The 226532-nt window shown below is 36.9% G+C and overlaps 6 protein-coding genes, 3 long non-coding RNA genes and 4 other non-coding genes across 28 annotated transcripts; 4 read left to right on the top strand and 9 right to left on the bottom strand.

Annotated features, from left to right (window-relative positions):
• Positions 1-48501: 48501 nt before the first annotated feature.
• LOC128199414 (uncharacterized) lies at positions 48502-49772 on the bottom strand. Its single transcript, XR_008252063.1, has 2 exons — positions 49216-49772; positions 48502-48845 (listed from the first exon to the last, which is right to left on the bottom strand). It is a non-coding gene; the product is annotated as an uncharacterized LOC128199414 (long non-coding RNA).
• A 43-nt stretch (positions 49773-49815) lies between these two features.
• Positions 49816-52148, bottom strand: LOC112054116 (uncharacterized). Of its 3 annotated transcripts, none has more exons than XR_008252061.1 (3): positions 51718-52148; positions 51297-51518; positions 49816-50978 (listed from the first exon to the last, which is right to left on the bottom strand). XR_008252061.1 is itself a non-coding variant. In XM_052888772.1 (3 exons), the coding sequence occupies exons 1-3, from the start codon at positions 51933-51935 to the stop codon at positions 50226-50228; spliced, it is 1002 nt and encodes a 333-aa protein (XP_052744732.1). In that variant the 5' UTR covers positions 51936-52146; the 3' UTR covers positions 49816-50225. The 3 variants fall into 3 exon arrangements, 1 of the variants encoding a protein (XP_052744732.1); XR_008252062.1 differs by having other exon boundaries at positions 52032-52050; XM_052888772.1 differs by having other exon boundaries at positions 51909-52146.
• A 3716-nt stretch (positions 52149-55864) lies between these two features.
• Trnad-guc (transfer RNA aspartic acid (anticodon GUC)) lies at positions 55865-55936 on the bottom strand. Its single transcript has one exon. It is a non-coding gene; the product is annotated as a tRNA-Asp (tRNA).
• A 357-nt stretch (positions 55937-56293) lies between these two features.
• Positions 56294-56382, bottom strand: Trnay-gua (transfer RNA tyrosine (anticodon GUA)). Its single transcript is given in 2 exon segments — positions 56294-56329; positions 56346-56382. It is a non-coding gene; the product is annotated as a tRNA-Tyr (tRNA).
• A 203-nt stretch (positions 56383-56585) lies between these two features.
• On the bottom strand, positions 56586-56659 carry Trnan-guu (transfer RNA asparagine (anticodon GUU)). The gene has a single exon. It is a non-coding gene; the product is annotated as a tRNA-Asn (tRNA).
• A 5836-nt stretch (positions 56660-62495) lies between these two features.
• LOC112054114 (alpha-N-acetylgalactosaminidase) lies at positions 62496-171693 on the top strand. 11 transcript variants are annotated; one of them, XM_024093777.2, is made up of 10 exons: positions 62496-62672; positions 123098-123475; positions 127635-127809; positions 153566-153659; positions 162532-162707; positions 163405-163566; positions 164348-164545; positions 169455-169619; positions 170518-170590; positions 171038-171693. In XM_024093777.2, the coding sequence occupies exons 2-10, from the start codon at positions 123306-123308 to the stop codon at positions 171145-171147; spliced, it is 1323 nt and encodes a 440-aa protein (XP_023949545.2). In that variant the 5' UTR covers positions 62496-62672; positions 123098-123305; the 3' UTR covers positions 171148-171693. The 11 variants fall into 11 exon arrangements, 6 of the variants coding, with proteins under 6 accessions (XP_023949545.2, XP_052744720.1, XP_052744719.1 ...); XM_052888761.1 differs by lacking the exon at positions 62496-62672 and adding an exon at positions 107742-110505; XR_008252055.1 differs by lacking the exons at positions 62496-62672; positions 123098-123475; positions 127635-127809; ... (5 more) ...; positions 170518-170590; positions 171038-171693 and adding exons at positions 107730-112740; positions 115938-116016; positions 116100-117028.
• On the top strand, positions 157497-157616 carry LOC112044300 (U5 spliceosomal RNA). Its single transcript, XR_002886742.2, has one exon. It is a non-coding gene; the product is annotated as a U5 spliceosomal RNA (small nuclear RNA).
• A 238-nt stretch (positions 171694-171931) lies between the features above and the next one.
• Positions 171932-172319, bottom strand: LOC112054115 (uncharacterized). Its single transcript, XR_008252056.1, has 2 exons — positions 172178-172319; positions 171932-172074 (listed from the first exon to the last, which is right to left on the bottom strand). It is a non-coding gene; the product is annotated as an uncharacterized LOC112054115 (long non-coding RNA).
• A 1127-nt stretch (positions 172320-173446) lies between these two features.
• Positions 173447-176533, bottom strand: LOC112054117 (uncharacterized). The gene is made up of 2 exons (XM_052888762.1): positions 173980-176533; positions 173447-173586 (listed from the first exon to the last, which is right to left on the bottom strand). Exon 1 carries the CDS (start codon positions 176457-176459, stop codon positions 175239-175241), a length of 1221 nt encoding a protein of 406 aa, XP_052744722.1. The 5' UTR covers positions 176460-176533; the 3' UTR covers positions 173447-173586; positions 173980-175238.
• Positions 176534-178687: 2154 nt separating this feature from the next.
• Positions 178688-187892, top strand: LOC112056805 (uncharacterized). Of its 3 annotated transcripts, none has more exons than XR_008252060.1 (4): positions 178688-178879; positions 183786-186347; positions 186477-187189; positions 187803-187892. It is a non-coding gene; the product is annotated as an uncharacterized LOC112056805 (long non-coding RNA). The 3 variants fall into 3 exon arrangements; XR_008252059.1 differs by having other exon boundaries at positions 187333-187892; XR_008252058.1 differs by having other exon boundaries at positions 178691-178879; positions 186477-187892.
• A 2801-nt stretch (positions 187893-190693) lies between these two features.
• LOC112047590 (uncharacterized) lies at positions 190694-197702 on the bottom strand. Its single transcript, XM_052888590.1, has 5 exons — positions 197157-197702; positions 196345-196513; positions 195464-195557; positions 194157-194358; positions 190694-190881 (listed from the first exon to the last, which is right to left on the bottom strand). The coding sequence occupies exons 1-5, from the start codon at positions 197219-197221 to the stop codon at positions 190746-190748; spliced, it is 666 nt and encodes a 221-aa protein (XP_052744550.1). The 5' UTR covers positions 197222-197702; the 3' UTR covers positions 190694-190745.
• A 227-nt stretch (positions 197703-197929) lies between these two features.
• Positions 197930-223273, top strand: LOC112056804 (WD repeat domain phosphoinositide-interacting protein 4). 2 transcript variants are annotated; one of them, XR_008252013.1, is made up of 8 exons: positions 197930-198145; positions 199926-200000; positions 200463-200640; positions 210519-210693; positions 212603-212814; positions 214089-214229; positions 215675-215760; positions 219128-223273. XR_008252013.1 is itself a non-coding variant. In XM_052888589.1 (8 exons), the coding sequence occupies exons 1-8, from the start codon at positions 198091-198093 to the stop codon at positions 219155-219157; spliced, it is 972 nt and encodes a 323-aa protein (XP_052744549.1). In that variant the 5' UTR covers positions 197930-198090; the 3' UTR covers positions 219158-223273. The 2 variants fall into 2 exon arrangements, 1 of the variants encoding a protein (XP_052744549.1); XM_052888589.1 differs by having other exon boundaries at positions 214069-214229.
• Positions 223274-223903: 630 nt separating this feature from the next.
• On the bottom strand, positions 223904-224693 carry LOC112056786 (small integral membrane protein 20). The gene is made up of 3 exons (XM_024097264.2): positions 224349-224693; positions 224115-224171; positions 223904-224030 (listed from the first exon to the last, which is right to left on the bottom strand). The coding sequence occupies exons 1-3, from the start codon at positions 224461-224463 to the stop codon at positions 223978-223980; spliced, it is 225 nt and encodes a 74-aa protein (XP_023953032.2). The 5' UTR covers positions 224464-224693; the 3' UTR covers positions 223904-223977.
• Between the last annotated feature and the right edge of the window lie 1839 nt (positions 224694-226532).

Raw genomic sequence — 226532 nt, 5'->3', positions numbered from 1 at the left:
ACTCACGCCTCACGCGATCCTGATCGCATGAGTGAAAGCGTAAAACGTTTTGGCGCCTGTCCATTGCGTCACGGTAATCGGCTTATTTACGAGTTATTTATATCCAAATCCTATGTATAGAGAACATGTTGATATATTCGCTTGTGTGAACTGTCCATCAGTAATTGTATTAGCACGGTGGATTACTATATCGTGGATTTATCTTCTATTTATCAGGTTGGGAAGCCAATTTAAACTGATAATTTCATGTCACGTAGTTTGAAAAGCCGATGGATTTTGGAGTCACTAGGTGGAGCTAGGGTAGAAACGGGTTGCAGGGAGTAGCTGTATTTTGACTGTTTGGAAGTCCATACAGGTCTATGTCCAACAGTGGACGTCTATCGGCTGACAATGACAAAGGATGAATTTCATCTCATAAATTCCTTGAAGGTCGACATCGAATTATCGACTTTTGGGATTAATCAAGTGGTCTATCACTTTGGGTATCACTGGTCTATTTGAATATATTGTTTCGTTGGTTGATTGGTGGTTAGCCTGTGTGACTACTGGTCACGAGGTCTTAGGTTCGAGGGGTCAGGCTATGAAATACTGAGCTTTTCTTCCGAGAAATTCTCTCTAATAACTCTCAGAAAAGTATTGGGACGTTGGTGATATTACACTCCCCTTCCAGAAAGAACGATAAGCCAACGTTCCCATTCACACACGGATCATTCATCATTAACATCATTAGAAGTCGATGGACGTCCACTACTGGACATAGGCATGCATGGACTTCCAAACAAAACGGTCTCGAGCCGCCACCCGCTTGACGTCCTCAGTCCACCTAGTGGGGTGTCAAACACTGCGCTTTTTTGAGCTGTGTCGCCATTCCAAAACCTTGGGACCCTAATCGAATGATAACAAGGCCGTTATCATTAGTTAATATTTACTAGTGATCGTCACAGGATCAAAAAATAATCAACATCCAAACCGGATTGTAGCAGCGTGGTAGGTCTAAGTTCCATATTCCCTGTCATAGGCCTCTTGCATGGACTTCCATACAAAACGAGCCGCCAGCATCCAGTTCCCTGCAGCTCGCTTGAAGCCTTCAGAACGCCTAGTAAGTAGTCGACACTGCGCTTTCCGGTGCGGGGTCGCCATCCCCTCCACTATCATCGGTTTTATTAGGTTTTGACGGCCTCCGTGGCGCAGTGGTATGCGCGGTGGATTTACAAGACGGAGGTCCGGGTTCGATCCCGGCTGGGCCGATTGAGGTTTTCTTAATTGGTCCAGCTCTGGCTGGTGGGAGGCTCCGGCCGTGGCTAGTTACCACCCTACCGGCAAAGACGTACCGCCAAGCGATTTAGCGTTCCGGTGCGATGCCGTGTAGAAACCGAAAGGAGTGTGGATTTTCATCCTCCTCCTAACAAGTTAGCCCGCTTCCATCTTAGATTGCATCATCACTTACCATCAAGTGAGATTGTAGCCAAGGGCTAACTTGTAAAGAATAAAAAAAAGGTAATATTTAATAGTGATCGTCACAGGATCAAAAAATAATTATCCTAAATCCACTAAGCCTGCGCGCGCCATATCCTCTCCTACAAGGATGCCCTGGCCCTACCGTGAATCGTTAAAATATGCCGATAATAGTAATGTTTCAGATTTCAAATAAATGTTAAGTTATAAACTAACTCGAAATAAAAAGTATTCATTTTTGTAGAAACCTATTTAATTCTAGAGCAGATTGCAATCGAAATTCATACTGATAAGTAGACATTGGTTTTGGCAGACGTAGTATATTGGAGCAAGAGCCTGTACTAGCCACACATACCACATTTTAGGAAGGCTGAAAGTTTGTCACCTTAGCCGACGTACCTACTATGTAAACTTTATGACGCTGCGCATTAAAGATTTTAGGTATCAGCGGCAACGTAGAGACCTTATTATTATTATTTATTTATTTGTTTAAATAACTTTTGTAGTTTCATAATAAACCCTGGCTGAGTTTTTTGTGGGCTCTTCTCAGACTAAGATGCGTTTGGAATCCTCGTTACTTTAATTCTAAGTATTCGACTAATTATTATCACCATTATCTAATATTACCTGACTCTTTAGATTGCTTGTATACTAAGTCTAATTGAAATAAATGATATTTGATTTGATTTTAGCAGTTCAATCACCATAATGAAATCAATAAAATATTCAATTCAATTTCAGTTTCATATAATGCAAGAGTACCTTAAGTACTTTTTTTTTTATTCTTTACAAGTTAGCCCTTGACTACAATCTCACCTGATGGTAAGTGATGATGCAGTCTAACATGGAAGCGGGCTAATTTGTTAGGAGGAGGATGAAAATCCACACCCCTTTCGATAGTACCTATATATTGTGACATTCAGAACTTTAATACTTCTGTTTAGTATCATCAACATCATTCATCATTCATCATCAGCCTGTATCCGTCCACTGCTGGACATGTTGGCCAACCAAGCTGAATTCTTCTGTCAGCCTCCTTTTCATTGTTCACTATGCGACTAAATGCAATGGGGATGATGACTAGGTTTGAATATATTGATTTTTATGATACATTCGGGTAAATAAGGTCATTGTTAACTAATTTATACATAAAAAGCAAAGATTGACTGGATATTTGCAAAATAAATAAGATTATAAAATTTCTAAATCTATTAAATTTTTTTTTATCGTAATTAGATGAAAATTCATACAGTTTTAGCTTCCTTACATTAAATGTGACATTTTTCAATATGTAAACTAGAAACATAAACGCACAAATAACAAAGATATTAGTAATTTTGTTTGAACGCCCATACAAACCTAACCATCAGCGAGCCAACGACGTCACTAAATCGTGCCATTTTGTATGGAGCCTTTTTCAGGGATCCGCGTCAGCGCCGCAAATCTGACCCTTTAAATCCCTGTAGCTCCGAAAGTAATGATCGCAGATACCCTGTTAATTTTACAAAATTGCTTTGCTATTAGCATACTCTTAATTTATATACAATTTAAAAAACTGTCATCATCCCTATTAAGACAATTAGTTGCTATTGTTCGCCCTAGTTTCGACGCACTAGTGACATGTCTAATAGTATAAAATCTTTGGATCAGGCTAATAGTCCACCACGCTGGCCCAATGCGTATAGTAGGACTATATTGGCTGACGTTTCAGCCTTCTCTAGATGAGGTAGGTATGGTCATCATAGGCTCTCAGTCTATAAACTGTCAAGGTTTAGCTTTAAGGCTTTATCTAACAAAGTCTGAAAGCAGCTTACCGGTAACTGAAAATAGACTAATAAATTCTATTTTTACAAAAATCTCGTGTCAAGTATAATAAAATAGAAAGAACTATTTTTAGCATTCACTTTAATCTCTAGAATAGATCAGTAAGCTTCCAAGAATAGAGTATTCACAAATAAATTGTGATTTGTAGCATTTTGAATATTTTCTTGTTTTGTAAGTAATTAAAGATTGTCTATACCCCACTGCTATGGATTATTATGAAGCTTTCTGATAGATTATTGACTACTATTTTTTTAATTATCATATTCTGTTATTATGGAAAAGATGACTTTCAGAATTTAAACTAAATCCATAATATAACCAATCTTTGGTTTACACCGCGTTGCATTACAAAGTTCATGATTAAGAACCCCGCGTGTGTTTGAAACTAATCAGGCATACACCGACCACGACAGCTTTAACTTAAGCACATTTTATCCGTCTTTCTGTTAAAGTAAAACGTTAGAACCGTGACAGCTCAGTGGATATGACCTCTGCCTCCGATTACGGAGGGTGTGGGTTCGAATCCGGTCATGCACCATCTTTTCAGTTGTGTCCATTTTATGAAATTTAGTTTCAATATCACGTATCTCAAACGGTGAAGGAAAAACATCGTGAGGAAACCTGCATACCAGAGAATTTTCTTAATTCTCTGCGTGTGTGAAGTCTGCCAATCCGCAGTGGGTCAGCGTGGTGGTCTATTGGCCTAACCCCTCTCATTCTGGAAGGAGACTCGAGCTCAGCAGTGAGCCGAATATGGATTGATGATGATGATGGTGAAAACGTTATTTTGAATTCTTAATGGTTGGTGTAAGGGTCCTAGGATAAAATGCTGTTCCAATAATAGCAGGGCTGCGGTAACCATGGCAACGCATCTAGGACGGGCGCAGGTCGCGCCACCTCCCCCCCCCCTCAACCTCAGCCCGCCCAGCAACGGAATTTTACAATACAACCTTTTAGTAGAAGATTCGTATTAGAAACGACCTTCACCCATCTGATTAATGGATGAGAAATGTTTAATATCAAAATATGTTTTGACTATGTTGCCTAGCAAGTTGTGATAGCGCAGTGTATATCCTCTGCCTCCGATTCCGAAGGGTGTGGGTTCAAATCCGATCCGGGGCATGCACCTCTAACTTTTCAGTTGCACGCATTTTAAGAAATTAAATATCACGGTGTCTCAAACGGTGAAGGAAAACATCGTGAGTAAACCTGCATACCAGAGAATTTTCTTAATTCTCTGCGTGTGTGAAGTCTATCAATCTACAATGGGCCCGCGTGGTGGACTAATGCCTAACTCCTCTCATTCTGAGAGGAGACTCGAGCTCAGCAGTGAGACGAATATGGATTGATAACGATGTTGCCTCAAAAACTTTTTTTTTACAAGTTTCTACAATCTCCTGATGGTAAGTGATGATGCAATGAATGGAAGCGGGATAACTTGTTAGGAGGAGGGTGAAAATCCACACCCTTTCAGTATTTACACGTCATCGTATCGGAACGCTAAATCGCTTGGCGGTACGTCTTTGCCAGTAACTAGCCACGGCCGAAGCCTCCCACCAGCCAGACCTGGACCAATTAAGAAAACCTTTATAGATCCAGCCGGGGATCGAACTCAGGACCGCCGTCTTGGAAATCTACCGCTAAATCTGGCTTCGGCCGTGGCTAGTTACCACCCTACCGGCAAAGACGTACCGCCAAGCGATTTAGCGTACGGTACGATGCCGTGTAGAAACCGAAAGGGGTGTGGATTTTCATCCTCCTCCTAACAAGTTAGCCCGCTTCCATCTTAGACTGCATCATCACTTACCATCAGGTAAGATTGTAGTCAATGGCTAACTTGTAATGAATAAAAAAAAAACTAATGCTCGAAAAAAACGTCGTGTTTAAAAATGCTGTCGTGTGGTGTGCACATATACTTGGAAATGCATTTGTTGTATTTAAACGATTTTTAACGTCCGTTAAAAAAGCTCTCGTGCGAATGAGGGTTAAGAATTTAGGGTAAGTAAGTTTAGAAAACATAAAACCCTACACTGACACGAGCTGGGACTCGAACCCAGGAGGTCGTCAGTTCCAAAAGTGAGCGACAAATGGTGTCTGTGAAAAACCGATCTAGCGAAGCTCACAAATCGCAATACAATGTCGGTGCAAGCCACAACGTTCATTTCCACGTTCTTGACACAAAAAGTAGAATTTGCGGTGCGACCTCTACTAGGGTTGTCGATTCACCAAAGCGACTATGTTTATTCACACATATTCAGCTCACTGTTAAGCACGAGTCTGCTCTCTAAATGAAAGGGGCTAGACTAATAGTCCACTAGCCCTATGCGGATTGGCTGACTTCAAATATGTAGAGAATTAAGAAAATTCTCAGATAATATGCAGGTTTCCTCACGATGTTTTTCCTTCCCGTAGGGTTGTCGATTCACTAAAGCGATTTGGTTTATTTAGACAATCATTAACAACCCATATTCGGCTCGCTGTTGAGCACGAGTCTCCTCTCAGAATGAGAGGGGCTAGGCTAATAGTCTAATAGTCTTATAAAGATTCGTACAAGACTAAAATCTCTAGTGGCAACCCTATATGTAACCTAAAGCGAAATGTAGGGCGAATTTAATGCAGCGCCGGCCCGTTATCAAATCGATAACGTTATCTGAACACGTGACAGTGTGTACTGTTGGCTTTATTATGGTGACAGTGTATTGCTTGTTTGTGTTGGCTCGCCCCGCTAATTATAGACTTGCGGCTTGCTGAAATGTTGCATTTACTGACTAGCGGTAACCTGTAAGTCCGTTTGCGTGAAATTCTGTTTGTTAAAAATAAAATGAGAATAATGGAGTATTCCGAGATAAGTATAGATCAGAATGTTGGGCGGCAAACGAAGAATGTATGTAAACGAAATGCGTATGTTGAGATAGATTTATGGTCTGACAGGAATAGATAAAATAAGGAATGATTATAAATGAGGAAGTCTGAAAGTGGCGCCAGTGACTGGAAAAGTTGAAAAGTAGAAGGGTAAATTATTTGAATAAAAAACTTATCATCTACTTATTTTAATTATTAAATTAGTTTCAAGGAAGAGATTGACATATTTTGTCGACTTAAGTGGGAAAAGGTAAAGATGATAATGAATAAGTAGTCAATGGTTGTTCTGTTGTTGGTTTTATTATGGTGACAGTGTATTGCTTGTTTGCGTTGGCTCGCCTGCTAATTATAGGCTTGCTGAAATGTTGCATTTACTGACTACTAGCGGTGCCCCGTAACTCCGTTTGCGTGAAGTTCTGTTTGACAAAAATAAAGCGAGAACAATGGATTCTTCCGGGATAAAAAGAAACTACAAAGTTTTATATAACTCCCAAGTGCGAGTTTCGAATTCACCTCTGTTTTTCTCATTCTATAGTATCGTGTTAGACGGAAAAAGATAGAGCAGAATTTTAAACCCGCAATCGTTACAGAATAGCCCTACTGTTGGCTTTATGGTGATAGCGTATTGCTTGCTAGTGTAAACATAAAGTGACAACAATGGATTTTAACAGGAAGCTAAGAATGGATTTTAGATGGAAGGAAGGAAGGAAGAGAAAAACGCCGATAATACGTGCTGGCTTATCGGATCATCATAGTACCTTATAGCTTAAAACTACCTCAATAAAGTCAGCTCTATGATGAAAACCGCATAATCGGTCCTTTCGTTTAGAAGAGAAGTTACGAGGCCACAGACAGACTAACAAATATATACTACTAGCGGACGCCCGCGACTTCGTCCGCGTGGTTTATAACAAATCCCTCGGGAACCACGGATATTTCCGGGATAAAAAGTAGCCTATGTGTCAATCCATGCTATAGTATATCCAATACCAAATTTCAGCTAAATCGGTTCAGTAGTCGAGGCGTGAGAGAGAAACATTCATATTTCCTAAATCATCAGTTTTCGCAAATCTCGGGAAACCATGGATTTTTTTGGGATAGAAAGTAGCCTATGTGTTAACCCAAAATAAAATATATTTACATTCCAAATTTCAGCCAAATCGCTTCAGTAGTAGCGGCGGTAAAGAGTAACAAACATCCAAACATCCATACAAACTTTCGCGTTTATAATATTAGTAGGATAACACTTCAAAATTATAACACTCCTGTTTTTTATTTGGGGGGTTAAAAATAGTCAAATATCGAACCTTAGACAGTTTACGTTAGCCGTGCTATAGAGGGTTAATTAGGTTAATTAAGCAAGCACACAGAAACATTATAGGTGGAACTTTCATTACTCTAAATGCAGTACTATCAGAGCATCAGATTTTGAAGGAGATTACTGTCGTGTTTCAACGGAATGAATTTTGGCAACTGCAGGCAAATCAACCGTGGAATATCTATTTGTGATATCTTGTTCAGATAACACTGCTCGGGGCACTTTCGACCTGACGACAACGAGTTTATTGCTATACGATATATTGAATTTACTAACTGTTATAATTTTCTTTTTATTGAGAAAGAATACATTAAGGAACTTAAGCTAACTTACCCTAATAACTATACAAATCATGCCCACGTGGAACATACGTACCAAAACGATTCCAGCCTAGTTAGGCCTAGGATCCATACCGGAAAGTAGTGTGCGTCGTAAACAAATAATATTCCATCATCATGGCTTTTCTTCATTGCCACAATGCGTTGAGATCGAATAGCATGTCAGCCACGAATTTCGCTTTCTGTGATTGCGTTTTCATTAGAGCCATAACACGAATTTCGCCTTGTGGATGTTTTAATCACAACGCGTTGTGAGCTATTTTTCCGCTCACTGAGCGTTTTCGATGTTTGAGCGTAACATATATAAATTAAGAGTATGTTAGTAGTAAAACAATTTTGTAGAAGTAACAGGGTATCTTCGATCGTTACTTTCGGAGCAACAGGGATGTTTTAAACCTTGTTATCATCCCCATTAACGTATTTGACACAGATTTGAAAATGAATTTTTGTCGTACGGTGTAAAAAAGATATATTTCAATACGAATTACGCGAAAAAGCATTTATTGATTTTGTTCTGGCTATTCGATGAATAATCCATTAGTTCCGATGTTCGGATATTCGCGTATTCAAATACGGGTTTGCTTTCGGCAATCAACTCTTGAAACAAAAACAGTGGATCATCTAACAACTGGTTCGATGAAAAACTGTCACCCGGAAAATGGACGATGGTGCATTGTAACTGAAAATATTTTTCACCAGGCTTTTATTATTTATACTAGCTGATGCTGCGCGGTTTCACCCGCGTGATTCCAGTTCCCGTAGGAATACGGGGATTATATATAGCCTATGTCCTTCCTCGATAAATGGGCTATCTAACACTGAAAGAATTTTTCAAATAGGACCAGTAGTTCTGGAGATTAGCGCGTTCAATCAAACAAACGTACAAACTCTTCAGCTTTATAATATTAGTATAGATTTGCACGTATTCTAAAAGAGAATTCTCTATCGCGTCTGTCTGTTCGGGATAAAGTAATAGTTCTATTCATGTTTATTCAATTAGTTCAATCGCGAATCATGTGGTTTCTCTATTAGAGCGATTAGTGATTAGCGTTTTTTATGAAAACTCCCAGGCAGCTTGAAGTTTTCCGATATTTCTAAGTATTAAATTTCCAAAATCTTGCCAAATTATTTAACCTTCCTCAAAACAAAATTTGTTGTTATATAATTTAGAAAGATTTTGTGTATGTTGGATGTGTCAAGCCATCTGGGAGTTTTATCGAAAACGCTGCCTTTTCTCTGCTATATTTTATCAAAAATGGTCAAATACAATGATATTTTACATGGATTTACTCGTGGATAAAGCCGCGGGTGTCCGCCATTAACTTCCTAGTCCCTACTAATACTATAAACGCGAAAGTTTGTATGGATGTTTGGATGTTTGTTACTCTTTAACGCCGCTACTACTGAAGCGTTTTGGCTTAAATTTGGAATGGAAATAGTTTTTACTCTGGATTAACACATAGGCTACTTTCATCCCGGAAAAATCCATGGTGCCCGCGGGATTTGTGAAAAACTGAATTTCACGCTAACGAAGCCGCGGGCGTCCGCTAGTCTGACTACAAAAATTTTAGCTAAGAAATACTAGTTAAGAAAAACTCTAGGTTATATATAAATGACGACATTATTTTTATTAGTAGGCAAAACTAAAAACCAGAATTGAAAAGTTTATGCCGAGAGAGTGTATTTTAAACTTTTGAAAATAATTGTAGTGGTAACGATTTGTGCAGCGTCTAAACTAGGGCAAGCCGCAGATCCCAGTTTTCATTGTGCCCGCTTTATAAATATCTATAAGAATAATACGTAGGTACAAGTCTTTTATAGTCGGCGAGATAGTGGGAAATTTTGGGAATGTGCTTGATAAAAATTGTTGTTGTAGTATAGTGTTATAGGGTCTGACGAATTACCAGAGGGAGACATTAGATTGTTCGGCTTGTGTCGTCACGAGCCGAGATAGTACGAAGTGTACTGTGAGTTAGGTGGGGAGTAGTGTGAGGCAAGGGCTGACACCTAAGGACGCAGCCCGTGCCGGCTTTAGCACTACCAGCGGCCCTGGGCGAGTTTTTGACGGCGCCCCACTCCCATTGAAACCCATACGCGCAAAAATGGATGATCCTGCGGGAACTATGGATTTCTCTGTGATAGATAGGAGCTTATATGTTGCTAGAATTCACTCGGCTCCCTGCAACTAGATGTCCTCGGTCTATTTAATGCGGTGCCCCTTCATATCTATCTGGCGCCCCTGGTGCCTGGCGCCCCTGGGCGGTCACCCAACCGCGCCCTACCCTAAAGCCGCTCCTGGATGCAGCTATAGTCATAGCTGCCGATAGAATCCACGCTCAGCCAGAAGGCTCAGCCTTGGTCGCGTCTCCCCCCGGACCCTTATGGGCCTGAGATAAGAGTAGACTAACTCATTCTTGTCATGACGTTCGATCCGTTCACACCTTTTGTTGGATAATCCTCCGTGGACTATTTTGATATAGACGGGGAGAATGACTTGAGTGGAGAATGGAAGTGTTAACAAGTTTTAAAAGAGGTCTTTAACCCTTCATACAACGGTCACAATTCCGCACTTCACTCAAGGCTTCTCTGCCACTCGAGGGTTTATTGGTAACATTCTTAGTGGGAATAGTTAGACCTGATAGGTTCCCATTCAATAATTGTGTTTTGCTCTTTAAATCCACTTCTGATGCCAACTCGTATTTGCGACACGTGCATCAGCACACGTCCCAAAGTCTTGCAGAGTATAGAATGCTGGTTATTGGTCTTTATATTTGTTCGCAATAACGAAATCCCCAATTTCTTAGTTCACCTGAACGTGGGTTCCAATCCCTATGTTGGAATTTTTATTAAAAATTTTAGTTGGGATGTTTAGTTTCTTAAAACGCACAAAACTGACAAGTTGGAGGTGCATGCCCTGGACCGGATTCAAACCTACGCCTAAGCAAAGACAGAGGTAATATCCACTGGGCTACCTAGTACCTAGATGTTTAATCAAACATGTAATTTCCATTCATTCCATTTCCAAAATATCCATGAGCTACGCAATTTGTAATAAGTGGTTAAAGCATCCACCCGCTGGTCGTTCTCAACACAATCTAAGCTGAAATATATCAAGCACCATCTAAATTATTCCCACTAGCTCTTGGCCAACAATACGTACAAGTATTTTACGCCTCTTGCCTAACACAAGAGCTTTTTGTAGTTCCGAGATTCTCTTCAGCGCAGTCGTAAAATGAAACGAATGGATATAGAAATGATTAAACGAAAACTTTCAAGTCTTCACTCCGTGCAGTGGACAATCGTACTATTTTCTCCACATTTACGTTATAAGTAACATTATGTGAACAGGACCAGCTGGCCTATTCACTAACTTTAGCTTATTAGCCACCTATTTTATCTGAAATCAGATCAATAACAACGTCATTATTCAATTTCCGTACAATTTCGTTAACGACGGACGGTTTTTGACGGCCTCTGTGGCGCAGTGGTATGCGCGGTGGATTTACAAAACGGAGGTCCTGGGTTCGATTCTCGGTTGAGATATTCTTGATTGGTCCAGGTCTGGCTGGTGGGAGGCTTCGGCCGTGGCTAGTTACCACCATATCGGCAAAGATGTACCGCAAAGCGATTTAGCGTTCCGGTACGATGTCGTGTAGAAACCGAAAAGGGGTGTGGATTTTCATCTTTCTCCTAACGAGTTAGCCCGTTTCCATGTAAGACTTCATCATCACTTCCCATCAGGTGAGATTGTAGTCAAGGGCTAACTTGTAAAGAATTAAAAAAAAAACGAAAATCACAATGTCAAACATGCACTGCTAGCCTATTCATTAATTTGGTATTTATTAACAACCTATTATAATAGGTGAACATCCTCAAAATTCCTCAGTGCCTAAACGAAAAACTTCGTGTTTCGTAAAATGCACACAGCATTTTAAGAAATTAAATATCACGTGTCAAACGGTGAATGAAAAACATCGTGAGGAAATCTGCGTACCAGAGAATTTTCTTAATTCTCTGCGTGTGACTTCACACACGCAATCCAATTGGGCCAGCGTGGTGGACTATTATGACTATGTGTGGAGACTCGAGCACAACATTGACTATAAGTACCTTGTTAACAACAAGTACAAGTTTCGCGTATCGAACATACCAAATGTTACAAGAAAAATCGTTCAACAACTTTTGATAACGAAACAGCTATTTCGAACAAATGTTACTTATGATACTTTATGTTGTCCAAACAAAATATTAAATCAGAGCTTCTTAGAAAGGGCACAAACACAGACTTGTGTTTAACTAGAAGCCGCTTATTCTTTCAGTATTATTGAATTAAACTGTGTCAATATTTTGTGAAAATGACGTTTTATGGAGCGTTGCATAAAAAAACTCACGACTAAGGGATTCAAACTATACTAAACCCATACTTGATGTGCACTGCTTATTAACAATATATTATCACATGTTTCGCAATGTTCTGTCATACTATTTTTTTTTATTCTTTATAAGTTGGCCCTTGATTACAATCTCGCCTGATGGTAAGTGATGATGCAATCTAAGATGGAAGCGGGCTAACCTGTTAAGGGGAGGATGAAAAACCACACCCCTATCGGTTTCTACACGACATCGTACCGGAACGCTAAGTCGCTTAGCGTACGTCTTTGTCGGTAGGGTGGTTACTAGCCACGGCTGAAGCCTCCCACCAGCCAGACCTGGACCAATTAAGAAAACCTCAATCGGCCCAGCCGGGGATCGAACCTAGGACCTCCGTCTTGTAAATCCATCGCGCATACCACTGCGCCAAGGAGGCCGTCAAAAGTATACTAGCAGACGCCGCGTTCCCGTTCCCGTCCGAATATGGCGATAAAATATGGCCTATAGCACATAGAGATAGTGTAGCTTCCCAACAGGAAAAGAATTTCACAAATTTGTTCAGTAGTTTTAGTGCCTATTCAATCCAAACAAACAAACAATCAAATCTTTCCTCTATATAATATGTGTCTAAATTACTTATTTGATCTCCACACTAGGATTGTAGCACATAATCACTTTCCCTTAATATTGTTAATAAAACTAAAAAAGAAAACAGAATCCTACACATAGGCACCGCATAAAAGTGCACGTAATTAAAACGAACTTTCCCATGTAAATGCCTATTAAAATAGATTTCATATTTAACAGGACACCAACAGGAATAAAATCTTACAATAAAATATAAAGAAATATATAAGTTATGGCAATTATTGCAGACCCACTTATTGGTTGTCACAGAGCACTAAGGATAATAATGTTAAAAATAATCGCGGTTAATAGGCAACTGCTTGCGGTATCTAGTTAAATATAGGTCCTTGGGGGGAGTAATAGATAGTATAAGACATTATGTAGTAACTCTTCAGGAAATAGGGGTGATATCGAATTAATGCAACGCAGCACCCTTGGGAAACCCCATGTTATACAGGAAATTAAAAATTAACGACGTGTATCGAGCTAAAATGACATCCCAGTTATTAGGGTGATTTTCCACGAGATGTGCTATGCAACTATGCTACGAAGATGTGAAATCTATGCTACGAAAATGTGTGACCGTTACCACCAATACTAAGACATGTAGCTGCGCGAGAAAAATGCACCGTTCGAGCTACGAGTTTGCAATGTAAGCATAGGAGGCATCCATTGCACGCATCCTTAGCACGCATCCATAGCACGCATCCATAGCACGCATCCTTAGTACGCATCCTTAGCACGCATCCATAGCACGCATCCTTAGCACGCATCACTAGCACGCATCCATAGCACGCATCTTTCCATATAAATAAAATGAGCCGTCACGGGACGCCTGGCAGATGTGAAACATCTCACTCTCTAAATTATCACGGTCAGACATTTTATTATCAGAAAAATAATTTGTTCTCAAGTAAAACACAGGTTATGTGTACAGTAAACAACACTGTATACACTACAGAGTATACACTGTAGGTAACCGAGCACAGTGTAGCGAGAGAGGCTTAACGCCGGATGTGAATGCGCATGGCGACGCGTCGCCACATCGTACACACTACTGCATATAGACTGTATATATATACCATCATATAGCGTGGCGACGCGTCGCTACGCCAGAAATCGGTTTTACGTGCGGCTATAGATGTTTCACATCAAAACATATCTTAGTTGAATGCGTTTCCACCAGTGCTAAGCTATGTGCACCAATGAATATGACTGAATCAAACGCATCCATAGCAACGTAGCGTAACACATCTCTGGTGGAAAAGCACCCTTAAGCTAGTTATTAAATAAAAAAGCTTTTTCATTATCAGTCTATTTCAACGACCCACTGCAGTGCGTGCTAGCTTTATATGCGATGGGATATGGAGCTTAGACCCACCATGCTATTCTAATGTGGGTTGGCGGGGTTGAAAAAAATAACTTTTTAACCGATTTCCAAAAAGGCGGAGGTTCTACGTTCGGCGATTTGTATGTTTTTTTATGTATGTTATTTTTTTTCTACCCCTTTCGGTTTCTACACGACATCGTACTGGAACGCTATATCGCTTGGCGATACGTCTTTGCCGTACGTAACTAACCACGGCCGAAGCCTTCCACCAGCCAATGGACCAATTAAGAAAACCTCAATCGGCCCAGCCGGGGTTCGAACCCAGGACCTTCGTCTTGTAAATCGACTGCGCATACCATTGCGCCACGGAGGCCGTCAAAGCAGCCAATCAACCTATTGAAAAAATAGCAAATCAACTTAAAATGTAAATAGTTGACGGAATAAAAAGATGGCCTACCGCATCAAGAAATCGCTAAAAAAAGCTAAACTTGTGTTTATGCCTATTTTAACCTCAATGCAAAAACGACTGTGTGTGACTGTATGAGATGATGGTTGCTTTCACAAAATGGCGAATTACATATTTTTCACAACTCCCGCAATATGGGTATCAAATGAAAGGGGACTAGTATAATAAAAAATAGACAAATAGTACTAAACAAACTTCAAATCCAAGATGGCCGATATGTACGAAATTCAAATGGCGCGACAGTCGTGGCTTTTAAATTTTTAATTTATAATTATTTACGCATAGTTATGCATAGTTGTGTGCATTTTGTGTGCAAATTAAAAAATTTTACCTATTCTTAAGCTTTCATCAAAGAAAACTTATAAGGACACTTTCATAATCAACCATCGGTAAGTGATTAATTATAGTTCGAAACTCCAGAGGTCTTTGACCTAAAAATTAGGGTCATATTAGAGTGCTTACCCCGAAACGCTTATCACGACTCGAAATGGTTATAAGAAAATATTAAGAAGAAAATTTAAAAATCATTAGTGCATCGAGGCCGAGGTTAGGGGGGTTAGGGGGTGTTAGGTGGGTCGTCGCCCTCCCGGCCTACTTGCAGATAACCGATCGGATCCGGAACGGGGGGTTGATCTTGGCAAATACGAATTTATCCCGCAAAATTGGAGTATTACAGGGTTTACGTGAGAACGGATGGAAGGACTGGCGTTTGATGCTCGTTTGAATACTATTTATATGGTGTACTAGGGATCCCCTGGGAATTGGGGGATAAAATATATATGACACTCACGAATAACGTGGCTTTTGCATTATGATATAAGTGCGGTAAGTTGAAAATTACAGCCAAGGCGATATTGCAGCTCGAGCCAAAGGCGAGAGCTATAGTAAAGAAGCAGAGGCTGTAATTATCAAAGCGCACGTATGTCATACGACGTTTTATAACACATTTGCGAGGAAACACACTTTGAACTTATTTTCTGAAAATGAATTTGTTGATTATTCTGTTTTCCGATGACATTTTGATGTCATCATAAAGACGACACATCATTGTCATTTTTGCACAGATAGCGAAGTGCCTTTTTTTTTCGGCAAATGCACCAAAAACAGCCAGTATTACTAATAAAGTAAATTATTTTCGTGTTTCTGTTACAGGTAAATGATTGTCATTTATTGTCAAAATAATTAAAATGAAAGATTAATTCTTTCATTTTAATTATTTTGATGTTTTTTTATTATATATTTCCTCACAAAGTTAATTTTATTTATAAAATGGTGAGCACTTTTCTGCCATAAAAACTCTTTGCAAAGATTTAAAAAAAATACCGTTCGTTTTTAGACGTAAGATTGACGTTTTAAATTACATTACAGCACATGTGCGTTTTAATTTACATTACGGCACATGTGCGTAATGAGATACATTACCATACTGAATTAGGTGAAATAAGAGATACTTTACGAGCAAATGTGTTATAAAATAATTTACAAAATAGGTCCAGTAGATTTAGATATTACCCCGTTCAACGTTAAATATTGTCAGCCACTGACGATCAAGTCAAAATCTCACATATCTGCAGCACTAACGGCTTGACGTCCGATGAAACTGATCGTGTATTGTCATGCACATCGCGACCAATTCCGCTGAAAATTCTCAGGTACGCAGGTTTTTTTGCACAAATTGGCTTCGCCTCTTTGCACACAAAACACTCGTGCTACAATGGTCCCATTTTATGACAGTGTCATGTAATGGGGCATGTCATGTCATGTCATGCAATGTAATGTAACTATTATCGATCAGACAGTGTCAAACAAAGTCAGGTAACAAAGCCGCCCTCAACAGATGGGGTTGAACGAACGCGTAGCGAGTGCATCCATTACGACACGCGCAATGCGGCGACCTCGTTGCCTGAAGTACGATTTGGGAATCGCTCTTCTATTGTTTATAATTATCAGCCTATTTTAACAGCCTAACGGGCCTATCCCTAAGCTACGCACTGCTAGGCCTAGCATGCGTCAACGACCTATTTATAATGGTCTACGATCCGGGATTAGAAATATATACCCTCATCTGTTATTTATTAGTGACTAGCGGACGCCCGCGACGTCCGCGTGGAATTAAGTTTTTCACAAATCCCTCGGGAACCATGGATTTACCGGGATAAAAAGTAGCCTATGTGTTAATCCATGCAATAATATATCTCAATACCAAACTTCAGCTAATTCGGTTTAGTAGTCAAGGCGTGAAAGAGTAACAAACATTCATATCATTAAAATCATCAGTTTTCGCAAATCTCGGGAAACCATGGATTTATCGGGATAAAAAGTAGCCTATGTGTTAATCCAGAGTAAAATCTATTTCTATTCCAAATTTCAGCCAAATCGCTTCAGTAGTAGCGGCGTTAAAGAGTAACAAACATCCAAACATCCATACAAACTTTCGCGTTTATAATGTTAGTAGGAAGTAGGATGAGGAATAAACGATAGTTAATTCACAGTGACACACAGTGACATTGCAAATAGGTTGCCTATTTAAATTGCGACCAGACACATTTTTCATATAATAATAATAATAATAATAATAAATAATCTTTATTACCATACTTATTACTAGGCATACATAAACTCTATTTAATTTTAACGATTGTGCTTAAGCTATAATGCAGAAATTAAACAAAAAGAAAAGAAACTAATTATTATTACTCGCCTACCTAGTAACACGGCAACTGGTCGCAAATTCAGCCTTCTGCTGTGCATAGTGCACAGCGCTGATTTTCAGTTTGCTCCGTTACAACGGTCTAACGTGCACCGTGCTTACTACTAAATTATTTAAAAGAAAAATAGAATAGGATAAACATAAACTCAATAAAATATACTAAAAATAAAACACACATATAAAATCTAGGAAACCTAAGAAACCGAAACCTAGAGTACCATTGTATGCCTTGCGATTTGTTAGGCTGGTTTTAGAGTCACGCTGACGAGACGCTGACCGTCGGCACTGACAGACGAAATGTATGAACTCCTAGGGAGCGTTTCAGAATAACGCGTAGCTATCAGCGCGTGCCGTGATAGCCCAGTGGATATGACCTCTGCCTCCGATTCCGGAGGGTGTGGGTTTGAATCCGGTCCGGGGCATGCACCTCCAACTTTTCAGTTGTGTGCATTTTAAGAAATTAAATGTCACGTGTCTCAATCGGTGAAGGAAAACATCGTGAGGAAACCTGCAATACCAGAGAATTATCTTAATTCTCTGCGTGTGTGAAGTCTGCCAATCCGCATTGGGTCAGCGTGGTGGACTATTGGCCTTACCCCTATAATTCTGAGAGGAGACTCGAGCTCAGCAGTGAACCGAATATGGGTTGATGACGAATATCAGCGCGTGCGGTAAACGGCGCGCTACGCGCTTAACTGTCAGCGTCCAGTCAGCGTGACTCTAAAACCATCCTTACTCTATTATAGACTCAGACGAATTATGTAGGGACCTGCCTCCCTAGACTCCCTCTGTCAAAGTATAAGCTCAACGATCTTAACGCGTTTATAAGAAACTGTTTCTATAGAATCGATGTTTCTTGATATGTGTTGATATCAGTATGTAGAGTATGTCGTGCTATTTACGGAGCACCCAGTAGTTTTTTACAAGTTAGCCCTTGACTATAATCTCACCTGATGGTAAGTGATGATGCAATCTAAGATGGAAACGGGCTAAGTTGTTAGGAGGAGGATGAAAATCCACACCCATTTCGGTTTCTACACGACATCGTACCGGAAAGCTAAATCGCTTTGCTACGCCTTTGTCGGTAGGGTGGTAACTAGCCACGGCCGAAAGCCTCCCACCTCGGCCCTGCCGGGGATCGAACCCAGGACCTCCGTCTTGTAAATCCACCGCGCATACCACTGCGCCACGGAGGCCGTGAAACATATACAGTAGTTATGCACTAAGTGAGTTGAACGAACCGGTGCATTTGCCGGTAGGTGGTCGGGCGGGCGCAATGCGGCGACCTCATTGGCCGAACTTCCCCTATCATATCCATTTTCTTATTCTAGCGTTTTGAGGTCACGTTGAATGGTACAACATTGCTCGCTAGCATTGACGGACATCGTTTGAAAGAGAGAAAATGTTTTCAAATATTACGTTTTAGTATGAAAACTTATAACTAATATTATAATTATTATATACTTTATATTATATAATCTATACTAATATTACAAAGCTGAAGAGTTTGTTTGTTTGTTTGATTGAACGCGCTAACCTCAGGAAATACAGGTCCTATTTGAAAAAATTTTTCAGTGTTAGACAGCCCATTTATCGAGGAAGGCTATATATTTAACCCCCGTATTCCTACAGAAACGGGAACCACGCGGGTGAAACCGCGCGGTGTCTACTAGTAATACTATAAAGAGGTAAAGTTTGTGGTATTGTAGGGGTAATCTACTAAATATCCTAAAGCGACTTTGAAAATTATATCACCATTAGAAAGCCACGTTATTTGTAGACGACGCTGCGGTTTCACCCGCCTGGTTCCCGTTTCCGTAGGAATATGGGGATAAAATATAGCCTATAGCACTCGGGGATAGTGTAGCTTCCCAACAGTGAAAGAGTTTTCAAATCGGTTCAGTAGTTTCCGAGCCTATTCAATGCACAATCAAATCTTTCCTATATATAAGTAATATTAGTATCATCATCATTATCAACCCATATTCGGCTCACCGCTGAGCTCGAGTCTCCTCAGAATGAGAGGGGTTAGGCCAATAGTCCACCACGCTGGCCCAATGCAGATTGGCAGGCTTCACACACGCAGAAAATGAAGAAAATTCTCTGATAAACAGGTTTCCTCACGATGTTTTCCTTCACCGTTTGAGATACGTGATATTTAATTTCTTAAAATGCACACAACTGAAAAGTTGGAGGTGCATGCCCCGGACCGGATTCGAACCCACACCCTCGATGTACTATCGATGCCCTGCGCGCACGACTTCATACCCGCGCAGTCCTTCCCTCTGCCCCGGTCGCTCTACTTCACACCCGCGCAGTCCTCCCCCCCTTTATCAAATCTTTCCTCTTAATAATATTAGTATAGATGAGTGAATTTCCCTTCGTTTGATGCAATGGTTCGGTACTCTCACTGTCTCAACTAGGCCACACCGTCGTCAGTGAACTGAGCCAAGTTTCACACAAAAACCTCCTTACACTGAATGCCAACTTTTTCACATCACATTGTCATTATCTCTAAGGGTACTTTTACATCGCACGATACGACAAACGATTAGTCTTTTAGCAGCGTAAACGTATTTCTTTTTAAACTCAATAATGAAAGATGTCACAATGAAAACTGGTTATTAATGACCGTTAGATTGCGATTGTTGACTGGCTTGGTAAAAATAATTTCGATTTACGAGTCATTTTGTCTACTAGTAGGTAGTAGTACCTACTAGTAGTAGTTTCTACTACTTAACTAGTTAATAATAATCATCATTATCATCATTAACAACTAATATTCAGGCACTGTTGGGCACAAGTCTCCTCTCAGAATGAGAGGGGTTAGGCCTAAGTCCACCACGCTGGCTCAATGCGGATTGGCAGACGTAGAGAATTAGAAAATTCAGGTATGCAGGTTTCCTCACAATGTTTTTCCTTCACCGTTTAAAACACGTGATATTTAATTTTTTAAGTGCACGCCACTTCTCTACACTTCTCACGCTAATTCTAAGTAATGTCGTGTCCTTAAAAAAATATTTACGTTCAATCTTCCTAAGTACTTGAAGACGAAAGTCTTCGAAAAGTGCGTGTTACTAGTGATGAACTACGGATCCGAGACTTGGCTCGCTGGCTTGGCTTGGCTCGCTAACTATGGTCCTTATTAAAAGGATTAAAGTCACTCAGCAGGCGATGGAGCGAGTTATGCTTGGAGTTTCTCAGCGTGATCGAATCAGAAATGAGGAGATCCGCAGACGAACCAAATACACTGTCATAGCTCAGCGAATCGCAAAGCTGAAGTGGTAATATGCAGGTCACGTATTTCAAAGAGTGTTGGGGTCCCAAGGTGCTGGAATGGCAACCCCAAGCAGGTTGCAGGGAGCTGCTGGATGCTGGCGGCTCGAGGCCATTGTGTTTGTAAGTCCGTCCTAGAGGCCTATATGGACACATCGGCTGAAAACGATGATGAATGTCGTGTGTTACAAAGTTTATCCGATACGATTTCCAACAAATATCGTATAGTGTAAAGTGAACAGCCAGTAACAGTTTCTTGTGTAAATCAGTAGAGTTGGACGGGGCCCAGGAAGTGCGCTCACAGGCCATACTTTACCATATTTGGGTCAAATTGCATTTGTTTCGGCGGTTATTGGTATTTATGCGAAACGCGCATTGCATAATTTAAACTTTCCGCAGTATGCATCTTGATTAGGTGTAACTGAACTTTACATTGCGCTTATTGCAATACTAGGTTATTTTGACTTTGCCTATATGAAGTCCAAAAACATATAAGAATATAAGATTCCAAAAAAATTTAGGACTTACGACCTATATGAAGTCCGTAGGTCCTACATTTTTTTTGTATCGAAAAAATACTAAATCATTAAGAAATCACGTCTGCATCTTTGTTAAATTGTGCATCAACTATATTACTATAATATCATCATCATTATTAACCCATATACTTGGCTCACTGCTGAGCTCGAGTCTCTTCTCAGAATGAGAGGGGTTAGGCCAATAGTCCACCACGGTGGCCCAATGTGGATTGGTAGACTTCACACACGCAGAGAGTTAAGAAAATTCTCAACTATGTAGGTTTCCTGACGATGTTTCTCCTTTACCGTTTGAGACACGTGGTATTTAATTTTAATGCACACAACTGAAAAGTTGGAGGTGTATGCCCCGGACCGGATTCGAACCCACACCCTTCGAAATCGAGAGCAAAGTTCTCGATATAATATACTTATATTATCTATCATTGTAATATACTTATTTACAAGTTACTACATTCTGGCAGTTAATGAATTTTGAATCATATTGTTGTCTGTCGGTCACTCAGACCAGTTACAAAAGGACCTGACTCGCTAGATGTTACTCCTCTGTCAAAGATCAAGATTCAAGAATGAATGTCTTACGCGTTTATAAAAACTGTTTCTATAGAATCAATGCTTCATTGTTGCAATCGTTTTCGTCGTGTAAAGAGCTCCTTACAAATGTCAGTTAACGTAGTTGAATGACATAAAAACATTTAATTTGTAAGTAGGTATATCTAACATAATTATATCAAAGTAATAAAAACAATATTTAAAAAGGATCGATCCTTTTTTCGGTTAATTCTGTACATGAAATATATTTCCTAATAATTTCCAAATATATTTCCAGGAGGTGATTAGTGATCGATACTGATGCCAAAAACGCAATCAGTAAAATTTTTGTCTGTCTGTATGTTCGTTATACAAACAAAAACTACTCGACGGATTTTAACGAAACTTAATACAATTATTCTTCATAATTTTAGGCAGGTTATAGTATACTTTTCATCACGCTACGATCAATAGTAGCAGAGCAATGAAGGGAAATGTTTACTTATAAAATTATTGTAAATATGTAAATTTTAAATGGTGAAATTGTCATTTGAATCATTAAATACTTAATAAATAATTTGCATGCCAAAATATCAAGATACATTTACCATCTACATCTACCGACCACCTGTATATATAATGCATGTATCTGCATATAAATAAATTGATTGATTGATTGATTGATTGATTGATTGATTGAAAACGGGAGAAGTTATTCCATTTTTACAGCGATACTACAGTAAGGCCTGTCGGCAGACGCTAGTAGGCTAATAATAATATTTCTATTGAACAAAGGGGCATTCAATGGAAGTATTTTACCTTGAAAGTCTAGATAACTAAGCATTACACTGTAGTCTTGTCGTAATGCTATCCCGTTACCTCCGACTTCACAAGATTACGTGCACCGATTGTCACCTTCTGTCAGTATTTACGTAACTCTTACAATAAGTAGATAAGTAAACAAATAAGTTTGTTTTGATGACAAATTTTTACCTAATTTAACAATGATTAAAGTGGAAAATTTATTTATTCTATTATCCACAAAAACCAACGAATCCAAGCAACGTCACCCAATTATGAGAGAAAACGTTTTAGTGCGATTCACTTATGAAGTAACTAATGAACTTACCGCAAAGTTTTTTTTTATTCTTTACAAGTTAGCCCTTGACTACAATCTCTACCTACTACTAGTACCTGATGGTAAGTGATGTTGCAATCTAAGATGGAAGTTAACTTGTTACGAGGAGGATGAAAATTCAAACTCAGTTCGGTTTATACACGGCATCGTACCGGAACGCTAAATCGCTAATCGGTACGTCTTCGCCGGTAGGGTGGTAGCTAGCCAGGGCTGAAGTCTTCCACAAGCCAGACTTGGACCAATTAAGAAAACCTTAATCGGCCCAGCCTGGGATCGAACCCAGGACGTCCACCGCTCACCACACCTCCGCAAGTAATGCTTCTATTCAGTCATTAAAGTATAAGGATTTTCCATTGTTCTAACTCATGTAACCCTAAGTTTTTATTTGTCAATTTTATGCATCAAAAAGCCTTAACTGCATTGACTTGGAAGTTTAAGTAAACCTGTAAATAACCAAATCTACCTACTTGAAAATGACGTCCAAGGAATCACACTAATCCTACTAATATTATAAACGCGGAAGTTTGTATGAATGTTTGTTTGGATGTTTGTTACTCTTTAACGCCGCAACTACTGTACCATGGTTCCCGAGGGATTTGTGAAAAACAAAATTTGACGCAGAGGAAGTCGCGAGCGTCCGATAGTATACAGATATTAGATAATTGAAAACATGTAGTATTTACTGTGTCAACGAACTTAACATATCAACACCCAGTGGCGTGCATAAGGTTGTCGATCAGTTTATATACTAGTAATAAAATTGAGGAAAGTGGAAAAATCTGTATTTAATAAGCAGAATACAACTCTTAAGGTATGCAGTACTTTAATGCATGTATGAATTGCACGCCACTGTCAACACCTAAATAAATATACCATACATACTCGTAATATTTTGCATAAAATATACTTTAATTCCGGCATAAGTAAGCAATGAAGCTGCTTATGAAGCTATTATAGGGTTTTTATTACCCTTTTGAAGTTGGTGCCCTGAAAAATCGAAATAATAAGAAAAATACACGCTTCTAGGTCGTAAAACATCGTGTTTAAAAATAGTTTACTAGCCCTGACGTGGTGGCAAAGCTTTTTAAGAGAGATAAAACGCCGCAAAGTTTGCGTTATACGCCTTTGTGGGGCGCCGGCTTTCACTGGATTACTCAAAAACGGTGCAAAAGATGACAGCTTGAAGTGCAATGCATAAAGAGTGACTAAAGATACACATATTTATATTAAGTACGTATATTTGCAAAGAGGGAAAAGAGTGATAGCCCAGTGGTTATGACCTCTGCCTTCAATTCGGAAGGGGTGTTCGAATCCAAAGTGCAATTTAAGAAATTAAATATCCCATGTACATATAATAATTTATTTATTTTGCTATCATCCGCGAAAAGCCGACGACCTCACACAGTTTAAGGCCTAACCCCTCTAATTCTGAGAGGAGACTCGTCCTCAATAGTGAGCTGAATATGGGTTGTCAATGATGATATTTGCAACAAGCTTTTCCCGCTGTTTCACCCATGTCGGCCCCATAAATAAAAAGCTGATTATTCCTTAATTTTCCATTGCTTATGTACCTAAATATTCGTACCGTTATTTACCCAGCTAGTTTGTTAAATAAATAGGTAAATAAAGTCTGGATTTTAATAGTCTTTGCCCCTGTCATGTAATGGGGATCATTGTAGCGCGAGTATTTTTATGCACATCATCCAGTACGAGTGCTACAATTGCAAATTACGTGCAGTGGCATACAATACTTTTTCTAGGACCATGATAAAATAAATAAAAGAATTAACAAAAGTTGATTAAAAAAATATTTTACAATAATTTGCGCCGCTAACAATAAGCTTAAGGTATAATATACTACTTAATACTTGGACCTTGCTCACGAGATTACCTCCCTCTGGAATGTTGAGTCAACTATTATTGTTCCGATAGTTGTTTCAGTCAATGGTCTTATAGCTAAACCAACACCTTAGGAAGCTTTCGCTTAACTGGATCAAGAGTCGGATACAGAAGGCAGTGATTCTTGAGACGCGTATTGTGAGGAGGTTATGTATAACATTCGCATACACACCCACACACACACACGTACCCACACAAACACTCACACACACACACACACACACACACAACCACACAAAAAATTATTTATTTGTGTTTGATCTTGTTTTACGAATACACCTTTCTTGTTTTGCCTCCTACAGATTATCTTAATTAAGTAACAGATTATCAAAAAGTAACACTAATGGGAATCCACTGGCTCCCAAGATACAGTTACAGCTAGTTTGGGAGCCAGGGATCTACTCTTTTATTGTATTAGAAATTTGTTACTGTGTGATTAATAAATATTTTTTTTTTTTTTTATTGTTAAAAATTAAAAAAGGAGAAATGTATAAATGAGAGCTTTGTATAGAGAAATGTATAAGAGAGAGGTAAGTAGAGGTGGTAACCAAAAGTGGATTTAGGCCAACGATCTTACAATGCGTGTTGGTTAAAGTATTTGGATTAAAAGTAAACTTTTTTGAAGTAAAAAAAGCCTATTTGCTAATCCATTCCAGATACAAACAATCACAAACAAGATCCATGAAACCTATCCTTCCTTCTAAAACCAACCAGGCTTACTACCCTACCGTACCTACTTTATAATTATCTCTAAAATATTTTTGTAATATAAATAAATAGCGGACGCCCGCGACTTCGTGCGCGTGGAATTCAGTTTTTCACAAATCCCGCGGGAACCATGGACATTTCCGGGATGAAAAGTAGCCTATGTGTTAATCCAGAGTAAAATCTATTTCCATTCCAAATTTCAGCCAAATCGCTTCAGTAGCCGCAGCGTAAAAGAGGAACAAACATACTTACACACTTACACACAAACTTTCGCCTTTATGATGTTTGTGTGATTAACCGTTTCGCTAACAATTTAAAAACCATTGTGATTTTGCATAGTTTTTGGGGTTTTTTTGCAAACTTAATATATAAAAAAATATAACTGTTTAAATTAATTTCAGCTTCTTGGCAATTAAAAGATAGTTACTTTTTGATCTAACTTGAGTGGACTATACACAAAGATAAATAGATCGCAACCACAACAGAAATAGATGCCTATTTAGGAAATGTTATAACAATAGTTATAAATCGGCATTGAACTTGAAAATCCCCGACACGGGGACGTTTGAGGCTTTCGTTTATTACGTAACTATTACTATCGACTCAACTGTCGTGGAGGTTCCAAATAATTCCACACAAATTGTATTGGCATCTGTCATGAACGCTTTCCATTTATAGAACGGGAGACTGCGATAACTAGACATGCCTCGTTTTAGGAAGGTTGAGTTTTGTCCGAAATTGGGCCCACTTTTCCGACCTATACAGATATGAAAAATGTATTCTATATGTTATTTAACAATGATTGTACACTTTTTGCTTAAAACAGAAAGTTTGATAGAAGATCGGCAGGTGTTTCGACCGAGTGCATTTGTGATGCGCATGCGTGATGTAATCGTAAACTGTTCTCATTGGCTAATAGAATTTAAACCAACGGAATGGTTCAAATTATGAATGTTAATAATTTACACCATTACTGACTTATTTTCGATAAAATGTAATTAATTTTCAAGAATTAGCACAGTAAGTTCACTTAAATAATCAAGTGATTCGTATATGACCTGGATTAGCACATATTTTTCACACACAATATTCGCTAACAAAGAAAATTTTGCTTTGCAAATGCTCAACGTAGCGATTTAGGTATCTATGTTTTTTGATGTATTTCACTGATTTTCAGTTCTTTGCAAACGCGGTCTGTCAATGTCAAGGTCAATCAATGAATTAGATGTCATTGTCAAATAACATTAATACCATAATGTGTTGTTAGTATCAAATCCTTTTTAAAACTGTCGCTTGTCAGTTAGACACAGATAATGCAATGAATTTTATGTCAATGGGATACGAATTTATTGTCCACCTGTGACAATTTTAATAATTTAACTGTAATTCTCATCCCACTCCTAACAAGTTAGTCCCCTTCCATCCAAGATTACATCATCACTTGCCATTAGGTGAGATTGTTATAAATGTGAAAGGATCCAGACCTCCTCAACCGCCCAATTGATAAAAAGCGTGTTTAATTAATATTTCCCTTCCTTCCTAAAAACCTTATTAAAATGCAGCATGTCTAACTGACACAAGCTCTATGTCTATTATAGGTACGATTTATTGTGGCAATTCGTTTCAAATACTGGCTATGTATTGCAAATTAGACGGTTTATATTATTGTACTGGATTGCTTATTTATACTTCCGGTTAAGTTAGCCCGCCAAGCCGCCATTGTAGCAGCATGGTGGGCTTAAACTCCGCAAGTATCCCTTGGCTAAGGTCTAGTCCAGTGGTGTGTACTTCATAGATGCAAACATGCACTGCCTACTCTAAGGACTTATTAGTGGCCAAAGAATTTTCAATTGTTTGCAATTTGTACATATAATGCTTACCCTGGTGAAAAGCCCTGTGCACGCCACTGTAGTCCTATAGTAGGCCGTTAAAATTGAGGATGATAAACTAGTACCGTTTGGGAGTTATTGTAGCCACCATAGATTTAAGAGTCGGTACAGAGGGTGCCACAGACAGACTGACAGACAGACAGACACGACAAACTTATAACACCCCTCTTTTCTCTCTCTCTCTCTCTCCCTCTCTCACTCTCTCTCGATTTTTTATATAACACGAAAACTTTATTTTTCCACACGTCTTACAGGCATGGTACGCGCATATTTTCTCACCATCATGTCCTGTGACTGTGCATTAATAGAGCTATTGAGGTCACACCGACCTCCTCTTTAGAAAATTATGTACATAAATTGAACTAGCGGGCGCCTGCGACTCCTTTTGCGGGAAATTCTTTTTTTCTTTTTCACAAATCTAGTGTGTAACATTGATTAATACCATTGATTGATTGATACGAGTAAAAAGTACATACAGTAGAACCCGTTTAAGACGATCACGCTTAAAACGATTTCTCGCTTAATACATCATTTTACACCAGTCCCTACAACTTGAGACATTTCCTAACGTTTAATACGATTCGTCATCCCGTTTAATACGCCTGTCCTGATCTTTCTGTTGTAATTCCAAATGCGACAAATAAACATAAAGATCAGGACATCATAAAGGTCCTTAAACAAGGTTGCACGACAAGATATACATGATATCTTAAAGAACTAAAAGACCCTGACAGCAAACGACCCTTGACATGATGCGATTCACTGAAAATTTTGAAGACACTGCAAAAGTAAAATTTAATTGAAAATTTCGTAATTGCTAATGCATCAAAATCTTTTTGATACTCTATATTGATCATACCAGATACATGTGATTACTTCAAGTGGCATAATTAGGTAGTCTTTATACCAAATACACATACAAATTTGGGTCCCTGCGAAATCGTATTAAACGGGTTCTACTGTAGTTAGTTAGGTTTAGAACGATTATGGGCTGTTAATGATGATAATCACAATTTTTCACATACATATTGTGAAAAATCTTTAGTCTGTGAGATGGTGATAAAAATACCAGTCTGTATTTGTTGTGGAAAACTTAAGACTAGAATCCCAGATTTAAGATGATCTAGAATGAGTCTTTACAAGTGTGGTAAAACATGAAACCCATAAAAAACCGAATCTCCTTGCCATCTTCATAATTATACAAACTTATTTCATAATTTATACTTCAAAATTTAACACAAACAACAATTACGTAAATTTATATAATAATCAGTAATTACCAATAAAAAGTACTCCATCTTCTTTCTTTACTTTTTGTGAACAGTTTTTAAAATATTTAAAAATACAAGACGCCTTTTTTTTAATTATATTGAAGATTACTGATGCGACGCTTCGTGTCGTGCTGACTCGAAAATGTATTAAAGGCCCTACTCACACATCTGCCGCAGGGGCAATCTAGGGTGTAGGAGTGGGGATGACCCTTAATTGCATCCTTAATTGTGATGTGTGTAGGCATGCCGGGGCAATTTGGGAGGATGGCCCTGCGGCAGGGCGGCAGGGGCGCGAGACTATCCTTGATCCCTAAGTCGTCCCTGCCGTCGGTGCGTGTGTAGCGCGATTGGGGCAATTTCTCAGTCAGTTTGTCAGCAGCTGTCACACGGAGCGCACGTACAAACAGCGTAGAATCAAAATGTGTACTTTTATAATATTCATGTGGCATAACTCACTTCTTTTCTGTAGCCATTTCTTCACCCAGTATCTCCTTTTCCTTTTTTTTTGAGGTAGCACCACAGAAAGCGCCAAGGCTACTCCAATGTTTTGAGTGGTCGATAATATGGGTGCCATTCTGAATACGTGTGCTCAGCTCGGCTTATTCTGGAACACTGCACGGCAGGCAAGTGTGTAGAGATACTCCCGATATCGCCACAACCGCCGTGCACCCTAGATTACCCCTGCGGCAGTTGTGTGAGTAGGGCCCTTTAGTTTTTGAATTTTGACGTGAAACGGCTACGTCACCGTCGTGTTCCGTGCGTTGTATCTGCCTATTATTCTTTATTCTGTGACTAGAATTTGAATGATTTTTGACATTATTTCCAAAATCAAAATCAAAAATCATTTATTTTTTCACTTTTGACACGTCAGTTGACTATTTGTAAAGATCTACCACCGGTTTGGAAGGCAGGTTCTGCTGAGAAGAAACCGGCAAGAAACTCAACAGTTGCTCTTTTTAAAAAATCATACACTATTATAATTTACAATTGATGATAACAATTTCTTATAGTTTTACTTTTTGTGTGAAGGTGGAAGCTGATCCAATGGCCTCCAAGCGCTTTTATCTTTAAGGAACTCAATGTTGTAGTAACCTCGACTAAGTAAATGTTTTTTAACGCATTGCATAAAGCTATGTCTACTCAATCATAGCACTCCATCTATGTCTAAAACAACAATAGATTACACTTATTCTTCACAGATAAAATATGAAAACGAACTATCGTGTATTATATCGACAATGGTTGAAAAAACAGTAATTTATCATAAGTGTAGGTAGCCAAATAAGTAGCGAACCATTCACAAGTTTAGTTGGCATCCATCCCAGACTATTCGACGACGATGGCTTGCTTACATCATTCTCGGCCTATTGACGGCCTCCGTGGCGCAGTGGTGTGCGCGGTGGATAAACAAAACGGAGGTCCTGGGTTCGATCCCCGGCTGGGCAGATTGAGATTTTCTTAATTAATCCAGGTCTGGCTGGTAGGAGGCTTCGGCCGTGGCTAGTTACCACCCTACCGGCAAAGACGTACCGCCAAGCGATTTAGCGTTCCGGTACGATGTCGTGTAGAAACAGAAAGGGGTCTGCATTTTCATCCTCCTCCTACAAGTTAGCCCGTTTCCATCTTAGACTGCATCATCAGTTACCATCAGGTGAGATTGTAGTCAAGGGCTAACTTGTAAAGAAAAAATTTAAAAAAATTCTGCTAAGATATGCCTAACCCAGAAGGTAAGACCATTCAATTTTGTAAAAGAAATGAGAGAAATGCTAGTAAAATTATTTTAGTTTCAATAGGTAAATAATTTAAGTTATTTGTAAGGTAATGGAAAACCTTCACTGTCTACCTTTATTTATATCATCATTATCAACCCATATTCGGCTCACTGCTGAGCTCGAGTATCCTCTCAGAATGAGAGGGGTTAGGCCAATAGTCCACCACACTGGCCCAATGCGGATTGGCAGACTTCACACACGCCGAGAATTAAGAATGTTCTCTGTTATGCAGGTTTCCTCACGATGTTTTCCTTCACCGCTTGAAACACGTGATATTTAATTTCTTAAAATGCACACAACTATCACGTCTCATTCTTATACAAAATAAAAAAAAAACATTTATTTCAAGTAGGCTCAGTTTACAAGCACTTTTGACACGTCAGTTGACTATTTCTAAAGATTCTACCAACAGTTGTTGTTCCTAATGGTAAAAGTTCCTGTAATGAACGGTTTATAAAAGCGATGACGTCATATTCTTTGTATTCGTATGTCATAGGCCATTTAATATGACGCAGCGATTGCTGGCCTCACTGATTTTATCATGGAAATAGTCACATACGAGTACGTAGAAAAAATAATGTAATAACTCTAAACTGACAAGTGTTGTGTGTCTATATCTTTAACACACTAGTATTATAAAAGCGAAAGTTTGTGTGTAAGTGTGTATGTTTATTCCTCCTTTGCGCTGTGGCTACTGAAGTTTTGATTGAAATTTGGAATGGAAATAGATTTTATTCTAGATTATATTTGTGATTGGATATTTTGCGATTTCATATATATTTGCGAGCGTCCCATAGTCCATCTACTAGTATCCTACTTAATATTATAAAACTGAAGAGTTACATGATGAGAGAGATGAAAGTCATGCGTATTGCCACCCTACCGGCAAAGACGTACCGCCAAACAATTTAGCGTTCCGGTACGATGCCGTGTAGAAACCGAAAGTGGTGTGGATTTTCATCCTCTTCCTAACAAGTTAGCCCGCTTCCATCTTAGACTGCATCATCACTTACCATCAGGTGAGATTGTAGTCAAGGGCTAACTTGTAAAGAATAAAAAAAAAAAAAAAAAAAATTGCTTATTTAAGGAACTACTGGTTTGAATTGGTAAATTATTGCAACGTTGGATAAATTTCTTTAGGAAGGCCTAATATAACCTTTATTAGCGACTAGCTGCCGTCGCGCGGTTTCACCCGTGTGGTTTACGTTCCCGCAGGAATACTGGGATAATATATAGCCTATAGCCTTTCTCGATAAATGGGCTATCTAACACTGAAATAATTTTTCAAATCGGACTAGTAGTTTCTGAGATTAGCGCGTTCAACCAAACAAACAAACGCATTTCATAATATATAAGTATAGATTGTTATCGTTATTTGTGAGTGAGTTTTCACGGAAACGGAAACTACCCGGATGAAACCCTAGGTGGGGCTATGTAAAGAAGTATATATATCACCGTTAGATTGTAAAATACGCTAGTTTATAATGTCACTCGTGATATTATAATCTACCGTCATATTGTGAACTGAAAATACTGATGACAATTGAATGTGTTATTTTTCGGTATATTATAATCTATGGGAAGTGAAACCGTTAAATCGTCAATCAGGATAAATTTACTATAGAGTTACAAAAATATTACAGCGGGCATAATAAAAGAAAGTAAAAAATTACAATGGACAAATCAAAGAAAAAAGAAAAAGAAAGAAAATCGGAGGGGTGGCCCGTGCGTTCCCTAATTTTTTTAAACACTTACTATTAAACACTGTTCTTCCATTAGTAAAATGTTGTTATTGTTAATTATAAGTATAATTCAGCCAAATCTAAAGTTAGGTTAGTTTAGGTTAGTATATGACAATTCGGGCACTTACGTCAGTCTTTAGGTATAATAAATATTAAATAATAAATAAATATGTGATGTCACAATTCTTGGAGTATTTTATTTCACTGATATATGTGTTTCATTTCTAACTCTATGGACACAGAACGGTCTGATGTGAGGCCGACCAATCAGGGGGAAGTTCGGACATTTGACGTTTTGAGATTTTTGAATTTAACGGTTTCACATCCGATATATTATAATATACCACATATATATATAAATGAGCCGTGATAGCCCAGTGGATATGACCTCTGCCTCCGATTCCGGAGGGTGTGGGTTCGAATCCGGTCTGGGGCATGCACCTCCAACTTTTCAGTTGTGTGCATTTTAAGAAATTAAATATCACGTGTCTCAATCGGTGAAGGAAAACATCGTGAGGAAACCTGCATACCAGAGAATTACCTTAATTCTCTGCGTGTGTGAAGTCTGCCAATCCGCATTAGGCCAGCGTGGTGGACTATTGGCCTAACCCCTCTCATTCTGAGAGGAGACTCGAGCTCAGCAGTGAGCCGAATATGGGTTGATGACGACGACGATATATAAAATAGCACATTAAATTATAATCTGTATTTTCAATTCACAATATGACGGTAGATTATAACATCACGAGTAAGATTATAAACTAACGTATTTTACAATTTGACGCTAACATATCCGTTATGTATTAGTAAAACAATAATAATAGACTAAATAGACTAGTCTAGATTTATACCAATGATAGTCTGAATCTAAAATTACTGGACGTTAGTCCATTAGGTATACGTCACACGATGTGAATTGCGCACATGTCGATATGTGTGTCTTTCATGACGTCTGCAGTAATTGCTGGGTTTGCCGCTACGTACTCAGACTAGCGGCCCATAGACCTAGAGTAATGTTGTACAATACCTTTGGCATCAAGTGTAGCATAAATCGAAATATAAAAACGTGCACGCACACTCACGCTCATCACATACTCACACACACAACACAAACACAACACACACATACCACTCACAAACACAAACACTTGCGTTCTTGCATATTATTAGTCATATAATATTAATGATTATTTATGTCTACTATATATGGAAGAGAAGAGAAGATTTATTCATAATTTGTAAAATGTATATGTATAATTGTAATTCTCTCATAATCATTCTTCATCTCATAAATATGTAATTTCCTCTCCACTTATGATTTAAAAAAATTTTAAAGTTCTTGTTTAAATTTTTTTTTTTGGTTTTTGTCAAAACGTGTAAATTTAAATTTATATTGTGTTTTTTTTTCTTTCTATTTGTCAATATTAATTTCTATTATTCGTACGACCTATACTTTTTGCATGCTGTAAAATTATATGTGTTAAGCTACCCTTATTTGTAAAATATTTTGTATGTGTTCATATAATTTTGTTGGTGGTCCAAATAAATAAATAAAAAATAAAAAATAAAGAGCGGGGCCGCCCTTCACAAGTTACAGTAGTAATACTGCAAACTTAATGGGATGGTTCAAATCACTACTGTTATGTTTGAAAATAATGTACTAATATGTTACATCTTTGGAATCCTATAAAAATTATTTATTATATATCATCGAAAACTACGCCTTCTATTCAATACTCAAGAATAAATAATAAAAAAAACCTCACAATACATTTTAGAACGAGAACCTGCAATAGCTACACCTACCTCATTATATGAAGGCTAAGTTTCAGCCCGTGCTCCCTACCTTAGGAAAGTACGGTACTCAGACGAATTATATAGGGACCCTACCTCGCTAGACGTACCTCTGTCAAAGTATAAGATCAACGCTCTAACGACTTTATAAGAACTGTTTCTATAGAATCGATAATATAAATATAAATACACTTACACAATACACAATACTTAGCCCAACAATATTTTATACTGTAGACATGTTACGTACAAATATTTATCCGAATTTAGCTACTCCAATGAGCGCACACTTGGACAATTTTGTGTTTACTTACGTTAAAATATATTTAAGTATAAATAGTTTTTCTGAACACACAATTCGACATTGTAGACAATATTTAGTTATTATTTGTTTAAATAACTTTGTCTTAATCTTATTTAGTCACTTACAAACAATTGACAAAATAAAATTAAGACAATTGGCGTAGACCAATTTCCATATAAACCGCATTTCATGTATCATCATCATCATTACCAACCCATATTCGGCTCACTGTTGAGCATGAGTCTCCTTTCAAAATGAGAGGGGCTGGCCCAATGCGAATTGGCAGACTTCACAGACGCAGAGAATCAAGAAAATTCTCTGGTATGCAGGTTTCCTTACGATGTTTTTCTTCACCGTTTGAGACACGTGATATTTAATTTCTTAAAATGCACACAACTGCAAAGTTAAAGTTGCATGCCCCGGACCGGATTCGAACCCACAATCTCCGGAATCGGAGGCAGGGGTCATATCCACTGGACTATCACGGCTCTCACGGCCCGATTCCAATATAAACAAACTGTATTATATTATATACATATAGACTGATGTCAATTGAAGGACTATTAGCATACATATAAACAAACATCAAATGACTTACCATTATCATATTCTGCGGATGACGTGTTGCGTCAACGCTGGCGCGGTCATAGCTCGATGCAGGCGCGGTTCATTGACGCACTACCCGCGAAGTTACAGTTTATGTCATTCGTGCACGACTGTACGCGGTGTTCACATCACTAGCGGTTGCTTACTCGCTGCAACTTCACTTTATTGGTACCTGGGAAGAAACGAGAAAATAAATTATTTAGAAATCCTGAAGATACCCTAATAAGTAACTATCATAAGTAAGAGTACTTTAGTTTTTTTTCTTTTACTTTATTGCGTTGCACCAAAGTCTCACGTTGCCCAAGGACCTCAAGCCCACTGTATAAATATATATATATCTCTGTTACAGTGTTATCATCTGCATACCCAAATATTTAAGCAGATCATTTATATGCAGCAGAAAAAGTGTAGGAGAGAGAAGTGATCCCTGAGAAACACCGGCATTAATTGCCATTTGATCAGATGAGATGCCGTCTATAAGTTCTAGTTACCATCTTGAAAAATATAATAACTTGGAAAAGTAATGATGCAGTCAATCATCCCTGAAACAAAAATTTACCTAGGCATTTTTAGACAAACAGGACACATCTTATGTAGAATGTAGGTCCTAGACCTACCTTTAGCATTAGGTTAAATAATCCTAATTAGAATAAACTAACCAATGAATAAATGAGCCGTGATAGCCCCGGATACTTATTCGAATCCACACCCTTCAGAATAAGAGGCAAGTCACTCTTATTCTGAAGGGTGTGGATTCGAATAAGTATCCGGGGCATGCACCTCTAACTTTTCAGTTATGTGCATTTTAGAGATTAAATATCAGCCCAGTCTGAATCCAACTATTCAGACTGACTGACTATCAGCCTTCATAAAATATAGTTTCAAGTACACTAGACCCAAAAGGTCAGTTTCGAGGTAATTTATACACTTATTAACACGGTTCAGAAATATTCATATAAAAATATTGTACTAGACTATACCAGATAGCATTACGTAGAATGTAGGTGCTTGGATTTCATGTTTTCATTTTAGGCAATACTCGACCTAATTCAACGATTACATCTAGCGAGATGGTCAAATAAATAATGTTAAAGCCAGTGGCTTGCACAAAGTTTTAGACTAGGGTAAGCACTATGTATACAAACTGTAATAAATGGTTCCTTCTCCAATACAGGTGTATATATCTTGGCAAGTTCGTTAATGACACTCCCATGATATGCGGGCGACGGGGGGGAAAGACTATGCGGGTGTGAAATCGTGCGTTCAGGGAAGTGAGGTGCATCAGTCGTGGGTTTTTCATTCATCGCTACACGCCCACCGGCTCGCGCGGAGTGTCCATCGGGAGTGTTACGAACGAACTTGATAAGCTATAATGTAGTCCTCAAGGTAGGCAGTGCTTTTATGCATCGATGAAGTGCACGCCACAGGTTATATATTTTGGGATTCATTCGAGCGCGTCAGATAAATCAGAAGGAGGAGCCTTTCATGCTGTTAAGTATTTTCATTAAGTACCCTCAATATTGGTAAGTACGCTTAGGACAGTCAAAAAAATACTTCAGAATTACTTATCCAGTACGTTAGATAAGGTGGGCTGTTAATAACTAAAAAGTATACGTTTTAAGAGCGAGACCTTCTGACACAGGTTTTTACTTAAAAGAGACACACATCAGAGACTGTAAAACTTTAAAATAATAAATTTTCATTTCATGTCATTTCATTTTCATTTCAAGAATCTGATGATTTGAGCGTAACCTAATGGAATGGGAGGGTTACAAAGTTTGAAAATAAGTTCTCGAGCAACGAGCGTGATATTCTTTTTTTTTAATTTCAAAAGAAAAATCTCCAAAATAACAAGAAGTATTTTGTGACGTTTTCGGAAACCCAGAATACCTAATAAAAAATATTTCAAGTATGTAGTCTTTTCCCCATCGCTGAAAGCGGGCGGAAATTGTATAGGAGAACTTATTATTCCTATCATCTAATCTACCAAATCTAGTAGGTCCACGCGATGGTCGAATAACTACACTTTTATATTCATGGGCTCTCATACCATATTTATTCCAACTAATTTACGATCACAGTTACGAGATAAGGCCATGATATTTTCAGTATTCAATTTTAGCTTCGCCATATTGATTTGAGCACTACATTGAATTTGTACGTAGCATTGATTTGCATTGCCTACACGTGCGAACTGAACCTATATTTGGAGCTTGCAACTTAATAGGCTAAGAGCCAGTTATCGCTATGTTTTAATTAGGCTTTATTATTGTTTTCTCACGAGAATGACATTATATAAATGTACTCAATGATTATTTTATATTAAAGATATATCACGTGTCTATAAAATCACAGCAAATTCGAATTTGGCGACTCCACTGAGCGCACACAATTTGTGTTTACTTACATTATTTAAGTATATTTATAGTTTTTATACTTGGGACTATAGTTGGTTGGTGGAAAGCTTCGGCTGTGGCTAGTTACCACCCTACCGACAAAGACGTACCGCCGAGCGATTTAGCGTTCCGTTACGACGTCGTGTTGAAACGAAAAGGGGTGTTGATCTTTATCCTCCTCCTAACGAGTTAGTCCGTCTCCATCTTAGATTGCATCATAACTTACCATCATGTGAGATTGTAGTCAAGGACTAATTTGTAAATAATAAAAAAAAAAAATACTTCCTAAAAACACAACTCGACATTTTTTTTATATGTTTATGAAAAAAAAAATATTTATTGTAATCAACATCAAAACTAAATACAATATTTAAATTACTAGTAACTAACCTAACCTAAACGTAATATAAAAATAAAATAAAACTCGACATTTTATATTGTGTTTAAATTAAATAACTTTCGTTGTTTAATAAGCGACTAAATGAAATTAAGACAATTGTGCACATTTGCCCGCCTCAGTTTTGATGCACTATGCCCTATCTCTACTATAAAATATAATTATTCGTACTAATATCTTGTGTTTTAGGGTTGATGTGTGGTGGTAAACAAGGAACCCCTATAGGTCCGTCTGTCAGTCCGCAGTTTTTTGTAATGGAAAAGTATCAAAATTAATGTATTTGGAGATAGAATTGGAATGGATTGGAACTGTAATTTGCCTATTACATAGTCTATATTTTAATCTCTTTTAAGGGCTCCGTAGTCCAGAAGGAACCCTTATAGTTTCGTCATGCCTGCCTGTCTGGCCGTCCGTCTGTCAGCGGTTTAATGTAGAAACTATTACAACTAGAAAGCTGTAAATTAGCACGAATGAACAAAGTGAAAGTGAACAGAATGTTAACAAACTCGTAAAATAAAATCTTGAAAAATATTGATTTTTTCGGTTCCTTCCCTACATGCAAAGTAAGGATGAATTTTTTATCGTCTCTGCCATTGTGTGGAGTATTGTTATCAGGATTATTGTGCATTAAATAAGGGATTGAAATGCTAATTTGTAAACCAATTTAAAAATCTTTTACAAGTGGAAAGGTACATTATCAGCTAGTAACGTAGACAAAATTTAATTACTCAATTTCCACGAGGAATAAGTTTTTTTTTATTCTTTACAAGGTAGCCCTTGACTACAATCTCACCTGATGGTAAGTGATGATGCAGTCTAAGATGGAAGCGGGCTAACTTGTTAGGAGGAGGATGAAAATCCACACCCCTTTCGGTTTCTACACGGCATCGTACCGGAACGCTAAATCGCTTGGTGGTACGTCTTTGCCGGTAGGGCGGTAACTAGCCACGGCCGAAGCCTCCCACCAGCCAAAGTAGGTAAAAACCTAACGCTTGTACTATTTTATAATGTTTTAATGCTCTAAATAAACATTTAAGAGTTGAATGAAAATTATATTAATTAGAAGATAGCCACAGACATCAACTACAATGGTATACATAATCACACTGTTACTTCAAACTAATATTACAAAGGCGAAAGTTTGTGTGTATAAGTGTGTATGTTTGTGCCTCCTTTACGCTGCGGCTACTGAAGCGATTTGGCTGAAATTTGGATTGCAAATAGATTTTACTCTGGATTAACGCATAGGCTACTTTTCATCCAGGAAAAATCCATGGTTCCCGCGGGATTTGTGAAAAACTGAATTCAACTGGACGAAGACGCACGCGTCTGCTAGTTACAATAAAAACTAAACAGAGGTTAAATGTTTGTTACTTTTATGTATATAAATGTCGTCGTCGTCGTTATCAACCCATATACGGCTCACTGCTGAGCTCGAGTCTCCTCTCAGAATGAGAGGGGTTAGGCCAATAGTCCACCACGCTGGCCCAATGCGGATTGGCAGACTTCACACACGCAGAGAATTAAGAAATTCTCTGGTATGCAGGTTTCCTCACGATGTTTTCCTTCACCGATTGAGACACGTGATATTTAATTTCTTAAAATGCACACAACTGAAAAGTTGGAGGTGCATGCCCCGGACCGGATTCGAACCCACACCCTCCGAAATCGGAGGCAGAGGTCATATCCACTGGGCTATCACGGCTCTTATATAAATGTACGCTTTATATAAATGTTATATAAATGTACGCTTATAAAAATATAACATTAAAATGCTTTAACCAGAAATAGCCCCAGAAATTTAACGAGAATAGTTAGAATTAGCATTCCAACACACGAATGCGAATATTTCGAGACAACGGCGACTCTAGATTACACAAGGTTGCATTACTGATTTGGAAAACTACCAGCTTAATACATTCAAAGAATTTCATTATCTACTATCTTTTCCTTTAATTAACAATGATATTTTATAATCAAGATTAAACTGACGCGGACAAATGTGGATATTTGACATAATTTCACTTAGTCGCTAACAACGAACGTTATTTAAACAATATATTACCTAAATATCGTCTACAAAGTCGAGTTGTGTGTTCAGGAAGTGTAAAAACTAATACATAAATATAAAATGGAGTTAAAAACAAAATTTTGCATGTGTGAGCTCAGTGATGTAGCTAAATTCGGATCGCTTTTTGTAGTCATTTTGTAGGAACGTAACCTGTCTATAGTATAAAATGATCATTAGCAATTAACTGTAGAAGATATGTGTACAATTTGAAGGAGATTGGAAATATAAAATTCGCAACATCTTTTCATCTGTTGCAATACTAGAGAAAGATCCAAGCGACAGTAAAACCCAATAGAACCCCGACAGTGCGGTAGACGGCTATTGACGTAACACCATAGACGTTCGCGAATCTGATCTAAAAATAATGGTTGACAGGAGTGGGGCATTCGGGGCTAGTTATCAAACGCACATTAGCTACCCGCGTCTGCCCGCCTCTACCCACGTCATCCCATTCATCCGCTTCGATCGCACCCACACGCGCGCACTCCACGGCGCCACCACCACACCTGCACCCGCACCACCACACGACCACCACCACGACCCAAACGACGACAAAACAGCAAAAGATCCAGCGTCGCCACAGACGATCATAAAACAAAACGACGACGCCGCCTCTCGACTCGCGCATCGCCGTCCTCCATCTTAAATTTCATTCACAAAAATCGCTACCGCACATCGGCTATTTGTTTACCGTTTCACGCCTCCCTGCTCGCACTAACTCGTAACAACAAACACTAAAATCTTCCTTTCTGTCTATACAAACGTTTAGCACTAGGTTTTATCGTCAAATAACGCTTTGTAGTTGTTTTTTGTTGGCAATACGGTCGGGTTGTGCGTGGTACGGCACGTCTGCTCGCCGCGGCGGTCTGTGTGCAACTGAAGAATGGTGGCAGGACTGCGGACGGCCACGGGAGGCGCATGCGTGCTACCTACCCGCCAAAATACACCTACGCGCATGTATGGACGAGGTGCTCCCGTTCAAAAGTTCCATACATTTATGTCACAACAGTTTATTTTTTAAGCCATTGAGGTTCGATTGAGATCGAGTCGAACCTTTCTAGGGCGTGGAAGGAAGGCAAGTCTGATAAGGCGCCATCTAACTAGTCCGATGGCTATTTTTAACCTGGTGATGTCAATGTAGCCAGCTACGGTGCGCTACGCCGTAGAATACTGTAGTGAGTGTCTAAGTATGGATTTTAATTATAAATAGATTGTTTGTGTTACTCCATTTTTCCTTGGCTAGATAAAAAGGAAATATATCAAAGGCTTTTTTTACTGCAACACGTTAGTGACATTGAATGCATAGCGTTTTTACTGCAAACAAATATAGGAAAACTCGAGAAAAAATTAACATTACTCAATTCATACATTGCAAAAGTAGTGAGCATCACATTATACAGTTACTCGAAAAACATAATAAATGAATACTAGCGGACGCCCGCAGCTTTGTCCATGTGGAATTCAGTTTTTTACAAATCTTGTGGAAACTATTGATTTTTTCGGGATAAAAAGCAGCCTGTGTGATTCCTAATTACTTTCTCTATCTACCAGCAAAAATACCATTAAAATCGGTTCAGATTTTCCACAATTTTGAAATCAGATAGACATAGACATAGACAGACATATAAAGTAACTTTAAATATTATTGCAGTAATATTCCAATATCCTGATCATAAGTTATCCAGGAAAATTTTTTTGACCCGCAACTGCAACGTCAAAATTTACTGCCTTTAAACAAGATGGTCTTCTCCTTTTTTTTTCCTTGGCCTTTTCCGCAGTTGGCCACTAATATCAGCTACTGATGGTCAAGTAATCTCACATGCCTGCAGCGCTAACGGCGTGATTTACATGACATCTAACCAATCGCGACCAACACTCGATCAGTTTTATCGGATGTCTAGCTGTTAGCGCTGCAGGCATGTGAGATTACTTGATCGTCAGTGACTGACATAAGGGTTGGCCGTTGTACGTCGTAACAGGATGGGTTATCAATAATAATTTACCTCAGATATATTTTCGTAGCACGTAAGCTACGACGTAGAGCAGTCCTCTACGTTCTAGTTGTTCTGCGCAATTTTATATTTATTTTTAAACTTGCTACGCCCCGCAGTTTCACCCGCGTAGAGTTCAGCGCGTACTAGTCTAGATTATAATCTATCTCTGTGTCAAATCACATCCAGTTCTATTTGATCGATCTAGCGAGATTGACAATATTCTTTGATATGATGGATATTTTATATTCCCAATTATTTTCATTAAATAACAAGTTAGGCCTTTATTGCGATCTGAATTTTCACCTGATGTTAATGAAAACCTACCGCGTGAACTGAATGTACTTTTTTTTTTATTTTAATTCATCCAGAACATTCCAAGCAGACAAACATTTTGAAAAAGCTTGTCTGTGTTTTGGTAAATAACTTAAAACACTTAAGAAAACACAGTTATTTTCAATACACTTCCATTTTATTTATAAGTATTTATTGATGATGATAAAAAAAAATAATGTTAATATCGTAATTGTAATACATAAATCCCAATACAACACCATCTTCTGAACTAAAAAGTGATACACCAATGATGCCAATCTATACTAATATTATAAAGCTGAAGAGTTTGTTTGTTTGATTGAACGCGTTAATCTCAGGAACTACTGGTCCGATTTGAAAAATTCTTTCAGTGTTAGATAGCCCATTTATCGAGGAAGGCTATAGGCTATATATTATCCCCGTACTCTTACGGAAACGGGAACCGCGCAGCGTCAGCTAGTTTGCATATATACGTACACGCCGAAACGACTTGCACACATGAAGACAGAACACTGCCATTAATTTCATACATCTGGTAAACACTGAAGAAAATTACCAGATATAGGAAATGAATGGCGGTTGTGTAAGTGTGAACTCACACATAGATATTCGGCGCCATTATGGCGCTTCAATCGTTTGAGATACCGTCTGCTTATTTTTAACCGACTTCAAAAAAAGGAGGAGGTCCTCAATTAGACGCGTATGTTTTTTTTTTATTTGTTAGCTCATAACATCGTCATTTCTTAATCAATTTGAAAATTCTTTTATGTTTGAAAGCGATATTTATATACTTCCAGATACTTAGATACTTCTAGACTGGTGCAATTTGATTTTCATGAAAATCTGTTCAGTATTTTTTTGTTAAAATAAAAATAACGAAATTGTCCTTACTGTGGCACTTTCGTTCACTATTCTAGAGACACACTAAAAACAGAAAAATAAAATCTTTTTAACAAAAAAAAATCAACCGACTTCATAATCACCAAAATAATCTGAAAAAAAAAACAAAAATAACATTGTATGTGTTACCTTCTGATCACTTAGAACAGCACAACACAACACAGTGATGAATTAACTCAAACCGATTGAATCACAAAGTTTTAGGATTTAAAGACCGTTCTACCGTTCTTTCCCGTGGTTCTTTCAGAAACGGCTTTAATTAATACGTCACTGCCTTGACACCGCCTTCAAAGTGATTAGAAGGTAGTACATACTATTTTTCGCTTTTTAGTTTATTTTTGTGATTTTTTAGTCGGTTGATTTTTAACTTTAAAAATCAAGTCGGGTGAATAGAGCTTCAATAACTCAACGGTAAGACGATCGGACTCATCACCGAGGGGTGGTGGTTCAATCCCCGCCCCGTTGGTCTGTTGTCGTACCCACTCCTAATACAGTATTAATAAATATTTTCTTAAAAAATAAGGAATGTGCTGTACAACACTTGTCAAAAGTGGGTGTATCCGGTCCTCTGGTAACTATATAATTCATTACATTCCATGAGCAATCTCCCTCCATTCATACATTCACATAAATAGGTACATATATAAATAAAATTGAAGTGTTTGTCTGTAATTAAAGATGTTTTTCTAGTGCTTATAGTTATTTAGATGTTACTAACACAACCAAGTTTTTTAAAACGCTTTGTGTCTGTCTGTATGTATGTCCTAGCTAATCTCTAGAATCGATTTTCACAGGGCCTTCACTGATAGATAGAAAAGGTTATTGAGCTACATATAAGCCTTTTATAAAAGATTAGAGCCGCTCGCGACTTCGTCCGCGTGGAAAACAATGTAATCTTTCAACCCCTATTTCACCACTTTAGGGTTTGAATTTTAAAAATTCTTGAATCATATTGTATTTTGTATTTTTTTTTTTTGATTTATAAACGAATTTATTAAAATTAATTAATAAATAAAATTGTAAAAAATTAAGGATTTTCCATACAAACTTTCAACCCCAATTTCACGCCCTTCTTTTTTTATTTTAGGGTTGAAAGTACCCTATGCTCCAAAGTCTCATTTACCAAAATTCATCTTGATCGGTTCAGACGTTTAGCCGTGACAAGGTAACAGACAGACAGACTAACTCTCGCATTTATAATATTAGTATTGATTTTATAATAGAGATATATCACTAGCACGTCAAAACTGACGTTAACAAAAGCGGCTAATTGTTTTAATTTCAAAGTTATTTAAACAAAAATACTTAAATATTGCTTACAATGTCGAGTTGTATGTTCAGGAAATGTAAAAACGGCTTAGACATATAAACACAATATATAATTGAATTAAACGCAAAATAATGCATATGCGCGCTCAGAGTATTAAAATTCGGATCACTTTATATGGTGATTTTGTAGGTATGTAACATGTATAATATAGTATAAAATGCCGCTGCCTTTTATCCCAATCCATGGTTCCCGCGGGATTTGTGAAAAACTTAATTACACGTGGACGAAATCGCAAGTGTCAGATAGTCTATCTAATCATATCACATCTAATCATATCGACAAAGACGTACCGCCAACCGATTTAGCGTTCCGGTACGATGTCGTGTAGAAACCAATAGGGGTGTGGATTTTCATCCTCCTCCTAACAAGTTAGCCCGCTTCCATCTTAGATTGCATCATCACTTACCATCAGGTGAGATTGTAGTCAAGGGCTAACTTGTAAAGAATAAAAAAAAAATTGGAATAAAAATAGATCTTACTCTGGATTAACACATAGGCTACTTTCATCCCAAAAAATTCATGGTACCCGCGGGATTTGTGATAAACTGAATTCCAAGCGGACGAAGTCGCGGGTGTTCGCTAGTATCTATATAAGTTCCCGTTGAGTCTGTCCGTGGGTTGCGGATAGGATGCGCACAGACAAGGAGGCGCCGTCTAGACCGGCCGGTGCGTTAATGCGTCCATAGACAAACTTGGCTGCCAAGTGCTTTGACGTCACACGAAGGTCGCCATGGGTTCTATATTGATTTGATGTTGATGTAAAGTTTGATTTCATTACTAGCGGACGTGACTTCGTCCGCGCAGAAATCAAATTTTCACAATTCCCTCGGTAATCATTAATTTTTCCGGGATGAAAATGCCTGTGTTAATCCAGGGTATTATTTATCTCCAGGTGACGTCAGACATCGTCTTCGCCAGCGCAGACGATGTGTATCTTATATTGTGTGTGTGTTTTATGTTGCCTGGGAAGCATTGTCGGTCGTTATGCCATCGTCAGGATTGTAAAGTATAGATAAAGACATTCCGCAGTTTCACTCGCGTAGTTCTCGTTCCCGTGGGAATACTGAAATATACGTAGCCTATGTTTCAAAATGACTATTTAGCTTTCTAGTGCTGAAAGAATTTGTATAATCGGTCGAGTTGTTTTTGAGTTAAGTCGTAGCAAACCATAAGTCGAATTTTTGATGCCTACCATCGTGATGGGCAATCTGGAATATTATAAAAAAAAATACTCGAATTGTGAGTCGTACCGAAAATCTTTTTACGTATCAACGTACGATGCGCATCTGTAGACGTCTACCAAAGAATTATCTACGGGCCTGAGTCAGTTAAGTTACACCACTGATTGAGGGGTGAGAATCCGGAATCGTAAATTCTGGTTTCCGCTGAATCGAGACGACTGAGTAAGAGACTCGATTTTCCGGATCTCTGTTATACGGATTCGTAACTATCCTCTGAAGATAACCTCCATATTATGACACATGCCTTAAATGCAATAATCTAGTTTTAGAAGCAACAATATGGATACTACCTAATATTTTTATGTGTGATACAGCGGAGTTTGTTGTGGGCTTTTCTTGGACCAAGGCGCCCTCTTAAATTTTTTTTCCCCTTTGGAACGCTCGTAACTTTAATTTTGAGTTTTCGACCAATTATTATCACCATTATCGAAAAACATTATTACATGACGTTTCAAAAGTGCTTATAAACTAAGCTTAATAGAAATAAATTAACTATGACTGACCTTAAACGGATTTTTTTGACAACAATTAGTTTGGTTAATTAGACATGTGGTAGGTACGCAGAAAAACTACCGCAAAATTCTTTGAAAGTTATTTTTGACAGCTTCCATGGCGCAGCGGTGTGCGCGGTTGATTTACAGTACGGAGGTCCTGGGTTCGATCCCCGGCGGGGCCAAGGTTACAATTTAGGATTGCGGTACAATGTTGTTTAAAAACCGAAAGAGGTGTGGATTTTCATTCTACGCCTAACAAGTTAGTCCGCTTCCATCTTAGATTGCATCATTACTTACCACCAGGTGAGATTGTAGTCAAGGGCTAACTTGTAAAGAATATAAAAAAAACTTGTACAAGATCGCAATTTTTATGTACCTAAATCTGAACGATTTGAAGTTAATATGTTTTGAACACAAAATCTTTGAAGAAAACGAATATCCACCGCCAACATGACCCAATACCATTAAGATATTTCTTCCGTGCCGCCTGCATATAATATGAAAAGGAGATGTGATGTGACTATTCTATAAACTTTAACCCAAATACGGGACATTGTAAATATCCCGGTCCGACCATATTGACATCGCTACGCACGAGGACGCCTACGGTTTTGAATTTCGAAGCGTTCCTGCTAGACAGAGACGGCGAACTTGCGCCTCGTTCGCATCACGTACACGAGTAAACGAGACGGGCATACACATCGATCGGCTTACGTCACGCACGACGCGTGGGCGCGATGACGTCACGTTGCATTCACCAATCGGGTGAGGGAGAAAAGGCGCCACGATTAGCGAAAAATTGCGGAAAATGCTCCCCGGGACTACTTATTTATGGTTACGTCATGTCCTGCTGCGTACAATCTGATCGTATTTTTCACGGTTCAAAAGTTTAACTTTAGGGAATCAAGTTTTAAGTGGCCTCCCACATAGATTGATGTTAATAAGATGGGAGATGTTTTTTTTATAAGCGCACCTACACAGTTTCTAACAATTAAAAGTTTAAAATGTCAACATGACCTTAATAACATTTATCTAAGTATTTGTTGAATGAAGAATGATTCTAATAGATACCTACTACCATGTAAATTTACAAATTAGAGGCATAAGATCATCATCGTCATATCAGCCGATGGACGTCCACTAAAGGACATAGGCCTTTTGTAGGGACTTCCAAACATCACGATCCTGAACCGCCTGCATCCAGCGAATCCCTGCGACTCGCTTGATGTCGTCAGTCCACCTGGTGGGGGTCGACCAACACCGCGCTTTTTAGTGCGGGGTCCATTCTATTACTTCCAGCACCTTAGGACCCCAACGTCATAAAATATATAGGTAAGTACTAATTTTATTAACTCTCTCTGCTAAGTATATTTTATTTCTTCCTTTTTATTGCAATCTCAAAATATCTAATTCTCCATCTGCGGCATTGCTAGTGATGTTGGTAACGCCTTGATATAACTATAACAGTCTTAGGTTCGATTCCCAGCTCAAATCAATTATGGATTTTAATATTCTAACCACATTCTAACTTGACTTTCAGGTATTTTCTGATTGTAGGATATTTCTCACCGAAAAAGACATAGGCGGCAAGCTATTTAGCACTCCGACACAATGCCATGCTAAATCTTATTATATGATTTGGCTATAGGTACTCCTTCCAAGCTAACGCAATATCCTCTTCTGTTTTGTAATCTTAATATTATTATTGTCTTACCTAACATAATTAAATGCATTCAAAAGTTAACGTCTTTAAATAAAAATAAAAGTTTATATTTCCATTCTATTGTTGAAAGCACATTAAAATTGAAAGTTGGTTTTTCCCCACGGAATTTTGCGGTGGATGAAAGAAAATGGTAATATTTCGTTGAAATGAAATCTTGGAACTAACTGCGACATCTGTTGACGATGTTCTGAAGCAATTACTCTTTGCAACGTTATCATAGATGGCGCTGTATGAGAGTATGGGTTCTAATTTCACTAGTCACCGATAGATGGCAGTTAAACAAAATGTGATATTATTTTCACAATTCATTTAACTGCCATCTATCGGTGACTAGTGACTGCCATCTATCGGTCCATATCGTATTGAGTATTGATATTCAAATAATTTCCAAGATTTATTATAGATGGCATTAGAGTTTTTTCTAGTAGTTGTAACCAGGAGCATTGTAATATTTTGTGGTTTGTTCAATAATACACTGTAATCTTTGGTTTGTTCGTACAACTATAAAGTTACAAACCACAAAGATGCTTGGACTTGGAGGCAATTGGATCGTCTTCGTCTTTTATCTTCACGCAGAAGTAGAAATAACAATTAAATTTATCTAGATAATCATATATTTTAAAAGAGCAGCTGTTGAGTTTGTTGCATGCTTTTCTCAGTCGAACCTGCTTTCCGAAAAGCAGAATATCTAAGCCATTTTAAAAAATTCTCGTATCCAACCCTAAATTGACCCTAACTGGCAATCGAACCCATAATCCAGATATTGCCAAACTAATGAATAGGTACTAGTCGCAATTTACTAATAATGTTCTTACATTAGCAACCATACCACAGTTGGATCATGCCCATATTGGGTTCCTTTTGAAATTGAAATTGAAATTACCTATGGTTTCTTCAAATGGGTCTATTGCTTTGTTTAAACTTTGTATAGAGCCTATTTACTTGAATAACGACATGGGTAAGTTTTGTACATATTACCTAACTACTATTCAATACCAATTATGTAGCCGTAGGTAAGTCACTACACTTTGCATCATCAACTTGTAAAAAATAAAAGATTTTTACATTTCTTTGATTGTCCGGTAGTTAGCTTAGAATAAGCAGCTTTGTACTAAAAGGTTCGTTTCGCTTTAGAGTCGTCGATTCAGTGGCGGATTTACGAATTTGCTGCCAGTAGGCTATTGAATTTTTGCAGTCACTCAGTCCCAAATCACTGGACTCTGAAATTCGATAGTATTTTAGTTCGCAATCAATACAATTAGGTACCTTAAATTGTGTCAAAAAAATTTCAAACTTTAATATTTTAGCTGTACAGGACGTACGTTACTCTAGGGCGGCCCAGAGAAGATTAAGATGAAAAATCGAGCAACGTAGGTAGGACGTGTCTCAAACGGTGAAGGAAAAACATCGTGAGATACGTACGTGTGTGAAGACTGCCAATCCGCATTGGGCGTGGTGGACTATTGGCCTTAACCCCTCTTATTCTGAGAGGAGTACCGTGCTCAGCTGTGAGCCAAATATGGGTTGATAATGATGATTATATGTAAGTATAGGAGGTCCACAGGGTATGATTGGTTAGGGCCAAGTTACCTTAATCCGGCACTGCCTGCTTGGTCGAAGTTCGAACCCAGGACCTTTCAGATTTAATGACGCCTCTTAATTGCTGTGCTATTATTCTTTATATGTGACAGCGCTTTACATACTCAATTTTACGAGTGTTGTAACCTTTTAGCTAGCAGATAAAAAAATGCAAAAGACGCTAAAATCGTTACTTATAGATATCTCATGATTAGTAATGCGATTTTTATACAAATTTGATGTGCCTATTTACTTTAAATGAAAAGAATATAAAATCACATATAAGCACTTGACAATGCGGATTTAGGTACTTTACAATCGGTTTTTGAAATAACATTCCTACTTGAGCTATAGGTACGAATAATACCTGATTATGTACAACAAAAATTCCAAGTTATTCAGAGATTTTATGAGATTTTTTCAAATATAACTTGATTAAATTTTTTTGAAGATCAGGTGTCCAAATAGACTAGTTTTTTTGATACTTTAAAATTTGTAATTTTTTGGACATAAACATGTCCCTTTTTTTTCATTGTCCCCATTTGTCATTTATGGGGGGCGAAGCGAGGTACGGGCAAGAGTGTCAGCTGCCCCCCCCCCTCCCCCCCTAGCCTGCCCAGCAGAGCGGTTACTTGAGCTTCATGACAATGCGCTAAAAGAAAGAATCGTTTCTGCTGAAAATCGGCCGAAACCGAAACTGAGGCTGAAGCTGAAAATCGGTTACAGTTTCGGCCGTAAAAAACTGGTTTGGTCAGTATGAATTAGAAATGTGAAATACTCAATTTAAGTATAGCTGCCCCCTCTTAGATAGAATCCTGGCTACGCCCATTCCAGTATGTTGTCTTTCACCATTCGCGCAATTCACTTGGAATTAGCAGATTTTTGTTAACTCACATGTTTATAGATCTAACCGCCCAATTATAACCAATTCAACCGCAAAATTCTAACCAATTCAGAAATTCATCACCACTGTGTAGGTATGTAGGAAAAATGAAAACCCAATAAAAATATTATTCAAGACCTTAATGTAAGTCTTTGTCTTTGCCGACATTTGTAACACTGACAAATTGAAACATGACACCGTTAGAAATACGGTCTTTCATACTTTCATCATCAAAATTAACATCAGAGATGTTCAACCACATCATATCTTGAATTTGCTTTGCAGTAAAACTATTGATGGTGTTTTTAACCGTGATTTTGCTGAGAAAATCCCATGACGTGCACTTCATATGAAAATCACATAGTCTGTTATTAGGAGGCACATAATAGTTGTACCTTCTCAGTAGTTGCTTTCGCATTAAAAGAGTCAGCCTGATTCTCTGACTTCGTTTACAACTGTCAACAAAACATCGTCTTTCTGTTTCGATTGGTCGAAAGTAATCTGGTAAATCTATTGTATTAGCACGAGCATTTGGTACAGTTGTTGCAGTTTGTTCTTGCTTTGGTGTCGTTTGACAATTATGCAGTGTTGCCAGATTAGATTCTTGCTTTGGTGTAGGTTGAAAATCTTGCAATAGTACCGGTTGATACTCATGCAAGTTTGCTGGTTTAGATTCTTGCAATGGTGCTGGTCGAGATTCTTGTAACAGTTGAGAATCTTGCTCTGATGTCCTTTGATCTTCAGGAGTGGCAGAGATGACAGATTCATGGGAATATGGTTCACTGATTGCATTTGGAGATGCAGCAGATTTAGAGAGGCCCAAATGAAGGTGACGGATTGCTTTTGTTGCTCTAAGCCAACAGGAGTGACAGAGAATGCAAAAAACACCCACCTAAAAATAAATTATACATTTCAAATGTGTCATTGGTATAATTTTATAGAAGACTACCAACCGATACCAACGCTACACTCATTTTGCTGTTAATAAATATAAATAACTAACCAACGCTCACGGTTTCACCTGCATACTTCCAGTTCCCATGAAAATACAGAGAGAAAATATAGCCTATGACACTCATTAATAATGTGGCTTTGTAATGGTTAAAGAATTTTTGAAAATTCTTCAATGTTATACATCTAAAAATTTAGCTCTTTATAATATTAATATAGAACAATAATAAATACATTGTAAACTAAATAATGTACTAACTAAACGTGGTAATATCCATTCCTTCACAACTTCAATTATTTGGCAATCTTGGTCTGATCCTGTCTTAAGTTGATGGCATCTAATCCGTCGCAGAAGAGAACGACCACAGAGTGTGCATACTCTTCGATGTCCCAAAGGTGACTCGTCTGGCCTACTTCCATTAACGGATACAATCTTAGCACGATTCCAGCATGATTGACACACAATGTCATCTTTATTGACCTGAAAATATAGATCCTCATGCCTCAAAGTGCACTTTATGCTGTCAGAGCCAATTGTTATAATTACTATGTGATAGTAGTCATTAAGGAATGTAACATTATCAACTTAAGGTCATCAAATTAGTGGTTCCAAATTCTCTTAAAGCAATTAAAAAATGGCTGATAACAATCAATTTTTTTTACTGATTTAAACAGGATACCTTAGGTTACAATAAAATATAAAGAAATATATAAGTTATGGCAATTATTGTTTATCACAGCATGCACTAAAGAAAACGCCTAGTTTGGACTACTCCAGTAGGCATTCCATTTGAGTACAAAATATTTTTGGGCAGTAAATCCATAAATCCAAAAATCTAAACCAATGAGATGAAAACATAATATGATAGACCAAAAATCCTCTGTGCAGAGAATGCATGGAGGAAGAAGAAACACAGATACATGTTATGCTTATATGTATCTAAACAACACGCAGCACACATTGGCTCCACAGCAACTCTCCATGAGATCTTACAAATTAAATGAATCACGAGAAATAGAAAGAAACACTTTCGCTTTTAGACAAATAGACAAATTACAAATAAAAAGCCGCAAAACAATACAAAAGCAAAATGAAAGCGAGTGACAGTTATTGACATTTGATTTTTGACAATGACAATTAAAAATGACATTCAATGACCGACTTTGACATTGACAGTTCACAGATAGCCTAATGTAGATACTCATAACGTCAGATTTTCAAAATGCTCACTTTTGACTATTCACTAACCCTCCTTATTTGAATCTAACGTGCTGATTGAGTATTTCGAAGGCTTTTGAGTCGCCCTTAGTTTAAGCAATAAAGGGCTTATACTTTGTGTAAGTACTCAACAAAATGCAAGGTAACACGCTTGAGTAATATCTCAAAATCCCCTCTTCGGCTCCCCTTCCTTCCCCTTAGGGTATTTAGCATTTAAGACGTTATTTAAGGACACTTAAATGCTTGTTTCGTAACATTTTAATAAAGAATGTATTTTATTAAGTCTTAAGAGAAAATAAAATAGCTAATTAGAAGAGTTCATCGTTCTATGGAAATATTAAAAACCTGATCTAGATTAATTATGTATATCAATAAAACAGTTATTTATATGGCCTGTGGTAAAATAGTAGTTATTACCTATTTAAATAAATATCTAAAAAAGATATATTATATATATTTAATAGTGCCAGTAAATAAATATTTATATTATAACGTAATTTAAACTTATGACGGTTTTTATCTTAGTCGGTTTGTCGATTCACGGTCATCTCTGAAACCTAAACAATATCATCATCTCACCAGCGATGTTTACAGTTTACTGTTAGACATGGGTCTTTTGCATAGCTGGGCATTAACTCGTTAATCCGTTAATCGTTAATTAACGAAGTTAACATTTTGATTAACGGATTAACTTTTAAGTTAACTTTTAAAAATGTTAACGGACCCGTTAACTTCCGTTAATATGCAGAAGTCCGTTAATCGTTAATCCAATGCCTACTATTTACCGCGCGACGTGATTAACAGGTTTAGACAAGTAAGAAATTATGAAAGATTTTTTTTTCAAATAAATCAACAAATTACTATATGTATGTTAAAATTATTGATAAAATCAACTAAAAACAAATGATGGCACTTTTCCTCAGTGCTCACCTTTATTTTTCCAATGGTAAATTTCCAATCTCACACAATGATTTAAAAATGCAATATTAACCAGTCATATTAACGGATTAACGATTAACGTTAACTTGCGTTAATTCTTCCGGAATGTAACGCTTTAACGTTTAACGAAGCTAACTTTTTTTGTATCGGATTAACGATTAACGAAGTTAACTATTTCATTAACGGTGCCCAGCTATGGTCTTTTGTAGGGGTAAAGGTCTTTCAAGTCTGTAACAAGCGGCTATCTGCGACTATACCTTGGCGACTTCGTTTGTAACACTCCCGATGTTGCGCGCGTGCGGGGGGCGTGTAGCGATGAATGAAAAACCCACAAATGCACGTCACTTCCCCGCACGCACGATTTCACACCCGCGCAGTCTTTCCGCCCGTCGCCTGCATATCATAGGAGTGTTATCGACAAACTTTCCAGACTTTAAGCCCTCATTCGCACGAGAGCTTTTTTAACGGACGTTAAAAGCGTTCAAATACAATAAATGCATTCCCATTATTATATGTTCACACGACAGCGTTTTTAAAACACGACGCCTTTTTTGGAGCAGTGTTACATTTTCAATTTTCAATCCTTCATTTAATTTCATACTATATTTGAACGTTTTTTTAACGCCCGTTATAAAAACTCTCGTGCGAATGAGGGCTCACACGAGTATACGTTAAACATCGTACAGGATTCACGACGACATTAATATTACGAGTACCTTACGAAAATTAAAAAAAAAAAAGATAAATAGACCATTGGCAATGACCTTTCAGGTTTACAATGAATATACTGAATTGATTTGATTGGCAAAAAAGCAATTTCGAAAATGATTTTTTTTTTAATGTGTTTTACATAAATATTTTAGATCTTTATTAGTAATGAAACCTTGATTGTGTTAGGTGAACTATCAAAGGTTATTTTTAGTGAAGGATTCATCAGTTTATATTTAGTTGATAGGTAATTGATTAAGTCGTAATGTCGAGGTTAAATCTATACTTACTAATATTACAAAGAGGTAAAGTTTGTGCTATTGTAGGGGTAATCTCTAGATCTACTGAAAAGATTTTGAAATTTCTTTGGCCACGGGAATGCCACGTTATTTGTGAATGTCATAAGCTATATTTTATCCCCGAACCCAGCGGTCATACAATTATGTGCGCCAGAAAAATTGTCAAGTCACATACTTGACAATTTTTCTGGCGCACATAATTGTATGACCGCTGGGTTCGATTAATATTGTCTCAACTGAATTTCGGAACTTATGAAACTTATCGTAGGTTTTCTGTAGGTAGGTACGTCTACCTGTAACTCCGAACCGGCTTGACCGATTTGGATGAAAATGTGTGTGTACAGAGTGGGTCCCTGGATAATTTCAAAGCCCAATTGAACTCGATAGATGAGAGTGTGATCGAGTTTTTATAAAAAACAAATTTTCCAAAGTCTTAGAAAAAAACCGTATTGGGAGCTACAGTTCAGAAATTTATGTTAAATACATTCTTAACAATACAAAAATATCTCAATAATTAAAGGTCGTCTCCGCTGCTATTGAAGCGGATATGGCTATCAACAAAAAAGGCCCCAAAAAATTTGACCTTTAAGACGACTTCCATAAAAAGTATAATCGTCGGGGTCCATCGAACTTGGATCGTGTATAATTAATTTCTATACTGTTATCTGAATTATGGATTTTTTTTTAATTTTACCTGTCTACAAATATTTTAATAAACAACATGGGTCATTGACCGTTTTATTTCTGTGGCAAATTCAACTATATGGTTCCGCAGGTATTGAAAAAACAATGATTTTCTTTTTCACCATAGTACTGTACGCCCCTCTTTAACCCGTGTAATTTCCATTTTCGTAGAGATACCCGAATAATTTTTTTTTATATCGTAACGTACAAACAAACAAAAAGTCATTTTATCTTAATTCTCACCTCTATAAAATATTCTCATAATCTTAAATTATGATGAACGTTTACTGCAGGACATATAGGCCTTTTGTAGAGACTTCCATACATGACGATCCTGAGTCGCCTGTATCCAGCGAATCCCCCCACCAACACACCAAACCAATTTTATTATACTTCCAATATTTCTAGATAAATTCAATAACATTTGTCAATGTTACCGATACAATATCAAATACAAAAATGTAGAATTCAACAAAACATAGGTTAATTACAATTTCAAGGAAGTGAACGGCGCGTTCTGCCCCCGTTTCTGCCCCTAAAGGTGAAGGTTCTACTAAGGCTATAGTAAACAAAGCCGCGTGAACGTGCAATGTAAGTATTGAGGTGTGGTCGAGCGTTGGTTTTAGGATAATGTCGATGGTTACTTGTTTACGATGTCGTGAGGTATACAAAGGTTACGAGTTATTGTTTACTAGCGGACGCCCGCGACTTCGTCTGAGTAGAATTCTGTTTTCACAAATCACGCGGGAACCGTGGATTTTTCCGGGATGAAAAGTAGCAGTGTTAAAATCTATTTCCATTTCTTTCAGCCAAGTCGCTTCAGTAGGCGCAGCGCTAAGGAGGAACAAACTTAGACACAAATTTTCGCCTTTATAATATTAGTGTGATTAACGTTTGCTTTGGTAATTCGAATTGAAATTTTCATAGGGAAACAAAATAGTAAAAATTAAAATGTATGTAAAATTTAAAAAAAGTATTCTCCCCGGCGGGGAATCGAACCCCGGTCTCCCGCGTGACAGGCGGGGATACTTACCACTATACTACCGAGGATAGTGACTGTGTGCGCGAAATACATTAACAATATATTAAAAGATTGAAAATATGCAATTGTATACGAGTATCTTTTTTTTTATTTTTTTTTTTAGGATTTTATTAAAATTTATTAAAGTGAATAAATCTAACAAGTTTATTTTTATAATAATTTACATATACAACTAAATACAATAATATTAAAGTATCTTGATTCTACCGTTTTCTTTAAAAATCTTTTGTATAGAAAGGTAATTAAATCTAAAAACTCAATTCCACTACTTTGAAATTTTTGTAGAAACGAAAAAGTTTTATTTTATTTACAACATCATAATACAAACATCACAATAAGTTAGAGAAAGAAAAAATATAAAACATTCCTTCGAGCCGGATTTGAACCAGCGACCTATGGATATCAGTGACAATTCCTCTACAGTCCACCGCTCTACCAACTGAGCTATCGAAGGTTGTGTGTATACGGCGAAATTATGTATAACTCTCGCGGGATATAAATGTACTAAATAATATTTTAACCATAAACAATAATTGAGCTGATATTTAGAAAAAAATAAAAATATAAAATTGATTTAATTAAATAGTTGAAAAACAATATTAAATAATAAAATAAAAAAAACAAATATTAGATAAAAATAAAAAAATCAAAAGAATTCGCCCCCGGGTGGGCTCGAACCACCAACCTTTCGGTTAACAGCCGAACGCGCTAACCAATTGCGCCACGGAGGCAGTTGAGCAACCTTGCGAAATTAATAATTACTTCCATGAATAAAAAAAATGTATTACAAAGATCAATAATAATCGATAAAGTTACTTATCTATTATAATAATCGTCTCTATTATTATTATACACTTCATAAATCTACAAACGATACTATTGTCTGTATCTGTAACTATAGCGTCGCTACTATCATATAATATAAAAAAACCGGCGAAGTACGTGTCAGACCACGCGCAGTGAAGGGTTCCGTAGATGAAGTTAGCACTTTCATAACATAAGTAATGCGCAAAATTACTGATAACGATATTCCACACCTAACTGTTTATCGTATATCCCATATACGATAAACAGTTCTTCCTCACTTTGCATGTAGGGAAGGTATACCATACCTACCCTAAAGAATTTTACTGCTAATACTACTAGAAAACTGTAAAGTATTCACGTTTTTAATGTAGGTACATACTCATGCAATTTTTTACATGATACATGATACAATTTTCTAGTAGTATTAGTCTTTGCGCTAGATGCTTTTATTTTAAGTACCTACGTAAAGTTAGAAGTTTAATTTTTATCACAACTTTATGGGACCTTAGACTTGACTTTGACTTTCAACTTCATATCTACACGCATTCCAGAAATAAAGAATCTTGACAGACGGATGACAAAGTGATCTTACACATATAGGTTCCTTTCCGTTTTTTTCTTATTGAGGTACGGATCTCTAAAAAACTATTTTTTGTATATAAATGTATGAAAAAAGTCCACAAATATATCTGTCACATCAGTCACCGAATAATATTACGATTATGTACCTATGTTCCAACGAGAAAGTGATCTTATATGGGTTCCGTTCCGATTTCGTTTTTTCATGTCAAGTACGGATCCCTAAAAAACAATTTTTTGTATATAAATATATGAAAAAAGTCCACAAATGTGTCTATCTGTCACATCGGTCACCGGATAATATTACGATTATGTACCTATGTTCCCACAGACATTTGCGTTTAGAAAGGAAATTGAGTATTAAATTCAAGGCGGTCTACACAACGCCTTAACTGCTAGTTCATTTAAATTGGAACGGAGTATTGACAATAATAACTGCCTCCTAGCTCTAGTGGTTAGTATATGTGATTACTATTCACGAAGTCCTCGGTTCGAATCCTATATGAGAGAATGAGTTTTTCTTACGCCTAAGAACAAAGATTTTATACAATCAGATATGTCACTAGAGCGTCTCAAATGAGGCACAGAAATGTGGCTAGGTAATTGAATAATTTTGTTTAGTGGTTTTGTAAACAACGACAGTAGGTTAAACAAATAATACCTAAATATTGTATACAATATCGAGTTGTGTGTACAGAAAGTGTAAAAACTATTTTCGGCGGCCTCCGTGGCGCAGTGGTATGCGCGGTGGATTTACAAAACGGAGGTCCTGGGTTCGATCCCCGGCTGGGCAGATTGAGATTTTCTTAATTTGTCCAGGTCTGGCTGGTGGGAGGCTTCGGCCGTGGCTAGTTACCACCCTACCGGCAAAGACGTACCGCCAAGCGATTTAGCGTTCCGGTACGATGCCGTGTAGAAACCGAAAGGGCCAAGGGGTGTGGATTTTCATCCTCCTCCTAACAAGTTAGCCCGCTTCCATCATAGACTGCATCATCTCTTACCATCAGGTGAGATTGTAGTCAAGGGCTAACTTGTAAAGAATAAAAAAAAAAAAATTATTCATAAATATAATGTAAGTAAACACAGAATTGTGCACGATCATTTTGCGGGCACTTTGCAGGCACATAGCATATCTAATAACAATGATGTTAAATACTGTTAGATGTGTTACTAGGTCATGAAAAAATAGGTGCTTAAAAGAGGAAATTTCCACATATCGATGTTAGTTGTGGTCAACAAAGAACGTTATTTAAACAAATAATACCTAAATATTGTCTACAATATCGTGTTGTATGTTCAGGAAGTGTAAAAACTATTTGTTCATAAATATAATGTAAGTAAACACATAATTGTGCACGTATGCGCTCAGTGGAGTAGCTGAATTCGAATCACTTTTTGCGGCTATTATGCAGGCACGTAACATATCTAATAGCATAAAATCTTTGGTCACTGCAGGGTTTATCAAAAATCGAATTTCAGAAGTCGCGAGCATCTGCTGGTTTTTTAATAAAATTCAATATTATCAATATAAAAATCTACTGTTATTAATGATTTTAACGGTTTATTAATACTAGTATAATGACACTCCCATAATCAATTTACATACACTCGTAAATTTAGGTATTAGGTCATTCACCTCGTTGTTTCATCTTCATAATATTTGCATATATTATTATATTATGTGAGAGTCTGAGAGACGAACATCTGCATTCCATGGATTCACCGTGCGGGTACCGGGTCCATCTAAAACTAAATTCCGCTAGTTTATTATAAAAACGTATGTAATTACCCTTAAAAGAATTACTAATTTTTAGTACCCTATGGTGGTGTGCAACAATTTTATTTTTATTTTTATTGTTAGGTATATAAAATTTATTTTTATTTTTATAATCGTATACCTAATGCTTACCTTAGTTAAAAACCTTGTGCACTCCACTGAGTCCTAAATCTCCAGAAAATCCAATCTGCTGTATATTTCCAAATGCGAGCCTGAAGTCGTCAAAATGTAACTAAAAGGGTTGCGAAAGATACCAACAACCATCGGATACGTGCGCTTTACTTTACCGGATACATTACGCTCACGAAGGCTCTATCACGGATACGACACAGTTTGTTACAGTTATTATTTATGTAAATATTTGTTCTTACTAGTATCTTATTCTAACATCAATAGGTTTTGCAGCGCACGCCATGTAAACAAAACTTTCGTACCCCTTGCGTTACATCGTTGGAGTTTTAGGAGCGATCTCTAATTTTTAAAAAAATATAACATAGCCTATAGCCTTCCTCGATAATAGCGCGTTCAATAAAACAAACAAACAAACTCTTCAGCTTTATGATATTAGTATAGATTTTTTGGGAAAAAATAAGCTACTCTCGCAAAGGTTGCAAAGGTACTTATTAAGCAAATTGCTAAAAATTAAAAAGCAAATTAGGGTTTTTGCAAATACCCTTATTTGCAAAAACCATAATACCATTAATAATGGTCTAAGCAAATACCACATAACAAAGAGATATTTTTTTATTAATTTTACGTTCTGTTGGTAGATTTTAATCAAATTGTTAGTAGGTATATATTTTTCGGACAATAGATTTTACACACAATCTTAAATAAAATGAATGAATATTGATTGTACCAAATCAAACGATTATAAATGTCTGCATGTTCCGTAATACGCCCTCACGGTTGCGCAACTGACAGAACTCAGAAGTAAGAAGCAAGGTCATGTATTCGCGTTACACTTTCGTGTTAGACTAAGAGCCCGTAACCCTAGACCTTCGTCATTTTATAAAATCTGAAAGTTTGTCAGCTCATGCTCCTACCATAAGTAAGTACAGTAGCCAATAGGCTAGCTGACACTTTTTTTAAATGTTCTTAAATAGTTCATTATTGTTCTTCTAGGCTGAAAAAAAAATCATATATTTTTGAGACGTGATTACTTGATAATTTTAGTTTTTAAATATGTTTTTGACAATACAAGCCAATACGCCTGTCGGTCATGACAGTCTATCTTTCAACTGTTTCATGATGTCACTATAATATATCCCATACAAACGTAGCGTCTGACAAAAATATTAGATAACAATTGGTTCGACGTTACATCAAATGTGTTAGTGACGTCACAAAATGGACGACAACGTTGTTGACGTGTGGAAAATTTTAAAAAATTCGTGATATAAATTAAAAAGTCCTTAACTTTTATTAATTGATATCGATATATTTCGGAATTTGGACCCTTATTCCATGTACTTACTACACGAAATTAATATATATTGTTTATATTAAATTTGATATGAGTATAATTTTTTTATATTTTCACCGGCGTATTATGAGAAATTGTATTCCCAGTCGCCAGTCACTAAGCTTTGCGGAAACCATTCGAAAAACACTATTTAATTTAAAACTTCAAGGGTATCTAGCTAAGGGTTATCATGATGCCAAGTGTTTTGCAAATGGGGATATCATTTCTCATATTATTCCGATAAAAATATAAAAAAAAATTATACTTTATACTTAGACGGTTGAGGGTCTGGATCCTTAAAACCTGCTATCTCCCAAAGCCACCCCGTACTCACTTATGGTAGGAGCATGAGCTGACAAATTTTCAGTTTTTATAAAATGACAAAGGTCTGGGGTCACGGGCTCTTGGTCTATGTATGGATATGTCGAAATGTAGTTCATTGTAAACATTTTTATTTACATAGTACACGATTAACATACGTTCGCTCGATTTACACTTTCATGTTTCTATTTTTGGTTTCTGATACGCTTTCAGTGTCTTCTGTTTGTATATGTTTTCTCGTTATGTTAGTTTATGTCGTAACTTAAGACTGATTTGAGACATGATAGTCCAGTTGATATCTCAACCTTCGGAGGGAGTAGGTTCGAATCCGATCCGGGGCTTGCATGTCCAACTTTTCAGTTATGTGCATTTTACGATATATAAAGTGTCAGTGAAAGAAAGACATCGTAAGGAAACCTGCATACCATAAAGACACTTCTCAATTTTCTACGTGTGAAGTCGCCAATTCTTTAAACTTGACGTTTTGAAGTTCTGTTCTTTTTTTGGGTGGAGTTTCATGATTTTTATGCATCATATTTAAAATATTTTATTCTATGCATGAAGTACATTTTCCTGAAGCTAATAATTAAGCGATGTTCATAAGTTTACGCATCAAGCGTGGAAATGTTGCGTGTTCCTCAATTTGGACGACTCTATCCATTGTTTGGTATACATTGCGCCTTATATTTTGTAATGTGATTAAAAGTTCAAATGTATTCAGTATCGGAAACGGTGGAGCTGTAAGTATTTGAATCTAGAATGTCATTGCTCGGGTACAGTTAGGGTTGCCAATCTTACTGTAAAGTCTAGGTATAATTAAATTTTGTATTTGTATTATATTTTAAGTGTACATAACAGTATGATATAGGTACTGTTCATTAAATCCTACTAATATTATTAAAGCGAAAGTTTGTATGGATGTTTGTTTGGATATTTAACGCCGCATCTACTGAACAGATTTGGCCGAAATTTGGAATGGAATTAGATTTTACTCTGGATTAACACATAGGCTACTTTCATCCCGGAAAAATCTATGGCTCCCGAGGGATTTATAAAAACTAAATTTCAGCAGTAGATATACTTAAATTAGTATCTCACATTACAAATTGATACTGTCCGATCGAAAGTAGGTTTACGGCCGAAACCGAAATTCAGCTTCAGAATTTCAGTTTGTTTTCGAAAAAACCGAATCTTCCATAAAACTGTGTAAAATCACTATTTAGTTGGTAACTTAGTACTAACTACTTTTTTACCTAAATAAAAATTAGACACTAAAACATCTAAATAACAAAATATATTATAAAATATTAATTCGTAGCTCGAAGCTCAACGCCCTGTTTGAGCATGTCCGATAAATGAAGTATCATGAATTCAGTTTAGGTTTTGACTGTAGTTTTGGCCGGATTTCAGCCGAAACCGAAACTAAGCCAAAATCCGCCGAGCCTTGGCTAAAACTAAAACTGTGACCGAAAGTTCGGTCGGACACTAGGTCTGGAGCTGCAGTGAAATCATCTCAAGTTCATTAGTCGATGTTGATGAAAGAAATGAAGTAAGAAATGGTGGCAACCCTAGAGTACAATCGCGACCTGCGCGGTTGACCGATGCGCGAAGAACGAGCATTTCAACCGATCAGTCGTCGTTTCAATCGGAACGCGACTGCACGCGCCAGAATAACCGCCGAATTAAATTCAAATTTCGAACTCGCCGGACCGTGTTTCGCGTCGCGTGGTGTTGAGAATTAAAAAAAAAAACTTTTAAAAGGATTTTTTTTCGCATCACATCGTCTCCAATTACGGTGAGTAATGAAATAATTGAATTAAAAAAAATGTTAATAAGTTAATACCGGATTGCAGTATTGCGTGTGTTTGTTATGTATGCCTACATGTAATGGAAAAGTTACATTTCTTTCGGTGCAGTTGCATGCGAAGATTACTTATTGCACTAAAATTTACATAGTACATAATAAATACATTTTAAGTGCCTGTAAGCGTTTGACTGTATTTCTGGAGAGCAGAATGTTCGATAGTTTATTTAAATCAGTGGCGATATTTATATTAATGAATACAAAATAATATTAAGTAAATAAATTTAATATTACATTTTTTAATGTCACAAATAATATTACAATCCTACAGCTATTTTATTAAATTTACGTCAACATTCGGAGTCATAGATCAGATTTCGCCTCGTCAAAATTAAGTAAATTGGTATTTGCCTAGATAATATTATAGTAGCTTTCTGCGCTATATAATAAATAAATAAAATATATGTGCAAAGTATTATATATATCTATACTTATAATAAATCTGTAGAGAGGTCAATTCTGTACATGAAATATATTTCCAAAATAACTATCAGGGGGTGATTAGTGATCGATACTGATGCCAAAAATGCAATCAGTAAAATTTTTGTCTGTCTGTCTGTCTGTCTGTCTGTCTGTCTGTCTGTCTGTCTGTCTGTATGTTCTTTATAGAAACAAAAACTACTGGACGGATTTTAACGAAACTTGGTACAATTATTCTACATACTCCTGGGCAGGTTATAGTATACTTTTCATTACGCTACGATCAATAGGAGCAGAGCAGTGAAGAGAAATGTTGAGAAAACGGGAGAAGTTACTCAATTTTTTAAGCTTCCGTCGCGTGTACAGCCTTAATGATTAAAGCTACATAGAAATCACGTATCACGGAAATGTTCTCCTTAAAATTATCTATAAAAACACAACAGCATATATATGTCTATATTTTATGGTTGACTCACAATAACACGTGTCACTCCCGATAGCTTAGCAGTTCGGAGCTTTCTAATTAAATTTGTCTACTCTTATGTTTATAACACTCATCACCCATCCCTAACTAAAAAAGTTAACATTATTACCTATTTAAGAAAAAAAGAATCATAAAAATCGGTAAAGAAACACCAAAGTTATACAAGAAATACGCTAAGCCATCGCGCGTGCATACTAATTCATGCTATATAGATTATTTTTGTGTAACGGTTGCCGCGCTCGGCGCGACTCGCGGGAGGGGGGGGGGGGGGGGAAAGAAGTGCAGCCTTAATGAGTAGGGTAGGGGTAGGGCAGGGTAGAGTAGGGGTAGGGTAGAGGTACTGTAGGGTAGGGGTAGGGTAGGGGTAGTGTAGGGTAGGGTAGGGTAGGGTAGGGCAGGGGTAGGGTAGGGTAGGGCAGGGTAGGGGTAGGGTAGGGTAGGGCAGGGGTAGGGTAGTGGTAGGGTAGGGGTAGGGTAGTGGTAGGGTAGGGTAGTTGAAAGTTTACAACGACTTTCACGCGAACGAAGTCGCGGGCGTCCGCTAGTATATAAATAAATGCTTAGTTGAATAACAAAATATCCACAAATGTTTGCATTTTATTACCTACTTGGATAAGATTAAAAATTATATACGAGTAGCTAATCTTCTGTAAAAAATGCTACTTTTCTAACATGTTGAGTGGTGCTAAAGCCACAAATCTATACTTATAAAAAATCTGTAGAGAGGTCAATTCTGTACATGAAATATATTTCCAAAATAACTATCAGGGGGTGATTAGTGATCGATACTGATGCCAAAAATGCAAGCAGTAAAATTTTTGTCTGTCTGTCTGTCTGTATGTTCTTTATAGAAACAAAAACTACTGGACGGATTTTAACGAAACTTGGTACAATTATTCTACATACTCCTGGGCAGGTTATAGTATACTTTTCATTACGCTACGACCAATAGGAGCAGAGCAGTGAAGAGAAATGTTGAGAAAACGGGAGAAGTTACTCAATTTTTTAAGGGGGAATTAAAGAAGTGCAGCCTTAATGAGTAGGGGTAGGGTAGAGTAGGGTAGGAGTAGGGCAGGGGTAGGGTAGGGTAGGGGTAGGGTTGGGATAAGGTAGGGTAGAGGTAGGGTAGGATAGGGGTAGTTGAAAGTTTACAACGACTTTCACGCGGACGAAGTCACGGGCGTCCGCTAGTAAATAATAAAGGGGAACTCACACCGACCCATACAACGTCGGCCCAAGGATCCCCGGTATAAAAGTATAAGGAGATGATAATATGATGTATAAATAAGGATCTGGTTAAATAATTGGCTTAGTAAAAGTATGTTTCTTGAAGAAAAATACATTTTTTTTTCACTAGGGCAAAATGTTCGCCGGCGTACCAAAGCGGCGACATTTGAAGCTGTATTATTTTTTTTATATATTTTTTTCTGTTACCACTAAGCTTAATAAATAAGAAAATGGACAAACAAACCAAGTCTTTACATAAATATCATAAAATTTAGGCTGCTTTATTAACTTGTACCCGTTGCGGACAAATTAAATATGAATTAAAAATGCCGTAAAACGTTGTAGCAAACTTTTTTTGATAAAGTAATTATTTCATTATTAAAGTAGAATTATCAAGATTCTTTTAGGTATAAGTAAATTGCCAGGTGGTTAAGTTAGGCCTGGGCCGGGAATGGGCGTTCGCTTTTAAAATTGCATATATTAAGTAAGCTAGCCTTTGTTTTCCGTGCCTTTACTCGTAGGTAAGATGTGATGTCGTTGATATCTTTTGCAGTGCGTATTGCGCATGTGTTACCTACTCTTAGTTACATACCTTATATGGGCATAGAGAAACTTAATATATTGGTGGATATGTATCATGTTACATTATATTTCGTATGCTGTTAAATGAAATCGAATGAAGGAATAAGTGTTATAAATTGATATTGTATTGTTCACTAGTATTGGACAATAATATTTTACCTAATAGATACCTAATAAGGTCATCATTTACGGGAAGGAAATCGCAGAATAAAATTCATTTAGTTTATTGGTGAATACAGTATTATTTACATAAAAATAGTAAATAAATGAGAGAGTATAATTAAAATATCTGTTAACATTCACATAGTAATAGTAATATCTTTTAACATTCACATAGTTTTAAATATAATTTAGTAGAAAATAATACTTTGACTTTTAAGTTAAAACCTTTTTTAAACAACTATACATCTATTAAAATAATTAGTATTAAGTCCTATATAATATGGCAAATAGGCTGCATAAAAATCTTTTTGTCAAAAAAATTAAACCGACATCAGAATCACAAAAGTAAACTTAAAGGCGAAAAATAACATCGAATGTGCTGCCTTATGATCACTTTAAATATATTGCTTTAAATATATGAACATATTAATTAAAGTCGTTTCTGAAAGAACCACGGGATAGTACTGTCTTTAAATCCTAAGAGTTAATGATTTAATCGGCTTTAGTTAATGCATCATTGTGTTGGCACCGCCTTCAAAGTGATCAGAAGGTAGCACATACGATGTTATTTTTCGCTTTTTAGTTTATTTTTGTGATTTTGAAGTCAGTTCAATTTTTATGTTAAAAAGATTTTATTTTTCTGTTTAGTAATTTTGTATTAAAATGAAAATAACGAAATGGCCCGTACTGTGTACGAGCTGGTGGTACAGCAAGCATACTTTATTATCATCATCATATCAGCCGATGGACGTCCACTGCAGGACATAGGCCTTTTGTAGGGACTTCCAAAAATCACGATCCCGAGCCGCCTGCATGCAGCGAATCCCTGCGACTCGCTTGATGTAGTCAGTCCACCTGGTGGGGGGTCGACCAACACTGCGTTTTCTAGTGTCTCGCCATTCCAGCACCTTGGGACCCCAACGTCCATCGGCTCTTCGAACTGCCCCACCCATTGCCACCTCAGCTTCGCGACTCATTGAGCAAGCATACTTATTATCTATTTTTAATTTCATCTAAATAATGTATACACAGAATATTTAAATAGATGCACTGCAGAGTAAACTGCATTATCAAATGGTGTGCGAAATTATTGCGAAAAAATCGTTATTGTCAGTAAGAGAACTGTTTGAATACAATTAACTGTTTAGAATTCATGTCATTTGAATAACAGATATGAGAAAATGCTACTAAAACTAGTAAAAATATTTTTTTACACCTACACGGACACATTATACAATACTTACTAAAGGAACCCGGCGGTTTTACCTGCGGTACTGAATGCTGTGGTCCTCAACATAGAGGTCTTGGGTTTGATGTCCAGCTTGGGTCACTTTACAATTTTATACATTAACTGTATTGGCTCAGAACTGGTCTGATGGTAGGCATCGAAGGACTAAGGAAGGGTTGAACATGTCATTAAATAAAAAAAAATATAGCTACCCTCATCTTGCAACACCAACATGTGCTGGTGCAAGATGAGGGTTTAAGCCCCACGATTAGCCTTTCAATATACTAATAGGCTGGTTACCACACTACCGGCAAAGACGTTCCGCCAAGCGATTTAGCGTTCTGGTACGATGTCGTGTAGAAACCGAAAGGGTATGTATGGATTTTCATCATACTCCTAATAAGTTTACCCGCTATTTTTTGATGGCAGTTTTTTAAATTGTATATAAATATAAATTAAGAGTACTCGTATGATAGTAGTAAAGCAATTTTGTAAAAGAAACAGGGTATCTGCGATCATTACTTTCGGAGCTACAGGGATTTAAAGGGTCAGATTTGCGACACTGCCGCTGGTCCCTGAAAAACGCCCCATACAAAATGGTACGAATTAATGACGTCGTAAGTACTTATTGATCGTTAGATTTGTATGGGCGTTCAAACACAATTAATATCTCTATCTAATATCTTTGTTATTTGTGCGTTTATGTTTATAGTTCATGTATTATAAAATGTCACATTTAATGTAAGGAAGCTAAAACTGTATGAATTTTCATCTAATTACGATAAAAGATTTTTAATTTATTTTGCAAATATTCAGACAATCTTTGCTTTTTATGTATAGTTGACATTGACCTTATTTACCCGAATGTATTATAAAAATCAATATATTCAAACCAAGTCATCATCCCCATTATAAATATAATTTAGATTGCATCATCGCATACCATCAGGTAAGATTGTAGTAAAGGGCTAACTTGTAAAGAATTAAAAAAAAAAGTTACTTTAAAACAAGTATACCAATGAAATGATTTCGTCCAACTGTGAAATAACGTAGCCTCATTAAAGAAGGCGTGTATATGGAACGTTTTTTAATGAGATTTTCGTATGCATGCTACGCGAAACTTTCACAATCGTATTAGCGGAACCGAATGACCGGAACTGTTGTACAATCGGCTCTGTTTCCTCGCACTTTAGATAAACGTGTGTAAGCAGGCCAATAGTATACTAATGTGACATCAAAAGATAAAAAAAAACAAGTTTTGACAAGTATTTTGATTGCCTCCTTGGTATGCGCGGTGGATTTACAAGACGGAGGTCCTGGGTTCCCGGCTGAGCTGATTGAGGTTTTCTTAATTGATGCAGGTCTGGCTGGTGGGAGGCTAGTTACCACCCTACCGACAAAGACGTACCGCCAAGCGATTTAGCGTTCCGTGTAGAAACCGAAAGGAGTGTGGATTTTCATCCTCCTCCTAACAAGTTAGCCCGCTTCCATCTTAGATTGCATCATCACCTACCATCAGGTGAGATTGTAGTCAAGGGCTAACTTGTAAAAAAGTATTTTGAATTAATAAAAAACAAAAACTATAAAAATGCATCCTCGGAAAACGTTCGACCAATTTTAATGATCATAATTATCAACCCATATTCGGCTCACTGTTGACCACGATTCTCCTCTCAGAGGGGTTAGGCCAATAGTCCACCACGCTGGCCCAATGGGGATTGGTACACTTCGCACACGTAGAGAATTAAAAATTTCTCAGGTGTGCAGGTCTCCTTACAATGTTTTTCCTTCACCGTTTGAGACACGTGTTATGTAGTTTCCTAAATGCACATAACTGAAAAGTTGGAGGTGAATGCCCGGACCGGATTCGAACATACACCCTCCGAAATCGGATGCAGAGGTCATATCCACTGGGCTAACACGGATCATTTTTAACGATTATTTTTGGTCATGAAGTTTTTTTCACTCTCTTATCTTACTTTTAAATTGCTATTTTAGTGTTTTTATTATGAAAATATGACAAAATGGTAAAATTATTCTGACATGGGTCAGATATAAATTGATAAAATCATTTTTTTTAATTAAAATTTATTATCATAACATCTTTTTATTAAAACATAAACATGCAATGCGTACACTATCCATTCGTACTTACTTAACATTTACATTTCTACGTTCTATTGCATAAAAAATATAATATGCTAATGAGGATACCTTAAAGATCATTGAATTCTTGAATGTAAGGCTTATTTTAGTCCTCTTATTTGAAAAACAAAACTTGTTTATTTATTTTATTTCAAGTACCATGCAGCGTTTACTTTTACAAGATTAAAAAGACGGGTTAAAAAGGTGTCCTTTATATTCAGTGCTTTAAACTTTATTCTGCCCGTTTAAAATTTCTTATTATAAAAAGCCTTTAAGGTTCACATATTTGCTTAATCAAGATTTCGAAGCGGGATTATAAAACTGGCCCTTTATATCCAGTGTAAAGGAGATCATTCATTTTGGGCCCTTTTTGAAAGTACCGGCCAACGAAAAAAAATAGCACAAATCGTTAGAACTAGTCATTTGGAGTAATAGTTAATATGGCATGAAAGTTGTAGGAGGGCTCTGAACCAAGTTATACAGGTTCGACGATTCGTTATTTCCATACATTTTGTCAATTTTCAAAAGTGCCCGCCAAGAAAAAAAACTGGTACGTATCGTTAGAACTGTCCATTTGGAGCAATAGTTACTATGGCTCAAATGTTGTAGGACTGCACTGAACCAAGTTATACAGGTTCGATGACTCGTCACTTCTATACATTTTACTGAGTTTTGTAAGTGCCCGCAAACAAAATAAATCATACGTATCGTTATAACTAGCCCTTTGCAGTAATAGTTACTATAGGATTAACATTGTATAACTGGACACAGAGCTATACTCTGTGTCCAGTTATACAGTTTCGATAATTCGTCCAATCCATTTATTTTATTGATTTTTTAAAGTACCGTTTATCAAAAATATGGTACTTATGGTTAAAACTGCCCATTTGGAGTAATAGTTAGTATGGCACAAATGTTGTAAGATTGTTCTGAACCAAGTTATTCTATGTCTCGTCACTTCAATGTATTTGATGGAGTTTTGTAAGTTACAAAGTAAATGCTATTTATCGTTATAACTAGCCATTTTCAGTAATAGTTACTATGGCATAAACGTTGTAGTAACGTTTCTAGTACTGAAACAAGTTATATAACTTTCATTCATTGATTTCCGAAAAAGTTGGAAAACATAAAGGCAATAATAAAATATAGAAATAAGAAATAATGATTCTAAGCATTTGCACAAATTCAACATTATGGTGCAAATGTAACTAAAAATTGTGTTATTGTGCATTAAGAGAAATAAAAACGTTTTATTAAGTTCTTCAAGTAATGGTAATTTCGGTTTAATAGCTTGAATAACATAACAAATACACGCACAACGGCAAATCACATGGCTAAGTGCAGAAACGGTCCAGAAGGAAGAACATAACAAATAATGATGACACAGCTCTTACACCATGATGACATTTAATTCATATTATTAGTTAAGTAATTATCATTATTACCTATTTATTGTTTCCCATTACATTTAGATATCAACAAAAAGATAAGTGACGAATCATCGAACGCAAATAACTTGGATCAGAGCAATCATACAATGTTTCTGTCATACCTACCTGCTAACTGTATTGCTTAAATCGATAAAATGCATAGAAATTAAGAATCATTGAACTTCTATAACATGGTTCAGAGCAGGCCTACAACGTTTGTTGTACTATACTAACTATTACTCCCCGTTCCTATTACAGCCAGTTCTAATGATACGTACCATTTTAATGGTTGGCTCTTAAAAATCAAGAAAATCTATGGATATTACAAATAGTCACACCTGTATAACTTAGATCAGAGCATTTATACAACGTGCCTGCCATACTAACTGACAAAGTATGTCTAAATGATCAGTTAAAATGATACCTGTAAGAATTTTATTGGCAGGCATACAATAAAATGTATGGAGATGACATGCCATTTAACCTGTACAACTTGGTTTAGAGCAATCCTACAACATTCGTGTTATACTAACTATTGCCACAAATGACCAGTTAAAACGATACGTATCATTAATATTGTCGGTGGGCACTTACAGAAATCAATAAAATCCATATAAGTGACGAGACATCGAACCCTTATAACTTGGTTCAGACCAAACCTACAGCATTCGTGACATACTAAATATTACTCCAAATGGGCAGTTCTGACGATAAGTGCAGTGATAAGTGCATATTTTTGTAAAACAGCACTTTGAAAATCAACAAAACATATGGATTTGACGAATCATCGAAACTGCATAACTGGACACAGAGCTATACTAAAATGTTTATGCCATAGTAACTATTGCTGCAAATGGCTAGTTACAACGATACGTATTATTTATATTGTAGGTGGGCACTTACAACACTCAAAAAATATGTATAGAAGTGACGAGTCATTGAACCTGTATAACTTGATTCAGAGCAATCTTACAACATTCGTGCCATACTAACTATTGTTTCAAATGGGCAGTTCTAATGATACGTATCAGTTTTTTTTCTTAGCGGGCACTTTTGAAAATTGACAAAATGTATGGAAATAACGAATCGTCGAACCTTTATAACTTGGTTCAGAGCCGCCTGACAACTTTTATGCCATATTAACTATTGCTCCAAATAGCTAATTATAACGAGTCATGCCATTTTTTTTTGTTGGCCGGCACTTTCAAAAAGAGCCCAAAAATGTATGGAGCGTGAATGATCTCCTTTATGTCGTCCGTTTTAATTTTCTTAATTTATAAAGGCTTTTATGGTAGACATATTTTTTAAATCAAGATTTCGAAGCGGGTTAAAAAAAGGTGTCAAATTTCGGAAACTGGGTACTTTATACTCACTACTATAAACTTTATTCTGACCCTTTAAATTCTTTTAATAAAGGTTTTTGAATACTATTTATGGATTTCTGAAGAATGATGAATTAGGCCAACGATAAGTTAGGTACTAGCCTTACAGATCGTATCGTCAGTCAGTTAGTTGACTTGTCAGTCAACAAAGTGTAGTAAATCTAATTTTCATAAAAATCGGTTTAGCATTTTTGTGTTAAACTCAAAATAACTGAAACACGTTTTTGAAGTCGGTTCAGTTTTTAGAAACATTATTTCCTTTTCATTTTTAAAAATATTTAATCGGTTTTCCACGACGAAGCCTCTGGGAGTTTCCGAATGGTACTGTAATAAATATTACTTACTTAATAAATTAATTTAAGCCTCATTTCTCTACAGTATAGGGACCGGACTTAACACCGAGAGGTCATGGAATCTATCCCAATTATTAAAAAAAAAATCAAATCAAGTTTTCTATTGCAATCATTAGTAAATAAACTATATCGCACATTACATACTCGTTTTATCTTTACCTTCATGTCAATCTTTTGATATATTTAACCTCATTAATAAATGTCACACTTGTACTTGAATTATTTATATTAATGTACGGTGAAATATGTATCTATACGGAAGTAAATAAAGCCAAATGTTATGTAGGTAAAATACACTAAGTTCTCGAAGCTAATATTGTAATTTGTTGCATTTTTTCTTACAGTACAAATATAGGTAGTGTAGTAAAGTATTAGCTGTACCTACTTACTCGTAAAGTCCTTTTCATGAAAGTCCCCCAGACGCGGCGCTAATGTCATAATGGCGACCTTATTGTCATTTGTGTAAGGCGCTGACAATTTAAGTTCAGGTTTTAGCCGCGGGACTTCTTTCATGAAAAGGACTCTATACATATACTTACACGTTTATTAAATTCGGTCATTCGGTTTGCCTCGTTGCAAACATTGCATGATTATTGATTATGAACCTCGCATAGTTTCCTAGTAAGTACTAAATGGAGTCAAGTACCTACCTACTTCTTGACGATTATTTAAGATTTATACTCCACGGTAAAGATCCAGCCCCTGCATTCTATAAAGTTACAGCGATGTGACATCGCTCATTTCCATGGCAACTTGTTAGTGACATTTTATTTCTGGCATCCAATAGAAATAATTTCAAATTCTAATAAAACCTGTTATAGGCAAATATTACATCGACGAGTTTATAATAGCGGAATCACAGCCCTCATACTCGTTCATCTATTGTCTGGACTAATGTCGTGCCCACTCCGAATACAGCCTTTTGCTAATAATTGGAGGGGAACAGAAATATTCGTCGTACTTAAAATATAAAATAAATAGTGTTATAAAAAACCATTTCATAAATACTCATAAATAAGAAAAACGTGACTAACTAGATTACGGAATTATTTTAATTTATATAAACACCGTGTTATATAATGAACAAGGTCAACACATATAGATACTTTATACTGTATAGGGTTTAAATAATTTGCATACACATTCTTAAAAGGTATTTAAGAATGTATTATACAACTTTGTATGCATAGTGAGGCTTTTGTAAACAAGTGTTGCAGACAGTTGACTCTTAGCCTATAATTAGTGTGAATGCAAAATATTACGTATTATAAGTAGTTTTTGTTAAACACTGTTGCACTTTATTTATTTCGATTGATAATTTTAATAGCTACTGCACGATTTTTTAAAAGACAATTTTTACTTATATTACCATTTAAACATCGATAAAGAAAGAAAATGTTCTAAAGAAAATTAAATAGGTTGTTTGGAAATTGTGTGAAAACTTACTCGTACTTATTCAGATTGATTGCCTGTGCTATAATATTATATGTAACTAATTATATTATATTTATATGTAACTAACTCTTTTTAATCGTACACTCCCCGCTTGGCGCCCCGCACTAGTAAGCGCAGTGTTGGCCGACCCCCAATGGACTGACGACATCAAGCGAGTCGCAGGGATTCGCTGGATGCAGGTGGCTCAGTATCGTGATGTTTGGAAGTCCTTACAAAAGGCCTATGTCCTGCAGTGGACGTCCATCGGCTATGACGATATGATGATGATGATGATGATGAATCGTACACTCTTGGCAGAGTGATCGTGGTTGCAGCGATGAGCGACGCCTTCTGTGCAATGCTCCTCCACTTTTGGCGACTGTAACTAAACTATATTATATTAAATACTATATTATATTTATACAAAGATAACTAATATGTGGTTACCTAAAATCGGCCGAGTGTGAAAGTGTTCTCGCATTCAAGGGGCTATAAAATTTAAAGTACTTACTCGTATTTTGATTTTACTTTTAATAGTTTTGGAACTTCCTCTTTACTCTCATAACTACAATCGTTTTAGGACATTTTCACAGCCATTTCTTTGATATGGGTATCAAATGAAAGAGCTTGACATGTGAAACACAAATAACATATAGAAACACTTTTACTTACTTGTTAAAAATATTTTATTCGTAGTCAATTATTTTTAATCTATTCTAATATTATAAAACTTGTTCTATATAATAGTATTCTAATATTATAAAGCTTGTTTATTCTAATATCTATACTTATAATAAATCTGTAGAGAGGTCAATTCTGTACATGAAATATATTTCCAAAATAACTATCAGGGGGTGATAAGTGATCGATACTGATGCCAAAAATGCAATTAGTAAAATTTTTGTCTGTCTGTCTGTCTGTCTGTCTGTCTGTCTGTCTGTATGTTCTTTATAGAAACAAAAACTACTGGACGGATTTTAATGAAACTTGGTACAATTATTCAACATACTCCTGGGCAGGTTATAGTATAGTTTTCATTACGCTACGATCAATAGGAGCAGAGCAGTGAAGAGAAATGTTGAGAAAACGGGAGAAGTAACTCAATTTTTTAAGCTTCCGTCGCGTGTACAGCCTTAATGGTTAAAGCTACATAGAAATCATGTATGACGGAAATGTTCTCCTTAAAATTATCTATAAAACACAACAACATATATATGTCTATCTTTTATGGTAGACTCACAATAACACGTGTAACTCCCGATAGCTTAGCAGTTCGGAGCTTTCTAATTATATTTGTCGATTCTTATGTTTATAACACTCATGACTCATCCCTAATTAAAAAAAATAACATTATTACCTATTTAATAAAAAAAGAATCATACAAATCGGTAAAGAAACACCAAAGTTATACATGAAATACGCTAAGCCATTGCGCGTGAATACTAATTCATGCTTTAAAGACTTTAAGGATTATTTTTGTGTAACGACGGTTGCCGCGCTCGACGCGACTCGCGGTGGGAGGAATAAATAAAGAAGTGCAGCCTTAATGAGTAGGGTAGGGGTAGGGTAGGGTAGGGTAGGGGTAGGGTATGGGTAGTGTAGGGTAGGGGTAGGGTAGGGTTGGGATAGGGTAGGGTAGAGGTAGGTTAGGGTAGGGTAGGATAGGGGTAGTTGAAAGTTTACAACGACTTTTACGCGGACGAAGTCGCGGGCGTCCGCTAGTCTATTATAAAATTGTCCGTCAATCATAATAATTAAAGATTGTGTGGATACACTACAGCTAGAAGATGCTTTCACGATGTGCGTGGAAAAATGATCTGGAAAATTCAATTTCAAAGGGCGAGCTAAAGAAGTTTTACGTCAGTCATGTGGTCTAAAAACACACAAATCACTTTCACTGATGGAAAACTACACAATGAGCGAGTAAAACAGGTTATTTATTTTCCGTATTCCAATTCCCAATGAGAACAGGTGAAACGCGGGTGAAACCGCGGAGCGTTTGCTAGTGCTTAAAAAGTAGGAGCCTGATGTGTTTCGGCGTAAAGAATCTACTACCTAACGCTTAGCTCGGGAGAGCAATCCATGTTCTGCGAAGTCAACTTAGCTTTACCTTAAGCGTAAAAATTATAAAACTTAACAAATTAAAAACAAAGTCCTCCGCCGCGTCTGTCAGGGTCCGTCTATCAGTTCGCGATAAACTTTAAGACCACTGTACGGATTTTCATGCGATTTCATCAAATACTGGCGGACCCAGATTCGCTTTGACTTATGTGCACTTCTTCTCTATCCCTACTCTACACTACTCTACTCCTACCCTAACCCTCCCTAACCCTACCCTATCCTCTCCTACCCTACCCCTACCTTATCCCTACCCTACCCCTCCCCTACCCCTACAGATATTGCGATAACACATCTTTTCGCGAAGTCACGGGTATTCGTTAGTTATCTGTATAAAATGTCATTCAACTCTGCTCTGTTAGATTGAGAACTCAGTGATAGCCAAACTATAAAAAAGCTGAAAGTATGGGAGTCTAATACATAAGTAAGTAAGACAGACTATTATAGGGTTTGGAATTGCCTACCAAACCCAAAGCCACCATGCTAACCAAACTCTTTAAGTATTGTCATCGGTCAGTCTGACTGTTTGTCAAACCTAATCTCTGCAACGGATTTTGATGGGACTTTCACTGAAAGATAAAGGAAGTTATTGAGTAACTCGTAGGCTACTTTTATGCTGGAAAATACATGGTTCTCGCGGGATTTGTAAAATACTGAATTTCACGCGGACGATGTCGCGGGCTTTTGCTAGTCTATACTAATATTTTAAAGCTGAAGAGTTGTTGTTTTATTGAACGCGCTAATCTCAGGAACTACTGGTCCGATTTGAGAAATTCTTTCAGTGTTAGATAGTCCATTTATCGAGGAGGAGGAGGGCTATATATTATCCCCATATTCCTACGGGAACGGGAAACACGCGGGTGAAACCGCGCGGAGACAGCTAGTTATAAAATAAAAGAAGAGTTTGTTCGTTTGGTTGGACGGGCTAATCTCAGGAATTACTGGTTCGATTTGAAAAATTCTTTCAGTGTTAGATAGCCCATTTATCGAAGAAGGCTATAGGCTATACATTATCCCCGTATTCCTACGGGAACGGGAACCACGCGGGTGAAACCGCGCGGCGTCAGCTAGTGAAGTATACACTCAATTATCCTTATATCCTTACTAGATATTGTAAATTACGCCGAAGGCCACAGGATTTACCTTTGAAATTTAATTTCGTACATGAACAATATAAATCATTTATGACTAATGATACGTGAAATTTGATTGCATGTATTTGCATATAAAAGTGGCTCTAATTTGAACCATATTACCATGAAATGGAGTTAATTATTATTTGTACCTTAAATTTCGTAACTACATTTTCATTAAAGAAATTTGTACACCGGATGTTACTTTGTGGAATGCGTTTTTGTTGTAATGTTACGATTGATTAAGGGTGGATGCAAATAAACCACATGGTGTTGTTAGAATTAGTGGCAAAAGTGTGGCTACCACACATCGGCAAATAATAATCAGCTATAGGGTACCAATTGGTCGCTAACTATGGGCCTCATAAGAAGGCTTAGAGTCACACAGCGGGCGATGGAACGAGCTATGTTAGGAGTATCTCTGCGTGATCGAATCAGAAATGAGGAGATCCGCAGAAGAACCAAAGTCACCGACATAGCTCAACGAGTTGCGAAGCAGAAGTGGCAATGGGCGGGGCACATAGTTCGAAGAGCCGATGGACGTTGGGGTCCCAAGGTGCTGGAATGGCGACCCCGCCCTAGTAAGTGTTGGCCGACCCCCCACCAGGGTCCCCCACCAGGACTGACGACATCAAGCGAGTCGCAGGGATTCGCTGGATGCAGGCGGCTCAGTATCATGATGTTTGGAAGTCCCTACAAAAGGCCTATGTCCTGCAGTGGACGTGCATCGGCTGATATGATGATGATGATGATGATAGGGGTGTGATTCCGCTATCATGTATTCGTCGATGTAATATTCGCCTTTAACTAATTTTATTAGAATTAGTACTTTATTTCTATGAGATGCTAAAAATAAAATTAACTTACAACGACGTTGCCATGGAAATGAGCGATGTCACATCGCTGTAACGTTGCAGAATGCGTGATTGGCTACTGAGGATTAGGCGAAACATGGCGTCTATCCAGTGCTATAATTAATTATTATTTTACGCACAACTTTGTGTACATAACATAGTAGTAAAACATTTGAGACGGTGCTTTACGCACATTGTACTATGTAGTCAAGTTTAGAGAGCGTTGATATAGTATTTTTAACCGACTTCAAAAAGGAGGAGGTTCTCAATTCGGTCGGTATTTATTTTTTTATTTTTTTTATGTATGTACACCGATTACTCAAAGACGCCTGAACCGATTTCAAAAATTCTTTTTTTGTTTGAAACGGTATAGTCCCCATTTGGTCCCATTGCCATCATGTCAAAATCTGATGATGGATACATCACCGTCTTAGCACCGCCTTCATACTGATCAGCAGGTAGAACATATTATGATGTTATTTTTCACTTTTTAGTTTAGCGGGTACGTTTTTAGGTTTTGAAGTCGGTTGTATTTTCTTTATTAAAATTTTTATTATTTTAAACAAAGAAGTGACTTAAATAACCTTCCTAAAACAGTTTTATAATTAATACTTCTGTATGCTGTAGCTACAGCTAAATTACGAAAGACAACGCTACAAAGTCGATGTGGTACTGCGCTCTGTGGGATTTAGGCTTTAGGGTAGGGGTAGGGTAGGAGTATGGTAGGGGTAGGGTAAGCTTTAGGGTAGGAGTAGAGAAGAAGTAAGTGTACAGACGTCGAAGCTTGACAGGGTCGGCTAATAAGTTTAAAAAGTTTCTTTCCCACGCATCAATAATCGTATGGTAATTATTGCTGTGCTAATATTTTCATTGTTTCGTTAACATGTAAAACATATTAAACAAGCCGATATTTCGCAGAGCCATTTATCTTACTATACCTTCTTCTTTCTTCTTTTCTTCCTGGGCCTTATCCGCACTTGGCCACTAAGGTTTGGCCGTTGTACGTAGGTCCCTTCGGTGCTGGTCCCCGCCGGAGTCACTCCAGCCAACCGAGCTCGCTCCAGAAGCTTAGCAGGCCGCCCAGGTCGCCGAACGCCTCATGGAGTGTTGCTGGGGATCCAATGTGTGCTGCGCGTTGTTCAGATACACCTCTGCATCTAAGCATAACATGTATCGGGGTTTCCTCTTCCTCCATGCATGCTCTGCAAAGAGGGCTGTCGGTTATACCTAGAACCGAGAACCGGTACTATACCTATTACATACCATAAACAAAAACAACCTTGTAACAAAACCAAAACAGGTCGCATTTAGCAAATCCTGTGTAGGTTTGCGACCAGTGGGCGACTGTCAAAACGTTTTGAAAAATAGCTTCAAATAGGTATAATTAATAAGGATGTTTTAGGTTAATTGGAAACGCTAAGCTGGTATTGCATCGGCCTTCAAAGTCCTTATTAATAAGTCGAGAAATTCAAGTTGCTTGCCTCATAAGTCGCCCATCGTTAGGTATTACATACATATGACTAAAATACTTCGAATAGTTTTTATGCTTGCCTATAATTCGCCTATTGAATTTTAAAATAAAATAACGTGTAAACGTGTGTTTTTAACGTCTATTTTTGTACCTACTTGAGTCGTGATAGTCCCATCTGACTTTTTTGACAAAGTCCCAATTAGTACGCCAGTGGCTTACTTACCAAAGTCCTAATTAGTGCATCTGTCATTTATTTGACAAAGTACTTTTACTTTTACGACAGCGAGTTTACGAAATGTTATCGAATTATTTTAAATAAAAATTTAATCATTTAATATTATCCGTCTGCAATTTAACTAGGCAACCTATTTACAATGTGTCAATGTGAATATTTTCTATCATTTATATCTTATCCCTAATAAATCACAGATGAGGGTACATTCAGAGCCGTGATAGCCCAGTGAATATAACCTCAGCCTCCGATTCCGGAGGGTGTGTGTTCGATTCCGGTCCGGGGCATGCACCTCCAACTTTTCAGTTGTGTGCATTTTAAGAAATTAAATATCACGTGTCTCAAACGGTGAAGGTAAAACATCGTGAGGAAACTTGCATACCAGAGAATTTTCTTAATTCTGTGCGTGTGTGAAGTCTGCAAATCAGTATTGGGCCAGCGTGGTGGACTATGGCCTAACCCCTCTCATTCTGAGAGGAGACTCAAGCTCAGCAGTGAGCCGAATGTGGGTTGAGAATGATGAGGGTATTATTATAATTATATTTCGCCGAATCTCGTACTATATTACAAAAGCGTTTATTTGCAAAGTCCTAACTATTTAAATCAGTCTTTTAGTAAATCAATTATAACAATATTAATAATGTTTTAATATAGCATATTTAAATAAAAATTACACAACTTTGACCTAGTTAATAAACAAAAATTCTTGGGAATTTGTTTGTGGAGAGCATTCCTTTAATTTTGGGTCTTACCTACATTGGATGCTTCATGCAAATGCTACTGTGTGTATATGTAGGTAAAGTTAATATTCTTCAAGCGATAAAAACTATTTTTTAACCGACTTCCAAAAAGGAGGAGGTTCTACGTTCGGCTGTATGTATGTTTTTTTTTTAGCGAAACATTTGACACAAACTAAAAAGGAAGAAGCATCAAAATACTTGGACTTTGCTCACAAGATATCTCCGTGTTGAATGTTTGAGTCAAGTGTTTCGCTAAAAATTTTTTTTTTTTATTATTTTTGGTGTGCGTCGGCTAGATCATCATCATGTGGAAAAAAACGATTATTCTAATGTGGTCTACAAAGGAAAGCTTCAACTCTTTACAGATTACTAGTAGACGCCCCTCGTAAGTCGTAATATAGACTACGTTGCTCACTGATAACATAGATTACCATCGGTGAAGGAATTTGTAAAATCGGTTTTTTTGTTTACACGGGAAAGCGTAACATACAAATATACTCACATTTGCATTTATAATATAAGTTAGGGTACAAAGTTACCTTCAGATTAGGTCAGCTCGCCTTGACAAAACGTAATTTCAAACTTAAACTGCGAAAAGGCGGAGTGCATTGCAAATGAGAGAACATAACGGGTCTAGGCGTGTGATACACTGGCAGGTGCTGAATACAAAACCTACTCCTTGTAAATATTACGAAACTTATGGCATTCATGATTTAACATATAATTATCCTTGCATCTGCCATAGGCACTGTGGGCTACAAAATATCGCCTTACTTGAGACGTCTATTCAATGCAAGCAGAAACGATCGAGCCTCGAGTCTCCTCTCAGAATGAGAGGGGTTAGGCCAATAGTCCAACACCGCCCAATGCGGATTAGCAGACTTCACACACGCAGAGAATTAAGAAAATTCTCTGGTAGGTTTCCTTACGATGTTTTCCTTTACCGTTTGAGACACGTGATATTTAAATTCTTATAATGCACATAACTGAAAAGTTGGAGGTGCATGCTCCGGACCGGATTCGAACCAACCACCCGCCCCGGAATCGGAGGCAGAGATCATATCCACTGGGCTATCACGTAGCAGAGATGTACTCGAAACTATTCCTTCGTTGGAAGTCCTCAGCTATTTGTTAATTAATTTACCTGGAACCAAAGATTTTATACTATCAGATATGTCACTAGCGCGTCGCGACTGAAGCAAACAAAGGTATATCTTATTATCTTTGAAACCATGGATGTTCTATAAACGTTCAATGCGCTACAGGCATCAGCCCCCATTCGCACGAGAGCTTTTTTAACGGATTTCCATCTTACCCCCCAAAAGTGCCCCCATATTCAAAATTTATCTATTCACAATACATCCATGTATTTGGGTCACAAGAATTGATATGTATACGAAATTTCAATTGGATTGGTCCAGTACACTAGGAGAAAACGGACAGGACAGGACCTTAAAATGTGCGCGAGGCGGATTATACGGGTCCGTTTTTGTACTACGTACGTTCGGAACCCTAAAAAAGCGTTCAAATATAGTATAAAGATAAATTAAGGTCTATGTCCAACGTCCAAAATTGAAAATGCAACACTGCTAAATGACGTACTTTTGACACGTCATTGCCAGTAATGTTTTTTAATTTAATTTATTTCGTTCCCACAAAACCATAACATTTTGATTGTGTTTTTAATTCAACCAATCTTAAGTGTTATTAAGATTGGTTTGATTATGTCACATCGATTAGTCATTTCAGTGTAGTTGAAACGACTCTTTGTTTTTGTTAAAGTTCTCTTGTTACGTTTTCGTAATGTGTTCGTTGCCTTCAATTAAGTCGAAGCCTGCGTTGTTCTTTGTCTGTGTGACTTGGATTTATTAATTTCGATTGTGATGTGTTTTGTTATTACGAGCTCTCTATTTATTAGGCTTTAAGACAAGGTTATTGTTTTAAATTGATTTTATTAACTGCAGATAGATTACTTAGACCTACTCGTACTTAAATTAATTATGATTAATGTGTCATCGGTGGCTTATTTGTAGCAAGTTCGTGGTTGAATTGGATAAGCACTTACGATGTTTTCTGTACGAGTCAGAAGCTTTATAATAAGCGTATCCACCCACTTTTGGCAAAGATTTTATAATAAAAAACTCCAATAAAAGACCTTCAACTTCTAAACCGTCTTCAGAATATATAAAGTCGTTATCGTATCTTCAAACAAAGTCTTAATAATCACCTAATAGCACACAAAATATAATAATATATCTAATAATTAAGAGAGTACAATATGAGAAGTATGTACTAAAAAAAAGAGAGAATACAGGAAATAAATTAAATTATTGAAAAACGTTTATTTAATAACTTGCATTATTTGGATATATAAAAACTTTGTTAATTCTGTTCCATAGTTATTTTGTAAGCGTCTATTGTTCCTTATTATTTCCTTATTTTTCAATTATCTCCGTACATTATCAATAGCTTTTGCAAATGCTAAGTGGGCACAAAATACAACTCACCTCGGTAGTATCACGTAGGTTGAGGTATATATTATTCTGTATTGTTTATTGTACTAATTTTGTTACATTGTCCGCGAATCCATTGTGTTTGTCATGTATTCCGATTTTTTATTACGTTTTTATAAGGTACAATTACCAAGTGTAATTAAAAACAAAGCATGTTTTTATTTACGATTGGCAACAAATTATTACGTGAAAAAATATATAGGCATTTTTAGTTAAACATCAATTTTAAATTCTCTGTTTAATCCCTTGCTCTAAAGCTTTTTTTGTTGGATATATTTTGGTAATAATAATTGGTCGAAAACTTAAAATAAAAGTTACGAGGTTTCCAAACGTGCCTTGGTCCGAGAAGGGCCCACAACAAACTCAGCCAGGGTCTACCTACCTAGGACTCGAATCCAGGATATATAGAACAGCTGTTATATATATATGCTATGCTTTATGTAGCAAAATGCTGAGTTAGGGCCTTTTTCTAGGTTATGCCACACATTGCAGGGTGTTCTTCTTTCATTGCTCTAGCTATAAGCTATATATTTAGAATTTAACACGTTCGCTGCAGTACAAGGTCAATTGACCTTGTATGTCTTGCGTGTTCAAGAGTTACGAGGTCGATGGACCTCGTACCACACCAGAGGAAAGTATAGAAAAGTCAGTGCCGCAGCGAAAGTGTTAATATTGTAATGTGTGGCACTGCCTTAAAAAAAAGATATTTCTTTCTTTTTCTTTTCTTTCTTTCTGCTAATACAAATCATTGTCTTTCTTTATTTAGTGAGTCTACGAGTACATACTCGTACTTATAGCTTGGGAACTTCGTTCGTAAAACTCCCGATGATCCGTGCGGGCCGAGGGGCGTGTAGCGATGAATGAAAAACCCACGACTGATGCACCTCACTTCCTCGCACGCACGATTTCCCGCCGCGCAGTCTTTCCCCCCGTCGCCCACATATCATGGGAGTGTCATCAACGAACTTACCAGACTATAGATACTGTTTTGCTCATGGAATGCCAACACTAAAGTCAGTGTTTTTTTTTTATAAAATAAATATACATAAACAATACACATCACTATCTAGCCCCAAAGTAAGCATACAGAGTAGCTTGTGTTATGGGTACTAAGATAGTTGATATTATAATATTCATATACATTTATATACTACATATAAATACTTGTATAATATATACACACAGACACTGGAAAAAACCGATACTCAACACACAAATATTTTCCAGTTGTGGGAATCGAACCCACTGCGCCACGCGGCTGTCAGTGGCAGTGTTGCAATAATTTCGACCCGTGAACAGACTCCTTTATGTATCTTTTCACATATTCAAGCAAACCGTCTTTGTTTCGTGCCTATTTGCATACTGATTCACTACGAACAAAAATACAATTATCATACAACTTGTATGGGAAAATAAATAAGTCCGGGTCGGTTTTGTAGAAATGGCGTGTATATAAACCATTATCTTTTGTTCTATTCAAGAGGATTTTTTCGTCTTTTAAATTTCTTATAATAATATTACAATAAGAGATTATAAAAAACAGTAATAAATGTTATTTATGAAGCAATAATGATGTTATTATCACTACATAAATAATATTAATGATACAATAAAATTCAAACTTTTTACGCTTTTGTAGCTATTAGTAAAAAATAGTTACGTAAAACAAATATTTAACATAAATAATCCAATACTGTTTATTATTTAACTTTATATAAATACAGGCGAAAAAGCTACTGGAGAAAGCCATAATATTTGGAAGTCCCAAGAGGACAGTGGACGTTCATTGGCTGCTAAAATTAACAATGTATTGTTAATTAATAATGGATTAAAATTAACAATGTATTGTTAATTTTATCAGCCTGGTGGACTATAGGCCTAGCTCCTCTCATTCTGAGAGGAGAATCGAGCTCGGCAGTGAGCCGAATGTGGGTTGATATCGATCGATCGATCGATCGATTGTTAATTGTATTAGCCGATGAACGTCCATTCATTATTTATGGGACTCCCTGGAGGGTGTCAAATAATGGATTAAAATCAACCCTGACAGGCTCTATCAGAAAGAGCTCTACTATTAAAAACAGAGTCTGGTTGTATAGTTTACAAGAGGAAATACTTTTACTTTCAATTCATAAATACGCTAAGAGAAACTGTCCGTTTACAATGTGCGTAGTTCTCACAATGAATGAGTTAACGAACTGCGGTATCCATTGCACCATGTAGTTACAATCGCCAACACCATTGAGATTGTTTGTGCAATCTATATTTCAATTCATGGGCAATTTGAATTGCTTTGTTTTAACGATGACCTCGAAAATTCATACACAAAATTGAGTAATCGGTAAGTAACTTACTTATCTCATCAATGTATGTATGTATCAATGTATATCTTAAAATTATCGCAACATAATGACACTGCTAACAAAATATGGTTTCTAAACTTTTTTGTCATTGTAGAAACGAATTTTTTCATCCCAATGATAATAAGGAATACAAAACGTAGGTATATAAATAAATATTTACCTATAATATTTTTAATAAATACTGAAAGGTTTGAAATTATACACGCTGGATTTCCGAGCAAATTATTTATATTAATTATTAATAGATTACAACGTTTTACATTTACAAACGAGTTACAAGCGAGACCAAGGTTGGAAGAAAAAAAAAAGAACAAGTCATTTGTCATTGTCAAAGAGTATAGAGCAAGTGAAAAGAGATCACAGACACATAATGCAGACTATATTGCCTATTGCATTCTATACACTAACACTCCCCCTAGAATGCAATCCTATACCTTTACTACAATACATATGTTTATCAAAAGGTGTACCTTTAGTAAGTATATCAGCTAACATTTCACTACTTGAACAGAACTCAAATTTAATTTTACATTTGTTAACATAATCTTTAAGAAAATGGAATCTTATGTCAATATGCCTCGTTCTCGGCTTGTAACAATCATTTACAGAAAGTTTGATGGCACTTTGATTGTCGCTGAAGATTAGGAGGGCGTTCTCTTCATCTTCTCCGAGTTCACTCTGCAGTTGACGTAGCCACAGTGCCTCTTGTGTTGCCGCTGCCATTGCCATGTACTCTGCCTCGGCTGTAGACAGTGCCACTGTTTGTTGTCTACGGGAGGACCAAGATATTGCTCCACCCTGAAACATAAAAATGTAACCCGTGCAGGATTTTCTATCCTGCGTATCATTTGCCCAATCAGCATCACAGTATCCTAACAGCTTAGAACCATCTTTGGTGTAAACCAGCTTGTAATTTTGAGTACCTTGCAGATATCTCATAACTCTTTTTATTCCTATCCAATGCTCCATACAAGGATTTTTATTAAATCTGCTTAGAGTGTTTACTGCATAAGCAATGTCGGGTCTTGATGCTTGTGCAAGGTATAGCAGACAACCGACAGCCTGATGATAGGGAAATGTTTCATTAGTTTCCTCAGTGCATGGGTTAAATTTCTTACCCGGTTCATTGGGTGTTTTAACTGGTTTGCATTCCAACATATTAAATTTATTTAAAACTTCCAAAATATATTTTTGCTGATCAATCATTAATTTTCCAAATTTTCTTTCTCTTGTAATGTTCAAACCTATACACTGCTGTATTTCACCTAAATCCTTCATAGAAAATTTACTTCTTAACTTATCTTTTATTTTATTTTTTGTGTCATTATCAGCTGCAAACAAAATTAAGTCATCAACCCAAACTGCAATAAACATCATTATATTTATATTATAGTAGATACATGGGTCAACTTTTGACTGCTGAAATCCTATATCTTGTAGAACTCCATTCAATTTCTTATTCCACAATCTGCTTGCCTGTTTTAGGCCATATATTGATTTATGTAATAAGCATACTTGTGCACCTTTCTCATACAATGGAGGTTGGTGCATATATATCTCAGTATCTATGTCTCCCTGCAAGAAGGCAGAAATAGCATCCATTTGATCTATATTCAGATCATATTTAACAGCTAGTGCTAGTAGGAATCTCACAGATGTGTAGCGTACAACAGGGGAATAAATCTCATCATAGTCTATGCCCTTCCTTTGTTTAAAGCCTTTTATGACCAATCTGGCCTTATAACAAGCTATTCTACCATCCTGGTCCGTCTTGGATTTAAATACCCATTTACAAGGAATGACTTTCTTGTCCGGAGGGTGATCCACTAATGTCCAAGTTTTATTTTCACACAATGCAATGTATTCTTTGTCCATTGCTTCCTTCCAGTTGGTAGATTGATCGGTGGATAAAGCTTCTTCAACTGACTGTGGGTCGTTCAGGTTGCTATAGCAGAAATAACTAGAAGAACTATTCTCATTATCTTTACATATATTTCGTTTCCTACATGTTCTCAATGTAATATTGCGAACCTCTTCTTCTAAGGGTAAAAGTCTGTGAGGTACATACGTTTCATCAAGTTCCCCATAATCTGTCTCATATTCACTTGCTGATTCAGATTTATTCTGATCTATAGTGTCCTCACTGGGTTTGACAGGTGTTGATGATCCTGCAGAACAAGGAACAGGTACATCTGGTACACAAGATTGTTGACTGTCACAAAATGACTGATCTGTAAATTTAAGGTTAGTAATATTATCATTATGTTTACTATCTTGTTCCAAGAATGTGACGTCTCTGCTTTTAATAATTTTTCTAGTAGTTGAGTTCCAGAACCTATATCCTTTTGAGTCATCACAATATCCCAAGAATATTAACTTTGTTGATTTGGGATCCCACTTAGAACGCTTCTCTTTGGGAACTTGTACCATTGCCTCACAACCAAATATCTTCATATGAGAAATATCAGGCTTTTTGTTTGTCCACATTTCATATGGAGTTTTTCCACCTAATGATTGAGTAGGTGACCTATTTATGATATATGCTGCAGTAGCTATAGCTTCTGCCCAGAATCGCTTATCCAGTTTTGAATCAAATATCATACAACGTGCTCGCTCAACTAAAGTTCTATTCATACGTTCGGAGAGTCCATTTTGCTGTGGTGTATAAGGTATGCTTGTCTGGTGGACAATTCCAGAATCTGTAAGATATTTCTCAAAGTCTCTGTTACAGAATTCTGTACCATTGTCTGTACGGAGACATTTAATCTTCCTATCTAATTCATTTTCTACTTTATGTTTAAAATCTTTAAATATTTTCAATATATTCAATTTATCTTTCATAAAGTATACATAAACTTGTCTAGTGTAGTCATCTACAAAATTAATGAAATATTTCATACCTCCAAGTGATAAAGTCTCCATAGGGCCACATAAATCGGAATGTATGATTTCCAGCGGTTGTGTAGCTCTGGAACCCACATTTTTAAATGGCAGTCTGGATTGTTTACCTTCACTACATGTAGTACAAGTTATGTTGTTCTTATTTGTGTTAGTAGGCAGCGACACACCTTCGGTACAGCACGGCAGCTTGTTGACATCATTAAAGTTTAAATGTCCCATGCGGCGATGCCACAGGACTGACTCATCTGTAATTCCAGTATATATCAAATTAGCATTCACAACAGTGCTACAGTTTAATCTATACAAATTGTTTATGAGCGTTGCAGAACAGACAAAGTCACCTTTACTGTTATAAATATCACAGCCCTTACTGTGAAATATAATTTTACACCCACTTTTGCTCATTGCGCTAACTGAAAGTAGGTTCACAGCAATACCAGGTACATAAAGGACATTTCTCACCTGAATTTTATTTTTCTCATCTAGTATTATGTTAACATTACCCATACTTTCAACAGACAGTGGTGTCTTGTTCGCCACCGTGATGTTTGCTATCGAGGGTACCTTGACATCATACAGCCAGTCACACCTGTGTGTCATGTGCATAGCTGCACCGGAGTCAATGTACCACTGATCATCTGCTGTGGTAAAGGCTGAAAAAGCTGCAATAAAACCTGATGAGTTGTCCTGCTTATTGGCTTGGTCTTTATATTGCTTCTTCTTCTTCTTACAGAAACGGCTCAAATGACCATACATATTGCATGTGTAACAACGGGGTCCTTTTGGCTTTGAATTATCAAATTTCTTCTTGCCCGTATAAAATGCAGAGGGCTCGGAGCTCTTTACCTCTTGAATCAACTTTGTTTTAATAGAATCTGCACTTATTTGAATCCCTGAGCTTTCTAAAGCCATTATCATTGGTTTGTAAGACTCAGGTAGACCAGCAAGCATTAACGTACCAATCCATTCATCCTCTATATTGAAATTGATACTCCGGAGCTTGTGTGCAGTACTCATTATGCGGTTGACATACTCTTCAATGTTCCCGCAGTTCTCTAAAGTTGTCGTGACCAAATCTTTTAACAATCCCACCTTTCTCGTTAAGCCATTATCGTCGAAGGCCTTTTCTAGATTCTTCCACACTTCCCGCGCCGACGTCGCGTCTTGAACGTGTACGTAGTTGACAGGATCTATTAACAGAATTATTTTGGCTCGTGCTTTGGTATCTCTGTCTTTACTTTTGTTTACCTCTGTATCGTCCAGCGGCTCCACGCACTCCCAAAGGCCTTCGTGTTGCAGATATGTCTTTACGCCGAACTTCCACGTGGCGTAGTTGGACCGACCGGTAAGTTTTTCTAAATTGAAAGAATGCGTCGAAGACATTTTTTTATTCAACCACGCTCTGCTACCATGAAAGGTTTGAAATTATACACGCTGGATTTCCGAGCAAATTATTTATATTAATTATTAATAGATTACAACGTTTTACATTTACAAACGAGTTACAAGCGAGACCAAGGTTGGAAGAAAAAAAAAAGAACAAGTCATTTGTCATTGTCAAAGAGTATAGAGCAAGTGAAAAGAGATCACAGACACATAATGCAGACTATATTGCCTATTGCATTCTATACACTAACAAATACCTACGAAAAATATACAAAAATATTGAGGTTTTAACATTTTTATGTACAGACTTCAACTAAAAAATTTAATTTAAAAAATCCTACGAATGCAAATCTCTTTTTTTTATTTTTTACAAGTTAGCCCTTGACTACAATCTCACGTGATGGGAAGTGATGATACAATCTTAGATGGAAGCTGTCTTACTCGTTAGGATGGAGGATGAAAATCCACACCACCACCACTTAAAAAAATGTTTGATATTATTGGCATCATCTTTGTGTTCTTGGTTAGAATCATTATCAACATCAGTGCCCTCTTTAAAATTGAAGTTTGGCGATCAGACGAAGAAAACTTTACTGAACTTTGATATATTTTTCAGCTGGCTGAACATACTTGTGGTCTTTTTCTTCGCTATCGCCCTGGTGCCCTTTTTCCGACCATATTGCCTTCTAGGATTAACCTAAGAAACTCATAGAGGAATCCTCTTTGTAACTAAATGCAACCTTCCGCCTTATCATTGTTGACATCAGCTCGCGCTTGCAGTTTGCTCTCTTGGTTAGAAACCATTGAGTCTAGTAGCATTGAATGCGATTTTTTGCGCAATTAACCCCTTATTGATTCAGTCTTGAGACTATTTTTTTCGTAGGAAGCTGTCAGGTTTCAGATATTACGTAACAATTTTGATTTATATTGAGAAGGTTCTTTTTATGTCCGTTGTGCCTTTTTTTAAGCGTTCCTTAATTATTTTCGCACGTACTTTCTCCTTTCTTTTACTATAGTGTAAACGTAATTTTGTAAGATGACTCAAGCCTAAAATTAAATACGGAAACATCAGCTTAAGAAACCAAAAGCTCGGTTAGCAGCCATGATAGCCCAGTGGCTATGAACGCTGCCTTCGATTCAGAGGACGTATGTTCGAATCCGGTCCGGGGCATGCACCTCCAACTTTTCAGTTATGTGCATTTTAAGAAATTGATTATGTCTCAAACGGTGAAGGAAAAGAAGAAATCTACATATCTGAAAATTTTCTTAATTCTGTCAATCCGCATTGGGCCGGCGTGGTGGATTATCAGCCTAACCCCTCTCATTCTGAGAGGAGACTCCTGCTCAACAGTGAGCTGAATATGAGCACTCATCACAGAGAAGTCATAAGTTCGATTGTCGTAATTGTCGTTAATCTGAAATCTTTGTCAGGAATGGGTCCTGACAAAGATTTCAGATTAATTGAAGAAGAAGGAGAATATTGCTCATATTTAAAAGATATACGTACTTATTTAAAAAAAAACACACCGCATAGTTTATTTATAAAGTATATTACACTAGTCCAGTTAGTATATACGTTTGGAAATGCAAAATTTCCGAGAAAGCTGAATTTTGGATATGACATGAGGGCTTCCAATTCTCTCACCAAGATTTCCTATATGCATTTTCTGCCATCTTGAAAAAAGTGTTGAATTTTTACATCATCTATAATAAATATTGGTTGAGAATTTGAAAAGCTTTTTTAGGCTCCCCCACGTCATATCCAAAATTAATCTCTCTTGGTTCATTTCCGAAATAACGACTATAGTATCTTAAGTGAATGACAAAATAACCAGTAAAATTACATGGTCAAAAATTGTCAGGTCAATAAGTTAAAATGACCTTGCGTCAAGGGCAATCATATAAGTTGCCATGCTGTCACTACCGGGGTCATAGTATTAACAACATTCATTTTAAAGTAAGATTTATGAGTAACACCATAATTTCTGATGAAAAGGAAAAGTATCATAAAACTTGGACTTATTCATGAGATTACGGCCATGTGGAATGTTGAGTCAACCATTGTTGTTCCGATAGTCCGGTTCAATGTTATAGCGAATAGAAAAGCTTTTATTTATACTTAAGCCCTGGCCACTGATTTCTTGGACTTTAAAAAACCTTGCAACAAGAGAATAGATAGATGAAGTCTTTATTGCACAAAAAAAACACAAAAGGAGTGAATTTCTTTCATAATTTTTAATAGTGTTTTTGTACAGGTATGTTTATATATGATAAATGAGAAGAATAGTAATTACAATGGGTAAAAGCACTCTGTATCGACTTGCAAATCTATGGGTAAAGGTATCAAAAAACTTACACGTTGCTACGGGAATTACTGCCTTGAGGATTCCTGAGTTAACCATTGTTGTTCCGATAGTTGTTCTGTTGTTGGTTTTATAGCGAAAAGCTTTAACCAATATCTTTACAAGCTTGCACTTGGCTGTTGGATCAAAGGTCAAATACGGAAGGCAGTGATACTTGATCCGAGGGAATCTCTGCAACCATATAAGTTGATTGGTCTCTGAAGCCCTGCAAATTTCCCAAGAACCCTGAGGACAGGTTTAGTATTACTTTCAAGATTTTTGGCAGTTTTTTGCGTTACGTAACAAAGTAAACCAGTTCCGTTGAGAAATTTCTAATTATTAGGTATCAATACAATACTTATATGATTATTACTAACTGGATCAATACAATGATCATTATTCTCATTTTAACATGGACAAGTTTCCCTTCTAATAAGGAAGGGTATATGCAGCTTAGACCCATCACGTTGCTCCAGTGTGGTTTGGGACTTGGGTGATAATATTTGACTCTTTATCGATCACAATCAGATGGTACTTTGTCCAAAATTTTTCTTGAAAGAAAGTTTAGTTCAGATTTCGATAGTCCGACAAAGGACTCGAAAACAGTACCTAATGATCCAATGCTGAATAGGTTTACCACTAGTCTAACGTAATATAGAGCATAGCATATCCATAGCCGCATTACATCACATTATATGCTTTATTTTCTCCGCACTTTCGATTTTGTTGATCGCACGAAGCCGTGTGTGCTCACGAGTGGAAAGACCGTTTGATATGGATACATTGCAGTACGTAATTAGTTCAGCATTGTTTCTACCACTCCTAGATTACACAGATATCTGCAGAGATATACAATATAATCTGTACTTATATAAAATATTTTTATTAATATATTATGCCGTGATAGTCCAGTGGATATGACCTCTGCCTCCGATCCGGGGCATGCACCTCCAACTTTTCAGCTGTGTGCATTTTAAGAAATTAAATATCACGTGTCTCAAACGGTGCAGGAAAACATCGTGAGGAAACCTGCATACCAGAGAATTTTCTTAATTCTCTGCGTGTGTGAAGTCTGCTAATACGCATTGGGCCAGTGTGGTGGACTATTGGCCTAACCCCTCTCATTCTGAGAGGAGACTGGAGCTCAGCAGTGAGCCGAATATGGGTTGATAATGATGATGATGATTCCACATAATATCATATAAGTAATAAGTATGTTACACACCAGTGCACAGTAAAACCAATTATTAATGATTTCTCGTTAAACAATACCTAAACGTTTCAATAATAAGTAAAATCACAATTTATTGAAGTAGGCACTAGGAAAATACAAAAAGACAATATAGATATATACTCGTAGATACTTAAATTATATTCGTTAGTCTCGCTAGACCTCAGTAAGGCTTTCATTTGAATATTTTATGTTTTGTTTCTTCTAATACGAAAAATACTAGTATAGGGCCGGTTTTGTCCAGTCCCGAACTTTCTTACCTAATATTACACAAATATCTGCATAGATATACGATAAAATCTATACTCATTTAAAATAGTACAATATGATATAAGTGCGGTAAGTTGAAAATTACAGCCGAGGCGATATTGCAGTTCGAGCCAGAGGCGAGAGCTATAGTAAGGAAGCAGAGGCTGTAATTATCAAAGCGCACGTCTGTCATATGACGTTTTATAACACTTTTGCGAGGAAACACACTGTGAACACACTTTCTGAAAATTGTATGTATTAATAAAATTATAAATATTTTTATTAATACATAATTCCACATATCATATTATATGTCACACAGTAGTGCACAGTAAACCGATTGTGGTTTGTGGTTTCTCGTTATGTAAACGTTAAAATAGTAACTAAATGTACCTAATAAAATCACAATTTTTTGAAGTAAATTATCAAAAACTAAAGTCAAAGTTAGTGTTCGTTTGTCTCAACTCAAAGGATTAACCAAATTGAATATTTAATTTTTTGTTAGAACTAATACAACAACGAAAACAATTTTGCAATATGACGAATGGAAGGTCTGGTCTAGTTCAAATCAATATTAGAAAAAATATTGATGTGAATCATCTATACGTACGTACACGTAAAACCGATGGTATATATATATATAGTTTCCAGTACAACTAAAAAAAAACTATATATATATATACCATCGGTTTTACGTGTGGCTATAGTTTGTAGAGCCGTGATAGCCCAGTGGATATGACCTCTGCCTCCGATTCCGGAGGGTGTGGGTTCGAATCCGGTCCGGGGCATGCACCTCCAACTTTTCAGTTGTGTGCATTTTAAGAAATTAAATATCACGTGTCTCAATCGGTGAAGGAAAACATCGTGAGGAAACCTGCATACCAGAAAATTATCTTAATTCTCTGCGTGTGTGAAGTCAATCCGCAAAGGGCAAGCGTGGTGGACTATTGGCCTTATCCCTCTCATTCAGAGAGGAGACTCGAGCTCAGCAGTGAGCCGAATATGGGTTGATGACGACGATATATATAGCTTATATGCAGTAGTGTGTACGGTGTGGCGACGCGTCGCCATGCGCAATTGACTGTGCGATTCTCTCCCACTCGATCCGGCGTTAAGCCATCTCTCTCACTACACTGAGCTCAGATTTCTATAGTGTATACTCCGTAGTGTATACAGTATTTTGCAGTATACACTACAGTACACATAACCTGTGTTTTACTTGAAAACATATTATTTTTTTGATAATAAAATGTCTGACCGTGATATCAGAGAGTGAGATGTTTTTACTTCTGCCAGGAGTCCCGTGATGGCTCACATTTTTTATTTACTTTAAAATGGTTTTTAAAAATAACTCCAAAACATAATTTTTATAACTGGTCCACAGCTTGTGGCATGGTAACATAAAAATGCTGACAAATTTGTAACTTGGTAACATATGACGTTCCTATTACATCTCAAAGCGGAAATTATACGGCAGTTTTGCCGACCGGTCGTTACTCAATACCACCTACTTATGGTTAAACAACTAATTTTACCTATTTTCTGAGAAGTTTCATTTGAAAATTCAATCACTTGGTATGTAGAGATTTTCTAGATCGATGAGTATTTTATTTAATTTACTATAAAGCCAAAAGTAAGTAATATGTCGGAAAGCCCAGTGGCAGTGGATATGACCTCTGCCTCTGATTCCGGAGGGCGTAGGTTCGAAACCGGTCCGGGGCATTCACCTCCAACTTTTCAGTTATGTGCATTTTAAGAAATTAAATATCACGTGTCTCAAACGGTGAAGGAAAAACATCGTGAGGAAACCTGCCTAATTGAAAGTTTTCTTAATTCTCTACGTATGTGAAGTCTGCCAATCCACATTGGGCCAGCGTGGTGGACTATTGGCCTCTCATTTTGAGAGGAGACCCGTGCTCAGTAGTAAGCCGAATTTGGATTGATAATGATGATGTCGGACAGCACGCTTTGTAGGTACTGACCATTATTAACATTAACATCCAGTGGCATGCATTCCATAGATACGCAAATGCACTGCCTACTCTAAGGACTATTTACAAACCTGTATAATTGTTGTAAGAATTTTCCATTTCGCACAATTTGTACCTATAATGCCTAGCCTAGTTGATAACCTTGTGCACACCAGTGTTAACATCCTTCCTTAAGCCCGCCAACCTGCATCGAAACAGCGTGGTGGATATAAGCTCCATATACCCTGTAATATAACGAGGGTGGCCTGGCCTTCATAAAAATGATGATTAAAGCACTAAAAAAATAACATGGCGTAATTTTACTATTTTTTTAAGCTTTATTTAAGCCTATTTATTTTATGATACGCAATAAGACAAAATTATGATTATATTTAACGTTTAATTTTATTATAAGCTTGTAACAATGGAAAACATTATATTAAATTGTTTGGTCATGGTTAAAATGTCACTGAGTTTACTTGACCCGTCATCTTGATTGTCATCTTCTTATGACTGCGGTCAAGTCAGGTTTTTAAACTTTCAAGAATTTGTTAATATGTATGCGGAACCCCAATAGCATGCAGATGTACCTACTGTACTGTAATTATCGTTATGAACAATGAATTATTTTGCTTTTCTTCTTGAATGCACACCTTTAATCCTACATACAACGATCACAAGTTCGTGACTTCACTCAAGGTCATTCTCTTCCATTCTAGGCTCTTATTTTGGTTACAGTTTGATTTGTTAATTAAGTTGTTCTGACAAATATTGTGAATCAACCTTTTTTGACATTGGTTTTCTTATTTTTGTAATCCACTTCTGAGTCTGCTAAAAATACATATTTTTAAATTCGCGCCTTGATCCGAGAAAAGCCTACAACAAACTCAGCCAGCATTTATTATTTATTTATCATAATTTTTCAAATTTATCTAGAACTAAATACATAATCGTATATTCATTGAAGCTCTTTTTGACAGTCGGTACTATTGAGTGTGTGTGTAAAGACGCAAATAATCTGCGAACGAGAAGTGAATATATGCATCGCCATTTCCATTCCCATTCTTAATCATGGGTATAGTATAGTTAGTAGGTACTAGAACTTCTTAATTGTTTATAACGCCCTGTAGACGAGGTTGTGCAAACCTTACCTGCTATATAATTGCGTCATGACATTGTACAAGGGAGCGGCTCGGCTGAGCGCAGAAAGCGCAAACTGGTTTCATTGGCACATATATTAACTAGTTCAAAGCATTCACGAGGCGAATATGGCAAAATTAACTGCTTAAAAATGATAAACTTTAAATATATATCGATATCCATACATACGTATTATTATACCGTTCAAAGTTTAGAGCATTTTTTTAACAAGTTATCCCGCTTCCATCTTAGATTGCATCATCATTTTTTTTTTAACAATCAGGTGAGATTGTAGTCAAGGCTTACTTGTAAAAATTAAAAAAAAAAACAACCAAATCTTTCCTCTTTACAATATTAGTTAAAGTTATGTAGAGACAGTTTCTCTATCGTGTAAATAACATCTTAACTACTCGTAAAAGAACACAATCATTTTGAATTTAGTCGTTTAGAAACTTCAGTTTTATTGGTATGTATTGATTTTAATATTCCAAATACATTTCAAGACAAAAGCTATTCAATATCGATGCAGACCACGTTCTCGAAAGCATTCTTTTATTTGATATATCGAACGCTGTTTTAAAATCTTTGACCCTCGGTACTAACCACATGCAGGCAGACACGTGAGTGTATCACGCAATGAGAATTGTAGAGTTTTTACCGCTTGTATGACTTTGTATATGTCTATTATAACACTTACGAGTTTCTTCAGCGTTATTGTAATGTAAGGCATCCTTATTCTTAGTGTGAAAATATTTGTTTACGCTTTCACGCTTTAGTTATTCAACTGGTCATCCTAGAATTTAGTATGTTTAGTTAGGACATTGTTATGGCTAACAAAAAATATTAAATAAAATAAAAATAAACATGGCAAAGTAATTACAGTATATTTTCAGAGCCTATTCAATGCAAACTAACAAACAATCGAATTTTTCCTCTTTATGTTATTAGTATAGACAAGTTATGCAGTGACAGTTTCTTTATCGTGTACCTAATTAATTAACACATTTATCGCCATGGAGGTTTGATATTAGTATATTTAGTATGAAGACGACGATTGGTATATTTATTCACTGAACAGATTATAATAATTGTAAAAGGATATAAAATAAAAGTAGGTACTATCAAATAGATGAAACGGTGTGGAATGGAGAACTGGTCAAGATGTAATGGATGGGCGAAACAATATATTCACGCATGCGCGGTCGAGGGAATTCTAAATATGAAATGAATCTGGAATGTGAATGTAGATGGCCTAACCTAAAGTGGGCGAACGAAAGAGTTCGTTCGCCACACATTCAACTGGTCATCCTAAAATTTAGCATGTTTAGTTAGGATATTGAAAATGGGATTTCTACAATTTTTATCATCCATAAAAATACTGTTTCTAACAAAAAATAAAATAATCTTCTACACTCGTATATGCTCTATAGTCGAAAATATATTAAAAGTTAGGCTAGAACAGACAAGCAATATAAGTTCATTAGCATGTAACATCAGATTGTTGTCAAGACAAATTAGCCCAAAAAACGAGCATTTGGTTACGGAAGATACACGATATGTCGCAGGGATTTGATAAAAACAGGAATTTGGTCAATTCCTTATGGGATTTGATCAATCGGGATGATGACAGTTTTATAAATTGTATATAAATTAAGAGTATGCTAATAGTAAAGCAATTTTGTAATAGGAACAAGGTATATTCCGGATCCCTGAAAAACGCCCAATACAAAATGGCACGAACTAATGACGTCGTAGGTAATGTAATGATCGTTAGATTAGTATGTGCGTTCAAACAAAACTACTAATATCTTTGTTATTTGTGCGTTTATATTTATAGTTCATATTTTGAAAAATGTCACATTTTATGTAAGGAAGCTGAAACTGTATGAATTTTCATCTAATTACGATAAAAGATTTTTAATAGATTTTGAAATTTTATGATCTCATTTATTTTGCAAATATCCAGACAATCTTTTTATGAATAAATTAGTTAACATTGATCTTATTTACCCGAATGTATCATAAAAATCAATATATTCATACCTAGTCATCATCCCCATTCACGGAGGTTGTTAAAACCACCCATAAATAGGAGCCCCTGCTCCTGACATTTCACTGAACCAGTTCAGGAATTTGTTCAATTCACTAGATTTGTTTAGGGAAAAGATAAAATCGTGTTGTTTTTTTAACAACCTCCGTGATTTGGTCAAATCCCTCTAGGGATTGATCAAATCCCTGTTTTTATGATATCCCTGCAACATATATAAGTACCTATACCAAAGAGTCCAGAGTAAATAATAGTTCTTATTTAGCTTTCGTTTGAACAGGGCAAGTTAAATAAAACATTCTAACAAGGTTAATCGTGGTTATAGCACGTGGATGGCAGCTATTAATCCCCTCAAAATTCAACGTAACTAAAAGACCGTATAGACTACTTTAGTATTTTAGTCGAGTAAAATACTAAACTCGACTAAAATACTAAAGTAGTCCGAATTAGATCTAAAGGTGCTATAAAGAACTTCAAATCTTCTTCCATATTTGAAATACGATTCAAAAGAAAATACCAAACATCGCTCCAATACCCAGATATTAGGTAATTGAAAACATGTTGTAAGTAAATATACCATACATACTCGTAATATTTTGCATAAACTATACTTTAATTCCGGCACAAGTAAGCATAATGGTTATGAAGCTAAAGTAACTTATAATTGCATTTTGTATGGTCATCTTTTGACACAGTTTCGCAAATTCGCTTCTGCAAATGTCGGTGGACAGACAAGATTACTTGCAATTTGTCAGCACTCAATACAAACAGTAATCAAAGTGTGCTAAAATGTTAATCTTTGAAATTTGAAAGTATTTTCATATCTACAGCATCTAATACTTAATTAATTTTAGTGATTTCATAAATATAGATTCTGTATTCGATTAATCTGTCTTTACAATAATTCGTCGTCATCAACCCATATTCGGCTCACTGCTGAGCTCGAGTCTCCTCTCAGAATGAGAGGGATAAGGCCAATAGTCCACCACGCTCGCCCAATGCGGATTGGCAGACTTCACACACGCAGAGAATTAAGATAATTCTCTGGTATGCAGGTTTCCTCACGATGTTTTCTTTCACCGATTGAGACACGTGATATTTAATTTCTTAAAATGCACACAACTGAAAAGTTGGAGGTGCATGCCCCGGACCGGATTCGAACCCACACCCTCCAGAATCGGAGGCAGAAGTTATATCCACTGGGCTATCACGGCTCTTACAATAATTGGGTGATAAGTATTTCATTGAAGAAACATTTTATAATTTTATTTATAGCAACACCAAGGATTATTTAAAACGTTCTCAACGTCTGTGTCTACTTCAGAATTTCCTACTATTTATTTAATTAGATTGGATATCGATTAATGATATAGTGTCTACGATAAATTACAGAATATCAGAGTTCCAGATTCTATTATTTTTATATTTTCATCAATGTACCTACCTACCTACCTACGAGTATATTAAGTGTTAAATTAATAGACTCACATATAAGTTAATAAACAAAATTTTTTTTTAACTAGATATTTAGCACTTTAGAGTCAAATTAGTCCATTTTCCAATCACATATAGTCACCATTATACAGGATGTTCCGTAAAAAGTTTTTTTATGCAAATGGGCTCACGTTTGACCATGACAAGTGTAGATACAGTGTAGATGGGACACGCTTGCCTAGAAGGTGCCTATTTACTCTTGTTTAGTTAGCTAGTTTAGTCAGTTTAGTTGCCTATTCACTGCGACGATATATACTGCCTATTCACTCTACAGGATGATGCTACAAAATGCTACTAACAAAACTATGTATGTATATCTATTTGAATATAGTCGATTTATTTACCTAATAGACACCAACGCGATTTCAATTAATTTGCATTAGATAAGTAAGTAAGCTAAATTAAATCCATTATTCAAAATAGGCACCATTTGTGTTTCACATATCCTGGTTACAATTGAATTATAATAATTCGCAATCACTTCCTTGATAGTTTTATTGACCCGCATCTCATTCATTTCATTAAAAACATGTTTGTAATTTTATCATTTGGCATTTTTTATTAACTGGTAATTCACCACAGTTTCGCTGTTTGCGTTGAAGTTATCGCAAACTAGCGATAAAAACAAAACTAGCGATATCCCGCGACTTTGTCCACGGAATTTAATAGGAAGTTGGTGGCGTCACACTCAGTGCCTCAGAGCAATAGGCTCTTATGATAGTGATCATCATAGAGTCAAACATCACTATAGACCACACGCGCTGGAGGACAAAATTATCATGTGTATATCCATGCCCCTCTCTTATCGAAAGAGGTGGACCATTAAAATTGGCTGATGATCACAATGATGATAATGATCATTGTGTTCAATTGTTATCGCAAGAGTTCTGTAGTAAAAGATCTCGAACGTGATTTTGTAGTAGTAAGTTATATTAAGATGTATAATAACAATTTATAGACATCGCGTGTCAGGAGCGTTAGCGTGATGTGTGCATGTGAATATATTTGTATGACTTATTAGATCAACATTAATCTATCATTATTATCAACCCATATTCGACTCACTGCTGAGCTCGAGTCTCAACAGACAGGTCCTAATAAGGCCAACAGTCTTCCACGCTGGCTCAATGCGGATTGGCAGACTTCACAAACGCAGAGAATTAAGAAAATTCTCACGATGTTTTTCCTTCACCGTTTGAGGCGGCGAGTGATATTTAATTTCTTAAAATGCACACAACTGAAAAGTTAGAGGTGCATGTCCCCCACTGGGTTATGCTAGCCACAAACGGTCAATTATTCTCACGTTTCTGTAGCACCCACGACTATAATCGATCGTGTGTTGGTCACTGCGTACATGACTTGTATAGTATGCCGCATGGGTACTGCCGTTTGCTTTTCAGAAACGTGAGAATAATTGACCGTCAATGGCGACCTTTATCCGGTCCGGGGCATCCATAGATATCCATAGATACAAAAATAATGCGCGGCAGTGATTAAGTAGTCACGTGAAGCTAGAGCGACGGCGGCCTACAAAGTTTACGTAATTTTATGTAAGAAACCGGCCGACATACGGCGTGGACCACTTTGTTACGTCTGTGGTACACTCCACTGAGCCAATGCTTTAATCTTGATCGAGTAATGTTTACTTACTAGTTGGTAAGTGGTATGAATGACCATTAGGGATTACGCGATATAGGTACTAATTAAATATGTAAGTACTAGCTGACCGCGCGCAGATTCGCCCGCATTGTTCCCGTTCCCGTAGGAATACGGGGATAATATATACCTATAGTCTTTCTCGATAAATCGTCTATCTAACACTGAAATAATCTTTCAAATCGGACCAGAAGTTCCTGAGATTAGCGCGTTCCAGCAAACAATCAAACTCTTCAGCTTTATATCATTAGTATATATAATATCCCGCGGTTTCCTTGAGAGAATATGGATATATAACATAGTCTACGACACTCAGAAATAACTTGGTGACTTTCTAGGGGTATAATATACCCCCACGAGATTGACAGTGTACGCCAAGAATAAGATTTGTATGGCAATAAAAATCTACAACAATCTTCCTAATAGAGAGCCCTATAGAAAAGCCATGGTCAATATTGAAATGTAAAATTTATAATATACTAATATATGACATTCATAACTACTTTATGGATATTTTGTTATTTATTATTTATTTTGTAATTATGTCATTTTTTTTCTCTTAATTGTATTCAATTCTATTTGTACCATTCGAATTATAATTTTGTTAATAAACGAATACACTATTAGAAAAAAAAGAAAAAAAAATTGAATTTTCTACTGAATCAGTAGATTCAGAGATTACCTACCACCTACAACAATATAAACTTTAGCTCTTGATAGACAATTTCTTCACTATATATATTATTCTTACAGCAAAAAAAAAAGAATTTTGTTCAGTAGGTAGTAGGTTTATATATTAAATTTTCAGGTATCGACTTATGGCAGGCGTCCACTGATCCGCATCATACGTATCGGACAGATTGCATCAAACAGATTTTTAATATTACGCTAGATAAAATCCATCCGATGCGATCCATACGATGCAGATCAGAGAATACTAAAATCTGATCTATGCAATGCGTCCAATACGCCTGCCATATACCAACGTCCTTGACAAACGAACAAACGACATAGCATACTCCTTTCAATTGGTGTTTCAACAATTTTACATCATTACGATTTATTATGGATTTATTAGCCTAATTATTTACGGATGTGGACGTCACAACAAAAAACTCGTTAATATCGTATAGGTAAGTAGAAAATTACTTATGTGCAGTGCTGTGTGACTGTGATTGACGTTAATGGATCCGATTTCAGCGATATTCGCAATATAGCGTAATTGCAAACATTCTAGCCTTTGATTTTATGTTATGTAACGAATTATAACGACTGTTTTTGAAATGCTGGTAAAAAACAGGATTTTTGAAAAGTTATGCTTTTTCTACATACTTACACGTAAATCATCTTTAACAACCCATGTCGAATTCACTGTTGAGCACGAGTCTCCTCTCAGACTGAGAGGGGTTAGTCCACCACGCTGGTCCAGTACGGATTGGCAGACCCACATTTGTGAATGAAGAAAATTCACAGGAAAATTCACATTGTTTTTCTCTCACCGCTTGGGTAATTATTAATTTCTTAAAATGCACATATCTAATTTAAAAGTTGAAGGTGCATGCCCCGAACCGGAGTCTAGCCTACGCTCTCCGATTCGAAAGCAGAGATCATATCCACTGGGCTATCACGGCTCTACGTTACGTAACGTGTATACATGGTCACTAGAAACTAATAAGGCACATAATTAATACGCACACAGCCACACACTCTCAAATACAAACAACTGAAAGTCGATCGGTTAAAAAGCACAAATACCAACTTTTCTTATTAGCTGGTCCCTTATCTCCGACTACTAGACAAAATAGCCAAATACTTACAAGAAATAGTTAACACTACAAAAAGAAGTCGGTAATATTTAGGTCAAATAGCCTTTACTTTTCACCGTGTGAAAATCAAATATACCTGCCTAGTGCCTAATATCTTAAATATATGTACCTTATAAATCTTACGTTATATTTAATTACTAAAGTTCTAAGAATTTGTAGCTAATCTGTCCAATCCAAATTTAGTATTACGACTTCACGAAACTTCTTGAATTGATATTTCGATGTACGTACAAATTCCAACAATCCTACGTTTAATCGATGTAAATAAATCAGAATTCAGAATAGACCTAATCTAAGCTAATCTCACATTACTTTAGCTAGATGAACGCAATTTTTTTTGTGAAAACGAAAAATTATTGACAACCGACCCAATAAACATTTTTAGTAATAATTTTTAATCAAAATGATTTTACAGAAAACAATAATGGTAATGGTACTCAACCATAACTATCGGTTCATTGATAACTAGCCGATGCACCGCGGTTTTACGCGCGTAGTTCCCGTACCCGTGAGAATACGGAGAGTATAGACTATGACACTCACAAATAACGGCCTCCGTGGCGCAGTGGTATGCGCGGTGGATTTACAAAACGGAGGTCCTGGGTTCGATCCCCGGCTGGGTCGATTGAGATTTTTTTAATTGGTCCAGGTCTGGCTGGTGGGAGGCTTCGGCCGTGACTAGTTACCACCCTACCGATAAAGACGTGCCGCCAAGCGATTTAGCGTTCCGGTACGATGTCGTGTAGAAACCGAAAAGGGGTGTGGATTTTCATCCTCCTCCTAACAAGTTAGCCCGCTTCCATCTTAGACTTCATCATCACTTACCATCAGGTGAGATTGTAGTCAAGGACTAACTTGTAAATAATTAAAAAAAAAATAACGTGGCTTTCTCGTGGTATAAGAATTTTCAAAATCGGTTAATTAGATCCAGAGATTACCCTACAATACCACAAACTTTACCTCGTACTTTACCAAAAACGGTCGGTCTTCGTTGGCTTGATATGAATTAAAATCCACAACCGGCAAAGTGATCAATAAGCAAGGTAATGTGTAATTACAGTTGCAACACGCACTACTGGACTATTACATGTATTTCCGACAATCCCTATTTCGCTGAACGTGAGGCAACCGCCTGCATGTGATTATAAGTAGCCTTCATATCCTATCGCGTTAACGCCGTATCGCTTCATACAAATTACGTTGAGTAAATATACCATTTAGTACAAATTACTTACATAGAGTATATTACGTTGAGACGTGATAGACCTCTGCCTTCGATTCGGAAGGCGTAGGTTCGATCCGGTCCGAAACATGCACCTCTAACTTTTCAATTATGTGCATTTAAAAAAAAATTAAACATCCCTTGTCTCCAACGGTGCGTTGAAGGAAAAACATCGTGAGGAATTTTCTTAATTCTCTGTGTGTGAAGTCTAACTGCAATTAGCTAGCGTGGTGGACTACGGCCTAACTTTCTCATGCTTTCATGCTGAGAGGAGACTCGTGGTCTACAGTGAGCCGGTTGTTAATGATAATAAGTGGTGAAATATTCCATCGCAGTCTACTTTAACGTATCACTACGGAGACGGCTCTCTCATCATCGGAGTAGGCATACGGAGCTTAAACGAAAGCGTCCACTGATCTGCATCGTAGGAATCGGACGCATAGCATTTAATGGATTTTAGTATTCTTTGTATAGAAAGTCATACAAGTGCGACCACTAATCCGCATCGGACGAATCGCATCGAACGTAAAATCGATTTTTTTTTTTAAATTAAAAATCCGTCCCTAAATGACTGAGTACAAAGAATACTAAAATCCGTTTGATGCGCTACGTCCGATGTGTACACATGTCGTTAGAGTTACATTATTTATTGTTCTGTGGGAGATTACAGATTAGTGATCATTTTTGGATGATGAGTGCGAATATAAGTATTAATAATGTTACTTAAGTACTTAATAAAGTGTTGCAGAGCAGATTAGGCCGGTGATTGCCTTTGCGAGTGGAGCTTTAAAACACATTATTTCAGGATTAACAAAGCTTATTATGCAAAAGTTATGTAGAAGCATAGATATATTTCCTTTTAAGGCTTACTAAAACGTTTTTTAAGATGTTAATATAATTTATTTTTTGAAATTATGACTTATCATTGATCTCACAAGTGTTAACGCGATTACAATTAATTGAATTTCGTGATATTTTGAATTAAATATTCATATATAAGCTCAAGGCAGCCAGAATATTGAAGAATGCTGAGTCTTTAAATTTATTACGAGCGATTGAAAGTATACAAATAAAAATAAGGACATTCTTGTTTTTATTAAATACCCACGTATTAATTTATGGCTTGCACAGAAACCACTCAGCTTTATACGGATTTAGCCCCGACCTCTGCAAAACAAAACAAAACAACTTTCAAAGCTGCGTGAAACTTGAACTACATACAGCCGAATATAGCACAATTATGCCTCATTCGCACGAGAGTTAAAAAAGCGATACGTTAAAACCCAACGTTGGTGTTTTTATGATGTTAATAATTTCATTGATCTGTTTCCAATCTAGCTCCCACTAGCACGAGAGGTTTTTTAAAAGACGTTTAAAAGCATACAAATACAACAAATGCATTCCCAAGTACGAGATATGTTCACACGACAGCGTTTTTTAAAAACAACGCTTTTTTCGAGTTGGAAATAGACCTTTATTTCACTTCATACTTATATTTTTACGATTTATTAACGTCCCTTATTCGCACGAGATTTAAAAAAGCGATACGTTAAAGCCCGACGTTGGTGCTTTATAACGTTCTTTATTTAATTGGTCTATATCCAACGCCCAAAATTTAATTGGAGCCGTGATAGTCAGTGGATATGACCTCTGCCTCCGATTCCGGAGGGTGTGGGTTCGAATCCAATCTGGAGCATGCATCTTCAGCTTTTCATTTGTGCGCATTTTAAGAAATTAAATATCACGTGTCTCAAACGGTGAAGGAAAACACCGTGAGGAAACCTGCATACCAAAGAATTTTCTTAATTCTCTGCGTGTGCCAATCCACATTGGGCCAGCGTGGTAGACTATTGGCCTAACCCCTCTCATTCTGAGAGGAGACTGGAGCTCAGCAGTGAGCCGAATATGGGTTGATAACGACGACGATATCCAAGGCCCAAAATTTAAAATGCAACACTGCTATCATGTGAACATATACTTAGGAATGCATTTGTTGTATTTGAACGCTTTTTAACGTCCGTTAAAAAAACTCTCGTGCGAATGAGGGCTTAATCGAATGTTGTTATGATTTCAAATTGATTTCAATGTCACCACTTATGTTGTTAATTACTGACCAGTTATTAGTTTTAGCCTCGGGGCACGTGTGAGTTTAGTTCCGCTCGTAGTTTTAACTGTCATATAAATAAGCTTCTCTGTTTTTCGATTAACGAACAACGATATTTTATAATAGATATGTTAAATGCCTATACTCTGTTTTTCGCAAAGATCTCTGCTATCAACGATATTTTATAATAGATATGTTAAGTGCCTATAAAATCACCGCAAAAAGTGATCTGAATTTAGCTACTCCACAGAGAGCATGCATGCACAATTTTGTATTTACTAACATTATATATTTATGTTTATATAGTTTTATACTTTCTGAACACACAACTCGACATTGAACTTGGACAATATTTAGGTATTATTTGTTTAAACAACTTTCGTTGTAAATGCAACTAAATAACAAGACAATTTAGCCACCTTTGTTCGCCTCAGTTTCGACGTGCTATTGACATATATAATAGCACAGATTAATCAATAATAAATACAGATGGAGCGTACGGAACACGACGGTGTCGTAGCCGCTTCAAATACAAAATTCAAAAAGTAATACATTCTAGAGTCAGTACGACACGAGCCGTCGCATAAGTCGCAACGTCGCAACTTTCAATATGATTTTAAAAACTGTTTACAAAAAGTAAAGAAATAAGATGGAGCATTTTTTATTGGTAATTGTTGATTATTATATTAATTTACGTAATTGTTGTTAGTGTTAAAATTTCAAATACAAATTATGAAAAAAGTTTGTATATGCGGTTGTCAGGGAGACGCGTGACGTTTGTCTTTTAATGGGTTTCATCGGCTTCAGTACGTTGCTTGTAAAGACTCACTCTGATTACTCTGTGTCTAATAGTAGGTATATAATCTTTGCATGAAACACGATGTAGTTCATGTTTTGAACCGAATTAGAATTTACAAGCGAAACGGTCATGTTATAATTCAAATGCGTACGAACCAACAAGCGGCAAAGATTTATTTGTCTTACTAATAACGTAGAATCAATTAGAAGATTTGTACACAAACATTTCTTTTGTGTAGGCACGTAAACACGATTGCATTGCTAGAAAACGACATCTGATGATAGAAATTACTTTCTTCTAAGATATTTTGGTTGTGTAACGTCGTGGATTTTAATTTTGGGTGGTCAAATTTGGAATCTCTAGGTTTGTTTCGAAAGGCAGCGACATCGATGAATGTCGTAGAGATTACGAGGTTCGCTGCTAGATGGCGCTTATATTAAAGTGCTCAGACAAATAAATATGGACAAGTAGTTGGAGCTTTATAATCTGTATATAGACTTAATATATGGTTAGAGGTATTCCACAAGTAACGAAAGGTATGGAATCCGAAACCGACTTTAAAAACAAATGTCACATATTATCTGTGCAATTTGTTGATTGTACTCTGTAAGAAAGATGAATCGGTAACTTTATAGCTTTGCTATTGGTGAGGTTTTTTATGAAGAAAGTCCCGTTATCTTCTCGTTATATACTCGGGCACGTTCGAGTTTTTTTCTTTTGGCTGGCTGAAATTTGGAGACATGTAGTTGACTTTCCAAAACATTAAATTTACTTAGAGGCAGTGATGTAAGATACTTGGTAAGACTCGAATTTATATTTGGTTAGCATTCGTGATTATCGAATTTTGTTGTGCTAAAGAGACAAATTCTTGCAGTTCCGGTCAACCATAAAAATTTCCCGTGAGATGTTAAGATGGCTACCTACTGGGAACTAGGGCGGGATATCCTTTTAAGGTACTCGGTTGAAATTGTTTTTTTCTTTGTCCGGCGTAGGTCAAACTTTAGTGACATGTGCTAACCTCCGTATTTTGTTACAGGATGGGAATGTAATATATTCTGAACTTAACCTAACCTATATACGTGACCTAATGTAATCACACTTCTTCTTAATACAACCACGTTATTATGTAGAAACGTAGATTGGTTGTAGACATTTGAAACGCCGGTTCTGAAACCTTTGGTCATTCTTGGAACATTTTTATGGAACCTGAGTTGACTATTACATTTAATCATTTGCACGCGTCGAGTAGCATGCTGTTAGCGGCGTAAATCTTGGAGGTTCGCTGGCCGCCAGACAAAATGACGGACGGATGAATGCAACAGCAAGGTCAGCGACCGCGTGGTGTCAGCTTCCATCATAAACGTCAGGTCGTACCTATTCTTTCTTTTGTTAAATGGAGTCATGCTAAAACTTCTATTTTTATATATTGTTTTTTTTAAAAGGATGCGTTACATTAATTGTTGGTGGTGATTCGGATATACCGTTCAGATTACAATAAGATTTAGAGATAACTAGACCTCTTTCGTGAGTGTTTAAAATGCAACGTGTTTGTTGTCCCTTTAGTATAAACGTGTGTAATTGCTAAGCGAACTTAAATGGAATCATCCTTGTGGATTTGGCTGGTAGCGATGTGAATTCATAACTTCTAGTGCGTTGTTCGACGGACCCACTTTAAATACCTAGCCGTGGCAGTGGTTTGGTCAACAAAAATCCAAACGCTATATCGACACCATCTAATCCCCAAGGATTGGTATAATAAAACAAATATTTGAGATAACCACTGTTTATTTACAAAGTATGTACAAAGTAACTTAACATTTAGGAAACCTGGTTTTTTTTATGTAATTTAACCCATTAATATTTTGTCCTTTTAGGGTTTCTCAAGGGTTTAGCATTACTTTTATATTGTAAAAAAAAGGGTTCATCTAAAAATATAGAAGCCAAATACCGGTGATTACTGTAAAAGTGTTTTTTTTGTTTACTTAACCCCGCATCCTCCTACGGGTATAGATCCGAAAGCCAGAATCTCGGTGGTAACATTTGAGATTCTGGTCTACAAGCTGTATGTTTGGCTGGTGACGCACTAGAAATTTCATCCAAATCGTTTCACAAAAACCGGCACAAACTATAAGGCTTGCAGTGGCGCCTGGGGATTTTTTTTATTAATCCTAAAGGATCTGTACAACGTGGGAGAGAAAAGGGAATAATAGAATCATCCGAACACCACTCTAACAATATTTTTTTTTGTTTTCTGTTCCAATTTCTATTACTATAAGATTTTGTTTCAGCATAAGCTTAATATAAAATAACCCATGATCATTTTTTTTGTGATGGTGTATTTGGCATAGTTAGTTATGTTTATAGAGAAATTTAATTACTGAATTTTTAGTTATTATTGTTATTTTAAGTAACTCAATATTAATTTAATGTTTTAAAAAATAGTTGTACCATCACCAATAAATAATGTCAGGTCATAGGGAAATACAGTTTCACTCTTTGAGGAAGGATGAGCTGGTATACGAGGTCTCGATCAGATCCGAGACTCCGGGTAGTACTGTAGATGAGCTTAGGAGGCAGATGCGAGGCCTCATGATTGAGTGCCCCTCGACTGCCATATTAGAAACAAATATAGACAGCAACACCGAATTAGTAATAATTAATGATAAGTTAAATGAACTAGCCACAATTATTGAAGGATGGGGAAAATCAGGTGATAGGGGATCTATAGCAAGGGCAGAGGCCCTAGCCTATCACCTGTTTCATAGAGTAAACAGATTGAAGGTCGACGAATCAGCTAAGGTTTCAGCCAAGGTCGGGGAGGCCAGACTGAGATTAGGAAAATTTATTGCAATCATTGAAGCGCCTGGAAAAAATGTTTCAGAACAATTGTCTACATCTTCTAAGCCGTCACCTTCAGCGGAGGCTTCGGAAATAGAGTGCTCCGGGGACAAAAACCTGGCGAAGTGGAACCTAAAATTTAATGGCTCCACCGATCCGCGCTCCTTCGTCGAACGAGTGGAGGAGCTTCAGCTTTGCTACGGTGTCTCTGAGGCTAAACTCTTCAGGTCGGCGGTTCAGCTGTTTGAAGATCAGGCACTACTCTGGTACAGAGGTATCAGAGATCAGGTACGCTCTTGGTCTGACCTTAAAAATCTTTTATTAGAGGAATTTGACCCCGTCGATTATGACTATAGGTTGCGAGGAGAGATAAGATCTAGGACGCAGGGGGCTGAAGAGCCCGTGCATATATATTTTTCTATAATGGCTTGCTTGTTTGCTCGGCTGAGGACTTCGATGTCCGAGGTCGAAAAATTAGAAATTCTATTACACAATGTACGCCCAAAGTTTTCGCAGCAGCTCGCGTTGACAACCATTTCATCCATATCGCAGCTGAAAGATGCATGCAGGAAACTCGAAGCGGCCAGTCAAAGGGCCACACAATTTGCTGAGCCCGGCCGTTCGAATTCTATTTTAACTCCTGAATTTACTTATAAAAATAAAAATAAAAATGTGGCATATTTGGACAACGAACAAAATTTTCATTCAAATCAGGTTCATAATGACCAGGGTCGTTATAAACAACATAGCAAGTTGCATCAAAATCGGTTTTATAACAGCCAGGGTAAATATGAACATGGTAACCCTCACAACAAAGGACGGGTTAATGATAATGACCAAACCAGGGCAGGGCCGTCACACACTGGTAACAAATATAGAAACCAGCGGTTAGTGAGGCATAACGTACACTGTTACGGTTGTAAAACCCCTGGGTACACGAAGTTTACGTGTCCAAAATGTAACAAAGCGGCTACTAGTCCAAAAAACTAGTCTGCTCGAACGATGCCAGCATAAATAAAAAATTTAAAAAATTAAAAAGTTTCGGCACTTTGGCATCTGTTCGATTTCAACCAAAAAAGAATGATATTAGGCCTTATCTTAAATTTAAAGTAGTCAACCTTGAAATTTGTGGTCTACTTGATTCAGGAGCATGCATCTCAATACTAGGTAACAACTCTCACGAAAACTTCATCAAAATGGGTTTCAAGCTAGAAAAATTTAGTAATATCTCCTGCACCGTGGCAAATGGTGTTAAGCTGGAAAGTATAGGTTACATGTACCTACCAATAACATGTCATGACACTACCTGTGCCATTAAATTTTTTGTTATACCTACAATAATATCGGATATAATATTAGGTATAGATTTTTGGAGGGCATTCAATATCGCCCCAGAGATACTAGACTGCATTGACTATAAGTATCAACCAGCGAGCTTCTGCGAGACTTTGAGTACGAATAGGGTAAACACTATTCAGTCTTTGGAAAATCTGTCAACCGAGCAGAAAGAACTAGCAAATGCCATTATAGGGAAATTCCATGACATCTCTTTTGAATTAAAAGGTCTTGGTAGGACGTCCTTAATAGAGCACGACATCGACACAGGTGATGCTCTACCCATTAGGGTAAAACAATATCCGCTATCGCCGGAAAAGAAGGTGGCGTTGCAGGAAGAGTTAAAAAAGATGTTGGCATTAGACGTCGTTACTCCCAGTGAAAGTCCGTGGAACAACCCAGTTATTTTAGTCAAAAAGGCAAATGGTGATTGGAGGTTCTGCTTGGACTGCAGGAAGCTAAACGCAGTGACAAAGAAGGACTCGTATGCTATACCATACATTCCTCAAATACTTGATAGTTTGAAGGAGGCCAAATTCCTGTCGACTATAGATCTGTCATCTTCATTTTGGCAGATACCTCTATCAGAACGTTCACAGGAAAAAGTGAGTTTCCAAATTGAAGGGGCAGGATTATTTAAATTCAAAGTTGTGGCCTTTGGACTTTGTAATGCTCCGGCGCGGCAACAAAGATTAATGGATAAATTAATAAATCAAAACTTTTGTAGTGACGTAGACAATGGTTATGTTTTTTGTTATATAGATGACATTGTGATATGTTCATCGGATTTCTCTACTCACTTGTTGTTGCTAAATAGAGTCCTGGATAAATTAAAGTCAGCTAACTTGACAGTGTCTTTTGACAAATGCAAATTCTTTAGGGAGTCAATCAAGTATTTAGGTTATGTAGTTGATGAGTTTGGGTTACATACGGATCCTGATAAGATCTCTTCAATTTTAAATTTTCCGACCCCAACCACAGCCCGGGAAGTAAAAGTATTTTTAGGAACTTGCTCTTGGTACAGGCGATTTATTCGTAACTTTTCAACAATTGCAGCACCGCTGAACAAGCTGACCAGCAAAGGGAGGAACGCGCCGAGGTTCCAGTGGAACGAGGCAGCTGACAAGGCCTTCTCGTTGCTAAAAAATGCATTGGTGTCAGCTCCAGTATTAGCAGTTCCTGATTTTAGTAAGCCTTTTACTGTCCATTGTGATGCTTCGTCGTACGGTTTGGGGGGAATGTTGTCACAGATGATCGAGGGTCACGATCATCCGATAGCTTATGTTAGTAGATCTTTAAATAAGAATGAAAGGAACTACAGTGCTACGGAACGGGAGGCCCTAGCAGTCATATTTGCAGTCGAAAAGTTCCAAGCGTACTTAGGAAGTAGGAAGTTCACGATAGTTACAGACCATTCGTCTTTAAAGTGGTTTTTGAATTTGGAAAATCCTTCTGGTAGGTTAGCTCGATGGGGTTGCCGACTGTCTCAATTCGATTTTGAGATAGAACATAGAAAAGGCACAGACAATGTAGTTCCTGATGCTCTATCGCGACTCATGAAAGTTGAGGCAATCCATGCAACGTCTGATACACCTACCTCAGGTATGAAAGATGAATGGTATGAGAGGATAAAAAATAATTGTGTTTCTAAACCTACACACTTTCCAAATTATATGGTTAAAGATAATATTTTATTTCGCTTAAGTAAAAGCAAGTATGATCTAATAAGCGAGTTTGATTGGAAAGAGGTCATTCCAAAAGGTTTGAGAAACAAAATTATAAGTGAGAACCATTGTGAACCAACAGCTGCACACCTAGGTGTTTTTAAAACACATAGACGCTTATGTTTAAGATATTTCTGGCCGGGTATGTACAAAGACATAGAAAATTTCGTAAAATCATGTGACGTATGTAAAGCATATAAACATTCTACACAAGCAGTCCCTGGTTTGATGGGGAAACCAAAGGTATGTTCACGTCCCTTCCAAGTAGTGAGTTTGGACTTAGCGGGTCCACTTCCACGAAGTAGGTCTGGATACACATATCTGCTAGTAATAACGTGCGTTTTCTCTAAATACACTCTACTATTTCCGTTACGCCGCGCAACATCAGCGTTGGTGGCTAAAAACTTCGAAGACGGGTTGGTCCTGGTACATGGAGCGCCGGAGACGGTAATCCTGGACAACGGAACACAAATGACCGGTTCCGAGTTCAGGAATGTCATAAAGCGCTACAACGTGCCAAGGCTTCACTATACTCCTCGTTACACTCCGCAAGTAAACCTGGTAGAACGCTACAACAAAACAATTATGACCGCTGTAGCGTCGTATGTAGAAGAGGATCATCGAACCTGGGACCTAAATCTAAGAAAGATCCAGTTCGCAATAAATAGCGCGATAAATGAATCGACTGGGTTTTCACCGTTTTTCTTAGTACACGCCCGTGAGCCAGTGATAAACGGAGATTTCTACTTAGATACGCAGAGTGAGTACAAGGTAGCTATGCCACGTGATGAATATGCTGGGAAGTTTGGATGCATGGAGGAGATTTATGATAGTGTTCGCAAGAAACTTCTAGAGGCACACGCTAGGAACGCACAATATTATAACCGTAGGCGAAGAAATGCTAGATTCGCAGTAGGGGATTGGGTATGGAAAACCACATATACACAAAGTGACGCGCAAAAATTCAAAATGGCAAAGCTTGCTCCTAAATACGAAAAGTGTAAAATAGTCAAAGTATTGTCACCACTAGTATACGAACTAGAGAGGAAAGACGGTACAAAAATAGGCTCTTGGCATATTAAAGACCTAAAACGGTAGACTAACTCATATATTCGTCCATAAAGTGTATAAATACTAAGTTAGGTACTTAAACACACAAGAAGAATGGTAAAGTACACTTATAAATACAAATAGGTTACTACAGTTTGATAGAGTGATGAATGAAAGGTCAGTATAAATGATGAGGTAGGTGTGTATTAGAAATGGATGGATCAAGTTGGATTGGGTTAGTCGGAAATTCCTGAAAGGTGATTAGAGAAATATTATTATCACGCTATGAACAAAATATAGTTCGTGAGATATTTACTGTGCTGTGTTTAACACAGAGACGCTTTGTTCCCAGAGATCTGTTAGCAATCGTTGTGCTAGGAATTATTCCCAGACTCTGGGCAATTATTATGGAGTCATATGAACTCATTTCACATGGAGACTCAGTCCCATGTTGGTATATGGTATAGTGATAAAATGTATTACAGTTTGAAATAGGCTGTGTTAGATCAAGCTGCATGAAGCAACAAGATCGTTTATGATATTTTCATAAGTTATTCTCCAGTAGTGTTGTTTAGTTTTAGAATTTCTTATAGAGTTAGGTGGGCGTAGTTTAAAGAAGATAGTGAATAATTTAGGTGATTGAACCTAACATTATAATAGGTAGCCGGAAATTATTGTTATTAGTTGCCGACGAGCAAAAATAGATAGAGTTATTATGTTTGCTATTATTTTATGAGAGTATAAATTCAAGATGTAAAATAGAACCAGGCATTTTTGTTACAGCAAAGGGAAACCGGAACAAGTATCTACATCAACGTTAGTTATAGTTTAATTTTAGGTATCATCGGTATTTAGGTATATATATTTTTTTTTCTTTTACTTATATTTTCTTTATGTAGTTTAGATGAGTGTTTTATTCCATTATCAGTGTTAGCATAGAGTGTTTTTTTTTTTTTTTTTTATAACGTCGTTACAGATGATTGCTTCTTAGAGCGCTGAGGGCAGCGAAAGTTTTTTGGTAGCAAAAAACTTCTACTATTTTGGGGGGTATTGTAACGTCGTGGATTTTAATTTTGGGTGGTCAAATTTGGAATCTCTAGGTTTGTTTCGAAAGGCAGCGACATCGATGAATGTCGTAGAGATTACGAGGTTCGCTGCTAGATGGCGCTTATATTAAAGTGCTCAGACAAATAAATATGGACAAGTAGTTGGAGCTTTATAATCTGTATATAGACTTAATATATGGTTAGAGGTATTCCACAAGTAACGAAAGGTATGGAATCCGAAACCGACTTTAAAAACAAATGTCACATATTATCTGTGCAATTTGTTGATTGTACTCTGTAAGAAAGATGAATCGGTAACTTTATAGCTTTGCTATTGGTGAGGTTTTTTATGAAGAAAGTCCCGTTATCTTCTCGTTATATACTCGGGCACGTTCGAGTTTTTTTCTTTTGGCTGGCTGAAATTTGGAGACATGTAGTTGACTTTCCAAAACATTAAATTTACTTAGAGGCAGTGATGTAAGATACTTGGTAAGACTCGAATTTATATTTGGTTAGCATTCGTGATTATCGAATTTTGTTGTGCTAAAGAGACAAATTCTTGCAGTTCCGGTCAACCATAAAAATTTCCCGTGAGATGTTAAGATGGCTACCTACTGGGAACTAGGGCGGGATATCCTTTTAAGGTACTCGGTTGAAATTGTTTTTTTCTTTGTCCGGCGTAGGTCAAACTTTAGTGACATGTGCTAACCTCCGTATTTTGTTACAGGATGGGAATGTAATATATTCTGAACTTAACCTAACCTATATACGTGACCTAATGTAATCACACTTCTTCTTAATACAACCACGTTATTATGTAGAAACGTAGATTGGTTGTAGACATTTGAAACGCCGGTTCTGAAACCTTTGGTCATTCTTGGAACATTTTTATGGAACCTGAGTTGACTATTACATTTAATCATTTGCACGCGTCGAGTAGCATGCTGTTAGCGGCGTAAATCTTGGAGGTTCGCTGGCCGCCAGACAAAATGACGGACGGATGAATGCAACAGCAAGGTCAGCGACCGCGTGGTGTCAGCTTCCATCATAAACGTCAGGTCGTACCTATTCTTTCTTTTGTTAAATGGAGTCATGCTAAAACTTCTATTTTTATATATTGTTTTTTTTAAAAGGATGCGTTACATTAATTGTTGGTGGTGATTCGGATATACCGTTCAGATTACAATAAGATTTAGAGATAACTAGACCTCTTTCGTGAGTGTTTAAAATGCAACGTGTTTGTTGTCCCTTTAGTATAAACGTGTGTAATTGCTAAGCGAACTTAAATGGAATCATCCTTGTGGATTTGGCTGGTAGCGATGTGAATTCATAACTTCTAGTGCGTTGTTCGACGGACCCACTTTAAATACCTAGCCGTGGCAGTGGTTTGGTCAACAAAAATCCAAACGCTATATCGACACCATCTAATCCCCAAGGATTGGTATAATAAAACAAATATTTGAGATAACCACTGTTTATTTACAAAGTATGTACAAAGTAACTTAACATTTAGGAAACCTGGTTTTTTTTATGTAATTTAACCCATTAATATTTTGTCCTTTTAGGGTTTCTCAAGGGTTTAGCATTACTTTTATATTGTAAAAAAAAGGGTTCATCTAAAAATATAGAAGCCAAATACCGGTGATTACTGTAAAAGTGTTTTTTTTGTTTACTTAACCCCGCATCCTCCTACGGGTATAGATCCGAAAGCCAGAATCTCGGTGGTAACATTTGAGATTCTGGTCTACAAGCTGTATGTTTGGCTGGTGACGCACTAGAAATTTCATCCAAATCGTTTCACAAAAACCGGCACAAACTATAAGGCTTGCAGTTGATTTATTTAGTTTAGTAAATAATTTTTGAAAATCCATACTAATATTGAGCCCCAGTCCAGTGATAGCCCAGTGGATACCTCTGCCTCTGGTTCTGGAGGGCGTAGGTTCGTAAGGACCGGGGCATGCACCTTAAACTTTTCAGTTGTGTGCATTTTAAGAAATTAAATATCACGTGTCTCAAACGGTGAAGGAAAACATTTTTTTTTTATTCTTTACAAGTTAGCCCTTGACTACAATCTCACCTGATGGTAAGTGATGATGCAATCTAAGATGGAAGCGGGCTAACTTGTTAGGAGGAGGATGAAAATCCACACCCCTTTCGGTTTTTACACGGCATCGTACCGGAACGCTGAATCGCTTGGTGGTGCTACTTTGCCGGTAGGGTGGTAACTAGCCACGGCGGAAGCCTCCCACCAGCCAGATCTGGACCAATTAAGAAAATCTCAATCGGCCCAGCCGGGGATCGAACCCAGGACCACCGTCTTGTAAATCCACCGCACATACCACTGCGCCACGGAGGCCGTCAAAAATTACATTGTGAGGAAACCTGCATACCAGATAATTTTCTTAATTCTATGCGTGTGTGAAGTCTGCCAATCCGCATTGGGCCAGCGTGGTGGACTATTGGCCTAACCCCTCTCATTCTGAGAGGAGACTCGAGCTCAGCAGTGAGCTGAATATGGTTTGATAATGATGAAATTATATGTATATGTCGTTTCAAAGTCAAGTCATTCCACAATTCGCATGTTACTCGATATGAATATGACATTGCAGGAACACAAGGTCGTAACTATCAGATCAGCTATTAAGAGCACTTTGGTAATTTTAGTACTGCATTTAGCACTGCACTTATCTACTAGTTTATAGTAGGAATTGTTTCCTCTTTGCTATTAAGGTCACATCCATCTATATATCTTCTGGTTCATCTGAGGAAGCATTTGAAGGAATTTTGTAATTCGACTGTTTTAAGATTTCAAACAGACCTACCAACTTTATTTATTTTAAAATTTTGTTAAATTTCTTGAGTTTTTGGCGTTATTTTAGTGTTGCTGCCTTTGGTTGCTGCACATTCCTCGTAACCATAAATTAATAATTATACTATACAGATTACAAACTACTGTCATAATTATTCAACATTCTAATTATAATATCACTAGCTACGCACTGCGGTGTTACATATATGTAATTTTTCCGGTAAAAAGTATCCTATGTGTTAATTCTAGCTATAATCTATCTTAATTCCAAATTTAAGCTAATTTGGTTCAGTAGTCACGACGTGAAAGAGTAACAAACATTCGCACTATTAATTTTTCGCAAATACCACAGACTTTTCGGTATAACAGTAGCCTATGTGTTAATCTAGGGTATAATCTAGGGTATAATAATCTAACTACATTTTACATTTAAACCAAATCGATTCAGTAGTTGCGGCGTTAAAGAGTAACAAACATACATACATGTACAAACAATATTAGTAGGATAGGATGAAAGGAGGTAATTCTTTAATATATAATGTTGTGACAGTGTTGCTATAAATAAGGCGGTGATTGGTGACTTGTGTTCAGTTTTCTTACCGTCACGTAATTATTATTTTTTTTAATATTTTCCATATCTTTTAAACATGTCTAATATTCCCATCCCCTCCAATTAGTCGGGAAATACTGTTAATAATAAATTATTTATGGAGAACATGCCAGGCAGGGGAGGTGAGTTAAATCCATCTAAAAGGTACATTTAAACCTACACCAAAGATCAGCAAGTCCGGGCATCTGCTCGAAATGTTTCCTCTACCACAAAATAATCTATATCTACACTTATTATTCTAAAGAATCTCTGGATCTACTGTACAGATTTTAAAATTTCTTTTACAAATAGATAGCCACGTTATTTACGAGTAACACAGGCTACATTTTTATCCCACGGAAATGAGAGCTACACGGGTAAAACCGTGACTACAACTTAATAAGAAAGTAATGGCTTTCTATATCGATCTTTAAAAATGTTTAATCTATTTCTCTCAGCAAATCGTTTTATGTCTTGTATTTTTTTTTTGCTTCTAAGTAATAGTTACCATGTTACCATTATAAGTTTCTTCATAGCTACACTTTGTTCTTATGGGAACCGACATAAATCAAATGTCATGAGAAAAAAAATGATCAAGAAATTATATTATAACAATTAGAAATAATTATAGACATGCACCGATACAATAACAGTCATCTCATCGGGCTCTAGTTATAACTAATACAACCAATTATTACTAGACTACATGAGGCATTTTTTTTCTTTATTCGTTATAACAATTAACTTTTTAATTGTTAGTGTGTAAATTGTAATATGATTGGTTAGTGATTGCTCACGACTGAGAGATTATTATTTATACTTCAGCCATAATGGATGTGCACTGTTTACCAACAAATCATGAATAAAAAAAACAACTATAGGGTTTAAATCGCTAGTCATTTCATACCTAATGATAATTAAGTCACCGACATAGATCAACGAGTTGCGAAGCTGAAGTGGCAATGGGCGGGACACATAGTTCGAAGAGCCGATGGACGTTGGGGTCCCAAAGTGCTGGAATGGCGACCCCGCACTAGTAAGCGCAGTGTTGGCCGACCCCCCTCCAGGTGGACTGACGACATCAAGCGAGTCGCAGGGATTCGCTGGATGCAGGTGGCTCGGCATCGTGATGTTTGGAAGTCCCTACAAAAGGCCTATGTCCAGAAGTGGACATCCATCGGCTGATATGATGAATAATTATAACTTAACCTTGTTAAATTTTATAAAAAAAAACATTACGTAATTTAAAATAAATCTATACTAATATTATATAGCTGAAGAGTTTGTTTGTTTGGTTGAACGCGCTAATCTTAGGAACTACTGGTACGATTTGAAAATTTCTTTCAGTGTTAGCCCATTTATCGAGGAAGGCTATATTTATTATCCCCGTATTCCTACGGAAACGGGAACCACGCGGATAACTTATTATGGGAGAGTAAACCGCTTCGTAACGTAACGCGTTACGGCGCCATTCCGGTAGCAGGTTTAAGTTATCACTTTTGTCGAGCGTCTTGAGACGCACACGTTTATTTTATTCTAATAACCGCGAGGCATAAGCTAATAAAGTGTACAAGTCATATTCTGATAATTTGCAATAGTGTGTGTTACCGTGAACTGTTAGTGTTAGTTAGACCCGTGATAGCTCAGTGGATATGACCTCTGCCTCTGCAGGGTGTGGGTTCGAATCCGGTCCGGGGCATGCACCTCCAACTTTTTAATTGTACGCATTTTAAGAAATTAAATATCACGTGTCTCAATCGGTGAAGGAAAACATCGTGAGGAAACCTACATACGTGTGTGAAGTCTGCCAATCCGCATTGGGCCAGCGTGGTGGACTATTGGCCTTACCGATCTCATTCTGAGAGGAGACTCGAGCTCAGCAGTGAGCCGAATATGGGTTGATGACGACGACGACCGTGAACTGCTGGCTGCAAGAAATCTGTAATTACACATTACAGTCTGTAAATGGTCCTTATAACACAATAATGAGACGGAACAAGGCCATGTCAAGCGGTGTATGATATCATTATAATACAATTGATGTTAAGTGCTTAATATCTATTGTTATGGGCTCTGTAAAGATCGATTCATTTTGCAAGGAGTTGGAGATGAAAAATGTTAACTTTAAGAACGCGCAGCGTGTCGGTACGATATGGATAAAATTCGAAGCGCAAACGAGACGCCGAATTATGACTTTCACTATACGCTAAACTAACGAAAAACAAAATAGCCATGTTCAAGATATATACCTAATTTTCTATAGAAAACAAAAATTTAAGAAAATAAGTTTGCTTTTCCTGAGATTGAAAGCAAAATATGAGCAAAACATGTATTTTTCAAAAAAACAAACTATCGAGAAAAGTTTTACAAATTGTGTATTTTGTATAGTCATAGCGAAGCTAACACTTTGAAATATCATTTACCCAAATATCAGGCTCCTAAAAAACCAAAAAAATACATATTGCACACAATTTCCAATGATTGGGACACACAATAATTGGGCCAAAAATATTTTTTGAAGCAACATATTATATTGTTTTAATATTTATTATTTAAAAAAAAACAGCCAAGTGCGTGTAGGGCCACGCGTAGAGTAGGGTTCCGTAGATTAAGTTAGCACTTTAATCCCCTATGTAATGCACAAAAATACCGATAATCATACCCCACACCATGGGATATACGATGAAAAATTCGTCCTCATTTTGCGAGGGACCCAAAAATAATTTAATGTTGCAAACTTCTTTTTTTCATTTTATAGACTAACTTAATATATATATATAAACCCGTACTAAATTTTATCTTTCTAGTTTTAATAAACTCTGAGTTATCTTACCGACAACTCTATCTGTTTAATTAACAACGGAATTAGTAAGCAATTTTCTATTACCAATTACGTTTTTTAAATTGGTCGACTATTACTCTTTAAATAGCGATTGCTAACAAGCCGTTTTAGTTTTTCTTGTAATTCCATTATATATCCCACTTTTGTGAATTTTTTTGCATATCCATATATAACTGTTTAGCCGGTAGAGGGTGGATACACTTGACTCTAACAAAAAATAGCTCTTAAAAGATTAATATTTTACAAACGGATCCCTAAATCGAAAAGTATTGGAAGAAGGCCCCTCAATATGAGATAAACGAGTAAAAAAAAGTTATCCCTACTTTACATGTTGGGAAGGTACCCTAAAAAAATTCAATTCAAGATTTTATTTTACGACTTTGTTCACATTCTAGCATAATAATCTCTGCGCTAAACCGCGGACGGACGGACGGGCAGACGGACATGACAAAACTATAAGGATTCCTTGTGGACTACGGAACCCTAAAAATGGTTGGATCATTTATCTAAACAAATACAAGTTTTACGTTGAAAGGAAATCAAGAATTGATTGTTACCATAGATTAAAGATACGTTAATTCTTAGCGTTAATTAATTAATTATTAATTTAAGGTTGTTACTGACTACATATTAAGTAACAAACTTAGATTAATAGATAAAAAATTAAAAATACCTTGAATAAATATTAAAGTGTATTTTTTTTTGTTTATATTGTACATACTCATAAATAAATAAATAAAACAGTCAGTGATTGGTTGTATTTTTATATTGTATTTTGACCAATAAACTGTATTTTAAATAACGATTATTTTATTACTAATCAATTTAGTTTAATAAATTGATTGATAAACAACATCCTCAGTTATTAAATTTTATTGCAATAGGAAATAGCATTTGACCCACAGAAAAATAAACTTGACCTATACGTGGGTCTATCTACACTTGTCTGACTAACTATGCATTTTTATATTTGTCATTATATTAACGTTTTCTACACATGGAAGTTAGGATAATTTACCAAATTTAGGCTAATATGAATTTTAATGTTAATACCAATGACAAAGTGATACATACACACACATACACATAATTCCAAGTATCTACTGTACTGTACTGATAGTTTCAAAAAAGCTGGCCGATTGATAAGACCATGCTTATCGAGTAAAAACCATTTGTTGAACTAATTGATTAAAAATATTTTTTTATTCCTTTTTATTTTTCACGGAGAAAAGCATACAAAATTATTAAAAGTAATATTTTTTTTGTCATAGATTTATTTTTTTTATCTTTCCTAAAAAGTAAGCATTATATAATTAGCTATAATTGTGCTTTTCGCTATATTTTGTTACACATAATTACGAGTATGTAACTAGTCCATAAGTTACATAAATAAATACGAATAAATGTAGACAGTCCCACCAAAGTTCACGACCTATCAATATGTCAAGATTATATACATTAACAATCAATTTTGTTTTGTTACAGATAATCCGCTGAACCGAAGATAAACTCATTCAATCGCAAACTCCTTGCTGTAGTAACCTCCAAGCAATGACAGTGTCTTGACTTTTATACCGATAAAGCCCGTATTGTATTTTGTTAAATTATAAATTTATATAAATCGCGGTATTAAAATTATGCGGATAGAATCTTTGGTGAAGTAAACGTATAATTTGGTTTTAAAAGTTTTGTAATGGGTTGTATGAAGTTATGTGCGTGGACAGTGGTCGTGGTTCTATGTGCTCTGGGTAAGATATCCGGCCTGGATAATGGTTTGGCGTTGACTCCCCCCATGGGATGGCTAGCTTGGGAGCGGTTCAGGTGTAACACTGATTGCAAGAATGATCCTGACAACTGCATAAGGTGAGATTGATATATTTTTCATCATTAAGTAAAAGAAATCAAAATCAAAAATCATTTATTTCAAGTAGGCTCAGTTTACAAGCACTTTTGACACGTCAGTTGACTATTTGTAAAGATTCTACCACCGGTTCGGAAGGCAGGTTCTGCTGAGAAGAAACCGGCAAGAAACTCAACAGGCAACTTTTTAAAAAATCATACAACATTGTAATTTACAATTGATGACAACATTACAATTTCTTATAGTTTTATTTCCTGTGTGAAGGTGGAAGCTGATCCAACGGAAATGTTCTTAAAAAGATAATTTTATTTGTTACTTTACTAGAAAGTGATTTTTTCTCTTGATAATCTTTAGGGATCGATAGCTGATAGATATCTCTATCGGTGGACTGCAATTCAACATAGTTGTTTTTTAAAAATTTTAATGTATGTACTTTTGCTGTAAAATACTTGTTGATTAGAAGAATTAATGACACTTCTTGAATTCCTTGTGTTTTGATGTTGTGGTATTTATTTTATTGTGTGGTACAAAATTAGCGAAAAATCGATCAGATGGTGCCAGAAAACAAACGGAGGTAATAACTAATCAATCGTCTTGAACATCATAAATCCAAACCTCCCTCCAATATCACATAAATTATGATGACGGTACCCTAACTTTTCCTCTCAGCACCAAGACATTCCGCGCTGAAATTCCAAAAAAATCAAAATCAAAATCAAAAATCATTTATTTCAAGTAGGCTCAGTTTACAAGCACTTTTGACACGTCAGTTGACTATTTGTAAAGATTCTACCACCGGTTTGGAAGGCAGGTTCTGCTGAGAAGATACCGGCAAGAAACTCAACAGTTGCTCTTTTGAAAAAGTCATACAGTATTATAATTTACAATTGATAACAATTACAATTTCTTATAGTTTTATTTCCTGTGTGAAGGTGGAAGCTGATCCAATGGCCTCCAAGCGCTTTTATCTTTAAGGAACTCATCAATTTTGTAGTAACCTCGACTAAGTAAATGTTTTTTAACACATTGCTTAAAGCTATGCATTGGCAGGTCCATCACAGTCTTGGGGATCTTGTTATAGAAGAGTACACCCAAACCTACAAAAGATTTTTTTACTCTTTGGAGACGATATGCAGAAATAACTAACTTATGCCCGTGTCTAGTAAGACGTGGGTTTAAATCTCCTTTTCGTTTGTACAAATTAATATTTTGTCTTACATAGACTATACTGTTATATATATATTGACAGGCTACTGTTAGTATACCTATTTCTTTAAACTTTTGACGAAGGGACTCGCGTGATTTTAATTGATATATTGCTCGAATTGCTCTTTTTTGAAGTACAAATATAGATTGTATATCGGCAGCCTTGCCCCACAATAAAATTCCGTAAGACATTACGCTGTGAAAGTACGCAAAATAAACTAGCCTAGCTGTATCAACATCATTGAACTGTCTTATTTTTCTCACTGCAAATGCCGCTGAGCTGAGTTTACCAGACAGTTTTTCTATATGAGCACCCCACTGAAGTTTACAATCCAAGGTCACTCCCAGGAAAACTGTGGAACTCTCCATTTCCAGTGTTTCACCATCGATCATTATAGACTTTTCTAATTTTATTACATTTGGCAATGAAAACTCAATACATTTAGTTTTCTAGGCATTTAAAAGTAGATTATTTGCAGTGAACCAATGCGACACATGCGACATGGCACGGTTTACGTCGTCAGAGTTATCTTTATTTCTGTCCGTCTTAAAAATTAAGGATGTGTCATCAGCAAACAGTACAATCTCACATATGCCGCTGACATGGAATGGTAAATCGTTTATGTACACTAGGAATAAAAAAGGACCCAGAATTGAACCCTGTGGGACGCCCATTTTGGTAGTGGAACCGTGCGACTTTATATCATTTATGCATACCTTTTGTGTTCTATCACTGAGATAAGAGGCAATGAGATCAAGCGCAACACTTTTGATGCCATAGTGGCTTAACTTGAGTAAAAGAGTGTTATGGTCAACACAATCGAACGCCTTGGACAGATCACAGAACACACCAATAGCATTCTTAGAACTTTCCCATGCTTCATAAATATGATTTAAAAGTTTAGCCCCTGCATCAGTAGTATTGCGACCTTTTGGAAAACCATACTGTTCAGGATGAAACAAGTTATTTAAATTAAAATGACATAAAAGTTGATTTAATATGATTTTTTCAAAGACCTTGCTAAGTGTTGGCAATATTGTAATCGGTCTATAATTATTAAGATCTGATTTGTCTCCTGATTTAAAAAGTGGTATCAATTTGCCATGCTTCATTAGGTTCGGAAGAATACCTAAGTCCACACATTCATTAAAAATAATGGCTAAGTGGGGAGCAATGACATCAATTATATTAGATATTACTTTCACTGACATGCCCCACAGATCTCCAGTTCTTTTTAATTTTAACAAATTGAAAGATTTTTTAATGTCAAAATGTTCCCCCGGGGTTTGTAAGTTGTTAGTTAGTTGTTAGACCCCCGTGTCTCAGAGATCATGTTGTTAGTCAGTCAGAACTCTTTCTATATCCTTTGACATTTCTACTTGGTACTGTGAGCTAAATGTCTTGAGAGTTTTGCATCCTTATTCCTTATGCAACACGTGGTTTGGCCTTCCGCCAAAACATCTGAATAATTTATACTAATTATACGAGTATAGTAGCTTCCTAGTTTCTAATGTGTTTCGTTGATTACAAATCAAGCTTTAAATCCTTAATTCATGTACTGATAAACTGATACTGTGGTTCAAAATAAATAAATCCTTCAGTGATTTCAATCCTGATTCCTGCGTGTTATATCTATGAAGTATAAGCCGTGATAGCCCAGTGGATGTGACCTCTGCCTCCGATTCCGGAGGGTGTGGGTTCGAATCCGGTCCCGGGCATGCACCTCCAACTTTTCAGTTGTGTGCATTTTAAGAAATTAAATATCACGTGTCTCAAACGGTGAAGGAAAAAATCGTGAGGAAACCTGCATACCAGAGAATTTTCTCTGCGTGTGTGAAATCTGCCAATCCGCATTGGGCCCGCGTGGTGGACTAAGGCCTAATCCCTCTCATTCTGAGAGGAGACTCGAGCTCAGCAGTGAGCCGAATATGGGTTTATAACGACGATATCTATTAAGTGCTGTTAGCAATGATTGCATATGCCCTACGTCATTCGATCTTACTAATCGTTAAACTGGAAATTTAAAGTCTTGCAATGCTCGCCTATTTCTTATGATAACTGATATTTTCGTCTTCTTGTTCCTTCAACTGGAATTATAAAGTTTTCAACCTTTTCTCCAATGATCGTTTACCTTGTTTTCTTCATCTTTCTACTGAAAATTTTGTCTTCTATCATTTTTCCAATGATCACCTAATCTACGATAACTGATAATCTGGTCTCCTTGATCTTTTTACTGGGATTATAAAGTTCTCTCTAGATTTCCTCCAACGTTTGCTTACTTCTTACGGTGATTGATCTGTTCTTATTGATCCTTTAACTAGATTTTAGATAAACTTTATTTTAAACCTTTTCTCCTTTTCTCCAATAAATTTACTTAGGTCATGGAGTTATCCACCTATATCCATAGCTTACCTATTCCCTACGATCATTTATATTCTGGTCCTTTTGATCTTCTTGAACTTTACCACCAACAATCGCACATTTCCTACGATAACTGATATTCGGTCATCTTCAACTGTAAATATTATCTTCCAATATTCCTCAAACAATAGCCTGTTCTCTGTTCCTGTAACTGACTTTCTCGTCTTGTTATTCCTCCAACATGAATCATAATGGCTCGAATGCCTATTTCTTACGATGACTAGCCTTGTCATTCTAATGGGATTGTAAAGATCTATGCCTCTTCTCCAGCGATCACCATATTATGACTGATATCCTTGTCTCTTTGATTTATTTATAGGTAAAGTTTTTTTGACCCTTCGACATGAATTATAATCGCTCGAATGCCTATTTTTTACCATGACTATCCTTGTCATTGTAATGGGATTGTGGAGATCTCTGCCTCTTCTCCAGCGATCACCATAGACTGATATCCCTGTCTCTTAGATCTTTCTATAGGAAAAGTCTTCTTGACCCTTCAACATGAATAACAAAGTGTTCCACCCTCTCCCCAGCGACCGGCTGTTCCGCACCATGACCGACATCCTGGTGAACGAGGGCTATGCCGCCGTGGGCTACGAATACATCAACGTGGACGACTGCTGGCCAGAGAGGGAGAGAGACTCGCGCGGCAAGCTGGTGCCCGACAGGGAACGGTTCCCCTTCGGGATGAAGAGTTTGGCGGATTATGTGAGTACACGCATTCGAAATTCAAAATTCATTTATTTCAATTAGGCTTAGTTCACATGCACTTTTGAAACGTCAAGTTCCACGCGTTTTCAAACGAAGCCGTGATAGTTGGAGGCAGAGGTCATATCCACTGGGGATATGACCTCTGCCTTCGATTCCGGACGGTATGGGTTCTAATATAGTCCGGGGCGTGCACCTCCAACTTTTCAGTTGTGTGCATTTTAAGAAATTAAATATAACGTGCATTTTAAGAAATTAAATATCAACGAGTTGCGAAGCTGAAGTGGCAATGGGCGGGGCACATAGTTCAAAGGGCCGATGGACATTGGGGTCCCAAAGTGCTGGAATGGCGACCCCACACTAGTAAGCGCAGTGTTGGCCGACCCCCCACCAGGTGGACTGACGACATCAAGCGAGTCGCAGGGATTCGCTGGATGCAGGCGGCTCAGTATCGTGATGTTTGGAAGTCCCTACATAAGGCCTATGTCCTGCAGTGAACGTCCATCGGCTGATATGATGATGATGATGATGAAATATCACGTGTCTCAAACGGTGATGGAAAAACATCGTGAGAAAACCTGCATACCAGAGAATTTTCTTAATTCTCTGCGTGTGTGAAGTCTGCCAATCCGCATTGGGCCAGCGTGGTAGACCAAACCCCTCTAATACTGAGAGGAGACTCGAGCTCAGCAGTGGCCAATTAGTCCACCACGCTGTCCCAATGCAGATTGGCAGACTGCACACACGCAGATGATTAAGGTATGAAGGTCTTCTCACGATGTTTCTCTTTCACCGTTTGTGACACTAATAAATCAATCTTTTTATTCTTTACAAATAAGCCCTTGACTGCAATCTCACCTGGTGGTAAGTGGTGATGTAATTGGGCCTACTTGTTTAGGAGTTAAAAGAAAATCCACACCCCTTTCGGTCTCTACACGACATCGTATTGGAACGCGAAATCGCTTGGAGTACGTCTTTGCCGGTAGGGTGGTAACTGGTAACTAGCCACGGCCGAAGCCTCCCACCACCCAGGCCTGAACGAATTAAGAAAACCTCAATCTTAGTGTAATCTGTGAAGTGCAATGATTCTCCTCATATTATTAGAATAGGCAATTTATAAGGTCAAGACCTTGGTAAACAGTTTTTTTAGATAAATAAATGAAGTGTAAAAACATCCGTTAGTTATAAACTGCCCGATTGTAGTATTTTCAAGTGTTTTTGTATAGTTTGCAATTTGCATAGAGTTTTTGCTTCATTGAAACTGCACGATGTTGGTTAGCTATCAAGAGTCTGTAGGGGAGACCGGGGTAAAATTTTTCACTACTTGAAAAAATATATTATAGTAGCAGACCCACGTGGTTTCCCCGCGTAGTTTCCATTTCCGTGTGAATACGAAGATAAAATATAGCACATGCTACTCGCTGATAATGTAGATTTCCATTGATGTAAGATTTTTTTCAAATCGGTTCAATAATGCCTAGTGCAATGCAAACAAACAATCTACTACCTATTGGAGATTATTATGGTAATAATTGCGTTGTATTCCGAATTATATTAAAAAAATAAATAAGTAAAGTATTTTTTTAATTATTTACATATGTATTTAACTAATAAGTACTATACTTTGAACTTTAAAATGTTCGTTTATTAGTTTCTTCATCACTCTAAAACTAATGAACCGATTAAAGTTAACTGTAATAATAACCGGTTAAAAGTAAAATTATGCCCCAAATTAAGCGAACATACCGCTCGTTTCTATAATTGTTAAAATTAGCATTTAACACAAAGCCAGATGCAGTTAAAATCGTTTCTTTTTGTGCTAAAATTAGCATTCTACGCAAACTCAGCTATTAACAGATGCTGTTTATATTATGATTGTTCATATTGTTGATTGTGAAATGCTCTTCCAGCATCAGTTTTCCCCACCATCTTCAATATGGGGTATCTATCTCAAGTCGAGAGTGAATAGGCATCTTCTAGGCAAGCACGTTCCACCATAGGCTGCATCATCGCTTACCATCAGGCGTGTTTGTAGCTAAGCGTTTGTTTTACATAAAAATCTCCAGATCTAATGAACCGATTTTGAAAATTCTTTTACCATTAGTAAGCCACGTTATTTGCGAGTGTCATAGGCTATATTTTATCCCCGTATTCTGACCGGATCGGGATATACGCGCGTAAAAACGTGTTTAAATAAGCTGCTAATGATGACTAACTTTGGCGGGTGGGAGGCTTTGGCCGTGGCTAGTTACCACCCTACCGACAAAGACGTACCGCCAAGCGAATTAGCGTTCCGGTACGACGTCGTGTAGAAACCGAAAGGGTGTGGATTTTCATCCTCCTCCTAACAAGTTAGCCCGATTCCATCTTAGATTGCATCATCACTTACCATCAGGTGAGGTTGTAGTCAAGGGCTAACTTGTAAAGAATAAAAAAAAAAATAACAGGGCCTATCTTCAACAGTCAATCGATTGATGATGTTAATGATGAAATTAAATGGGTTGTGGACGTATATTTGCCAATGATAATGACGTATAGTTAATGAGCTATCAAACAAAATAAATATACGATTTCAATTGTTTTGTATTAGTTTAGTTGAAACTATTTGCACGCGCGTGCGGAGTCGCTGAGATATCATAATATTGCATGTATGTTGCGTGCGCGACAGTTGATGCCTTTAGCTAGGGTTGTCGATAGCTTGACGTCCGGGATCCGTCTCATAGGATTCATAAATTGTTACTAGCTCAAAAAAAGAACGAAACGTCTATCAATTATTAATCAGGGGCGTAAAGTGGAGTAACATGGACGTGGACAACGTCTATTAGTTTATTTCAGTAGCTGTTTCCTAAAATCTATCTAATATATTTTTATCATGTCAACTTTAAATAGGCTCTTTGACTAAAATTATCCATCAGAGTCCTAGTAAACGTTATCAAGCAAGGGAGAAACAGGTCCATAATGCAATCGCTTGATAAAACGTAATATGAAAGGATATTTTTGATAGATGTTTGCATGCAAACAAAAATCAAATACCTAGACGATTTTTGACGGCCTCCGTGGCGCAGTGGTATGCGCGGTGGATTTACAAGACGGAGGTCCTGGGTTCGATCCCCGGCTGGGCAGATTGAGATTTTCTCAATTTGTCCAGGTCTGGCTGGTGGGAGGTTTCGGCCGTGGCTAGTTACCACCCTACCGGCAAAGACGTACCGCCAAGCGATTTAGCGTTCCGGTACGATGCCGTGTAGAAACCGAAAGGGGAGTGGATTTTCATCCTCCTCATAACAAGTTAGCCCGCTTCCATCTTAGACTGCATCATCACTTACCATCAGGTGAGATTGTAGTCAAGGGCTAACTTGTAAAGAATAAAAAAAAAAAAAAAAAAAAATTGTTAAATTATTTGTCATCGCATTGCTTTTATATATTTTCATTTCATCATAATTGTCAACCCATTTTCGGCTCACTGCTGAGCTCGAGTCTCCTCTCAGAATGAGAGGGGTTAGGTCAATATTCCACCATCAATGCTGTTTGGCAGATTTCACACATGCAGAGAATTAAAAAAAATCTTTGGTATGCAGGTTTCCTCGCGATAATTTTCCTCCACCGTTCGAGACATTTAATTTCTTAAAATTCATTTCATACTTATTCCTTATTTCATACATTGCAACGTTAGGGGCAACCCTAGCACCAGGTATTCAGTGGTCATTATCTCACGGAGTAAATCACTGGTCAAGATGTATTTCAATGACATAATGAGCGTACATTGATCTTAATCGTATTTCACAATTTCATAGAGACAACCGTTTGTCGTTCTTTTATAGCTGCCGATGTTTATCAACACTTCGTCTTATATTTAACTGCCTTAACGACACGTGGTTAGTTACTTCGGTTAATAATGTTGCCAATTTTAACTCAGGCCACTATACCTGCCTCGGAGAGTACGTTTTTTTTTTTTTTTTTTTTTATTCTTTACAAGTTAGCCCTTGACTACAATCTCACCTGATGGTAAGTGATGATGCAGTCTAAGATGGAAGCGGACTAACTTGTTAGGAGGAGGATGAAAATCCACACCCCTTTCGGTTTCTACACGGCATCGTACCGGAACGCTAAATCGCTTGGCGGTACGTCTTTGCCGGTAGGGTGGTAACTAGCCACGGCCGAAGCCTCCCACCAGCCAGACCTGGACAAATTAAGAAAATCTCAATCTGCCCAGCCGGGGATCGATCCCAGGACCTCCGTTTTGTAAATCCACCGCGCATACCACTGCGCCACGGAGGCCTTAATAAAACGTAAAGCTGCCTTAATAAAAGGACTTCACGTAACAATATAAATTCCAGAATTGACCCGAGTTAGGGTTCAATCATAAGACTTTTTAATTATAAATCGTTTATTACATAACCATAACTAGTAACTTTAATTTTAAGTTTTCCACTTTAATTATCACCATTAAATCATGACATAACTGTACGTTTTAAAAAAATAAGCCTAATTGATATTAATGAATGTTGACTTTATCAGTTATTATTTTAAAATAAACCATTTTATGTTTTTTTTAAACTGTTTTTTTTTTAAATTCCACTTTTACTTTTACTGGATGCAATGGAAACTTTGGCTTATTATTTATTTAAAGATTTATCTATAATTGCATGAGCTCTATTGGATGTGACTCGTTTTATTCAGTAGGGCATCCACTAGTCAAGGAATAAAGCCATTTATTTATATTTTTCCTAAAATAATCTCAAATAGGTAAATAAATCACTCTTCATGCGGTGTTTTAACAAAGTAATGAATTGATAATCATTATATAATATTACTTCAACATACTGTGATGTAATTGTCACTATTATAACTGGAGATTTTTATCAAAACTTGTCCCGCAAGGACAGGCTAATAGCTGTAGTATCTCTTCGAAAATTATTTAATGGTGATATGATGAGTTATAAACTTTTCCTACATATTTAATCATCGGCTTTTTATGACTTATTTACTGGGTGTCACATAATATGACTATGAGTATTTGTATCTAAATATATATATGTGCTTGTTCTCTTAATAGTAAAGTGGGCGAACGGGATCGAACCACGACCTCTTGGTGATAAATCCGGTCTTTTTACCTTGACTCAAATGTTAGGATTTCACAACGGGAAACGTATAGCAGCGTAAATAAATATTATCACTGTTCAAAGTTTTCCAACGGGTTGGTCCCTGTGGTAGATTGCCTTTTGTAGATGTGTGAAGCCTAGGTACAATTTACAACAACTCCTGAACTAGTATAAAACTGTATTACAGTGAGTTATAGTGTAGACACATTTATAGGTCATAGCTCATTTGAGCCTCCCAGCATGCGACTCAAACCACTTCACCTGCGAGGGAGAGGTTTCGCTGACACTACGAATTCGTGACAATTTGCGATCGAGACGAGCGTATTTCCATTGAAGTACTTCTTCTTCTTCTTCTTTACTGGGCCTTTTCCGCAAAGGTTTGCTGTTGTACGTAGGTCCATTTCGTGCGGGTCCCCACTGGAATCACTCCGGCCAACCGAGCTCGCTCCAGAAGCTTAGCAGGCCGCCCAGGTCACCGATCGCCTCATGGAGTGTTGCTGGGAAGCCCATGTATGCTGCGCGTTGTTCATTTTCATCTCTGCATCTAAGCATAACATGTATCGGTGTTTCTTCTTGACGGACTGCCGGATTTTCAATAGAAGTACTACAAGAAATTTTAACCGCACGAGGTGAAATCGGGTGCGCGTTAGCTCTTATGAGTTACGACCTTTACAAATCACTTCCTAAAACTTGTACAAAAGATGTTTTTCTCATGACCTTACTAAAAAAAATCCTAAACACTCTCACTGTTAAACAGTCGTGGGTTTCTTCACACGGCTCCCGCCATGTTGCCTCTCGGTGCATTCAACATTGTGTAACGGAGAAATTATACCTTGCATCACTGCAATCTGCCCGCTTAGACTTTAAACGACAATTGTCAACTAACTGGGTCGCAGTAACCAGTAACCTGGATATGAAACCAGTGTGTTGAACTACCTGGAGATACCGCGATATAGAAATCTATACTACCTATAGGTACTAATATTATAAATGCAAAAGTAAATCTGTCTGTCTGTCTGTTACCTTTTCACGGCTAAACGACCGAACCGATCAAGATAAATGTTGGTATTATGGTAAATGGGATTTTGGAGGAAAACATAGAATACTTTATAACCCTAAAATAAAAATAGAAAGGGGTGAAATAATGGTCGAAAGTGTAGCGTGTAGACTAGAATTAATTAAACGTGTAAGTTAGCTGTTAGCGAATAACCCCGATGGCAAAAAAATTTATATGGAAAGTCCTTAATTTTTAGAGTTACACTTTTGAAAATATGTTCATAAATAATAAAAAAATATGAAATATAATGTAATTCAAGATTTTTTTTTAATTAAAGAGCCGTGATAGCCTAGTAGATATGACCTCTGCCTCCGATTCCGGAGGGTGTGGGTTCGAATTCGGTCCGGGGCATGCACCTCCGACTTTTCAGTTGTGTGCATTTTAAGAAATTAAATATTACGTGTCTCAATCGGTGAAGGAAAACATCGTGAGGAAACCTGCATATCAGAGAATTACCTGCTCCATGAGAAAAAAAAGTTTGGGAACCTCTGGTATAAACCTACTCAGATTTCTATCACCGTCACTGGTACGCCCGACGTAATTTATCTCGTACTATCAATTCCATCCCAAAGCCATTTTTATGCCTAAATGACTTAGACTTAGGATATAAACAGAGACTAACATTTAAAAGCGTCACTGTTTTTATTGCGCGTATAGCCCAGCCCAGTGGAGCCGTGATAGCCCAGTGGATATGACCTCTGCCTCCGATTCCGGAGGGTGTGGGTTCAAATCCGATCCGGGGCATGCACTTCCAACTTTTAAGTTGTGTGCATTTTAAGATATTAAATATCACATGTCTCAAACGGTGAAGGAAAACATCGTGATGAAACCTGCATACTAGAGAATTATCTTAATTCTCTGCGTGTGTGAAGTCTGCCAATCCGCATTGGGCCAGCGTGGTGGACTATTGGCCTAACCCCTCTCATTCTGAGAGAAGACTCGAGCTCAGCAGTGAGCCGAAAATGGGTTGATAACGAACGAATAGCATCTTAATCCAAATTTTACATTAAATACCAATGAACCATTCTGGCTTTTGGTAAGTATATACAATTAACTGCATACAGGTAAACATTATCTTTGTAAGTATTTGCAACCGCCATTAAAAAAAACTATTGACGAGCGATTATCGGCACGACCGCATGCCGCTGCTAATCTTTTATTGATCAGGCGAACAAGCGAAACTAAACATAATAGTTCTGATAACTATTTACACATGCTTAACTATCCAGTTTTTTAGTATAAAGGTTAGCGCACATGACATCCCCTCCTGCGCTGTAAAAATGACAATTAGGTACTACACTAAAACAAAAGAGTTCAAAATTCCAAGTTCCTTTTATTTATCATATCTCTCTATCTTTCCATCTCTACCTTTAAATCTCATATATATCATATTGAATTTCATTTAGTTGTTGGAAAGATTTTTGTTACTTTGTTCAGTGTACACAAGTGTATACAACCGTATTGTATATTTTTACTGTAGCCTCGTTGTTTCAGTAAAGGATCGTTGCCGGATAAATTGCAGATACAAATGAGGTTTTAATTGTAGGTTAACTTAGTCATAGCTTGCCCGGGGAAGTATTTCCAACATGCTTATTTTTGTCGGCAAACATCATTGCTGTGTTCTAATTTCAAATTTCAAATTTCATTTATTTCAATTAGGCTTAGTTTAAAAGCACTTTAGAAATCCAAAGATTAAAATTTACGAACTGACATGTGACTCTATTTCACGGTGCCATTTTCGAAACGCTTATCAAATATCTACTAACTAATATGGCTTTGAATATATTTGACGATATTCCACTTAACATCAGGTGGACCATCTGCTTATTTCATCATATTTTATTATTATAAAACACATTAATAAATCTTTAAAGTCAACACTAGCGAGTAATAAAAACAAAGATTAGCATACCTGAGTTCCACTTTCTCTGAGTTTAGCGGTTGATCCGCATCAACTACGGTTAGAATTTATTAACACAAACCATCTGTGCTGCTGGATTTGTGGTCACAATGCCCATAATTCTGCATACCTGTCGATCCGAGCTTTAATCAAACGTCAAATTGTTTCCTTGAAACTTCAGTGGTATTATGTCTTGCAATAATTTCTAAATTGCTGTAATATTTTGTTGTTTATACGTAACTATGTCATTTTGCTTTATTGAGATTATGTTGTTGTTGTTGTTGATATTTTAACACTGGATATACAGATTCTGGATCAAAATTTAAATAATAAACAATTAAAAATAAGGTTTATTTTGAGTACGAGCAATTCTCTCTCTTTGAACCCAGTAGTTAAAATGTATGTTTCATTTTACTGAATCTTATACACAACTATACAAATGTATTAATAAATATTTAGGATTTCCTAATGGACACTAAGCTTATACATTTTTAAGATTAGTTAAAGACCACTATGTTTTTTAAATTTCTCGTTAAAGGAATTGAAGATCAAAATAATCGCGTATTTGTTATACGAGGTTAAATTATATGGTAAGTTGAGATGTTTTTACCCGTAAGTTGGAACATACATTCTCAGAAGATGTCTATTTTTTAGGTTAGGTTAGAAATAATATAATAACAACCCAGTAGACAGTAGGAAGAAGAGTTGAAGTGAGAATAGGTATAGATAGGAATACAGTATTGAATAGTGTATACAAGTATTCAGGCCGAAGAAGGCAGTCATAGACTAATAAGTAAACTAGAAGTCTATGAATGCAGTCTGTACCAAAGAGATAATAGAATACAAATATGGAATGTCAAATACTGTTTGTTTAAGTGTATAAAAGACGGACATCGAGCAGGCCAGGGTTGCTCATATAGAACCAACGGGCAAAACATTAGGAATAGGATAGAAGATAAATTAAGAAATGAGAAAGTCAAAATGGGTGTGTTTGTAAAAGCTCAGTTTGTCAAACGAAGAAATCTGACAGATCTGTATTGATTGAACTGTGCGATATCAAAATGCTTATGTTTCAAAGGCCTTAGCTTCAGGCTTATGCCTTATCTTAAACTTCTTTAAATACTGTTGTAGTAAACGCTTTGGCCAACAGTTTGTTTGTTTCAAGTTAAAGTTTTAGTCCCTTGATTGAGATTGCAGTCAATGGCTTTTGTTAAAGGATAAATATGGATAAAGTTTCTTGATTGGATTCGTGATTCATTGAAGTAATTGGCTTCGTTTACTTTTGCCTACTGGCAATATATATCGAAATCGGAAAATTCTAAATTTTCTCTCATATTGTCAATAGTTTCTTTTTTTGCTCTTTTTGGTAGAATGTTTTTCGAACAAGTGATAGAGTTAATTACATTCACTTGAGCTTAAATCACATATCCAGTTTTAAAATAAACTAATTTGATTTAAATTATTATTATTAAAAACTTATTTATCTTCTTCATCAATAATAAAAGTAACAGGCAACTTTATTATAGTAGAGGAAGAATCTAAACTGAAGGCGAAGGCAAAGCGATAGTGTTAATCAAAACAAATTGGTTCACCCACAGCCGCTTACGCTCTAGGCGTTTTCACGTATACAATTGTAGTGAAAGTGAATTAACGCGGCGTTACGTACCTATTTGATAATGCGCCTATTATGTGTACAGACATACAATGAGTATCGAACGCAAGTGATCCAGTTTTAATACTCTTACTTTACGAACCAATCATTGGATCCAATTAATATTATACCTATCGATTATTGAATTGAAAGAAAGTTGTGTGTGTGTTACCGGATGTGATATCAAACCTGTCTATATAAAAACTTTTTTGTCATTGTGGGCCGCATAAGCGCACATTACAGATGCAGATTATATTTTTAAAGTAACGGACTCCCGCGACCTCGTCCACGTGAAAAATCATTCGCAAATACGATTATTATAATATATTTCACCAAGTATGCCCATTTGCTGTAGATATTTTTTGCATGAATGTAAATTAAAAAAAAATACTTACATTTAAATTTTTATCCCTTATTTAACCTCATTAACGGAAGAGTTTTCAATGATCTTGAACCACTTTATTTGTAACATTTAACTAACTTTAAAATTAAAAAACAAAACAGTTTCAGCTGCACCTATTACGGATATATTACTATTGAGTAAATATAGCATAGACATTTTTACTTACGCAAATGCTTGATTCTAGTATAACGTAAGTATGAGTAGTTACTACATACCTATTTACTGATATCGATCTACTGACAGTATCTCTATACTTACCTTTTAGATCTCCCTATTTTAAAATAAAGATACATTCATCCCACAACAATGAAATCATAGAAAAATACATACGCAATGCGTTATTACTGGCGATCTGATATCACGTTACGAAACGTAAAATAATTATCGTAATTATCGACCGAAATGAAAGAAAACGTAACCCCTTTTTAAATGAATTTAATGATCTAAGTGGTATGTTACCTAACGTATTTTTTATAATAATTTAATTACTAATTACAAACTATACTAATATTACGACTAATGCTTGACTTTCTTTTAATCTATAATAATTCTATTTTTTAATTATTATTTATCGTGTATTATGTACTCTGACGTAGACTAAATTTCGTTTTGACATGTATAATTTTATGCTTATTTCAAATTTAAATTGTATCACTAAATTAAAACAATTGTATGATTGTGGGTAAGTAATATATATTCAAACAATCATATAAATTGTAAAATTTGCGCGCCATTTATATGGCAATACACTGTGACTTTATATTTTGTATGTCCATCTTGTATATTTATTAAGTGTATTAAGGCAAATAAAGTTCATTTCATTTCATTTATATTTTATGTATCTAGTTATTAGTTTGTAATGTCAGCAAGCGTATTTTGGTGTGTGTAATGTGTATTAAGGACTAACGTATTATTTTCCAAACAAAGCTGTCGTCCCGGCTTAAAACACATAACATGGGCATTGCATTGCATATAAACGCCTACGTTTTTTGTTTTTTCCCCTAACTATAATTATTAAGTTCATATTATAAATACGAATGTGATTTTTTTTATAAGGTACGTTTTAACAATCGACCAACATAAAATTTTGCGTTATCAAGATTAAATATATAAAACAGCACCTATCATAAATCTATACTAATAATAAATCTGTAGAGAGGTCAATTCTGTACATGAAATATATTTCCAAAATAACTATCAGGGGGTGATTAGTGATCGATACTGATGCCAAAAATGCAATCAGTAAAATTTTTGTCGGTCTGTCTGTCTGTCTGTCTGTCTGTATGTTCTTTATAGAAACAAAAAGTACTGGACGGATTTTAACGAAACTTGGTACAATTATTTAACATACTCCTGGGCAGGTTATAGTATACTTTTCATTACGCTACGATCAATAGGAGCAGAGCAGTAAAGAGAAATGTTGAGAAAACGGGAGAAGTTACTCAATTTTTTAAACTTCCGTCGCGTGTACAGCCTTAATGGTTAAAGCTACATAGAAATCATGTATCACGGAAATGTTCTCCTTAAAATTATCTATAAAAACACAAAAGCATATATATGTCTATCTTTTATGGTTGACTCACAATAACACGTGTAACTCCCGATAGCTTAGCAGTTCGGAGCTTTCTAATTATATTTGTTTACTCTTATGTTTATAACACTCATCACTCATCCCTAATAAGAAAGTTAACATTATTACCTATTCAATAAAAAAAGAATCATAAAAATCGGTAAAGAATCACCAAAGTTATACATGAAATACGCTAAGCCATCGCGCGTGAATATACTAATTCATGCTTTAAGGACTTAAGGATTATTTTTGTGTAACGGTTGCCGCGCTCGACGCGACTCGCGGTGGGAGGAATAAATAAAGAAGTGCAGCCTTAATGAGTAGGGTAGGGGTAGGGTTGGGATAGAGTAGGGTAGGGTAGGGTAGAGGTAGGTTAGGGTAGGGTAGGATAGGGGTAGTTGAAAGTTTACAACGACTTTCACGCGGACGAAGTCGCGGGCGTCCGCTAGTAAATAAATAAATAAATCATTGTTCCCGTGTTCAACCTCGAAGAATTTTTTTATTGAGATTGGATGTAGCAATACATATATATCCGTAAAAATATCTTAAAATCGACACTGATTAAGTGTCCACTAGCAAGATAAAGGTCATAGCTCATTAGATCCAACCCGCACGGGATGTGCACCACTTATCTTTAAGCAAATATTTTAACGTATATATACTCAGAGGCACAACTATCCGCCCTCTTTAATATGACGCGAGTATATTAAACTGGGCTGATAATTATGCCTCTGAGTATATTTTAATTATTATTTCGGAATCTAGACAGTTAAATATTTGTGTCATTTAACACATTGCCTGTAACTACTCTTGCATACTTAGAACACGCAAAACGATAAATTTTAAACAAACAATCATTACCTGTTGTTACCTAATCAGTAATATAATTCAATATGAATTCATTTATCATATTTACTTGGAAACGATCTCATTCGTTGTGCTAATCGAGGATCATTGATCAGTCACAAATGAATCAAACATTAGATATCAACCATTCGCTTCATCTTTGACATTTTTAGAGCACGCTATGATTTAGCACTTGTCCGATCATGTCTAACAATGTTTTTATTGTTTTGCAATTTAACGATATGTGATTTATTCCTGCCACATATGACCTGTTTATGCCACATTTGACTTGTTCCTGACAAATTTGATTTGTTCCTGCCACATTTTACTTTTCCCTGCCACATTAGACTTGTTCCTGCCATATTTTAGTTTTCCCTGCCACATTTTACTTTGCCTACCACATTTGACTTGTTCCTGGCACATTTTACTTCTCCCTGCCACATTAGGTTTCTTACTGCTACATTAGACTCGTTCCTGGCACATTTTACTTCTCCCTGCCACATTAGACTTGTTCCTGCCAAATTTGATTTGTTCCTGCCACATTTTACTTTTCCCTGCCACATTAGACTTGTTCCTGCCAAATTTTACTTTTCCCTGGCACATTTGACTTGTTCCTGCCACATTTGACTTGTTCCTGCCACATTTTACTTTTCCCTGGCACATTTGACTTGTTCCTGCCACATATGACTTGTTTATGCCACATTTCACTTGTTCCTGCCACATTAGACTTGTTCTTGCCACATTTTACTTTTCCCTGGCACATTTGACTTGTTCCTGCCACATTATACTTGTTTCTGCCACATTTTACTTTTCTCTCATAATATATTATTACAAATTATATCTGCCACCTATGACTTGTTTCATCACATAATATTATGATTTGTACCTGTCACATATGATTTGTTTCTGCCACATATTATAACAAAGACAAGAGTGGATAGGCATCTTCTAAGTAGCCATGATCCTCGTAAACCTCATCATTGCTTTATTTCAGGCCTATTTTTAGTGTAATATCATAAGTTCTTTATATTTCTGTACTGTAAGTCTAAGTGCCTAATGTTAGAGGACTTTAGTTTAAATTTATTAACTTAGGACCAAAGACTACTTAGCGTTTGTGTCCTTTATTTGCTCTACGTAGTCATCCAAAGTCATGAACTTGGTCACAGCGGTGATTAAACTTTGTCAACAGCGCTGGTATGCGAAGCCGTTGTGTTTTCTTACCCACTTCACACTGTTCTGAGGTAAATGACCAAGTGTTTATCATAAGCATTGTTTTGCGTGTAAATCTATGTATAATAATATAATATTTACGCATCTGTGGCCAACTTCATTCTTTGAACTTTCTTTTTAAATATTTGCTGGTTCCAATGTTCTGCAAAATTAAATTCTTATTTAATGTTTTGTCGCTTTAGATCGTATCTTGGAAAGTTTCCAGCTACACTGTGAAAAATGAGCTACGTAAGGAGCTTGCAAAATTACTATAATAAACTTGGTAATGGTGCAGCTTAGTGTGCTATTTGGAAGCAACACCATGTTACATCATGGAGCTTGTATACCAAATTCTGAATTGTCCAGGATTTTGTATCAGTTTAGAATTTGTCGGTTTTTTCGGCGAAAATCAATTACTGATTATTCAAACGATTTTGACTATAAAACCCGGACGTGATATCACATTTTATTACTTCCATATTTGATGAGACCTGCTACATACTGATTACAAGGTATCAGGCGTTATTTAGCAATAAAAACTAATGTGCATAATTAAACTGCAGTCTTAGAAAAGGCTATGAAAAACGCCAGCTTCCGCAAAAAACATCGTTGCGAAATTACCTACATTATATTGAAAATTATATCTTCCTTATGTTTTTTAACGCAATTTGTGCGAGAAATATTGCCTCACTTCACATAAATTAATATTTTACTAGTGATCATCGTCGATCGACGTCGACGTAGGTAGTGTCGGAATGTTGCTGGATCATTAAACATCAAATTGAATAGAAGAAGACGTTGATTAGCGGAAGTGCATAACGATTAATTAATTAAATTAAGTATTTTGCTGACCTCTGCCAAAAACTTGTTACAACAAATCCTTAGAAAACTATTAATTTTTGCTCATTGCGATTGAATGGAAGGTACTAAGCAAACTGTTAAATATAACAGGTATACTAATACTATAAAGAGGTAAAGTTTGTGATGAGGTTGTAGTGGGTAATCACTGGATCTATTGAATCAATTTTAAAAATTCTTTTACCAATAGAAAGGACGTCTGATAGTACTTATAACAGAGGCTAGAAAACATCCATTCTCATCACACAATCCAGTTTAGGTAATAATCAAACCGACGTCCTTGGGGCTTCGATGCGGTAGGCAGGTTCACTACTGTTCCAATAATCGTGGGAAAGAGGCATCAGAGATCAGAGTGGAGAATCACCAAAAGCGAGTTACCTTTGATGATTCCGTATGAAATTCATTGAACAAACTACCCCCTGTCAAGTTATATAGTGCTCTCGGTAGATTGTTGCTGAAAATTAATAGTGTAAAGCGCTCTGGAAATGGAATATTTCTAACTATCTTGCCAATAGTTTGCCAATTGATAGAATATTAACATGATTGAAAACTGGCATTCGAATATGTATTTGATTTGTGGTTAGAATCACTTCACACGTGTTTCGGTACGCCTCAAATACGCCCACATCCCGTTCTCACGACGATAAGCATCAGGATTGTAATAAATAAAGCGGAACGGATTTATCTTGTCAGGGTCACAGTTACAGCCCCTTCACACTGTAAAGCCGTTTGTCAAATGTTTGATCGCTCTGTTGGCTGCTCTATAACACTGACTTTTGAAGTGGACTTCGCTACACACAGTGGAGCCGTTTGTCAAAAGTTTGGTCGCTCTGTTGGCTGCTACTGATTTTTGAAGTGGACTTCGCTACAAGCACTTTTGTCAGTAGTAGTAGTAACACTACCTTCTGACATGTGCTACCGGGAGAATGAAGTAAGAAAACGGTAATGTGACAGGATTTAACACCAAAAGGTCATGAATTCTCCCACTGTCTGCTGGACTTTCGTCGTATTCACGTCAAACAATCATCATCATCATTTACAACCCATATTGAGCTCACTGAGCAGAAATCTCGTCTCAAATTATGACATAGTGGTGTTCTGATGCTTAGACTAAGCGGTTTGAGTGTCAGGCACTACAATTGTATTAAGGGGTTAAGTGTGGCACAATTTTTAACCGACTTCCAAAAAGGAGGAGGTTCTACGTTCGGCTGTATGTATGTTTTTTTGAAATAAATGTTTTTTCCTTTTAAATTGAAGGGGTAGGCTAGGCTTATAGTCCACCACGCTGGGCCAATGCGGATCAACAGAATTCACACACGTAGAGATTTAATTATTCTTCATGATGTTTTTCCTTCACCGTTTGAGACGCGTGCTATTTCATTTCTTAAAATGCACTTATGGCAAACGTTAGAGATGCATGCCCCGGACTGGATTTGAACCTACGATCTTCGAATCGAACACAGATGTCATATCCACTGGGCTAGTAGGGCTCACGGTATTTCCAAACAAATTAGAGAGGATTATGATCGTATTGAAAAAAAAGATTCTATCTTGCGTGTACCAAGCAACCAATTCTGATTGCATGCGTCCACTTATCTTTGTCGTTATGAAAATCATCTTTCAGGAAAAACCATAATTTCCTTGATTACAATATTTTATTCATATTACTTCAAATCAGCAGGTTTATTATGTATCTGATTTGAAGTAATATGAATAATATATGACTTATCATATGAATGGTACACCGTTCCATAATAACCCTGCAGGGCTTATCCGGCTCATCTGCATCGATTTCTATAATCATAACCCAGATGCAATGAAACTCTGCACAAAAGACAATTTGCCGTCGTTCAGCGTAACTGACGAGTGGTAGAAAATCGTCTTTCGTCAACCTTATTCGGTGGAAAGCGGGTTAACGTCTCCAGTTTACTGAATCTTGATAATTTATCTTGTTTGACGATAATAATGGCGGTATGGGATACGTGCCGTGTGTTGAATTATGAGCTTTGTTAAAGTTTGCTTTTTATATTTAACGACTTTCTTGATTTAGTTATCTGGGTCCTATTTCATGAGAATATCTTACTTACCCAGTAAAGATGCCTTCATCACATGTTCCTTAACTTTCTTGAATATGAAGTTCTTAACACTGCCATTGCAGTAACTATGTCAGCTAATCCCTTCTATCTCCTGTATACCTTTATTTTTCATGTAGCAATGTATTTTGCTCTTTGAATAGCAACGTTTTCCAAATACTGTATTGTATTCTGCTCTGAATGTTTAATACCTTTATAATTTCGCAAGCAAATTTATTAAAAATATTCGCAGTATCGGTGATGAGTCCGTTCCATTTTATGGTAGAAAGAATCTCCGAGCAGAGTCCAAGTTCTCGGCTTCTTGGATGTAGGCCAGCAGGGTTAAGGAGTTCCTTTTAGGACATGTACTTGTATGCATCTCTTCCAGGCAAGGCAACCCATTTTAAATACTTTCGAAGGGTTGACACAAAATTAAGCGACTGGCAACTAAGGACTTGGTATCTTATATTCTGCTTAGAAAATGAAAAAAATACGCCTATACTTGGACGATGGGGTGTCTGGTAGAAACCTGCTACCTTCCAAAGCCACCACAGTCCAAAACTCCAAACTTCTATAAGGTGGTATGGGAACCACTGATTCTATAAGTATACATACTCGAACTTCGTGGAGATCTGTTAGATTTCGTAGGTTAGATGATAAATATAAAAAATAAAAATAAAAATAGTTCATTTCGTTAACATCAATCAGTAACAAATAATTAAAGGCTAGAGTCTTCTTTTAAGAGTTGTACACTCCTGTGACAGAAGGCTCCGAATGATAGGAAGATATAGAATAAATCATATAATTTAGGTTTCAACGGTGGGGAAAATCTATATACTAATACACATTTTCACTTCTCCTGTTTGCTATAGGCGAGCAAGAGCTTACAAACTATTAGCATGTATAAATGAGCAATGTATTGAAGATGAACAATCGAATAATTTCAGATATATCTGAGTGAGGTATCAATTTTTTTTCTGGTTGTTCAACGCTGTAGACTTCTTAATAGGACCTCAGCGGCGTCACTGGGGCAGATATATTTTATTCATCTATACTTATAATAAAACTGGTCGAAATCTATACATTTATTCGCAATTTGAGATTTTACCATTTGTAACACCAAACGTTACCGTAGCAGCGGACGGACGCCAGCGCCATCTAGAATCTATACTTATATTTTTTTCGATTTTTTGTCTGTCTGTCTGTATTTTTTTGTTATTCGGGTGTAACACCAAATTGCCATTTGTGGCAGCGGACGGACGCCAGCGCCATCTAGAATCTAAACTTATATTTTTTTCGATTTTTTTGTCTGTATGTCTGTCCGTCCGTGTTTTTTTGTTAAATCATCACATCACATCATTTACATTGATTTCCACGCGGTCACATAGTTATCAAATAAGCAGGTATCTATACCGTCGAGGTATTTTCGCTTAGGTATAATGTGTCACATTAGGTATGAAGTAACAACTAACCTCGTTTCAAAATGATAATGCAGGATATACGAGTAATATTGTTCAATGGAAACGTTCAATGTCGGTCCGGTGCCAAATTATCGTGAGAAAAATCGGTTCCATTCATTGGAACTAGTGCACCGGAGGTCGCGGTAAAAGTGTTAAAAATTTTTTGGTTAGGGTTGCCACTTTATACTCGTATAAACACTATAAATATATTATAGGGTAATTTACAACACTTTATTGTTTTTCTATTAAGCATAAAATAGGCATATACAACTAAAATATGCCTGCGACTTCCTCCGAATTATTTTTTTACGTATAGACACCTACATCAAATCACAAAATTAAATAAAGACTTTATACCGCTATGTTTTATGAATTTATGTACCCTCTGCACACAACTTTGGATCCATAAACAATAAACAATAATAAATTGAAAATTTTGAGAAACCCTCGAAGATTATGAAATTATTAATTACACTCGATCAATTCATCAATATTTTCTTTCAGTGCGCTTTCATTTGAGACCACACTCGAGTATATTTGCAGACATTCAGTTATTCTTCCCCACTTTCACCCCCCAGAACTTTTAACAGGCTCAACCGATTTTCATCAAACTCAAGAACACTCGCCCATAAGTCCTTCAACTTTCATACACAACAAATTAAAGTAAAATCGCTTCATCCATTCGGGAGCTTTGGAGCCAAAGACAAACTGACAGACCTCCTTTGCGTCGGGGTTAAAAAATACTGTTGAATGACGATGAAATAAATGAGAAAATTTAATACTTAGTGCAAACATTCATAAAAAGCCTTAATTATTAAAACAAATGATATCAGATTTAAGAGTAAAATAAGAGTAAAAGGATGTAATTATTTGTGGTTTTCCCAAAGCTAAGCTAAGCTATCCATATAATTACATTTTCTTTACATTATTTTATTCACATTCTTCGAAACTAAAACAAAGAACATATTTTGCTAAAGTGAATTGCAAATTGACAACCCTAACGTGGTCGGAACCGCCCAATGGTTCAAGACAACTGGGTCAAGTGCAACTATATAGCGCGCATTTATATGGCTGTTTAAAAATTCACTTCGCGCCAAAATTGGAATTAAGTGCCTAAAATCGAAAGTAGATGCCGAATAGCGTAAGGTATTTCGGGGAATTCGACCTCAGACCAATTATTGACCAATAGGACCTGCCTCGCTAGTCGTTACTTTTCTGTCAAAGTATATGATCAACGAACTAATGCGATTATAAAAACTGTCTCTATAGAATCGATGTTAAATAGTTGTAATCGTGTTCGTCGGTTAAAGAGCTCCGTAAAAATACCTTTTTGTGTAATTGAGTTGTGTAAAAAACGGGCAAAATCTTCTAGTTTAGTATAAGATATATACAAAATCTAAGCTCGTTTTCCTTAGAAAATGACAGACAATTTTGTTCGTGACTATAAGTGCGATACAGGTCCTTCTATAATTGGTCTGAGGGTTCGACGTACAAAAAGTTCGCAATGAAAGGTTAAAATTTTGTGAATTAATATGGCGTCGCCTAATAACAGTGGCGGGGGAGGGATCAAGTTGATGATATGTTTGTTTGAACGCGCTAATCTCAGGAATTACTAGTTTTAAAAATCTGAAATTATTTCAGTGCTATTATGCTAGTGTTTATTTCGTGGTTTCACCTTGACAAAGCTTTTATGATAAGCGGTTATGGTAAAGATGCTATTTTGCGGTCAGAAAATTGGTTCAAAGCCTGATATTTGCTAATGATAACAATGCTCTAGTAACAACTGTGTTGTGGTTACATAATCTACTGCTCTCGAACCGCCTCTAGGTTCTGTGGATAGCCATACATACTTGGTTTGCAATAACAATTTCTTTACAGGTATATTGCTACGCATAGTAAAAAGCTGCAATAAACATTTTTCCTATTATCCAATAGCTGAAGCCGCGCGGTCTTACCCGCGTGGTTCCCGTTCCTGTAGGAGTACAGGGATAATATATAGCCTATACCCTTCCTCGATAAATGGGCTATCTAACACTGAAAGAATTTTTCAAATCGAACTAGTAGTTCCTGAGATTAGCGCGTTCAATCAAACAAACAAAATCTTCATCTTTATATATTAGTATAGATAGATTACATTCTCAGTGGGAACTTGATAGGCTTTCAATTCATAATGTTTGCCCTTTTAATTCCTCTTCTGCAGGGCCGGACCGTCCATACGGCGAACGGAGCGGTCGCTCCAGGCGCCAAATCCTAGGGGGCGCCGAAACGGTAAAGACAAGATCGAAAAGAAATTTATTTCTTTTCGATATTTCGGTAATAGAGGGCGCTAGGGTGATGAATGCACCCGGGCGCTACGTGAGCTAGAGAGTCTTTACCTATAGTGCAGGGGGTGCGTTACACCCGGGTCGAATCGAAATCGAACGGTCGAATTGAGAAACCTCCTCCTTTTTTTGAAGTCGGTTAAAAATGTATGACATTCCGATATACGTTAAGTCTACGAACTTTTCAAACAAACATGAAAGGCGCCATAATTGGATCTCGCTCCATTCTAATATTTACCTCGGTCCGGCGCTGCTCTTCTGGTCAGCCCGTTACCGACAGTTATGAACGAAACATTCGGTCCAAACATCAGCTATGTATGAATTGGTTTGCGAATACAATATAATAATAGGAACTTTTATACAGAACAAAAAGCAGTTCTCGCGCCTGTCACAAGCACTCCAGTCTTTTCTTTTCCAAAGAATTGCCACACTCCTTATATCACAATGGTGTCTCAACAGGCCCTAGCTATGCGAAAACTTGAACAATGGACGAACAATATGAACAGTACAAGTTTTATTTTATCATGGAATTTATCTTCAGATATATCTCGACCTTAGCAAAGGATCGGGCGTGGGAAACAACTTGTTCGCTCCGAATAACAAAATGTTCGAATTCCATGTCATTATAATGTATGCTGCGAGGTATAAGTTAATTGTGTAGTATACAGGATGTCCCGTTAATAGTTTGTCGAAAATCCAAAAAAAATATGTAAGTAGGTACTTACCATCGAATTTAATCTTAATAGATAAATGCGAAAGGTCATTCATCATCAAAAACCACTTGTCGTACAAAGATGAAATTTGGCAGGGAGGTAATCTATAGTTAGCAGATATCCGCTAAGAACAGATTTTGCGATAGGACTGGATTAATGAGGTCTAAGGGCAGACGAAATCGCGGGCATCTGCTAGTAGTACTATATGGTCACAGAACTCAGAACATCATCGGCTAGTTACATATCAAGATAGTTACATATCGGCTCTTCGAGCTATATGTAACTATCTTAGTTCGAACGCACTTTATGCTAGCATCCGATAAGCCCACATACGCTAGCGCTGCAGGCATGTGAGCTTACTTGATCGTCTGTGGCTGACTGTACACTAGTATCAAAATACATTAGCAAACATAACGTAACAGTTTAAACGAAAACACTATCAACCGAATGCCTGCGCTAGTGGAAACCTGTGTTTAGAACACCGGGCGGGTATGGAGGAAGTCATTAACTATTTGTACAGTGGCAGATCGCTTAGCTGTCGTAACTCGTAGCTTGCAATGTAATTCCCACGATGGTTGCGAGACTTGTGACTAGAGTTTCAGAGGACAGGACGCAAGTCGGCTTTTTTTTTATTCTTTACAAGTAAGCCCTTGACTACAATCTCACCTGATGGTAAGTGATGATGCAGTCTAAGATGGAAGCGGGCTAAGTTGTTAGGAGGAGGATGAAAATCCATACTCCTTTCGGTTTCTACACGACATCGTACCGGAACGCTAAATCGCTTGGCGGTACGTCTTTGTCGTACCAGCCAGACCTGGACCAATTAAGAAAACCTCAATCTGCCCAGCCGGAGATCGAACCCAGGACCTCCGTCTTGTAAATCCACCGCGCATAACACTGCGCCACGGAGGCGGCTCCTTTGAGAGTGCGTTCTTTGAACTGCCAGACTTCATACAATCGTACAAAGTTTCCGCACCTATACCGTCCCCATTGAAAGTCAAAATCAAAATTAAATCATTTTAAGTAGGCTTAGTTCACAAGCATCAGTTTTGAAACGTCACATTTGACTATTTGTAAAGACTCTAACCATGAGTTCGGAAGGCAGGTTCTGCTGAGAAAAGACTTTACGCTAGATAAAATCCGTTTGATGCGTCCCGATTCTATGCGGATCAGCGGACGCATTTGTATGACTTTCTATACAAATAATATCCATTTGATGCAATGCGTCCGATACGTACGATGCGTGGACGTGGCGTTAGACGCATATTTTTGATAGTTCTGCAAGCGGTTGTTCTGCTATACGTAATGGTTATAAAAAAAGTTACTGTAGGAAATAGCGGCTGTTTTAATTATCCAAAGTCCAATACAACAGTTTATTCAACCACTTTTTATATCTTTGTATGGTATGATAGGAAAATGGACTATTGTTTAATTTTTTACGTGACTCGGGTTAAGTTGGGCTATAACAATACATTCGTTTCGATTCTTTGTTTCTATGCTTTTTTGGTCATCAATAATAATTGAGTTTGAGACTCTGTAATGCTAGCCACCCACGGTCCGATATACAAACATGCCTTCAGCGCTGCCGGCATGACGTCCGGTATAACTGATAGGGTGTTGTTCGCGATTGGGGTTGCCAAATGCCAGGTCGCCGAAATTAAAAGCCGGACAGTCCAGTTAGTTTGGCCTGGCATTTGGGTAAAAAGGCCGGATAGCCTATATTATTGAGGATTTTGTGTCCATCAGTATTAATAGATACGACAATTTTTTTAAAGTAAAATCAAGCATTTATGATTATTACCGTAAATTTTGTTCTCACATACACTTGACGTTCGCTTGTTTGTTAAATGTTAAGCCTAACAAAAGCCGGACAAGCCGGACACCGTTTATTTTGGCTGGAAACGGAAAAGAAAAACCTAACTATGTCCGGCTTTATCTGGACACTTGGCAACACTAGTCGCGATTATTGCTTCAAGTCGAGCCGTCAAGCATTGCGATCAAGACACGATGAGTTTCACTATACGTAATACCAGCAGCGCTGCCGGCATGTGGGTATATAGGACCGTGTGTGGTTACTTTAAAAGCATTTAACGAATTTTAAGTGTATTTAGCAACATAAATAAACCCAATCATGACCTTCGGCGGTACTTATTTGGAAGATTAAATCAATTGTTTTAGTAATTTGATAGGTAAGTTAGTTTTTTTTTTATTTGGAGTACGTAGTTTATTTATTACGTAGTTTATTACGTAGTTTATTACAAGTTAGCTCTTGACTACAATCTCACCTGATGGTAAGTGATGATGTAATCTAAGATGGAAGCGGACTAAATTGTTAGGAGGAGGATGAAAATCCACACTCCTTTCGGTTTCTACACGACATCGTACCGGAACGCTAAATCGCTTGGCGGTACGTCTTTGTCGGTAGGGTGGTAACTAGCCACGGCCGAAGCTTCCCACCAGCTAGACCTGGACCAATTAGGAAAACCTCAATCGGCCCAGCCGGGGATCGAACCCAGGACCTCCGTCATTAAATCCACCGGGCATACCACTGCGCCACGGAGGCCGTCAAAAAAGGCCGGCGGCGTAGATTATTAAATATTAAAATTATCCCGTTTTAAATACCTACTAGTAAAATTTTTACCCACTTTACTTTATCTTTTGCCGTGGAGATACTTGGGCCACGGAGTCGCAGTGCCAAAAAAATTTATCGAATAATTTCACCGCGGCTAGTTGCCTCGACTGGTGACAGAAGGGCTGGCTCATTTTTTGCGCAAAGGATCAGCCTGGCTGTCCAGCGCGGAAATGCAGCCAGTATTCTTGCCACCATTCCACGTGGGCATGATTTGTATAGTTATTAGGATAAGTTAGCTTAAGTTCCATATTGTATTCTATCTCAATAAAAAAAAAAACTAATATTCCCATTCCCCTCCCACTAGTCGGGAAAGACTGTGTTGGAATGGGTGTGGGTACGACGATAAACCAACAGGGCGGGGATCGAACCACCACCCCTCGGTGATGAGTCCAACCGCTCTTACCGTTGAGCTATTGAGGCTGTATTATGCGTTTTCCAGAAAAAAAAACTACACAGAAAAGCCATTCAGCTGTCTATATCTATAACTATTTTCGCAATAGTTAGTTAAGTAAATACTTCGTAACCTTGGCTAGAAGTGAATGACTTATAATTATAATATTATCTCTCTATAATCATTTGTATTGTATTATAGTATTATAATGGTCTCATACTATGTAAGAATCACGATTATTAATCTATTTTTTACGTTTCACAACCGCGAAACCGATTAGCCAAAGATAATCTAGCCTAGGGTTGTCGACTTCATGGGATATTTGATATATTTGAGATTAATAATTAAGATACTGTCGTGTTTAATTTATTATGTAGTTATTAATTCTGATTAATTAAAATGTAAAATAATTACGTGGTATTTATATTATTTACAGACGCCTATTTAGTGCCACGATAGGTATTTTTTTTATGTTTTTTTTAGTATAAGTAAAGCGTTACAAACAAATAACTTACTTGAATACAATGTCCAATTGTTTACATAATGTGATATGACCTAGTTTACAAACAATTTTAAAGTTTGAGTGTTTGTAAAGAACAGTTTATAATGTTAAAATGATCAAAAACTGTTTTGGAGGTATTGTTATAGAAGAGTTATAATAAAATTATATGAGAAGCAGGAGTTTAAAAAATAAAAATCACATGATTTAAAATTTTCATGAATTTATTAAATTGTAGAGTAAATAGCTGATGTAAAATGTACAACCCTATTTTACAAGTAAATTTTCGTCTGCCTTTAATGATTGAAGTTTTTATACTTATCTACATCTAGTTTGAGATGTGAGTCATCTTAGTAAAATTAATATAACCAATCGATATTTATTGTAACAGGCTTATACCGTGGCTCTACATGCGTTTAAAGGTTAAATAAATATAAATATGAAGTATCTAAGTAGGTATAATACCTACTTAAGACATTTAATTATTAGGTATAATTAGGTAACAGAAGACACTCCACCTTACAAGTTAGCCCGCTTCTATCTTTAGACTGCATCATTTCTTACCATCAGTGCCATCAGGTGAGATTGTTGTCAAGGGCTAACTGGTAAAGAATAAAAAAAAAACTCAATTTTTCACGATTTTCTTTTCAGATAACATACCTACATAATATTTCCGCACTTAGAAAGTAAAGATCAAAAATTCTAGGTATTTATAAGTAGGCACATACGCTCCAAAGTATTTATGTATAGTTAAAAAAATCAGTTTGGATCGTGCCGCGATGCAAGAACCAGCTCATTACTAAGGGCCCCGTATGGGTTCGAAACTAGTCGGGCATACTCCGACCTAATATCACGTGAGTTTTAGCCGTGTTTCATAATCAATTAATATAAAAAAAAGTGTTTCCCTAATGCTAATATAGAAAACCAGATAGGTAACCTACTCTAGCGATTTTCTTTGTAATATTATGGCCTAGTTTCGAACTCATACGGGGTGTTTAGTCATGAGTTTGTTCAAATGTTCATGCTGCCTAAAGTAATTTTTAGTAAATTATCATAATTGAATGTTTACTTCCAGGTCCACAGCAAGGGTCTGAAGTTCGGCATATACGAGGACTACGGCAACTTCACCTGCGCAGGATATCCCGGGGTAGTGGGTCATCTAGCTGGAGGTAATAAATAAATATATTCTATACTAACTAATATTCTCTTTAAGGTTCTTGAGTGGAGACCACATCTTGGTAAGCAGAGAAGAAGAAGAAGAAATATACTTTATTGTACATTAAAAACAAAAATAAACAATAACTTATAATAACACTTAGAAACTAATGTACAAATGGCGGTCTTATCGCTAAAGAGCGATCTCTTCCAGACAACCACTATGGAAGAGAAAAAAAAAAAACGTAAGCACCGATTCGGGTATACGCACACAAAAAATTAAGTAATTTAAATACATAAATATTAAGCAATAATACATAATAATAATACAAACAGACTATACTTAACTACATCATACATACATAGAAAGAAATACATATATACATACATACATACATACACACATACATACATGAAAACCTGTAAAACATAAAAACAAGACGGCATCTAAGGGAAGACACAAAGAAAAATAAATAAACAAAATAATTCAAAAATAATTAATAAATAAAACATACACATACAAGCGTAATTTGGAGTAACTTATTAAAAGATCAGGGAGGAAAAAAGTGCATGTTCACCAGCCGTTTGAAAGAGGTTAGAGATTGGGCAGAGTGTAGGGCGCTCCCCAGGTGGAACGACGACCTCCGGAAGGTGGGATCTATTGGATGCAAAAAGCCAAAGATAGAGTAAGCTGGAGCTACTTAATTCAAAATTCAAAATTCATTTATTTCAAGTAGGCTCAGTTTACAAGCACTTTTGACACGTCAGTTGACTATTTGTAAAGATTCTACCACCGGTTCGGAAGGCAGGTTCTGCTGAGAAGATACCGGCAAGAAACTCAACAGTTGGGCTTAAAAGAGGCCCATGTCCAGTAGTGGATGCATTATGCATCCACTACTGGACTGCTGACGATGATGATAATGTTTTTACACTCCTCCGTGGCGCAGTGGTATGCGCAGTGGACTTACAAGAGGAGGTCCTGGGTTCGATCCCCGGCTGGACCGATTGAGGTTTTCTTAATTGGTCTAGGTCTGGCTGGGAAGCTTTGACCGTGGCTAGTTCCGGTACGACGTCGTGTAGAAACCGAAAGGGGTGTGGATTTCATCCTCCTCCTAACAAGTTAGCCCGATTCCATCTTAGATTGCATCATCACTTACCATCAGGTGAGATTGTAGTCAAGGGCTAACTTGTAAAAAATATAAAAAAAAATTATAACTAGCGGACGCCCGCGACTTCGTCCGCGTGGAATTCAGGTTTTCACAAATCCCACGGGAACCATGGATTTTTCCATTTTATCCAAATTTCAGTCAAATCGCTTCAGTAAATCGTAGCCGCAGCGTAAAAGAGGAACAAACATTCTTACACGCTTTCACACCTACACACACACAAACTTTCTCCTTTATAATATTAGTGTGATATTCTCTCGGGAACTAAGCGGGTGACACCAAGGGGCGTCTATGACATACAAACCTATGACACTAACAAATAACATTTCTATATATAGGCTTTCTAGTAGTAAAAGAATTTTCAAAATCAGTTTAGTAGATCCAGAGATTACCCCTACAACACCACAAACTTTACTCTTTTTTTTTCAATTCTCATACCCGGAAAGTAAGTCTTGATGTGAGTATTGGGTGGAAAATGCTGCTTCCCTCCATAGGGAGGGAATACCTCATACAAATTATTTCGTTTTTTTTTATTTATCCCCAACTAAATTCGGGGACAGGCAAAGATCGTTGACCATACAGCCTGTTATTGAGGAAGAGTTTCATGTAAAAAATAAACTAATTATAAAGAAATGCCCGCAGCATATGGTATAGATATATTAAACTAAATACTGTGTAAACACACTTATAGCTACTACTATATTTATATTAAGGTTACTCTTTCACTGATACAGATAAACGTTCTAGTTATTAGCAAACATAAAATACGTATACGAAACTATAAAATTATATTTAATGATGCATATTATGTAAAAATCACACGCAAGCCGAATACAATTTCCTAATCTAATTACACATACGCTACTGCAAAAGTGGCTTTGATTACACTTATTTCATGTTACTTTCTACATTACATGACTAAAAAACTATTTGCCAAAAAGGAAATAAAAATGTTGACTTTGCAAAATGTCCATTATATTGGTCAAAAGGTCAATTGGTAAATGATTCTGTAAAAAGGCTTACTTACGTTACAATATTTTACAAGCCTGCCTGTTTGTAATAATTAGTATGTCATCATCTCAGACTAAATACATAAGGACTTGTATCGCACCCAAATTCACGAACAAAATTTTCTGCCATTTTCTAAGGAAAACTAGCTTAGATTTCATACATATTTTAAACTAAACTAGCAGTTTTTGTTCGTTTTTTACACCATATAACTACATAAAAAGGTATTTTTACGGAGGTTTTTTACCGACGGACACGATTTTAAACTATGAAACATCGATTCTTTAGAGACAGTGTTTATAATCGCATAAGATCGTTGATCATATACGTTGACAGAAAAATAATGTCTTGCGAGGCAGGTCTTTATCTAATTAGTCTGAGGTCATCATCATCATCATTAACAAGTAACAACCCATATTCGGCTCACTGCTAAGCGCGAGTCCCCTCTCAGAATGAGACGGGTTAGGCCAATAATCCACCACGCTGGCCAAATGAGGATTGGCAGACTTCACACACGTAGAGAATTAAGAAAATTCTCAGTTATGCAGGTTTTCTTACGATGTTTTTCCTTCACCGTTTGAGACACGTGATATTTAATATCCTAAAATGAAAAGTTGAAGGTGCATGCCCCGGACCGGATTCGAATCTGCGCCTTCCGAACCGAAGACAGAAGTTATAGACAGATTTTGTTGGTAATCCTCTCGCATCTACTTACTTCTACGGCGTACCGACTAACTACATAGATACATAGTATTAACTATCCCGTTATTTAAGTCATTTCGTTAAAATAATCATGTGTTAGAAGACCGTAAAACCAAAAAGTCAAACTAGATGTAAAATCTCGTAGTCAAGGTAATTTCGTTGAAATAACTAGGTTAGATGATGACAAAAACGAAAATACGATAAAATACGATGTTGTGACTCATTATTTGAATCGTACATCAATATATAATAGGACCCGATGGTCTTGTAGCGGACCGTAAAATATGCGTAAGACGGTGATATAGGTACTCAAAACATGTTCTATTCTAATCTTACAATTCTATCTAGGAATAACGTATTTTTGGAGTAAAAATTCAAAATTCCACCTTTGTAATCTCAAAGAGGCAGAAAATGATCAACGTTTGGATGCTTTATTATGGACAGTGTTCCTTTTCATATTTCACCATACCAGAATTGAGTGACAAAAATATTTTCGGAAGAGAATCAATTAAAAATAAACTAAAAGTTTAAAGAACTGATCAGGTAAAATACAAGTACGCGATGTTGCGGTAAAAAAAGAAACTAGATTCTTTCAAAAGCATAATAACCACAGATGGCTATAAATTACTTGTGGCGCCCCCATTCCAGGATTTTTATATTCTTGGTCAACCTATAACTATTGGAAGAAAGAATGTCTGTAAATGTTCTATGATTGGCTTTTTTGTAACTATTTGATATGAAAAATCTATTATAGCTGATAAAACTGTAATTAGCTCAGTAGTAACTAATTTCTGTAATAATAATTCTCTATTTGCCAATACGTCAATTGTCTCTTCAGACAGCGCCATCTAGTTCAAGTTGTATGTAATAACAAAACCAGCGCTAGATGGCGCCATAGAAATCACGTCGATTTGCGTATTGCGCTAAGGAGATTTGTTTCATAAAGTATGAAGTAGGCTATCAACAAATTTTTGTCAACTCTGGTTTCCCTTCAAAACGCATAAATCTTTCGCCTTTTACTAAAGATTTCCGTGGAGGGGAACACTCAAATGAGTCTTTAATATTTTTGAAAGCCTTGCTTTAAACAGTAAGGCTATATAAAAATCAAAATTTTTAAGATAGTGTATTTATATTCCGAGTTCCGAGGAAAATTCAAGTTACTTTAGCACAATCGGTATTAGAGATACCTAATTACCCATACCCAGTCGGACGTGAAATTTTGATTTTTGTATTATTTATACAATGTATAAATAAAAATTTAAACAACCCTTAGAATGCCAGGCCATACTTCATGTATATTATACATGTATTTTGGCCTGGCACTCTAAATGTTGTCTCAAAACCTACATAGGTACTCAGGTAGGCTGTCCGCGTCTAAACTAAGTAAACTTTGAGCAAATACTTGTTCCTTGCATGCCCTGCTTTGTTTACAAGCGTTAGTTGTCCACTTACCATCAGGTAGGCCACCTTTTGTCTGCCTTTCTTCATAAACTGCTGATCAGAACGGAACCGCTATGCATTTTTATTTCTCGTTTCCCTCTCTCATTCTTTTTGACCCGTTTTCTTTCCTTTATCCTAATTATAATAGCTTTGAGTAATTCCTCCTCGTCTGCTAGCAAGCGTGCAATGACCCCAAGACCACATTCCTTAGATCAGTGTTATTTTCGTTGGTTGGTTGGTTCTTGAACCGATTTATACATTGTCGTCGTTATCAACCCATATTCAGCTCACTGCTGAATTCGAGTCTCCTCTCAGAATGAGAGGGGTTAGGCCAATAGTCTACCACGCTGGCCCATTGACTTCACACACGCAGAGAATTAAGAAAATTCTCTGGTATGCAGATTTCCTCACGATGTTTTTCTTCACCGTTTGAGACACGTGATATTTAATTTCTTAAAATGCACACTACTGAAAAATTGTAGGTGCATGCACCGGACCGGATTCGAACCCACACCCTCCTTAATCAGCAGAGGTCATATCCACTGGGCTATCACGGTTATACATTGTATAAACAATTAAAACAAAAAGATAGGCCACCTGCCTATAATAATGTTCAAGTCCATTGTTTAAATCGATATCTTATTAATCGTTAATAATTGCACATTTCAAACAATCTTGTATTAATTGCTTCCCGCTAACCGTTTATACATAATTATTAATTGTTGCATACTTACATATAGTCAGGAAATACTATTTAACCTACCGGTTTTCGCCATGTCTGTTATTATTATTACGTCATTATCACTAATGGTAAATACCTGAATTTTGACAATGATTTTAGATATGGATAACAATGAATACGATATTGACCTTTAAAATACGACCTACGAATTACTAGAATCTATCGAATTTATTACGTAGTTGATAATTTTAATATTATCACTAACTTCTCAAAATATAATAATTCTGGCAGTGGTTTCAATTGGTACTGTTCGCGCGGCGAGAGTTTGGCTTTGACCGTTATTGCGCAGAAATCAGAAATTGGGTATCAACGGGCATTAGCGGGGTGCGGGGCGGGTGCGCGGTGCTCTGATTGGCGCTCCAGTCGTTACCTGCCTCTCGCACCGAAACGACGTACCGCGCACTCCTGTTGTACAATCACGTTCACAAATGAATTGCTATTTTCGTTAATTGTTGTCGATTGTTATTATTTGTTGAGTTTGTTTGTTTAAGTTTTTTTGTTAAATATTAAAAAGTGATTTAAAAATGCGTAAAAAAAAAAATTGTTTTAAAAAGGCAAGCACGGAAAATGATATATGACGTGAATTGCTTTTTAAAGAAAGAAGCTGACGAATGTATCGATTCATTGAAGCAAATTCGAAGTAAGATTGAGGAAGTTGCTTCTTTACTCAGTCAGTCGGAAAATAACCAAACTATAGAGACTTTGCAGGTAATGAAAACGGAAACTGTTTCTAAATTAAATAGAGTAGTCAGTAAATTAGCTCAGATTCAAAAACGGACATCGGAGGCCACTAAGACTTCAATTGGCACTGTAAAAAATATCGCAAATCAAGCCAAGAGTTCCGATTTGCTAATTACTTTCAGAACACCTGGAAAAAAACGTCCCAGAGCTAAACCAGTTACCAATATTGATAATTTTGACCAAGGTGTTATAAAAAGATGTTTACACAATTTTCACAAGACGAATAATGAACTTCCCACCATTGGGAAACTAAAAAAGAAACTTGAGGAAGATATAAACTTTAAAGGGTCAGAAACAAGTCTTCGTGTAATTGTAAAGGAGTTAGGATTTCGCTGGAAAAAAACAGAAAACAACCGTAAATTACTAATAGAAACATCGAATATCCGATTACAACGCATTGAATATTTAAGAAAAATAAAAAAATATCGACAAGAAGGAAGACCCATTGTTTACACAGATGAATCCTACGTAGATTCATCGCACTCAACAACCAAAGCCTGGAGCGATTGCCCTACGGAAGGACTAAAAAAACCCATTTCTAAAGGACAACGAGTTGTGATAGTCCACGCAGGATCTGAAGCTGGGTTTATACCAAATGCTTTATTAACTTTTAAAGCCGGCACCAAAACAGGGAACTATCACGACAACATGAATTACGAGAATTATGAAAAATGGCTTAGGACACAATTAATTCCCAACCTACCACCCAATTCTGTAGTGGTTGTCGACAACGCCTCATACCACAATAAACAATGGGATTTAGCACCGTCCTCCAATACCAAAAAAGCCGATATGCAAAATTGGCTAACTAATAAAGGCATACAATATGATTCAACAATGCTCAAGCCACAATTGTACAACATGATAAAAGCTAATAAAGAAAGATTTAAAACTTTTTCAATAGATCAAATTTTAGCAGAAGCAAACCATAGCATATTGAGATTACCGCCTTACCATCCAGACCTCAACCCCATAGAAATGGCATGGGCTACTATTAAACAATATGTAGCTAGCAAAAATGTTAAATGGAATTTACAAGAATGTACCAAACTTATCAAAGAAAAAGTATCCTTAATGGGTGCCCAGGAATGGGAAAAAATATGTAAGAAGGTAAAAGATATAGAAGAAGAGTACGCCAAGAGTGACTATGTAGTTGATTTACTTACCGAGCAATTTATAATTCGCGCCGATGATAGTTCCGAAGACGATGATTCTGATGATGGTTATGAAGATGATGATGATGACAACTGCGACCGAGGAAGCCCTGAACCCGGACCCTCAACAAGCAAAAGACGTTGCACAATTTCGTGCAACGTCGGCAGCACCAATGACCCATGCGGTAATTTCATAGAAGGCGTTAAACCGTTAACTGATTCAGAATCTGAATAGTACTGCTGCTAAGACTTTTTTTTAATGTTAACTTTTTTAAATTACATTTTGGTGTAGTTTCACCCCCTTTTGGTGTTGCAGATTATCCAGGGACACACTGTATTTAATAATTATTTTAAGTTTTCTTTTGTTCTTATGTACCAATTTTACATGTATCTTGGAATAAATAATTTTATTAAAAACAATTATTTAGAATTTTCATTGCTGTCTCTGTATAAACATTTTAAATATGTAAAATAACTATCAATAGTTTTAATAAATGAAGAAGTTTATCTACTTCGTATTATTTTCTAGCATTATTATCACTATACATGAATTTTGACCCACTCAAATATCCAACCTGGTACATAAAAAAGGAAAAGTATTGTGTGCGTGACAGTACCCATGCGCAGTAATCCCCTCCATCCGAAGGTCAAAGCCAAACTCTCGCCGCGCGAACTATATTGTCAGATAAAGACTAAATTATTATTGGAATAAAAGTAAAACCGCAAAAAATTAAAATAATCAAGGTTTAGTATTAGTCATTTGTAAGGATTAGTACATTAAAGTCCGCTGTCAGATAAATACTAAAACATTGAAATAGAAATAAGATGAGGAAAAATAATTTAGTCAAGGTTCACAAAAAATAAGAAGAAAGAAGCTAATATCAAAGTCCTCCGACAGATAAAGACTAAGTTATCTATACTAAATATATAAAGACTAGCTGACGCCGCGCGGTTTCACCCGCGTGGTTCCCGTTTCCGTAGGAGTACGGGGATAAAATATAGCCTATAGCCTTCCTCGATAAATGGGCTATCTAACACTGAAAGAATTTTTCAAATCGGGCCAGTAGTTCCTGAGATTAGCGCGTTCAATCAAACAAACAAACAAACAAACTCTTCAGCTTTATAATATAGAAGATGAAGGGTTTGTTTGTTTGTTTGCTTGAACGCGCTAATCTCAGGAACTACTGGTCCGATTTGAAAAATTCTTTCATTGTTAGATACCCCATTTTTCGAGCAAGGCTATAGGCTATATATTATCCCCGTATATCTATGGGAACGGGAAACGCAGATAAAACCGCGCGGCGTCTGCTAGTTGAAATATAAACAAGATTGGAGGAAAAATATTAATACTTAAAACGAGGTTTTAAGGACAATTAACACGTGGTAACAACAACCACTCATCAAAACGACATTCTTTATTTGTTCGAACGAGCACAGAACATCTTAATGGCGTAAATACTGAATTTCGCAGAAATTTGGAATGGAAATAGATTTTACCCGGGAAAATTTATGGCTCCCGAGGGAATTGTGAAAAACTAAATTCCACGCGGACGAAGTCGCGGGCGTGTTGAAATTAATTCTTATCGTTTAACTAAATAAATAAAATAAAAATAAATATACTTAAACAATACACATCACTATCTAGCCCCAAAGTAAGCATACAGAGTAGCTTGTGTTATGGGTACTAAGATAGTTGATATTATAATATTCATATACATTTATATACTACATATAAATACTTATATAATATATAAATACACACAGACACCGGAAAACACCCATGCTCATCACACAAATATTTTCCAGTTGTGGGAATCGAACCCACGACCGTGGATGCAGAAAGCAGGGTCACTACCTACTGCGCCACGCGGCCGTCAGTGGTAATTAAGTGTTGGTTAATTCCAATAAATTGACAAAAAAAATCACTTTACAGACGCCGCCACATTCGAGTCATGGGGCGTGGACTATGTGAAACTGGACGGATGCTACGCGTTGCCTGCAGACATGGACCACGGGTACCCGGAGTTTGGTCGACAGCTCAACCTCACTGGCCGGCAGATGGTCTACTCCTGCAGCTGGCCGGTCTACCAGATATACGCTGGCATGCAGGTAAACTGAACTTTTGAAAGACTACTAGTACATAATATAACAGCGCTGATCGGACCAGGTTAAAACTTGTCATAAATTTTTTATCCCTTATTTATTTATTTATAAAATATAATATATAAAATATTAACAATGTTTATAAAATACAAAATAATAAAATAATTCAACCCCCCTGCGGGACATTTGAGTGCCCAAGCAACCGGTGGTCAGGGTTCCAGAGTGAGGAACCTCCTCACAATACGCGCCGTCTCAAGAATAACTGGCTTCTGTATCCGACCCTTGATCCAACAGTTTAGCGAAAGCTTCTTGAGATACTGGTCGAGGCTTTTTGCTATAAGACCATTCGACTGAAATTAATATTTATATGAGACGATTCTGACGATTTTCTGACGGATTTAATTTGGAAGGAAATTGATGAATGAGATTCATCAAATTTAAAAGAATCAATTGATTTGTTATTGAGATTTTATTTAACCTATGTTAGTTTTTTTTTTTATTGAGAAAGAATACAATAAGGAACTTAAGCTAACTTATCCTAATAACTATGTTAGTTACTTACATGTCAACAATAGAAGTCAATTTCACCTTGTAAACCCCGTTGTTAACTGATTATTTTTTATATATTACATTTAATAAAATAAAAGTAAAGTGTGCCTTGTTGATTTTTTTAATAATCATAAAATTAAAATGTTGATTCCAGCCGAACTTCTCATCGATCATCGAACACTGCAACCTGTGGCGTAACTTTGACGACATTCAAGACTCGTGGGCGTCCGTCGAGTCTATCATAGACTACTACGGAAACCACCAGGACGTCATCGTGCCCAACGCCGGACCCGGACACTGGAATGATCCTGACATGGTGAGATTTGATACACTTATAACTTTCCTGATTGTGGACCTTTATGCTGTATCTAACCTCTTTATTAAGGAGGTTTAGATACAGTATAATGGTACACCAGGATTCGCAGATTTCGAGAATCGCAGAGCTCTGCCAGGGTCACCCCGAGAGCTAAGAGAACATAGGGGAACGGTACCCCTAAATCCAAATCAGAGTCTCACAGAAGTCTCGACATAGAGGGCCGTTGGAACGCATGGGAGTTCTAGGCTAAGTGAGATCAGTTCTAACGCCTGTAATAACTTTCTGGTATTTTTTTACTTTCTAAGAGACCCAGATTTGTATGATCAGAAAACGATGGTCGATTTTTAAGGATTTATACGTTGCATAGCTTACTGCATGATTTTTTACGCCAATATCAACATACCTCGTAAATGAATTCCAGTTTGCACAAAACTTGAATTAATTATAAATTTATAATATCTAGCCAATCATTAATATGAATAACTCCGTCTGTTTCATTTAATGAAAATTGTACCTACGTAACGGACCTTTAAGAGTCATATTTTTTTAGTTTTTAGGGTTCAAGTGTGTAGAAGTAAATGCACTTTCCTTTAAGAAATCCAAGCGGCGGCCTTTCTAGTTTTCTAGGTTTCGGTGTCTATCTTTTTTTATGCAAAAAAGGATTGCGCTTGATTACAATTAAGTTGTAATGCGCTTACCTAGAAGTTGTTGTATTGTTGTTGTTCGTTTGAATATTGTTGTATTCAAGACATTTAATATCTGTAATAACTCTCTTCCCCAGTTAATCATCGGCAACTTCGGTCTATCATACGAACAAAGCAAGACGCAGTTCGCGATTTGGGCAATCCTGGCGGCGCCCCTGCTCATGAGCGTGGACCTGCGGACCATCCGGCCGGAGTACAAGGCGATCCTGCAGAACAGGAAGATCATCGAGGTGGATCAAGATCCTTTGGGAATACAAGGCAGGAGGATATACAAAGTAAGCATCTTCTGTATTCGTTATCTTTCCCTCGATTCTACTTGTTAGATGTTATTTGTATGTCTTAACTTGTGATGTGTGTGGTGCTTGTCTCAAAAGTTAATAATCATTTTTCTTTTTGTTTGTGTCTTCAGAATTAATTTTCAGCAAGGTAATACGAATTTATATATTTTTATTTCGAATTTCGGATTGACAAATGACATTTGACATTAGACATTGATGTTTAACAAATGTCAATGATCACAGACTAATAGATATTTCGTATGTCAATGACTATTGAATAAATTGTAAACACCGCACGACACCATTGTCATAATCCGACCATAGACAGAGATTGTATCTCTCTTTATAAATGTGCGCTACAGATTATGAATTCCTCCTTAACATAGTTATTATAGCATCACATTTATCATAAAGCGTATTGTTATTTAGCAAGTAAAATAAAAGAATGTGTGTTTCTAATTTTACTTAAACTTTTTTTTTTTTTTTTGTAAAATTAGTTAAATTTTATTTCTAAGTTTTTTAATTTTAAGCATGTTTGTTTATATGTTTTTTTTTATTACTTTTTCTCTTCTCTGTTTGTTCTGTGTAATAATTGTTTTTATATCGATTGTTTTTTGGGTAGCTGGCGGTTTGGGAAATAAGAGGTACATAGTTTTTTGCGATTTTTTTTTTTTGTAATTACATAAGTTTAATTTTTATACTTAATTTTAATTATTATATATTTTATTATATTATAATTTAAAATAATATATATTTATATTTTAATATATTTAAATATTATAATGTCGATTAGCAGTATTGATAGTGACCTTTTTTTGTCTATGTCGTCTAGCTCCAGTGATGATAGCTTCCACAGTACATCTTTACTTCCGCTTAATGTTACCCTTGATTCTTACTTCTCAGATTGTCTGAAAAACTTTAATGTTGTCCATTTAAATGCGCAAAGTATCCCGGCTCATTTTCCAGATATGCTTGCGTCTTTTGAGTCCCGTAATATTCATGCCATTTTAATTTCAGAATCTTGGCTGAAAACCTGTTTACCCTCAACTTCCTACTCACTGCCCGGTTATAGGCTTATCCGTAATGATCGTGTGGGTAAGGGAGGGGGTGGAGTAGCGATCTACTTACGATCTTACATTCCTTTTTCTATTGTTAGTTCGTCTACTCAACCTCCTTTACCTGATGCAGCTGAGCATTTATTACTGGAAGTCGAACTTTCACATATTAAAATTCTTCTTGGAGTATTTTACTGTCCCCCTTCTATACCTAATTACTTTCACTCTTTTGAAATTTTATTGGAAAATTTAATTCCTCTGTATAGTCATTCTATTGTTTTAGGTGACTTCAATACATGTTTACAAAAGGATGACTATCGTAGCAAGAAGTTTTTATCTATTCTTGATTCTTGTAATTTATCTGTCCTGCCTCTTGCTGCTACACATTACTCTCCCGGTTGTATTCCTTCACTTCTAGATGTCATTATTGTCTCATCTCCTGATTTCGTTTTTAAGCACGGTCAATGTCCTGCCAATTCTTTTTCTTATCATGATCTGATCTATCTCTCCTATAAAATACGTCCTCCTAAAGCTAAATCAAAAATTCTTCTGCAGCGTAACTTTGCAGGGATTGATAAAGGTCGCCTTTGCGAGGACGCAAATAATTTAGATTGGACTGCCATTACAAGTGCAGACACTCTCGATCGTAAAGTGGACATTTTTAATACTTTGATTACTCAACTTTACGATATGCATGCACCAGTAAAACCTGTCAAAATGAAGCACTTGCCTGCTCCTTGGCTATCGGAGGAAATTAAATTGTTAATGCATAAAAAGAATACAGCTAAGCAAAAGTACAAAACGAAGGACTCCGATATTAATCGTCTAAAATATCACAAAGCCCGGAATCGCTGCAATACATTGTGTAGAGATGCTCAACGACGCCACATTTATAAATCTGTACAAAATAGTGACACCGCTAAAACTTGGAAATTTCTTAATACACTTGGAGTTGGAAAATCATCTTCGAACAATCCTATAAATATTGATTTGGAACTTCTCAATAAACATTTTTCTACTTCCGATACAATTGACAGTACCGAAAAGGAGTCCATTCTTACCACTCTTTCTTCTATACCAACACCAGATTTTCTTCCGTTTACTTTCGAATCTTTTACCGAATGTGATGTTAAGAAGAGTGTTTTGTCTATCGCTTCGAATGCTGTTGGTTCTGATAGCGTAAGCCGTAATATGATTATTCCTATCATTGATATTATTTCCCCAGTTCTTACACATATCCTCAACTATTCCATTTATTCCAGTGAATTTCCACAGGCTTGGAAGAATGCACAAATTATTCCTCTTCCTAAAAAAATTAGTTCCACTACGTTTTCTGACTTCCGTCCAATTTCTATTTTGCCGTTCCTTTCTAAAGTCCTTGAAAAACTTGTCTTCCAGCAGTTATCCGTATTCTTAAACCGAAATTTACTTTTAAGTCCATTTCAATCTGGTTTTCGTCCTGGTCATGGTACGGTTACCGCTTTGACTAAAGTTACTGACGATATTCGTTGGGCGATGGATAATAGACAACTCACTGTACTAGTTCTGCTTGATTTCAGTAATGCTTTTAATTCTGTAGACTATGACATTTTGTTGAGTCTATTACGCTCTATTAACATATCTCCATCGGTTATAGACTGGTTTCAGAGCTACCTCAAAGGCCGTAAGCAGCGCATTCGGGTTGATGACTTCTTTTCATCTTGGTGCGATGTTATGGCAGGGGTACCTCAGGGTGGCGTGTTATCTCCATTACTTTTCTCTATCTTCATTAATTCGATCACTCAAAATATAACTTCTCTTTACCATATGTATGCAGATGATATCCAAATATACCGCTCTTCATCTCTTGAGAACCTAAACTCAACTGTCTCTGCTATAAACTGTGACCTTAGCGCAATTGATATCTGGAGCAGACAGTATGGGCTTAAGGTAAATCCCCTAAAATCTAAGGCCATTATTATTGGTAGTCCTGCCCTCATCTCAAGAGTTGATTGGGTAGATCTCCGGCCAGTTTTGTATAATGGTACCACTATTCCTTTTTGTGACACAGTTAAAGATCTTGGGGTTCATCTTGATAACCAGTTGTCGTGGTGCGTGCATGTCAAAGAGTTGAGTAAAAAGATGTTTGCTACTTTTGGCTCACTGAGACGTTTAAGATCATTTTTACCAATTCCTACTAAAGTTATGTTAGCACATTCTCTTCTTCTTTCGGTTTTAGATTATGCGGACGCGAGCTATCTAAATATAACTGAGGACCAACTCAATAAACTTGAGCGACTTCAAAATCTTGCTATTCGGTTCATATTTAGCCTACGCAAATATGACCATATTTCTGAATTCCGTCAGAAGCTCAAGTGGCTCCCTATTCGTCGTCGCCGGGATCTGCATGTACTTTCACTTTTGTACTGTGTGTTGTTTAATCCAAAATCTCCTGTGTATCTGAAGGAGAAATTTACGTTTCAGGGAGTGCAGTCTGAACTGAGACAGTGTCGATTACTAACTCTATGTTTACCCGTGCATAAGACGAAATTTTATAAACATTCTTTCGTTGTGCAAGCCGTTAAGTTATGGAATGCTCTCCCTTTAAACATACGGCAATCAAAGACACTGGTCATTTTTAAAAATGCCGTAAAGACTCATTATCTGGTGCAGTAAAGACGATCTGTATATATTATTTCTTTTCAATATAAGGTATTTATTAGTATATTTTGATATGTATTTTATTCATTATTGTAGGTATTTGTGTAATATTGTTTATGTATTAGGATGTAAATTATTTGTATGTATGTGTATTACTAATACTATGGTTATTTTTGTTTTACGCCACCTGCTGATGTCCTTAAGTTTTCCTAAACCGAAGGTTGCCGCGAAGAAATCGCTACTTAGCGATAAGGCCGCCTTTTGTATGCTGATAAAGTATATTTATCTTATCTTATCTTTATCTTATCTTATCTCCTTCAAAGTCAAATTCGTTTTTTCAATAGTCATAACTCTCTAGAAATGCAGCTAGTTCTATAATAGAACGAGTATCCAGAGCTGCTCTAACAGGATCTTACCACATTTGGCTAGGCAGGGAGAACAACACGACCAGAGAACGGGGAGTGTTGATCGATCGTCAATAAATTCCTTAACCCTACATCCTGTAGTCACAAGTTCAGGACTCTGCTCGGAGTTTTTCTCTCTACCACGCGATGAACACGACACCCGCACGGTGAATCCATGGAATGCTAAGATATTCGTCTCTAGTTTATACTTGATGGATAGCCGTGACAGATCTAAGTTGGGGATGCATCATCATCATCAGCATTATCATTCACAGCCGATGGACGTCCACTGCTTGACATAGGCCTCTTACATGGACTTCCAAACAAAACGGTCTCGAGCCGCGAGTATCCAGCAGCTCTCTGCAACCCGCTTGATGTCCTTAGTCAACCTAGTTGGGGGTCGACCAACACTGCGGGGGTCGCCTTTCCAGCACCTTGGGATCCCAACGTCCATCGGCTCTTCGAACTATGTGGCCTGCCCATTGCCACTTCAGCTTCGCGACTCGCTGAGCTATGTCAATAACTTTGCTTCTTCTGCGGACCTGATCATTTCTGATACGATTGCGCAGAGAAACTCCAAGCACAGTTCGGTAAATCGCCCGCTGAGTGACTTTGAGCCTTATAAAGGCCACAGTTAGCAACCAGGGTCTCGGATCCGTAAGAAATCACTGGCAAGACGTACTTCATAGAATAACTCCAATAAAAATCTGTTTAGCCGTTTCGAAGAGAGCGACCAGAGATTATTTCCCAGATTTCCCAATACTTTTTATGCTGTTTTTTATTTATTTTGATTTAATGTTTTTCCAGCACCGAGGCATCGAGATCTGGTCCAGGCCGGTCGTGCCGATCCACGGCCAGTACTACTCGTACGCGGTGGCGTTTGTGAACAGGCGCACGGACGGCACGCCCTCGGATGTGGCGGTCACTTTGCGAGAGCTCGGCCTGAACAACCCCGCCGGATACAGAGTTGAGGTACGTACTATAGCTTGGCAAGTTCCTTAATGACATCGTCATCAACCTATATTCGGTTTACTGCTGAGCTCGAGTCTCCTCTCAAAATGAGAGGGGTAGGCCAATAGTCCACCACGCTGGCCCAATGCGGATTGGCAAACTTCACACACGCAGAGAATTAAGATAATTCTCTGACACCCATTCACACCCTCTCACCCTCCGGAATTGGAGGCAGAGGTCATATCCACTACCACTAGAGGGCTATCATGGCTCTCTCCTTAATGAAACTCCCATGATATGCGGGCGACGGGGGGTTAGGACTGCACGGGTATGTAGTCGTGCGCGCGGGGCATCGCTACCTCGGCCCCTCGCGGGGGTGTGACGAACGAATTAGCCAAGGTATACAAAGTTTTATTTAGCGTCGATCATTTATTAACCCTTGACGCAAAAAGAGGGGTGTTATAAGTTTGACGTGTTTGTCTGTCTGTCTGCTGCACCATAGCTCCCGAACGGATGAAGCGATTTCAATTTATTTTGTTTTCTAATGAAATTTGGTTTAAAAGTTTTTTAAAAATTCTTACACTGTTGCAAATCTTCACTATAGATTTTTTTTTTCTTTACAAGTTTGCCTTTGATTACAATATCACCTGATGATGCAATCTAAGAGGGAAGCGGGCTTACTTTTTAAGGTAATAATGAAAATCCGCACCCCTTTCATCGTACCGGAACGCTAAATCGCTGGAGGTACATCTTTGCTGGTAGGGTGGTAACTAGTTACATTTGAAGCCTCCCACCAGCCAGACCTGGACCAAACCTCAATCGGCCCAACCGGTGATCGTCCCGGCCCAACCGGTGATCGGAAAATCGTCTTGTTAATCCAAAATAATAAAAAATAATGATATAATTATATTATTTTCAGGACTTGTATGAAGACGTCGACTACGGTGTTCTGTCGCCACAGACGAAGATTAAAGTGAAAGTTAATCCTTCAGGTAAAGTGTGCCACATATTTACCTACTTGATTTAAAAATGCAAACAATTTTCACTTTATCATGTGTTGTCAAGGAAGTATAGTTATGGACCTTCCTTTTCCTTTCTGACTTCTAACTATTGAGTTTGATACTAAGTATACTGCACTAATTTTGGAAAAGAAAAGTTTACTGATTTTGAGTAGGTTCGCAATATTCTGATCTTTTCTAGGATGTGCCAGTGCGGCTTTATTTCCACAGACCTTTAATTAATTTAGTTTAAAAGAATAAGGGCTGGTTTGGTTTCACCGCCTTTTTTTCCGACTGTATGTCGAATAACAAAGACAAAACCTATGAATTTATCGTACAATTTTCTTCATAGTAAAATAAACTTTAAATAGTAGTGTTTAAGTCCATTTTACTTTGAAGAAAATTGAAGTTTAAATCTTAATAATGGATTATTGTTCGCAGGTGTGGTAATACTTCGCGCGGACGCGCAGCCATCTTACGCCTACAACGCCATACCGACGCGGACGCCGTACGCACTCAACGACGTGTTCAGACTCACGAAGAAAAAGTAACAGCGCCATCTAGCGGAGACGCGTAGAACTACAAATCGAAACGGTCTATAAGTACAATACAAGATGTCGCTTTAATCATTCTATTTTACGATAGACTTCTTTTTGTTAACATATTTTTTTTTATAAACTGACTTTACGGCTTTGAGTTCTAACACTTTTGAGCGTAAAAATCTGAATATTCCACCACAGATCACAAATTAAAAATTTAATTTAAATAGTTCGATTTTCTACAGTCGATGTTTTTCGATTTGTGGTCGATCTCAGTTTTACTCATTTTTTTTTAAATTTAAATAAGTTAAATAAAATCATAATGTGATTTGTCCAGTGAAACGACGTTGGTTACCATATTGGTTGTAGCTGGTTTTTTTTAATAACTTGCCTTTAGTGTACGTTTTATTTATATTTCTTGATAGTGTGATCGAACGGAGAGTAGTAAATACGAGAATTAATTTTGCCATTATTATGTACCTAGGATTAAGGATGTACATTTTAATTGTCTGTAAATGTAAGATTTTTTGTAGTGAAAATAAATAATTTTACTTATAATATAGTCATTAATTTATTTCCATCAAATTTACAATAATATGATTTAAATAGCTTATTTTTACTTAACTAATGCAGAACACTTAATCACAAGGATATCAGATTTTAGTTTATATATATAGATACGGTAAGTTCACACATCTACGAAACGTTACTTTTGCCGATTCGGTGTTTATATTGTCGTATATTTTTTACGATTCGTCATTATATCTATTCGATTCGTTCGTATGTAAACTCTCCGTTAAAGCGCAATAGCCTTTATTATGAAATTACGTATGAATATTTTTAAACGTAAAGTCAATAGTAATAGGTCTTCCTCGCTCGCTAAATCTGTATCCAGTCGATGTTGTTGCAACTCTTTCCTCCTCAATTACATTAACACGTCTGAAAATAAAAAAAAAATAATTAAAACCTTGCAAAAAAACTGTTACTTTGATAAAAAACACCTTGGTAAAAATATCATCACATCAAATCATGTAGGTCATACCTTTTACTCCTCAAAGCCAAGTGATGGGTTATTTCTTCTGTTGTTATTCCTTCATTTCCGTTAGGTATTGGTGTTATAGTTATTATATTTTCTTTGGTACTCATAAACTTATTAGCATCATTATTTTGCTCTGTTGTGACAGCGGTATCTGAAGTTTTCATATCAGGCACCGAAAGAGACTGGCCCATTACAACAACCAAAGATTTTTCTGTTTCTAGATCATATTGACTAGTACTTTTAATATTATCAGCAGAGTGCATCGCTTTGTCTGATTGAGTTATAGAGTCGTTGGATTTTTCACTTGTAGTAGCAGAAAGGATTGATCCTTCTGTATTAATTGTAGAATTATACAAACTTTCAGTTGTCGTTCCAGGTTTGACCATGTTTTTTGTTGCAGTCCTGTGACTGTCCCACTTTTGTATCGCTTTTAAAAAGAGATCTGAATTGTCTACTTTAATTACAGAATCGACTAAGTTTTCAACAGCCACTGCTTGTAATGGTTTTTCCGTTGTAGTTAGTGAATGCAGCTTTTCAGTTTCACTTGTAGATTGGATATTCTCTGTTAATGTCGCAGAATTACCGATACTTATAGTTGTAGGTTCTGAGATAACTAATACATTTTCTGTTTTTGCATTATAAATTGGGTTTTCTGATGTACTTGCTACAGATACAGACTTTTCTGTGGTGTCAGTATTGTTGGTTGTTATTTTCGTTGCTGAATAATCGTTACTTTTTATTTTATTTAAAATAGCCTCTGTAGTGACCATTTCCTTCATTCCTGGGCGAATACTTCTAATCTTCTGAAGAGACTCGTGAATGGCTGATTTAGATTTCAATAAATCCTTATTCGACTTCAGGAAAGATGGAAGAGAGACACTTCTGAAATGTTCAGAGGCTGCAAATGCTAAAGGATATCCTCGTCGTCTTTGTATCTGTTTGCTTGGATTAACTTTTCTTCTATCCTGTCCTTGTTTATCAATATCACTTATATCCGTGAAATTTCTGAATCTATGTTCTGCACTATCCGAGTCCTCAGATGAATGTGGAGATTTTTTATTTGGGGATTTGAATTGTTTCTTTGTATTCATATTCCTCCTCTTACTGAAGTTACTTTGTTGAGCGTGAGTTAGAGTGGGTACATAATGAACTTCATGGGGCTTAGATGTATACTTCCTCTGTTTCATAAGAGGACGTCTGGTAGTCGATAGATATGATGAGCGTTTCTCCCCAGATTCATCTTCTGTTTCTATTTTGGGCTCAGCATGGTCTTTTACATCCATTTCATTAGATATTCTACCTCCAGACGAAGTATGTGTTTTGTGGAATTTTTTAATTTCTTTAGATTCCGTCGTGGAGTCGGCACTTCTGGTTTTGGCCAAATCAATAATTGCTATTAATGTGCATATTATCTGAAACGAATAAAAATATATATGAAAAAAATGTATGTGAATGAAAGTTCCGTTCGATAACTAGATCACATGACCAAAAGCATACAGTCATACAGTCATACAGTCATACAGTCAATACATTTTTAATTTTCGATTTGCGATTGTAGAAAGAGAAACGACGTGCCACGTATAAAATTTAATTTTAAAGCTTTCATTTGTACATTTATATAGGAAATAGTACTACCTTATTGAGTGTTTGACATGAAAATAAAGATATTAAAACATTATGGAAGTTTCACAATATACGAGACGAGTTTTACGAGTAAGTTTACTTAACTATCAAAAATAACTAAATGTAAAATTACATAAATAAAGATATCATACACAAATAGAAAACGGTTATTGTTCACTTACCAATGCTATCTTCATTGTGATGGAAAATTATCTTCAACACAACTTTGAACAAAGGATCCAAGCTAAATGAATTGAATTTAATCATTGCAAACTTAATATATAGATATGAGGTCCTTAGAGACATGTGAAATTATTCGTAATTAGATACTTAGAGACCATTAGTATTTAGTAGTGATTTCTAAGTAGATAGAGATAATGAGGTAGTTTAAAGATTTCACTTAATACATTTAGTATTATTGTCTAATGACCATTAATTAAACAATCATAAATCAGAGCCTCAATAGCTCAAAGAAAAAGCGACTCATAACCGAGAAGTTGTGGTTCGAATTCCGCTTTCTGGATTACCTATAGTCGTACCCAGTCTTAAGGCTGCCACTCCACCGAAGCGGAGCGAGGCAGCGGAGCCGAGAATCGGAGAAATATTAACCAATAAGATTGCACAAAAGCCGCTCCTCTTAAGTGGACAGGGTTGCGAGCTAGTTTAAAAATTCATATAAAACCGGTAAGCGGAGCGGGGTTCAATTAATTAAATTTAACATTTATTTATTTAACACTAGCTGACGCCACGCGGTTTTACCCGCGTGGTTCCCGTTCCCGTAGGAAAACGGAGATATCATATCGCCTATAGCCTTCCTCGATAAATGGGCTATCTAACACTGAGAATTTTTCAAATCGGATCAGTAGTTCCTGAGATTAGCACGTTCAATCAATCAAACAAACAAGCAAACTCTTCAGCTTTATATATTAGTATAGATATAGATAGTCTGCAACTCCGCTCCGGTGGACAGACAGCCTAACGCAGTCTTTTCCGATTACGTGGAGAAGAATGGGCAGAAGTGGCAATGGGCCTTAAGATGGAAGAGCCAGTGTCCTTGGGGTCCCAAGGTGCTGGAATGGCGACCCCGTACTGGAAATGACTGACGACATCCAGCGAGTCGTAGGCGGTCGGTAAAAGGCCTAAGATGTCCGGCAGTGCTTCAATAAACTATTGAAGCACTGCCGGACATCATGCCGGAGTTGGCATTGAATTCGATATTAATTTAAGTATGGCATAAATAGGTACCTACAGTTATTTTTGTAGATGGCGTCTGGTTCATCGCCGTTTAAATGTATCACGCAAGGGTCATAGGGCCATATCCGGTGTGATAACATAATAATAGGTATGATTGAGGGCATTCAACTTTAAAACTGATACGTATTCTTCAATATTCAAAAATATATTTCGCAACAAAACAGAATATGAAACATTACCAAAAAAACTAAATTAACACACCAGTCACTTCAAACTCCGGTAAATGCATAATCGTATTTCTGAAGTCAGGTACTGTGCAGCAGAATGTATACCCCTCTGCTGGATTGTCGGGATGCCAGCTCAACCAGCTAAAGTTGCCAGATCGGCGACAAATGTCTTCACAAAAGAAGAGTTCCCGAGCTTCACTAGCAGTATAATATGGATTGTTGATACCAACGAAAGCGATGCCACGCTTTGTTGACGGATCATACACAACTTTATAAAAATACTGAGGGACTCGAATCACTGGGTTATTATTGACGTCATTGTAAAGGTATATTTCGACTCTACGACCTGATTTATCTACAAGTGTTGATACACCTTCAGTGCCTGTGTAGATTATTGTATCGTAACCAGCTCTGTGAATGTGATCCCTTAGATCGACTTCCAAAGTATTCCAGTTACCACCGTTGAAGCCCGTCCATTGCGGAGCGCAATTTACATAGTGAAATGTTGCTCGTTCGCTAAAAGCGAATACGAAGTCTGTTTTGGCAGCCAAATGACCTCTTGAAAGGTGTTGTGCCTCAGTAACATAAGTTTCGACTAAAGATCCAACGAATCTGGCTACAGCATCCCTTTGATTTCTTGGTGAAAATAAAGTATCCACAGGAACATTTCTATAATGGCCGTCATCTTTAAAATATGGCCGATCAACTCTCGTTTGATACAACGCATTGTACGGCTTTTGAGTGTATTTCGAATAAATAGGATGCAAATTAGCGTGATCGAAACATGATTCGAAGGAAGGGTAGAATTGACCTTGAATTGTGTAGCCAACTTGTACGATTTCGTTTCCACCGAAGCATGTGCGATTCTTTCGTCGGCTCGTATGTATTGGGCGATTTGTGTTTGGGGGATCAGAGCATCTGAACATAGCGAACCTTGCTGGGAATGTGAGCCAGTTATCGTTCCTGAAATTGTCGCCACCTGCACAGGTAACGGAAGCTGTTGTTAGTTGCTGAGTTACGCTTGGATGGGTAATAGTGCCTGCTCCTTCACAGCTCAAAGTCATCTCTTCACCATAATTGAGTTTCACATTCCCATTATTGTCATTTGGCAGTAAAAGTTCGCCGTTTCTAATGATAACTGGTAATGGTTGTCCAAAATCCGTCCGACTGTTAAGAACGCAACGTTGATTTATTTGTGCGTTGAAAGAGCAAAGTATTAGCAAATATAAACGTTGAAACATATTTTTTGGTTTTTCACGAAATCGTTTTACATATTTTTATGAAAAATCATTTACATAGAAATAATATATTTTTTATATATTTTCATTTATATTTTTTTGGTGTTACACAAAGATTTTGACATTAGTTATTTATAATTTGCAAACAGATTAGGTATAGAAGTAATTAATCTATAAGTCTTGTCTATGCATTAGGTACGTTTCAGTAATTCACAAAATCATTTCATTATATTTTTTTAGTGGAAGGTATAGAGGAAAGGCATTAATTACTCTTCTCTGGTAAAAAAAATCTAACAACTGCTGAAAATTATCATTACTATTATCCTATTGTAGTAAGAAGCATGGCTCTTTACAATCTGAGGGGTAATTTGTGTGGAACTTAAACCCACGACCCTGTTTTATCATGGGTTGGCGGGGTTATATTGTTTGACTCTGTATCTTCCTCGAGCAACATTAGAGCGTAATAGAGCCCATGTAGGCTGACTATCTATACCATAGTAGTTAAGCATGTGACGTTGTAGGGGGTAATCTCTGGATGTACTGAACCGATTTTAAAAAATCTTTTACCACTATAAAGGTACGTTATTTTTTAATGTCATAGGCTATATTTCATTCCCGTTTTCTCACGGAAATGGGATCTAAGCTGGTGACACCGCTGGGCGTTGGCTAGTTTCTTGCTAATTGAAATTAAGATAACATTCTCTATCCAAAGAAATATTTAAGTTACTATAATAATTAATATAATTAATCGCATTCACACTACAAATTTCTTTCAGATGTGTTACGTGTTAGGTACTTACTGTTTAAACGTATGGTTTATCTTGTTAGGTAGGTATATTGGATAGTTTACTTTAATATCACGTTGTTTTAGAAAACACACGTTTGAGTCGTATGATATCGTTTATCGACGTGCTAAATAACAACTTCTCTACTTATTAGTATGTATTATTATTATTATTATTATTATCAGCCCATTACAATGGCTTTCTACAGAGCCAGCCCTCCCTCCTTATAACGTCAAAGGTAAGTCAAAAGTCAAAGTTAAAAGTCAAAAGTAAAAGTCATTTATTTTAACTAGGCTTAGTTTATAGGAGAGGAGATAGAGCTTAGACCCACCACGCTGGTTCAAAGCTGGCTGGCGGAATTACGATTATAATGTTATATGTAACTGCAAATTAATGGCGTCTATCAGTTGTTATCACGGCTTTCTAGGCTTCCACCAGCCAGACCTGAACCATTAAGAAACCTCAATCGGCCTAGCCGGATCGAACCCAGGACCACCGTCTTGTAAATCCACCACGCATACTAGGTACTGCGCCACGGATATATACGGCCAAAAATACGGAAGTCATATACATATTAAAAAAAAATGGCAAGTATCTAAATACAATATAAAATTCAAAGATGACTGACTGACATAGCGATCTATCAATTCAGAGCCCAAACCACTGGACGGATCAGGCTGAAATTTGGTATGCAGGTAGATGTTATGACGTAGGCATTTGCTAAGAAAGGAGTTTGATCAATTTTACCCACAAGGGGATAAAATTAGTGATGGAAATTTGTACAAAAAATTGTCAATTATGCGACGATTTGGCTGAAACTTGGAATGAAAATAGATTTAACTCTGGATTAACACAAAGAGTAATTTTAATCCCGTCATTCGACGGCCTCCGTGGCGCAGTGGTGTGCGCGGTGGATTTACAAAACGGAGGTCTTGGGTTCGATCCCCGGCTGGGCCGATTGAGATTTTTCTAATTGGTCCAGGTCTGGCTGGTGGGAGGCTTCAGCTGTGCCTAGTTACCACCCTACCGACAAAAACGTATCGCCAAGCGATTTAGCGTTCCAGTACGAAGTCTTGTAGATACCGAAATGAGTGTGGATTTCATCCTACTCCTAGCAAGTTAGCCCGCTTCTATCTAATATTGCATCATCACTTCCCATAAGGTGAGATTGTAGTCAAGGGCTAACTTGTAGAGAATTAAAAAAAAATCCCGGAAAAATCCATGGTTCCCGTGGAATTTGAAAAAAACTGAATTCCACGCGGACGAAGTCGCGAGCGTCCGCTAGTTCTTTTATAAAAATAAATAGGTGATAATTTCTGTCCTACCTGGGTTCGAACTTGGGATTTTAATCCGTTGCTTACAGACAATATGCCGAGCTAAATCAGTCGCATTTCAAAAGAATACGTTTCCTATATTTGGATTGGTCCACAGCGCTCTTGGCTCTTTCAAATCTTATTTTCGTTATAACCATACAGATTAACAGACGCGTCCACTGCGGACAGTTACCGAGACTCGAGAGCTGGCATACAATAGTAATTGTTGTGTAAACAAACAAATACTTCTTAGTTCTTGATATGTGAATATACGGACACTGTTTGTGCTTGGGGCATAATGGATCGCTTGATACTGATAAGAACGGTAAGCTTTTTGAAATAATTTAATAATTATATTTAAATATAAACACGGTTTCCTACAAAGAATGGTTTCCTGGCATGCGTTGCAAAAAGTTTCAAGATCGTATCTTCAGTCTTTCCTGTAAAAAAAATCATATCTATTCCTATATTTAATAAAATTAGGCAAAACAAAAGATATTATGATATATAATTAAATACCTACCAAAGCAGAAATACTCATGGTATCCTTATGGTATTTAAATAGATAGATAAAGTATTTATTGCAAATAAAAATATATAGCGACAGATGAAAAAAAATCATATTCGGCTCACTGCTGAGCTCGAGTCTCCTCTCAGAATGAGAGGGGTTAGGCCAATAATCCACTACGCTGGCCCAATGCGGATTGACAGATTTCACACCGCAGAGAATTAAGAAAATTCTCTGGCAGGTTTTCCTTACGATGACCTCCTTTACCGTTTGAGACACGTGATATTTAATTTCTTAAAATGCAAACAACTGAAAAGTTGGAGGTGCATGCCCCGGACCGGATTCGAACCCACACTCTCCGGAATCGAAGGCAGAGGTCATATCCACTGGGCTATCACTCGCTAGTAAGCTAGTAAGTAATAAGTACATAGATAATTAAAACATGTAGATAGAGCATGAATAGTCAGAACTTCTTATTAAAATATTATTTTATAAATGTTAAACCGATTGAAACCTTTGAAACTTTATACAATATTAATCTCTGTAAGTCACCATGGTATTTCATAGTTATATGGGCTATGGTAGGGAGCCTGAGCTGACAAACTTACAGTTTTTATAAAAAGAGGGAGGTCTAGCCTGTACAGGCATACTGGCTAGACCTGCCTTTTAGACTAGAGAGCGTAATTTTTATCGACAAATGTAGACACCTCGAAATTACCACGAAATTGTTAAGACCAAAATTAATTAAGCTTCTTTAAATTAAATTATTAATTAAAATCTTAAATATTAGTTTCTACGAGGTAATTAATAAATTGGTATATTCAATGTGTAGCAACTAACATCCAATTTATTTTGTTGAGTAATACCCTAACGAGCTCGAGTTTTAATAAGTGATTCACTATGACATCCCTGTAGAAACATCTTGGGTGATTCATCATCCCACAAGCATTTATTTAGCCAGGATAATAAACTGTACTTGTCTTAGATTTACCAATCCCAAAAAAGTTCATAACGCCGCTAAGCCACTCACCATAAATATACAACCAGACTTTTTTTAATTTTATAATGTTAGCCACTCACCATCCAATAAGCCCACGTGCCTGCAGCACTAACGGCAGGGCATCCGATAAAACTGATCGTGCGTTGGTCGCGATCTGCATGACGTCCTGATCGATCATTTTTATCGGATGTCTTGCAGCGCTGCAGGCACGGTGACTTATTGGATGGTAAGTGGCTAACATAATAAAATTAAAATAAAAAACGTCTTGTTTTATAGGCGAATAGACGACAACATAGAACAACTTGGTACAGTGTGTGTGTGTTCAAAAACCTTGTAAGTCACTCATCTCATGCCCAATTTATTAATTACGCCCAAATTACTGCCACTTACCCGTGCTCCACTTTCCCGCTAAATATAGTTTTGTGGACTTCGCGTGATTATTTTTGGTTCGTTTCAAAATTTACAACACAACCCATATTATATTAGTGCAACGGTGCTGATCTTAAGCATTCACTTATAATGAGCATTCGTGCGAATGTTACAGCACGGAAAAATACGAGTACATTTTAGCGAGCATTACAACGAACAGTTCGTTATAATGCTCGTCAAAATGATGACAGAAGCTTGGCTCGGCAAAAAGGTCGAAGCAAATCAGCATACCTACCATCAACTGTAATAGCGACTCAACTGCAGACCTAAACTGAACTGCTTCGATTTTTCGTACCACGAAGTCCTATATCCGACCAATTGACGCTGTAGCGAAAAATAACCTAAACTGAGTCGCTAACGGAATCCATTCAAATGGTTTCTCGTACTATGAAGTCATCGCATATAGCATCGAATAGAATTCGCTAGTTTTCTCAAAATGTTCGTAGCAATATTTGGCTCGGCTTGTTGTTCAGTTAGACAAATATAAAAACGGTGTATGCTCGATGTTCTGTCACAAGTGAATATTCAAGTATATTTGAAAGCACCTTTAAGTATATTTGAAAGTTAGTCTGTTTAATTCAAATATTCGTCTACATAGACTAATACTATTTTTAATATTACTTAAGTCCTAATAGCTCAGTGGTAAAGGGGCGGGACTCATCACCGAGAGGTGGTTGTTCGATCCCCAATCGCTGGCCGCTAATAATTGTCATACGCACTCATAACACAGTCTTTTCTGGAGAGGGAATATTGGTCATATTATGGCAAATCATCATCATCATCATCATCATTATCAACCCATATACCGCTCACTGCTGAGCTAGAGTCTCCTCTCAGAATGAGAGGGGTTAGGCCAATAGTCCACCACGCTGGCCCAATGCGGATTAGCAGTTTGAGACACGTGATATTTAATTTCTCAAAATGCACACAAATGAAAAGTTGGAGGTGCATGCCCCGGACCGGATTCGAACCCACACTCTCCGGAATCGAAGGCAAAGGTCATATCCACTGGGCTATCACTCGCTAGTAAGCTAGTAAGTAATAAGTACATAGATAATTAAAACATGTAGATAGAGCATGAATAGTCAGAACTTCTTATTAAAATATTATTTTATAAATGTTAAACCGATTGAAACCTTTGAAACTTTATACAATATTAATCTCTGTAAGTCACCATGGTATTTCATAGTTATATGGGCTATGGTAGGGAGCCTGAGCTGACAAACTTACAGTTTTTATAAAAAGAGGGAGGTCTAGCCTGTACAGGCATACTGGCTAGACCTGCCTTTTAGACTAGAGAGCGTAATTTTTATCGACAAATGTAGACACCTCGAAATTACCACGAAATTGTTAAGACCAAAATTAATTAAGCTTCTTTAAATTAAATTATTAATTAAAATCTTAAATATTAGTTTCTACGAGGTAATTAATAAATTGGTATATTCAATGTGTAGCAACTAACATCCAATTTATTTTGTTGAGTAATACCCTAACGAGCTCGAGTTTTAATAAGTGATTCACTATGACATCCCTGTAGAAACATCTTGGGTGATTCATCATCCCACAAGCATTTATTTAGCCAGGATAATAAACTGTACTTGTCTTAGATTTACCAATCCCAAAAAAGTTCATAACGCCGCTAAGCCACTCACCATAAATATACAACCAGACTTTTTTTAATTTTATAATGTTAGCCACTCACCATCCAATAAGCCCACGTGCCTGCAGCACTAACGGCAGGGCATCCGATAAAACTGATCGTGCGTTGGTCGCGATCTGCATGACGTCCTGATCGATCATTTTTATCGGATGTCTTGCAGCGCTGCAGGCACGGTGACTTATTGGATGGTAAGTGGCTAACATAATAAAATTAAAATAAAAAACGTCTTGTTTTATAGGCGAATAGACGACAACATAGAACAACTTGGTACAGTGTGTGTGTGTTCAAAAACCTTGTAAGTCACTCATCTCATGCCCAATTTATTAATTACGCCCAAATTACTGCCACTTACCCGTGCTCCACTTTCCCGCTAAATATAGTTTTGTGGACTTCGCGTGATTATTTTTGGTTCGTTTCAAAATTTACAACACAACCCATATTATATTAGTGCAACGGTGCTGATCTTAAGCATTCACTTATAATGAGCATTCGTGCGAATGTTACAGCACGGAAAAATACGAGTACATTTTAGCGAGCATTACAACGAACAGTTCGTTATAATGCTCGTCAAAATGATGACAGAAGCTTGGCTCGGCAAAAAGGTCGAAGCAAATCAGCATACCTACCATCAACTGTAATAGCGACTCAACTGCAGACCTAAACTGAACTGCTTCGATTTTTCGTACCACGAAGTCCTATATCCGACCAATTGACGCTGTAGCGAAAAATAACCTAAACTGAGTCGCTAACGGAATCCATTCAAATGGTTTCTCGTACTATGAAGTCATCGCATAGAGCATCGAATAGAATTCGCTAGTTTTCTCAAAATGTTCGTAGCAATATTTGGCTCGGCTTGTTGTTCAGTTAGACAAATATAAAAACGGCGAATGCTCGATGTTCTGTCACAAGTGAATATTCAAGTCTATCAGCACCCTTAAGTATATTTGAAAGTTAGTCTGTTTAATAGGTTTCTCTATTCAAATATTCGTCTACATAGACTAATACTATTTTTAATATTATTTAAGTCCCAATAGCTCAGTGGTAAAGGCGCAGGACTCATCGAGAGCTGGTGGTTCAATCCCCAATCGCTGGCCGTTAATAATTGTCGTACCCACTCATAACACAGTCTTTTCCGGAGAGGGAATATTAGTCATATTATTCATCATCATCATCATCATCATTATCAACCCGTATACCGCTCACTGCTGAGCTAGAGTCTCCTCGCAGAATGAGAGGGGTTAGGCCAATTTAGTCCACCACGCTGGCCCAATACGGATTGGCAGACTTCACACACGCAGAGAATCAATTATCTGGTGTGCAGGTTTCCTCACGATGTTTTCCTTCACCGTTTGAGACACGTGATATTTAATTTCTCAAAATGCACACAAATGAAAAGTTGGAAGTGCATGCCCCGGACCGGATTCGAATCCACACCCTCCGGAATCGGAGGCAGAGGTCATATCCACTGGGCTATCACGGCTCTCATTAGGTATATTATGGCAAATATACTTTAAAAAAAATAGAATATACAGACTACCGAACATAGAACTTCCACCTTTTCGGGAGTCTAATATTCCAATATTCAGAAACCGAATGATGCACGAAAATGAACCAATACATTTATTTCATTTCAGATTGCCCTGTTGCTATTTATAATGGCGGCGGTGAGTGACGTCACGGGATTCATTCTACCGACCTCCACCAAAACTGGACACGAAAACGACACTAAACAAATATCAGAGGACTATGTGAAATATAGTTACATTATAACCACATATTTGTAACATTGTGTAGAAAGTAGTCCAGACAATATTTAGTTTATTTGAGTGTTTGTAGAGAATAGGTAACAAAATAGTGGACCGATTTTAACCATTTATTCATTAACTAGCTGACACCGCGCGGTTTCACCCGCGTGGTTGCCGTTTCCGTGGGAGTACGGGATAATACATAGCCTATAGCCTTCCTCGATAAATGGGCTATCTAACATTGAAAGATTTTTTCAAATCGGACCCGTAGTTCCTGAATTGCGTTCAATTAAACAAACTTTTCAGCTTTATAATATTAGTATAGATACAAAGCTACATTATCAGCGAGTAATTTAGGCTATATTTTATATCCGTATTCCCACGGGAACGGGAACTACGTGGGTGAAATTGCGCGGCGTTTGCTTGTATAATAAAATTAATGTACGTATTTATTGCATAACAATGATGACCTAACGACCTACCTAATGTCAGCCACTGACGATCAAGTAAGCTCACATGCCTGCAGGGCTAACGGCTTGATGTGAGCTTACTTGATCGTCAGTGGCTGACACAATCATTCTAAACTCAAACCAATTACCATAAACACGACTCGCAAAAGGTTACCCTTCTGTCAAAATTATATTTTGATCATGATCATGAAACTGCGTCTACAGAATCGATGTTTCATTGTGTTAAAATTACACTTGTGTGTATAACGATTTGTGTGTAGTGTTCCTTACACACAGGATATATTTATTGGTGTTAATATATGTAAATATTTTCGATGTGTGAGTTTACCTCGCCCCTCTCAAAAAAAACAAACAATTTTGTTGGTGAATTTTAGTGCGATACAAGTCCAATAGAAGGTAATTGGTCTGAGGAGGTCTCATCTATATAAATATATCTATGTACCAGTGGCGAAGGATAGAATTTTGACGAAGGTAAGCCGTCCCAAAGATACAAACTGCGGTTTCTCATACAAATAATCATTACAATAATGAACATGTAGGTATTTAAAATTTGATTTTAAAAGGTAACCCGACGAGAATTGACCTGTATGGATTCTTCGCCGCTGCTATGTACCTAAGGCAGTTTTATTTATTTTCAATGTGAAGAACAGCAACTAATTATTAATATTATTACAAGTATAGAGCATTAGGGAGCAAGGGTCAAGGAATATGTTGACATTTGTAACTATGTTTAATTAATATATGTATGACTTTGTACCTACTATTGCAATGTGACTGATTCAAACTGGCCTGTGATGTAAATAAATAATATTGTGTACATATATTTTGTGTAATTTACTCATCATAGTACAGAATTAGGCGGCCGATTATTTTGACGGCCTCTGTGGCGCAGTGGTATGCGCCGTGGACTTACAAGGCGAAGATCCTGGGTTCGATCCCCGGCTGGGCCGATTGAGGTTTTCTTAATTGGTCCAGGTCTGGCTGGTGGGAGGCTTCGGTCGTGGCTAGTTACCACCCTACCGATAAAGACGTACCGCCAAGCGATTTAGCGTTCCGGTACGATGTCGTGTGAAAACCGAAAGGAGTGTGGATTTTCATCCACCTCCTAACAAGTTAGCCCGCTTCCATCTTTAATTGCATCTTCACTTACCATCAGGTGAGATTGTAGTGGGCTTACTTGTAAAGAATAAAAAAAAAAAGGTTCGATTCCCGAAAAAAACTTCCTATAGCTATATATTTATGATAGCCTTAGTCTACTGAGGAAATTGATGTAAAGGTCTAAAGGAAAGTCATCGCAGCAGAAAAACATTGTAAAAGTATTTAGAGTGATATAATCAAGGGCATGACATCGAAAACTGTAATGATAACACTTAGTTTATAGTCTGGCAAGTTCGGTGATGAAACCCCCATGATATGCGGGCGACGGGGGAAAAGACGGCTTGAGCGTGAAATCGTGCGTGCGGGGAAGTGAGATGCATCAGTCGTGGGCTTTTCATTCATCACTACACGCCCCCGGCCTGCGCGGACCATCGGGAGTGTTACGAACGAAGTTTCCAAGCTATAGCAAATATAGCAATCACTCAGATACACATATAATAATATTATGTTTCTGTATAGCTGACAGTCTTTTTAAACACCAACGCACCTATCCAAGACTGTCTACAACAACCAACGCAAAGCCGTCATAATAAAATAGAGAATCTATTAATAGATGTATGTAAAATAATGATTTTATCAAATGCATTTGACCATTCCATTATTTTCCAATATTCCTTGAAAAAGCTTTTAGGTAATAGTTTTCTATATAAATCATTATATCAAAAGAATTTGTCAGAATCAAGTAATCACCTATAATCACCATAATACTAGACTATAATATAAAACATGTCTCGTTTTTTCTTACATTATTCATTCAGACACCATTTATTTTAAGTGATTCGAACAATTCGCAAAAGTTTAACAAAAAATGTCCTTACTCGTGGTAAGTCTATAATTATGTTTGTTGTTTAGTCATTCTACTATTAGAAGTTTAAGAAAAAGTTGTTCCGTAATAGTTTTTTACTAGAATGTAAGACAATTGATAAAACGAAATTATTTTATTATTTTTCAGTATTGTGTTTTATGGCTATATAGCGGCATCGTTTTTGGAGAAAATGTTATCCATACTGAATCAAAAATTGGCAAAAGTTTAGATGGTATATTAGATATTAATGAAACAGGAGGAATAAAATCTGAACCCAAAGATGACAATGATAAAAGTCATATTATAATGAAATATGTACAAGAAAACGCAAATGAAAAAACATCAGAAAATATAATAGATAATACCATAGATGTGCCTGTAAACATTATGACAATAATATCTAAAGGAAAAACAGGAAATACAAATGGTCATGAGAGAAAAAACGTACAAGACCTCCCTGTACTAGTGACAGAAAACACTAAAAATAAGCCAGAAAATACAGCAACAACGTTGTTAAGTAGTTCTGACCAAAAAGACACAGATGTACAACTAAAAGGTGAAAGTAACAAAACTTTAAATGATGTAGCTAATAATAAGATTATATCCATAGAAAAAGATAACATCAGAAAACGTAACACCAGAGCTACAAATGACGAATCAATGGTTGCAAATAACAATAATTTATTAAGTCTTTTGCTGGATATAATAAATGGACTCATGCAATTCAGTCCTTTAAGTTTATCACAGCAAAGCTTCGATATGGTGTCAAAGATTTTCGAATCATTTTTAGCAGTAATTTTTGGACCTAACATACATATTCTCTGGCCGATACTTGCCAGAGTAATTGTTACGTTTGTTAAGTAAGTAAATTAATTTAACGCAACGCTTTAGTACTTTCTACTATCACTTAATTACATACTCGTAGTTTTTCGTTTCACCTGATGGTTGTAGAAAGGTTACATCATCATCATTATTTTTATGTTGTAAATTTTGTTTTAACTAGCTGACTCGAAAAACTTTGGGATGGACAACCCTTATTCATTAAAGGAGAATGGAAAATATATGTTTGCCAATCTCAGATCTACCCGATATGCACACAAAACTTCATAATAATCGGACCAGCCATTTCAAAACAACCGCCGCGCCGCGACACGAGAAATTTATATATTAGATTTTTAGCAATTAATTTATTTTTATTTTTATATAGATTGATTTTTTTACTACACGTATTGTTGTTATTGTAAAGAATAAGACTGATTTAGTAGACATTATTTTTTACATTTTATAAAAATAAAAACAATACATTAGAATAGAAACCTGTCAATAGAAACGTGGCAACTAAAATAATTATGAATTATTATTGTGAAACTATTTTTTACGATTAAGCGTGAATGCTGTGTGATTAAATAATGCTTTATAATTTTATAATGTTTTGAATAATAATTATATTAATTGTATTTCATCGTTTTTCAGATTACTGACGTGATAAGGCTACACATTTTAAAAAGTTTGGATATACATATAAATAAAAGTGCAGACCCGAGGATCTGTCCTTGAAAAGTCTTTGGTACATAGACTCAACGAAAGAATTCGATTTGGCTTTGCTCTAAGCTTATTTTCTTTTTCAAGAATAATAATTAAGTTTACGATAGAGCTAACCAGTTCATTTAAAAATCATCAGCTCTTTCTCAATTAAAGTCATCAAGAATTAACAAGGTGACCTCCAATGATACGTAGTAGATCTTCTTCTTTCCTGGGCCTGGGCCACTAGGTGTAGGCAATCCTGTAGCGTATTTATACAAAACCTGTCTTTGTAAAATAGTCGAAGTTATTCCAAACCATACCAAACACGATGCGTTGCGGCGCCGCATTGCAAAAATTTCACCGTATCAGCGGGCACACGAGCGGTGCGGCACCGCAACGATGTTAAGTCGCAGCAGCGCCGTACGAGCGTTGGATATGTTGTTTTATAGTAAAGTTGACACGTATAGACAACTGAGCGGTGCCGCTCCGACGTCGCAACGCATTCACCCCTCCCCGCCTCGTCTCGGCGGTTGCGAGTACGGTGCGGCGCCGCATCGCAAAAATTTCACCCTATCAGCGGGCACACGAGAGGTTGGACAGCGTTGGATAGGTTGATAATAAAGTAAAGTTGTAAGTAAAGTCGGATAGCTGAGCGGTACCGCTCAGGCGCCGCAACGCCTCTTACGATGTGAATCAAAATGCAATAATAATAATAATGCTATAATATACGAGTATGTAGTTATTAAGTATTTATTCTTACAAGTAATAAAATAAATTTAAATGATAAATCGTAGTTTTAGTATTGAAATCATTGACCATTTACTATAATATTCATAATCATCATCATATTCACCGAAGGACGTCCACTGCAAGACAGACCTTTTATTTTGTAGGGACTCCCAAATATTACGTCATTCCACCACCTTAAGAGTTGGGACCCCAACATATTATTAAACACGAAATATTCCTGCTTAACTAACTAATCGACCTATACCTACAGACTCTATACTATTTTATAGAACGATCATAAATTCGCATGTCGTTTACTATTTCTAATAAATTCTCGGTCTCAAACCATCGATAACTGCATACAAAATTAGTTTTGTCTGTTTTTAGTGAGCCATTTTACTATAAAGGTTTTTAAAAAATCCGCTAGGAACAGCACCGGGGTGCGATACAAATCGGACATAAGACCGTCAAATTATAGTAAGCGACACTTTATCACGTCAAGCAACCAGGAGGTTTTTTTTTATTTATAAGTTAGCCCTTGACTACAATCTCACCTGATGGTAAGTGATGATGCAGTCTAAGATGGAAGTGGGCTAACTTGTCAGGAAGAGGATGAAAATCCACACCCCTTTTCGGTTTCTACACGACATCAAACCGGAACGCTAAATCGCTTGGCGGTACGTCTCCCACCAGCCAGACATGGACCAATTAAAAAAATCTCAATCAGCCCAGCCGGGGATCGAACCCAGGACCTCCGTTTTGTAAATCCGCCGCGCATTCCACTGCGCCACGGAGGCCGTCAAAAAAGTCGATTCTGTTTCTTTTTGAAGCGGTTGTACATTTGATATACATCGACAAGTATGCATATCGATATTCCTGTATTCCTGTACGCGCCTATTTCGGGTTCACATCACATCCACAACGCAACGTTAATTCAAACTTTGACGTTATCAGTTTTTGTGTGAAAATTGGTATGCTGTAACTCTCATGGTTACCTATTAGGTGCCTCATAGGGATAGCGATTCTTTCGAAAACAATTCGATTTTTTAATCGATTCGAATCGTAACCAGATAAATATAATAAATAAATTGAGTTTTAAAAGCTCTATTTTTCCTAGTTTGCTTATGCAGTGTAAATATTTTAAAAGAAACAAGATACATAAACGTAACGTAACTTGAAAAATCGATTCGCAAAAAAAGCAAGATTTATTCCTATAAGATCGATATTTTTTTTCAAATTTGCTAGTATTTATATAATATATAATTCCATTTTATGAAATACAAGATACGTTAACCGTAACGTAACCTAATAAATCTATTTGCGAAAAATTGATTATATTTTTATCAAGTTTACTTAGTTATGCAATGTATATAATATAATTCCATTTAATAAAAACAAGATAGGTCTAAACCAGAGGTTCCCAAACTTTTTTTTCTCATAGACCACTTTCAAATTGAACTGGTTCTGGTGGACCCTCTGCTAAATTTCTACCCAAAACTCGGCAAACAATGTTATTACATTCGTCTATGGAAAATTTTGTTACAGCTGAAACATCATCATAAAATAAGAGTTTTCAAAAAGAAAGGGAGAATTGGTGACTTAATTAATTGATTGTGCTGTGAGTGGACGACGAAAAGTAAAATTGTCCAGCCAACTTTAATTTTTGATTTCTGATGACAGCACAAGGAAGCAATAAATTCACAATTATTTCCCCATTCGGTATGAAACCAGATAAATATTCGTGGACCCCCGACTGCGAATCGTGAACCCCTATTTTTATGTCACACCAAGGTGGACCCCCGCAGAGTCGTCTGGGGGTCTTGGGTCACAGGGGGTCACCTGGACTACTTTAATTTTGCCCATGATGCTTACTTGAGTTTATTATTAACTATTAATAAGGTTAAAATTTCGAAACGTAACTTTGTACCGGTGTGAATATTTAAGCAACACCCCTATAAAGGTCGTTCAGACATCAACATCAAATCCAAAGTGAGAAGTATTAGAAACCCGAATGCCAATGTAAAAAAAAATACTCATTGAGGTTAATTAATCTACCTAAATGTTCCAGCTTATCTAATAGCTAGTCTAAAAAAAAACGAAATATACCTTCCCTTAATTTATTTTTGTTTCCAAAATAAAACCAAATTAACAAAACATTCTGGATTATACACAGTTATCATCTGCCCTTCTCCGTGTAGATGGCATCGGTTCTTTGAATCTCTGCATCGATCTCCAGCAAGCTTTAGCCGAAGCACTGTAAGTGTCCATGTATTCTGTTCTTCCAGGAAACTCCGTAAACCTGCATTAATATAATAGTAGGTAGTTAAACATGGCAACATATAAAAACTATCTCATAGTTAGCGACCGATGAGGTCCATAGTTAGTCGCTAACTATGGACCTCATCGGACTTTAACTTCGTGACTCGCTGAGCTTGCCTGTCGGTGACTTTTGTCTATGCGGCTATCCTCATTTCTGATTCGACCACACAGACAAACTCCAAGCATATGCTATGCGCAGTTAAAGTGGCAATGAGAGAGGGAAATAATTTGATGATAACAGAAACTTCTCTATCTGCCGTATTGAATTTTTTAGTAATATAATTATAAAATGTTTACTTATAAAATTATTGTAAAGATGTAAATTTTAAATGGTGAAATTGTCATTTGAATCATTAAATACTTAATAAATAATTTGCATGCCAAATTGGCAAGATACATTTACCATCTACATCTACCGACCACCTGTTTATATAATGCATGTATCTGCAAATAAATAAATTGATTGATTTATAGATTGAAAAAAATTTACTACCTACCTATCTGTCTGTCTGTCTATCTATTTATCTATCAATCTATCGATCTATCTAATATATATTCTCTCAAGGGATATATGCAGCGATCGTAGCAAGTGACGAACGTGGTCTCTGCTACCCCTACGGGAATTACACGAGATGATTTACGTATGTAGACGTATGATGTACTTGTATGTAGATGTATGTGCAGCGCCGGACCGAGGTAAATTTTAGAATGGAGCGAGATCCAATTATGGCGCCTTTCCTGTTTGCTCCTAACATTATATACTAGGGACGTTTGAAAAGTTCGTAGCCTAACGTATAGCGGAATGTCATACATTTTTAACCGACTTCAAAAAAAAGGAGGAGGTTTCTCAATTCGACCGTTCGATTTCGATTCGATTCAAGCCGTTTAAATCATAAAGATTTTAACTGGATTTTCAGACACTTCTTTCAGATACGGCTTTAATTAACACAGCACTAACTTGGTACCGCCTTCAAACTGATCAGAAGATAGCACATACGATGTTATGTTTCGCTTTTAATTTAATGAAAACTTTTTTATGATATAGTAGTATATCATAAAGTGCGCGCGTTTTTTGCGCTTAGGTAAAATGCCCAGTCATAGTCACAGTCGGAAGCCCTATTAAAAACCCCCGGCCGAAGGCCGGTAAAGAATAAAGTTCGCGGCCGAAGGCCGCGCGTTTTTTGCGCTTAGGTAAAATGCCCAGCCATAGCCACGGTCGAAAGCCCTATTACAAACCCCCGGCCGAAGGCCGCTGTACAATAAAGTTCGCGTTTTTTGCTATATATCCGATCTTAATGAAACAAAGCCTATATGTTGCCCTAAACTATGCTTAATCTATTTGTGAAATCCACATCAAAATCCGTCCAGTAGCACCAGAGAATAGCGCGAACATTCAGACAGAAGGACAGACAGACAGACAGACAGACAAACAGACAGACAGACAGACAAGAAATTAAAAAAAATGTTTTCGTATTCAATTGCTCATTTCTAATTGCCCTAACTTAATTTTAGTTAAATTTGGGCAAAGTACAGACACTCGATTTCTACTCTTTTATTATAGTATAGATAGATAGATAGATAGATAGATTGACTTTTAGGAAGATAGCTGACACTTTTGGCATCTCAACAGAAGGCAAACATCACATAATCGCCTTGGCTTCTTTGTGTTGAACAAATACGCGATCGACTGACGAATTTTCGCAACTGCTTGGAGTTGTTTGAGGCAGATACTTTTTTGTATGTTTTGTGACCATGGTTAAAACCTGAATATATTACTTTAACTCCAGAAACAAAAGTACAGTCTAAAAAGTGGACACGACCAGGATCCAATGTTCCAAAAAGCAGAAGCGGTTTTGCGTGTTGCAAAAGTAATGGTCTTAGTTTTTTGAGATTCGCGGGATGTAATTACGGTGGATTACTAAAAAAAGGCGTAAATATAAACTCTGCTTAGTAGTGAAATCTGCTGCGATGTTTCAGAGGACATATTAAAGAAAAATGGCCATGATCATTGAGAAGTAAAGTTTTGTTTCATCAGGGTAATTTAGAATTCTTACCTTACCACCATATTCATATGATCTAGTCTCTCCATCATCGAATTTTATCTATTTCCGAAGCTAAAAAAGCACTTATCGAGTTCAAAATTTTTATGAAAGTGGTCTATGCATTTTCTAAGAGTTTAAAGAAAAAAAATAGCTATTATAGAAATGTTTCCAGGCCAACAAAATAAGTGTATTGAGCTCTAAATAAAGTTGAAAAATAACATAACTAAAAAATTATAGCTTTGTAGTTTCCTGGTTTACTTAGGCTACGAACTTATGGAACGCGAAGATTTTGACCATACTCAGGCCAATTGAAAATCAGGCACGATACCGTCTCTCGATCACGTAGTGCCCGGGTGCAATCATCACCCTAGCGCCCACTAGTACCTATAGAACCCGCGCGGCGAGTGGCGCTTGGGCGCCCCTGAGATCGCGGCACCCGGGTGTAACGCACCCCATGCACTACAGGTAAAGACTCTTCTAGCTCACGTAGCGCCCGGGTGCAATCATCACCGTAGCGCCCCCTAGTACCTATAAAACCCGCGCGGCGAGTGGCGGTTGGGCGCCCCTGAGATCGCGACATTCGGGTGTAACGCACCCCCTGCACTATAAGTAAAGACTCTCTAGCTCACGCAGCGCCCGGGTGCAATCATCACCATAGCGCCCTCTATTACCTGTATATACCCGGGTTAAAATCAACGCACTCCCTGCACCATAGGTAAAGAAAGACGCCTCTACTAGAAGTAAATTCGCGCACGTCGCGTTCATCTCTTCGCAATAAATTTCTTTTCGATCTTGTCTTTACCATTTCGGCGCCCCCTAGGATTTGGCGCCTGGAGCGACCGCTCCGTTCGCCGTATGGACGGTCCGGCCCTGTGTATGTGGTACCTACTTATTTCAAAGATAATGCAACTATACTGCAGCCTTTCTTGATGAGTACTGTTTACCGACAAAGAAATTAGAATGAAGGTAGAAATCGCATTTCATTTCATGACTTATTTATTTTAGATTATATATAATTGATTTATAAAATGTTTTATATAATATTTTAACCGTATCTAATCGTTATAAGCTTATTAATCAAGTTTAATTTCATTAATTTAAGAACAATTTAATTATAATTGTTATTAGTTGTGAAATGACTAGTGATTTATACCCTCATTTTTAATTTGTTTGTTGGTAAACAGTATACATCAAGGATGTAGTAAAAACTTACCATGTTTGTATAGCCTGAGGAGAAACACCGGTATGGACTGGCCCAGGGGGGTTGATGGTGGGACGAACAGTGGGGGGTTTATCCGTGAAGTGGGTGGGGTCTTTGTAGCAGCGCAGCATTCCGAGACGCTGACTCTCCCGGGGTATAGGAGCGCTCGACTGTGACGCTGCCACTATTGCTCGGTAGTCCGATGTAGGGAATGCTTAAAAATTGATAATTTATTTATTCCAAGTCTATTAAGTTAGTTGTTTACAACATCGATATAAATCGTTAGATGGGCCCCTCCATATTAAAGAACGCCTAATTTTATGTCATTACCAAAAGACGTGCACGCACATCCTTAGTACGTAACAAGCGCATACTGTGAGTGGACGTGGACTTGATAAAATATTTACTGTTTTTTCTTATTTTAATTCGTTAATTATGCCTTCGTGTTCATTTTGGAAGTGTAAAAATACAAGCCTCAATATGAATAAAGAGAAATGTGTTACGAGTGATGACATACTCAATGTGCGAAACCAATGACAATTCCGCGACGCGTTGAGGCCCATCTAACGATCTACGACCGATGGTTTATAAGTACCTTTGAAACTTCAAGCTATGTTGCTATGGTTGTGATTAATTAAAATCGAAAGGTTCGAAAGGCATTTTGGTCCGAAAATAAGGGGGTATATTCGAAGCAAGGTGCATTTTTCTAACTTTGATTTCCAAATTTTAGCTTTTTTAATTTAACAAATGTATTCCATTTATACCTCAATAGTTCTAAATAAACAATCTAGATACTAATATTATTATAGACAAGTAAAGTTTGTAAATAAGTCAAGTTGTAGAGGTAATCTCTGGTTATATACTCAAAGGCACAATTATCCGCCTACTTTAATATATTCGCGTAATATTAAAGCGGGCGGATAATTGTGCCTCTGAGTACAGTAAGAGATTTTGAAAATTCTTTAGCCAATAGAAAGCCAGCCGAATCTTTTACTTCGCGAAGCAATGGGCGGGTAACATAATTCCAAGAGCCGATGGACGTTGGGGTCCAAAGGTCCAAAGGTACGACCCCGTACTACAAAGAGCGGTGTTGGTGGACCACCCAACCCCAGGTGGACTGACGACATCAAACGAGTCGCAGGGATTCGCTGGATGCAGGCGGCCTATGTCCTGCAGTGGACGTCTATCGGCTGATATGATGATGATGATGTATAAGCCACTTTATTCGTGAGCAATTTCATCCCCATATTTCCACGGAAAGGGGAAATTACCCGTTTGAAATTGCGAGGCGTGTGCTAAATTAATGTTCTGAGACTTACATCGTTTTTTGTATGTCTCCTGGTAAATTGTCAACATTTTGCTATCAAGATCATCGCAGGGATGATCCAAAATGTCATTTGTTACGTCGACCATCTAGAAGTTAAAGAGTAAGACATATATTATCATTTATCGCTGCTTCTGTACTGTCCAAGGGATGCGCGATTTATCTTTGGGATGTAATCTAGAATATTGTGTAAGTATATATACATAGTTCGAAGAGCCGATGGACGTTAGGGCCCCAAAGTGCTGGAATGACGACCCCGCACTAGTAAGCGCAGTGTTGGCCGACCCCCCACCAGGTGGACTGACGACATCAAGCGAGTCGCAGGGATTCGCTGGATGCAGGTGGCTCAGTATTGTGATGTTTGGAAGTCCCTACAAACTGTCCAGAGTCTTGCAGTGCGATTGTAAAATGGTGGGGGTGGCACGACCTCAAATTACATATATTATACGTACCTACATTCTCTGATATTCTGGAGGTCATATCAATGTCCAATCCATTGATGATGATGATGACATAGATGTAATAAAAAGTCAATGATGCACCCCAATGATACCAGTTCGCTTAAAAATGTGTACACGCCGACACGTGATAGATGCACAATGAAGACAGACGGCCTTTATTTCCTTTAAGGAAATGCACTTCACACTCACACATTGATACCCGGCGCCATATATGGTTCTAGTAGTTTGACAACGAGATGATACAGTCTGTATGCATATTTTATAAGTCTAAGTGTGATGATGATACGTACACGTACGTGGCACAACTTCTGTTCCTTGTCTACCGGTGCCGGGCGGACTGTGGGCCGAGCTTCGTGGCTGGGTGGCTCGCATGGTCTGGAGATACCACAATGTCCTATTTGATGATGATACCAACCTGCCGTCTCAGCAGTTCATAGTCGTGGCACAGCTTCTGTTCCTTGTCCAACAACTGCTTGTACTGCTCTATACGCGGCTCGTACGAGTGAGCGTCGCAATGGCAGTACGGCGCTACTGGCGCCGGGCGAACTGTGGGCCTAGCGTCTGGGCTTGGCGGCTCACATGGTCTGGAGGTAACAATGTACAATCAAATGACATTAATTATCATCAGCCTATTTTAATAGACCCTTTACAGGACCACTGATATACTGGCATGGCTCGGCGAGTCGCGAAGCTGAAGTGGCAATAGGAAGGCTATATTGGTTTTTTTGTCCCGAATAATGGCGCCCACGTACTGGAAAGCGCAGTGTTGGTCGACCCCCTACTAGGTGGACCGAGGACATCAAGCGTTTTGCAGGGAGCCGCTGGATGCTGGTGTTTGAGACAATGGCGTTTGAAAGTCTATACAAAAGGTCATGTCTAGCAGTGGATGTCCATTGGCTAATAAGTATGATGATGATGATTACAAGGCCATGAATAGTGTCTCATATCAGGCAAATCTATAGCTTGGCAACATCGTTCGTAACACTCCCGATGGTCCGTGCGGGCCGGGGGCGTGTAGCGATGAATGAAGTGAGGTGCATTAGTCGTGGATTTTCCACAACTGATGCACCTCACTTCCCCGCTCAGTCTTTCCTCCCGTCGCCCGCATATCATGGGATATATTGCCAGACTATATTATAATTCTTACTCACTTATCTAGGCACAATGCAACCCGTCAAAGTGTAGCTGAAATCAGTTGAAGTCGTCAAAAAATACAATTAAACTTACTTTCCTACAATAGGCTTTGGAAAAGGCCACGTGTACTCAATGTTTGTTGTTGTGTTGAAATCCATTTTCTCTTAGTTTAACTGATATTTCATCGATAATTTGAATTCAAATTATTATAATATGTAGGTAGTTGTAGAAATTACATTTTAGAGGGTATATAACCCATAGAGATACACGTTTCAAGTTAATATATAAAGTTAATATTTTTTAAATTTACAATTACTACTTTTGCTAAATGACACCCTACATAATTTAATACAGCTTTTGAAGCCAAAAATTTGAGTTGCACTAGAATTTCTTCAATGAGGGAAGATAAAAACATTTTGATGTTTTTTTTTTCTTTTTTTAAACAAAATGTCTAGATTAGACATTAGCAGTCACATCACGAATTTTTAAAGTCATTATGTTTTTTTGAATTTAAAAATAATTAACTTTACTAAGTTTTATATACACTGTGCATTTAGATATAACACTACCCCCGTAAATAAAAGTAAGTAACGTTGTAGTAGTAACGGCAAAGTAGATTTGGATTTGATTTTCTGTACCGACTTGTAAATCTATGTGATTTACCACGAAACACATTTCATGTAGCACGGATTCTATATAACTAAGTACCAATATTACTTATTTTGTTGCAATAAATTTATGTGATTTTCACAAAACCAAATGTCCAATGTTCAGAGCTACATGTATCGTGTCAAAGCACCTTTGATTTTACTAGCAACATTTTTACGAGGGGCAATTCATACTATGCTGTCAAATGTCATCAGTCACAGTTTTCAAATGTCATCAAATCAGCTGTGTATCACACACTGGGAACATGTAACGTAAATAACAAATGTGCGTATTTAAATTTTAAGTGTGAAAATGTCCACTGAGACAATTGATAAAAAGACTGCTCAATGTTTATGATAAATTTGGTCGGTGATAGAACATGGCGCGCCGGAGGAGCAGCGGGATCACGAGCTTGGGTTTTAACCAGGACCAAGGTACTTCCTATACCGAGTTCTTTGTTCTCTCTGCTTGGTTATTCATGAATTTGGTGACCTAAACGTGCTTTAAGCGTGTTGTGCGATATGTACAACGTAGGTTCGTTGTATGTTTGTCCCGACCTGTGGCTACTTTGTTTCGATACTGAAGGCACGAGCGAGACCTCCACGTGTTGTTTATATTTATAGTAAAGCACCCACGCAGTCCATATTTCACGTACACGCTATTGTTTGACTATTCACTGTACCACAGAATAAATAAACACGCTCGCAACATATTCCTTCTCCAACAAAGAAATTATTCTACCTTTAACACACAATATTCATTAGCCGTACGTTATTATATTGTTTTTTTATTATCGTCACCATCTATGTAACTGTAATGAGTCATAGAAATAATCACAAACGTGTAAAATTTATTCACACTTTGTGGTACAGTTAGAAGAATGTAGCTATTGTTACTGTTAGTTACCTTTTTTGTAGTTACCATGTTATATGTATAGTTAACATTATATGATTTTTAAAACTGGTAATCAGTTAACTTTTTAAAATTAAGCCTAGTTAGCTAGTAAAGGGGTAGACTGAAATCTGACTAATTACTTTACTACTCATTGTAAGTAAATAAATCACCGTCTAAAACATGTTTCTGGCTTAATTAATGGACGGAAAGTATTATATTCCACATCCATAATAAATGGTTAATATATTTTTGTTTTAAAAAATAATGCTGCTAATAGTTTAATGTGAACTAGCACACAACTGCAACTTTAAGTTACAAATTGTAAAATTAAGTTTTCCACAAATCCCAATGGAGCAAAGGATTTTCTGAAATAAAAAGTAGCCTTAGTGTTGCTTAATAACCATCATAATCCAGGAAAAGTCCCATTTTAATTGGTAAAGGAGTCCATTCATTAACATCCTCTATTGTCGAGTGAAAGGCCCATTTAAATTGGTTCAGCCGTTCCAAAGCCTAGCCTAGAGTAGCCTGATTATCCAATCAGACATGCAAGAAACTTAAAAGTTCAGACAGTTTAATAATATTTGTAGTAAAATTGAACTTGCAGTAATAAATTATTATTTACTGCCTAAATATGAAGTATTTCTTTAGAATGAACAATGATGTGCTATTGAGTTAATCATTGTATGGATAATTTAAAAAGTCATGTAGCATTTTTGCGGGGGTCATTTTCAGGGTTATGCCACACATGCCAGGGTATTGTCCTGGTGTATTGGAGATATTGTGATATGAGTGTCATAATGTTGAAATAAATACTTTTTTCTTTCTTTCTTCTTTCTATATTAGGATAAACTAACTTAATAAAGCTCAAACCTATATTGTACAGACTAAATTGTTATAATGACACTAGCAGACCTGGTCAAGCTTTGCATTGACTGTTGTGCGCTTCTTCTCTAACCCTACCCATCCCTAATCCACCCTACCCCTACCCTTCCCTACTCCCATCCTACCCCTACACTAACAAAATCTCCGTAAAAACCATTGTCATACTTCAAGGAATATTCTAAAAAAGAATTAGCCAAATTGGTTCAGCCATTCTCGAGATTAGTGCTTAGCAACACATTTCATACATCATTTTTATATAGATTATGAATAATATAAAAAATTTATAAAAAGCTAGAGGAGGCCTATACCCAAGACAATGGGATTCATACAAACGTAATATAAAAAAAAAAATCAATTAAAAAATTGTATAACTAATTTGTATGAAATAAATAAAGACTTTTATAAAATTAAATAGTAAATAATAATGATTTTTGCCAGGCTGCTTCACTTGCTGCTTAACATCAGGCCTGCGAGTCTACAATGTGGATCCGCTGGTTGAGAAGGCGCATTACAGTAAGTAAAATCTAAACAGTAATAATAATTATAATATCTAATAACTAGCCAACTGTGTCGACCCCCCACTAGATGATCGTGGACATCAAGCAGGTTGCAGGGAGCCACTGGATGTTGGTGGCTCAGGATTGTTTTGTTTAGAAGACAAGTCCATGCAAAAAACCTATGCCCAGCAGTTGATGTGAATTGGCTGCAGATACGAGTCAATCACGCATGAAGGCAAAAAGAATCATGTTAGTTGTGTGCGAGCCACTTCAAATATTTATTTTAGTGTGTTGTTCATAAATACATATGATCTGCGTAAATTTTAACTGTCGGACTATTACGGTTCATGAGATGCACTCTGGTGACAGAAGGATGTTTGAATGGACTGACTGTAGATTCTTAGTAATAGGGTCCTGTTTAACATGTTTAAAAAGTTTCGTTTCCTGGGAGAATTACTGCATTTCTTCTTTATCACAGGCAAAGAGGAGCTGGGAGAAGTGACGCTATGTGAGATGGTGTTCCGCTCCAACTGGTTGCTGGTTGTGCGTGCGAGGCGGCCATGCAGTGTGATGCTGTTAGACGACCAGCAGCGCGCCTTCCGCGCAGAGGTGCTGTTCAAGTCGCCGATACGAGCGCTGAGGGCACGGAAAGACAAGTGAGTTCAGTTCCACACATCTATACTAATATTATAGAAGTAGAGTTTGTGAGAACTACCCGCGTTGTCCCCACTACTGTGGTATTCTCTAACAGATTGCTTGTGATGTCCGCGATGTGGCCATGTAGTCTGATGATGTTGTTCAGAGGTGCTCTTCAAGTCGCCGATACGAGCGCTGAGGGCACGGAAAGACAAGTGAGTTCAGTTCCACACGTCTATACTAATATTATAGAAGTAGAGTTTGTGAGAACTACCCGCGTTGTCCCCACTACCGTGGTATTCTCTAACAGATTGCTTGTGATGTCCGCGATGTGGCCATGTAGTCTGATGATGTTGTTCAGAGGTGCTCTTCAAGTCGCCGATACGAGCGCTGAGGGCACGGAAAGTCAAGTGAGTTAATTTCCACACATTCATTATGAAAGAAACACTCAAATGTTATTTTACCTTAAAAAAAAAATAGGCCCTTTGTTTTTTTTTACCTAAAACAAAGGGCCTGTGTCCTACAGGGGACATCTATTGGCTATTGGTCATGATGATGATAGAGGTGAAGTTTATTAAGGTGTGAACCCACTTAGTCCTCATACTCATACTCTTAGTATGCGCGCGCCGTCCGCTAAGAGGCACAAGCCGATACGAGCGCTTAGGGCACGGAACGATAAGTGAGTTCAGTTCCACACACCTATACTAATATAGAGGTAAAGTTTGTGAAAGAGTAAACATGCGTAGTTCAAATTCCCGTGGCATCGTCCAAGTGGTTGCTTGTGTTGTGCGCGATTTGGCCATGCAGTCTAATGATGTTGTCCAGAGGGTTCTACAAGTTACCAATACGAGCGCAAAGGGCTAGGAAAGACAAACAAAACAATTATTTTTATTAGTAGTATAGCTTTTTGTGATAGATTTCGAATAAGATAGTATTACCAGCGTACGCACCGTTCACTTGCTTTCTTGCAAACAACACGGTTTGGATCAGCCTGTATCCAGCGGGTCCCTACAACCTGGTTGATATCCTCGGTACATGTAGTGTGAGATAAACCAACACTACGCTTTCTGGAGCGGGGTCACGATTCCAGCCCCATGAGTTATTTACGTTCAATGACTCTTAAACTGTATGCCCCGCCCATTGCCACTTCAGCTTCGCGACTCGTTGAGCATTGTCGGTAACTTTGGTACTTCTGCGGATCTCTTCATTATATTCCTTTCTTTCTGAGTTATTTTGTATACTGACTGCGTTATGACGTCATAGTTTTGTAGACGAAATTGGGCTAACAAGTGACGAGCAAGTTACGATTTTTTAAAAATGATAGTTGCTAAGACGTCTTTGTAGTTACCTAATACCGGAAGAATGTTGACACAGGTGACACAGCAAGTGAATTCATCACAATAGTATTATGTTAATAAATACCCCATACAAAGGCTTGTATATTAACAGCAAAAATTTATTCTTGACTTGTGTGCATAATCATTATAATGGCCATATCAACTCGTTACTTATAATAAAACTGTAACAGGTCAAATTCCGTACATTGTAGATATTTTGAAAATTTTAGTTGGAGGACAATGTACTCGTAGAATCAATACTGAAGCCAAAAATATATTTTTATTATTTTTTGTCTGTCTGAAACTACTGAATGAATTTAAATGAAATTTGGCACGATTTGAGTCCATAATATGTAAGAGGTTATAGGGTACATTTAGTCGCCAAAATTAGATCCGAAGGAGGTAAAACAGGGGTTGAAAATGTTTATGGAAAGTCTTTCATTTGTCAATTAATATAATTGTAAAAATTGTTATCTGTACAACCAAAAAAATACTACAAAAAATTTCAAGATTTTTCAAAATTCTACCCCTAAAAGGGTAATAAGGGGTTGAAGTTTTTTTAAATATAAATGTTTTAAGTTTTGTAAAATGATTACCCACTGAACTATTTATGATACATAACACATGCGAAAATGCAAATAGCCTTAAGGGGGTGAAATAGGGGTTGAAAGTTTACATCGATTTACACGCGAACGAATTCGCGGGCGTCCGTTACTTACTTACTCTTAGGAACATTTGAATTCAATCTAATGCGGGCTGTAAACATTTGTAAACCTGTCAGTATTAAAAGTTCAAATTCGTGCAATTTGAAGGTATAATGCCTACCTTACTTATAAACCTTGGCCACGCCATATCTTAGCACCCTGTTCGTATGTATAATACACCAGGGTAAGTATAAAAATTGCGTGCATCTTTTTCATTTCCTACATAGTTTTCAATGTACCTTACTGAGGCCTGATACGGATGTAATTAAATTAAATTCAGTGGGTTAGTGGGTTAAGGTTGAGTTTATCTTATCAATTTGAAGAGTAGTCTATATTTATATAAATATCTATTAAAAATGTTATTGCCTTTAAATCTGCCGTATATTTTTGCGGTTTAGGTACCTCGTTGGTCTAAACCACATTTCTTTAATCTAAAATTTCGCATGTTGTGACTTGTGTTTTTACACTTCCAAAATGAACACAAAGGCATAAATAATCAAGGGATTAAAATAAAAAAAAAACAGTAAATCTTTCCTGTATTTAAGTCCACGTACAATCACAGCATGCGCTTGTTACGTACCTACTAAGATAAGAAGTGTGTGTACGTTTTTGGGTAATGACATAAAATTGTGCGTTCTTTAGTATGGAGGGGCCCATCTAACGATTTATATCGATGGTTACACCCGTGCCTCTGGAAGCATGTTAAGCCGTCCATCTCGATCATTTTAATTAAGCAGCATGGTGGGTCTAATTACCATATCCCGTCTCCTATAAGGAGAAATTTGATTGTGCTGATGAGTGTGAATAAAGATGCTCTTATCGCTTAGTAGCGGTATATGCCAAGCAACCTTAGTTTTTACAAGAACTTTTATTGTTCCTTTATCGTCACTTACCATCAAATGAGATTGATAATTGAAGGCAACACTTGAACCAATAGCGACGCAACACTTCAAATACACGATATTTTAATATTTCATGCTTATTATCTACATTATGTACGGTTTACATATTGTTTAATTACTTGTTTTCTTTCATTGCGTTATATATCTACAATTATGTCACGACTTATTCGTCAAAAAGGACTGTTATAGATGGCCTAAAATTATGCTGTGAACTTCGTACAGCAGAATATAATAAACGATGCCCTAGATGCTATAGTTTTCTAGGATAAACAATATCCTATATATGTTTTTTTATGTTAGTAGCTATTAGGTATTAGCTTTATGAAATCAGAAAGTTTGTAACAAAATTCAGAAGTGAATATATTTATTATATGCGGCTTAATTGTCTGTTTGTCGCCGATGGTCTATTGGTTGCTTGCGTAACTGTGCTGTGCCAATGGGGTAAAGTTGTCACGGCATTCAAATAGCAATGCCATACTCGTAAATGTTTGTTACTCTTTCACGCAAAACTACCAAACTGATTTGGCTAAAAATTTAAAATCAAAATATAATAACATCCTAGATTAACATAAAGACAATTTATCCAGAAAAATCCAAGGTTCCCGCGGGATTTGTGAAAAACTGAATTTCACGCGGACAAAGTCACGGACGTCCGCTAGTATCTTATATCACGCTTGCAAATCCGCTTTTGTTTTACAAGTAAAACTTCTTGCGCACGCTTGTTTTGAGGAGTAAGTTGGTAAATGTGTTACGAAAATTGTAATCGTGCGATGCGTGCTACCCTGCCATCTACAGGCATAATGAAAGAGTGTTGGTTATTTTAAACTACCAGTAGATGGGGTTCTTAGAGAACTTTGAAACAATCCCTTTTAGTTCAAGAACCTATTGAGATGCAGTTATGATTGAAGCTCAAAGATGGCGCTTTATTTTTTATTTTTGAAAGAAGTTTTACTTCAATCGTGTGGCCTACAGTAGACTGTGCACCACAAAGTCCCGTTGCTAGAACCTGAACTAAAATTGACAGAGCCTTACACAAATGACAATAAGACCGCCATTACTAAATGACAATGAGCTCAATTAAGACATCGCAACGTCTACGGCCTCAGACCAATGAAAGAGGGACCAGTATCGCACCCAAATTCACGAACAAAATTGTCTGTCATTTTCTGAGGAAAACGAGCTTAGATTTGGTATATATCTCAAAACTAAACTAGAAGCTTTTGCCCGTTTTTTAACACCATTCAACTACAAAAAGGTATTTATACGGGGCTCTTTAACCGACGAACACCATTACAACTATGTGTAAGGTTCAGGCCAGTGTGGAAGTAAAACGTCGTAGTGCACAATAACAAATTCACTATTTATTCACTTTTCTTAACTTAATAACACTTTTTAGTAATCACTCCAAAATCTCAAGACTGAATGCCCGGCTCGACCGCAGTCGTCGTACCCCCCCTACCGACCTTTTCCCCCAGTTGGTCGGCCGTGATTGGTCGACGTCTGCGTTTGCTCGAGCTCCCTGATTGGTCGACATCAATTGACCATCTTTTTATTAAATAAGAATCAAAAAGAACACTTTTAAAATTGAAAGTACATATAACAGTTAATTAGTAGACATATAATTCTACGGAAACCTAACAGCTCGGCCATCCTACCTTAAGCGAGTCCCTTCGCTTGGTTTTAATACATTAATTTCAATATAATCACTAATACTTATTTGTAAGTTACACTTAAGTTACAAAATAAAGTGTGTATGTATATAAATATATATAAATAACATTTTTTTCTTTATAATTTTTTTTTTATTTAATTCATAGGTGATTTTTAACAATAATCAAGAAATTAAACTACGCGAATAAAATTAATGCATTCGTCGAATAAAGTTTTGAAATTACATTTATCATCTTGTAAGTCCTAATTAATGAATATTATAGCTAAAAAAAAATAATTAAGTGAATAAATACATTTCTTAATCAATCTTTTATTAGTATCAAAAATGAATAAGCAAATAAAATTAATGAGAAACATAAATACTTATAATTACGCTTGTTAAGTTTAACATAATGTATAATGGTTTATAATATTAAGTAATTTCTGTTCGAAGACACAACCAGACATTTACATTAATCTTCTTTTTCAGTATTAGATTCAGATTCAGATTCATAATTTCTACGGTAATTCATCCATGGCTGGATTTTATCAACAGACACGACGGGTTCGTATTTCCGGCCATGTTTTCGTGTCAAAGGTGTGTCTTCAATCAGAAATCTGTCGTTATTGAGCATTTTTACCATGATGCGGTAGGGACCTTGATATTTTGATACAAGTTTTTGTGAGTTATCATTGTGAGGTACTTGCCTTTCGACTCTAACTAAATTACCTTCTTCATATTGTGTTGCCGCCTTTCTATGTTTATTGTAGTTAACTGCGTCTCTTACCTGTTGCTCTTTTATTTTCTCTCCTGTCTCTTTCCTAAGCACATCTAATTCTTCTACCGGAATCCTATTAATTGTATTGCTAATTATATCACTTAACTTACCTTCTGTCTTGCTGGTTACATTAAAGCCGAATAATAATTCAGAGAGGCTCTTTTGTGTGGTTTTGTTTTTAGTTGTGTTTATACCGACCTGGTATATCTTCAACATGATCATCCCAGCATTTCTCGTCTTCGCCATGACTGCATGTAGCTAGCGCGTCTAAAATTGTTCTGTTGAACCTTTCGACTTGACCGTTTGCTCTAGGAGTCGCAACAGCATTTTTAATATGATTAATGCCGTATGATTTAACGAAGTCCTGGAATGTTTTGCTGGTAAAGCTCGTTCCCCTATCTTGTTTTAACAGCTGTAATACTTCTTCCAGTCTCTGTAAACCTTCCTCGAAGTTCTTTGTTGGAATCAATATATCGTCCATGTAAACAATGACATACTTAATTTTGGCTTCCAACAGTATCTTATATATGTTCCTCTGCCAATAGGTCCAACTGGTCTTCTACTCGAGGCATCGGATAGTGATCTTTTTTTGTTTTTCTATTCAAAGCCCTATAGTCAACGCATAAACGTTTATCACCTGTTTTCTTCTGTACTATGATGATAGGGCTTGCATACGGCGATGACGACTCTTACTATTTGGTTGTCTAACATTTCCTTAATCATATTACTTACCATTAGTCTTTCAGCCTGCGACATACGATAAGGGCGATATACGACGGGATCGCCATCAGTTACTTCTATGGTCATTTCATGTACCTTTGTAAAACCCAAATCATGTAATCCACTAGAAAAACAGTCACTAAATCTCGCCAATAACTCTTTCAAAGCTTGCCGCTGTCTAAATCTAACTTTGGATTATAAGTCACAGAGGTATCCATTGTTGTTTTATCGAAAACAACACTGAATGAATTTTTAATATTATCTGCTGAAACCTTGTTTTGTTCTACAGATCTAGTCAAAAGCGTGCCTGCAACGATACTTAAGGGTTTAGGTGGTGTAATATTATGAATAAGAATAGCCCCACGACCAAGCTTGATTTCGTACTGTCCCGGGAGTAAATAACTCTCTTAGTAAATACTCTTTACCGTCTGGGCCGCATAACGTACCTTTTACATATACTACACAATCTAGCATAGGACAACCAGTGGAAATTTGCACTGCGCGCATTGTATTGCTAGGGATTTCACAATCATGATTAGCCACTAACGAATTTTTATTTGGGACGATCCTTTGAAATTTAATTTCCTCTGGGGTCTTAATTATCAAGATGTCTGGTCTTTCAGTGAAGGAATGGCCTAAAAGAACAGGGTGCATTAGTACATAATTCTCTACAACATAAAGATCTATTGTCGAGGCTACGCCTTGAACTTCAACCGTGGCGACCACTACTCCAAGAGGGCTAACTAGGTTGCCTCCTATACCCCTAAGGGTGGGTAATTTATCCCGCGGTGTCATTTGGAGATTTAAGCATTTGACCTCACTTTCCCTAATAAGTGAACACTGACTACCCATGTCTATATGGCTACTCACCGTAGATCCGTTGACAGTGATGTCCATGACGTATTTATTAATTCCAACATCTTCAGTCATCACTTCTGAGATCTGCTTGTGATTAAGATCGTTACCCGAAGTAGCCGTAGTCTTAGTCTCAATTGTCGATCTTCCCACGTTCTTGTAACAGTTTGAAGTAAGGTGACCAAATCGATTGCACGTCGTGCACCTGGAGGGAGGTTTTTCGCACTTAAAGCTGCGGTGACCTACCTCGTCGCAATTATGGCATTTACCCGATGATGAAGCTTTATCACACTTGAAGCTTGGATGTCCAAATTCGTTACAATTAAAACACCGAATTAACTGATTTAAAGAATTACCTGATTTAGAAGAATCTGCTTCATTTGTGTTTACTGCGTATCTACCTTTCCGCATGTTGTCATGATCCCTGCTTATACCTAATTTAACGGTTTTAAAATATTTAAGTACCTGTTCTGGTTCCCGAAATTGAGCTGCTTGTGCGCCTACTTTTATAGCTCGATCCTCTACACCATGTAACAGACAATCTACTGCCTGTTTTCCGGATATTTTGCACCTATTTAGCAAATTGACCTTTGCGTAGTAATAATGTTCTAACGACTCACCATATTTTACCCTTTTAGACAACATTTCGGTTAAGAGCTCGGCATAATCCTCTTTACATGGGAAAGATTCTATTAATTTCTTTTTCCATTCCGGCCACGTATGTAGTATCGAAGTTAAACCCTGATACCATGTTCTGGCTACGCCGGTTAATTTAGGCAATGAGTAGTGTATGATTTCCCTTTCTTCCCAACCATATATTTCGGCACACTCCTCCACTTTATTGATCCATGTTAAAATAGATTGGTCTTTCGACAAAGGGTCGAACTCCGGTACTACATTCGTGTTAAACGTTATTTGAGGTTTATCCGAACTCTTAACTTTTTCTAAAATAGCTAAAAATTTATCCATCATATCTTCATCTTTACGTTTCGACGTTTTCGACCTTTTTGGGGGCGGCGACTCGCCGACTGAACTCAAAAAATCGCTTGTTTCATTGTTTTTAGTTTCAGCGTGACGTCGCTTTGACCGTGATTTTCTATTCCTGTTCGTATGTAATTCCTCTTCAGTATCGGAGGACACAGAATGGTGCTTCTTCCGTCCCTGTGACCGCAATGTTCGGCTTCGTTTATATAAACGTTGCGGTTGATCAGTTAACCTTCTACTAGATTCTTTCCTTGACTCTCTTGCACAACTATCCGTATCCGAATCAGCCACATTTCCTCCTCCACTTACACGTTCCGGTTCTTTTCTAAACTGTAACCTCAACCCCCCACCTGGGATTGAGTTCCTTAGATGAGACCCCCCACCTGGGGCCTCACCCCTCCTTAGATGAGACTCCCCACCTGGAGCCTCACCCCTCCTTAGATGAGACTCCCCACCTGGAGCCTCACCCCTCCTTAGATGAGACTCCCCACCTGGAGCCTCACCCCTCCTTAGATGAGACCCCCCACCTGGAGCCTCACCCCTCCTTAGATGAGACCCCCCACCTGGGGCCTCACCCCTTATTTGCATATATGACCCATCACCTAGGGTATCCTTCCTTGACATCATCCCTCCACCTAGGGATTCTGTCCTTTGCCTTAACTCCCCACCTGGAGCTTTTTTCCTTTTAGACCCTTTACCTTGGGTATACTCGGTATCATTTTCATCATTTTCCATTATCTGAAACTTTCAAGAACACAGCTTAGAATTTTATATTTAATATAAAATTCGTAATATTTTAAAAGTTCTGACACCTATTTTCAAACAGTAAAGGTAAACAGAAAAGGAAATATCCCATAAATAAAAAATAAAAAAAAATAATGTATAAAACAAAAAAAATATAAAAAAAAAAAAAAACTAAAGTATCCACAAAAGAAAGAAAAATATATAAATAAATAAATAAAAAAAAAGGATCTCATTAACACCAAATCGAGTTTAATTTATTTTTGTGATTCATTCAATGATAATTTTATACTATAGACCCTACAAAATCACCGCAAAAAGTGATCCGATTAATACTACAACACTGAGTGAACACATGCACAATCTGTTTTTAATTCCATTATACACTTATGTATATCTCACTTTTTGAATACACAACTTGACATTGTACGTATTTACACGGTATTTATAAATTATTTGTTTAAATAACGTTCATTGTTGACCACAACTAACATTGAATTGACTATAAATTTCCTCTTTTGAAAGCCTTATTTTTCATACTATTGCATTGGATTCATTACCTTCGAGTTACACTTAGTTTATTATTTTGCTTAGGTAGACAATCCTTTTATTTTTAAGTTTTAATTTAGAATGTAAGTACTTACGTTTTTCCGAGCGTGTGGACGTAGCAAGAAAATGTAAATTTCCTTGATTATCCCACTTATGAACTGTAAGGTTCAGGCCAGTGTGGAAGTAAAACGTCGTAGTGCACAATAACAAATTCACTATTTATTCACTTTTCTTAACTTAATAACACTTTTTAGTAATCACTCCAAAATCTCAAGACTGAATGCCCGGCTCGACCGCAGTCGTCGTACCCCCCCTACCGACCTTTTCCCCCAGTTGGTCGGCCGTGATTGGTCGACGTCTGCGTTTGCTCGAGCTCCCTGATTGGTCGACATCAATTGACCATCTTTTTATTAAATAAGAATCAAAAAGAACACTTTTAAAATTGAAAGTACATATAACAGTTAATTAGTAGACATATAATTCTACGGAAACCTAACATATGAAACATCGATACTAAAGAGACAGATTTTATAATCGCATTAGATCGTTAATCACATACTTTGACAGAAAAGTAACGTCTAGCGAAGCAGGTCCTATACAATACTTGGTCTGAGTCTACGGCACTTCGTGGCGCGGAGTTTACACTTTTAGTTTTACGAGTTTTTTTTAATTTCTAGAGTAGCAGTAGTGCTGACGTCGTCGATACAAGTGCTGTCACTGCCGTCGTTGGCGCGCGTGGCCTTGTTGCGTACGCCGGCTACTGCGCGGCCGCTGTGTGCGCTCGCGACCGACCCCAACGCGCTGCAGCTGCTAGCGGCGCCTGCGCATCGCAAAGGCTCCCTACAGCTGCTGGTGAGTACCTCGAGTACGGTTGGTGTTAATAATCATAATTGGGTATTTGATATTGTTGAAAATAGTAGTCTGGGACGGATATGACGTCGTTCGATCTCGTGTTGGCTCGTGCTGACGCTAGGTGGCGTGACTTGTTTCGTAAAAAGTAAGGATTTAGAGAGGGTTAGCGATTAGTTGGCGGGAACGGGTCCGGTCGGCTTTAGCGTGCTCGTGGCGTTCGAGTCGTCCACATTTCTTGTTGTGTAATTCTTTATGGGTTATTTGGGATAGGCGGGCGGGGGCAGTGAAGACACATTACCCAATAACCAATTTGAATTCCATGACTGGTCCGCTGCAGTGAAGACACACTACCCAATAACCAATTTGAATTTCATGACTTTTCCTGGGCAGTGAAGACACATTACCCAATAACCAATTTGAATTCCATGACTGGTCCGCTGCAGTGAAGACACACTACCCAATAACTAAATTGAATTCCACGACTTGTCATGGGCAGTGAAGACACACTACCCAATAACTAAATTGAATTCCACGACTTGTCATGGGCAGTGAAGACACACTACCCAATAACTAAATTGAATTCCACAACTTGTCATGGGCAGTGAAGACACACTACCCAATAACCAAATTGAATTCTATGACTTTTCCTGGGCAGTGAAGACACATTACCCAATAACCAATTTGAATTCCATGACTTTTCCTGGGCAGTGAAGACACATTACCCAATAACCAAATTGAATTCCATAACTTTTCCTGGGCAGTGAAGACACATTACCCAATAATCAATTTGAATTCCATGACTTGTCCTGGGCAGTGAAGACACATTACCCAATAACCAAATTGAATTCCATGACTTTTCCTGGGCAGTGAAGACACATTACCCAATAACCAATTTGAATTCCATGACTTTTCCTGTGCAGTGAAGACACATTACCCAATAACCAATTTGTATTAAAGGATGTGTCCCAGACAGTGAAGACACATTACCCAATAACCAATTTAAATTTCACTATGTGTCCCAGACAGTGAAGACACATCACCCAATTTGAATTCCAGAATGTGTCCCAGACAATGAAGACACATTACCTAATTTGAGTTCCAGGATGTGTTCCAGACAGTGAAGACACATTATCCAATAACCAATTTGATTTCCATGACTTGTCCTGGGCAGTGAAGATTTGAAATGAAAATGAATTTGAAAATGAAAATGAATTTTATTCGTTTTATAAACATTACATTACATAGTAGGGCTGAGACCTTCTTTTAAGTGAAAACCTGTGTCTGAAGGTCTCGCTCTCGCTAGTAATTAATATATTATTATACTTTATAAGGAAAAAACACATCAAAAGAAAATGAATTGAAAATGGAGTACATAAGTGTGTGTGAGTGCGTGCGTGCGTGTAGTTGTGTGTGAGAGTGTGTGTGTGTGTGTGTGTGTGTTTGCGTGTGTGTGTGTGTGGCATTCCTTCCCCTTGTTTTATTTTAATTTATTTAACAATCTTTAGGAGATCTTCGCTTTGATCATAGTCAAGCCCTTTCAAAAATTCACTCACCCTATTTCTACAATCATACAAATTTAGTGGATATACATTTAACTGTTTATTTATTTTATTGTATAACATACAAGATTGCTTTTTATATTGGGTCGCTGCAAATACAGTTTTAGACATGACCATAGGGAATGCTGCACTTTGAGTTCTTTTATTTATAATGGACTGATCAAAGCGAAGATACATAGAAGATACATTACCCAATAACTAAATTGAATTCCACGACTTGTCCTGGGCAGTGAAGACATTACCCAGTTTGAATTCCAGGACGTGTCCCAGACAGTGAAGATCAATTACCCAGTTTGAATTCCAGGACGTGTCCCAGACAGTGAAGACACATTACCCAATTTAAATTCCAGGACGTGTCCCGGGCAGTGAAGGGTGCCGCGTCCAGTTCCCCTGCGGTGGTGGGCTGCCACCAGACTGACCTGGTCTGCATCAGCCTGTCCGCGAACGGTGCTAAGCTGGCCACCGCCTCGGAGCGCGGCACCATCATCCGCCTGTGGGACACCACCACCAAACACATGCTGCATGAGCTCAGACGAGGATCCGACTACGCGGATGTTTATTGGTAAGACTTTATTTTTTTTTATTTTTAACAATGGTCTATCTATCTATCTTTACTTATAATAAATCTGTAGAAAAGTCAATTCTGTACATGAAATATATTTCCAAAATAATTATAAGGTTAGTGTTAGTGATTGATACTGATGCCAAAAATGCTATGCAAAATCTCTCTGTCAGTGTGTTCGTTATAGAAACAAAAACTACTCGACGGATTTTAACGAAACTTAATACAATTATTCGTCATACTCCTGGGCAGGTTATAGTATACTTTGCATCATGCTATGATCAACAGGAGCAGAGCAGTGAAGGAAAATGTTGGCAAAACGCGAGAAGTTACTACTATAATATTTTATAATAATTTCTATAATTTATATCATACCAAAACGAACAAGCCAAACATTTGCGTATATTGAGTTACGAGATCGTGACTTCAGTGTAAACATTTTAGTTGAGGACGTAAATATCCGTGGACGAGAATTGCATGGAGAGTAATGACATACGAATTCTGGCCATTTGCATTCGAGGAACCCTTCTAAATGTTGAAGCTAATGTCACGTAAGCTTAGCATCAACATTTTATAGTGAGGAATATTCGATTAATCTTATTTTGGTGAATATCGCCTAATGGATGACAATATTATGTTACAATTATGCAAGTAACCACGGACGAGAATTAGTCTGACAGTTATCGAACATGAATTTTTGCCTTTGGCAATCGAGAAAATCTTCATAAGAGATTTAACCTCAATATTAAAGCGTGAGGAGCGAATGGTCATAAAATGTTACAATCAAAGATAATTGCTTTGAGGTTATTGTATATGAATTCTTGACATTTGCCACTCGCATCCTAGAAATTCTCCTTCGATATATAGGGTGACCGGGAGTATTTCCCATAACTTCAAGGTGGTAAGACTGTTAATAACGACGAGATATTGCAACTGGCACTTCGCACTTCACTAGTAAGCTATTTCATGATATTTATCAATGAATAATTTAGCTAAGCTAGGTCATAATTTAATAATGCGATTTAGAGTACACAATTTAAGATCTATTTACAAAAGAAATATTTTTTACTCCGAAAATATTCATTTTACAGCACATGTTCCTAAGACATTTTTAATTATTTTTCCTTAAAGAATGTAACCCTAGTGTTATGGGAAATATATGGCACCCTGTATAGCTGTATACCCTTTGTAGAGCGGTCGGTGAGGCGGGGCGTATTCTCTACCATTGCATGATCATCGTGTACCGTATTGCAGTATAAAGTTCAACTGGTCAGGCTCGCTGGTGTGCTGCGTGTCGGACAAGGGCACGCTGCACGTGTGGCTCGCGCGCGGCAGCTACGCGCACGTGTGCGCCGCGCCCGCTGCGCCGCCGCTGCGCGCGCTGTGCGCCTTCAGCGACGACGCCAGCGCCGTCGGTGAGTGTGACACGCAATAACGGTAGAGTGTAGCTGGTCAGGCGAGTGTCGCACACGGGCACAGTGCACGTGTGGCTCGCGCGCGGCAGCTACGCGCACGTGTGCGCCGCGCCCGCCGCGCCGCCGCTGCGCGCGCTGTGCGCCTTCAGCGACGACGCCAGCGCCGTCGGTGAGTGCGACACGCAACAACTGTAGACTGCAGCTGGTCAGGCGAGTGTCGCACACGGGCACAGTGCACGTGTGGCTCGCGCGCGGCAGCTACGCGCACGTGTGCGCCGCGCACGTGTGCGCCGCGCCCGCCGCGCCGCCTCTGCGCGCGCTGTGCGCCTTCAGCGACGACGCCAGCGCCGTCGGTGAGTGCGACACGCAACAACTGTAGACTGCAGCTGGTCAGGCGAGTGTCGCACACGGGCACGCAGCACGTGTGGCTCGCGCGCGGCAGCTACGCGCATGTGTGCGCCGCGCCCGTCGCGCCGCCGCTGCGCGCGCTGTGCTCCTTCAGCGACGCCGCCAGCGCCGTCGGTGAGTGCGACACGCAACAACTGTAGACTGCAGCTGGTCAGGCGAGTGTCGCACACGGGCACGCAGCACGTGTGGCTCGCGCGCGGCAGCTACGCGCATGTGTGCGCCGCGCCCGTCGCGCCGCCGCTGCGCGCGCTGTGCGCCTTCAGCGACGACGCCAGCGCCGTCGGTGAGTGCGACACGCAACAACTGTAGAGTGCAGCTGGTCAGGCGAGTGTCGCACACGGGCACGCTGCACGTGAGGCCGCAGCTATGCGCCTTTACCGACCACGCCGCCGCTTTGCGCGCTGTGCGACACGCAACAACAGTAGATTGCAGCTGGACAGGCGATTGTCGCACAAGGGCAACAAAAAAATATTTTTCCTAATAACAGTTAACGTAACTGTGCTCCTGATAAGAAAGCTCTGAGTCACGAAACTGACGATGGCGCAAGCTACGATTAAAGTATTTCTGCGGTGATAACATCAGAAATGAGAAGAGCCGCATAATAATAAAGTGGCAATGGTGAGCAATGAATCAGATAAACATGCCAATGTATTGCAATAGCGCGTTGTTTATTGGCCTTTAACAAAGTAGACCCAAGAATTCAAACGAGTCGCAGGAAGTATACCTACTGGATGCAGGCGGCTCAGGATTGTGTTTTTAGACTAAAAATAGAGCAATATAAACAAATATATCCTGCAGTGGACATTTATGATGATGACTATATTTATTGTTTATTTCATCATTAACATTATTAACAGAAAAATGTTAAGTTTCCCTTTCTAGTAGCTAAGAACAGTTTATTGGCGTCTAAAACTGTTACTCGCTCAGCTCCATTTTTCTGCCGTGCGATTCGTTGGACTATGCCAGTATACCTACTTTAGTGCGTGTAAATAATGAATAAGTTTTAAAGTTTTCTAAATTTAATATTTTTATTCCAGTTATATGTGAAGACGGAACATTTCACAAATTCACATTTTCTGCCGAAGGGAACTGCCATCGTAGCGATTTTGAATACTTCTTACAGGTAAGTTAATTTATAATATTAGTTTTAATCTACCGGCATTTGCTTCGTCATCAACCCATATTCAGCTCACTGCTGAGCTCGAGTCTCCTCTCAGAATGAGAGGAGTTAGGCCAATAGTCCACCACGCTGGCCCAATGCGTATTGGCATTTGCTTGCTAAGTCTAAACTATCATACATATTATGTACTTGACATTTTGTGATTATGACAGAACAGTTCTGAGTGCCTAGTGGGAGTTTTCAATGTTTTCATACTGTGATGATCGCGTAGCCGCAAATTTCTAAGGAATTGAAACAGCGCCATCTTGTGGCACTACTGCACAACTGTTTCAATTCCATAGAAATTCGCGTTTACGGTTACGCGATCGTCACAATATTAGGGTTGATGACTAGGTTTGAATATATTGATTTTTATGATACATTCGAATAAATAAGGTCAATGTTAACTAATTTATACATAAAAAGCAAAGATTGACTGGATATTTGCAAAATAAATAAGATAAACTTTCAAAATCTATTAAAAAAATCTTTTATCGTAATTCGATGAAAATTCATACAGTTTTAGCTTCATTACATTAAATGTGACTTTTTTAATATAAAAACTATAAACATAAACGGACAAATAACAAAGTTACAAATCTAACGATCATTATGTACCTACGACGTCATTAATTCGTATGGGGCGTTATTCAGGGATCCGCGGCAGCGCCGCAAATCTGACTCTTTAAATCCCTGTAGCTCCGAAAGTAATGTTCGAAGATACCCTGTTACTTTTACAAAATTGCTTTAGGGTGATTGTGGGAACAGTAGGTCACCCTTTTTTCCGAGTCATATATCTCAAAAACCATAAAAGCTATCGATGTCAAACTTTAGTGGAAGAAAGGTAGACTAATTGGCTGCGTTTCGGTATACAAATATATGTATTATACTTAATAGTTTTTGAAAAATATATATTTTTTTAAAAAATGGCTTTTGATCCACTGTGTCCTATATAGTGTATACAGTGAGTCAGTTTTCAGGTCACAGTGGGTCAGTTGGGTGTTTAACCTAAAATAAAAGGTAATATTTTTTATCTATGTATAAAAACTGTATTTAGACTTTGTTTAACATATTATTAATCCTTTAATATTATGACAAACAGATTTTTTTAAATGTAGTATTCTGAACTAGTCAACCAAAAGTCTTCATATGTAAAATGTCAAAGTAAATGAAGTTCTTCTTCTTTATCTATACTTATAATAAATCTGTAGAGAGGTCAATTCTGTACATGAAATATATTTCCAAAATAACTATCAGGGGGTGATTAGTAGTCGATACTGATGCCAAAAATGCAATCAGTAAAATTTTTGTCTGTCTGTCTGTCTGTCTGTCTGTCTGTATGTTCTTTATAGAAACAAAAACTACACGACGGATTTTAACGAAACTTGGTACAATTATTCTTCATACTCCTGGGCAGGTTATAGTATACTTTTCATCACGCTACGATCAATAGGAGCAGAGCAGTGAAGGGAAATGTTGGGAAAACGGGAGAAGTTACTCAATTTTTCAAGCTTTCGTCGCGTGGTATGTTCGCTATAGAAACAAAAACTACTCAACGGATTTTAACAAATCTTGGTACAATTATTCTTCATACTCCTGGGCAGGTTAAAGTATACTTTTTATCACGCTACCGTCAATAGGAGCAGAGCAGTGAAGGGAAATGTTGAGAAAACGGGAGAAGATACTCCATTTTTTAAGCTACCGTCGCCGTCGCATGGTCCATACCATAGGGTTAGTGTAAGGTTAGGGTAGGGCTAGGGTAGTGGTAGGGTAAGGATAGGGTAGTGGTAGGGGTACGGTAGTAGTAGGGTTTCACGCAGACGTAGTCGCGGGCGTCCGCTAGTAAACAAATATAATAATAATATTCATTCATTCAAATATAACCAACATAAAACCACATTATAAATTTTAAATAAAACAAATGATTCTTAGCTTCTAGACTTTTTACTTCAGCCACTTAACAATTTAAAAGCACTTTCGTTTTTTACCTAACCTATAAATCACAATTGAGATTTTTGTAATAAGATTATTATCAGCAAAACATAATAAAATTAAATAAAAACCTTTCCAAATACCAACTAACGGATATCGATTTGAGAACATAAGAGCGCAATTTTGATAATACTCCTTTAATGCTTGTTCTTGCTCATCCGTGAAAACTCTGTTAACTCTGGTACAAGTCTCACATTTTCAGGACTTGTGGTTGTGGACTTGTGATGCTTTAACTTTGGCTGCATAATGTTGTAACGTCGAAAATGGAATTTTCTGTTCTCTAGCAACAGCAAGTATTTTTTCCCTGATTTGACATCTTGAAGAGCTTTTTTCATATCTTCTTCGGTATGATTACCTATTTTCCTACATAACGGGCGTTTCTTTGGCATTCTGTAAAATAAACTTACAATATGTAGATGTTAAGTTGGTGGTGTTACGTCCTTTGCCCTGGAGAGCACGTTAAGCCATCGATCCCAATATTATATAGAAATAGAAGAACCTCGCAGTTCTAATTCCCATAGGAAAAAGGTTATAATATAAAGCCTATTTTACTCCCTAATAATGTAGCTTTCTATTGAAAGAATTTTTCAAATCGGTCTAGTAGTTTGTGAGTTTATTTGTTACCTACGAAAATACAAATCTTTCCACTTTAAAATATTAGTATAGAATATAGATTATTTCAATAGGTCCACAGTGGGTCGACTCACTGTGCCCACTTTGGAAACGACTCACTGTGTACCACCCACGCCATTTTAATTTAACGACGCAATAACAGAATACTTCTCTGAGAAAGTTAGCTCAATTTACTATCAAATGAGACCTTAATAAGTACTTAAAACATAAAAACTTTAACTAACTTCTAACATTTATAACTATGGAAGAAATCAAAATTAAAACTTACGTATTTTTTTTACTTTTGCAGTCACAAAACACAAACTAATTCCTGTACCGTTTAAAACGCTTCCTAGCGATTCACTGGCAAGCTTGGCGTGAGTCATGTGGGAGCGCGAATATAATGTGAAAGAGACGCAACTATAGACCGTCTCTTTTTTACCAATATATTGCCGACCAAGTGTTCCCACATGACCCACTGTAGCCACAATGACCCTACTTATTATAGCATACTCCTAATTTATGTAAAATTTAAAAAACAGTAATCATCCCATATGTTTTAAACTCCTAGGATTTAGTGATTTCGGTGTTATACATTATATCTTTTAGAGTTTAAGTGTTGTGTTAGAAAAACTCAATCAAGTGACATAGAGTATATTATTTCCTAGATTTACCATTACTTTATACGCTTGATATTTCAATTAATTATATGCATTTTTGTTTACAGGTAGGCGACGATGACGAATTTTTGCATTGAATTGTTATAAAATTAAATTTAATAGATATTCGAGAGATAGATCATAATTGTGTAAACAGGTTTAAGAACTGAATTTAAAAGTGATAATACTATGTAATTTATATATTAAGAGCATCCAAGAGTATGGTGTATTTTTGCTATATTATTCGCTGACATTACTGTTTTATGAATGATATTTTAAGGGCAATATAAGTATTTATGTCAATTTGTATATATGTAATTTTTTTTAATTGTCACTTCCACATGGGTGTGTTTATAAAGTAGTTTCTATTAAGGGAAAAACGTAATCCTGCACTGAAATGTATTCATTCATAGACAATATACAGGCACAATGTGCATGTTTGCTATTACATATTTCATATTCAAGTCAAAATACAAAATAAATCGGACACTTTTGATCTTGTGTGTTATCTATTCATGAATGCAATACGTGATTTTCATTTACTTTTCAGTGCAAAATCACTTATTTTGTGTCATGGACAATTAATTAGCAAACACTGAACGTAACGTCGCTCCTGACGTCGCTAACCCATCCTCCATTATGTCAAGTTGATATTATAGAGGATGAAAAATAATAAAAAATTCAAAAAAAGTTTCTAGGAGCATCTCGAGGGGGTTAGCTGCATACATTTGAAAATATGTATGTATATACAATATTTAAATATAAAATATTTATATTACCCTTGAAAAATAAGGTCTAAAAGTAAATTTAAAAGTAGATAATATAATCAAATGTTGGCTTTGTAACCAAATGATATAAAATTTTTAGGCGCTAGTTTAGTACACAATTCAGAAATACATTAATGGTGTCCTTTTTCAACCAGAATGTTGTAATAAGGACAGCATTACTTTTAAAACTGACAATTTTTGTTTGATCTCTTCATTGTCTATGGGCGTTAATTCAGTAATAGATTGACCAGAATAAAGCCCTGGATGGGGGCGCCACAAATCCTTTTAGCAGTCTGTGGTTAGTATACAAATAAAAGAAATTATAGTGCCACAAACTTTGTTAAGGAGTTTGGCGGGAAAATCGTTGGAATCACATAAAGCTCTTGTTTATTTTTTATAGATTTAATGCATTATTTTGACGGCCTCCGTGGCGCAGTCGGGTCGGGTTCGAACCCCGGCTGGGCCGATTGAGGTTTTCTAAATTGGTTTGGCTGGTGGCAGGCTTCAGCCGTGACTAGTTACTACCCTACCGGTCAAGACGTAAAAAGTTACCACCCTACCCCTAAACGATTTAGCGTTTTTCAAATTCTGAACTGTAGAAAAAAAATACAATAATTTCTGGTCTGTCAATTTAATTGAGTTTTACCTGAATCTATCTTGTATATGTTTAAGGTATTATATCGAATTGTGACTTTATTTTATTGATAATGAAATATGCCTATGCAATGGTTGCCAATGTAAGTCTGGCATACTTATGTGTATAACTAACTCTGTACCTCAGAATTATGAAGTAACTCATATATTTTATATATTTCTACCTACCTTCTATTTATTTATTTTATATATTTCTCACCTCATATCTTGATGGCTGGAGGTGTTAATAATTTTACCTAACCTATAATTTATATATTTATATATCTATTTGCAGAAGGTCAAAATAAATGTTTAAATTGTATGTTACCCTAAATAACCTTATTGTATAGACAAAGTGCAAAAGAATCAGGCGGAATGACTTATTTCATAATTTCATAATATAATATAAAACAATTGAGTGTATGTCTGAGGTACAGAAATATTTTTATTATATTTGAGCAACGAAAATGCATTGTATAACCTTAATAACTAAAAAAAAATGTTATTTAAAATTAAAAGTGCAAATTTGTACATTTTTAGTATCTGAGGGCAAATACTCCTGGAATACAAAACAAGTTTTAGAAATACAAATTTTCTATAAGTTTATAATTTTAGTAATTCAGAATAGGTTTGATTATTTCAGTAATACTAAATACATTAAATACATGGAATATCAATAAATATTTAAAAGAGGGCACTAAACTGCATTTTTTAAAATAATGTAATTTTTGGATTATTAAAAAGTAGCTTTTTTGTATATTTACGTAAATTATGTTCGTTATTGTGTACAAATTATTTTAACGGTAAATACCTACATATAATTTTTAAATATCAATACCATTTAAATGTTTTAATGGAAGTAGGCATTACTTTTCGAAAGTACATAGTTACTATTGCAAAATAAATCAACTATTTATTATAATAGTTAATTTATTTTGCTAATGTATTCTATGTTCAATTATTATCGATTAAAAATGGTCAGCGTCTAAACCATAGGCCTTCGTTGCAAAAAGGAAGAAGTCAAGATAAAATACAACAATTACAATTGAATATTGTAGGATCTACGTTTGGGAGTGAAACAAAATGTCATTCATTGAGAATAGCAATATAGAACAATTGTTAATTTAAAATTTTCACAAATCTGTGAAAAGTATATCAGTTTCAGTGAAATTTTCACTTAGAACCAATTTGAATAATTTTGAACTGTGCCTTTGTGAAAAAACCCTAAATATTAAATCATGGAAAAGTTATTCTTTAATAAATAATAAGGTATTGCTTACTTTTTATCACTACACCTTTTACGAGACACTTTCATTCAATTAAATGTAGAAAAACTATCACAGAGTGATTATAATTGTTTATTTTACATAAAATTAGTCGTAAACGCGCAATGTATATAATAAATAATAATTATTAGGTATGATATATAATATATTATAATATATATTTGTGTTGTCTCGTGTTCGCGATAAAAATAACTACTGTAATATTAATATACTTAATCAAAATATTATTTAATGCTTTATGAATATTCAAATAATTTTTATGAATCTGCAATTTATGAGCTGCATAGTTATAATTAATGTTGTTATAAATAAAATCATTTTGTAATTTTATTTTTTATTGAAGGTGCGATTTTTTTAGCTCAATATCTAAATGTGTACCTTTTGCATTTGCTCAGCTTTGGTTGTATACAAAATACGGTGCTAACTCGGTTATGCATAAATCCTGGACTGATTTGTCTAGGTCCAAGAAAGTGCTATCTTTTCTCAAAGCTTCTCATCCCTATTATGGATAACAGCGGAACTGTCAATTTTGTTCTGGATTTGTTTAGAACCGATTTTCGCCATCCTAAGATATAATATTACAAAAAAAAATTAACTACCTATGTGGTTATGATTTAAGATTCAAAAACAAAATATTGTCATACGTCATTTTTGTTTGTATGGCCATAAATTTAAAATCACAGCAATTGCCAGTTGACAAAATTTTTACAGGCAAACAGTAATTTGAATGCTTTTAATCTCATTGGACTAATAGCTTAAAAATGGAACATTTTGTTCATTTATTAATTGTCTTTGGATAAAATTTAATTAATATAGTTTCGTGTATAAGCAGTCAGTCTTCATGATATATTATAAAAAAATACAATATTTTTATGTGTTATGTTTTAATATTTTAGTTAAATTTTGGAACTGATTGAATAAAGAGAGGAATCAAGGTGTTGTTTAATTAATATATTAACCCCATTTAAGCAATTTTAATTGTCTATATAACAATGTAAATATATGTATTAGTGATATAGTTTTTATACATTGAATGCTAGAATGATACGAGAAAAATATGTGGTTCAGCTTTTTTTTTAATTATGAGAATGATAGCAACACTATTTGTAAAGATAATTAAAACAGATTTATAATAACTGTCATTTATATTTAAAAAAACGGTTTTTTTTTATAATGCTGTATAATGTTGAATCTTTGCCTAATTAAAAAATTCAAAGTTAAATTTATCTTTGATTCTATTTACAACATGTACGAGTACAAGTCATAATTTACTAATACACACATAATTTTTATTATCTGTACGACTATAGTGTATCTAAGATTCCATTTTTAGAATTGTAATGTTTAGGAAATTTGGCTACAAAGCACATTCTGTAAATATGAAAGTTAAGTTTATTTTTTTATTATAAAAAAATTGTGACAATGATTGATACTCCACTAAATTTGTATAAGTGTTAGTAACTGTGGAGATGTACCTACCCATTTAAGATTTGCAATTTTCACAATAAAAAAAATATTTTTAAATCTACAGCATTATCTTTTACTATTTACTTTAAACCTATCTAATCTTTCATCCTTGTACACACAGCTACAATTTGTAAACAATATCTTATAAGCTAGAATGCATCCACTGTCCTCTCTTATTTTTCTTATATTGGCTGTGGCAGCAAATTTTACTTTCAATTTCAACAGGTTGTCCACTGGCTTGTTAACCAACAGTTTATATATTAATAAATAAATAATGCCTACTTAATCTTGATCTAGCGGACTGGACATTGACTTTTGACTTGATTAATGAAGTTTTTGAGATATCCAACAAAACAAAGATAAACAAAATTTGTCTTTGTTCTAAATGTCAAAGTTTATTTATTTTAATTAGGCTACATTTACAAGCACTAAAACTACTATAAACTACTATATATTATAATAAAACTACTATATATTTTAATAGATGTAAAGATAACTTATTATTTTTTAGAGTCAATAATAATTAACTTACTCACTGTTAGTTAGTTATAGCCATCACCTAAACAGTGCCTTCTTAGAATAACTATAATAATGATCTTGTGTTGAGTTCAAAACTGCAGTTTTGCTAATATAATAAAAAATATATTCTCTACATTAGAGGAACATTTGCAATCTTAAAAAAACTACAAAATAATAACTTAATTAAATATATTTACATAAATCCATATTCTATTTCAATAACAAACTACATAATAAAATGGTTCTTTATTCTCCTTCTGGCTTTTTACGATCAAAGGGGTCTGACCAAACCTTCATATCTATAACAAGAAAAGTCATGTTAGTTTTCTGAGATTCTATAAATTAATAGTTTATTGTTTATAGAATCAATTTACTTTACTTACTTCCTGGTTGAATGTCTTCTTGCCTAATATTTTTTCTATTGACTTTTTGTAGCTTTTCTGCAAAAGACAGTTGGTATATTTAATTTTATCAGCAAAGTTGCTGTATGCCAATCCTCCAATTTCATTACACATTTATATATATAAAGAAGATATTTTTCATGTCTACTGGCTCATTTCGAAAAGATTTGCTGATGTTTTGACTATAAAATTAATAAGTATAGGTTATAATCTTACTGTATTCTGTGGAATCCATCATAGGGCTTACAGCGATAGGATACAAAGTTATACCCAATAGCCCCACAAAACTGCCTAGAAATAATACGTAACGCGCATTCTTTGATAGTGCCATAATACGGAAGCTGTTTCTTTTAAGTTTTAGAAGTTCAGCGAATAAACGTAATAGTATAGGCCTTCATTGGTCTTAAATATTTAATTTTTATCACGATTCACGTTTTAGAGATGAGTCCCTCACTCATGAGGCGCCTCGTTTGAGGTACTCGTGATTGCAAAATGAAAGAGTTCCTCAAATTTCAACATTGAAACACCTCACTTCACTCTTCAGTCCTCACTTGAAAATTGACATTGACAAATTGAGTATTGACTTAATACGCGATGTATAGACGCGAGTACGAGTGAGTATTGAGTCGAGCGATTGAATGCACTAACACAAAACACAAAAGACGAATTAATTAAAAATACGTGCACCTCCAAGATCAACATAGGTAAACTAATATTATTATTATTACTCAAAATCAAAGCAAAATATAGAAAAAATATTTTTTAAATACTATGAACTCTAAACTTTAACTATGATATCGAATTATGAACCCTAAAAACATGAGTATTAGATTTGTAATCTTGTGTCATTGATTCGTATTTCGTTTATTTTTGCAGTCAAAAAATAATAACTGAAAGAAAAGATGTGTGGGAGAGAGACGAAAAAATCCTTATCGCAAGTTATAGGAATTGGCGCCCCCGTCCGCCCCTCGCCTCGCCTCCTACATTCCACTGAATATCGGCCATCGGCGAGTTCGGCGCGTCGCGATGCATTGCGTACGACTCCTCGCCTCAAATGAGGGGTCCTCACGAGGTCCTCGCGAGCACCTCACCTCGTCCTCCCTCAACCTCATGTAAAAATAATGAGTTACCCATCTCTATCACGTTTGTTGTTCTGTTATTGGATTGATTTGATTGACAATTTGACAATGACATTAAAAAATGACAAAATAAAAAGTCAATGTCAAATGCCAAACATCATTATCATTTGTCAATGTCAAACTAACTAAAAAAACACAAATTGTCTATAACAGGAACGAAACTCCCGCCCTAAAGAGCTGCTATTGTAAATGTTAGGTTTTAACTTTTTAATCATTAACGATGGGTTACACGTTCTCTAGATACGTGCTATTAGCTATATTATATAGAGTTGACTTCCATCCGGGATACCTAAACTAATGTAGTGTAGCGAGTTTTATCATAGATTACAATAACACAAGTAGGTCAGTGACGTCACCGGCTTCATATTGGCGTTCTACCATTAGAATTCCTTTTTGATAACAACTCAAGAGCTCTCTAAAATATCCATAAAGATAAAAATGACTACAAACTGATTAAGTAGGTACGATTTTTGCCGTCGAGCCGTCATGCACATCGCGATTCGAATTTTATCACACATCATGCCAACTGCGCTGCAGGCATGTGGGTATATCAAACCCGGTAACTAGCCACGGCCGAAGCCTCCCGCCAGACAGACCTGGACATTGGCCTTAATTGTAAGAAAACCTCAATCGGTTCACCCGGGAATCGAACCCAGGACATCGTCTTGTAAATCCACCGCGAGTAGCGAGTACCACTGCGCCGGAAGCCGGTATAAAGGGTCTAAAATCTATATACCTATTTAACTAGGTACACAAGTAGGTCTATATACCTATTTAACTAGGTAGGTACATAAAAACGTGTGCGTCTCGAGTCGGGACGCTCGACAGAAGTGATAACTTAAACCTGCTGACGTATGCGTGAGAGAAAGGAAGCCAGACAGAACGGCGCCGTAACGCGTTACGTTACGTTACGAAGCGGTTTAACTTCCCATATGAAGTTATCACTTCAAAAAGTCAGATGAATCTCTTGATATAAATATTATTATTTTGTTTAGACTTTGCTCAATCAATAGATATCTACTTTGTTGATTTAGTTCAACGGTCAAATTGTGATTCATTACAATTTATTTTAGATCGTCATTTATTGCCGTTTTGATTAAAAATATGTCGAATGAGTCATTGTTTACATAGCTGTCTTACAATGGTCATTGATGAGCGATATTGTTTAGTTATAGCCAACGATATTTTATACTAAAGACATGTCACTAGCGCGGCAAAAAAAAAGGCACACAAAAGTGGCTAATAGTCATAATTTCATTTA

Source organism: Bicyclus anynana, chromosome 23, assembly GCF_947172395.1.
Source record: "Bicyclus anynana chromosome 23, ilBicAnyn1.1, whole genome shotgun sequence".
NCBI classification, from domain to species: domain Eukaryota; kingdom Metazoa; phylum Arthropoda; class Insecta; order Lepidoptera; family Nymphalidae; genus Bicyclus; species Bicyclus anynana.
This window is presented reverse-complemented; position numbering and strand designations above follow the sequence as displayed.

Coding starts and splice junctions, on each gene's coding strand:
- LOC112054117 (XM_052888762.1), bottom strand. CDS start 176,459: ATGTTTCAACGTTTATATTTGCTAATACTTTGCTCTTTCAACGCACAA.
- LOC112047590 (XM_052888590.1), bottom strand. CDS start 197,221: ATGGATTTCAACACAACAACAAACATTGAGTACACGTGGCCTTTTCCA. Junction 196,514..197,156: donor CCAAAGCCTATTGTAGGAAA/GTAAGTTTAATT, acceptor TGTTACCTCCAG/ACCATGTGAGCCGCCAAGCC. Junction 194,359..195,463: donor GGAGACATACAAAAAACGAT/GTAAGTCTCAGA, acceptor TCAATTTTTAAG/CATTCCCTACATCGGACTAC.
- LOC112056786 (XM_024097264.2), bottom strand. CDS start 224,463: ATGGCACTATCAAAGAATGCGCGTTACGTATTATTTCTAGGCAGTTTT. Junction 224,172..224,348: donor GATGGATTCCACAGAATACA/GTAAGATTATAA, acceptor TGTCTTTTGCAG/AAAAGCTACAAAAAGTCAAT. Junction 224,031..224,114: donor AGAAGACATTCAACCAGGAA/GTAAGTAAAGTA, acceptor TTCTTGTTATAG/ATATGAAGGTTTGGTCAGAC.
- LOC112054114 (XM_052888757.1), top strand. CDS start 111,414: ATGGGTTTCAAGCTAGAAAAATTTAGTAATATCTCCTGCACCGTGGCA.
- LOC112056804 (XM_052888589.1), top strand. CDS start 198,091: ATGGCGCGCCGGAGGAGCAGCGGGATCACGAGCTTGGGTTTTAACCAG. Junction 214,230..215,674: donor CGACGACGCCAGCGCCGTCG/GTGAGTGTGACA, acceptor TTTTTATTCCAG/TTATATGTGAAGACGGAACA. Junction 215,761..219,127: donor ATTTTGAATACTTCTTACAG/GTAAGTTAATTT, acceptor TTTTGTTTACAG/GTAGGCGACGATGACGAATT.
- LOC112054116 (XM_052888772.1), bottom strand. CDS start 51,935: ATGCATTCTCTGCACAGAGGATTTTTG. Junction 51,519..51,908: donor CTCTGCACAGAGGATTTTTG/GTCTATCATATT, acceptor CTATATTTTCAG/GTCAATAAAGATGACATTGT. Junction 50,979..51,296: donor AATGGATATTACCACGTTTA/GTTAGTACATTA, acceptor ATTTATTTTTAG/GTGGGTGTTTTTTGCATTCT.